Raw genomic sequence first — 288,358 nt, forward strand, 5'->3', positions numbered from 1 at the left:
TTTATGCATATAGTTTTTTGTTCACATTGTTATTTGATTCCACTTTACAACACCACTAGAAAAGTTTTGTGCCATGCACTGTTAATGTGCAACTATAAATTTACAAAATAGTGATAAATAGTCTGTGATGAATACAATCAAAATAAATAATAATAGTTTCTTTTTATTCACCTATTCGTCGGTTAACACAAACTGAATATATCAAAAAGCAATGCACTATTATGCTTGTGGTGAAAAAGAAGACATCACACGTAAACTATTTGACGGTTTCGAATGTCTTACATACACGTGACAACACAGCGACAACGATAACTTCAATGAAATTGTCAAACTAACATATTATACATTGATTCTAATTCTCAGTATTACAGTTCAGGCATTTCAATTGTATTTTGATGGCGAAACCTTGTAGAGAGGGGAACGGAATGGTGATTTCAAAGGAGATGGTGTCATTCCTTGGAGAATTACTTGTGTATGACATTTTGCTGGAGAAAACAATTTTGCTGGGTAAAAATGTTTTCCGCTTTTTGTTTCACGGTTTAAATCATTTTGCATGCCTCGTTTAGTGGTATTTCTTCTAGTTCGTTTTTGTTTGGGTCTATGGAGCGAAAGTGTGGACTTCTTCTGTCGCATTCTGAAATAAAATGCAAAGCATTGTACGCCTATGCATCGTTTTACTAAACAAGAGCGAACGATAACCCTCGTATGTTGTTTCAAAGTCGAAAAATGAACGTAAATAAAACAATGTAGAAGTATAAATGTTGTTGTTGGACATGTGTATACTTTATCGTGCAATATGTGCACCAAAGTTTGGCTGAATATATAACCGGTTCTTAAGGAGTCGCAGTCAACGAACAGCCAGACTCTCAACCCACAAACAGACGTACTAATACAAGTCATTTTAATAGATGGCATGGATTTACACGTGCTATACATTAATTATAGCAAACATATGAGTATGCCAATCATAGACGGTGGAATTATTCTTAATTAAGCATCGTTTCAATAAATTGAGATATTGGATGGAGGTATAATATATTTATAAACTTTAAATACTAGGACATGTTTTGTACTGCTTTCTTACTGTATGTATATTATACTATAATTAAAATGCATAGTACATTTAATATCGTACAATAAGTGTTCTCCGTTCACTTTGCACATCGAAAGTTGTTTAAAGAGGTAAAGGGGTTTATTATATAGGGAATATTTCTATTAAAATACACATCGAAGAAATAAAATAATAAACAGCTAAAATAGTGCTTACTTACACGAAATATTAATCCGACTCATTTCAGAACTCGTCTGGAAAGCGTTTTAAGTAGGCCGGACAGACTTGTAGTGCAGCATAATCTACAAAGAAGGGAACAGTTTAAAATTATTAATGAGAAATGCTTTAAGCATGAAATCGTTCGGACAATGCACTCATAAATATTTCATAATAAGGAAAAAGTAATGTAATGTCACTTATAGGTTAATTAAAAAATCGTCCGGACAATGTACTCATAAATATTTTGTACGGACAATGAAACTCTCCATCCCTTTAAATAAGTAAATGCATTTATTCAAGTTGTTTAAAAAGATTAATTTTTGATATTTCTTCAAAAAATTAGCAAATTAAGCACTTTGAAATTGAGTTTTTTCGTAAATTCTGTTACTTATTCGGTTTTTGGAACGTTTTTAAAGCACTTGAAGCACTGAAACCTTCTTGAATAGACAATGCATTCTGTAAACTTTTTATGTAGTCCAAAGAAGTGATTTTATGCATATCTACAATTATTTATTTTGAATAAGGAATAAGGAACCAGTTCCCTATTCCTTATTCGAGTTTGAATAAGGAATAGGGAACTAGTTCCTTATTCCTTATTCGACTTAGTGTGCGTTATAAAGAAATTGAAACTCTCCATCCCTTTAAATAAGTAAATGCATTTATTTAAGTTGTTTAAAAAGATTAATTTTTGATATTTCTTCAAAAAATTAGCAAAATAAGCCCTTTGAAATTGAGTTTTTTCGTAAATTCTGTTACTTATTCGGTTTTTGGAACGTTTTTAAAGCACTTGAAGCACTGAAACCTTCTTGAATAGACAATGCATTTCTGTAAACTTTTTATGTAGACCACTTCTGCATAGTTATTGGAAAAAAATGTATTACTTAAAAAGTTTTTATTCCTTATTCGAGTTTGAATAAGGAATAGGGAACTAGTTCCTTATTCCTTATTCGATTTTTTCTATTATCGTGCATTATTTTATTCACAAAGTTGTTTAATTGTGATGAAAATATCACAAAGAAGTGATTTTATGCATATCTACAATTATTTATTTTGAATAAGGAATAAGGAACCAGTTCCCTATTCCTTATTCGAAAAAGGAATAAGGAATAAGGAACTAACTTATCGTCCATTGTCGTAAGCCGGGTCATCATTGATCTCTTTTTCTTTCAAACCAAATCTGGTCTTCTTTTTTTGAGGTTAGCGATAGTCTGTTCTGATTGAATTCCATAAGAAGTCATTTTCCTGTTGCTGCATCCATTCTTAAATGTTCTCTTCAAATAGATGGTCATCAATTCTGTACACCTGCCTAGATGTCCCTTTCTTCTTGCGAGTACTTTTATTACCTGTAGATGTTTGTGCTGCAGCAGGAATGTGTAAACTTTCTTGTTCTTGTTCTTGATCCTGATCCTGATCCTGAGCCTCAGCAGCAGTAGGCTGTTTCTTCCTCAGAACTAGAGGAGGTAGGAACTTCTTCATCAACAGACACCAGTCTTGACACCAGACTTATCTGCTAGAAATCATTAAAACCCCTTTTTATTTCATTTGTTTTCTTTAAGGCTGCACTCTTACAGATTAACAGTTTTAATAATATTTTATCTTTTGTCCAGGAATGAGCAAATTTTGTGTAAACATCTGAAGTTTCTCTTTTCTATTTAAGACTACATGTTGAAATCCACTAACTGTAAAATCTAAATCATCACTTCCCCAAGTCTCAGTTAAACATATAATATCATTCTTATCAAATATCAATCGTAAATCATTACTTTCAAGTTTGTTTATACGCTTAAGTTTTAATCCCTGAATGTTCAATAAAGCAAATTTAACTGTGCTATTTACATTGTCTATGTATACACCGGTAGTACTACAACCGTCCTAGGTATTAACCCCAGTAGGCGGTTCACTATTTGAAACCACGCTCTGATTGGTCAGCTGTGTCTTCTTTCGTGACGTGATAATCGCTGGCTTAGCGCTGGCTGATCTCGGTCTGCTCCGATTAGTTGATGACTGGCCACGTGATCGGGGTCGACCACGTGCACTTTGTTATCAACAATAGCACTGTTAATCGGAGTACCTGAAATCAATGACTGCGAATATGTCAGATTACTGATGTCACCAGTCAATCAATCAACAGTCGTCAATTCGAATTAACATTTAAATCTTTATTATTTCTGGCTAATAATCGATCTGCAATGTAAGCATCAGGTAAAATATTTAGATTTGATAATTCATCATTATCATCCTCGACAAAATCATGTAAAGTTCCTGTGCGTGAATTAAAATCGCCTAGAATCATAAACGTATATTTATTATCTCCCCCTGCGCTCTGAAAATGGGCGATATTGCCTATAATATTGTCAAAAGTACTATTTTCTACAAGTGCACTTCTGCTGGAGTTAGCCGGTATGATATAACATACACAAATCAGCAAGTCAGTCATAAGATTAAAATGTTTTCCATCTAATTTAACCCAAAAAATGAGAATCATTTTGTTGCATAACACACATATCTGTACTTGCTAGCTTATCTCTAATATATAAAATTATTCCACCTGAATTTCGAGTACTGCCTTTAAGTTTCTCTTTTCTATTTAAGACTACATGTTGAAATCCACTAACTGTAAAATCTAAATCATCACTTCCCCAAGTCTCAGTTAAACATATAATATCATTCTTATCAAATATCAATCGTAAATCATTACTTTCAAGTTTGTTTATACGCTTAAGTTTTAATCCCTGAATGTTCAATAAAGCAAATTTAACTGTGCTATTTACATTGTCTATGTATACACCGGTAGTACTATAACCGTCCTAGGTATTAACCCCAGTAGGCGGTTCACTATTTGAAACCACGCTCTGATTGGTCAGCTGTGTCTTCTTTCGTGACGTGGTAATCGCTGGCTTAGCGCTGGCTGATCTCGGTCTGCTCCGATTAGTTGATGACTGGCCACGTGATCGGGGTCGACCACGTGCACTTTGTTTATCAACAATAGCACTGTTAATCGGAGTACCTGAAATCAATGACTGCGATAATGTCTGCGAATATGTCAGATTACTGATGTCACCAGCCGTCTGCGTAAGTGGCACATGTTCCGGAAAAGGCCTGCTACTGGTCTGTTGCTGTGTAAGCGCTGGCTCGGCAGATCCCGTCGTGCTAAGGGGCACGTCCTCACCTGACACAACTTTACCACTGGATGTCGAACCCAAAACGCCACTCACCGCTTGAAACGCCGACGGATCTCGTGTCGGCGCGGTTTCACTAGTTACATATGGCGTAGAACGTCGGGGTATGGGTTTTGCTAGTAAAGTATGCCAGTTCGGGAATTCATTTATAATCGTTCGGTTATTTACAACGAGTTCGGCGGGATATTTTAGTTGCACTCTGTTGGCACGATTTGATTTGCATTCCTTAAACTTTGGCCATAATCTTTTCCTTGCATTTCGTATCTCTATTGGATAGTCCCTATCCACGGCGCATCTCGACCCAGCCAAATATCTTGCATTGCGCATGACCGCGTCAACTTCCGTTTGTGAACGGAACGTCACTATAAGTGGACGAGTTCTACGCTGACCGGGGCGCTGTGAGGAACCCAACCTTTCTGCATGTTCTATATAAAACTCGTCAGGGTCTAAGTTCATGTCATAGAGAAAATCACTGACTAGATCGTAAATTTCTTTCCTCTGATCATCGTCTAGCCCATAAATAATCACATTACAACGTTTCTCCCTTGCTTGTAGATCTATGAGCTTATATGTTAAAGTTGTTATTTTATCGTCATGCTCCTCAATTTTGTGTTTCACCTGCTCAAGGCTGGCCTCTACCTGTATCACAGAGCTTTGAGCTTTTTCCACTGTGTCGATTTTTGTAAATAGAACATTTAACTTACTGTCCGTGCTCATGGTTTGGAAAGAGTCCAGTTCGACACTACCTGTATCTGCACGTTTACGCTTCGGATCCCTCTTGCCGCCGACGACTCGCCATTGTTCTCCTGCTCTTTCTCCCGCGCTTGAAAATAAATCCTGGTTCTCCTGGTCTTGTGTCAAATCTGATAGTAATTCACTGAATTCCATTGCCTTAGATTATATTTCACTTTCAATCCACTTGGTTTAGATCCACTTATTAAATTAATCAATCATTGAAAATCCATTTTTTTCACTACAGGTAAAATTTCCGATGTGTACTGTCCGCCATATTTAATCCCCCAATGGACAATGTACTCATAAATATTTTATACGTATGCCTGTTTAAAAATTAAAAAGGCTTTTATTGTCGGAATCAATTTCTTAAGATAAGTTTATATCAGAAATACCCCATTACATACCCCATGTAAGATGAGCCACGCGCAACAACGCGCCACTTCTTATTTCATTTATTGTATGGTTTATGAAATATATATTTTGCCATTTCAATAAAGCGCAATCAAATATATATGTTTGCAGAAAAATGCGACCCGAGGGCACGTGCGTTAGCCGGTAACGAGGCTTGCCGAGTTACCGGTCTCGCAGCGTGTCCGAGGGTCGGATTTTTTAATCTGGACCGGAAAAACATGATTTTATCTTTTTCTTGCATATGTAAATTTATCAATTTGTGGAGAAAATGACGTTTAAAACGAACTTTTGTACTATTACACCAAAAGCGCGTGCGACATTGTTTACTGACGCCATAGAGCGCAGTGCTTTTAAGTAACTTAATCTAGCCTTTTTTAACGATTATTTATGTTAATTTTAATTAGAAGTCTAGCAAACATATATAATTATTTGATTGTGCTTTATTGGAATGGCGTAATATATCTTTCATAGACCATACAACAAATGGAAAAAGAAGTTGCGCGTTGTTGCACGTGACTCATTTTACATGTGGTATGTCATGAATACGACACATGCCATATCGACAAAATATGCGAAAGGTGACATGAGGGGTTCGCCTAAGCCTGATCATTTTTTGTTAATCCAACGTATTTTTGGTGTGTTTTTAAATTCATTGCCACCATCTATCATAAACATGCAAATGTGAAATAAACCAATTGAAATTAATTTCAGGAGTCTAGAAAAGAATTGATGTGCCGGCATTGTGGGAAGGTATTTAAAAGCAGATCGGGGCTAAACGAACACGAGCACATCCATGATGAAAAGGCGCCATACCATTGCTGTGGAAAGCCGTTCTGCAGCAAATCAAAAATGCAGAGACATTGGATTGCACTTTAAAGAGCATAATAATCTAGATGTAGTAAATTTAACGTTTATTCATGTGGTGCCATGCAATGCCATATTTGCCATATTATTTTACAGGATCATATTTATGCATATAGTTTTTTGTTCACATTGTTATTTGATTCCACTTTACAACACCACTAGAAAAGTTTTGTGCCATGCACTGTTAATGTGCAACTATAAATTTACAAAATAGTGATAAATAGTCTGTGATGAATACAATCAAAATAAATAATAATAGTTTCTTTTTATTCACCTATTCGTCGGTTAACACAAACTGAATATATCAAAAAGCAATGCACTTTTATGCTTGTGGTGAAAAAGAAGACATCACACGTAAACTATTTGACGGTTTCGAATGTCTTACATACACGTGACAACACAGCGACAACGATAACTTCAATGAAATTGTCAAACTAACATATTATACATTGATTCTAATTCTCAGTATTACAGTTCAGGCATTTTCAATTGTATTTTGATGGCGAAACCTTGTAGAGAGGGGAACGGAATGGTGATTTCAAAGGAGATGGTGTCATTCCTTGGAGAATTACTTGTGTATGACATTTTGCTGGAGAAAACAATTTTGCTGGGTAAAAATGTTTTCCGCTTTTTGTTTCACGGTTTAAATCATTTTGCATGCCTCGTTTAGTGGTATTTCTTCTAGTTCGTTTTTGTTTGGGTCTATGGAGCGAAAGTGTGGACTTCTTCTGTCGCATTCTGAAATAAAATGCAAAGCATTGTACGCCTATGCATCGTTTTACTAAACAAGAGCGAACGATAACCCTCGTATGTTGTTTCAAAGTCGAAAAATGAACGTAAATAAAACAATGTAGAAGTATAAATGTTGTTGTTGGACATGTGTATACTTTATCGTGCAATATGTGCACCAAAGTTTGGCTGAATATATAACCGGTTCTTAAGGAGTCGCAGTCAACGAACAGCCAGACTCTCAACCCACAAACAGACGTACTAATACAAGTCATTTTAATAGATGGCATGGATTTACACGTGCTATACATTAAATTAGCAACACATATGAGTATGCCAATCATAGACGGTGGAATTATTCTTAATTAAGCATCGTTTCAATAAATTGAGATATTGGATGGAGGTATAATATATTTATAAACTTTAAATACTAGGACATGTTTTGTACTGCTTTCTTACTGTATGTATATTATACTATAATTAAAATGCATAGTACATTTAATATCGTACAATAAGTGTTCTCCGTTCACTTTGCACATCGCAAGTTGTTTAAAGAGGTAAAGGGGTTTATATAATAGGGAATATTTCTATTAAAATACACATCGAAGAAATAAAATAATAAACAGCTAAAATAGTGCTTACTTACACGAAATATTAATCCGACTCATTTCAGAACTCGTCTGGAAAGCGTTTTAAGTAGGCCGGACAGACTTGTAGTGCAGCATAATCTACAAAGAAGGGAACAGTTTAAAATTATTAATGAGAAATGCTTTAAGCATGAAATCGTTCGGACAATGCACTCATAAATATTTCATAATAAGGAAAAAGTAATGTAAATGTCACTTATAGGTTAATTAAAAAATCGTCCGGACAATGTACTCATAAATATTTTGTACGGACAATGAAACTCTCCATCCCTTTACATAAGTAAATGCATTTATTCAAGTTGTCTAAAAAGATTAATTTTTGATATTTCTTCAAAAAATTAGCAAATTAAGCACTTTGAAATTGAGTTTTTTCGTAAATTCTGTTACTTATTCGGTTTTTGGAACGTTTTTAAAGCACTTGAAGCACTGAAACCTTCTTGAATAGACAATGAATTTCTGTAAACTTTTTATGTAGTCCACTTCTGCATAGTTATTTGATCAAAATATGTCTTAATTAAAAAGTTGAAAATTCACCGTTTCTGTTCCTTATTCGAGTTTGAATAAGGAATAGGGAACTAGTTCCTTATTCCTTATTCGACTTAGTGTGCGTTATAAAGAAATTGAAACTCTCCATCCCTTTAAATAAGTAAATGCATTTATTTAAGTTGTTTAAAAAGATTAATTTTTGATATTTCTTCAAAAAATTAGCAAAATAAGCCCTTTGAAATTGAGTTTTTTCGTAAATTCTGTTACTTATTCGGTTTTTGGAACGTTTTTAAAGCACTTGAAGCACTGAAACCTTCTTGAATAGACAATGCATTTCTGTAAACTTTTTATGTAGACCACTTCTGCATAGTTATTGGAAAAAAATGTATTACTTAAAAAGTTTTTATTCCTTATTCGAGTTTGAATAAGGAATAGGGAACTAGTTCCTTATTCCTTATTCGATTTTTTCTATTATCGTGCATTATTTTATTCACAAAGTTGTTTAATTGTGATGAAAATATCACAAAGAAGTGATTTTATGCATATCTACAATTATTTATTTTGAATAAGGAATAAGGAACCAGTTCCCTATTCCTTATTCGAAAAAGGAATAAGGAATAAGGAACTAACTTATCGTCCATTGTCGTAAGCCGGGTCATCATTGATCTCTTTTTCTTTCAAACCAAATCTGGTCTTCTTTTTTTGAGGTTAGCGATAGTCTGTTCTGATTGAATTCCATAAGAAGTCATTTTCCTGTTGCTGCATCCATTCTTAAATGTTCTCTTCAAATAGATGGTCATCAATTCTGTACACCTGCCTAGATGTCCCTTTCTTCTTGCGAGTACTTTTATTACCTTAGATGTTTGTGCTGCAGCAGGAATGTGTAAACTTTCTTGTTCTTGTTCTTGATCCTGATCCTGATCCTGAGCCTCAGCAGCAGTAGGCTGTTCTTCCTCAGAACTAGAGGAGGTAGGAACTTCTTCATCAACAGACACCAGTCTTGACACCAGACTTATCTGCTAGAAATCATTAAAACCCCTTTTTATTTCATTTGTTTTCTTTAAGGCTGCACTCTTACAGATTAACAGTTTTAATAATATTTTATCTTTTGTCCAGGAATGAGCAAATTTTGTGTAAACATCTGAAAACCAGCGATACAAAAATGCTGACAAAAGATTTTATCACAGTTTTTCATATTTCTGTCGCAAATTAATTTTTTTGAAAAATGCATAAAACATCAATTTTTGAAAATAAATATGAAAACTTGCAATGTGATTTTTTCAGCAGTCTTATATCACTTGTTGCTATGCATTTTCACATGCAATGTTACATATATACAGTATCCAGTGATGTGGATCATTCCATATATTTGCTGCACATCTTTAATATTATAATTATAGAATGTGCATCAAACTATATGCATGATAAGCTTAAAAGTTTGTATTAAATTGAGATTTGGTAAAAAAAATGCTACAAACTGACTGTAAATACATACATAATGCACGATTTCCACTTGATTCGCTCTTGTGGTGTATTTACTTTTATCTTGCTTATAAATAACATGAGTAAACCGGAAATATGGAAATTTAGTTACCCATCCAGAAACCTGCAGTTCTGTGTAACAATCCGTCCCGCCTAGTTACCAGCAGCTTGGATCCATGTCAGGATCTGAAATAAAAATGAATAATATATTTATTTATAAACAGGCTGTTTTCTTTCTGAAGCTTAAAATATGGTAATGGTAATAATCGATCTGCAATGTAAGCATCAGGTAAAATATTTAGATTTGATAATTCATCATTATCATCCTCGACAAAATCATGTAAAGTTCCTGTGCGTGAATTAAAATCGCCTAGAATCATAAACGTATATTTATTATCTCCCCCTGCGCTCTGAAAATGGGCGATATTGCCTAAATATTGTCAAAAGTACTATTTTCTACAAGTGCACTTCTGCTGGAGTTAGCCGGTATGATATAACATACACAAATCAGCAAGTCAGTCATAAGATTAAAATGTTTTCCATCTAATTTAACCCAAAAATGAGAATCATTTTGTTGCATAACACACATATCTGTACTTGCTAGCTTATCTCTAATATATAAAATTATTCCACCTGAATTTCGAGTACTGCCTTTAAGTTTCTCTTTTCTATTTAAGACTACATGTTGAAATCCACTAACTGTAAAATCTAAATCATCACTTCCCCAAGTCTCAGTTAAACATATAATATCATTCTTATCAAATATCAATCGTAAATCATTACTTTCAAGTTTGTTTATACGCTTAAGTTTTAATCCCTGAATGTTCAATAAAGCAAATTTAACTGTGCTATTTACATTGTCTATGTATACACCGGTAGTACTATAACCGTCCTAGGTATTAACCCCAGTAGGCGGTTCACTATTTGAAACCACGCTCTGATTGGTCAGCTGTGTCTTCTTTCGTGACGTGGTAATCGCTGGCTTAGCGCTGGCTGATCTCGGTCTGCTCCGATTAGTTGATGACTGGCCACGTGATCGGGGTCGACCACGTGCACTTTGTTTATCAACAATAGCACTGTTAATCGGAGTACCTGAAATCAATGACTGCGATAATGTCTGCGAATATGTCAGATTACTGATGTCACCAGCCGTCTGCGTAAGTGGCACATGTTCCGGAAAAGGCCTGCTACTGGTCTGTTGCTGTGTAAGCGCTGGCTCGGCAGATCCCGTCGTGCTAAGGGGCACGTCCTCACCTGACACAACTTTACCACTGGATGTCGAACCCAAAACGCCACTCACCGCTTGAAACGCCGACGGATCTCGTGTCGGCGCGGTTTCACTAGTTACATATGGCGTAGAACGTCGGGGTATGGGTTTTGCTAGTAAAGTATGCCAGTTCGGGAATTCATTTATAATCGTTCGGTTATTTACAACGAGTTCGGCGGGATATTTTAGTTGCACTCTGTTGGCACGATTTGATTTGCATTCCTTAAACTTTGGCCATAATCTTTTCCTTGCATTTCGTATCTCTATTGGATAGTCCCTATCCACGGCGCATCTCGACCCAGCCAAATATCTTGCATTGCGCATGACCGCGTCAACTTCCGTTTGTGAACGGAACGTCACTATAAGTGGACGAGTTCTACGCTGACCGGGGCGCTGTGAGGAACCCAACCTTTCTGCATGTTCTATATAAAACTCGTCAGGGTCTAAGTTCATGTCATAGAGAAAATCACTGACTAGATCGTAAATTTCTTTCCTCTGATCATCGTCTAGCCCATAAATAATCACATTACAACGTTTCTCCCTTGCTTGTAGATCTATGAGCTTATATGTTAAAGTTGTTATTTTATCGTCATGCTCCTCAATTTTGTGTTTCACCTGCTCAAGGCTGGCCTCTACCTGTATCACAGAGCTTTGAGCTTTTTCCACTGTGTCGATTTTTGTAAATAGAACATTTAACTTACTGTCCGTGCTCATGGTTTGGAAAGAGTCCAGTTCGACACTACCTGTATCTGCACGTTTACGCTTCGGATCCCTCTTGCCGCCGACGACTCGCCATTGTTCTCCTGCTCTTTCTCCCGCGCTTGAAAATAAATCCTGGTTCTCCTGGTCTTGTGTCAAATCTGATAGTAATTCACTGAATTCCATTGCCTTAGATTATATTTCACTTTCAATCCACTTGGTTTAGATCCACTTATTAAATTAATCAATCATTGAAAATCCATTTTTTTCACTACAGGTAAAATTTCCGATGTGTACTGTCCGCCATATTTAATCCCCCAATGGACAATGTACTCATAAATATTTATACGTATGCCTGTTTAAAAATTAAAAAGGCTTTTATTGTCGGAATCAATTTCTTAAGATAAGTTTATATCAGAAATACCCCATTACATACCCCATGTAAGATGAGCCACGCGCAACAACGCGCCACTTCTTATTTCATTTATTGTATGGTTTATGAAATATATATTTTGCCATTTCAATAAAGCGCAATCAAATATATATGTTTGCAGAAAAATGCGACCCGAGGGCACGTGCGTTAGCCGGTAACGAGGCTTGCCGAGTTACCGGTCTCGCAGCGTGTCCGAGGGTCGGATTTTTTAATCTGGACCGGAAAAACATGATTTTATCTTTTTCTTGCATATGTAAATTTATCAATTTGTGGAGAAAATGACGTTTAAAACGAACTTTTGTACTATTACACCAAAAGCGCGTGCGACATTGTTTACTGACGCCATAGAGCGCAGTGCTTTTAAGTAACTTAATCTAGCCTTTTTTAACGATTATTTATGTTAATTTTAATTAGAAGTCTAGCAAACATATATAATTATTTGATTGTGCTTTATTGGAATGGCGTAATATATCTTTCATAGACCATACAACAAATGGAAAAAGAAGTTGCGCGTTGTTGCACGTGACTCATTTTACATGTGGTATGTCATGAATACGACACATGCCATATCGACAAAATATGCGAAAGGTGACATGAGGGGTTCGCCTAAGCCTGATCATTTTTTGTTAATCCAACGTATTTTTGGTGTGTTTTTAAATTCATTGCCACCATCTATCATAAACATGCAAATGTGAAATAAACCAATTGAAATTAATTTCAGGAGTCTAGAAAAGAATTGATGTGCCGGCATTGTGGGAAGGTATTTAAAAGCAGATCGGGGCTAAACGAACACGAGCACATCCATGATGAAAAGGCGCCATACCATTGCTGTGGAAAGCCGTTCTGCAGCAAATCAAAAATGCAGAGACATTGGATTGCACTTTAAAGAGCATAATAATCTAGATGTAGTAAATTTAACGTTTATTCATGTGGTGCCATGCAATGCCACATTTGCCATATTATTTTACAGGATCATATTTATGCATATAGTTTTTTGTTCACATTGTTATTTGATTCCACTTTACAACACCACTAGAAAAGTTTTGTGCCATGCACTGTTAATGTGCAACTATAAATTTACAAAATAGTGATAAATAGTCTGTGATGAATACAATCAAAATAAATAATAATAGTTTCTTTTTATTCACCTATTCGTCGGTTAACACAAACTGAATATATCAAAAAGCAATGCACTTTTATGCTTGTGGTGAAAAAGAAGACATCACACGTAAACTATTTGACGGTTTCGAATGTCTTACATACACGTGACAACACAGCGACAACGATAACTTCAATGAAATTGTCAAACTAACATATTATACATTGATTCTAATTCTCAGTATTACAGTTCAGGCATTTTCAATTGTATTTTGATGGCGAAACCTTGTAGAGAGGGGAACGGAATGGTGATTTCAAAGGAGATGGTGTCATTCCTTGGAGAATTACTTGTGTATGACATTTTGCTGGAGAAAACAATTTTGCTGGGTAAAAATGTTTTCCGCTTTTTGTTTCACGGTTTAAATCATTTTGCATGCCTCGTTTAGTGGTATTTCTTCTAGTTCGTTTTTGTTTGGGTCTATGGAGCGAAAGTGTGGACTTCTTCTGTCGCATTCTGAAATAAAATGCAAAGCATTGTACGCCTATGCATCGTTTTACTAAACAAGAGCGAACGATAACCCTCGTATGTTGTTTCAAAGTCGAAAAATGAACGTAAATAAAACAATGTAGAAGTATAAATGTTGTTGTTGGACATGTGTATACTTTATCGTGCAATATGTGCACCAAAGTTTGGCTGAATATATAACCGGTTCTTAAGGAGTCGCAGTCAACGAACAGCCAGACTCTCAACCCACAAACAGACGTACTAATACAAGTCATTTTAATAGATGGCATGGATTTACACGTGCTATACATTAAATTAGCAACACATATGAGTATGCCAATCATAGACGGTGGAATTATTCTTAATTAAGCATCGTTTCAATAAATTGAGATATTGGATGGAGGTATAATATATTTATAAACTTTAAATACTAGGACATGTTTTGTACTGCTTTCTTACTGTATGTATATTATACTATAATTAAAATGCATAGTACATTTAATATCGTACAATAAGTGTTCTCCGTTCACTTTGCACATCGCAAGTTGTTTAAAGAGGTAAAGGGGTTTATTATAATAGGGAATATTTCTATTAAAATACACATCGAAGAAATAAAATAATAAACAGCTAAAATAGTGCTTACTTACACGAAATATTAATCCGACTCATTTCAGAACTCGTCTGGAAAGCGTTTTAAGTAGGCCGGACAGACTTGTAGTGCAGCATAATCTACAAAGAAGGGAACAGTTTAAAATTATTAATGAGAAATGCTTTAAGCATGAAATCGTTCGGACAATGCACTCATAAATATTTCATAATAAGGAAAAAGTAATGTAAATGTCACTTATAGGTTAATTAAAAAATCGTCCGGACAATGTACTCATAAATATTTTGTACGGACAATGAAACTCTCCATCCCTTTACATAAGTAAATGCATTTATTCAAGTTGTCTAAAAAGATTAATTTTTGATATTTCTTCAAAAAATTAGCAAATTAAGCACTTTGAAATTGAGTTTTTTCGTAAATTCTGTTACTTATTCGGTTTTTGGAACGTTTTTAAAGCACTTGAAGCACTGAAACCTTCTTGAATAGACAATGAATTTCTGTAAACTTTTTATGTAGTCCACTTCTGCATAGTTATTTGATCAAAATATGTCTTAATTAAAAAGTTGAAAATTCACCGTTTCTGTTCCTTATTCGAGTTTGAATAAGGAATAGGGAACTAGTTCCTTATTCCTTATTCGACTTAGTGTGCGTTATAAAGAAATTGAAACTCTCCATCCCTTTAAATAAGTAAATGCATTTATTTAAGTTGTTTAAAAAGATTAATTTTTGATATTTCTTCAAAAAATTAGCAAAATAAGCCCTTTGAAATTGAGTTTTTTCGTAAATTCTGTTACTTATTCGGTTTTTGGAACGTTTTTAAAGCACTTGAAGCACTGAAACCTTCTTGAATAGACAATGCATTTCTGTAAACTTTTTATGTAGACCACTTCTGCATAGTTATTGGAAAAAAATGTATTACTTAAAAAGTTTTTATTCCTTATTCGAGTTTGAATAAGGAATAGGGAACTAGTTCCTTATTCCTTATTCGATTTTTTCTATTATCGTGCATTATTTTATTCACAAAGTTGTTTAATTGTGATGAAAATATCACAAAGAAGTGATTTTATGCATATCTACAATTATTTATTTTGAATAAGGAATAAGGAACCAGTTCCCTATTCCTTATTCGAAAAAGGAATAAGGAATAAGGAACTAACTTATCGTCCATTGTCGTAAGCCGGGTCATCATTGATCTCTTTTTCTTTCAAACCAAATCTGGTCTTCTTTTTTTGAGGTTAGCGATAGTCTGTTCTGATTGAATTCCATAAGAAGTCATTTTCCTGTTGCTGCATCCATTCTTAAATGTTCTCTTCAAATAGATGGTCATCAATTCTGTACACCTGCCTAGATGTCCCTTTCTTCTTGCGAGTACTTTTATTACCTGTAGATGTTTGTGCTGCAGCAGGAATGTGTAAACTTTCTTGTTCTTGTTCTTGATCCTGATCCTGATCCTGAGCCTCAGCAGCAGTAGGCTGTTCTTCCTCAGAACTAGAGGAGGTAGGAACTTCTTCATCAACAGACACCAGTCTTGACACCAGACTTATCTGCTAGAAATCATTAAAACCCCTTTTTATTTCATTTGTTTTCTTTAAGGCTGCACTCTTACAGATTAACAGTTTTAATAATATTTTATCTTTTGTCCAGGAATGAGCAAATTTTGTGTAAACATCTGAAAACCAGCGATACAAAAATGCTGACAAAAGATTTTATCACAGTTTTTCATATTTCTGTCGCAAATTAATTTTTTTGAAAAATGCATAAAACATCAATTTTTGAAAATAAATATGAAAACTTGCAATGTGATTTTTTCAGCAGTCTTATATCACTTGTTGCTATGCATTTTCACATGCAATGTTACATATATACAGTATCCAGTGATGTGGATCATTCCATATATTTGCTGCACATCTTTAATATTATAATTATAGAATGTGCATCAAACTATATGCATGATAAGCTTAAAAGTTTGTATTAAATTGAGATTTGGTAAAAAAAATGCTACAAACTGACTGTAAATACATACATAATGCACGATTTCCACTTGATTCGCTCTTGTGGTGTATTTACTTTTATCTTGCTTATAAATAACATGAGTAAACCGGAAATATGGAAATTTAGTTACCCATCCAGAAACCTGCAGTTCTGTGTAACAATCCGTCCCGCCTAGTTACCAGCAGCTTGGATCCATGTCAGGATCTGAAATAAAAATGAATAATATATTTATTTATAAACAGGCTGTTTTCTTTCTGAAGCTTAAAATATGGTAATGGTAATAATCGATCTGCAATGTAAGCATCAGGTAAAATATTTAGATTTGATAATTCATCATTACATCCTCGACAAAATCATGTAAAGTTCCTGTGCGTGAATTAAAATCGCCTAGAATCATAAACGTATATTTATTATCTCCCCCTGCGCTCTGAAAATGGGCGATATTGCCTAAAATATTGTCAAAAGTACTCATTTTCTACAAGTGCACTTCTGCTGGAGTTAGCCGGTATGATATAACATACACAAATCAGCAAGTCAGTCATAAGATTAAAATGTTTTCCATCTAATTTAACCCAAAAAATGAGAATCATTTTGTTGCATAACACACATATCTGTACTTGCTAGCTTATCTCTAATATATAAAATTATTCCACCTGAATTTCGAGTACTGCCTTTAAGTTTCTCTTTTCTATTTAAGACTACATGTTGAAATCCACTAACTGTAAAATCTAAATCATCACTTCCCCAAGTCTCAGTTAAACATATAATATCATTCTTATCAAATATCAATCGTAAATCATTACTTTCAAGTTTGTTATACGCTTAAGTTTTAATCCCTGAATGTTCAATAAAGCAAATTTAACTGTGCTATTTACATTGTCTATGTCTACACCGGTAGTACTACAACCGTCCTAGGTATTAACCCCAGTAGGCGGTTCACTATTTGAAACCACGCTCTGATTGGTCAGCTGTGTCTTCTTTCGTGACGTGATAATCGCTGGCTTAGCGCTGGCTGATCTCGGTCTGCTCCGATTAGTTGATGACTGGCCACGTGATCGGGGTCGACCACGTGCACTTTGTTATCAACAATAGCACTGTTAATCGGAGTACCTGAAATCAATGACTGCGATAATGTCTGCGAATATGTCAGATTACTGATGGCACCAGTCAATCAATCAACAGTCGTCAATTCGAATTAACATTTAAATCTTTATTATTTCTGGCTAATAATCGATCTGCAATGTAAGCATCAGGTAAAATATTTAGATTTGATAATTCATCATTATCATCCTCGACAAAATCATGTAAAGTTCCTGTGCGTGAATTAAAATCGCCTAGAATCATAAACGTATATTTATTATCTCCCCCTTCGCTCTGAAAATGGGCGATATTGCCTAAATATTGTCAAAAGTACTATTTTCTACAAGTGCACTTCTGCTGGAGTTAGCCGGTATGATATAACATACACACAATCAGCAAGTCAGTCATAAGATTAAAATGTTTTCCATCTAATTTAACCCAAAAAATGAGAATCATTTTGTTGCATAACACACATATCTGTACTTGCTAGCTTATCTCTAATATATAAAATTATTCCACCTGAATTTCGAGTACTGCCTTTAAGTTTCTCTTTTCTATTTAAGACTACATGTTGAAATCCACTAACTGTAAAATCTAAATCATCACTTCCCCAAGTCTCAGTTAAACATATAATATCATTCTTATCAAACATCAATCGTAAATCATTACTTTCAAGTTTGTTTATACGCTTAAGTTTTAATCCCTGAATGTTCAATAAAGCAAATTTAACTGTGCTATTTACATTGTCTATGTATACACCGGTAGTACTATAACCGTCCTAGGTATTAACCCCAGTAGGCGGTTCACTATTTGAAACCACGCTCTGATTGGTCAGCTGTGTCTTCTTTCGTGACGTGGTAATCGCTGGCTTAGCGCTGGCTGATCTCGGTCTGCTCCGATTAGTTGATGACTGGCCACGTGATCGGGGTCGACCACGTGCACTTTGTTTATCAACAATAGCACTGTTAATCGGAGTACCTGAAATCAATGACTGCGATAATGTCTGCGAATATGTCAGATTACTGATGTCACCAGCCGTCTGCGTAAGTGGCACATGTTCCGGAAAAGGCCTGCTACTGGTCTGTTGCTGTGTAAGCGCTGGCTCGGCAGATCCCGTCGTGCTAAGGGGCACGTCCTCACCTGACACAACTTTACCACTGGATGTCGAACCCAAAACGCCACTCACCGCTTGAAACGCCGACGGATCTCGTGTCGGCGCGGTTTCACTAGTTACATATGGCGTAGAACGTCGGGGTATGGGTTTTGCTAGTAAAGTATGCCAGTTCGGGAATTCATTTATAATCGTTCGGTTATTTACAACGAGTTCGGCGGGATATTTTAGTTGCACTCTGTTGGCACGATTTGATTTGCATTCCTTAAACTTTGGCCATAATCTTTTCCTTGCATTTCGTATCTCTATTGGATAGTCCCTATCCACGGCGCATCTCGACCCAGCCAAATATCTTGCATTGCGCATGACCGCGTCAACTTCCGTTTATGAACGGAACGTCACTATAAGTGGACGAGTTCTACGCTGACCGGGGCGCTGTGAGGAACCCAACCTTTCTGCATGTTCTATATAAAACTCGTCAGGGTCTAAGTTCATGTCATAGAGAAAATCACTGACTAGATCGTAAATTTCTTTCCTCTGATCATCGTCTAGCCCATAAATAATCACATTACAACGTTTCTCCCTTGCTTGTAGATCTATGAGCTTATATGTTAAAGTTGTTATTTTATCGTCATGCTCCTCAATTTTGTGTTTCACCTGCTCAAGGCTGGTCCTCTACCTGTATCACAGAGCTTTGAGCTTTTTCCACTGTGTCGATTTTTGTAAATAGAACATTTAACTTACTGTCCGTGCTCATGGTTTGGAAAGAGTCCAGTTCGACACTACCTGTATCTGCACGTTTACGCTTCGGATCCCTCTTGCCGCCGACGACTCGCCATTGTTCTCCTGCTCTTTCTCCCGCGCTTGAAAATAAATCCTGGTTCTCCTGGTCTTGTGTCAAATCTGATAGTAATTCACTGAATTCCATTGCCTTAGATTATATTTCACTTTCAATCCACTTGGTTTAGATCCACTTATTAAATTAATCAATCATTGAAAATCCATTTTTTTCACTACAGGTAAAATTTCCGATGTGTACTGTCCGCCATATTTAATCCCCCAATGGACAATGTACTCATAAATATTTATACGTATGCCTGTTTAAAAATTAAAAAGGCTTTTATTGTCGGAATCAATTTCTTAAGATAAGTTTTATATCAGAAATACCCCATTACATACCCCATGTAAGATGAGCCACGCGCAACAACGCGCCACTTCTTATTTCATTTATTGTATGGTTTATGAAATATATATTTTGCCATTTCAATAAAGCGCAATCAAATATATATGTTTGCAGAAAAATGCGACCCGAGGCACGTGCGTTAGCCGGTAACGAGGCTTGCCGAGTTACCGGTCTCGCAGCGTGTCCGAGGGTCGGATTTTTTAATCTGGACCGGAAAAACATGATTTTATCTTTTTCTTGCATATGTAAATTTATCAATTTGTGGAGAAAATGACGTTTAAAACGAACTTTTGTACTATTACACCAAAAGCGCGTGCGACATTGTTTACTGACGCCATAGAGCGCAGTGCTTTTAAGTAACTTAATCTAGCCTTTTTTAACGATTATTTATGTTAATTTTAATTAGAAGTCTAGCAAACATATATAATTATTTGATTGTGCTTTATTGGAATGGCGTAATATATCTTTCATAGACCATACAACAAATGGAAAAAGAAGTTGCGCGTTGTTGCACGTGACTCATTTTACATGTGGTATGTCATGAATACGACACATGCCATATCGACAAAATATGCGAAAGGTGACATGAGGGGTTCGCCTAAGCCTGATCATTTTGTTAATCCAACGTATTTTTTGGTGTGTTTTTAAATTCATTGCCACCATCTATCATAACATGCAAATGTGAAATAAACCAATTGAAATTAATTTTAGGAGTCTAGAAAAGAATTGATGTGCCGGCATTGTGGAAGGTATTTAAAAGCAGATCGGGGCTAAACGAACACGAGCACATCCATGATGAAAAGGCGCCATACCATTGCTGTGGAAAGCCGTTCTGCAGCAAATCAAAAATGCAGAGACATTGGATTGCACTTTAAAGAGCATAATAATCTAGATGTAGTAATTTAACGTTTATTCATGTGGTGCCATGCAATGCCACATATTTGCCATATTATTTTACAGGATCATATTTATGCATATAGTTTTTTGTTCATATTGTTATTTGATTCCACTTTACAACACCACTAGAAAAGTTTTGTGCCATGCACTGTTAATGTGCAACTATAAATTTACAAAATAGTGATAAATAGTCTGTGATGAATACAATCAAAATAAATAATAATAGTTTCTTTTTATTCACCTATTCGTCGGTTAACACAAACTGAATATATCAAAAAGCAATGCACTATTATGCTTGTGGTGAAAAGAAGACATCACACGTAAACTATTTGACGGTTCGAATGTCTTACATACACGTGACAACACAGCGACAACGATAACTTCAATGAAATTGTCAAACTAACATATTATACATTGATTCTAATTCTCAGTATTACAGTTCAGGCAATTTCAATTGTATTTTGATGGCGAAACCTTGTAGAGAGGGGAACGGAATGGTGATTTCAAAGGAGATGGTGTCATTCCTTGGAGAATTACTTGTGTATGACATTTTGCTGGAGAAAACAATTTTGCTGGGTAAAAATGTTTTCCGTTTTTGTTTCACGGTTTAAATCATTTTGCATGCCTCGTTTAGTGGTATTTCTTCTAGTTCGTTTTTGTTTGGGTCTATGGAGCGAAAGTGTGGACTTCTTCTGTCGCATTCTGAAATAAAATGCAAAGCATTGTACGCCTATGCATCGTTTTACTAAACAAGAGCGAACGATAACCCTCGTATGTTGTTTCAAAGTCGAAAAATGAACGTAAATAAAACAATGTAGAAGTATAAATGTTGTTGTTGGACATGTGTATACTTTATCGTGCAATATGTGCACCAAAGTTTGGCTGAATATATAACCGGTTCTTAAGGAGTCGCAGTCAACGAACAGCCAGACTCTCAACCCACAAACAGACGTACTAATACAAATCATTTTAATAGATGGCATGGATTTACACGTGCTATACATTAAATTAGCAACACATATGAGTATGCCAATCATAGACGGTGGAATTATTCTTAATTAAGCATCGTTTCAATAAATTGAGATATTGGATGGAGGTATAATATATTTATAAACTTTAAATACTAGGACATGTTTTGTACTGCTTTCTTACTGTATGTATATTATACTATAATTAAAATGCATAGTACATTTAATATCGTACAATAAGTGTTCTCCGTTCACTTTGCACATCGAAAGTTGTTTAAAGAGGTAAAGGGGTTTATTATAATAGGGAATATTTCTATTAAAATACACATCGAAAAATAAAATAATAAACAGATAAAATAGTGCTTACTTACACGAAATATTAATCCGACTCATTTCAGAACTCGTCTGGAAAGCGTTTTAAGTAGGCCGGACAGACTTGTAGTGCAGCATAATCTACAAAGAAGGGAACAGTTTTAAAATTATTAATGAGAAATGCTTTAAGCATGAAATCGTTCGGACAATGCACTCATAAATATTTCATAATAAGGAAAAAGTAATGTAAATGTCACTTATAGGTTAATTTAAAAAATCGTCCGGACAATGTACTCATAAATATTTTGTACGGACAATGAAACTCTCCATCCCTTTAAATAAGTAAATGCATTTATTCAAGTTGTTTAAAAAGATTAATTTTTGATATTTCTTCAAAAAATTAGCAAATTAAGCACTTTGAAATTGAGTTTTTTCGTAAATTCTGTTACTTATTCGGTTTTTGGAACGTTTTTAAAGCACTTGAAGCACTGAAACCTTCTTGAATAGACAATGCATTTCTGTAAACTTTTTATGTAGTCACAAAGAAGTGATTTTATGCATATCTACAATTATTTATTTTGAATAAGGAATAAGGAACCAGTTCCCTATTCCTTATTCGAAAAAGGAATAAGGAATAAGGAACTAACTTATCGTCCATTGTCGTAAGCCGGGTCATCATTGATCTCTTTTTCTTTCAAACCAAATCTGGTCTTCTTTTTTTGAGGTTAGCGATAGTCTGTTCTGATTGAATTCCATAAGAAGTCATTTTCCTGTTGCTGCATCCATTCTTAAATGTTCTCTTCAAATAGATGGTCATCAATTCTGTACACCTGCCTAGATGTCCCTTTCTTCTTGCGAGTACTTTTATTACCTGTAGATGTTTGTGCTGCAGCAGGAATGTGTAAACTTTCTTGTTCTTGTTCTTGATCCTGATCCTGATCCTGAGCCTCAGCAGCAGTAGGCTGTTCTTCCTCAGAACTAGAGGAGGTAGGAACTTCTTCATCAACAGACACCAGTCTTGACACCAGACTTATCTGCTAGAAATCATTAAAACCCCTTTTTATTTCATTTGTTTTCTTTAAGGCTGCACTCTTACAGATTAACAGTTTTAATAATATTTTATCTTTTGTCCAGGAATGAGCAAATTTTGTGTAAACATCTGAAAACCAGCGATACAAAAATGCTGACAAAGATTTTATCACAGTTTTTCATATTTCTGTCGCAAATTAATTTTTTGAAAAATGCATAAAACATCAATTTTTGAAAATAAATATGAAAACTTGCAATGTGATTTTTTCAGCAGTCTTATATCACTTGTTGCTATGCATTTTCACATGCAATGTTACATATATACAGTATCCAGTGATGTGGATCATTCCATATATTTGCTGCACATCTTTAATATTATAATTATAGAATGTGCATAAAACTATATGCATGATAAGCTTAAAAGTTTGTATTAAATTGAGATTTGGTAAAAAAAATGCTACAAACTGACTGTAAATACATACATAATGCACGATTTCCACTTGATTCGCTCTTGTGGTGTATTTACTTTTATCTTGCTTATAAATAACATGAGTTAAACCGGAAATATGGAAATTTAGTTACCCATCCAGAAACCTGCAGTTCTGTGTAACAATCCGTCCCGCCTAGTTACCAGCAGCTTGGATCCATGTCAGGATCTGAAATAAAAATGAATAATATATTTATTTATAAACAGGCTGTTTTTCTTTCTGAAGCTTAAAATATGGTAATGGTAATAATCGATCTGCAATGTTAGCATCAGGTAAAATATTTAGATTTGATAATTCATCATTATCATCCTCGACAAAATCATGTAAAGTTCCTGTGCGTGAATTAAAATCGCCTAGAATCATAAACGTATATTTATTATCTCACCCTTCGCTCTGAAAATGGGCGATATTGCCTAAAATATTGTCAAAAGTACTCATTTCTACAAGTGCACTTCTGCTGGAGTTAGCCGGTATGATATAACATACACAAATCAGCAAGTCAGTCATAAGATTAAAATGTTTTGCCATCTAATTTAACCCAAAAAATGAGAATCATTTTGTTGCATAACACACATATCTGTACTTGCTAGCTTATCTCTAATATATAAAATTATTCCACCTGAATTTCGAGTACTGCCTTTAAGTTTCTCTTTTCTATTTAAGACTACATGTTGAAATCCACTAACTGTAAAATCTAAATCATCACTTCCCAAGTCTCAGTTAAACATATAATATCATTCTTATCAAATATCAATCGTAAATCATTACTTTCAAGTTTGCTTATACGCTTAAGTTTTAATCCCTGAATGTTCAATAAAGCAAATTTAACTGTGCTATTTACATTGTCTATGTCTACACCGGTAGTACTACAACCGTCCTAGGTATTAACCCCAGTAGGCGGTTCACTATTTGAAACCACGCTCTGATTGGTCAGCTGTGTCTTCTTTCGTGACGTGGTAATCGCTGGCTTAGCGCTGGCTGATCTCGGTCTGCTCCGATTAGTTGATGACTGGCCACGTGATCGGGGTCGACCACGTGCACTTTGTCTATCAACAATAGCACTGTTAATCGGAGTACCTGAAATCAATGACTGCGATAATGTCTGCGAATATGTCAGATTACTGATGGCACCAGTCAATCAATCAACAGTCGTCAATTCGAATTAACATTTAAATCTTTATTATTTCTGGCTAATAATCGATCTGCAATGTAAGCATCAGGTAAAATATTTAGATTTGATAATTCATCATTATCATCCTCGACAAAATCATGTAAAGTTCCTGTGCGTGAATTAAAATCGCCTAGAATCATAAACGTATATTTATTATCTCCCCCTTCGCTCTGAAAATGGGCGATATTGCCTAAAATATTGTCAAAAGTACTATTTTCTACAAGTGCACTTCTGCTGGAGTTAGCCGGTATGATATAACATACACACATCAGCAAGTCAGTCATAAGATTAAAATGTTTTCCATCTAATTTAACCCAAAAAATGAGAATCATTTTGTTGCATAACACACATATCTGTACTTGCTAGCTTATCTCTAATATATAAAATTATTCCACCTGAATTTCGAGTACTGCCTTTAAGTTTCTCTTTTCTATTTAAGACTACATGTTGAAATCCACTAACTGTAAAATCTAAATCATCACTTCCCCAAGTCTCAGTTAAACATATAATATCATTCTTATCAAACATCAATCGTAAATCATTACTTTCAAGTTTGTTTATACGCTTAAGTTTTAATCCCTGAATGTTCAATAAAGCAAATTTAACTGTGCTATTTACATTGTCTATGTATACACCGTTAGTACTATAACCGTCCTAGGTATTAACCCCAGTAGGCGGTTCACTATTTGAAACCACGCTCTGATTGGTCAGCTGTGTCTTCTTTCGTGACGTGGTAATCGCTGGCTTAGCGCTGGCTGATCTCGGTCTGCTCCGATTAGTTGATGACTGGCCACGTGATCGGGGTCGACCACGTGCACTTTGTTTATCAACAATAGCACTGTTAATCGGAGTACCTGAAATCAATGACTGCGATAATGTCTGCGAATATGTCAGATTACTGATGTCACCAGCCGTCTGCGTAAGTGGCACATGTTCCGGAAAAGGCCTGCTACTGGTCTGTTGCTGTGTAAGCGCTGGCTCGGCAGATCCCGTCGTGCTAAGGGGCACGTCCTCACCTGACACAACTTTACCACTGGATGTCGAACCCAAAACGCCACTCACCGCTTGAAACGCCGACGGATCTCGTGTCGGCGCGGTTTCACTAGTTACATATGGCGTAGAACGTCGGGGTATGGGTTTTGCTAGTAAAGTATGCCAGTTCGGGAATTCATTTATAATCGTTCGGTTATTTACAACGAGTTCGGCGGGATATTTTAGTTGCACTCTGTTGGCACGATTTGATTTGCATTCCTTAAACTTTGGCCATAATCTTTTCCTTGCATTTCGTATCTCTATTGGATAGTCCCTATCCACGGCGCATCTCGACCCAGCCAAATATCTTGCATTGCGCATGACCGCGTCAACTTCCGTTTATGAACGGAACGTCACTATAAGTGGACGAGTTCTACGCTGACCGGGGCGCTGTGAGGAACCCAACCTTTCTGCATGTTCTATATAAAACTCGTCAGGGTCTAAGTTCATGTCATAGAGAAAATCACTGACTAGATCGTAAATTTCTTTCCTCTGATCATCGTCTAGCCCATAAATAATCACATTACAACGTTTCTCCCTTGCTTGTAGATCTATGAGCTTATATGTTAAAGTTGTTATTTTATCGTCATGCTCCTCAATTTTGTGTTTCACCTGCTCAAGGCTGGTCTCTACCTGTATCACAGAGCTTTGAGCTTTTTCCACTGTGTCGATTTTTGTAAATAGAACATTTAACTTACTGTCCGTGCTCATGGTTTGGAAAGAGTCCAGTTCGACACTACCTGTATCTGCACGTTTACGCTTCGGATCCCTCTTGCCGCCGACGACTCGCCATTGTTCTCCTGCTCTTTCTCCCGCGCTTGAAAATAAATCCTGGTTCTCCTGGTCTTGTGTCAAATCTGATAGTAATTCACTGAATTCCATTGCCTTAGATTATATTTCACTTTCAATCCACTTGGTTTAGATCCACTTATTAAATTAATCAATCATTGAAAATCCATTTTTTTCACTACAGGTAAAATTTCCGATGTGTACTGTCCGCCATATTTAATCCCCCAATGGACAATGTACTCATAAATATTTTATACGTATGCCTGTTTAAAAATTAAAAAGGCTTTTATTGTCGGAATCAATTTCTTAAGATAAGTTTATATCAGAAATACCCCATTACATACCCCATGTAAGATGAGCCACGCGCAACAACGCGCCACTTCTTATTTCATTTATTGTATGGTTTATGAAATATATATTTTGCCATTTCAATAAAGCGCAATCAAATATATATGTTTGCAGAAAAATGCGACCCGAGGGCACGTGCGTTAGCCGGTAACGAGGCTTGCCGAGTTACCGGTCTCGCAGCGTGTCCGAGGGTCGGATTTTTTAATCTGGACCGGAAAAACATGATTTTATCTTTTTCTTGCATATGTAAATTTATCAATTTGTGGAGAAAATGACGTTTAAAACGAACTTTTGTACTATTACACCAAAAGCGCGTGCGACATTGTTTACTGACGCCATAGAGCGCAGTGCTTTTAAGTAACTTAATCTAGCCTTTTTTAACGATTATTTATGTTAATTTTAATTAGAAGTCTAGCAAACATATATAATTATTTGATTGTGCTTTATTGGAATGGCGTAATATATCTTTCATAGACCATACAACAAATGGAAAAAGAAGTTGCGCGTTGTTGCACGTGACTCATTTTACATGTGGTATGTCATGAATACGACACATGCCATATCGACAAAATATGCGAAAGGTGACATGAGGGGTTCGCCTAAGCCTGATCATTTTTGTTAATCCAACGTATTTTTGGTGTGTTTTTAAATTCATTGCCACCATCTATCATAATCATGCAAATGTGAAATAAACCAATTGAAATTAATTTTAGGAGTCTAGAAAAGAATTGATGTGCCGGCATTGTGGGAAGGTATTTAAAAGCAGATCGGGGCTAAACGAACACGAGCACATCCATGATGAAAAGGCGCCATACCATTGCTGTGGAAAGCCGTTCTGCAGCAAATCAAAAATGCAGAGACATTGGATTGCACTTTAAAGAGCATAATAATCTAGATGTAGTAAATTTAACGTTTATTCATGTGGTGCCATGCAATGCCACATATTTGCCATATTATTTTACAGGATCATATTTATGCATATAGTTTTTTGTTCATATTGTTATTTGATTCCACTTTACAACACCACTAGAAAAGTTTTGTGCCATGCACTGTTAATGTGCAACTATAAATTTACAAAATAGTGATAAATAGTCTGTGATGAATACAATCAAAATAAATAATAATAGTTTCTTTTTATTCACCTATTCGTCGGTTAACACAAACTGAATATATCAAAAAGCAATGCACTATTATGCTTGTGGTGAAAAAGAAGACATCACACGTAAACTATTTGACGGTTTCGAATGTCTTACATACACGTGACAACACAGCGACAACGATAACTTCAATGAAATTGTCAAACTAACATATTATACATTGATTCTAATTCTCAGTATTACAGTTCAGGCAATTTCAATTGTATTTTGATGGCGAAACCTTGTAGAGAGGGGAACGGAATGGTGATTTCAAAGGAGATGGTGTCATTCCTTGGAGAATTACTTGTGTATGACATTTTGCTGGAGAAAACAATTTTGCTGGGTAAAAATGTTTTCCGCTTTTTGTTTCACGGTTTAAATCATTTTGCATGCCTCGTTTAGTGGTATTTCTTCTAGTTCGTTTTTGTTTGGGTCTATGGAGCGAAAGTGTGGACTTCTTCTGTCGCATTCTGAAATAAAATGCAAAGCATTGTACGCCTATGCATCGTTTTACTAAACAAGAGCGAACGATAACCCTCGTATGTTGTTTCAAAGTCGAAAAATGAACGTAAATAAAACAATGTAGAAGTATAAATGTTGTTGTTGGACATGTGTATACTTTATCGTGCAATATGTGCACCAAAGTTTGGCTGAATATATAACCGGTTCTTAAGGAGTCGCAGTCAACGAACAGCCAGACTCTCAACCCACAAACAGACGTACTAATACAAATCATTTTAATAGATGGCATGGATTTACACGTGCTATACATTAAATTAGCAACACATATGAGTATGCCAATCATAGACGGTGGAATTATTCTTAATTAAGCATCGTTTCAATAAATTGAGATATTGGATGGAGGTATAATATATTTATAAACTTTAAATACTAGGACATGTTTTGTACTGCTTTCTTACTGTATGTATATTATACTATAATTAAAATGCATAGTACATTTAATATCGTACAATAAGTGTTCTCCGTTCACTTTGCACATCGAAAGTTGTTTAAAGAGGTAAAGGGGTTTATTATAATAGGGAATATTTCTATTAAAATACACATCGAAGAAATAAAATAATAAACAGATAAAATAGTGCTTACTTACACGAAATATTAATCCGACTCATTTCAGAACTCGTCTGGAAAGCGTTTTAAGTAGGCCGGACAGACTTGTAGTGCAGCATAATCTACAAAGAAGGGAACAGTTTAAAATTATTAATGAGAAATGCTTTAAGCATGAAATCGTTCGGACAATGCACTCATAAATATTTCATAATAAGGAAAAAGTAATGTAAATGTCACTTATAGGTTAATTTAAAAAATCGTCCGGACAATGTACTCATAAATATTTTGTACGGACAATGAAACTCTCCATCCCTTTAAATAAGTAAATGCATTTATTCAAGTTGTTTAAAAAGATTAATTTTTGATATTTCTTCAAAAAATTAGCAAATTAAGCACTTTGAAATTGAGTTTTTTCGTAAATTCTGTTACTTATTCGGTTTTTGGAACGTTTTTAAAGCACTTGAAGCACTGAAACCTTCTTGAATAGACAATGCATTTCTGTAAACTTTTTATGTAGTCACAAAGAAGTGATTTTATGCATATCTACAATTATTTATTTTGAATAAGGAATAAGGAACCAGTTCCCTATTCCTTATTCGAAAAAGGAATAAGGAATAAGGAACTAACTTATCGTCCATTGTCGTAAGCCGGGTCATCATTGATCTCTTTTTCTTTCAAACCAAATCTGGTCTTCTTTTTTGAGGTTAGCGATAGTCTGTTCTGATTGAATTCCATAAGAAGTCATTTTCCTGTTGCTGCATCCATTCTTAAATGTTCTCTTCAAATAGATGGTCATCAATTCTGTACACCTGCCTAGATGTCCCTTTCTTCTTGCGAGTACTTTTATTACCTGTAGATGTTTGTGCTGCAGCAGGAATGTGTAAACTTTCTTGTTCTTGTTCTTGATCCTGATCCTGATCCTGAGCCTCAGCAGCAGTAGGCTGTTCTTCCTCAGAACTAGAGGAGGTAGGAACTTCTTCATCAACAGACACCAGTCTTGACACCAGACTTATCTGCTAGAAATCATTAAAACCCCTTTTTATTTCATTTGTTTTCTTTAAGGCTGCACTCTTACAGATTAACAGTTTTAATAATATTTTATCTTTTGTCCAGGAATGAGCAAATTTTGTGTAAACATCTGAAAACCAGCGATACAAAAATGCTGACAAAAGATTTTATCACAGTTTTTCATATTTCTGTCGCAAATTAATTTTTTTGAAAAATGCATAAAACATCAATTTTTGAAAATAAATATGAAAACTTGCAATGTGATTTTTTTCAGCAGTCTTATATCACTTGTTGCTATGCATTTTCACATGCAATGTTACATATATACAGTATCCAGTGATGTGGATCATTCCATATATTTGCTGCACATCTTTAATATTATAATTATAGAATGTGCATAAAACTATATGCATGATAAGCTTAAAAGTTTGTATTAAATTGAGATTTGGTAAAAAAAATGCTACAAACTGACTGTAAATACATACATAATGCACGATTTCCACTTGATTCGCTCTTGTGGTGTATTTACTTTTATCTTGCTTATAAATAACATGAGTAAACCGGAAATATGGAAATTTAGTTACCCATCCAGAAACCTGCAGTTCTGTGTAACAATCCGTCCCGCCTAGTTACCAGCAGCTTGGATCCATGTCAGGATCTGAAATAAAAATGAATAATATATTTATTTATAAACAGGCTGTTTTCTTTCTGAAGCTTAAAATATGGTAATGGTAATAATCGATCTGCAATGTTAGCATCAGGTAAAATATTTAGATTTGATAATTCATCATTATCATCCTCGACAAAATCATGTAAAGTTCCTGTGCGTGAATTAAAATCGCCTAGAATCATAAACGTATATTTATTATCTCACCCTTCGCTCTGAAAATGGGCGATATTGCCTAAAATATTGTCAAAAGTACTCATTTCTACAAGTGCACTTCTGCTGGAGTTAGCCGGTATGATATAACATACACAAATCAGCAAGTCAGTCATAAGATTAAAATGTTTTGCCATCTAATTTAACCCAAAAAATGAGAATCATTTTGTTGCATAACACACATATCTGTACTTGCTAGCTTATCTCTAATATATAAAATTATTCCACCTGAATTTCGAGTACTGCCTTTAAGTTTCTCTTTTCTATTTAAGACTACATGTTGAAATCCACTAACTGTAAAATCTAAATCATCACTTCCCCAAGTCTCAGTTAAACATATAATATCATTCTTATCAAATATCAATCGTAAATCATTACTTTCAAGTTTGCTTATACGCTTAAGTTTTAATCCCTGAATGTTCAATAAAGCAAATTTAACTGTGCTATTTACATTGTCTATGTCTACACCGGTAGTACTACAACCGTCCTAGGTATTAACCCCAGTAGGCGGTTCACTATTTGAAACCACGCTCTGATTGGTCAGCTGTGTCTTCTTTCGTGACGTGGTAATCGCTGGCTTAGCGCTGGCTGATCTCGGTCTGCTCCGATTAGTTGATGACTGGCCACGTGATCGGGGTCGACCACGTGCACTTTGTCTATCAACAATAGCACTGTTAATCGGAGTACCTGAAATCAATGACTGCGATAATGTCTGCGAATATGTCAGATTACTGATGGCACCAGTCAATCAATCAACAGTCGTCAATTCGAATTAACATTTAAATCTTTATTATTTCTGGCTAATAATCGATCTGCAATGTAAGCATCAGGTAAAATATTTAGATTTGATAATTCATCATTATCATCCTCGACAAAATCATGTAAAGTTCCTGTGCGTGAATTAAAATCGCCTAGAATCATAAACGTATATTTATTATCTCCCCCTTCGCTCTGAAAATGGGCGATATTGCCTAAAATATTGTCAAAAGTACTATTTTCTACAAGTGCACTTCTGCTGGAGTTAGCCGGTATGATATAACATACACACATCAGCAAGTCAGTCATAAGATTAAAATGTTTTCCATCTAATTTAACCCAAAAAAATGAGAATCATTTTGTTGCATAACACACATATCTGTACTTGCTAGCTTATCTCTAATATATAAAATTATTCCACCTGAATTTCGAGTACTGCCTTTAAGTTTCTCTTTTCTATTTAAGACTACATGTTGAAATCCACTAACTGTAAAATCTAAATCATCACTTCCCCAAGTCTCAGTTAAACATATAATATCATTCTTATCAAACATCAATCGTAAATCATTACTTTCAAGTTTGTTTATACGCTTAAGTTTTAATCCCTGAATGTTCAATAAAGCAAATTTAACTGTGCTATTTACATTGTCTATGTATACACCGTTAGTACTATAACCGTCCTAGGTATTAACCCCAGTAGGCGGTTCACTATTTGAAACCACGCTCTGATTGGTCAGCTGTGTCTTCTTTCGTGACGTGGTAATCGCTGGCTTAGCGCTGGCTGATCTCGGTCTGCTCCGATTAGTTGATGACTGGCCACGTGATCGGGGTCGACCACGTGCACTTTGTTTATCAACAATAGCACTGTTAATCGGAGTACCTGAAATCAATGACTGCGATAATGTCTGCGAATATGTCAGATTACTGATGTCACCAGCCGTCTGCGTAAGTGGCACATGTTCCGGAAAAGGCCTGCTACTGGTCTGTTGCTGTGTAAGCGCTGGCTCGGCAGATCCCGTCGTGCTAAGGGGCACGTCCTCACCTGACACAACTTTACCACTGGATGTCGAACCCAAAACGCCACTCACCGCTTGAAAACGCCGACGGATCTCGTGTCGGCGCGGTTTCACTAGTTACATATGGCGTAGAACGTCGGGGTATGGGTTTTGCTAGTAAAGTATGCCAGTTCGGGAATTCATTTATAATCGTTCGGTTATTTACAACGAGTTCGGCGGGATATTTTAGTTGCACTCTGTTGGCACGATTTGATTTGCATTCCTTAAACTTTGGCCATAATCTTTTCCTTGCATTTCGTATCTCTATTGGATAGTCCCTATCCACGGCGCATCTCGACCCAGCCAAATATCTTGCATTGCGCATGACCGCGTCAACTTCCGTTTATGAACGGAACGTCACTATAAGTGGACGAGTTCTACGCTGACCGGGGCGCTGTGAGGAACCCAACCTTTCTGCATGTTCTATATAAAACTCGTCAGGGTCTAAGTTCATGTCATAGAGAAAATCACTGACTAGATCGTAAATTTCTTTCCTCTGATCATCGTCTAGCCCATAAATAATCACATTACAACGTTTCTCCCTTGCTTGTAGATCTATGAGCTTATATGTTAAAGTTGTTATTTTATCGTCATGCTCCTCAATTTTGTGTTTCACCTGCTCAAGGCTGGTCTCTACCTGTATCACAGAGCTTTGAGCTTTTTCCACTGTGTCGATTTTTGTAAATAGAACATTTAACTTACTGTCCGTGCTCATGGTTTGGAAAGAGTCCAGTTCGACACTACCTGTATCTGCACGTTTACGCTTCGGATCCCTCTTGCCGCCGACGACTCGCCATTGTTCTCCTGCTCTTTCTCCCGCGCTTGAAAATAAATCCTGGTTCTCCTGGTCTTGTGTCAAATCTGATAGTAATTCACTGAATTCCATTGCCTTAGATTATATTTCACTTTCAATCCACTTGGTTTAGATCCACTTATTAAATTAATCAATCATTGAAAATCCATTTTTTTCACTACAGGTAAAATTTCCGATGTGTACTGTCCGCCATATTTAATCCCCCAATGGACAATGTACTCATAAATATTTTATACGTATGCCTGTTTAAAAATTAAAAAGGCTTTTATTGTCGGAATCAATTTCTTAAGATAAGTTTATATCAGAAATACCCCATTACATACCCCATGTAAGATGAGCCACGCGCAACAACGCGCCACTTCTTATTTCATTTATTGTATGGTTTATGAAATATATATTTTGCCATTTCAATAAAGCGCAATCAAATATATATGTTTGCAGAAAAATGCGACCCGAGGGCACGTGCGTTAGCCGGTAACGAGGCTTGCCGAGTTACCGGTCTCGCAGCGTGTCCGAGGGTCGGATTTTTTAATCTGGACCGGAAAAACATGATTTTATCTTTTTCTTGCATATGTAAATTTATCAATTTGTGGAGAAAATGACGTTTAAAACGAACTTTTGTACTATTACACCAAAAGCGCGTGCGACATTGTTTACTGACGCCATAGAGCGCAGTGCTTTTAAGTAACTTAATCTAGCCTTTTTTAACGATTATTTATGTTAATTTTAATTAGAAGTCTAGCAAACATATATAATTATTTGATTGTGCTTTATTGGAATGGCGTAATATATCTTTCATAGACCATACAACAAATGGAAAAAGAAGTTGCGCGTTGTTGCACGTGACTCATTTTACATGTGGTATGTCATGAATACGACACATGCCATATCGACAAAATATGCGAAAGGTGACATGAGGGGTTCGCCTAAGCCTGATCATTTTTGTTAATCCAACGTATTTTTGGTGTGTTTTTAAATTCATTGCCACCATCTATCATAAACATGCAAATGTGAAATAAACCAATTGAAATTAATTTTAGGAGTCTAGAAAAGAATTGATGTGCCGGCATTGTGGGAAGGTATTTAAAAGCAGATCGGGGCTAAACGAACACGAGCACATCCATGATGAAAAGGCGCCATACCATTGCTGTGGAAAGCCGTTCTGCAGCAAATCAAAAATGCAGAGACATTGGATTGCACTTTAAAGAGCATAATAATCTAGATGTAGTAAATTTAACGTTTATTCATGTGGTGCCATGCAATGCCACATATTTGCCATATTATTTTACAGGATCATATTTATGCATATAGTTTTTTGTTCATATTGTTATTTGATTCCACTTTACAACACCACTAGAAAAGTTTTGTGCCATGCACTGTTAATGTGCAACTATAAATTTACAAAATAGTGATAAATAGTCTGTGATGAATACAATCAAAATAAATAATAATAGTTTCTTTTTATTCACCTATTCGTCGGTTAACACAAACTGAATATATCAAAAAGCAATGCACTATTATGCTTGTGGTGAAAAAGAAGACATCACACGTAAACTATTTGACGGTTTCGAATGTCTTACATACACGTGACAACACAGCGACAACGATAACTTCAATGAAATTGTCAAACTAACATATTATACATTGATTCTAATTCTCAGTATTACAGTTCAGGCAATTTCAATTGTATTTTGATGGCGAAACCTTGTAGAGAGGGGAACGGAATGGTGATTTCAAAGGAGATGGTGTCATTCCTTGGAGAATTACTTGTGTATGACATTTTGCTGGAGAAAACAATTTTGCTGGGTAAAAATGTTTTCCGCTTTTTGTTTCACGGTTTAAATCATTTTGCATGCCTCGTTTAGTGGTATTTCTTCTAGTTCGTTTTTGTTTGGGTCTATGGAGCGAAAGTGTGGACTTCTTCTGTCGCATTCTGAAATAAAATGCAAAGCATTGTACGCCTATGCATCGTTTTACTAAACAAGAGCGAACGATAACCCTCGTATGTTGTTTCAAAGTCGAAAAATGAACGTAAATAAAACAATGTAGAAGTATAAATGTTGTTGTTGGACATGTGTATACTTTATCGTGCAATATGTGCACCAAAGTTTGGCTGAATATATAACCGGTTCTTAAGGAGTCGCAGTCAACGAACAGCCAGACTCTCAACCCACAAACAGACGTACTAATACAAATCATTTTAATAGATGGCATGGATTTACACGTGCTATACATTAAATTAGCAACACATATGAGTATGCCAATCATAGACGGTGGAATTATTCTTAATTAAGCATCGTTTCAATAAATTGAGATATTGGATGGAGGTATAATATATTTATAAACTTTAAATACTAGGACATGTTTTGTACTGCTTTCTTACTGTATGTATATTATACTATAATTAAAATGCATAGTACATTTAATATCGTACAATAAGTGTTCTCCGTTCACTTTGCACATCGAAAGTTGTTTAAAGAGGTAAAGGGGTTTATTATAATAGGGAATATTTCTATTAAAATACACATCGAAAAAATAAAATAATAAACAGATAAAATAGTGCTTACTTACACGAAATATTAATCCGACTCATTTCAGAACTCGTCTGGAAAGCGTTTTAAGTAGGCCGGACAGACTTGTAGTGCAGCATAATCTACAAAGAAGGGAACAGTTTAAAATTATTAATGAGAAATGCTTTAAGCATGAAATCGTTCGGACAATGCACTCATAAATATTTCATAATAAGGAAAAAGTAATGTAAATGTCACTTATAGGTTAATTTAAAAAATCGTCCGGACAATGTACTCATAAATATTTTGTACGGACAATGAAACTCTCCATCCCTTTAAATAAGTAAATGCATTTATTCAAGTTGTTTAAAAAGATTAATTTTTGATATTTCTTCAAAAAATTAGCAAATTAAGCACTTTGAAATTGAGTTTTTTCGTAAATTCTGTTACTTATTCGGTTTTTGGAACGTTTTTAAAGCACTTGAAGCACTGAAACCTTCTTGAATAGACAATGCATTTCTGTAAACTTTTTATGTAGTCACAAAGAAGTGATTTTATGCATATCTACAATTATTTATTTTGAATAAGGAATAAGGAACCAGTTCCCTATTCCTTATTCGAAAAAGGAATAAGGAATAAGGAACTAACTTATCGTCCATTGTCGTAAGCCGGGTCATCATTGATCTCTTTTTCTTTCAAACCAAATCTGGTCTTCTTTTTTTGAGGTTAGCGATAGTCTGTTCTGATTGAATTCCATAAGAAGTCATTTTCCTGTTGCTGCATCCATTCTTAAATGTTCTCTTCAAATAGATGGTCATCAATTCTGTACACCTGCCTAGATGTCCCTTTCTTCTTGCGAGTACTTTTATTACCTGTAGATGTTTGTGCTGCAGCAGGAATGTGTAAACTTTCTTGTTCTTGTTCTTGATCCTGATCCTGATCCTGAGCCTCAGCAGCAGTAGGCTGTTCTTCCTCAGAACTAGAGGAGGTAGGAACTTCTTCATCAACAGACACCAGTCTTGACACCAGACTTATCTGCTAGAAATCATTAAAACCCCTTTTTATTTCATTTGTTTTCTTTAAGGCTGCACTCTTACAGATTAACAGTTTTAATAATATTTTATCTTTTGTCCAGGAATGAGCAAATTTTGTGTAAACATCTGAAAACCAGCGATACAAAAATGCTGACAAAAGATTTTATCACAGTTTTTCATATTTCTGTCGCAAATTAATTTTTTTGAAAAATGCATAAAACATCAATTTTTGAAAATAAATATGAAAACTTGCAATGTGATTTTTTCAGCAGTCTTATATCACTTGTTGCTATGCATTTTCACATGCAATGTTACATATATACAGTATCCAGTGATGTGGATCATTCCATATATTTGCTGCACATCTTTAATATTATAATTATAGAATGTGCATAAAACTATATGCATGATAAGCTTAAAAGTTTGTATTAAATTGAGATTTGGTAAAAAAAATGCTACAAACTGACTGTAAATACATACATAATGCACGATTTCCACTTGATTCGCTCTTGTGGTGTATTTACTTTTATCTTGCTTATAAATAACATGAGTAAACCGGAAATATGGAAATTTAGTTACCCATCCAGAAACCTGCAGTTCTGTGTAACAATCCGTCCCGCCTAGTTACCAGCAGCTTGGATCCATGTCAGGATCTGAAATAAAAATGAATAATATATTTATTTATAAACAGGCTGTTTTCTTTCTGAAGCTTAAAATATGGTAATGGTAATAATCGATCTGCAATGTAAGCATCAGGTAAAATATTTAGATTTGATAATTCATCATTATCATCCTCGACAAAATCATGTAAAGTTCCTGTGCGTGAATTAAAATCGCCTAGAATCATAAACGTATATTTATTATCTCCCCCTTCGCTCTGAAAATGGGCGATATTGCCTAAAATATTGTCAAAAGTACTCATTTCTACAAGTGCACTTCTGCTGGAGTTAGCCGGTATGATATAACATACACAAATCAGCAAGTCAGTCATAAGATTAAAATGTTTTCCATCTAATTTAACCCAAAAAATGAGAATCATTTTGTTGCATAACACACATATCTGTACTTGCTAGCTTATCTCTAATATATAAAATTATTCCACCTGAATTTCGAGTACTGCCTTTAAGTTTCTCTTTTCTATTTAAGACTACATGTTGAAATCCACTAACTGTAAAATCTAAATCATCACTTCCCCAAGTCTCAGTTAAACATATAATATCATTCTTATCAAATATCAATCGTAAATCATTACTTTCAAGTTTGCTTATACGCTTAAGTTTTAATCCCTGAATGTTCAATAAAGCAAATTTAACTGTGCTATTTACATTGTCTATGTCTACACCGGTAGTACTACAACCGTCCTAGGTATTAACCCCAGTAGGCGGTTCACTATTTGAAACCACGCTCCGATTGGTCAGCTGTGTCTTCTTTCGTGACGTGGTAATCGCTGGCTTAGCGCTGGCTGATCTCGGTCTGCTCCGATTAGTTGATGACTGGCCACGTGATCGGGGTCGACCACGTGCACTTTGTCTATCAACAATAGCACTGTTAATCGGAGTACCTGAAATCAATGACTGCGATAATGTCTGCGAATATGTCAGATTACTGATGGCACCAGTCAATCAATCAACAGTCGTCAATTCGAATTAACATTTAAATCTTTATTATTTCTGGCTAATAATCGATCTGCAATGTAAGCATCAGGTAAAATATTTAGATTTGATAATTCATCATTATCATCCTCGACAAAATCATGTAAAGTTCCTGTGCGTGAATTAAAATCGCCTAGAATCATAAACGTATATTTATTATCTCCCCCTTCGCTCTGAAAATAGGCGATATTGCCTAAACTATTGTCAAAAGTACTATTTTCTACAAGTGCACTTCTGCTGGAGTTAGCCGGTATGATATAACATACACACATCAGCAAGTCAGTCATAAGATTAAAATGTTTTCCATCTAATTTAACCCAAAAAATGAGAATCATTTTGTTGCATAACACACATATCTGTACTTGCTAGCTTATCTCTAATATATAAAATTATTCCACCTGAATTTCGAGTACTGCCTTTAAGTTTCTCTTTTCTATTTAAGACTACATGTTGAAATCCACTAACTGTAAAATCTAAATCATCACTTCCCCAAGTCTCAGTTAAACATATAATATCATTCTTATCAAACATCAATCGTAAATCATTACTTTCAAGTTTGTTTATACGCTTAAGTTTTAATCCCTGAATGTTCAATAAAGCAAATTTAACTGTGCTATTTACATTGTCTATGTATACACCGGTAGTACTATAACCGTCCTAGGTATTAACCCCAGTAGGCGGTTCACTATTTGAAACCACGCTCTGATTGGTCAGCTGTGTCTTCTTTCGTGACGTGGTAATCGCTGGCTTAGCGCTGGCTGATCTCGGTCTGCTCCGATTAGTTGATGACTGGCCACGTGATCGGGGTCGACCACGTGCACTTTGTTTATCAACAATAGCACTGTTAATCGGAGTACCTGAAATCAATGACTGCGATAATGTCTGCGAATATGTCAGATTACTGATGTCACCAGCCGTCTGCGTAAGTGGCACATGTTCCGGAAAAGGCCTGCTACTGGTCTGTTGCTGTGTAAGCGCTGGCTCGGCAGATCCCGTCGTGCTAAGGGGCACGTCCTCACCTGACACAACTTTACCACTGGATGTCGAACCCAAAACGCCACTCACCGCTTGAAACGCCGACGGATCTCGTGTCGGCGCGGTTTCACTAGTTACATATGGCGTAGAACGTCGGGGTATGGGTTTTGCTAGTAAAGTATGCCAGTTCGGGAATTCATTTATAATCGTTCGGTTATTTACAACGAGTTCGGCGGGATATTTTAGTTGCACTCTGTTGGCACGATTTGATTTGCATTCCTTAAACTTTGGCCATAATCTTTTCCTTGCATTTCGTATCTCTATTGGATAGTCCCTATCCACGGCGCATCTCGACCCAGCCAAATATCTTGCATTGCGCATGACCGCGTCAACTTCCGTTTATGAACGGAACGTCACTATAAGTGGACGAGTTCTACGCTGACCGGGGCGCTGTGAGGAACCCAACCTTTCTGCATGTTCTATATAAAACTCGTCAGGGTCTAAGTTCATGTCATAGAGAAAATCACTGACTAGATCGTAAATTTCTTTCCTCTGATCATCGTCTAGCCCATAAATAATCACATTACAACGTTTCTCCCTTGCTTGTAGATCTATGAGCTTATATGTTAAAGTTGTTATTTTATCGTCATGCTCCTCAATTTTGTGTTTCACCTGCTCAAGGCTGGTCTCTACCTGTATCACAGAGCTTTGAGCTTTTTCCACTGTGTCGATTTTTGTAAATAGAACATTTAACTTACTGTCCGTGCTCATGGTTTGGAAAGAGTCCAGTTCGACACTACCTGTATCTGCACGTTTACGCTTCGGATCCCTCTTGCCGCCGACGACTCGCCATTGTTCTCCTGTTCTTTCTCCCGCGCTTGAAAATAAATCCTGGTTCTCCTGGTCTTGTGTCAAATCTGATAGTAATTCACTGAATTCCATTGCCTTAGATTATATTTCACTTTCAATCCACTTGGTTTAGATCCACTTATTAAATTAATCAATCATTGAAAATCCATTTTTTTCACTACAGGTAAAATTTCCGATGTGTACTGTCCGCCATATTTAATCCCCCAATGGACAATGTACTCATAAATATTTTATACGTATGCCTGTTTAAAAATTAAAAAGGCTTTTATTGTCGGAATCAATTTCTTAAGATAAGTTTATATCAGAAATACCCCATTACATACCCCATGAAGATGAGCCACGCGCAACAACGCGCCACTTCTTATTTCATTTATTGTATGGTTTATGAAATATATATTTTGCCATTTCAATAAAGCGCAATCAAATATATATGTTTGCAGAAAAATGCGACCCGAGGGCACGTGCGTTAGCCGGTAACGAGGCTTGCCGAGTTACCGGTCTCGCAGCGTGTCCGAGGGTCGGATTTTTTAATCTGGACCGGAAAAACATGATTTTATCTTTTTCTTGCATATGTAAATTTATCAATTTGTGGAGAAAATGACGTTTAAAACGAACTTTTGTACTATTACACCAAAAGCGCGTGCGACATTGTTTACTGACGCCATAGAGCGCAGTGCTTTTAAGTAACTTAATCTAGCCTTTTTTAACGATTATTTATGTTAATTTTAATTAGAAGTCTAGCAAACATATATAATTATTTGATTGTGCTTTATTGGAATGGCGTAATATATCTTTCATAGACCATACAACAAATGGAAAAAGAAGTTGCGCGTTGTTGCACGTGACTCATTTTACATGTGGTATGTCATGAATACGACACATGCCATATCGACAAAATATGCGAAAGGTGACATGAGGGGTTCGCCTAAGCCTGATCATTTTTGTTAATCCAACGTATTTTTGGTGTGTTTTTAAATTCATTGCCACCATCTATCATAATCATGCAAATGTGAAATAAACCAATTGAAATTAATTTTAGGAGTCTAGAAAAGAATTGATGTGCCGGCATTGTGGGAAGGTATTTAAAAGCAGATCGGGGCTAAACGAACACGAGCACATCCATGATGAAAAGGCGCCATACCATTGCTGTGGAAAGCCGTTCTGCAGCAAATCAAAAATGCAGAGACATTGGATTGCACTTTAAAGAGCATAATAATCTAGATGTAGTAAATTTAACGTTTATTCATGTGGTGCCATGCAATGCCACATATTTGCCATATTATTTTACAGGATCATATTTATGCATATAGTTTTTTGTTCATATTGTTATTTGATTCCACTTTACAACACCACTAGAAAAGTTTTGTGCCATGCACTGTTAATGTGCAACTATAAATTTACAAAATAGTGATAAATAGTCTGTGATGAATACAATCAAAATAAATAATAATAGTTTCTTTTTATTCACCTATTCGTCGGTTAACACAAACTGAATATATCAAAAAGCAATGCACTATTATGCTTGTGGTGAAAAAGAAGACATCACACGTAAACTATTTGACGGTTTCGAATGTCTTACATACACGTGACAACACAGCGACAACGATAACTTCAATGAAATTGTCAAACTAACATATTATACATTGATTCTAATTCTCAGTATTACAGTTCAGGCAATTTCAATTGTATTTTGATGGCGAAACCTTGTAGAGAGGGGAACGGAATGGTGATTTCAAAGGAGATGGTGTCATTCCTTGGAGAATTACTTGTGTATGACATTTTGCTGGAGAAAACAATTTTGCTGGGTAAAAATGTTTTCCGCTTTTTGTTTCACGGTTTAAATCATTTTGCATGCCTCGTTTAGTGGTATTTCTTCTAGTTCGTTTTTGTTTGGGTCTATGGAGCGAAAGTGTGGACTTCTTCTGTCGCATTCTGAAATAAAATGCAAAGCATTGTACGCCTATGCATCGTTTTACTAAACAAGAGCGAACGATAACCCTCGTATGTTGTTTCAAAGTCGAAAAATGAACGTAAATAAAACAATGTAGAAGTATAAATGTTGTTGTTGGACATGTGTATACTTTATCGTGCAATATGTGCACCAAAGTTTGGCTGAATATATAACCGGTTCTTAAGGAGTCGCAGTCAACGAACATCCAGACTCTCAACCCACAAACAGACGTACTAATACAAATCATTTTAATAGATGGCATGGATTTACACGTGCTATACATTAAATTAGCAACACATATGAGTATGCCAATCATAGACGGTGGAATTATTCTTAATTAAGCATCGTTTCAATAAATTGAGATATTGGATGGAGGTATAATATATTTATAAACTTTAAATACTAGGACATGTTTTGTACTGCTTTCTTACTGTATGTATATTATACTATAATTAAAATGCATAGTACATTTAATATCGTACAATAAGTGTTCTCCGTTCACTTTGCACATCGAAAGTTGTTTAAAGAGGTAAAGGGGTTTATTATAATAGGGAATATTTCTATTAAAATACACATCGAAGAAATAAAATAATAAACAGATAAAATAGTGCTTACTTACACGAAATATTAATCCGACTCATTTCAGAACTCGTCTGGAAAGCGTTTTAAGTAGGCCGGACAGACTTGTTGTGCAGCATAATCTACAAAGAAGGGAACAGTTTAAAATTATTAATGAGAAATGCTTTAAGCATGAAATCGTTCGGACAATGCACTCATAAATATTTCATAATAAGGAAAAAGTAATGTAAATGTCACTTATAGGTTAATTTAAAAAATCGTCCGGACAATGTACTCATAAATATTTTGTACGGACAATGAAACTCTCCATCCCTTTAAATAAGTAAATGCATTTATTCAAGTTGTTTAAAAAGATTAATTTTTGATATTTCTTCAAAAAATTAGCAAATTAAGCACTTTGAAATTGAGTTTTTTCGTAAATTCTGTTACTTATTCGGTTTTTGGAACGTTTTTAAAGCACTTGAAGCACTGAAACCTTCTTGAATAGACAATGCATTTCTGTAAACTTTTTATGTAGTCCACTTCTGCATAGTTATTTGATCAAAATATGCCTTAATTAAAAAGTTGAAAATTCACCGTTTCTGTTCCTTATTCGAGTTTGAATAAGGAATAGGGAACTAGTTCCTTATTCCTTATTCGACTTAGTGTGCGTTATAAAGAAATTGAAACTCTCCATCCCTTTAAATAAGTAAATGCATTTATTCAAGTTGTTTAAAAAGATTAATTTTTGATATTTCTTCAAAAAATTAGCAAAATAAGCACTTTGAAATTGAGTTTTTTCGTAAATTCTGTTACTTATTCGGTTTTTGGAACGTTTTTAAAGCACTTGAAGCACTGAAACCTTCTTGAATAGACAATGCATTTCTGTAAACTTTTTATGTAGACCACTTCTGCATAGTTATTGGAAAAAAATGTATTACTTAAAAAGTTTTTATTCCTTATTCGAGTTTGAATAAGGAATAGGGAACTAGTTCCTTATTCCTTATTCGATTTTTTCTATTATCGTGCATTATTTTATTCACTAAGTTGTTTAATTGTGATGAAAATATCACAAAGAAGTGATTTTATGCATATCTACAATTATTTATTTTGAATAAGGAATAGGGAACTAACTTATCGTCCATTGTCGTAAGCCGGGTCATCATTGATCTCTTTTTCTTTCAAACCAAATCTGGTCTTCTTTTTTTGAGGTTAGCGATAGTCTGTTCTGATTGAATTCCATAAGAAGTCATTTTCCTGTTGCTGCATCCATTCTTAAATGTTCTCTTCAAATAGATGGTCATCAATTCTGTACACCTGCCTAGATGTCCCTTTCTTCTTGCGAGTACTTTTATTACCTGTAGATGTTTGTGCTGCAGCAGGAATGTGTAAACTTTCTTGTTCTTGTTCTTGATCCTGATCCTGATCCTGAGCCTCAGCAGCAGTAGGCTGTTCTTCCTCAGAACTAGAGGAGGTAGGAACTTCTTCATCAACAGACACATCAGAGACAATATAAGTAGGTTTCCTCTTGGCCCTCTTCTGTGGTGGTGCTGATACATCCGCTGCTTAGCTTCCACGGCGTCTGCCTGACCCTCCCCCCCCTAGGCTTACCCTTCTTGAGTGGCATAATGCAGTAAATATGTGATCAAAAGATGAGGAGAAGTGTCGTGGTGTTTCCTTGAAGAAAAATGGAGAGCGGACTGACCGTTGCCGTTCAAATCTGGCAGTCGTGTCATGACGTCAGAAGTCCGGAGACTCGCTCACAGGACGCTCCGAGCGGTGAGGGGACGCTAAGTGACTGATAGGTGGCTGCTACAAACCCGGTGCACACGTTCGAGACCCGGTATGGGCCCGGTATGGAAACGGCCAAAATTTTCAACAAAAGTCAATCTGGGCGGTGAAGACGGTAGAAGCACGTTCAACACCCGGTATGCGCCCGGTGAGAACGGTCAGAAGATGGCAACGAAACGATGAAAAAATTAATTTTATGAATTATTTTTGCGGCCAGGAACAAGTTCGCTCAAAACACAACGTTCTGGACTCTGTTTTTTTTAATAGCCCGGCAGGTGGACGGTAGGCCTACACGGCAGAGTGTGAGAGCTCCATAACATTAAATACATTTGAATACCTTCGTCATTATTGCACAACTTTAGCCGAATATATTTTATTTGTCAACTTGAAGTTTGCAATAAATCTCTAGCTGTTTAAGAAATCTGATGCTGATGAGCCTTTGCATAACAATCATATATTCTATTAAATTGCCTTTATAATAAACAACAATATTTTTAGGGTATGAACCGAACAGTAGCCGTGCGTGTGTAATAAAACTGGCTAATCCGTTTAACACGATTTTATTACACATGATAATGTTAATACTGTTTTTGACGACCTAGACTATGTCCCGGATTATGCCTCTGCTAGGGCCTATGTTGAAAATGTACATAATAGTCATGGGATTAATTTGCTAGATCTTTGTAAATCAACTTGTATTCGCATTTTAAACGGTAGAATTGGTGACAGTTGTAAACATACTTTTTATTCTCATAACGGATCTTCCGTAATTGATTACTTATTGACCCATGAATGTAACTTTTCATTGATATCCAACTTTACTATTGGCGATTTCAATGAATGGAGCGATCACGCTCGTATACAGTTTTCATTATATTGTGATAATTTTTCGAATAGTTACGATACATACACTGATGTTAAATTTAAATGGGATAATACTCTACGTGAACAATTTCGCACTGGGATTATTACAAAATTACCTGTGTTCGATGATATTGTTGATAATATAAACTGTTCAAATAGATTGTCAATTAATGATATTTTAGATAGATTAACGGCTACAATCCGCAGTGTCGCGGACCCGTTAATTTCTAAACGTTGTACTTACAGTAACAAACCATTGTTTGATATTGATAGTTGTACGGAAAATGCGGATTGGTTTGATAATGAATGTGTTAATGCACGGCGATTATACCAAGAAGCTTTACATATTTTTAATTGGAATAAAACCGATATTAATAGAGCTAGTCTGTGTGCACAAAAGAAGACTTATAAAGATTTACTTCGTAAAAAGAAAAACTTTGCTTATCGTCAAAAAATGAAGGATATTGAGAATTTAAGAAAAAATAAACCTAGAGAATTTGGGAATTTATTTAAATCAAAAAATAAAGTTAATAATTGTAATATCCCTTTGGAAGATTTTAAAACATTTTTTAAAAATCTTAGCAACAATACGTTTGATTGCAATAACGACGAGGCTGAACAATTTTGTTCAGGTAATGATTTTGATGAAGATAACTCTACATTTCCAGTGTTAGACCAACCTATTTCTATTATTGAAGTACGTAACGCAATAAAGCATTTAAAACGAAATAAATCGGCCGGTAGCGACTGTATATTAAATGAGTACTTTATTGAATGCGCTGACATATTAACAAGCCACTTTTGTGATGTATTTAATAGCATTTTAGCGTCTGGTTTTTTTCCCCGAAAAGTGGACAGAAGGTGTCACCTTTCCACTCCATAAAAAGGTTCTGTTAATGATGTCAATAATTATAGAGGAATTACACTTGTAAGTTGTTTTTCAAAAGTATTTACAACAATTTTAAATAAACGCATGGAGTCATTTTGTGAGGCTTATGCCACTATTTCGGATGCACAATTCGGATTTCGAAAAGGTTGCTCAACAGTTGACGCAATTTATATGTTAATGTCTATTGTGCAAAGATATATCAATGATAATAAAAGATTACTTAGTATATGTTATTTATGTCGACATGTTGAAGTGTTTTGATAGTACTTATCGCAATGCTCTGTGGCTAAGTTGTATAAATCTGGTAAAAAAGGTAAATTACTTAGAATAGTGAAAGATATGCATGCAAATGTTAAATCTTGTGTGAAATCATGTACATCTTACTCTGAATACTTTAGTTATGCCGTTGGCCTGCGCCAGGGGGAGGTTATGTCCCCGATTCTTTTTTCCCTGTTTGTAGAGGACTTAGAACTATATATGCAAGATAGCATCACTTCCGGTTTAAGTATTGATGACATTGTATTAATTATGTTGCTATTTGCTGACGATATGGCCATTTTAGGGAAACCGCCCGAGGAAGTCCAGAACCATTTAAACACTCTTTACTCGTATTGCAAAGCATGGTGATTAAATATAAATACATCAAAGACAAAAATAATGGTTTTCCGTAAACGGGGTGGAATACGTCGTAACGAGCATTGGACATATAATGGCCATACTATCGATGTTGTTGATAACTTTAATTATTTAGGTACTGTGATAAATTACACTGGAAGTTTTACATTGAATCAAGAGCATTTGGTTGGAAAAGCTCTTAAGGCCATGAATACTTTATTATATAAATGCAAAGAATATGACCTTAAACCTAAAATATTTTGTCAACTATTTGATTCTTTTGTTGGCTCAATATTGAATTATGCCTGTGAAATATGGGGTTTTAGTAAGTCAAAAGAAATAGAACGTATACATTTAAAATTTTGTAAGCGATTGTTACACGTTAAAATAAACACATGTAATGCTACAGTGTATGGAGAACTAGGTAGATACCCTTTATACATTAATCGATATGTAAGAATTATTAGATACTGGTTTAAGATTTGCCACAGTAATAACATTATAATAAAGTCCGTGTATAACCAGGCCATTGGTGACTGTAATAAGGGTTATATAAACTGGGTTTCTAAGGTAAAAAAAACTGTTAAATGATTATGGTTTTGCATACGTATTTGATAACCCAAATATTGTGCATGTCAATGTATTTATAAACGAATTTAAATGTAGAATTATAGATACATTTAAACAAGAATGGTATGGTGATATTAGTAACAGTTCTGTTTTGGATATGTATAGAATTTTCAAAACTTTGTTTGATTATGAAATATATTTAGATTTAGTTCCAAAGAATTTACGTTTATACTTTGTTAGATTGAAAGTTTCTGCACACCCTTTAAGAATACAAACAGGACGTTATGCACGTTACAATATACCTCGTAACGAAAGATATTGTTTATGTTGTAATAGTACGGACATACATGTAGAGGATGAATATCACCTCATATGTATTTGTCCATGCTATCGTCAGTTACGTGTAACTTATATAAAACGATGTTATTATGTTAATCCATCTGTATTCAAATTCCATCAATTATTGGTATCATGTGATAAAAAGGAAGTTATGAATGTTTGTAAATATATTAAAGAATCATTTATTATACGCAACTCACTTATAAATAATTTAACTTGATATAGTAGTTATGAAACATTCCCTCACTGCCAAAGTTAACATAATAATTATTTGGTATTCAAATTACATTAATATTTTTGCTTATATTTTAACTTATTATATTATGTTTGTAAGTTTAGATATATTATATATTTAGATTATACTATATATATTGCGACGATGTACACATGTATAAGTCGAATAAACTGTCTGTTCTGTATGTTCTGTTCTGTTCCTTAACGAGGGACATTCGCTAATCTCTGACCCGCGTTGTATAACGCATTTCCACCTTTCATGGTGTAACGGGTTCTACCAATTCACTATGACGGAAGTAAATGATTCATTGGGAAAAGTGTTTATTATTAATATATAAATGGAATAGTTTTCTTTAAGTAGCTTGTTTGGAATAAAATATATCATTAAAATGTTTTATAATTAGCAACCTATAGGCTTGTTATAAAGTTGTTTAGCTTTGTCGTTTGGTTGATTTTATAACCAAATTAAACTATGCTACTTGTATCAATATTCATATTTTATAAACCATACTTGGATTTGTTTTCTTTCTTTAAGACTGACTGAATCAGTTTCATCAAGTTATCTGTCCTCTAACGGTAACTTCACCCTTTTTACATTCTTGGACTCTGTCAGGTAGTGTGTGGTTTTCTCTGTGGGCCACTCACATTTTTCATATATGTTTTTCAACTTAAAACTTGATTATTGTAACTGAGATGTGAAAGTTTTCTGATGTTTGATAATAAATTACTTGGAGTTTAGCTTTTTAAACTATGTTTAACAATATTTGACACTCTACAGAATTGTTTTAACCTTACAACATAAAGTTGCATTATGGCTTGCCTGAGCAGCAAGGTGTAGCTAGGCATTTGTTAGTTTCATAGTTGTTTTGTTTTACTGTGTTATTTCCATTTGAATATAATTAATGAACTTAAATTCTTGAATAGATTGTATAGAAAAATGAAAACATCTCGGTTGTTTTTCACGCCCAACCTCCCTGCCTTTGCCCTGTGTCGAACCTGAGGGTTTTTGTAACCACCCGTGCGGCTTACCACCACTCGTTGAGGTTCGGTTACAATTTTGGCGCTGCGAGCAGGGTGAAGGTCAAGGGTTGTTTGGGTTGTGAAAAACTATTCCAGTTCCATTTAGGTTTAGGATATGATTATGTTTAAGATTTATTTAAAGGTTAGCAAAATAGTGAATAGATAACTTCTTTGAATATCATAGGGCGAATATTTCTCTTTTCCGAATTTAATCATGTATAATCACACAGACACTTCATTTGAGCCCGGCTTTACCAGTACGCCCGCGATGTATAGTAGTTCTTGTAATATGTTTACTTCTACATCTACGTCTACCGCTCAGTTCAACCGACCGTGTACCACAAACGCCTGGTCATCAGCAATCTTAGAACCCCGTCATGTTTCTTTTTCCCCGTCAGTAAGTGTGCCAGAATCTAGCAATTTAATTAGCTTTGATCGCGCGGATTGTATGTTTTCACAACCCGAAGTTGTGGATATAGGAAAACTTAACACAACCCAGTTATTACAGGCTGCGCGGCGTGCATCAGATTTAGGCTTGCTTCCGGCAAATGTCTCTGTGCCGGAGATGCCCATATTTTCAAGGTTGCCTAAAGTACATAAAGATTTTCCTCCGCCAACTTTCGACGGCAAAGGGTCATGGGTAAATTTCATTGGCAGATTTGAGCGGGTAGCAAATTTCTATGGGTGGAATCCTGCTGAGAAGATTGACTATCTTGTAATGTGTATGACCGATGATGCAGGTTTATTCATCGACCGATTAAGGCCATCGCAGTTATGCAACTTTGAACAACTCAAGGCAACTTTGAAATCCAGGTATGACGAACCTAAAAACTGGCGTTTGATTCTGGCCTCCTTTCATAATAGATTTAGGCGTGTCGAAGAAACCATCAGGCAATACGCACGCGATTTGCAGGATTTAATAGACACCGCGATACCCGGTGAGAATAGTGACGCAAAGATGTACATGCTTACCGGTCAATTTATGAGGGGTATAGGGAGTCGAGAGTGTACGGACTATCTTAATCTGAATGTGGACTACTCACGTTCTGATGTTTGGCAAAATCTACTAGTAGTTGAAAAGGCGGAAATATTTGAATCAGTCAAAGGGAGCGCTCTTCACATTAAACAACCACAAGCCAGTCAGTATAGTGTCTCAAGCTCTTATCAAAATTTAAGGACTGATGTTGCAAATGCGGTATCAAATGTTCGTTCGAACCCTCCTCCCATTTACCATTCAGAACAAACTTGCACTTCCAGTCCACCTCAGGCACATGTACAGCCCTCTATGCAAAGTAATTTTGGAAAACACACACAACAAAGTATAAATGCATCTAGATTTGGTTCAAAGGTGATCTGTTTCAAATGTCACGGTCAGGGTCATATTGCCCGAAACTGTCCGTCGAATCAGAATAGCTACCATTTAAATTGTCTGTTTGAAGCTGCTAAAGCATCCAAATCATCAGCCAAACCTCAGCTTGATAGGGTTAAAGATCACATGTCCACTCAAACATGTACATTAGAAAAGAGTGTTCCGCTATCTGATAGCAGAGTTAAATTGCCTAGCTCGTCGGTAATTGCGAAATGCGACAATGAAACTAAGCAAAAAGAACACGGCGGTTCCCTTTTTCAAATAATGTTATCAAAAGTTGATTGTCTTTGCCGCGCCAAAAACAGAACTCATGAAGTTGAAATTCAGAAAAGAAATCAGGGTTCAATTTTTGAGACTTCCAGTGCGAGTTACGGTTTCTTCCATCTAAAGAATCTAGCTGTACGGACTGCGGTAGAAGCGGTGGCCTCTGTCATCGAAAAGGTCACGAATCTGGGGGGACGAACCAGTCCAGCACGGCAGCCGCGTACGCAGCGAACACTAAGTTCGTTAACGTGGAACCGTTTTCCATGTATCAATTGCGCGACAAAGTACCACCAGGTACCAGTGGCCCGTCTGCCGATGCTAGTACAGAGATGGTATTACCGATAAAATTAGTTCATTAATTAATTGGATAAAGGCATATTCGAACGCGGACATACGGTATTCGCAATACTTAAGTTCAAGATAATTTAAATATTTATTGGGCGTTATGCAGAGAAACTCTAACATATTTGAACTGGGAAACTTTTCATAACAAAATGTGATTGTAAATGAGATACTGGAATGTTTACGAATTCAGATTTATCGTGAAGGGATGAGACTATTTTGCGTGTATTAACATTGTAAAGTGTGTATGTGGTGTCAGTTCGAGTTTTAAGTTGATTGCTGATTTCATTCGAAGTGTTTATTTCTTAAGATACATTTCTTAAGTTGAGGGTGTTTGGTTAATGTTGTTATTTTTTTATTGGATAGGAATCCAACATCTTATGTTTATGCTCACGTTTAAATTCTATAAATATAGTGGGAATTTTTCAGTTTTTTTTGTAACTTTACCAAACTAATGTAACGATGTTATCATTTGTTTATTATGGTGCTATTATTATATCCATATGAAATTAAAATGCTGCCAGTTATTATTTTGCAAATTATTTGTGGACTACGTCCTTATAATATATGCATTATACTCGTGCTATGTTTTATTAGGCAATATCCAATGATATATTCCGTAATTACTTGATACCTATTGATTATGTTGTGTTTGGTATAAGTATCTATGTGTTGTTTTTTGGTTCATAATTGTGTTGTTATACATGTCAGAGCTGTATGCTCTGATGAGATTTACAGTTGGAAATTATTTTAGACTGTGATATTCAATTGTTGGAGTCATTGTATTAGACTATGATATTGTTGAATGATTCTCAGCTATATATTTATACTGCGACATTTGTGTTTCAGGGATTGCATTTTGTTGTTGAGATTATATGTGTTTGTTATTGTCCACTTTGTAGGTTTGTTGTTGTGTATTTCAATGTAGTTAATGTTGTATTACGGTATTACGGATATATGCATAGTATGTATTGCTTATCAGACTATGTATGGAGTTATTGTCATATTATAATGCTGCGACGTCCATTATTTACAGGGTTCTTTAAAATGCGATGTATTATGGCAAAATATAATTGTATATCTGAAATCTAAGTCAGAAGTTTTGTTTATACACTTGTTACGTTTAAATCACAAGTTGTAGAAGGAATTTACATTTGTTATGTTTAATATATAAATTGTTGTAAAATATGCAATCTATTTCAAGTCAGTTTCACGTTTCATTATTTTTTTCACAAAAGTTTATTGTATAAACTTTTCTTGGTAGGATGGAGGAATGTAACGGGTTCTACCAATTCACTATGACGGAAGTAAATGATTCATTGGGAAAAGTGTTTATTATTAATATATAAATGGAATAGTTTTCTTTAAGTAGCTTGTTTGGAATAAAATATATCATTAAAATGTTTTATAATTAGCAACCTATAGGCTTGTTATAAAGTTGTTTAGCTTTGTCGTTTGGTTGATTTTATAACCAAATTAAACTATGCTACTTGTATCAATATTCATATTTTATAAACCATACTTGGATTTGTTTTCTTTCTATTTAAAGACTGACTGAATCAGTTTCATCAAGTTATCTGTCCTCTAACGGTAACTTCACCCTTTTTACATTCTTGGACTCTGTCAGGTAGTGTGTGGTTTTCTCTGTGGGCCACTCACATTTTTCATATATGTTTTTCAATTTAAAACTTGATTATTGTAACTGAGATGTGAAAGTTTTCTGATTTTTGATAATAAATTACTTGGAGTTTAGCTTTTTAAACTATGTTTAACAATATTTGACACTCTACAGAATTGTTTTAACCTTACAACATAAAGTTGCATTATGGCTTGCCTGAGCAGCTAGGTGTAGCTAGGCATTTGTTAGTTTCATAGTTGTTTTGTTTTACTGTGTTATTTCCATTTGAATATAATTAATGAACTTAAATTCTTGAATAGATTGTATAGAAAAATGAAAACATCTCGGTTGTTTTTCACGCCCAACCTCCCTGCCTTTGCCCTGTGTCGAACCTGAGGGTTTTTGTAACCGCCCGTGTGGCTTACCACCACTCGTTGAGGTTCGGTTACAATGGTATGACATTATTGTGTATTGTCATAAACCTGTTATGAAGAGTTCCTTGACAAAATAAAATAATAATAAATAATCTTCAATGTATAATAAAGTGAAACTATGTGTAAAACACTTGGGAACATTATCATATTTTTTTAATAGTGACATTGGTCTGTTTCAAGTAGAGATAACCTCGCCGATATTTTTCTCTCTCTTTCTTAATGATATTGAAATGCATTTACAAGAAAACCTTGACGTCGGAATTGACATTGACCATATTTCAATTTATTTGCTGCTTTTTGCCGACGATGCGGTTATTGTATCAGAGACTAAGGCAGGATTGCAGAATTCTCTAAATAGTTTACATTCATACTCACCGGGGATGAGCAAAAAAAGTCACGTGACCACAAATGCAAACGCCAGTAGTATTTTGGCTCGATTGATCGTCAATCAAGGTAAGTTTCTTATCGATATTTTTGTTATACGCGAGAGTTCGTTCAAATGACATAGCGCAAAAAAGAATGCATTGTTTTGTCTTTCGATCGGTGTATTGTTCACCATTCATGTCTGCATAGTTTCCGAGAACACTTCGATACAAATTGTGTCGATGAATGCAAACGCACGTAGGTAGTGTTTTAATGTCACATATTTTAATAAATTGCCACATTTTATTCAAATGTTTGTTTTTCAGTTGTTCAATAATTGTTTTTAATTGTTTTATGAATACTTTGTGCGATGCAATATGTACAAAAATGCAATTTCTGAAGTATTTCAAATTTGGCAAACGTACGTAGTCTACCTAAAATGGCAAACGCACGTAGGCATCTTATAGTAAGGAGCAAACCAATATTTCGTTAGCCTTTAAAAACTGAAAATGTGTTCAAGATATTGAAGATATTTATCCGCTTTATTATTAAATATCCATCATAATGAAAGTTATATAAATTTATGATACGTAACAAACATTGACATGATATTATGCGGGAGTGTTGCGGGAAATATGAGATCTCGAACAAACTCTCATCCGGCCATACCGGTGGTATACAGACTTAACTAACTTAACAATGCTTGTTAAATGTTTATCTCGAATATTTAGAACAGCTGTTGTAATGTCACATTTCAGGAACCACACGTTTGATACAAAGAGTCGGAGTCCAGTACAGTGCGGGACTGTTTTGATAAACAGAAATGCATTACAGAAGGGAACCATTGGTGTGTGCTGGGAGCGGGCCAGACGCAACGATTCTAAGATGCTTGTAACAGATCGCATGGGGATAAACGTTTCATTTGAACATAATTTAAACATCTTTAATGAACCATTCTTCGTGTTGTGATGATAATACTGTCATGATAATTGTTAATGACAGATATTGTGATAATGATAACCATAAAATGATATTGCGATGATACAATGACAATGTATGCTCTACCCGGAACAATGTTTATATCACTGAAAATACTCTTTGAACTATATGTATAAGTGCTGTTTTACAGAAATAAAGACATTATAATGAACATGTTCTTCATTTATTCTATAACTGTATATCTTAGATTAGTTATATACATTGAATAAAATGATTGACAATAAAAGCGATCACAGATAATCAGATAAAATCAAAGATAAGTAATCAAATAACATAACGATTAATTAATAAACAAACTTTTGTTATGATCTGCCTGAGATTCTACTTTCTTCCACATCAGATAAGTTGACCTAAAAATTTGGCAAGGGCCAAGATAAAAAAGTACCCGTATGGAATTCATTTTTTTCAATCGTCATCACACAATTACCTCCCTTGTAGACGACTGTCGTCTGTAGCATCATGGAAACATTGTCTCGTGGCAATTTTAAAATTCAAAATTGATTATTTCTCGCTTCAAATGGAGCAATAGAAAAGTTTTCGCGCTCCATTCAAGAAATAACGCTGTCCTCTTTTTAGAACTATAAATATTTAATCATAACATAAACATAATCTGAATCACTGCACGAATATCCATAACAAACACGAATTATTACAAATCTATACGCGCATTATATTCACTACGCACAAAATATTTCCAGGTTTTTCCAGGATCATCGCCGCTCGTGTAAGATAGGTTCATCCCACCCCTCTCGCAGGGTGTTTTGCGGAAACACGGTAAACCCCACTTCCGCAATACACTCTATGTTCGGGTTGGGATGAACCTTGCACTCTCGGCCATGAGAGATACTTATTACTAGTATCTAAAATTTGATGTTTTATTTGGTGTGTTTAATAACTTTTGCTTGCACAATCTACTTCTATGCCGATAACATTTCCCACATTCAGCGCACTGGTATGATTTCTCGCCAGTATGGCCGTCCATATGAGCCTTCAGGTCTATTTCTCCTCCATTGAAATCCCACACATTTCGCACGTATAACGTGTCGTGCCATCTTCTCCTCGCCAATGCCTGTTCAGGCACGTATGTGTGGTGACCTCCTGCATGCATTTCGGACATAGAAACTGCTTATTGGATCCATGTGTGGTGCACATGTATAAATACATGTATGCCTTTAAAAGTCTGCAATTAAAATACTTGTAATTGCAATATTTTGGTAACCTTTAATAAAAAACGCCTGAGCTTGTGACTGGTAGATAATTGCTTAATTATAGAATAATATAGAATAAAACAAGAATAATATAAGCATTTTTTAATACTAGAATACACTAACATATGGCGCGTCAAACTCTCCGTGGTGTATAACTGTTTCTAACAGCATGTAAATGCTTTTACACCGTCATGGCGGCGCTCATGCAATTTCAGCCCCCATGTCGTTTTCAACGCATTCCCACAAACGTGGCAAACAAATGACATCACTGAAACAGACACTGTCATTCATTAATTAAGCGCCACTTGATTTACTTCGCAAAATATATTACACAAATTGTAGTTTGTTAAAAGAATATCATCTGTAAAAGCATGTTCATAAAAAATACGTCTCGTGCAAACAAACGCTTATTAAAATCTTAAAAGATGGCTTATCTAGCTAAGTAAAACGACATAAAGCGTTTCACTTTCCCTTATGCATATGACCGTAAGCATTATGATCATAATAATAATTAAATATAAATTTTAAAATCTTACAGCAATAGTTATGGATATGAAAATAATAAAAAGTTTTAAAAGCTTTCGACATATACGATAAGTCATTATTATTATTATATAAGATGCCTACGTGCGTTTGTCATTTTAGATAGACTACGTACGTTTGCCTTCTGAAAATGCGAACGTGCGTTTGCCAAATTTAAATACTTCAGAAAATGCATTTGTTTGTACAAATTGCATCGCACAAAATATTCATAAAACAAATAAAAGCCATTATTGAACAATTGAAAGTCAAAACAATTGAAAAATTGTGGCAATTTATCAAAATATGTGACATTTTAACACTACCTACGTGCGTTTGCATTCATGGACACAATTTGTATCGAAGTGTTCTCGGAAACTATGCAGACATGAATGGTGACCAATACACCGATTGAAAGACAAAACAATGCATTCTTTTTTGCGCTATGTCATTTGAACGAACTCTCGCGTATAACAAAAATATCGATAAGAAACTTACCTTGATTGACGATCAATCGAGCCAAAATACTACTGGCGTTTGCATTTGTGGTCACGTGACTTTGTTTGCTCATCCCCGGTGATACTGTCGCAAATGTAACCTCACTGTTAATATAGATAAGACTAAGGTAATGGTGTTCAGAAAGGGTGGAAGACTAGGTATTAATGATAAATGGTTTTATGACAATAAGGAAGTGGAAATTGTTAGCTCGTTTAATTATTTAGGAATTGTATTTAGTAGTGGCGGTGCATTTATGCAAGCTACAAAAACTTTAGCTGGAAAGGGGTTGAGATCACTCCACTCTTTGATGGCGCTAGTCCGTAATATTAAAGTGCCAATAGATATAATGTTTAATCTTTTTGATGCATACGTATTATCAGTCCTTAACTATGGTTCTGAAGTCTGGTGTTATATAAATTCGGACGTCGTAGAAAGAGTCCACAAAAAGTTTTGTAAATGGGTATTAAATGTGAAACAGTCAACCAATACGTTGGCTTTGTACGGAGAGTTGGGCAGGTTCTCATTATATATCGAAAGACATGTAAGAATGGTTAAATATTTCTTAAAACTTCATATAGTCAAGCAAGAAAATTGTATTTTAAATGTTTTATTACAGGATCAAATTTATAGTGTTGAAAATCATTCTTCTACGAACTGGGCATCAAAGGTTAAGGAAATTCTCCAATCATCCGGTCTTTATGAAATATGGTTATACCCTGAGTCGATAAAAATGGACGTATTTGTTCCCGTACTAAAAAGTAGACTCAGAGATATTTATATCAGCAATTGGAGGTCTAGGTTAGACTTGTCTCCGTCTCTAGATGTGTTGAAAGAAATTAAGACAAATTTTGAACAATCTTCATATCTCAGTCTTGTTGAAAATACAACGTATAGAAGTATTTTATCTAAATTACGCCTTTCATCCCATAAACTAAATATAGAAATAGGTCGACACAATAAGGTTCCTAGGAATGATAGAAAATGTTCACCTTGTAATCTAAATGATATTGAGGACGAATTTCATTTCGTCCTCAAATGTCCAGTATATGCGGACCTTAAACGTCAATATATTCTGAAGTATTTTTACACTTATACGAGTTTGATGAAATATATTGTTTTAATGCAAAGTAACGACCAAACCACCCTAAGGAAGTTAGCGCTTTACTGTGATAAGTCCTTCAAATTACGTGATTCCTTAATATAGTATAATTTTTTGCTATGTTTCTTTGGTATTTTGATTGTATCATAAACGGTAGTGTTTAAACATAAATCTGTAGATCCTAAGGACATACGAGATGTACGTATTCTTGTTCCTTTGGTGTGCGTGTTTTTTGTTGTTGTTGTTGTTTTTGTTGTCTTTTTTTGTAATATTCATATCCTTAAACAGTAGCCACAAAGTTGTATGTATCACGCAGCTTGAACCTTGCGGCTGTATTAATCAACGTTGAGAAGTATTTATATAGAGAGAGAAATTCATATAGATTTTTATAACACCGAAATCATTACCTTTTCATAGTATACCTTAATATCGATGACATTCTTGTTATTGGTATACACACTCTCACAATATTTATATCAAACTTAGGATTGATTTATTAATATAACTTATGTTATATTTGTCACATGCCATGCATTATTTCTATACATATTGTTGTGACGATGAGCTTTTTATGCTTAAGTCGAATAAAATTTCTGTTCTGTTCTGTTCTGTTCTCGATCACGCCCGATAGCTACTATAAAATTTGGAAAACAGAGACCGGGACCGGGAAAGAGTATCGCCCATGATAAGATTCAGCCAGATTTACGTGACAATCATGAGAGTTTTAAATCATTTTAATACTTTTTTTTACTACCGTAGCCTCAATTTTAGTAGAGAAACTACCTTTGTCCTTCATTTTTTTAACTAGGAGTCTGATTGTTTTAAACGATTTTATAAAGATAGAAATCCTGACTCTGTTAAATTTAGATTTGACAATACATTTACAAAGAACTATGTAAACTTAATAGTTCAAAACGCACAGGATTAGATAACATTCCTGCACGAATTCTAAAAGGAGCTGCAACCTTTTTAAAGATGCATGTAACATTTGATGATTTCTGGTTAACAGCTCTATCACTATTAATATTATACCTTGTGAACTAAAAAATGCTAAAATTAAACCATTGTTTTAGAAAAACAACATATCTGATGTGTCAAACTATCGACTTGAAAGCATACTATGTATATAGGATCAAAAATCTTTGAAATAGTTGTATATAATTATATACAGCCAACTATAATCTTTTCTTGTTAAACAAGGATTATTATATGAATTTAAAGTGTTTTTAGATGTAACTATTCAACCGACTCCTGCCTAATCCATTTCGGATAATATAATTCTATGTAAGAAGTTAAAAGAAATGGGTACTGAGTATGGATTCAATTGAGTGGTTTAAGTCATATGTCATGATCTCCAGGGACGTAAACAAGTTATCAATGTAAATTATACAAAGTCTGAATTCATGGACATCTCATGTATCTGTCCTCAAGGAAGCATACTCAGACAGTTGCTTTTTATGCTATAATGATATTAGCAATGATATGAGTATAAACATAAGTGAAAAATGTAAATTAATATCATATATGCAGATGATATTGCTATCCTTTTCTCACATAAAATTCCCTTTTTATAAGTAATGTACTTGGTAAAGAACAAATGTAGTAAGTGGTTAGTTGACAACTAACTGTCATTGCATCTTGGAAAAACAGAATGTATTATTTAAATATTTGAGTCTAAAAGGAAACAAGCAAAAGTTGATAGCTTCCGTGTAAATTGCAATGGTCAAATCATAAACCCTCAAAAATCTGTTAAATATCTTGGAAATGTACTGGACAATGTTTTAACTGCTGCATCTAGTGTTAACACTATTGTACTTACCAGAACAGTAAAGTTAATTCTAGGTTGATTTTTTTTATATAAACATGAGTCTGGAAGGGGAGCTTAGGCGGGTAATTCTATAAAAGTCGCCAATCTACAGGCTAGCTTAACACAGTTCATCTTGCGTTTAGGACAGCTTCTTTTAACTTCTATGTGCACTCTACGGACATTCTACTGTCAGATTATTAACATGTCCGCGCATAAATCTGCCATATTTACATCACAGTGTGTTTGAAACAATATGACCCAAAGATTGAAGTCATTACCGCAACGCCAATATAATCAAAGATACTATCTTTAAAATATACACTAATACAAATCAGGCTTTACAAATGGTCTTTATGCCTATGAATTAGACCAGATTCATTTGTTTTATTTGATAGTTCGTTATATTTAATAAACAGACAATGCTTATTTTACGGAAGTCATTACCGCAACAAGATTGTTAACAAATTGTTGTTGTTTTTTTAAACTATCATCTATGCTAGTGCTATTAGGTTTATCATTACTAATGTCATTTTCCTTGTTTAACAAGAATACTTAATTGTAAGGTGAGCGATCGAATTGTTTGCAATATAATTATCAAAAAACAGCATCGTTGTGGTAATGACATACTGTTTCGGTAATGACAGGTAAGTGGCATAATTTTTAATTAGAAATCTTTATGGCAATAAACATGAGATTATGGGAAGATTTAAACTTGTGTTCACATTTTTATTTTGCATACAATTTGAACATTAAAGAACAAAAAAATAACAAATAAACAATGTTCAACTTCCCATTTCAATAACGATTTCACACAACATATGTATATACAATTAAACTCATGTCTTAATATAATTGGATTTATCAATGTAGGTAGACGCAGCATTCTCTTGGCATTAATGTAAGTCTGTGACATTGACGATTTAAACACATTAACTCTGAACACAAACGATTAAATGCCATGAACTGTTTAAAACCAAAAATAACCGCTTCTATGTGAGCGGGAAACTCGTATTCAAAACTACATTGTACGTATAACATATACATGTATTAAAGTTCCATCTTTTTCACTATTGCTTCCCAAACAGTCTTGTCAATAGCACGGTGCCTTGTGGTTACAAGGCTTGGTTCATTATTGAGCAAGGTGACCACTTTAACTCCCTCATACCAAATAACATCTGGGGTAAGAGGCCAAAAAAATATGTTGTCACCAATACAATGCATGGCGGAAACTTCAATATTGTTGTCATCGACATCGACGATTTTCCCTGGATATGGACGGCCGTCATAATCCACAACACAAAAACGGTCGATGAGAGATTCGTCCAAAGACATAGGAACGACCAGCACACTATCCTGTTTATAAGTGATTGAAAATTTAAGTTATTCAATGAAAATAATATAAATCTTATATCTATACCCTTAATGTATGCCATTATCAAATGCGCATTAATTGGTGGTGATAGGTTTTCAATAAAAATTATATTGAATTTTTATTAAACATGTAGTGTACTGGGTATGCTATTTTAAGTACCGGACTCGCGAGAATATATGTATGTGAACTTCATATTGATAAGGTACCTTATTCGACACTGACTCCGGAAGCATGGACACTGTTGTACCCTCTGTCATTGAACTTTCATGCATCTGCAAGGTAGTAACTGTACCATATACATTTAGCTTGATTATTTTACTAACAAGGTATTATTAGCACAATTTCATGACAGACCAACATTTGCATCTTTAAACAATACATGTTTTTTAAATAAGTAGTCGCTGTATAAAGTTAACAAAGATATTTTTGTGATTACATTGACATCAAATCTTGTAGTGACAGGATCGTAACAGGAACAATTCTCTGAACAGAAACAGCTCAGGACCCTGGATGATACAACTCCTTTCTCTTTGCAAGTAATCTGTAAACATGCATGCTCGTGTTTTTATAATAATATGTTATTTTAAACTAACTTGTAGGCAAAATAGGTTATATTTTATCATTTATATTTTACAAATATATTATAAAGACCTAGAAATACATAAAAGTGTATATGCATGAATGTAAGTTAAGTACTTAGTTTTAATACCTGGTGTAGCTTCATAGTTTGTGGAACTGGGTTGACAGCTAACGGAATGGTTTGCTCTTGTAATATTACATCGTTTTCTTTCACTTCGACTGCAAGAATGGTACTTTTTTGCAGCTGTAATCCTATAATACAGACAAATACATTGTAGTAAACGCAACAACTGTGCATACAATGCATATACCTTAAGACTTAAGAATAATATGATTATTATTCATCTTAGCACAATATTTAACTGAAACGTCAAGTAATTGAAAAGAAGATTTAAAGTAATACATTAACTAATTTTTACCCATTAACAATAAGGTTTTTAAATCATAGTTATTTTTCAATTCATTTTGTTCATAATATTTAATATTCGTTTTAGTTAATGTTTACTACAATAGTAATTGTATTGGTATGGATATATAATTATATGTGAATTAGAATAAATTGTCATTAAAAGTGAACATTTAAATTAAAGAACTTAATGGACGTCTTAATGACAGTGCAGGTCGTTCGTTTATTTATTATAAGTATTGCAGTTTACCATCGACGAGGTCAGCTGCGCAGATGACGTCACGGTTATGTGTGTTGACAAGCGCGTCCGCGTTTCTTTTCAGTGCAGCCCCCACACCATCCGGGGGCCCTTTACCGTGCCCCGCCTCCATGAAGTTCCATGAACCACCTTCCGAGAAGCCAAGGTCAAAGAGTTTTGTTGCAAACAGATAAAAATTTGTTTTACAGCGATACTGAGTGGTTGGTCCGTCCGAAATCATGTGTAATTTCTTAAGCCTTGGATATGTGTCTTTCAAATTCAAAATGATTGGTTGAAGGTGGGCCCATATTGCGGGAGGGGCATGACTAAGTGTGTCTGAAATCGTGGCAAACGAAATAGTTTTGTTGTGGACATATGCAACTCCTGTGTGTATAGAAATTTGCCGTTTTGACCCGCCAAAATGCATGCTTTGGATTTCTTCTGTTAATTTTGATTGATAGTTTTCTGAGAAATCTACGTGCATTATTAACTCGTCATCTTTGCATGTTTCTTTCAATTTCTTTAGTGTGATATACTGGTGTGCAATATTAAATTCATGCCTTGCTTAACGTTCAATGTCTGTTTGCAATTCGTCAACCAATGTTGAAATCGTTCCAGTTTCTGGTTCTCTAACTGTAATGCTCGTCTTTGAGATTCCTGTATCATTTTTTGGATCCTTTCTCTCGATTCGTCTTGACTTCCAGACCTTCCAAGTTACTATTTTTCCAGAGTTAATGTTGGCGTTGTCAGTGCATGTCTTGATTTTGTTGTCTTTGCATCTATCGCAGGTTCGGTACATACATGATTTTTGCCGATCATTACAAGTTATGTCCTTTATAAGTTTTCTCAGATCCCTGTGTTCAATAGCTTTTTCAAAGTTGAGCTTGTTTAATTTCATTAAAGGGTTTTCATGGACTTTACAAAGACACGTTTGTCGATCTTTTTCGCTTGCTTGAATAACCCATAACGGTTTCAAGCGTGCAAATAGGCTGTAACTTATTTTTGATTTATTTTCAAAGAGGTACTTTTGGTGAAGGTTGGCAATAGTGTCATTGAGTAATCTTACTTGCATTTTTCTCTTTCTTTTTGTTCTAGTGGACTTTTTACCTGCCTTAAATCTGGAGTTGTCATCTCTTGTAAAGAAACTTTCAATAGTTCTCCTTATAGCTATTTGCTTGAGTCTGAAATTGCTCTCTCTTGTTCTTGTTTCTCTCATAGAAATCCCTGTTGCTTTGCCCGTATAACTTTTCAGTTTATATTCCCTCAGCTTAGACTCTCTAAATACAAGACTTTTCAGTATTTGTTTTGTTTTGCGGTTGGATGAAGCATATTTTGTTCGCAAGTTATTGACAAGGAGACAGTAAAGTGTCAATGTTGATTTCATTGATTTCTGAGATGACATGATATTTTTAACAGTTTCTTCTACGTCATCCTCTTTCTGGGACCTAATCAGCATATAGTATCTAGTTTTATACTTATTTTTCAAGCGTCGCTCTTTGCTTAGTTCTATTTTCAACCTGAACTGTGCTCTATACGCTCTAGATCGATTCAAATTCTTCTTTCTTCGCCCCCTAACTTTATTACATTGTTGTTGTTGTTGTTGCTGTTGTTGTTGTTGTGGAATTGGTTTCAACCCTTCGGGTGAGTTTGGTGGCGTGCAGATAGATGCTAAGGCAGTTTTAATACTTTTTTCTTTATCTCTTTTGTTCTTGGCGTGTATTTTCCCATTCCGACGCTTTTGACGTTTTTCTCTTTCTGTTAGATCTTTAATTGGTTTTAGTTGCCCGAGCGCTTTTCTTTTTTTGTATCTTTCCCTTTCTTTCCTTTTGTACTCCTCGTGTTTGGTCTCGTTTTCCCTTTGCCTCTTACGCCACAGCGCTGATCGTTCTCCAGAAGTAAGAGCCATTGTACAATCTGTCGCATAAACAAATCACGTTGCTCTTTCTTTGCTTCGACCGTACTTTTTAAGGATTCAAGTTCCTCTCTTACGGTGACCGAGTCACTTATTTGCACTTGGTTAATGAGCCTTTCGGTGCGGGCGATTTCATTATCTAGACTGGTGATTAAATTTCTTACACTGTCAATACGTTCCTGTGTTTCTGGAAGAACAAAGCGCAATACTTCTAATTTTCGTCATTACCGAAACGTTACAAACATGTTTTAATTCTTTGTTAGTATGTGTACATTGCACCAATTTACAAAAACTAAGTATTTAATTGCTTTGTGTAATAATGTTTAAATGCATTGACACCTCATATTCAATGCATTATATTTTTAAGACCATATTTTTTAAGAATGTTTACAAACTTATCAAAGTTGCAGTATTTTTTGCAAAGAAAGTTAAACTAATGGGAGCTCAGTTTCCGAAATGTTCAAAATCACGTTATGAAAACCTTAAAGTTTAAAAGTTAAGTTTTATGATTGCAATTGATTTATTTGTCTAATATATAAATAAAGTTAATAATCTTATATTTAAAGAAGTTGTTAAACACTTAATTGTCATTTCCGAAACGCCCTTGTTGTTGTTGTTGTTGAGTTTATATAGGTCTGCCCGCGCCCTATAATGGCTGCATTATGGCTTGACCCCGTCACATCCCCAAGTGTGACTTAAACAGAATTTTGAAGCCAAAAGGGGAGTTTTACCCCCATCGGTTGATGGGATATTCGTCAAAGGAGTAATTTTGTACCCAAAATGCCGCGAAACCTGCGATGAATGACATCTAGGGAGGTCCCACAGCTCTGAATATTGGATATGGTTTCATTTCTCTAGTCTTAAATTTGATATTGCATTGTATCTTAAAAAACATTTACGTGTAAATAAAGGTATTTATTTGAAGGATAGGCAAGACTCACGGTCAGTTCATTGACAAGAAAGTGTTGTGAGAACAGGACTTTTTGCCCACTATATGTATTAATATTTCTAATATATATATGAACTGACCACTTTGTTGTCGATGCCCGACTATTGCCTCACTATTTACTTATTGGAAATTCTTCAAGACCAGAGAGTGCGTTGACATTACTTGTTTTGCCTACATGTTTATTAAATGTACATGTACATATATAAAGAGGGTTATTATGGTTGTTTTAAAAATAATAATGATTAATAATATATATATATATATATATTTTTTTTTTTTTAAAACGGCCTGCGCCCGATTTTTTCCATTTTAATATGTATGTGCGGGATAAAAAAATACATAATATACTTTCTATACACAGGTATGTAGCCCCTGGTCCAGTGCCTTCTCTTTTTTATCAATAGGTCGTAACCATGTATATTTTCAAAATTTCAATATCTTTAAGTGAATGAATGAATTAGGGCTAGGATCAAAAACTGTTTTTCCTAACAATAAACCTGGACCAGAAGCGTTATATTACAACACCATCACCATAGCCTGTAAAATCATTATGGACTTCTAATAGCACTATGGATGTAACGGTTTAAATCGGTAGAATTGTTAACTCAAAATGACTCTATACAGTTTATACCGATATTGGCTTTCTTTCTTGACAACTTCGCCCGAAAAATAATTTGGTTTCGTTTTAGGTTATGGTGACTTGCATTTAATAATTTATGGTTAAATCGATGTATATCATCATACTCCTTAATACCTCATCCTTTCATGTGAAAACGAAAGAAGAAAAGAAAAGAAATGTTTTGTCACCATAATGTAGATTGAAAATCAGTATATTATAGCTACTAAAAGTAGTAGAGATCCAATTTATACGCGTTCATCTCATAACTCCATGGATGAAATGTTTGTTTACCGGGCTTGATAATAATGGATAGTCGATTTGGTATTCATCGTTCCAGATAACCTGCTTAAATCCATGAATTCCATTCGTATGTTTCGGTAATTCCAAAAGGTAAAATATGTAAAACAATAAATATTCTATATACATTTGGCTGTTAGCTTAGTATTTCGTTCATCGTGTGAATCACTATCGTGTGTGTCGCTTAAGGTGCCGGTTATCATTTCGTTCCCTCTATGCTCATTCTTGTTCAATATAATATAATGTGTTTGTAGTTGTAAGGTAAACCTGCCATATTTGTTGTTTGTAATGAACGTATCTCTAAGCAAGGCGCCGGAGGGGATCGTGATGCCCCTCACTAAGATAAAGTTTTACTTATAGGGAATTATTTTCTAAGCTTCATTAGGATGTTTGAGCAGTCATTGTATTACCACCCTTTTGAAAAGGGCCCCAACAACAGGTGCACGGCGTATACAATGAACGTGCTTTATATTTTATTTAGAAAAAAATAAAACTATTTATGCTTTCTGTTTCTTTTGGATGATAAAGCAGTCGTTGTATTACCACCCTTTTAAAAAAGGGCCCCAACAACAGGTACACGGCGTATACAATGAACGTGCTTTTTATTTTATTTTGTTTTATTTCTTAAGTTATTATTAATGTATGTTTTTTGCTTCCTTGGGATGTTAAAGCAGTCATTGTATTAACACCCTTTTAAAAAAGGGCCCCAACAACAGGTACACGGCGTATACAATGAACTTGCTTTTTATTTTATTTTGTTTTATTTCTTAAGTTATTATTAATGTATGTGTTTTGCTTTCTTGGGATGTTAAAGCAGTCATTGTATTACCACCCTTTTAAAAAAGGGCCCCAACAACAGGTACACGGCGTATACAATGAACGTGCTTTTTATTTTATTTTGTTTTATTTCTTAAGTTATTATTAATGTATGTTTTTTGCTTCCTTGGGATGTTAAAGCAGTCAATTGTATTACCACCCTTTTAAAAAAAGGCCCCAACAACAGGTACACGGCGTATACAATGAACGTGCTTTTTATTTTATTTTGTTTTATTTCTTAAGTTATTATTAATGTATGTTTTTCGCTTCCTTGGGATGTTAAAGCAGTCATTGTATTACCACCCTTTTGATAAGGGCCCCAACAACAGGTACACGGCGTATACAATGAACATGTTTTGCATATGTTGTTTGATAAGTGCTGTGCTATTTAGACCCTATTTCTTATAGAACCTTTTGTTTTGTGTGGTATTAAATTTTGTTTAGGTAGTTTATTCCCGACAGGTATGCAAACACTGCTTCCCTTACCTTCTCTGTTATATCAGGTTCGGGAAACAGCAGATGATACCTGTCGATGACTGACATATTTAGTTTCAGAAGTTCTATTTTCAGGCTTTCTCGTTGTTCCATATAAGTTGGGCATTTAAAGAAAATGTGATGGAATGTTTCTTTGTCTCCGCATTGGTTACAGCAGTCAGTATTTGTATAATTCTCAGCAGCTAGCATACTGGTTCCTAAACGAAGTCGTGTGTATACTTTATCTTTAAGTGTATTAGTACTATATGTTTTGATTGTAGTGTTAATTTCCCCATACTCAAAATTGTGCTCAAGTTTATATACTTCAAAGTCTCTTACAAATTTGTTTTTTGTTAGTTTCTTTATCCAGCTGTATGCTTCAGGGACGCTTAATTTGATGTTTGTTCGTGAACCTTGCCTTGATGCTTGTTTTGCAATTTTATCAGCCATTTCATTTCCTAAGATGCCTATGTGACTAGGAATCCAGACAAATGTTATTGACACTCCTAGATCATGAAGCAGCGTAGTATTATTAAGTATTTGCTGTAAAATTTCTGGTCGTGACCTAGAAAAGCTTGTTTTCATTGACATGAGTGCACTTAAAGAGTCTGATAGTATTGTTACTTTGTTGTGTATATTGTTTGCTTCTGCTTGCTGGAGCAGCATTTTTAATGCAAGGTCAATTGCCGCCAGTTCACAAGAATAAATAGAAAGCCTGAAGTCAAATTTTAACCCACATTCAAAAAGGGGTGTCATATTTTGAGATAAGCCTACTATCCCGGCCCCAGCCAAATGGAGGTGCGGGTCTTTGCTTCCATCCGTGAAGACCTGCCATGAGTTGTAATATTTGCTATTGATGTGTTCATTTACTATTTGGCGGTTAATGTTAGGGTCCTTTTTCTTGTCTATAACTTTTGTTAAGCATAAGTCTATATTGAGTTCTTGTTTATTGATTAGGTTTAAGAAATGGGGTTGTGCTATTTTATTTTTTGTTAGAGAACATGCTTCCACTAATGGTAGTACTGTCTGGCTGTATGGCACTTTAAAGAGTTTTAATTTGTTGGCTTTGTGTTCAAAGATTGGGTCTCTGTTACATTTGTTGTTGATTGGTAGATCATCTTCTTGACGTGAGGATCTAACCCAATATTTTAACATATTTATTTCTCTTTGGTAGTTCAGTGGAAGTTCACCACATTCTGCTTGTAGTGCTATTGTACGTGTACTTCGATAAGCACCTGTTATTATCCTTAATGCCTTATTTTGTATAATTTGTAGTTTCTTTAGTTTGTCATTTGAAGCAGAGTTATAAACTATACTTCCATAGTCTAGTTTTGATTTGATTAGTGATTGATATATTGTATATAAACATTTTTTGTCTGTACCCCATTCCTTTCCTTTGATAGTTCTAAGGAGGTTAAGGTCCTTTTCGCATCGGGCAATGAGTGAGTCTATGTGTAAGTCCCATTTTAGGTATTTATCGAATGTTAATCCTAAGAATATAGCTTTTTCGTTGTATGTTAATTTTTGATTACATAGTTTTAGCTTTGGGAAGTTTGGAGAGCTTTCCGGTCGCTTCACTCTTTGTTTGTGTACTATGAGTACTTGAGTTTTATTTGGGTTTATTTTGAAACCGAAGTTTTCACTCCATGTCTCTATGTTATTTAGAGTATGTTGGATGTTTTTAACTGCTATTTCAGGTTTTTTTAGAAACTGTCCATATCGCTGCATCATCTACAAACTGAGATAGGTCACTATGGTAGGCAGGGTTTTGGATTTCTGAGTTACTTTTTTCGATTGAGTCTCTTAGTGTATTCATGAAAAGTGAGAATATGATTGGTGATAAGACACTACCCTGTGGGCAGCCATTGGCTGTTTCTATGGTTTCTGAGTATTCTCCTTTTAGTAATACTTTTATTTTCCTGGATTTGATAAATGCATTAATCCAATTGAGCATTTTACCTCTTATTCCTATTTTATGTAGGTATGTTAGAGCTCCTTGACCCCATAGTTTGTCAAATGCTGAGCTGAGGTCCAAAAATACTGCCACTAGGTATTTGTTGTCAAGTTGTGCCCTTTTACAATCATGTTCCAGTCTAACTAGATTGTCCTCACATGAATGATTGGCTCTGCAACCTGATTGGAATTTTGATATCAGTTTGTTTGTTTCAAGGAAGTTACATAATCTAGGTTTTATCATTTTTTGCATTAATTTAGTGAAAGTTGATGTAAGTGAGATTGGCCGTTATGATGCGGGATCATATTTAGGTTTATTTGGTTTCAGGAGAGGGATTATTACAGCTTCACTCCATGAGTCTGGTGTTGAACCAGATTTCAAAGATTGGTTGAAGAGGCTTAGAAGTGTTTGCTTTGCAGATGTTGGTAATTTTTTAAGAATTTCATAGTGTATGCCATCTTCACCAGGTGCGCCACTTTTACAATTAGCTAGTGCCCTGTTGAGTTCAACCATACTGAAATCTGCATTATACTCAATATCTTCCCTACGAGTTTCTGTGTTAATTACATCACTTATAATTGTATTGGTCCTGTTTTTTAATTCAATGAAGTCTTGTGTATATTCATTATCGCTACTGATCTTTTCATAATGTTTTACTAATATGTCTGCCTTATCTTTGGGATTGTGTATTACCTTGTCGCCTATTTTAAATGGTGGTTCATCGGGCAATGGAATTCCTTTTACTTTTCTGACAAAGTCCCAAAGTTCCTTAGAGTTTGTTTTGTGAGTTATTTTCGAGCAGAAATTTTGCCATCCTTGCTTTTTTGCATTTTGTATTGTTTCCTTAGCTTTTAGCCTAGCCATTAGCCAGTTTTCATGTTTAATAGAAGTTGGGTCTTTTTTATAAATTTTCCTACATTTTTCTCTTAATTTTATAGCATTGTCGCATTTAGTGTCCCACCATGGGACAATTTTCTTACAGGTTCTATCGAGAATTTTCGTAAGTTTCTCATAATAATGATTGAAATTATATTGAATATCATTTTCAGTTATATCATAGTTTAGTTCGGTATGACAGAGTTGTTGGAATTTGTTCCATGATTCAGTTGAGGCTTTTTCTGTTTTCCATTTTTTTGTAATATTGATTGTTGTTTTATTTGTGGAATATTCAATTGACGTTAGTAATGGTAGATGGTCACTACCAAAAGTGTTGTTTATTACATAGAATTCACTAGAGGAGTGGAGATGTGATGAGATGAGTGATAAGTCAATAGCACTGTCTGATTCGTTTTGTTTTTCGGATACTCTCGTTATTTGTCCATCATTTAAGAAATTTAGATTATTGTCATTTAGGAATGTAAGCAAGTCATCGGCCTCGCCGTCATACCGGAAGTCTCCTGCGGGGTTCCAGCAGATGTGTTTTAAGTTAAAGTCTCCTACAATTAGGGTGTTTCGTCCTAAGTTTTTGAATATGTGTTTATATGTATTTATGTTATTATATTTAGTTTTAGGAACATATACATTATATATTGTGATGGGGTCTTTTTTACCGTATATCTGCACAGAGCAGACTTCTATGTCTGATTTGTGAGTTATCATGTTCTCTGCAAAGGGAAGACCCACTCTAACATAGATGCATACTCCACCTCCTTTACTACTTTTATCAGACTTCCTAATTTTGTTGATAGGTTGTTGGTAACCCCTCAATTTGAAGGTTTTGTCCTTTTCTGTATAATGTGTTTCCTGTAAACAAATAACATCTATTTGGTTTGTTGAATTGTTTAGGTAATTTTGGAGTTCATTAATTTGATGTGAGTTGTCGGTTTTCATTCCCCGAACATTCCATGACAAGACGGCGAGACCATTGTTTGTATCAATGTTTTTAGTATTATTTAATGTCGCCGCCATATTGAAGTTTTTATTTTATCCTAATGAGTGTTTTTATCCCGTTACATAAACCTAAACATGTCGGAAGGGGCGGGGCACAGGACCTCCATTGAAAGCTCTGGGAGGGCCATACCATAAAAAGGGAGGAGGTGCACACATTCCGAAGGAGCCCGCCATGTGAAATTGGGGGCGTCTTCGGAATGGTGGACCGGTCTTTTGCCAATAATTAGGCGGCGACGCCATTTGGGGCCTGAAATTGGGCGGGAAAGGCCTGAATATTGGTGGCCTAGCTTGTGAGGGAACTTGTTTTGTGGACTGTTTAATATAGTGACCACTCTTTCTTGATTTGACAGAGTTCGTCTGTACATAAGTTTTATTTGCGGTTTGCGATGGGGAATGCTTTTTCTTTTCCACATTTATCTGAGTGATCTTAAGTGTTTTTAAATTGGACTCTGCCACAAGTTTTTCAGTGAGAATATTTTCAATTTCAGCTTCTGTTTTACCCACGAGAAGTGAAGCAAGAGACTTTATCTGGTTTTCTGTTACTTTGAGTGTTTTCGGCATGTCAGGTTTTATGCCTTCTATCTTACATTTGTTTTGGTATTCGTTTGTTATTATTGCATTGTGTTTTTCTAGTTTTTCGGTATACTTGAGGTAAGCTGGGCACCCTTTGTATGCTGCACTGTGTTTTCCCTGGCAGTTTGCGCATTTTTTTAAGTTCTTTGTTAGACACTGACTGTGTGTATGATTATCAGCACAGTGAGGGCATTTTGTCTGATTTGTACAAATTCCTTTAAAATGACCAAATTCTTGGCAATTGAGACACCTATTTTCTTTCTTTAAGGTTGGTTTAACTTGATTACCATTAACATTTAGAGGCAGGTCCTTGCCTGTGAAAGTTACAGCGATTGCTTGTTTATTGTTCGTTAACTGAATGTTGGCAACATTATTCCTTTTTTCCAGCGAGGCCTTAATTTCATTGAACGTTTTGTTGGGAGGGATTTCTATGATACCTTTTACTTTGGTTTGGTCTTGGGATACCTTAAAGTCACATGATTGAAACAAGAAGTTTTTTGCTTTACTGATAAGATCTTGTCTGATTTTAAGGATGATTCCATTTTTACTTTTATTTACCGGTCGACACAAACCGTTTCCTATGAAGGATACACATTTCTTTGTTATTTCAGCTGTCTTACCTACCGGGAAGGCAGCCCCCACCGTCATGAGGGTGACTGACACCCAAACCAAACAAGCTGCCGGAACTGGCCTGGGAGAGACCTCTGCCGGGGTAGAGGTCTTGGTCTGGACCTGAACCGGGGTAGAGGTCTCTTTTGGTGAACCTAAAGGAGAGGTCTCCTCTGCCCCGTCGGATGAGTCACCAGACTCCTCAAGTGCGATGTGCAGCTTTCGGAATGGTGACTCCGCGGACGAGTCAGGGGACACGTCATCATGACCCCTTTTCTTGTTGTTGGGCGTCACAAATAACCCAGCCCAAGACTTGGAGGTATCTCCATTCCCCTCCGTGGAGTTCGCTGTCTCCTCTGCACAGATGTGCTTAAAAGCAGGCGAACCCACAGAGGAATCAAAAGACACCTCCTCATGGACTCTCTTTCTGTTTGGTGTTTCAAAGACAGTGGCCATTCTGTGATAAGATTAAATTGTGTTGGTAGATGAGCAAATTTATGTTAAAAGAATAATTGAAAATAATTAAATTTTTTATGGGAGGGAACGTAATAATGAAATTTTAATCAGTGGTAAATTGTTAATGTCTATTGGGTTTAAGGTTTTGACAATTTCACACTTAACAATTGTTGGTACCACTAATTGGCCCTTCTCTTTTTGATCAGCTAGCCCCAATTGGTCTGACAGGCAAACTGTCAATGCCAATTAAGAACCTGTTGATTGCCAATTAAGAATTTCCTGTCAGCCTTTTGTTAGTTGCATTGCGGGTGTCACCGAGTTTGTTTAATGCCAATTAGTGCTTTAGTGTGCAATTTATCAGAGTCAATTAGTGCTTTTGTAAGTTTGTTTCTTTTTCCTTTCTCCTAAAATTGTTAAAACTGAAGAGTTAAAGTAGAAGTTAATAAATAAGGAAATAATAGTTTTTCCGACGATTAATAGTGTAAATGTATAGTATAATACGTATATATTTGTTAACTATTACAAAAATACTTGGGACACCACTTTGTATTATTTATTTATTATAAACTGTACCAAACCTATTGATCATTTTACTTAAGACTTAATTCTTTTGGCATACAACTTTTTGACAAATTGTTCAGCTTTTAATTGCTATATCTAAAATAAATAATCTTAATTCAGATAACAATTTGTTATTTTTGGTTGTTAGTGAAAGTAGTGTCACTTTTATTGACTTAGCTATTTCTGGAGACCAGGAACACTGCAACTAGTGACGATCCACTCACATTTAAGACAACCACAAAACACACAGATATGAGAAAAAACCCAGAGCGTAAACATCAATTATCTAACAAAGTCTAAGACTGAATGATTCCAAGAATAATATATATCTAGAGTTATATCTAATCACTTAAATTTGAATAGCTCCCGGGAACTTTGTTATCTTATACGGATTACGGAGTATTTGATTCTATATATTTATTTACTAATTCACATAACTTTACCAATAATAGACAATATTATTAATCCTTTAATCCAAACTAAGGTACTAAGGTACGTTTAAGCTAAATGAAATATGTCCGGTTAAATTCAAACACACAAACACACGAAGCAATTTAAACACGACACGACAAGATGTTAACACTACGAGAGCGCGAACGAGAATGTAATATTATTTTATACGTTGTGGTAATGAACGTTTCGGTAATGATGTTTTAATAATATTTTTCATAAAGCGTCTACATGAACTAGAGTGTGCACTGTAAACATTGTTGAATATGATGATTAACTCACATGATTTCAATACAAAAAGCTTAATATATAGTAAAGGCCATTTTGCATTTGTAATATGACGTTCGGTAATGATGCTTTAAAAACATACGGTTGCAAAAATGTAAACTTACCGACGATCTGGAACTGTTCGGCCATTTCATTTAAACTTCACCCCGCGCCAAAACTTTTCGCGCCAATCACATGTATTGATGACGTAGGCAAAACATGTGAAATGCTGCCTATCATGAATTTTCATTTAAAAATATTGGTCTGTTGCGGTAATGACAGTTTTTTTAGTTACAACACAAGTTCATAATTTTCTTAAAATGTATTGGTTCTTTGGGTTGTATACGCATTTTTATTTTAATGATTTAAACATTACAATGGTATATAGAAGAAAAATAAATGCATTTATAAATGCGACAATTAATTGTATTATTTGTTCCGGAGTCAAAGTACCCCCTTTGAGTGACACGCATATTTTGGCATAGCTGCATAGATGAAGTTGTAAAAACAGCAGAACAAACTTAGATATTTAGTATTTCTATTGTGGTTATCTTTAAAGGGTTTATAACCATATATGAAGGTTACCACATATTGGCATATTTCTTTTTCTTTCATTTAATTCTCAGATTCGATGTCGAGTGACAGCGTTTCGGTAATTTTTATAGAATTGCCCAGGCTCTGAACAGCGGGTGTCCTACACGCCTAAGTTATTTCCGTGTTTTAGTCAAAAATGATATTTACGCGAAAAATGACCATATTTCGCGAAAATAGCCTATTTTCGTATGTTAGTCATACCCCTTTACGTAGGTCTAGGTCGGGCGATAATTCAAGATGGCGTCCCCCACTAAGAATGGAAATCCACCGGCACAAATTCCAAAATCGATTAAATTCTTGTTCGGTGGAACAGCTGGGTTGGCATTTTCATTCACTTTTTGTTACACATAACTTGCATTATATATCATGGTAGGGCTACTGACTTTCGTTGCAATTTTTTTTATTTCAGTTTTTTACCATCAAGATTTAACCTTCGTCTCGGGTAAGAGTAAGAATAAGATTACTCCACCCACTCAAGTTATCAGAGTAAAACTTTTACACCATGCATGTATGTATGATGTGCAGTGTTCGACACTAACGGGGTCTCGGGATCCCGAGGACACCCAAGTTTAGAAGGGACACCTGAACTTCAAAGTCTGGTATCCACCGGGACACTAAAATTTCTGACAGAGACTTGGATGTATCACGGACCTATAAACCATGGATTGGCAACTGCCTGATATCGGTGAAATAATAATTTACCCACAATCCTTAGCGAGCGCTCGGCAAATATCTGAAAATTCCGCCGAATCTCCTATCGGTGATTAACAGCGATCTTCGGTTATTTCTGCCGATAATTATTTTTTAACACTGATCAACATGTCGCATATAATATGTTAGTAGTTTGTCGTTATTGTATTTTCTCTAATTATGGAAGTATTAATCAGGACCTAATATGAACCTGATTAAAATAATATTTAATTAGGATATTTGATGTATCGATCATTATTTAGAGATCAAATAGTCGTCCTTTTAAAGCCAGTTCGTCTTCAAACGGAAATACCTATAATCAACCTCACAGTTATGCCTTGTTCATTACAGATTTAGTTTTAATTAGTGATGAAACAATTATCGAGTGCAATCGATAAATCGTTGTTGACAATTCTATGTCGGCGACAACAGGGTTCCCCCTGGGTTCTAAAAAGTTGTCGCCACTTTTTTCGCTGGGGGTTAAGGGGGCCGCGATAGGCCTCCTTACGGGTCCAGGGCAGCGCCCTTGTGGGGGCCAAGGGGGCGAAGCCCCCTGCTTACGGGTCCAGGGCAGCGCCCTTGTGGGGGCCAAGGGGGCGAAGCCCCCTGAAGCTCATGGGGTTTAAGCATTTTAAGAGCCTTAAATTGCATTTAATTAGCACATTGTCGTGCAAATCATAACATTTTGTTGTACATGAAGCACAAGATATTGATAGCAAATTGTTATTCTGTTGACAAAATTCATTGTATATGGACTAGTATATAAATAAAAAAATATTGCAAAAAATGTGACATAAACATCAATATGTTGATTTCAGTCTAATGCCTGCATACAATAAAAGAATACATTTGTGAAATTATGAGATAAATTTAGAATAAATGGAAACTCAAAGAAATATACATTGTCAAACTAGGGCCATAACTTTCCTAATAGAAATTTGTCTACCTACTCTTTACTCCAGCCAACATATTAGAAGCCTTATCAAATGGGGTTTAATCCTATTTATTTGATTTCTGTTAATCTTTTTGACACTTTTTGAACTCTTAGAATGCTGCATTTATAGCAATTACAAATTGCGACAAAACCGAAAGCAAGTCTATTTTTAGCGCGTAAACGTCATTACGAAATTTGCATATCAAGTGACTTTCCGACAACATAAAATTCTACGATTTGCATATTTATAACTAACACGATAATTACGCAACAACAAGGCTGTTGAGCTAAATATTAAAATTGTTTGCTAATAAGAGACATAACAGTTAAAGGATGTCATTGTTTATCCGTGAAAGCAATAAAATTCTGCAATAATTAGCGAGGTGTTGACTGGGCCGTGACTGCTTGCTTTAATTATCGGATTAATTTTTGTTGTCGCACCAGCAGATGCGCTTGATTTATGACAGTGACAGAATCGATTATCATGCAGGCCGCATGGTCACCACTTACGTCATTTTAAGAAAATATTTTAGAAAAAAATCGTTGTCGCCATAAATTCGCCAAATTTGAAAAGTTGTCGCCACTTTTGCGATTTTGTCGCAAATGGCGACAATGGCGATCGCCAGCGGGAACCCTGCGACAATCGATAATGGTTGTCCAAAATCGATGTCGCTTATGTTACTTCCGGTAACTACGTTGTTTTTATTTGTTATGCGGTAAAAGTAGAGTTAATGTCAATTTATTTTCGGCAAATACTCGTTGAGTTCAATTTAACAAGGGGGATGTAAACACTTTTGCTTAAAAAATTTACAAACTTTTCCAAAATTACAAATTGTTTTAATTGTTTATATATTTCATATAACCACATATGATTCATTCTGTTTTAGAAACCTTTTTTATCGTTTGTTGTTTTAACTAATTTACTTTTTTTGTGAAAGTTTTATTACATTGAGATATTTTAATGAAATCTTCAATATAACAGGTTATTGAATGTTAAGTTGGTTAACAAATATTTAATATGCTTTTACATGGATAAAATGCTATGGTAACTTACTTGAATCATTTTGCAATTTATGTGCATTTATTAAGTATGTGTTTTGTTGTAATGATTTTTTCGGTAAGTTTTTAAAGACAGAAAAAAATGGATATTTACTTACTGTTGCAAAAAGCATGACTAAAGCATCACACATACTGATTCCAGGTTAAACCATTCTATGTATAAAGAATGCTATTCCTAAATAATACTATGAACTTTCGATTATTGTACGATAGTAAATTGAAATACTTGGTCTGATTCGATTTGATTATCGATAGCAAATGGAGTCCGATTTTAAAACACTAATTTTAATTAATAATTTATTCCATTGGACTATTATCAACTGAAATGAAAGTACCGCGCATTTGATTACATTTTAATTAGTTTTCCTACATGTATATATTCGGCCGATGTCGGATGTCTCAAAAATGACCACACAGTAAGATCTCGGAATGAAATCGCGCTGCACGCGTGAGTTTGAGCTAATCGCATTAACACAATACGATAGTTGCCAATCCATGGGTGATAGGTCCGTGGATGTATGATGCAGATCCCAACAGCTGCCCCTAGTTTATTTTAAATAGTTGCCTGTGGCCTCGGTTGGGTAAAATCAGTCTTCGATCCTGAAAATGAAAAAAATAGAACATTTTATGGGCTGCTTATCACATCACGGGTCACAATACAACAATTAAACATAATTTGTTGACAATATTTCAACACTATAAGATCTAAAAATCCACTACAGTAGGGTTACTGTATATAATTGACAAGAGAAGAAACTTCCCAAACACACTTCGTCATTAAACGGGAAAATGTCCAGTTCAGACATGAATTCTATAGCTAATATACCAATCCTTAGCATATCAATGAGTTCTGCACAAAAAGAATCATTTTTACATCGAAATGACACAACAATCATACCGGTTATTCCAAGTTGTAGCAGGAATCGGATTAAAAATATACACACAATCGCCAAAATTTCGCCATGCACAGGTCTTTTCGACCAATTCTACTGCTGTAATGAGCGCCTGAAATGATCCCGATGTTCCAGTGTGCGACATAAACCGTAGCTCTATCGCCCATGGCAGTGGAAAAAATGACCCAGGATATGAAAAATTATTTAAGATAGCCCGACTGGTGATGAAATCATCAGGCTTTTTGGTTAAAAATATTGTCGGGTGAATATTAACCTCGACACCGTTGACCGACTTTGGATAATCTCGCATTGTTACAGTGTTTTCTGTTGCAGTGATCTCACTTGTCAAGCAATACTTTACAAAATACTGCTTGAAAATAATTAGTTTGGCGGAAATCATATTTCAGACTGTAAATATTTTTTTGATATAGTGAGATACATGTATTGAAGTTTGGATGTTTTTTTTTTTGTTTTTTTTTCAAATAAACTTGGAGATTGTCACTCGGAAATAATCCCTTCTATATAAAGGCTATTAGTGACTGGTGTGATTTTGTCCCCTTAGGCCACTACTTTAATATAAATTGGTTTACAAAATTGGCGGATCTAATTTTCCGAAAAGTACAAAAAAAATAAAAAATGAATTTCACTTTTTTTTTCAAAATTATTTTCCCGACCGTATTGATTTTGGTGCCAAACAATAGAAAAATGAACAGATAAGAGTACGAATGCAGTAAATCTCGACTGGTTTGTTGTTCTGTAGCCGTATTTGCCAATTTATATTAATAGCATGTGAGCCAGTCAGCTGTTATGGCAGCGCCGGTGGCAATGGCGGAATTGATGATAGCAGTCATTCTTTGTATGAAATAATTAATTAAAATATGCAGGAGTTGTTAAAATAACAATAGCAATAAACATTGGTAAATTAAACAGCCGACACAAACAATAACTGTCACGTGATTGTAGTTTTTCCCCGCCAACCTAGGTCATGAAAATATTGTTGTTTATAGATAAAAAATAAAAGTGTCACTGTCAGCGGCTGCCATCGAATAAGTAGACACAAATATCTATAAATTATGTGTGAGAAAAACATTTTATAACATGTTATGGTTAAATATCAAATGGGTCCTTCTGAGCTATTGAGTAATATTTTTTTTTTTTTATAAAAATGCTTGTAAAATTGCAATTATACTTGGAATATAAATAAATAACATTTGTGTTTTCAAAACTTATATCAAGGATATAGAAAACGATAACTAAAATGTCCTGTTTATTAGGAATAATTTTTAAACTTTAAATATTTGTTAAAAAACGACGATTTTGGGGACGTTATTTGTGACATTTTCGAGTGCTATCATGCAAACTGTAAAAAAAAGTAAATATTGCTTCATAATTACGGCAATTAGAAACAAACAATACAACAATAAAGTATGTATATAAATACGCAAATAGTTTGATTAAATCAGTTTGTTTTCTTGTATTTCTGTCCCGATAAACAAGTGCATTAGGACGTTACTATGTCGGTCCATATTTTTGCATGAAAACATTGGAATCTCGATACGTCCATGCATATAATGTTGTGTGATGTGAGCGGTCTTTTACAAGAAGAAACACTGGTTTCGCAATATTTATGTGTTGCACCTGAATCTGATGATCAGAAACGCCACTATAAACTTTTATTCACAAAGTTTAATGTGTCGGTCCAACCTATAACGTCCGGTTATTTATCATTAAATACAAAACTACGTAATTTTATAAACATGTTATACTTCGGAAACGCAGTGTTGTGTACTACGTCATCAATTGTGGGCCCCGGTGTACACAACGAAAATTAGCATGGATGCAAATGAGGTAAGTTGGTGTCGGTCCATCATGTTCTTAAGCACATAACGGGCATAGTACAAACCGAAAATGATTGTCATATTGTGTTTCTACTGTATTCATGTATTGGGGTGATTTATTAACCTCCTTATACATGACAAATGACAATGTGTTGGATTTTCGATGTTTTCACTCGGCATACTGGGGGCCTCCCGATAGTTATCGTCTGTATTGAGCATGCTCGTTACGTTTGGACCATTATTTTGGTTTTCCCGTTACACGTGGACAACGCTATGCATTGAGTCTACACTGCCAACGTAACGTCCACATACTATATTATCATTCTTGCATTGTATTATAGTTTACAATCACCATCTTATTGGTAAAAAACACTTCATGTTTCACATAATGTATCTGTACAGACAGTGTATTGAGAGAATGTCGTTGAAGTACATGAAACACTTGAATATCACAGACGTTATTTTGGACAATGACTTTTTGTTTTTTTGTTACGTCAACCCATAACATCTGTACATACAGATCTACATTCCGAATGTATCTGATAGAATATTGTTTCATTACTTGCAAGATGTGTTACATTTGATTTGATGATCAAGTAAATGAGACAAACCAGATCCGAAGTAATATTATAGAGGAATAAAACTGTTTTCATGTATGGACGTTACTTCTACACCTAAACTGTATGTCAATGTGTTCTACATAACGTCCAAATAGATTTTGATTATATCTATAAACAATCTTGTGCTAAAACTTGTATGAATGAATAATACGTATGTTTATTTAAGAAATATGATTGCACATGAAACATTTAAGTTGAATAAAACAGAATTCACATAAATAACAACATTTGTGTACGGACGTTAAATTTGACATGATATTAGTGTCGTAAGCTTATTGACGACTGATCCGTGTTGACATGACGTCGAAAAACGCTGTCTCATATTGTCTCATTCAATTGTCTCAGTCTGTCCATATTATAAATAATTATATATATATACAGGTTGAATTTCAACTTGGGTGGATTCGTGGAAGTTGCCTTGCCATTCAGTAAAAACAGAAAACTGTTTGTAGCAGAGGTATACACTTAAAACAAAGTTGTCTCTTGCTTTGAACGAATTCTTTATTTTGTTCTTGTTAATAGTTATTGTTCACATTATATGTTTGTGTTTGAAACATTGTTATGTTACAGAACTTTCCATTTATTCTTGGATTCACAAATATTGATAGGAAGCGGTAGGTCCCTTGTTCGATCCGGCAGGAGGGCGGGCTCTATTAGTTTCCGAACACCGCTTCATTGGACAGGATGTCATTCATGTTGATTTTCATGATAATCATACTCATCGGCCCTATATGACCTACAATGTCCAGTGTTTTTCCTGCCTATCAACTCCATTCTGAAGTAAATTTTGTTTTAACCCACCAAAACTCTTTTCCAATCATAAGATGAATTTATTGTATAAGATGAATTTATTGTATAAAACACCTAAATCCAGACATAGTCGTATGATGTACATGTAACATACCTTTTATAGTAAATAAAGGGATATATGTAGTTATACTTAGCTCTAACAATCCATGATGATGATGATGATGATGATCTACCTATTCATGGTGATGATGATATCATGGTGATTGCCTTTTTCATTCAGCAATAGTATGATGATGTCAACAAACAAACCAGAATGCTACAAATGCTGTTACAATACTAACAGACAGGTGCATCACCCTTAGTTGAATACCATTTGTTGCTTTTCTGATGCTGATGATAATGATGATGATGATGATGATGATGATGATGATGATGATGATGATGATGATGATTGGTATAATGTCCAATAAAGGCATGCAGGTGCAACACTCATGATATGAGTGTTGCTTTACAATTGATGATGATGATGAAATCAGAAGTTGATGATGAATGACTGCCTTCTTCCATTCAGCTATTTTATATTGTTGTCAACAAACACCAGAATGCTACAACTGCTGTAACAGTACTAAAAGACATGTGCAGGAGCTGTATTCACACAAAATCTTAAACTTAAGTCAAAATTTCAAATGCAGACTTCTCTATTACTAACTATACGACTTCAATGAAACTTTTTATGACAAGTTTCATTGAAGTATATCTGAAAATGAATTAGAAATCTGCATTTGAAATTTTCACTTATGTCCAATGTCTTTCCTAAATAGCTTTGTGAATACAGCCCCTGCACTCTAGTGCCTTTTATTACTTTTACATCTATAGATAATGATGATGATGATAAAAATGAGCATTAAGTACACTATATTACTGATTTGTAATGATTGAATGTGTCAATCTGACTAATTATTCATCCAATGTCTTCATCTGACTTCAGGTTATTGATGTCCAGGAGGATGAAGTGTTGTTTCGTTACATGGAAGCTGCCAGAGGTGGATTTAAATGGCCAACAGTTGAAGATGTCAGCTGGGAGCATCATTCATCAGTTACTCGCCACCTTGATAACCCTGTTCTTGACATCCAGAAGAGTTCAAACCATGTTCAGATTTTTAAGTTAAATTAGACTTTGACTTTATCACAGGGGAGAACCCTGTTCTTGACATCCAGAAGAGTTCAAACCGTGTTCAGATTTTTAAGTTAAATTAGACTTTGACTTTATCACAGGGGAGTACCCTGTTCTTGACATCCAGAAGAGTTCAAACCGTGTTCAGATTTTTAAGTTAAATTAGACTTTGACTTTATCACATGTATGGGAGAACCCTGTTCTTGACATCCAGAAGAGTTCAAACCGTGTTCAGATTTTTAAGTTAAATTAGACTTGGACTTTATCACAGGGGAGAACCAATCATTTGTTGTGGTATTTTTTCTATTATAATTTAGGCGATTTCAGTTAAACAAATAAAGTTATGGGAATACTTCAGTATCGTTTATAACGTTGGGGCCAGGTCCGTGTGCAGGGTCCATCCTAGAGGGTAATAGTCGATTTGCCAGATAGAGATCACTGTGCAACTTGTCCGGGGTGAGCAATGATGTGTAACAATGAAAATGATGTCATCAAAGATAAAGTTGCACAATAATCTCTATCTGGCAAATCGACTATTAGGGAGAAATACTTGTTAGCCTAGAGCTATAGATTACCAAACTTCTCCAATGCCGAACTCAAGAAGTGTTTTTATATATATAAAGTTGCGGCACACCAATTCGCCCACCAAAAGAATATATTTAAACGGTGAGGGAAAAATAATAAAGTTATGAAGCTTTTATTTTGTGTCCACCCAAGAGAACATGTGACCTTGATAATTGTCATAACATGTTTCCAACCGGGTTCATATAAAGGTCAGTAGTACCGTCGTCAGGTGTCTCTCTCTCTCTCTCTCTCTCTCCTCTCTCTCTCTCTCTCTCTCTCTCTCTCTCTCTCATGCATTTTAGGTACCTCTTACCCATAGGGCATGTAATTTGTTGGTTTTTAATATAATATGGTGCTTTAATCCAATGCCCTATGTCAATAGTAACGTCCAAACAGAATTTTGGTCAAACTGTCAACAGTAACATCCGAACATTATTTTGTCCAGAATTGTTTCCTACCTTCAAATAAACATTTACAAAGTACATACATTATAGTCTACGTTGTAATGAAGAGATTACAAAGCTAATATAAGTTTAGAAGTCAAATCTGATATGTAGAAACAAATGTAAAGTCCAAAAATTTGGGTAACGTCCGTAACACTTACAATTTAATGTTTTATTCTTTTTTACATTACAATGTTTGAGAAATGATCACTATGGGCATGTACACTGTGCATCCAACTTGTTGTAAATTAACATTCATCTCCAATTTAGCACTTTATTTTTATGTCAAACCAATGTCAAAGCATGTTGAGTAACGTCCGTAACTTTCAATGTAGCTCATAAAAAAACTTAATTTGTATATATTATGCATTCTGAACTATCTTCTAACGTACCATTTATAAATGGTGAATAAATCTGCCATAACTAGAACCTATGCATTACAGGATTTACTCAATTCTATTTATTCAGGTGTTGTCAAAAAATATTACCCAATAGCTCAGAAGGACCCAAATAACAGTGCACTAAGTGTGAGTGGTGAAATCGAAAGTAAAATTTCTAAGTTGACATCGGTGACCTAGTTTCACAAGTTTGGTCTGTGGTGTTTATGGATTTTAAATCACAAAATGGTTTGGAAATACTTGGCATTGAGTCAATGTAAAGCTTGTGTTTATTCTAGATTACATGTTTATTCATGTTTTGGTTAAAAGTATAGTAAAAACAATGAAAGAGTTGAACACATACATGTGTCAATGACATTTACTAATGCCAGGAGTTGTGTGCAAAATATTTAGATAAAATAACACGGAAAACTATTTTGAATAAGTCGATTTTTTCAATTGGTAATGAACTTGATATTTCATTATAAATGAGATTTGTTGTTGTAACCAAGGAATACTCTTTAAAATGAAAAATAAACAAGCACGAAGTATAGATGCCAAAATGGCGGAGTTGGGAGAAGATGAAAATATCCGATACATAATTATGGATTCCTCTGTTACTATCATTGGTACATAAAGTTTAGTCACATGCTAGATTTATTAATTTGCTATGTGATTTTTATGTACTGATGTGGTAATTTGCTGCAAGATTTGAATTTGAAATGGATTTGGAGAGCATCCCATAGTAAATATCCCGGTCCAAAAATATTCGGACTTAGCATCCATCTGGTTACACACAACTAAGCCTCGCATGGTAGAGGTTATTAAAACTCAAATCTACGTCTAGTTTGGTTCTTAGTTTTTCAGGAATTGTTTCCACAATGTTAAAGCTCAAATGTCTTCATAAAATGTTACTTCCTTATTTATAAAATTGGTAATTATTTCACTTTGTTGACATTTTCCAATATTAAAATAACTGAAACAATGTTAATAAAATGTAATGTATTGTTTTAATTCAGTGCAATATTTTTGTTTTTTTAATGCGTAAAATTCGCCTTCCCTTATTTTTCAATTTAATATGTGTCAGTTTGTAAGTGTTCTGCATTCACTTTTGATTTAGCATACCCATATGCTAAACAAATGTCTTCCTGAGTGATATTCAATGTTTCTTTGATAAAAAGTGTAGTTGATACATGTAAACATGTATAGTCAATTCCATTGATGTTTTACTATATGCACAGTATGTAAGATTTAAACTGTGTGTTTAATAAGAACTTTGAAACTTTAAGTGTATTAAAAATTGCATTAATAGCAGTTTAAAAAAATTAAATGTCAAGTAAATGATATTAATTTTCAACGTTTTTATGTTGTTCTCTGATTTTCACCCTTTAAGAGTATGTTTTGTGACTTTTTTCCCTTTTTTTTTTTTTTTTTTCGACCACCCGGTGGACATTTTTTCCAAAAATTCTTGTAAACCAAAAAATAAAAAAGGAGTGGCCTTATTGACAAATAATGACTCAAACATGAATACATGCAGGCCGCATGTTCGGAAATCATTTAATAACCTTTCGCAATAATCCGTTATTTTTTTCATCCTTCACAAAGAGTAAATTAATAAATCTCGAAAACATATCTGGAGTACTGAACATGAACAATTTCAGCAAAAACTAAGCAAAATGAATTATTCAGACGGACTATGTAAAATCTGCAATAGAGAACAAGAAAACTTAACTCATCTGTTCTGGAAATGTAAGCACGCGCGAAACTTTTGGCAGGAAATAATTCCGATTGTTGAAAATATAGCCTTTAACACATTAGAAATAAAAATAACAAATCAACTATCAACAGCCAGTTGCTTGGGCTCTTTATTTTTCCAACGAAATGCAAAATAATAAACACTTTACTGTTAGAAACAAAGTGGGGTATGTGGAAAAGTAGAAACTGTATAAATTATGAGCAGAAATACACAGACATTAAGCTAATGTTACTGGACATTAAAATAGCTACTATAGGTCAGTTAAAATGGTCTGACAATAACCGGTCAGTAGAAATAGTTAAAGAGTACTTTATTGTTTGATGTCTCCTTTTGGCTCTTTTTAGCTCACCTGAGCACAAAGTGCTCAAGGTGAGCTATTGTGATCGGTCTATGTCCGGCGTCTGTCATCTGTCGTTTGCCGTCCGTCGTCCATCGTTCAGCGTCAACAATTGGATATAATCATCTTCGTCTCCTTAACCGCTTCGACAATTTTGATGAAACTTCATAGAAATTATCCTTGGTTGGTGCTTTTTCAAAATTGTTCAAAGAAAAAAATTCCATGCAGAACTCTGGTTGCCATTGCAACCTAAAGGAAAAATTACAGAACTTTTTTTGGCAAATACTATGAAGCCTAGTGCTTAAATATTTGATGTGTAACATTGTCGATAAGTTATCTACCATGTTTATTCAAATTATGCCCCTGGAAAAAAATTGGCCTCACCCCATGGGTAACAAGTTCATTATAAATACATTTTGTTAAAATCTGATAGATGTAAAGTTTACTCTTGAAGCAAAGACAGCAAGTCTTGCTATATGGTCTCCCTTTTTGTTGGAGATTCCACTACTTTCTATTTTTAGTAACAAGATTTTAAATTTTATTAAGTCTTCAGCATAGTCACTTCTGAGGTAATTATTGTTCTTTTTTATGCCCCCGAAGGTGGGCATATTAAAATCACACCGTCCATCCGTCCGTCCATCCGTCCGGCTCTGTAACTTTCCCTTGTATGGACAGATTTTGCCACATGTTTTCCACATACAAAGACGACGTGTCACGTGGAAGACCTGTGTCCCTACCTCAAAGGTCAAGGTCACACTAAGTGTTATTCACAATGGAATGCTGCAAATATAAGGACAAAGAGTATAGATTGTTGTGTCCGGGCTATAACTTTCTCTTGTATGGACAGATTTTAAAATGACTTGTCACATGTGTTTAACATACCAAGACGACAAGTCACGTGCAAGATCCGTGTCCTTACCTCTAAGCTGAAGGTCACACTTAGTGTTTATTCACAAAGGTATGCTGCATATAAGTACATGGAGTATAGGCTGTCGTGTCCGGGCTGTAACTTTCTCTTGTATGGACAGATTTTAAAATGACGAGCCACATGTATTCAACATACCAAGATGACATGTCGTGTGCAAGACCCATGTCCCTACCTCTAAAGTGAAAGATACACTAAGTGTTTATTCACAATGGAATGCTGAATATGAGGACATAAGAATGTAGGCTGTCAAGTATGGGTGATTTCAGAGGCAATTTATGATAACTTGCCATATGTGTTTGACATGTAAAGGCAAGATCAACTTTTCATGTACTTGTTCATAGGTCAATGTCACATTCGAGGGCATTTGTCACATACTGTGACAGCTCTTGTTCAATATTCTTTGAGAAACAAGCTATATTGATAACAAAGGTTAAACTCTTTTACTCAGGTGAGCGATTTAGGGCCATCATGTCCCTCTTGTTTAAAATATATGACACTTAGTCAGACACCTTAAGGACTACAGTCATATGTGAATTTATATTAGTGTTTACCAGCTATACTATTAAGCTTTAGCTGTTATATATTTATGTATTGCTGATAAACATTCGTTGCTTTATTTTACTCATTTTGCTTTTGAGGGTAAAATAATATCTTATTTTCGGATAAAAGAAAAAATCATATGAGTACAATATAAATTTTTATAATGATCTCAATCATTAAAAAGGCACTTTTAAGGTGCATTGTATCTGCTGCTATGCTTTTACCACTTTTGCTTTTGAAGGTAAAAATATTTCAAACTCAGATATATTAAACATATGCAATATATAGACGTCGATAACCATGCAACATTATACAGGTACTGCCATTCTAAATATCTAAACATTTTTGTCAAAACTATTATTTTGTAACTTGATTACTGCATGCACTCTGTATGAAATATTACTGTTTTTGAATGTTGTAAGGGCCGATGGGGATGGCCCTGACCCCGTGGTCACTATTATGGGGCAAATAAAAGGGGTCCTCGAGATCTCAAAAAAAACACACAAAAAAACTTGGATCATTTACTTACCAAAAAACATGAAATAGATGTTAGTATAAATTTGTCACTAATGCCAAATCTTGTCACTAATGCCACAAGTAGAACATGTTAACAGTAATCATTCTAAAATCAATGCCGTCCAGGCATCTTTTTAAATGATGTTTATCTGGTTGAGGCTAATCATCATTAAAAATGAAGCCTGGTTGGCATTTGAGAATGACTAATGTTGACAGGACCTTCATCCTCCCCATTAGTGAATTCTGACAAGCCTGCCGAAAATCCTGGCAGAAACCCTGCTTATCAAATGGGAAAGTTATCTACCTTTCTAGTGTTCAAGGAAAATCCTCATCAATTTATCTAACCTATCAACTGACAACCTTTTCCTCAGGCAATTACTGAAACCATTAGAGATTCATTTCTTCACTTTGCAGATCAGTAGCATTTGATATGGCTAAAAGATGGGGACAATTGTCACACTTTTGCCACTTTGAGCCATATTAATTAAAAGATGTCCTAGTTAATCTGTGAAAAGCATTAATTCCGAAGTAATTAACTCTGCACTGTGACTGCATGCCCCAATTATAGGATATTTGTTGTCAAAACAGCAGTCGTGCTTGATTTATTGCAGTGACTGAATTGATTATTATGCAGGCCGCATGAGCACTGCTTATGTTGTTTTAAGTAAATATTTTGAAAAAAATCCTTGTCACCATAAATTTGCCAAATTTGCGATTCTGTCACAAATGGCCACAATGGTGAACACAAGCTGGAATTCTGGATTAAAGAGAGGAAAAACCAAGCTGTAAATCATTAGTCAGTCTAAATATGCTGTCGTCAGTTCATGATAAGGCTCCCATGTTTACTAATACACACATAAACGGCATTGTGTTGTTTTTCAGCCGTAGCGTTTAGAAATTTGTGGACCGTTTAACTAAGCCAGTCACATGTTTAAAACATGGGAAAAATATTTCCAGTATTTCCGTGTCGTGTGTAGTAAAGTGACGATTGAGTGCATTTCCTGCATATTTCTGCAAGCATTCTAAAGTTGTTTTGATTTTATTCTAGTGTTTGATGATTAACATTTAGTTTCTTTATTGTGAATTTCGCAAAAAAGCATTACTGACGGGTCCACAAGTATTTGTTAATATGAACAGTCACTAATAATTCTGTCTTATAAACATGCTAATTTACGATAATTTGCTGTGTTCTTGATGTTAAATAGTTAACAGAAATTTTTAAATAAATACTTTCACTAATGTTTTACATTAATTCCTGGATTAATGAGATGACCCCCTGATGAAAATAGAAAATCCCTGGATTAATGAGATGACCCCCTGATGAAAATAGAAAATCCCTGGATTAATGAGATGACCGCCTGATGAAAATAGAAAATCCCTGGATTAATGAGATGACCCCCTGATGAAAATAGAAAATCCCTGGATTAATGAGATGACCCCCTGATGAAAATAGAAAATCCCTGGATTAATGAGATGACCCCCTGATGAAAATAGAAAATCCCTGGATTAATGAGATGACCCCTGATGAAAATAGAACATCTTGACGTCACAAAATGTGTATATACGGCGTAAATATTAATAATCAGGAAATTAAAAAATATATTGGATTAATTTGCCCAAAATGATTTATGATATACAACGATACGGAATGATCAATTTGGATACTGATTAATGACTATCAATAAATATGGCATTTTTACAAATGGTACACCAATATAAGGCGTAATAAATTAACTTTCATTTAATTTAAAATATGCTGCCGCACTCATAACCAAAATAAAAGTGGGATTGAAATGGCGAGTTAATCTTCTAAATGAAAATTGGAAATATTTGACCACCAGTTCAGGTTTATAAAACATGAGTGGTCTTAAAAAAATTGCCATAACTTGCCATAAAAAATGTTATCAAAAAGTAAAAAAAAAAATGTTAACGAATAAAGACAAAATGGGACGGAAAACACAGTTGGTGTTTTTTGTAAAAAACTACAACAGTTTCCATGGTTTACAAGTCATGATCTCTTTACAAACCATAAATGCTTTGAAAGATGAAAATTTTTGCTTTTATTTGATTAAATGTTGAATTTGAAGTAGCTTTTAATGTCAGCTCAGAAAGATTGTCATAATATTTATCATTCAGGTTATCAGTTTAAGTTCACTTTCCCTGATACAAATTAAAGGGACAAGTTCAAAATCCACCTGGAACCTGGATAGAAAGTACAATATAATAATAATTGCAGTTATTTTATGCCTGTGAGATATATGTCAAAAAGTAAATGTGCAAGGCCAAGGTCTCTTTTACTAAAAATAAAACAAACAGTTGAAACTGAACCTCACAATGAAGGCTGAAGATTTTCATAAAACGTGTGTACAAGGAGCATTCATTGCTTCCAGATATTTTCTTGTAAGTTAAGGCTCATTCAGAGGATCTCACAAAACTGTATAATAGAAATATGAACATTTAATCATAATTCTTTCATGTTACAATAAAAAAATGAATGGAATGCTACAATAACTGGTAATATTGAATGGGAGATTGAAATCGTTTTCATATTTGAAGTGAACAGAGCCATACAAAATGTTTTAAATAGAGTTAACTAAAATAAAAATTTATTTTTATTAACTTATTAAGGATGGTTAAAACAAAGTGCATTTTTCAGTGCTGTTTATCATTGGAAAATATTTAACATTGATTTTTGTGTTTCAGGATGGCTGCAACATTGTTTGTCCAGCCCCTAGATCTGGTCAAGAACAGGATGCAGCTCAGTGGTACTTCTCTCATTTCTTACAAGCTTTGCTAGTATCACCTGATCATTGCCGTGAGAAATAAGTATGATATGTAATGTCCCTTCATTTGTTAAAAGTCATATTTAAAATCAAACAGTTTCACAAATACCCAGCAACAGTAGCAAGGTGACACTCCTGTAAGAAATGACCAAATTAATAGCTTAACTTCTTTTGTACTAAAAGCTTTTTTACTTAGTGTATTGTACTTGCAAATTTTTGCGAGTGCTTAAATTTTCAACTCGCAAAACCGGAAACTCTCTCACATTTTTTAAGTCTTTAAGGTATATTGTATGGAAAGCACTGATTTAACACAGTTTTATTGTTTTAATGAATAACCATGTAACTGTACATTATATGATATCAATATATAATAATATGTAACACTGACAGTCCAATATTACTCTCTCTGCCCATAGGGCAATACATCCGGCCTCCGGCAACGTTGCCCACTGCTCCACCATCTGTTCACTGCCTGTTGGGGATTGAAGTTACCATTGTCATTAATGTTTATTTTCATCAACTGATCCATTTGCTCAGTACTTAGAGAGCACCTCCAGTCATCCTTAATGCTTTTCATCACAGAAAAGTGAATGATCAGCAAAATGTTTTGTACTCTCCCCTTTCGATATCCTCCTGGCTTAAACCCTCTGCCAAACATTCAAGGGATTTTTACCTCTAAAGTGCTGATTTCTGGATACATACAGTTTCAGGTCCTTCCATTCACTTTTTGCAGAATTAAGATCACATCCTGCATTAATCAAAGGTGTTTCAAAGTGATCATATAATGCCTGCAAATCACCATCTCCATACAAAATCAAAGCTTGCCTCTCTTCATCGCTTGGCCAATTTTTCGGATCAAACACATGACAGCTTAGAAATATGGGGATCTGCTTCAACATTGTCAAGCCTCCTTTGAATACAGTCTGACTGATTGTACGATTCTCCTACTCTCTCCTGCTAGGATTTCTCTGTCAAAAACTTTCAACAAAGTTTCACCGAAGTACTCATTTCCATTTAGAGTTTCTCTAAATTCTGTCATACAATCTCCATAGTTATCAGTCAGGTGTCTTAAATATTTGTTTGCACTTTGCAGTTTTGTTGTAGCACTTGATAAAGTTACATCTTCTCATTGAAACTGAAGTGATATATTGGATCAGGGGTCGACACTAACCATTTTTCCAAGGGATCCCGAAGGGACACCAACATTTGAAATCAGGTGTCCCTTCCTGAAATTAGGAGTCCCTTCCACTTTTTACATTTTTTCACTGTTGAGCCTGTTTTAATATTAAATTCAACATACAAATACAGTGTCTTTTACCTTTCAATTTGTAATTCAAGTATACACCATATTATTCATGTTTTCAGCAGCATGTAATGACAAGTTTAGTAGCACTATATATTGTCAGACATGTGAACCTCTGGCAATGGGAGAGAGGTATATTTGGGTCTCTATGTTGGTAGATTGGGTTCAAAAGCGGTTGAATGTCTAAAGTCCCTTTTGTTTTCAGTCAAAAACAAAGATTTTTCAGTCAAAAACAAAGATTTTTCAGTCAAAAATAAAGATGGATACAATGTAAACAAAAACTTGATATTGTTACTATTTTTAGATTTTCGGAAAATACGCATTTATATTAGTAGAGCTGCTGATAAATCAATCAGACTGCCCAACAGCTGTAGTTCATACTGGAAGAGCAGACGACCAAAAATTGTGTATGTTAATTTTCGCGCCATAAAATCATAAAATTTTATAAATTGACTGTAAATAATGAATAAAACTTGGCTAATTTTATTATGCCCCCTTTTGAAAAAAGTGGGGTATATTGTTTTGCACATGTCGGTCGGTCGGTCGGTCTGTCTGTCTGTCGGTCGGTCGGTCGGAATACCAAATGGTTTCCGATCAATAACTTGAGAACGCTTTGACCGAGGGACCTCATACTTGGTATGTGTATTGGTCATCACCAGCAGATGAACCCTATTGATTTTGAGGTCAGTGGGTCAAAGGTCAAGGTCAGTGTGACCTTTACATGAAAAACGGTTTCCGATCAATAACTTGAGAACGCTTTGACCCAGGAACCTCATACTTGGTAGGTGTATTGGTCATGACCAGCAGATGAACCCTATTGATTTTGAGGTCAGTGGGTCAAAGGTCAAGGTCAGTGTGACCTTAACATGAAAAACGGTTTCCGATCAATAACTTGAGAACGCTTTGACCCAGGGACCTCATACTAGGTAGGCTTATTGGTCATGACCAGCAGATGAACCCTATTGATTTTGAGGTCAGTGGGTCAAAGGTCAAGGTCAGTGTGACCTTTACATGAAAAACGGTTTCCGATCAATAACTTGAGAACGCTTTGACCCAGGAACCTCATACTTGGTAGGTGTATTGGTCATGACCAGCAGATGAACCCTATTGATTTTGAGGTCAAAGGTCAAGGTCAGTGTGACCTTAACATGAAAAACGGTTTCCGATCAATAACTTGAGAACGCTTTGACCCAGGGACCTCATACTAGGTAGGCTTATTGGTCATGACCAGCAGATGAACCCTATTGATTTTGAGGTCAGTGGGTCAAAGGTCAAGGTCAGTGTGACTGTAAGCTGAAAAAAGGTTTTCTGATTGTCCATATTTTATTTTCTTATATAGTAGACAGTAGAAATTTATATGTCACTAAATGCATGAGTTGAAGTATCAGTTTTCAGTGAACATCTAGTTTAATTATGCCCCCCTTCGAAGCAGAGGGGTTATATAATTGCTTTGCACATGTCGGTCGGTCTGTTGGAAGACCAAAGCTTGTCCGAGTGATAACTCAACAATTCCCGGACCTATGGTCATCAAACTTGACATGAAGATTAGGTATGACCAGTAGATGACCTGCCTCATATGCATCCAATGACAAATCAGCTGTCATTTCAGTCCATGCATATTTCATTCAATTGTCCAAATATTTCTGGCAACTTGGCGCTCAGGGGGCATAATGTTTGACAAACATCTCTTGTTTCTATTATGATTTGATCATAGCATTAAAATATATGTTTTTAAAATTAACAAAGAATACTGATAAGTTGAATGCCAATTAACAACCAATGCTGAATGTATGATGCCGGTCTTTTGTGTCGTAAATGTTACTGTAAATACTCGAAGGTCGTACCATAAAGGTATCACCAGTGTTGGCATCTTTTTTGGGTGGTTCTGACACATCAGCAAAACAATTCCACGTAAGTATTTTACCGATAATAAATCTCTGTCACCTCTGACCTTGTTGAAAATGTAAACAACAAAACGGAAGCGTTAACCTGCATGCGCCATGTGAAATGACCAGTTTATTTATAGATTCATGACGTAACTATAGTCAAACAGTCAGCTATACTTTCGCTTTGGTGTGTCCGATAATAATAACTATAGTATCATTTTGACATGCACTGTCAAGAAATTTAAGGGGACCCGAATTTAGGTAATAAATTAATGAAATGCTACTTATTTATTTATATTTAGCCTTTATTGGTCAGAAATTTAAGTGTCCCCACGGAATACCGGACTTCGAAGTTTAGGTGTCCCTCCCGAGAAATTGGTGTCCTCGGGATCCCGGGACCCCGTTAGTGTCGAACACTGTGGATATTTCATTTAATAAATATTTCATAAAATGAATGTACCAGACAAATTTGTACTGCATGACCTTTTTCAGAATGCCCTTTGACTTTGCGCTTTACTCAGCTCCGTTGGTAGCATCTTCACTATAACTCATCATATGCATGACAAGAACTTTCCAGTTTTTTATTAGTTTTGAGATAGCCCTCAAATTGTGGTCCACCCACCTTGTGCCATTGCATTTTTCTGGTTTTGTGAACTGGGTTTCCATAATGTCCGCAATTTCACCGGCTTCCTTTATCCTCTTAGCAGAACCTTTTTAAAAGTAAAAGACACTTGTCAGTACATCAACCACGGTTTCAAGATACTCCCCTTTGAAACAGTCTATCAGAGCTAATTCCAGCCTATGTGCTAGACACCACATGGCTAAAATCCATGGAGCCTGGCCCTGATCCTTAATCTTTTGAATAACACCCTGTTTCTTACCCATCATGACTGATGCACCATCAGAACAAAAACCTACAGTCTTGTTTTTGTAATCAGGCATTTCAAACTCATCAAATGCAGCGTCAATGGCAACTACAATACCATCAGCCTTTGTATTTGGAGGTTCTACAAGCTTTAGGTAGCAAATCTTTGGTTGAAAGTCATCAAGAACTCTAACCATTATGGCTTTTTTCTCAGATGTTCAATTGTCAGTTGAACCATCACAGTATATATATACTGAGGAATGGAGAGTTATTTTCCAAAGTTTTCTTGTTGTCAAACATACAACCTGCTATCTGAGAAATAAACTCAACACAAGCCTTATCATTCAGGTAGGTATCACCTAAAGAAACTTTGTTTTCAATTTAGTCAGTGAAAGGCTTGGCATTGGCAGCAATATATATTAGGGATGCAATCGAATTTTCGAATATTCGAATATTCGATCAAACTTTTGGTATTTGAATGTCAAAATCGGTATTCGAATATTCGGAAAAAAAGAGTAATGAAACTAATTCTCAATAAAGAGAATAAAAAAAACCTTTTACCTACAACACTGTTGTTGTTCATAAATTTTGTTTGTTTTGTTTTTACAACGACCGGCTCCTAATGCCAGAGGTGTGAATGTGATGACAATACACTAAACACGTGTCATATGTCATTTAGGGACATATCGTCGGGTACTGTAAAAAGTTCCCCTTCTTTTACAATAACTGACTAGGAAACGGCTTTAACACCAATGTTTTGTCTTTGCTACAAATTAAGCTTTGCAACGTAGCTCAAATCGCCTTGATGATATAGATCCCATGTGCTACATTAATGTTGTTACATCTATGTGCTTTAAATTGTTTTCCATGTTTCGGTACAATGTTCGTGCTTTGAAGTCTAACTGTATAGTATAGCGTTTTAGGAAATATTTCCTTTATTGTTGAACACTGAATGAGTCAAATCCAGATATGTTTTTGTTTTAGTATTTTACTAGTTCCCGAGTTGGTTTGGGTTTTCCATAGTTATATTTAGTCATTTTAGAGGTCAATCTCAGATCGAGGCTGCTTGTCCTACGGAAAGACCATCCGTTGACTCAAAACATTATTTGAATAGGAATCCATCTAATTTCACATTGTTTACACATATAAACGCAGCGGAATTGAAATTATTTGATTTTGTTGTTTGTCTGTTTATAATGTATTGAGTTTTTCTTCCTGAAAATTGCGAATTTCAAAGGCTTATTTGGGGAAAATCGGGGTTCGCCGCTACGACAAATAGGGTCAAATTGCCCCAGCTATTAATTTTAAGCGAATGATAATAGCAGTTTGCTACATCTTCCAAAATATGTATTTCGGTAATCGAATATTCGATCGAAAGAATTACCGAATATTCGAATATCAATTTTGCCATTCTCATGCATCCCTAATATATATAATAAGCTGTTCTAAACAACTTTTGCATTTTTTCAAGGGTACATTCATCTAACTTCATCAAACCCTTTACAATTGGAGTGGGGGCTTTAGTTTTGATTTTCTCTTGTGCAGCTTTAGCATCAGTGGACCTCTGGTGACTGTGTGAATCCTTGTGATACTTCACAGACTCTTTATTCACAGAGGTACATCCTGTCACGAACTGAAGAATCCAAGAAAATTGCATTTGAATGGTGTCTGTGTGCTGTCTTTGCATTTTATGTTTGTATGATTTCTGGTTTAATAGTAAGTGTAGGGGGGGGGGTCTAAAGATCATTATAACTGTGATGGTAATCACATATAAATTGATATCATATAACTTTATACAATGGGATAACTCTACTTCAAAAAGTGTCTTTAAAATCAACTCGCATTTTCCAATTTTTGCGAGCATGCGAAGTGCTAAATTCGAGCCCTGAATATGCCTGTGAAGGGACATGGTTCACACAGGTTTTTTAAATAGACCATTCCTTGAAAACTACTCGATTTTTTTTATGGCCCAAACATCCTTAAGAAGTTTGAAATTGAAAAAAAATGTATACCGTTAATCATTGTGTATAGGATGCTATCGTATATAGGGTGCAGGCAAAAAAATATGTGAAAATATTTTAGGAAAATTGTTCATACCACTTAGAGAATAAGTATATATGTATAGGATGCATTGAAGAATTGTTAAAAATCAGCAGCGGCCATATTTGTCCAAATTGGCAGCCGCCATACTTGTTTTGACAAATTTTATTGAATTGTGAAAATGGCTTTTAATTTCTACCACCCACGTTCATAAATGATAAAATATATTGAAATAACAATTGTACACAGCACATAAATACTTAATTGCAATACTGTATTAATTAGTAATCAATAAACAAAGGTTAAATCTGTCATCTAGATGTTGTGTATTGCCAGACAAAAGGCGATCCGATTCAAATCACGATCTTTGACTTGCAATCCACGAATAGATTCACGATTCACTTGGTTATAAAGCAATACATATTTTAAAGTAAATGAATAATTAAAATATATATAACAAAAGCTTCATTTATGTATAGTTTTCATTTTTTTGTCATCCTTTACATCAAATCCGAAATATTTCCAGATTTTAGAAGAATAGGATACTGGGGCATTTCTATATAACGCTGGATTTGATGTTTTTGTTGACGGGGATGCCATGTTGACATTGAATTGCAGACGAAAATAAATGATAGCTGTGCATAAGTTTCGCATTTTATTATTATATTATTATTATTGTAGATCTTCTCTTTATAATTTCTTTAATGCCCTTTGACTTTTTATGCCCCCCTTCGAAGATGAGGGGTATATTGCTTTGCACATCTCAGTCGATAGGTTGATCTGTCGGTCTGTCGGTAGACCAAAGCTTGTCCGACTGATAACTCAACAATTCCTGGATGTATGGTCATCAAACTTGACATGAACGTTGGGCCTGACCAGTAGATGACCCCTATTGATTTTAGGGCTCATCAGGTCCAAGGTCAAGGTCACAGTGACCTTTAAGGCCACAACAAATTGATCATTTGTTCTACGGATTTTGCCAAAAAAAAGTAGGAGCGAGCGAGCGAAATAAAAATAAAAATACTTTTTCTTAAATTTAAGGCAAATCAGAGGCGAGTGCAAGGCGAAAAATTAAAAAAATTAAAAAGTTACCAAATTTATCATACAGTGTATGTCAAGAAATGCTTATTAATTGCAAACATAGGTTCAGTTATTAATGAAAAGGTTTTGATTGTATCACATGCAAATCTGTCTCAATATTTAACAGAGAACATATCTAAAAAAGACACTGTGGATTAAATTGCGGGACAACATAAATGAAGCAGTATCAAACAAATCTGCAAATGTGGCACCAGTCTTTATATTAGAGTAGGTGGTGGAATAAAGATATTTCCCTTTAAAGAACCCTCCTTTACCCCGAACCTATGATTTATAGGTCCGTGCCTTGAAAAAGAATATCATGTCGGCCTCCATAGCTTCAATGCCCATAAGAAACAGGCCACTTTAATTACAGGCCATTTTATACAAATCGATCAAAGAAAACAAGTGGATAAAAACGAAGAATTGAGAAAATTAAAACAGTCATTTTACTTATAAAAGGTTTTATTTTCTGGTTTTACTGATGTTTTTTTTATACTGTCCATGTGTATGTAATGCACTAGTCAATTGTAACCACGCCCCAAGGTCCGGGGAATAGCGGGGACTTTGACATTCGGTCCAGCCAACCCCGGGTAAATCCACTGCATTCACCCTGCACTGTGGGGCCACCTGGAAGGTAAAAACTTGGCCCATTTCCCCGACTATCCTTGGTATACCCCAGGACCTGGGGGGAAGGGGCGTGGTTACCGTGGATTGACTGATTCATAAATATAATTTACAGGCTGTTTCTAAAACATTTACAAGTCCTACTATTTTTATCTGTTTATAACGATTATGATTAAATGAAAACTGAGAAATGCATTTTAGAAAATTTAAAAAATAACTCACGAAAACATGTTCAATTGTTGTAAGTCGTGTGTCCGTGTATTTTAATATAAGTTTTGCACTCAAAATTTGATTTAGTTATTATTTAACACAAAATTTTGAGTACAAAACAATGAATTACTTAAAACACAATAAATAATTATTGCTTTCGATTCTGTGAAACTGTTGTTGTTTACTGAAGACTATAATCCATTGACTTTGACACTGATTTTCATTTAAAACGTGTATTTTACATTACGAAAACTGAAAGTAACCCGAAAATTAATACCGGAAATAAATAACAACGGTGCGTCCTGCAAAATATTCCCGACTGTCAACAAATATCGGCTGTTTTGCGGTTACCCGGACCTGATTTTGTCCTGACACGAGGAAATTTTGCTCGCGAAGAATGTAAAGCATGGAAATACCTTCAAAAAAGGCGAAGTCGACGTTGAAGGATTAAATTCTTAGTAAAAGAATTTCAGAAAATAGAGGAAATTCAGAAGTAAACAAAAAAAAATATGCGCGGCCAAATAGTAAGTGCGGGCGCAAAAAAAAAGTTTTTTTAATTTTTTTTCGCTTTTCGAATTTTAGGTGCGGCAAATCCGACGAACAAATGATCAATTTGTTGTGGCCTAATGGTAAAATAATTTTAAAGCTTGTCCGAGTGATAACTCAACAATGCCTACATCTATGGTCATCAAACTTGATATGAAAGTTGGTCCTGACCAGTAGATGACCCCTATTAATTTTGGGGGTCTTCGGCCCAAAGGTCAAGATCACAGGGATATTGAATGGTAAAAGGTTGTCAGAGTGATAACTCGACAATGCCTGCACCCATGGCCCTCATACTACACTTGGAGGTTGGGCCTGACCAGTAGATGGCCCTTATTGTTTTGGGGGGTCATCGGGCCAAAGGTCAAGGTCATAGTGACCTTGAATTGTAACAGGTTGACCATGTGATAACTCGACAATGCCTGCACCCATGGCCCTCAAACTTAACTTGGAGGTTGGGCCTGACCAGTAGATGACCCCTATTGTTCTTAGGGGTCATCGGGCCAAAGGTCAAGGTCACAGTAACCTTGAATGGTAAAAGGTTGTCCGAGTGATCACTGGACAATGCCTGCACCCATGGCCCTCAAACTTCTCTTGGAGGTTGGGCCTGACCAATAGATGTCTCCTATCGTTTTGGGGGGTCATTGGGCCAAAGGTCAAGGTCAAAGTGACCTTGAATGATAAAAGTTGTGAGAGTGATAACTCGACAATGTCTGCACCCATGGCCCTCAAACTTGACTTGGTGGTTTGGCCTGACCAGTAGATGGCCCTTATTGATTTAAGTGACCTTGAATGATAAAAGGTTGTCCGTGTGATAACTCGACAATGCCTGCACCCATGGCCCTCAAACTTGACTTGGAGGTTGGGCCTGACCAGTTGATGACTCCTATTGTTTTTGGGGATCATTGGGCCAAAGGTCAAGGTCAAAGTGACCTTGATTGATAAAAGGTTGTCAGAGTGATAATTCAACAATGCCTGCACACATGGCCCTCAAACTTGACTTGGAGGTTGGACCTGACCAGTAGATGACCCCTATTGATTTTAGGGGGTCAAAGATCAAGATCACAGTGACCTTGAAAGCAAACTTGACAATTCCTGGACCTATGGTCATCAAATTTGACATGAAGGTTGGGCCTGACCAGTAGATGATCTCTCTTGACTTTGGGGGTCATTGGGCCAAGGTCAAGGTTACAGTAACCTTTAATGCAAAAAAGTTAACAAATCTTCTCCCAGTGATATCTCAACAATGCCTGAACCTATGATCATCAAACATGACATGGAAGTTTGGCCTGACCAGGAGATGACCCTTATTGATTTTAGGAGTCATTGGGTTAAAGGTCAATTTCACAGTGACTGAATGCGAAAATGTTTAGAGTGATAACTCGACAATGCCTGCACCCATGGCCCTTGAACTTGACTTGAGGTTGGGCCTGACCAGTAGATGGCCCCTATTGATTTTAGGGGTCATTGGGCCAAAGGTCAAGGTCACAGTGACCTTGAATTATAAAAGGTTGTCTGAGTGATAACTCAACAATGCCTGCACCCATGGCCCTCAAACTTGACTTGGCTGTTGAGACTGACCAGTAGATGACCCCTTTTTGATTTTAGGGGTCAAAAGTCAAGGTCACAGTGACCTTGAAAGCAAACTCGACAATTCCAGGACCTATGGTCATCAAACTTGACATGAAGGTTGTGCCTGACCAGTAGATGACCCCTCTTGACTTTGGGGGTCATCGGGCCAAGGTCAAGGTCACAGTAACATTTAACGCAAAAACAAGTCTTAAAGTTAACAAATCTTCTCCCAGTGATATCTCAACAATGCCTGAACCTAAGTTGGGCCTGACCAGAAGATGACCCTTATTGATTTTAGGAGTCATCGAGTCAAAGGTCAAGTTTACAGTGACCTTGAATGCGAAAATGTTTCGAGTGATAACTTGACAATGCCTACACCCATGGCTCTCAAACTTGACTTGATGTTGCGTCTGATCTGTAGATGACCCTGTATGCTTTTAGGGGTCATCGGGTCAAATGTCAAGGTCACAGTGACCTTGAAGGAAAAAAGCTTGTCTGTGTGATAACTTGTCAATTCCTGCATCCATGGCCCTCAAACTTGACATTTAGATTTTTTGTGACCAGCTGATGACTCCTATCGATTTTGAGGTCAAAGGTCATGGCCAACTCTTTCCTCACACTTTGAATGGTCATAATCTTAAAACTGCCTCAACGGCATCCAATGTCAGTGACAAATCAGCTGTCATTTAGATCCATGCATATTTCATTCAATTGTCCATATAATCCTGACAACATGGCGCTCAGGGTGCATAATGTTTGACAAACATCTCTTGTTAAGATTGTGAATGCAACTTCAGTTTGATGATTTGTTTAAGTCTGTATTAGCGCATAATTAAACTTTGAATTCAGTCCAATTCCGTAAATAAGAGTGAAGAACTCATGAATATCTCAGAGATAAAAAAAAAAATTCTGCTGTGATGCAGCATAGATTCATTGAAAAATTTACGTCACTGTTACTAGTGATGTTCATATTTTCTTTTGTAGAACCCCCTGAACTGGCATTGCGAAATTGCCCAAATAACTTTGTCAGCATTTTAAAACATACGGCAAATTGGTGGTGAAATTGTAAACATGGATAACTGCAGTGTGTGAATCTAATTTTTTAGAACCATAGCCAATGGGGCTATGACTTGGAATTTTTTCATAGCCAATGTCAAAATCTTATAGCCAAACATTTTAACATGAAAAATAACAAAAAACATATTGATATTCATGCAGTCTACATTGGTGATGTAGCAGTTACTTTCCTTTGACATATAGTAAGCAGGGCTTCTAAAAACCGGCAATTTGCCGGTCTGGACCGATTTTGACCAAGCCAGACCGATTTCAGTTTCAAAATGTATAAAAAAAATCGGTCCGAAATTTTCTAAAAAAAATTTGTAATTTCAGTCCAAAACAACTAAGTCAGTAAAAGATGTAGAAATTGTAATACACAAACATTCATGGGTCATTCACACATTCAAAACTACATCCAATAGGTCATAAAAGTGTCTTGGTTACCATGAGACCGATGCGACCAGCTGCTTTTTCCGCTATGCTGATCACTCTATAAATAGCCTATCTGTTAATTAGCAGACGCTTGCAATCGATCCAATCACGTTTTTTGGTATAAGCAGATGACACAATTAAACAAACTATGTGTTAATTATCTGCTTGCACCTTTCCTGATTAAGTGTTAAAATCGGTCCATATTTTCACATGACAATATGCTATGTCGTCGTCGATCATTACATGATATCCGTTTGTTGATTACAAAACGGTTAAATTTAAATTGTTATAAAGAACCATTGCTGGTTAAAAACGGCTTTAAAGATAAATGCATGTCATTGTTAATCCGTGAAAGCATTAAATTACCGAATTAATTAACATAATAATATATAGGATATCAACAGCGATACGCTTTATTAACTAATAGTCTGACAGCTGAGTCCGCCGCTTACGTCAAGTTTATTCGCAGTAATGAAAAAATCGTTGTCGATATCACACTTAAAGCTTGTTAACCCGATTATAAATCTAGATATATACTGTTATTCAAGATTATCGGTTGAATGTTGACCCACAAAAGAAGCATTAAGCAAATAAATCAAAATACTGTTTCACTTTTTGTTGTCTGACCGCCTCCAGACAGCCACAGTTAATTACGATCGCAGTCTTTCTTGTTAGAAACGCCGCAGAACTCGATGAGAATCTCATCTGAATTAAACTTGTATCAATGACTATCAGAATCGGCTATGCTGGCTCTAGAGCCCTCTTACGAATTGCCACATCGCAAAAAATATTGGCAAGAAAAGACGTCGCGAAAATGTATGACATTTCTATAAAATCAGACTATTGAACGGCAGTGCGAGCGTTTACAAAACACTCGCAAATGTTTTGTTTTGTATCTCTGTTGCAAAGCAGCGCATACACGTTAAGCGGGAAACCAAACAGCAAACGTTTGCCGCAAACATCTTTATTGAACGCGTTGTAGGTCTTTCTTTTTTTGAGTGGGGGGTGGGGATTTTTTTTGGGGTGGGGGGTCGTCGCCGGGTCCGGAGTGATTGAGGTTCCAAAGTTTTAGAAGCCCTGATAGTAAGGATCAGGGGTTTCAATAAGACCCAAAATCAGGGTAAATTTTTTTAAAATTCAATGTCTGATTTACAGGATTTTTTATAGAATTTGTAGGTAAAGTAGCGCGTTTGATGCACAATTTAAAATGTTTATATTCAACCATTGCAAGAGTCTAAAACAAATGTTTTCCTATTGTGTAATACGTATTATATCAAAACTCTTTTGTCATGAATTAAATCATAAATGCACTTAAAAGGTGAACATAACAAATCTATCTTATACATATTTATTTACAAACATCACATCATTATCAATAAATTAAAAAAAAACATGTTTTTATGGGAGAAAAAACACAAGCAATTAAATACTATTTTTATTAAGGCATCTACAAAAGATTTTATGGTGCCATATCAAAAGCAAGAAATAATCCAACTCACAAATAACTAAGAAACATAGCCTAAATAAATAAATTACATAATGATTTCTTAAAAAAGCACATTGACATCAGCAGCAACAGTTGTCAAATTCCAATATGCACCAGCGATTGTTTAGTTGCAACGACATCTTTCAAACTTTCAGTTTCACTTTCACGTTTTTCTTTTTTCCGGAAGTAAACAAAAACATTCTACGTTCCTTTTACTAATATTGCAACATTGTATTTTTCATAAATGGCATAACCATAACTTTTATCAATACTGTTTTGTTATAGAACTAATCTGTAACACCAGTGTACGCGAAAACACTTCGGACATTGCCGGTAGATTTTCAAACTGTCCGTCGTATCTTCAAAGAACGTAGGACAGAATTGTCCGACGTTTATGTCAGGGTAAAACTGATATCCAAAGTTGAAATATTCATCTTGAATGAAACCTTTGACAACTGTCATTTTAACCGGATGTTTATATTCCAAATCTGTGTAGTACGCATGCCCAACAGATGGAACTAAAATGCGGCTTCCCGGTATTTCCTGAACAGACTTAATTTCGACGTAATTTGCCACGTAAACCAGTATTGCCAAATTAATTTTAAATTATGACAGTTTCTTGATATCAGGTCAGGATAATGAACATGTATTAACATGGGTTAGTTTAATAAACTGTTTTTGTTTTAAAGCAATTAATGGTACATTTTCGACGGGACGAAATTTTACTCCAAAATTGCAGTGTAATAACTCAGTTCCGCACTTTAAACTGGCTGTCACAAGAGATTCTAGTGACAAAGTGAATGAGGTCATAGTATCGTTATTAGTCTCTTTGGAGATGTCAACAAATATGTTGGGGTTAAAATATATAAATGGGGCTAAACACGGTAGTAGGAAAAGAAAACAGTCTGATAGTGAAAAAGTAAATCCTTCGAAAGTAACAAGGCTCTTCTTTGAGAAGTGGAAAATCGGTAGGCCTTGGCTACATTATGACCACATATCGGAAAAAATATCCTGCAGATATTGTGTAAATCAAAACATGCTTTCTGAAAAATGTCCTACGTAACATGAAAATGTCATGCGTACTCTATAAAGACGTCAGACAAAATGTCCAGCGTGTCCAAAATGTTTTCATGTACACTGTAACACTGAGAACCATTTACGCAGTTCTCCTTTCACTTTCATTAAAATCAACAGGAAGCGTGCACCTATTTCCCGTGCTTTTTAGACCATGTGCTACGAAGAATGTTTATTTTTCTGTTACACATTAACAACTTAAAAGAATATTTTAAAATTAACCTGAAATAAAATAAAACAACTTAAAATAAATGAACAAAATATATCTTAGCATTGTTGTTTTTCAAAGCCATCGTACTTAGCGAAAAAATTGAAGGTATCCGTTAATTTGCATTATGGGCGGAGTGAATATTACGTCATTGAGTTTGAGTGCTGCTAATTGACAAAGTTACCGATCACATTTCAGATCGATAATTACTTGTCAATTGGGTGTTAATTGCTCTTGCGGATTTAACAAACATTCAGATCATGCATTGAGGCTCCTTTCAGATGATACCGTCTCTCTTACTGAAATTCTCTCGGGTCAAAACTGACGCATACTACAAATTTACGATGCGTCAATTTTGGGTCATTAATGATTTCTGTGCGTCGAAACCCGGGAGCCCGGGAAGGAGACACATTTTACACATTTTCTAGACGATGTTAGTATAAATACTTACCCCAACGACGTTTCATGCACCTTACCTAATGATTTACTTAACATAGCATTCTTTGGGGATATGATTGGAATGATTTCTTAATATTTACAAAGTTCGGATTTTCATAGCCAATCGGATTTAATTTTTTCATAGCCTGGTCCCCATTTTCATCGCCATTGGCGATCGGGCGACCGATAAATTCGCACACTGTAACTGACAACAATTTTCAATTATGGGCCTAAAAAAATAATAAAACTTGAAACTTGATAAACAATGAAGTTTTTACCCTAAGGGAATAATACTAAAGATCTTGAACAGCCTGAGATCAACAAATGGTGATGGCAGTTGCACTGTCAGGAGTACAGTGGTTTCAAAGCCTATTTTACTGTGACATAGTATGCCATTATGTTGATGCAACATTTTTTGAACATTATCTTCTTATTTGACAAACATGTGAGCAAATATTTTTATATTTACTCAAACCTTTTGTGTTTTTTCTAACCTGCCAGAGCACAAAATAATAAGCACAAATAAGTGGTTTTGTGTTTGAAATTGTTAAAGTAATGTCAGGTTCTCAGATTTCCTTATACAAACCTTTATTCCAGGAGGTACAGGGGGCCTCTGGACCCCTAGCCAGGGCTTTGCCCTGGACCTACCCTGGGCCTTAGCAACCTCCGGCCCCAAGCAAAATTTTCAGAGATTCAATACTTTCAATCATTGGTATGTAGGAAGAATTTATGGAGGCCTCTTACGGGATTAAATTTTGGGCCCCTATGGTCAAGGTTTTTGTTAATAAAAATTTAAAAATAGCTTCAGTTAGGGTTGACATATTGCCACCAAACTTTGTATAAAGGAAGGGTCATGGTCAAAGTCACTGTTACTAAAAAAAGAAAAAATACAAAACAGTTAGTACTGAATAACTTAAATTAGGGTTAACATATTGTGACTATACTTGGTATATACGCTGAACCAAAACAGAAACACCCTGGTTGTATTTTTGTAAAAAATAAGATAAATAAGCCCTGTGATTTTTTCTTCTGTATCTATTTTATTTAAACATATGCAAGCATGAAGGCATTGTCAAAACAAATCTCATTAAAGTTGTTTTGTCTCAGTAGAGATTGAATTCAAACGTATTGAGAATCCTAGTTTGCACCTTCTGTATTGCGTATGTCCTCCATTACTATTGACACTATTGCTACACAGCGACTACCATCAAAATAATTAGTGTCTCAACACAGGCTTGTGAAATGTTCCTCCACTCCTCTGTAAACACTGTACAGAGTTCAGGCACTGTACGCAGGGTTGAATACGACTATAAACATGTCTACCTAAAGCTTATCCCAAAGATGTTCAATTGGACATAGGTCTGGGGACATTGTTGGCCAAGGTCTGGGGACATTGGGTTGAATATGACTATAAACATGTCTACCTAAAGCTTATCCCAAAGATGTTCAATTGGACATAGGTCTGGGGACATTGTTGGCCAAGGTCTGGGGACATTGTTGGCCAAGGTCCGGGGACATTGTTGGCCAATCAAGAACTTGAACTCCATTAGCCTGTAGGAAATTCATTGTTAGGCAGGCAGTGTGAGGTCTAGCATTGTCTTGTTGCAAAATACCATAACCCTGGAAGAACGGTATAACAACAGGTTGTAAAACATAATTCAAATAAGAAACAGCAGGAACATTAAGAACAAGTATTACGAGTGGTGTTTTATAAAATCTGCTTATGCCGCCCCAAACATGAACACTACCACCTCCCCATCAATTTACCTCCTGTATTCAACATGTAGCATACCTCTCACACCATGTCTGCCACACACTTTGTCTTCCATCTGCCTGCACAACATTTAACTTACATTCTTCAGAAAACAACACCTGGCCCCATTGTTGTCTTGTAAATGGAATGTGGAGCCTCGCCCAACGTAAACAGTTTCGTCTATGCGCCCTAGGAAGTGGGGTCTTCTTGCATGGTTCGGGCTTTTACTCCTTCATGTTACAAACTGTCGATGACAGTGGCTGGATGTATGCTTTCCCTGAAAAAAACTGATGCATACAGGATATTCTAAAATTTTGACAAAAATGAAATCTTTTTTCAACTTTTTAAAAAAAATATTCAAAAACAATTGCAAGCACTTACCTGTGTCTGCCCATGGTTTGATGAGCCACTTTGTTGAATTTGTCTCGAAAATGGGTTGAATTATTCGGTTTTGTCTGGCAGTGGTTATTCTAGGTCTGCCTGTTTGTGGCCTGTAGCTAATAATGCCGAAACATAGCAATTAAAATGTATTGCGACGTCTTGTTTTGAGGTACTGGCCTGGAGCATACCAAGGGCCTTACTACACACATCATTGCTTAGTCTTGACATATTGTATAACATAAATTTTAATCAAGTAGTGTGTTTTTCTGATAACAGGTATGCCAATGACACACATCACATTTCCAATCCTAAACACTGAATATCTCAATTTGCAAGTGCATAATATTTAATTTTGATAAAATAGTCATAACATTCAATTTGATAGCGTCCATGATTTTATCAACATGTTACGGTAAGCCATAACAGCCATAAAAAGGTACAATATGTAGATTTTGAAAAAAACACATTTGATACATTCCAGTTCAGTATAGGAAGAGTTTATTAAGACCTTTTACAAAATTGCGTTTGCGGCCCCTAGGGTCAAGTCACTGTTACTTAAAGTAAAAGACAGTTGGTACTGAATAACTCTAGTTAGTGTTGACATATGAGGACCATTCTATAGGAAGAGTTTTTGGAGACCTTCAATTAGAAACAAACAAAGAAACCTTAGCATGTTGATTGTGTTATATGAAAGTTGAACATCAATTGATGACTTGTGCTAATGACCATGAAATGCTGTTTCCAGGTGAGGGAGGAGCCAAGAGGCAGTACAAGACCAGCTTCCATGCTCTACGCTCAATTATTGCCAATGAAGGATTGTTTGCTGTCTACACCGGGTACATATTCCTCCAATAGTTAACAAGAAAAAATTGATGCATAGCATCAAGTCGGCACAATAAAATTAGAAGAAAAACGTGCATGTAGATAACCATAAGTTGGGTATACATATGTTCGAAGGACATTATGGTTGATTATATTGTTACAATAGTTTAAGCCCAGAATTATAGATATTCTTCTTTTTTTTCCAAGCTTAAATCCTCCAGTACAAACTAAATTATACCAAAAATATAGGCAAGTTTCTTCAGAAGAAATAGAGTCAATGGTCTAATACATTGATTTCAATAGCATGAAATTCACCATTCTTCCAAATGACATTTTTAAAACAAACAATTAAGCTCAATGTTAATTTTTCAAAACTCGCCTTTTTGCTGGCCCTAGGGAGATTACTGCGTAGGAGGTTTAGAAACATAAAGGTTATTGTAATAGTACCTTGTAACCTTCATCTATTTGGGAGGTATCAATTTGGTATCAATCGGAACACCAGGGCCTGTATCTATCTCGAAGCTTGCCGGTGATGGCCGAGTTGTTATGATTGAGTTGTTATTCAAAATCAAAATTTTCAAAATTATAAGCAGGGCTATTATAATTAAAGTGACACTCTTATTCTTAATCAATACATACACATGTAAAACAAACGTCAATTTTGACTGATAAACCTTGAACTACTTACTAAATAATGCATTTATGGAAAATATTAATTACTGATAACAAGATTGTAACTGTGTATTTAATAGTAGAAAGCGAAAAAATATTAAATGATTGGTGAATGCTAAAAGATTTACTGTGATCTACTATAGTCTCATAAGGTAGAAATACTGTGTTATATGCTCATTCCTTTCAAATTAAACATGGTTTCCTTCATAAGAACAATTGTTTTCGACATTTATTCATCCTTTTTGGAATTTCAAAACAATATTATTAAATGTGGTAAATCTTATCTGAGAGTAAGAGTGCATCTTTAAAGGTTTCATTATCAATTAAAGTGCAAAGTTTTATAAAACATACTAAACTTCACATTTTATCCTGCAACATGGAAAATATTGAAAGCACTGTTCTGCAATTTATGAACTAGTCCCTTAGTTGGAATAATTCTAAAGTAATATCAAATATAGTGGGCGACCTTCTGGGCGCCAACTAATCATCATCAACAATTAAAATGAATGCCAAAATAAACTAAGGCAGAACAAAATAATATGTACGGTTCTTGGAACCTGGCTGACCCTAAATTTTAACTCCTGACCCTTTTTTTTTGGTTATTTAGTTAAAACATAATTATTTGGTAAAATTCACAAGTACAACAATGTATAAGGGATAGGAAAACAAGTTTGGCAAACTTATGTAAATTCTTCTCCTTGGGTTGAAAATTCAAAAGGTAGCAAAGTTGTCATTGATTATGGTACAAATTCAAGTGCATTAGGGTATTCCTAGTAATAATAAAAAGATATTGGTTTTAGCCGGATTTTTCATTGAAAAATTAAGGGTTATAGAATGGTGAAAACCGGATGGGCGGTTGTGCGGGCGGGCGGAGATTAACAATTCTGCGTTAAAGTTTTCATTTTATGTAATAAAATCAAGAGTTTTTATCCAATACTTATCAAACTTGGTCAGACTATTTGTCGCCATGTTAACTTGAATATATATGAATATGGGTCATCTAGGGTCAAAAACTAGGTCACTAGGTCAAATCTTTAGAAGAAATATTTCATGGTAATAAATTCAACAATTTTTATCAAATCTTTATGAAACATGGTCAGAATGCTTGTCTGCATTATATCTTGCATATTTTTTAATATGGGTCAACAACCTAGGTCAAGTCTTAGGAAAATTTTATTATTAATACGTTGCACACACTAAAGCGAAAGTGTGGCTGACTTTTTGACTATAGTTACGTCATGAATCTATAAATAAACAGGTCATTTTGCAGTGCGCATGCGGGTTAACACTTCCGTTTTGTTGTTTACATTATCAACAAGGTCAGAGGTGACAGACTGTATTTATCGGTACAATAATTATGTTGAATTAGTTTGCTTATGTGTCAGAACCGCCCAAAAAAGATGCCAACACTACTAACCTTGATGACTTAATGATGCGACCTTCGAGTTGTTACACTAACATTTACGGCACAAATACCGGAATCCTACTATTCAACATTTTTTGTTTTATGCTTTGATCGAAACAACATAGAAATAAAATTCCCAAAGTTTTATTAATGCAATCAATGTATAAAATTTTACGACATTTTGGCGCAAACATTAACATACACAATTTTTCGGTCGTCTGCTCTTCCAGTATGCACTACACCTATTGGGCAGTCTGATTGATTGATCAGCAGCTCGACTTAATATAAACTTGAGTTTTCACAAGCCAGATGTAATAGTCCAACTGTTGTTCAAAAGCACTGACATATGACAAGACCTTGAACCATGACTTATTTAATGCGTATTTTACGAAAATCTAAAAATAGTACCAACCATCAAGTTTTTGTTTACATTGTATCCATCTTTGTTTTTGACTGAAAACAAAAGGGACATTTTACCGGTTTTCAACCCAATCTACTGACTAGGAGACCCATATCTTCCTCTTGCCATCGCCAGAGGTTCATATGTCTGACACTGTACTATTAACTTGTCATTACATGCTGTTGAAAACATGTATAATATGGTGTTTAAAAGACACTGTATGTGCATGTTTAGATTTATTATTAAAACAGGTTAAGTAAGGCCACTCCTTTTTTATTTTTTGGTTTACAAGAATTTTTGGAAAAAAATGTCCACCGGGTGGTCGAAAAAAAAGGAAAAAGTCACAAAACATACTCTTAAAGGGTGAAAATCAGAGAACAACATGAAAACATTGAACATTTATATCATTTACTTGACATTTTAAATTTTAAACTGCTATTAATGCATGTTTTAATACACTCAAAGTTTCAAAGTTCTAATTAAAGACACAGTTTAAATCTTACATACTGTGCATATAAAACATCAATGAAATTGACTATAAAACATGTTTACATGTAATTAACTACACTTTTTATCAAAGATACATTGAATATCACTCAGCAAGACATTTGTTTAGCTTTAAGGGTATGCTAAAGCAAAAGTGAATGCAGAACACTTAAAAACTGACCAATATTAAATAAAAACAAAACAAAGAGAAGGCGCATTTTACACATTAAAATACACAAAAATTGCACTGTATTAAAATACATTACATTTTCTAAACATTGTTTCAGTTATTTCAATATTGGAAAATGTCAATAAAGTGAAATAATTACCAATTTTGTAAATAAAGAAATAACATTTTATGAAGACATTTGACCTTTAATATTGTGAAAACAATTCCTGAACAACTAAAAACCAAACTACACCTAGATTTGAGTTTTAATAACCCTTACCATGCGGGGTCCTAGTTGTGTGTAACCCGATCCATGCTAAGTCCGAATATTTTCGGACCGGGATATCTACCATGGGATGTTCACCAAATCCATTTCAAATTCAAATCATTGCAGCAAATTAGCACATCAGTACATAAAAATCACATAGCAAAATAACAAATCTAGCATGTGACTTAACTTTATGTACCAATTATAGTAAACTGACAGAGAAATCCATAATTATGTATCGGATATTTTCATCTTCTCCCAACTCCGCCATTTTGTGTATACATGCGTTCACAGAGTATTTTAAAGAGTATTCCTTGGTTAAAACAACAAATCTCATTCATAGTGAAATATCAAGTTCATTACAAATTGAAATGGACTTATTCAAAATAGTTTTCAGTGTTGTTTTATCTAAATGTTTTGCATACAACTCCCGGCATTAGTAAATGTCATTGACACATGTGTTCAACTCTTTCATTGTTTTAACTCTACTATTAACCCAAACATAAATAAACATGTAATCTAGAATAAACACAAGCTTTACATTGACTATATGACAATCACCATTCTGTGATTTAAAATCCATAAACACCACCGACCGAACTTGTGAAACTAGGTCACCGGTGTCGACTTAGAAATTTTACTTTCGATTTAACCACTCACACTTAGTGCACTGTTATTTGATATTTAACCATAACATGTTATAAAATGTTTTTCTCACACATAATTTACAGATATTTGTGTCTACTAATTCGATGGCAGCCGCTGACACTTATTTTTTATCTATAAACAACAATATTTTCATGACCTAAATTGGCGGAAAATAACAACAATCACGTGACAGTTATTGTTTGTGTCGGCTGTTAAATTTGCTATTTTTTTGCTATTGTTATTTTAACAATTTCTGCATGTTTTAATTAATTATATCATACAAAGAATGACTGCTATCGTCAATTCCACCATTGCCAACGGCGCTGCCATAACAGTTGACTGGCTCACATGCTATCACTATAATTTGGCGAATACGGCTACGGAACAACAAACCAGTCGAGATTTACTGCATTCGTACTCTTATCTGTTCGTTTTTCTTTCGTTTCGCACCAAAATCAATATGGTCGGGATAATAATTTTGAAAAAAAAAGTGAAATTCATTTTTTTTTTTTTGTACTTTTCTGAAAATTAGACCCGCCGGTTTTGTAAACCAATTTATATAAAAGTAGTGGCGTAATGAAAAAAATGTAAAAAGTGGAAGGGACTCCTAATTTCAGGAAGGGACACCTGATTTCAAATGTTGGTGTCCCTTCGGGATCCCTTGGAAAAATGGTTAGTGTCGACCCCTGGGTAAGCAAAAAATTTCTTTTATGACATCGGGAAAATATTTCCTAAGATTTGACCTAGTGACCTACTTTTTGATCTGAGGTCATCTATATTCACAAATGTTTAAGACAACATGGAGACAAATATTCTGACCAAGTTTCATAAAGATTTGACAAAAATTAATAAATTTTTATGACCATGGAATTCTTTCTCATAAGATTTGACCTTGTGACCTAGATTTTGACCGGGGATGACCCATATTAAAGAACTTTCAAGATATTATGCAGACAAATATTCTGACCAAGTTTCATCAAGATATGAAAAAAAATGTTTAATTTATGACATGGAAATATTTAATAATATCATTTTTGCATGCACTTTTAAGAAATTTAGGTAGACTTAAATTTATGTAATAAATAAAAGAAATGCTATTTATTTATTTATATGTTTAGCTTTTATCGGTCAAGATTTAAGTGTCCCGACGGAATACCGGACTTTGAAGTTCAGGTGTCCCTCCCGAAAAATTGGTGTCCTCGGGATCCCGGGACCCCGTTAGTGTCAAACACTGCTTACCAAACCTATGAATATCAGTCAACAACTAAATTCAATTGCTATTTTATAAACACACATCCCAATCATGGATTTCATATCTACCCATTTTTTTTCAAAAATTAAAATTGTAATTAACTTTAAAAATATTTGTGTACATGAAATCTTAGATGATGAAGTGTGTCATCTAGGGTCAAAAACTAGGTCTCTGGGACAGATCTTATTGGAGAAGCTGATGTATTTATAAAATGTTCATTTTTCCTCACACAAATGGAATAGTTTTTGTGTCGCCTGAAAAGTCAACATATAGGGGTTACTTTTGTCGGCAGTGGCGGCAGCGGCGGTCACCATATCTCATAAATTATAAGTGGTATCAAAGTGATATTTAATATGTAGATAGATCTCATTGAGGGCAAGTGCAGTGCACAAGAACCGTTACTCTTGCTTCCATATTTTTAGAGTTATTGCCCTTTGTTAATTTTCATTGTTAATTTTTTTCCGACTTAACTTTTTTACCTTCAGTTCAAATGACACCTACACTTGAAATTTAAATGGCAACATCATTGTCTATAAATGAATAAAATGCCAATCCAACAGATATAATGTCGAAAATAATTCATCAGGCGACACATGCGACTGGCAGAGTTCTAGTGTTGATCAGGTTATTTGTATGAACGATATCTCCGATAAGTTTAAATATGGGTCTTTTTGGTTAAAAATACTAGGTCACCAGCTCAAATCCTAGGTTTGCAAAATTGCATCGTCAAATAATTATCCGGCTTAAATGCGGCATTGCCGCATTGGCATCTTGTTATACAGTCGAACCTCGCTATGTCAACGTCGGATAAGTCGACTTTCCGGTTATGTTGACTTTTTTTTCCGGTCCCGAATTTATTCCTTCTTAATCTATATTAAAATAAATCTGTTTGTGTCAAATTTTTTATCTCGACTTTTTCGCTATGTCGACCTCGTTTTTCAGTCCCAGTGGTTGAATTTCACACATTTCCTATGTTCTTTATGTCGATCTGTCGATGGAGACGTAGGTGTGAAAATATTCATGACGGTTTGCGGCATGTCCCAAAATACCGTGCGTGTCAATATAACAAACTGTCATAATTGGGGGATACAAAAATGTAATTGGTAAGTGCGAATAATTAAAGTTGTTTGTTTATGTATTTAATTAAAGAGACATTTATTGCTCAAGCTCTTTGGTATTGTATAAAACATGAACATTTTATTGATTGGATATCAATCCCGAATGGGAACATAAAGAATAACTTCAAAATGTCAAATGTTAGTTCCACTGCTCTGGTAGACCAATTCAGAGAAGGACCCGGTATAAAATCTTACAATGTACAAATGTATGCAATTGTGGTTTTATATGTGTTTTGTGTGATCCATAACCGTAAAAGAAATAAATTTGACACAAATAATTCTCCTTTTGTTTCACTTTTTTTTTCAATAATAAGTTTGCTGTTTTCACGACGAAAATATTTAACCAGACCGTTCAATTGTGGATGTAAACATTGTACAATCCACATCAAACATGTTGGGATTGGTGATATTTTTTGTAATTCGGATGAGTCGACTTTTTGTTACCTCGACTTTTTTCACTTGGTCCCGAAAAAGTTGACATAACGAGGTTCGACTGTATATATAAAATGCCAATAAAGTATATTTTGAAAAGAATAAATGAGTATTTGTGATTTAAGGTAACATGGTATGGTTAGAATTCAGGTATCACAAAAGAAGAATGGTAAAGACGGATATATGATTCAAATAAATGTAGCTGATAAATAATAGGTAAAAACAGTTAAGGGACCCGAGACCTCCACTCATTTGAGTCGGGCATTATTAAGGGTATTAAGGGTAAGGGGGCATTGAGAGTTTTGAAAATAAGACTAAGTGTAATTGCTCATTATTTCTACAGTACAGAAGGAAATGGGCTACAGTTTCTGATTGGCCACACAAGCATAAAGGTGAGTCGATGACCAATATTGAAAAGCAGGTTAGATTTTAGACTTGGAAGTGGAGAAAGGAGATTCCATGAATTCACAAATTGCAGAAAGAAGGAATGATGTTTGTTAAGAGTTGAGATTTGCAAGCGATTGGTAGGATGGAATTGTTGTTTCTGGAAGTGTATCTATGATTGGGCTGGTCAGCGATAAGTATGTTTCAGGGATGATAAAATTCCGGATTAATCCGGAATTCCGGATTTAAGGCCTCACGGATCGATTTTGAGAATAATGTAAATCCGTTGATTTTTTTTTTTTTGGGGGGGGGGGGGTACAGGGAGCGATTCAAGCTCAGTTCGAACAATATGGGTACGAAAGGTTAGTTTTCCGGAAGTGTAAAGCCGGAAATTAACGAACCTATTTACGTCTTGGCAATCGAGCTATATGATTGGTTAAGATAGGATCCGGTGATTACGGAAATTACCGATGGTTCTAGAAGACAGTATCCGGATGGTCGTATCCGGATATGACAGACGACGAAGAAGACGAATAAACGAAAATTGGAAAAAAACGACCACCACCAACTTCTAAAAACATCGATTCGTCGATTTTAAGGGTATATTTGGCATTTATTTTTAAGAGAAATTCCCGAAACGTTTCCTTTTAAGTTAATAGAATATGATCAAACTGAGAATGATTTTTGCGCATGTAGCATTATTTCGGACATCCCGATTCGGATTGTGTAATAATAATCGATTTTTATTTTACAAATTTTATTTGGCCGATTGAAGTTTACGCTGTAAACCGTTTCTTTATTGTTCTCATAATGTTTGAAGCATTGTTCTCAATAAGAAGTGGCTGTTGACTATAATGGGAGGTTCAAATGAAGATTGGGTTGGTTCAAAATGTAAAAAAAAATGAATAAATATTTTGTAGTAGTAATATATATTACGTAGGAGCAGTCATTTTATTTTCTATTTGAGACAGTTCAACAAAACTTCTTGAGGACCCAGTTTGATTGAGATTTAAATTCTATAGTTGTAATTTGTATTTCCAGGTATGTTGATGGTTCCAAAAGTCAGGGATGAACAGACACCTTAGCCAGTGCATCCAGTTGTTCCTGTCAATGACTGACAATTCAATGCAGAGGCCACGATACTTGGATTTATGGCTGAACATGCTCCCTGGCACCGCAGTAGTGAGTCTTACTTAAGTTAAGACACTTGCCAAAGATACAAAAGCTCTCAGCGAATTAAAACTTCAAAGGTGTACAGCATCATACAAGATGACTTACGGAGTGGCTAGCCATTTCAATGATGAACATGTGGAGGAGTTACGTGAAACTCGGTTTTGTTTCAACTTGGACAAGTCAACAAACACAAACAATGAGAAAACTGTTGCAGCTATTTTTCTGCTATAGAGAAAGAAATAGTGTTGAGACATTTGGCCTCCTTAAAATTCACAAGGGCTGATTCTGAATCATTTTTCATAGAATTTGAAAGCCTGTTTGAGAGACTTTGCCGTGGGAAATCTAGTTTGTGTACTACTGGACTCATGTAACACCATGAGTGGAAAAAAAATCTGGCTTGGGGACCAGAATACGTCAAAGTCCACCATGTCCACAACGGCTACGCTGCCAAAGCATTTACGTCCCGTTTGGATATTACTTGGAATAATATATATAATAATTAATAACACTATATTCTCATCAAATGTGCAGAAAATGGATTAAATACTCTTATGATACATAAAAATTGAATAAATAACACTTTTACAATAAACATTTGCAAGCATGATAATTGATATGTTGTTCATTATTATAAATCAAACATCCCACAGTGTAGACTGTTCATACACATGCATTTGATCATAGCCAGTTGAGTTTTATGGGAAGTGGACAACTGAACCAAAATGTCAGGTACATGTCTAATGCCTGTGACTTCAGGTAAAAAAAAGTAAATTTAACTTTGTTTAAAGACAAAGGTGTTAAACTTCACTGCTAAGATTGCTGATAATTGTTCTGATTGTGGATGTCTCGTGTTGAACATAATTATATCTACCAAACCGAAAGGTGTAACCTTGAACACTATTCTAAGGCAAAAAAAGGTATTGGAAACCCTGAAATACGGAAAGCTTCGGGGGGCTTTGCCCCCCTTGTCCCCCCACCAGGGCTTTGCCCTGGACCCATCGGGGGCCTTGAGCGGCCCCCTGAACCCCACGCAGACATTTTCAGGATTGGCAACTCGGCTCTTTTATCATCCCTGATGTTTGTGTCAGATTATGTTTCATTTTACACAAAATCATAAGTTTACATTTGTGGCTTTTTGTGTTGCCTGAAAAGGCGACATATAGGGGTTACTTTTGTCGGCGGTGGCGGTGGTGGCAGTGGCGGCGGCGGTCGCGTCCTGTTTTCACTTGTCCAGGGCATATCTCATAAAATATTAGTTGGTATCATTTGTAGATAGATCTTATTGAGGGCAAGTGCACAAGAACTGTTTCTCTTGCTTCCATAGCATCGGAGAAATTGCCCTTTGTTAATTTTCATGCTTAAAGTTTTGTCCGGGGCATATCTTGAAGAATATAAGAGTTATCGACTTGAAACTTCATATGTAAATAAATCTCATGGAGGGCAAGTGCAGTACACAAGAACTGTAACTATTGCATATATATGTTTAGAGTAATTGCCCTTTGTTAATTGTCAAGCTTAAATTTTGTCAGGGGCATATCTCATAAACTATAAGAGGTATCAACCTGAAACTTATTAGGTATATAGATCTCATTGAGGGAAAGTGCAGAGAACAAGAACTGTTACTCTTGCTTCCATATTTTAAGAGTTATTGCCCATTTTAATTTTTTGTTGTTAATTTTTGTCTGGTTTAACGCTGTTGCCTTCAGTTCAAATGCCACCTACACTTGAAAGTTAAATTGCAATATCATTGTCTATAAATGAATAAAATGCCAATCTTACAGCTATAATGTCAACGGTAAATAATTAATCAGGCGACACATCCGATTGGAGTTCTAGTGTTTTTTAAAGGTTCAAAGTTAACTTCATTGTAGAGTTTAGTTATATTAAGTATCGGGAAAGCATACAGAAAAAATACTATCGATAATCGGTTTATGAAACCGATCAATGATTGATTATTAATCGATTTAATCATTTTTCAATTATTTTTGGTCATCATATTTAAGGCATACAGATATGGTACATACACCAGTTTATGCACCAATGTTCTCTTACAATATTGTTTGTACATTTCTCTGTATAAATTACAATATTGATTTAAAACGGCACTATCCTTTAGTGTTTACAAGTTACTTTGTGTAAAATGAACACAAAGAAAGATATCAATTTGTTTTTAATATTCAGTCAGTATCAAGTACAATAAGCAGTTGAATATTCTATATGTTTTACAAGAACATTTTCTTTCAGAAAACTGAGTAAACTAAATTCTGAAAACATGGTAAGAAGTAAATGGTAACATGTTTAAAAATCACTTTTTATCCACAAAACAAAGAAGTTGAGAACCAATCCTTTCAGCAGTTAAATTACAAAGAAAATTGTAATAAGTTACTGTAGTGACATATTGACTTGATAAGAATATGACTAGGTAACTTAACATAGTAACACCTTAATATTTCAACATTAACTAGCATTAACCAGAAACAAACCATATTTTCATGACAAAAGTTTTACTGTTAATCGGTAGCGGTTACTTCCCTTAGATGTTTCTATAATCGATTGTTTAAATTTCACTAACAAATGTCGCAGATGTAGGCCTTTCCGATCAATTGTCGATAATAATTGATTATTGACACAACACTAGTTATATTATAGTATTTTGTGCACCAGTTATGATTCTTGCGGCTTTGAGTTGTACCGCCTCAATGTCAGCTTTGAGCTGCTCTGACGCATTGTCCCAGATCTTGTCACCATACTCGAGCAAGGGTTGAATGTTTGTAAGAAAGAGTTTTTCAAGACATTCTCTGTTAAGAAGAAATTTAAGTGTTTGAAGGCAACCGAGTCGTTGCCAGGCTTTATTGACTAATGATGTGATATGTGACTTCCACGCAGGAACGGGATGCAATTGCAGGATGGTTTAATTTGTTTATCTTTCTGGAGAAGGTTATTGTTCTTGTTTTTGCAGGGTTAAAGGAAGCCACGCCTTAGACCAATCATGCACAGCTTGGAGGTCACGGTTTAAAATTTCTGCGCAATCACAGACAACTCGAAAACTTTTTTTTCTTCACAGGACATTGCGACAGGTAAACACTAAAAGTTTACCTGTCGCACAAACAGTATTCAGTTACATCAGCCTTAACCTTGATTTTAAGCCTCTTATTTAAATAAGTTTTGTAATTCCCCATTATAACAGGTTCAAATATTCTTGGTTAGATGTGTCCTACTATTATAAATTACAAAAAAGAAGCTAAACATCAGGTCAAAAAAATCAATATTTCAGATCTTTTATTTAAGCATATCTTTTTTCTTCCTTGCCTCCCAAAAAAACTCATATCTGGTTTGTCTACCCATGGAGCAACTAGATCTTATTCTTTTAATTCATCTTTAAATTAAAGATACAGTACGGTTATAAAATATAACGAATTGTACTGCAAGTCAAACTCAGACACAACATTTATGCAAAAACGAAAGTAGAGTTCTTGTTATTGGCACTCAGAGTGGAAAGAGTGTGAGCTCGGTAAATTCATCATCATATTTAAATTAACACGATTGCCGGGAACCACTTCACCGAATTTTTTTTTTGTAATTTCCAAACATTTCCGTAAAATTCCGTCTATTAAAAAGTATTAGAGTACAAGCTGAAATCGGAACCTTACGTGTTTTTTCGACTTTTATGGAAACATGTGTAAAACGGGGTTTACAAATAGTGATACACAGATTAACACGCTGAATAATCATGATATAATAGTTAAAAATAACTCTGAACATTAATTTAGAAACTGAAAGTAAATTTTCCAAAAATTAAACGGTGCTGACTGTAATTTTTCACCGGACATTGTGACCGACCAAAACAAAAGTTTCGTCGGTCAAAATGGAAATATACCGGACATGTCCGACGGTCCATTAGACCTATTTTGGCAGTATGATAAATTTATCAACAGCTCTTCTAAAAGCATTATGCTAAAAGCCAAATAAAAGATTTCACAAGCCAGACATAATGACCTGTTTGCTTTATCAAAGACACCGACATTTGGCAATACCCTAAACCACAATGACCATGACGCATTTTCAGAAAATCTAAAAATAGTAGCAACCATCAAGTTTTTGTTTACATCGTATCTATCATTGTTTCTGACTGAAAATGCAAGGGATTTAGAAATTCTACCACTTTTTGACCCAAATCTACATTGCTGACATTGGCAGAAGTTCACATGTCTGACGATTAAAACACACCACACAGTGTGAAAATGGTTTTTCACTTTCTAAATAAAGACATTCTATAGACTGCTTTAAACATTGATCGAAAGGCTATACCAAATGCGCGCGAAATTCAGTTAACAGTCCACGTCCGAAACTTTTTACATCACATTTTACACAAGTTTAAGCATAATAAAGATTTTATGCGCAATTAACTGATGTTTACTTTTTCTAATAGTCAGATGGACTATTGACTTTAAATTTATTGTAGTCCGACCAAAAATCTGGTAGTCTCGGACTACCGTTAGTGGTGAACCCTGAAATATGAATATTTTTATCATAAAGGCACCAAAGTGTGTCTCCTGTCATTAACCTTGTGTTTGGACCAATAAAAAAGGGTTTGCCAATTAGAAGATATCGAGTGTTCATCGAAACAATGGAGATGATCGCCTTAATTTGATGAGTGTGATCTTGTCACTTTTATTGGGGTGTCATCAACAGACAATAAATCGTCAGTCGAATACCGTTTGTTGAATATGACTGATTCTGACTTTATTCTTTCTGAATTTCTTATAGCCTCACCTATGTTAAAATCCAGACCCAATTTCTCTGCCCAATAGACGGGGAAATACAGTAACATCACCCATCATTTTCCACATGAATCTGCTTAACATTTTATGTGACAATTTACCTTACCTGATCCATAGGATCCTGTGCACTAAGCGAGCCCCTTAATCAGTCATCAAAATTAGTCTTTTGGATGAACAAGCCCGAATTCATATACTACTGCTTGGCATTTCATTTTAGAACAAGCCCTGCTGTATAAAGCCCAGAATTTGAGCAAGCCCGGAAAGCATTTTACCAGTGCAGGGCTTGGGTGCTTGTGCTAATTTTGACCACACTGCCCTTAATGGCTTATTTGGGAAATTGGGCAAAAACCACTTACTGTGCAGCTATGTAACAAAGCAGGTTTAAATATCATGCTACAGAGCGTGACTAAAAGTCAAAAGGGTACAGAGGTGTTTAGTAGACAACATATACAGCAAGAATTGTAGAAAATACATGCATATATATGAGAAAAGGCTATAATGATAAATAAACCCCAAAGAAACAAGACCAACTTACCAAATGGTACCCTTATTTTTATGCCCCCGAAGGTGGGCATATTAAAATCGCACCGTCCGTCCGTCCGTCCGGCTCTGTAACTTTCCCTTGTATGGACAGATTTTAAAATAACTTGCCACATGTGTTCCACATACCAAGACGATGTGTGGCGTGCAAGACCCGTGTCCCTACCTCAAAGGTCAAGGTCACACTTAGTGTTTATTTACAATGGAGTGCTGCATATAAGGACTTAGAGGATAGGTTGTTGTGTCCGGGCTGTAACTTTCCCTTGTATGGACAGATTTTAAAATAACTTGCCACATGTGTTCCATATACCAAGACGACGTGTCGCGTGCAAAACCCGTGTCCCTACCTCAAAGGTCAAGGTCACACTTAGTGTTTATTCACGATGGAGTGCTGCATACAAGGACATAGAGTATAGGTTGTCGTGTCCGGGCTGTAAATTTCTCTTGTATGGACAGATTTTAAAATAACTTGCCACATGTGTTCCACATACCAAGACGACATGTTGCGTGCAAGACCCGTGTCCCTACCTCAAAGGTCAAGGTCACACTTAAGTGTTTATTCACAATGGAGTGCTGCATATAAGGACATAGAGTATAGGTTGTCGTGTCCGTGGTGTAACTTTCCCTTGTATGGACAGATTTTAAAATAACTTGCCACATGTGTTCCACATACCAAGACGATGTGTCGGGTACAAGACCCGTGTCCCTACCTCAAAGGTCAAGGTCACACTTAGTGTTTATTTACAATGGAGTCCTGCATATAAGGACATAGAGTATAGGTTGTCGTGTCCAGGCTGTAACTTTCCCTTGTATGGACAGATTTTAAAATAACTTGCCACATGTGTTCCATATACCAAGATGACATGTCGCGTGCAAAACCCGTGTCCCTACCTCAAAGGTCAAGGTCACACTTAGTGTTTATTCACAATGGAGTCCTGCATATAAGGACATAGAGTATAGGTTGTCGTGTCCGTGGTGTAACTTTCCCTTTTATGGACAGATTTTCACTTGCCACATGTGTTCCACATACCAAGACGACCTGTCCTGTGCAAGACCCATGTCCCTACCTCTAAGGTGAAAGATACACTAAGTGTTTATTCACAAGGGAATTCTGAATATAAGGACATAACAGTGTAGGTTGTCAAGTATGGGTGATATTTTTTTATGTTCAGAGGAAATTTAAAATAACTTGCCATATGTATTTGACACATAAAGGCAAGATCAACTTTTCATGTACTGGCCTTGTTCGTAGGTCAATGTCACATTCGGGGGCATTCGTCACATACTGTGACAGCTCTTGTTTATGTCTAAGGAAACATACATTATATTTAATTCGGCCTAATCAAAGAGTTTTTGTGACAAAAATCAATACTCAATGTCAACTTTAGGAATTATTTTTTATTTTCTTAAATAATTTTTTTCAGGTTATCAGCTGGTTTGTTCCGCCAAGCCACATACACCACTACACGGCTAGGAATCTACACATCACTGTTTGAATATGCTACCAGGTAAGGAGCACTGACTGGATAATGGCTTACTTGACACCTGATCTAGATGTTCCGATAGTTGTTGGCACCCTCTCTAGCAGTCCTGGGATAGTGGTTACAGTCCCTAGATCACTGTGTACCCGATCTAGCTGTCCTAGGATAGTGGTTACAGTGCCTTGATCACTTTTCTCCTGGTCTAGCTGTCCTGGGATAGATGTTACAGTCCCTATATCACTGTGCACCTGATCTAGCTGTCCTGGGATAGTGGTTACCGTCCCTAGATCACTGTGCAACCGATCTAGCAGTCCCATGATAGTGGTTGCAATCCCTAGATCACTGTGCACCCAATCAAGCTGTTCTAGGAAAGTGGTTATGGTCCGTAGATCACTGTGCACCTGATCCAGCTGTCCTGGGATAGTGGTTACAGTCCCTAGATCACTTGACACCTGATCTAGCTGACCTGAGATAGATGTTTTAGTCCTTAGATCACTTGACTCCCGATCTAGCTGTCCTGGGATAGTGATTACAGTCCCTAGATCACTGTGCACCTGATCTAGCTGTCCTGGGATAGTGTTTACAGTCCCTAGATCACTGTGCAACCGATCTAGCAGTCCCATGATAGTGGTTACAGTCCCTAGATCACTGTGCACCCAATCAAGCTATTCTAGGAAAGTGGTTACAGTCCGTAGATCACTGTGCACCTGATCCAGCTGTCCTGGGATAGATGTTACAGTCCCTAGATCACTTGACTCCTGAACTTGCTGTCCTGGGATTGTGGTTACAGTCCCAAGATCACTGTGTGCCCGATCTAGCTGTCCTGGGATTGTGGTTACAGTCCAACGCTTACTGTGCACTGGATCTAGCAGTCCTGGGATAGTGGTTACAGTCCCTAGATCACTTGACAAGATCTAGCTGTCCTAAGATAGTGGTGACAGTCCTTTGATCACTGTGCACCTGATCTAGCTGTCCTGGGCTTGTGGTTCAGTCCCTAAATCAATTGACACCCGATTAGCTGTACTGGGATAGTAGTTACAGTACATAGATCACTGTGCACTCGATCTAGCTGTCCTGGGATTGTGGTTACAGTCCCTAGATCACTTGACGCCCGATCTAGCTGTCCTGGGATAGTGGTTACAGTCCCTAAATGAATGTGCACCCAATCTAGCTGTCCTGGGATAGTGGTTACAGTCCCTTGATCACTTTTCTCCCAATCTAGCTGTCCTAAGATAGTGGTTACAGTCTGTAGATCACTGTGCACCTGATCTAGCTGTCCTGGGATTGTGGTAACAGTCCCTAGATCACTTGACACCCGATCTAGCTGTCCTGGGATAGATGTTTCAGTCCCTAGATCACTTGACTCCCGATCTAGCTGTCCTGGGATAGATGTTTCAGTCCCTAGATCACTTGACTCCCGATCTAGCTGTCCTGGGATAGTGATTACAGTCCCTAGATCACTGTGTACCGGATCTAGCTGTCCTGGGATAGTGGTTACAGTCCCAGTCCCTAGATCACTGTGCACCTGATCTAGCTATCCTGGGATTGTGGTTACAGTCCTTAGATCACTTAACTCCATGTCTTGCTGTCCTGGGATAGATGTTACAGTCCCAAGTTCACTGTGCACCTGATCTAGCTGTCCTGGGATAGTGGTAACAGTCCCTAGATTCCTGTGCACCTGATCTAGCAGTCCTGCGATAGTGGTAACAGTCCCGAGATTCCTGTGCACCCGATCTAGCAGTCCTGGGATAGTGGTAACAGCCCCTAGATTTCTGTGCACCTGATCTAGCTGTCCTGGGATAGTGGTAACAGTCCCTAGATTCCTGTGCACCTAATCTAGCAGTCCTGTGATAGATGTTACAGTCCCTAGATCACTGTGTACCTGATCTAGCAGTCCTGCGATAGTTGTTCCAGTCCCTAGATCACTGTGCACCCGATCTAGCTGTCCTGGGATAGTGGTAACAGTCTCTAGATCACTTGACTCCTGATCTTGCCGTCCTGGGATGTAGTTTACTGTCCCAAGATCACTGTGCACCTGATCTAGCTGTCTTTGGATAGTGGTTACAGTCCCTATATCACTGTGCACCTGATGTAGCTGTCCTGGGATAGTGGTTACAGTCCCTTGATCACTTTACTCCCAATCTAGCTGTCTTGGGATATTGGTTACAGTCCCTAGGTCAATGTGCACCTGATGTAGCTGTCCTGGGATATATGTTACAGACTTACAGACCCTAGATCACTTGACTCCGGATCTAGCTGTCCTGGGATAGTGGTTACGGTCCCTAGATCACTTGACTCCCAATCTAGCTGTCCTTGGATAGTGTTTACAGTCCCTTGATCAATGTGCACCCGATCTAGTTGTCCTTGGATAGTGCTTACAGTTCCTATATCTCTTCACTCCTGGTCTAGCTGTCCTTGGCTAGATGTTACAGTCCCTAGACTTACATCAAGTGAAATAAAAAAACCCATTGATAATTGCGAATAAAATAATGTAACAATTAATGAAATATGTATTGAAACCTGCCATTTAGCCTGCATATAAGCAAAACCTTATTGTAAGAAAAAAATAAGTTTTATTTTGGACATGGACAAAACAACACAGCGAACAATATGCAAAATATTTGAATCATACAGTCAGCAAAATGTGTGTCCTGTGTTCTACCACGTGTTTGGACTGATTACAAGTGTCTGCCATTAGAACATCTCTGCCAATTAGAAGATATCGAGTGTTCATCATAGCTAAACAAAGCAGATTGTTGCATTAATCTGATGGTTGTGATCTTGTCACTTTTATTGGGGGTGTTTAGAATTTTTAAATGACAAACCAGGTTTGTGTATTACAACTTTTATTGACTTAGAAATAAAAATGAACAAATTTCAGATAATTTATTTTTACCATTTTCTGTTCCTGAATTCAGTCCAGCATGGTCAAATGTGGTCCAGACTGGCAAATTGTCTGTTTTTAGAAGTGGATGACCTGGATGGCACTTAGTGGGTATTTGTTATGCCCCAACAAAGTGGCGGCATATAGGGTTGCCCTTGTCCGTACGTACGTCCGTACGTACGTACGTACGTACGTCCCGAAGATTGTTTCCGATCTAATTCTTGAAAACCGTTTGTCCAATCCTCACCAAACTTTAAACACATGTTTGTGACCATAATATCTTGATCAAGTTCGATAGTCATGGAAATCGCTTTAGTCATTTAGGAGTTACGGCCCTTTTTTGCCAAAAATACTTCAAAAATATATGTTTCCAATCTAATTCTTGAAAAGTATGTGTCCAATCCTCACCAAACTTTACATACATGATTGTGACCATAATATCTTGATCAAGTTCGATAGCCATGGAAATCGCTTTTGTCATTTAGGAGTTACGGCCCTTTATTTGCAAAAAAAGACTTGAAAAATACGTCCCGAAGATTGTTTCCGATCTAATTCTTGAAAACTGTTTGTCCAATCCTCACCAAACTTTAAACACATGTTTGTGACCATAATATCTTGATCAAGTTCGATAGTCATGGAAATCGCTTTAGTCATTTAGGAGTTACGGCCTTTTTTTGCCAAAAATACTTCAAAAATCATTATGGCTTATTTTCTGTGACAAAAAACCGAAGTGGGGGCATCCGTGTCCTATGGACACATTTCTAGTTATTTACTGTGACATAATATGTCACTTTCTGTGACAGCTCTTCCAACAATTGTTCAAATTATCTGAGTGGATTTGGCCTAGTGAGATTGAAACAAGCTTGTATTTTTATTCTTGTAGACTTCAGATCTACTTAAAAGTCACTAGTATTACTCTGACTTGGAGTTTGATACAGTGCAATTTTCCAAGATGGGTCACCAGCATTTTTATTTTGGCGAAATTGCTATTGTAATGCTGGTATTCCAGAGATGGTAAGAACCCAAGCTTTACCATGAAAGCTCTGATTGGTTGTACAGCCGGTGGTATTGGGGCCTTTGTGGGGACGCCAGCTGAAATCTCCCTCATCAGAATGACAGCTGATGGAAGGTAACGGATTTAACTCAATTGGTACAACATTTAACCCTTTACTTCATGTAAACCTAAGCCATTTCAGGCTGCCAGTTCATGGCTTATCAGTTCATATCAGTACCCCTACTTCATAGGAGATTATTGATATTATTGGAATTTTAACCCTAATGTATTACAAACCTATTTTCTTAGTATTTCTTTTGGTTTAATCAATAAGTCATCAATGTAAAGTTTATAGAGAATTAAATTTCCAATCCAGTCATATAAATTTTATTTTGTTATCTAAATTATTTCCGCATGATATTCATAAACAAACAGAAAAATATGTCAAATTTGATGAAAATTAATTTTTATTACACTTTTATTTATCAAACATAACACGAAATATTATATAAACAACATATTTTTATAATTCATTTAATGCAACCTGAATTGAAACAAAGATGGACAGAATTAAAAAATAGTTCACAACAAAGAAGCACGGTATATTTATATATATGATACAGAAGAAAAAAAAGTTGATCAACAGTCACAGTACGTATAACTTTCTGTTATTTAACACTACAATGAACAAATAAAGTTATTATTCAACTACTAAATGAGGCCTGCATGTTATTGTTTACTAAATTTATATCGTTTATTGCATGTCCATGTATTGTCATTTGGGTTTGATTTTAAAAATCCTCATTTCTCGTATCCTTGTGTGCGTGATGCCGAGGTCTGAATTCTCGACGTCGTACTCAATGTCTCAAACTCATTTTAATTGAAGCCAGAATGTTCCGATTCGTCAGACAAACACTGAAATATAAATGACATTATTCAGGAATGTTGTTTTAAACTGAAGTTAACAAGGGCAGAAATTAGCTCTACATTGCATTCTTGTGTATTCGAAAACACGTGTTTCAACAGCTGATCGATGTTAAATTGGGTCATGTCAAAGTTTAACAATAGGGATAGTCATTATTTTATAACACATTTGTACTTACTTTCAATTTGTAGAAGCAGATGCGCATTTTTATGACCGGATTAGCGAAACAGAAGTGACACATATGTCCCATATAATGATTTATGGCCTTTGTTTATACAAGCCAGATGATTTTTTGTTTATCCAACATGGTCGACATTTTGACACGTTTTCGAACCATGACCTGTGACGTCAGGCGCGTGATCAATAAAATATAGTTGTATTATTGGTAGTTAATTATAACTTGCAGTATTGTGTAAATTTCCACGAGGAAAACGAGACAGGAATGCCCACAAACCTGCGCAGTCAACGTTTTACGCATCTTTGATACCAGTGACCTTATTTCGCGATTTTCCGAAATTCTTTAAATAGTAACATAGTTTTTTTTTTAGTGCATTGTATTTATCGATGTTTATACTTCATGAATATGAATTTATAGCGCATAAACAAGCATCAGGTATGAAAATAAATGCCCCTACATTACGAATACGTAGGATTACGTATCTATGAAGCTATGGATAAAACGTTAAGATCCGTATCTATGAAGCTATGGATAGATAAGTAAAATTGCGTATCTATGAAGTAAAGGGTTAATATCCCAAACACTGGTACAACTAGTGAGAATATTAACATTTTATGATATGGAAAGACTATAATTTACACATTGTAGAAATTCTTTAACTTTTAGCTAGTCCTGCAACATCCGACTGAACTATGCATTGGCATCTACACATTTTTGCTTTTTTTAGGTATTGTTATTGACCTTTGTTACTTTTTCTTGTCAGAAGCGTTTCTTTTAAATACGACTTGGATTTTAGTTAAACAACACACATTGGCTAAGCATGATAAATGGAAATGCAGAGTACCATAACCTCGGAGTTACTGCCTCTTTTCAAAGTAATAATTTCCCATTCCTGCAGGGTTCATTCCTGCAGGGTTCGCAAGTACTGGAATTTAGAATGTTGAATGAAAAGTCCTTAAATTTGCAAAACACTCCTTAGAACTACTTTAAATTTGTTTTTGCATTGAAAACTGCTTGAAAAGTGCTTGTATTTTCCAAAACTGTCCTAAATTTTTCATGTTTGCTGCAAATGAAGTGTTTGTAGTAATAAAGGTACATCTTTAAAAAAAACTTTGATATTCGCAAACTTCCCTAGTAACTCTTTGCTATTTGAATATGTTATGGTGTGTTACTGTACTGTCTGCTTAATAATCTCTCAGAGGCATTAGGCAATGAATTGAAGGGACAATTCACACGGTGATGATGCATAGCGGATTCTTTCCGTCCACATTTTTCATTTGCTGGTTCTATCCGGCACCGGTGCGGATTCTATCCGTGAAAATCACAATAAAGGTGAGTTGTCTTATAGCGTTTCTGCAAATATTTTTATTTTAAAGAATGACAATATTATTACTAACTATTAATTCATTGGTATTTAAGAGATGCCGTTTAACGATCGTTTTAAAATAACAAAAAAATGAAGAAATTTTACATGAAAAAGGTAGTCGACAAGCATAAACTGTGTTTTCGTATCTATTTTTGAATTATGACTTATCAATTTTATCTAGATTCGTCGTTTAATCGTGTTTTAAGGACTATTTTTATGTTTTTACTCGGCAACAGAATCTAGCCATTGTGGTCACTGGATTCTACAGTACTGGTTTAGAAAAGTTACATGTTATTGTTATGGAGTCTGTAACTAGTTAATCCTAGAGGATTTTATGTGTATTTAATAAGGACATTCTGGCACGCTCGACTGAATAAAGGGGTTGAGTATAAAAAGGGCAAAACCAAAAAAAAATATGTGTTTATAGTAACTGTCTGAAAAACACAAATTACAGGTCTTGACAAAGTATTTTGTCTCAGAAATGCTCTTAAAATGTCAGGTTTAAACAACACTTATTCTTTTCAGGATTCTACATACTGTCAAAGAAGACTTCAGATTATGAAATGGTAGGAATACTTCAAATAAAGTTTTATATTTAATATCCATACCTTAAATAGACATGAACAATGAAAAGGAAGTAGCAGGCAACAGCAAAAAATGCATTATGTTATTAAAATTCACTTTAAATGATATATATGCAAATAATTCAGATGGCTTTATAACTTTCATATGTGAATTAGGGTATTAGGTTTTTGCTACATATTTATTCATACCTATCCGGTATGCCTAGGAGTCACTAGTGCCTTATGCGATAATGATCCCTGTATTTGCTCATACCATGAGTCGTTAGAATATAATCTACATGAACAGCCAATGAAAATGCAGATATGCAATAATTTATTTCTAGGCTTAAAGCTGCACTCTCACAGATTTACTGTTTTTTCAACATTTTTTTTTTATCTTGGAATAAGCATTTGTTTGCATTAATAACAGCCAATGAAAATGCAGATATGCAATAATTTAGTTCTAGGCTTAAAGCTGCACTCTCATAGATTTACTGTTTTTTCAACATTTTATTTTTTTATCTTGGAATAAGCATTTGTTTGCATTAATATATGCAAACCAGTAATAATCAAAGCACTGAAAGTGCTGAGGGACGGTGCCTCTGGTGTATGTGCAGAAAAATATACAGGGAGAGCTGCCTGGTTTTAAAATCGTATCGTTGTTATCATCTATTGACAGTTTGGTTATTTCAAGAGCCAACTGTTGTCATGCATGACTATTTTTTATGAATGCATGTTAAGCAAGCGATCACTTTGTACGAAGTTGAATGCGAAGATTTCTGCGACCGTTTTATTAACGCTTTCGTACGTAATTACTCTTCAAAATGGGGAAGGATCGGACAAAAATGTAAACAAACCGTAGATGTGAGTATACTAAAATTTTTTCGCAAATAGTGATTTGATCTGCTTTGCTTTTTGAATAATCAAAATAGACATTTACTATTTATTTTGATAAATACAGTGGGTGGTAATGTTTTGTCGACTACCGTTGCTACGGCATGGTTTGACCCGTTTAAACAGCTGTTTCCTGTGTCACATTGCAATGTTTTCAGGTTATGACACATTTCGATACCAACTATATTCATTTCTTATCGCTTGTATTGTGTATAATAAGTGTTATGTCGTTAACATGTTAAATAATCACATCCCAAAAGGTAAATGTACTATTACATTCGTTAATTCTTTGTTCTATTCGATTGAAAACCCCGGAAGTACAAATTTAAGAAAGAGTTTAGTTAGCGAATATTATTTGAACTGTTTCCTTAAGGTATGTAAGTTTACACTCTCAAATATGTTTTAATATACAATTCTATATACTAACCAGTATACAAATGATATTTGTCATTACAAATAGGTAGACCTATTGTTAATTACAGTATCCTCTTTGTTTGTTATTGATCTGATTTATTAAGTTTTTCATTGCAGGCAATCTTTTGAAAGAAAAGCTCAGTCATCTGAGATGCAGTGTTGCAGCACTGAAAAGCATTGGGTATGACTGTATATCTCAGCGTATGATTAAACCAACTATTGCAAAAACTATGCAAACAGTAATCGGGGAGTAGGATTATTATTATATTTTTATGCCCCCCTTCGAAGAAGAGGGGTATATTGCTTTGCACAGGCATGTCGGTATGTCGGTCCGTCGGTAGACCAAAGCTTGTCCGAGTGATAACTGAACAATTCCTGGACCTATGGTCATCAAACTTGGGCCTGACCAGTAGATGACCCCTATTGATTTTGGGGGTCATCGGGTCAAAGGTCAAGGTCACAGTGACCTTTAATGGTAAAATAATTTTAAAGCTTGTCCGAGTGATAACTCAACAATGCTTGCACCCATGGCCCTCAAACTTGACATGGAGGTTGGGCCTGACCAGTAGATGACTCCTATTGTTTTTGGGGGTCATCAGGCCAAAGGTCAAGGTCACAGTGACCTTGAATGGTAAAAGGTTGTCCGAGTGATAACGTGACAATGCCTGCACCCATGGCCCTCAAACTTGACTTGGAGGTTGGGCCTGACCAGTAGCTGACCCCTATTGTTTTTTGGGCTCAATGGGTCAAAGGTCAAGGTCACAAAGACCTTGAATGGTAAAAGGTTGTTCGAGTGATAACTCAACAATGCCTGCACCCATGGCCCTCAAACTTGACTTGGAGGTTGGGCCTGACCAGTAGATGACCCCTATTGTTTTTGGGGGTCATTGGCCAAAGGTCAAGGTCACAGTGACCTTGAATGGTAAAAGGTCCGATTGATAACTCAACAATGCCTGCACTCATGGCCCTCAAACTTGACTTGGAGAATTGGCCTGACCAGGAGATGACCCCTATGGTTTTTGGGGGTCATCTGGCCAAAGGTCAAGGTCACCGTGACCTGGAATGATAAAAGGTTGTCCGAGTGATAACTTGACAATGCCTGCACCCATGGCCTTCAAACTTGACTTGGAGGTTGGGCCTGGCCAGAAGATGGTCCCTATTGATTTAAGGGGTCATTGGGCCAAAGGTCAAGGTCACAGTGACCTGGAATGGTAAAAGGTTATCCGAGTGATAACTTGACAATGGCTGCACCCATGGCCCTCAAACTTGATATGGAGGTTGAGTCTGGCCAGGAGATTGTCCCTATTAATTTTAGGGGTCATTGGGCCAAAGGTCAAGGTCACAGTGACCTTGAATGATAAAAGGTTGTCCAAGTGATAACTCAACAATGCCTGCACCCATGGCCCTCAAACTTGACATGGAGGTTGGGCCTGACCAGTAGATGACCCCTATTGATTTTAGGGGTCAAAGGTCAAGGTCACAGTGACCTTGAAAGCAAACTCGACAATTCTTGGACCTATGGTCATCAAACTTGACATGAAGGTTGGGCCTGCCCAGGAGATGACCCTTATCAACTTTGGGGGTCATCAGGCCAAGGTCAATGTCACAGTAACCTTTAACGCAAAAAAGTTAACAAATCTCCCCCCACTGATATCTCAACAATGCCTGAACCTATGATCATTAAACTTGACATGGATGTTAAGCCTGACCAGTAGATCACTTATTGATTTTAGGATTCATAGAGCCAAAGGTCAAGGTCACAGTAATCTTGAATGGTAAAAGGTTGTCGGAGTGATAACTCAACAATGCCTGCACCCATGGCCCTCAAACTTGACATTTAGGTTTCTGGTGACCAGCTGATGACTCTGGATTTTGAGTTCATAGAGTCAAAGGTCATGACGGTCATAACACACTTTATCCTCACACTTTAATGGTCATAATCTTCATTCAATTGTCCATATAATCCTGACAACATGGCGCTCAGGGGGGGGCATAATGTTTGACAAACATCTCTTGTTTAGTGTTATTAGACCCAGTCTTTCAAAAACAGATGCAATTGCCATTATAACATAGTATGAAATAAGAAATAATTGCTACTGCTTCTTGCAAACTACCGATATTTTACCAATATATGTAATCTTAATACAAAATATCACTGTCAAGGCAGGCATTTCATTTGAATATGAGAAATGGCTTTTAAAAAAACAAATTTGTACTGTAATGTTTTTTTATCTCTTAAGATAAATGTGTACTTTTACAAGAAATATTATCAAGAATTGTATTTGAAAAAAATGTTAGACCATTTCTTTTTTTATTTTACTAACAACTTTCACGTTTTATGGATAATAGTAAAGATTATGTATCTTCTATTTTACAGGTGCCCATCATAGAGTGTTTCTCTTTGCCTGCAATCAGGATACATCAACTGACCTTTGAACTGTGTTTTCCAACTTGGGATTCAAACACATGCCCTCTTGGATAGGAGAAAGTCAGACAAACACCTGTGGCTATATCACTATACTTCTTCAAGTCTTGCTCTATGAGTGATCATGATGTGAAATAAAACAAAATGCAGTCATCTTTTTGTTATATTAAATAAGTTATGAACAAATAAAATATTTCAAACATTTTATTAATTCGTTATTTTGAAAAACAGTATGAATAAACATACATCTATACCAATAGACAAACAAATAATTGGCAAAGAATGGGCACAAAAATATAAGAATATTGAAGTTGGAGATTTATTGTTAATATTGATTTTAATGTGACAGAAAATGCCCCAATTTGCCAAAAAGCATTGAATATCAATTGACAATGCTTGGATTTACAAAATTCTGCCCAAATGAGTATAGATCTGTGAGTTGCTGTTTGGTATTTGTTCATAAAAGTCATGATTTATAAATCAAAGTTTAAAAAAAAATGTTGCAAACATAAAACAGTGGAGGATCTGATGTTATGTTAAAGGAAAAGTATGTGATATGGCGGGTAATGGACGCGTTTTTTGAATCGGGATAAAAAATTGTGTTTTTTGGTTATAATTCAACAATTGAGCTTGGATTTACTTTAAAACAAGTGAACTTAATTACATTTTATCATACGCATTAATACGGATTAAAAATGTGTTTAATAAATAATGACTAAAAAGAGAAAAGATCGAAACAGCAGTGGGAATAATTCGGACAATAGGAACAAGTGTAAACAAACGAAACAGAGGGGCCCGTCTGATGACTCTGAAGATTGTTTTTCCATCAGCGAAATCTTGGGTAAGGCTTCGGCTGTTTTATTCCCGGATGTAAACAACTCAGAGCACAAGGACACTGTTGGTGAAGTATTCTGTGGGGCGGAAAACAGTAACAGCATGGCGGAAAGCAGCCGCGAACCCACCAACAAGGATCTGCTGGATTGTATGAAGGCCATGGGGGATAAGCTTTCTACTATGGAGAAAAAGCTGAACTCCTTAGACATTCTTGAAAAGAAGGTTACTAGTTTTGAGAAGGAACTCAACAAGATGTGGGTAGCTATTGAGGATCGTATAAAATGTACAGACGCGAAGTTGGACGGCCTTGTAGACCGGATCGAGACGCACGACGTGGAGGCGGCGCTGATGACTGAGAGGGTCAGCAGGTTGGAAAAGCAGCGTGATGATCTACGGGATGACGTGGCATACTTAAAGTCTCAATCTATGAGAAACAATTTAGTTTTTACTAACATCCCAGAGGATAATACTTCCGGGAACGAACCAGCCGATGTTACGGAATCTAAACTACGACAGCACCTACAAGAGAAGCTCAAGCTGGCGAAGGAGACTGCTGAGTCCATTCGCTTCGAGCGCATCCACCGTTCTCCAGGACATCTGGTACAAGGGCGAATTCGCAACGTCATAGCTAAATTCACGTTTTTTAAGGACAGGGAACTTGTACGTCGCGAGTGGAAGCAGTTGGCTGGCTCCGGTTGCCAAATGTATGAACAGTTTCCGCCGGAAGTGATGGACAAACGACGACGTTTAGTGCCCATGATGAAGGACGCCAGGAAGGAGGGTAAGCGTGCGTGGATCATCTTTGACACCCTGTACGTGGACGGCAAACCGGTGCGGACGTAGGGACACGACGGGGGTGAACTGTCAGTTCTCTCGTGGAACGTCCACGGTCTCACTAGGGACAAAAAGGAGAGCAGCGACTTTGTAAATATCTTAGATAAATATGACATTTGTTTTTTGTATGAATCATGGTGTGATTCTTCTAGCAATATTGAATTAAAGGGGTATAAATCGCATAATTTTTATCGTAAATTTCAGCATAGGAACGCTAAAAGAAATAGTGGGGGTATTGTTTTGTATTATAAAGATTGTTTAAGCGAGGGAATTGAAATTATTAGAAACCACTTTGACACAATTATATGGCTTAAGTTTGACCACAATTTTTTTAACACAGTTGAGGATATATATTTATGTGGTGCATATATTTGGGGCGAAGATTCACCTATATATAACACTGTTAATGTTGATTTGTTTGATATTTTAGAACATGATTTGTCTTTATATGACAGTCTTGGTAGTGTATATGTATGTGGTGATTTTAATAGTAGAACGAGTAATAAAAAGGACTATGTAATACATGATAAATATAATTGTAATATTGACAGCCCTGATTATGACTTTGACTGTATCCCCGATAGGGCCTCTATCGACAAATCAAGTAATAGCCATGGGATAAAATTATTAGATATATGTAAAGGGTCAAGTATTCGTATTGTTAATGGTCGTATTGGTAACACTGATCAGTATACATTTTTGTCACATAACGGTTGTTCTATGATTGATTATTTATTGTCAAGCGAGCGTAATTTTTCACAGATTAAAGAATTTACTATTAAATCTTTCAATGAATGGAGTGACCACGCTCCGTTACATATTTCATTGCTATGCAATACTATTGAACCTAATACTATAAAGTACTCGGAGCTTAAATTTAAATGGGATGTCTCTTTTCGGGAGCAATTTCGCTCCAGGATTATTTCTAATTTACCTGTTTTCAATAATATTTTTCATAACGTTGATTGCTCAAACAGAGACGCAGTTAACAATATGCTACATTCCTTCACAAACACTATTCAGAGTGTAGCTGAACCATTGTTTTCAAAAGAATGTTTTTATTCAGATCATGTATATTTTGAGAATTATACCCATAACAATAAGAATTGGTTCGATCATGATTGTACTGTAGCACGTGATTTGTATTTAGATGCTCTTAGAATTTTTAATACTGATAGGTCAGATGCAAATAGATTGTTATTATGTAATGCGAAAAAACAGTACAAGAATATAGTTCGTAAGAGAAAGAATATTGATTATAGAAAGAGAATATTGAAAATTTGAGAAAGAGTAAGCCTAGAGAATTCTGGAAATATTTTAAGTCTAAAACTACAAACAATTCAAATAAAATTCCACTCGATAATTTTCGAGAATATTTCGCAAATCTCAGTACCTCTGTCTTTGGCAGCCTTAATCATGACGCAGAGGATTTTAATATTAATTATGATTTTAATGCACCAAATAATAGTTTTCCAGAACTTGACGAGGCAATATCTGTACAAGAAATAATAAATGCTACTAAGGCATTAAAACGTTGTAAAGCCTATGGTACTGATAATATGTTGAATGAATATTTTATTGAAACTATAGACATTTTAGCATTACATCTATGTGATTTGTTTAACAATATATTAAATTCGGGTTATTTTCCCGAACAATGGACTGAAGGGATTATAATCCCCTTACATAAAAAAGGATCATATTCTGATGTAAATAATTATAGGGGAATTACTTTAGTTAGTTGTTTATCGAAATTATTTACCACTGTTATAAATAAGCGTGTTGAAAAGTTTTGTGAACAACATGATATTATTTCGGATGCCCAATTCGGATTCAGAAAAGGGCGCTCTACCACTGATGCTATATTTATATTGTTATCTCTTATTCAAAATTATTTGTTTGAAAACAAAAGGCTTTATGTTATATATGTTGATATGATGAAATGTTTTGATACTATTTATAGAAATGCCCTATGGCTGAAAATGTATAAATGTGGAATACAGGGAAAAATACTTAGAATAGTGCGTGATATGTATATGAAGGTTAAATCTTGTGTAAAATCGTTGTCATCATATTCTGAATACTTTAGCTATGCTGTCGGGTTGCGTCAGGGTAAAGTTATGTCCCCTTTGTTATTTTCTTTATTTGTGGAAGATATTGAATTGTATTTACAAAATGATATTAATTCAGGATTACAAATAGATGATATTGTCATAATTATGCTATTATTTGCTGACGATATGGCCATTGTAGGAAAATCTCCTGAAGAAATTCAAACCCATTTGGACAATTTGTCAAATTACTGTAATAGCTGGGGATTAAAGGTGAATATTGATAGACGAAAATCATGGTGTTTCGTAAAAGAGGCGGATTATTTCCCAATGAAAGATGGACTTACAATGGCCATGATATACAAGTTGTTGATGATTTTAATTATTTGGGTGTTGTTTTTAATTATACTGGAAATTTTAACCTGAACCAAGAACATTTGAATGGCAAAGCACTTAAGGCAATGAACGTATTATTTTGTAAATGTCAAGATTATGACTTAAAACCCAAAATTATGTGTCAGTTATTTGACGCATTTGTTGGTTCTATTTTAAATTATTCAGCAGAGGTTTGGGGGTATACTAAATCAAAGGAATTAGAAAGAATTCATTTGAAATTTTGTAAAAGATTATTGAACGTTAAAACAAACACTTGCAATGCCACTGTTTACGGAGAGTTGGGTAGATATCCATTATATATTCATAGATATGTGCGTATATTGTCTTATTGGTTTAAGGTTGCTAACAGTGATAATATTATCATAAAATATGTATACAAACAGGCTAAGAGTGATAGTAATAAAGGTTGCCGTAATTGGGTGTATAATGTTAAAAAGATATTAAATGATTATGGTTTTAGTTATGTGTTTGGTGATAATTACAATATTGATGTTAAATCATTCATAAAAAAAATCAAATGTAGAATTATCGATACTTTTAAACAAGATTGGTATAGTACTATAGAAAATAGCACGGTGTTAGATGTGTATATACATTTTAAAACCTGTCTGGAATATGAACCTTATTTAGATATTTTACCAAAGAGCTTACGTTTTTTCTTTTGTAGACTACGGCTGTCCGTGCACCCACTCCATATTCAAACTGGTAGATACAATAGAAATAACGTTGTACGCAACCAAAGATATTGTTTGTGTTGTAACTCTAAAGACATCGAAGATGAATATCATTTTATTTGTGTTTGTAAATCATTTAGCAATTTAAGAAAGAAATATATCAACAATTGTTACTTTATAAGACCTTCTGTATTTAAATATATGCAGCTGTTGAAATCTAACAATAGAGCTGAACTGATTAACTTATGTCTGTTTGTTAAAAATGCTCTCAAAGAAAGATCCGCTTTGATTAATGTTAGAACATAATTCTATTTAATGTTCATCCTCTGATATATATATATATATTAGTTTATTTAATTTAATTACTTAGAAGTATTGAATACTTTTGTACATATATATTTGTATATATATACTCATTTGTTTGCATTATCTGTTACTTTACATACACGTTGACATTATATGTTATATCATTATGTGTTGTTGACGATGTACATTGTACAAGTCAAAATAAATTGTCTGTCTGTCTGTCTGTCTGTCTGTCTGTCTGTCTGTCTGTTAAAATGATATACTTGAATAAGCTATTTAAACTGTATATGAGCAGATTCTTATGGAAATATGAGCTTTAAGTATTACTTTATTCCAAAATGGTGACCTAGAAGGTTTAGTTCCTTGTATTGGTCAATGTTATATTGTTCACTTAACAGCTTGAGGTAAATGCAAGATATAATACAGTCAAGTTCAGCAACTGCTCAACAGTTATAATAATAAACCCTTCCTCTTAATATGATGTACATTTGTGGGAAGTTATATCAAATCCTTCAAAAGGTTAAAGAGACATGGAGCAGACACAATTTGTTACAGACGCACAGACAGACAACTAGAGCTAAAAGAATTAGTCTATTTCAGGAGGAGACATACTTAGCCAAATGGTTCTTGAGAAAAAGTCATTAAAAATAATTTATAAAAAGTACAATAAACAGGCAGTCATAAAAGTTAACATGAACACTAACTTAGGCTTAGATGAGCTGAATGAAAAATGTCTTAAACAAAATAATTGAGAAGTTGCCCAAAATGTTACAGCTACATGTAAGAAATGAGCCAAGTATCAACAAGAGATGTTTGTCAAACATTATGCCCCCACCTGAGCGCCATGTTGTCAGGATTATATGAACAATTGAATGAAATAAGCATGGAACGAAATGACAGCTGATTAGTCACTGACATTGGATGCCGTTGAGGCAGTTTTAAGATTATGACCATTCAATGTGTGAGGATAGAGTGTGTTATGACCATGACCTTTGACTCTATGACCTCAAAATCCATATGAGTCATCAGCTGGTCTACAAAAATCTAAATGTCAAGTTTGAGGGACATGGGTTCAGGCATTGACATGTTATCACACAGACAAGCTTTTTTCAATCAATGTCATTGTGACCTTGACGTTTGACCCGATGACCCCTAAAATGAAAGGGACTCATCTATAGGCCAGACACAACTCCAAGTCAGGTTTGAGGGCTATGGGTACAGGCATTGTCAAGTTATCACTCGAAACATTTTCGCATTCAAGGTCACTGTGAACTTGACCTTTGACTCCTAAAATCAATAAGCGTCATCTCCTTGTCAGGACCAACTTCCATGTCAAGTTTGATGATCATAGGTTCAGGCATTGTTGAGATATCCCTGAGAGAGGATTTGTTATCTTTTTTGCATTAAAGGTTATTGGGACCTTGGCCTTGGCTTGATGACCCTCAAAGTCAAGAGGGGTCATCTACTGGTCAGGCCCAACCTTTATGTCAAGTTTGATGACCATTCAGACTGAATGGCATGATTGGTCCAGGAATTGTCGAGTTTGCTTTCAAGATCACTTTGACCTTGACCTTTGACCCCAAAAATTAATAGGGGTCATCTACTGGTGAGGCCCAACCTCCGAGTCAAGTTTGAGGGCCATGGGGCAGGCATTGTTGATTTATCACTTGGACAACCTTTTACCATTCAAGGTCACTGTGACCTTGATCTTTGGCTCGATGATCCCCAAAACCAATAGGGGTCATCTACTGGTGAGGCCCAACTTCCATATCAAGTTTGATGACGAGATGACGAAAGGTCTAGGCATTGTTGAGTTATCACTCGGACAAGCTTTAAAATTAATTTACCATTCAAGGTCACTTTGACCTTGACCTTTGACCCAATGAGCCCTAAAATCATCTACTGGTCAGGCCCAACCTTCATGTCAAGTTTGATGACCATACGTCCAGGAATTGTTGAGTTATCACTCGGACAAGCTTTGGTTTACAGACGGTAGACGGTACCGACTGACCGACCGACATGTGCAAAGCAATATACCCCTCTTCTTTGAAGGGGCGCATAATAAAAAATGTCTTATTATGCACAGCAGTAATAACATTGACAGAGACATTTTTTCTTTGAAGTATTTATAAATTGAGTCGGTAGCTGAGTCCTTGGATGACATAACAGTGTAGTATGTTGGTTATAATATTTGTTTCCTTTTTAAAAGATATTCCAGCATGTATAAAGATGGTCTCTTCTTCCTGTATAGAGTCAACATCAAAATCCACAGTAAATAGATTCATGTGAGTTGCACGAAGACAGCATTTTCAAGTTTAAACAATTTACAATGTTGAATTGATGTAAATAGTTGCTCAGATCACAGCAAGGGTAAACTGAATCAGAATGAATCCATTGAAGGTGTTGAAGCAGTTTCTGTTTGAAGGCTGTTCAACTCAAGCACAATCCTTTGATATGAGATGGTGGCATAAACTGTTTTGTGAATTCTGTCCTTGAAAAGTCTTTGGTAGTCTCAAGTATCACCTTGAAAAACAGTTAAGATGAATTTTGTAGAGATTGGAAAGTCTATTGCTCTTTCGGTAACTTTCATTCTAGGTTCTGAAGTATTTGTGACATGGCGCTGAGTCTCTGAAACGAAAAACAAAAATTATTTAAGAGCAAAAAAAACAATGATCAAAAAAAATTGAGTACATATACAAAATATTTTAAATTTACACCTCTTAACAGTCACAGAATATTTCACAGAGCCACTTGTAAAATACGTATAATAAAACATCAGTTGTTTTCTCATTTAAATTAAGGGCACAAGTCAAAATCACTTAAAGCCAGATTTATAGACCTAATAATTAGGGCCTATACATCATATACAAATATAATACAATAACATTAGTGTATTGTCTCTGACATGACAGACGGCTATAAAGATACCTTGAATTTGGTTCTTTGACACCAGACTTATCTGCTAGAAATCATTAAAAACCCTTTTTATTTCATTTGTTTTCTTTAAGGCTGCACTCTTACAGATTAACAGTTTTAATAATATTTTATCTTTTGTCCAGGAATGAGCAAATTTTGTGTAAACATCTGAAAACCAGCGATACAAGAATGCTGACAAAAGATTTTATCATAGTTTTTCATATTTCTGTCGCAAATTAATGTTTTTGAAAAATGAATAAAACATCAATTTTTGAAAATAAATAGGAAAACTTGCAATGTGATTTTTTCAGCAGTCTTATATCACTTGTTGCTATGCATTTTCACATGCAATGTTACATATATACAGTATCCAGTGATGTGGATCATTTCATATATATGCTGCACATCTTTATTATTATAATTATAGAATGTGCATCAAACTATATGCATGATAAGCTTAAAAGTTTGTATTAAATTGAGATTTGGTAAAAAAAAATGCTACAAACTGACTGTAAATACATACATAATGCACAATTTCCACTTGATTCGCTCTTGTGGTGTATTTACTTTTATCTTGCTTATAAATAACATGAGTAAACCGGAAATATGGAAATTTAGTTACCCATCCAGAAACCTTCATTTCTGTGTAACAATCCGTCCCGCCTAGTTACCAGCATCTTGGATACATGTCAGGATCTGAAATAAAAAATGAATAATCTATTTATAAACAGGCTATTTTCTTTCTGAAGCTTAAAATATGGTTGACATTTTTCTTTAAATGCAAGGTGGTTTCTGTTTTAATAAAGCCATTGCTTGAGCTCAAGTATTCATCAGTCATGGGGTTCAAGATCTGAACCTGTCCCACTTTTGCACCAAGGTGTACCGTACTAATATTATACCGTTCATGAGTGTGTCCCAGTACTAACCCACAAAGGTCAGATTGTTTGCAAATTAAGTTATCAGGAACAGTTTGTCGAGCTGGTTGAACAATTCAACTGCAAGCTTTAAGTTATTTTAAGTTCTAAGGGCCTGTGAGCCAAGTTGATAGAGCACAAACTTGCAAACAGGGAGTCCCCATCCCAAGTCCCATTACTAGCTGCAATGTTTTCAGAACGGCAATAAAATTGAAAAAAAATGTGGTTTGGGACAAACAAGTCTCCCAACTGTGACCAATAGAGCTTATGCTTACCTTCTGGCTGCTCTGGATATTTAAAAAAAAATACTTTTTGACCCATCCCACCCCCCCGCATCCCCACCCCCAGGCAACTTTTAAATTTATTAGCTTCAATGTTGATTTAGAATTTCTGAACACAATTAGAGACATGATAATCTTGTAAATATAAGTCAAAGCAAGTTATTTAAAGATTATAAAAACTTTGACAGATGAAATGACAGATCAGTGTAAATAAACACTGTCATAAAATCAGTCTGTTTTTAGCTTGTTTGTTTTACTTAAAACACCGTAAAATTCAAATACCATGAGTCTAATGGTTGGATAGTATTTCAGTCTATATTCCAGTGTTCTTATCACAACAAAACTCTTGAAATGCATCGAAATAAGAGCATTTTGTTTTTCAAAACATTTTGACAGTTGGCGCGAGGTTGCATCCCCTGAAAATTTAGTCAAAACGGCGTCTTAACAATTTGTTAATTTACTCACCGGGTTACAGATTCCACAGAGTCGTCTTCTGTCTTGAAATTGGCAGTTGGTTTTGTTAAAATACGCCATAATAAATGAAAGATCTGTTGTTGTGGCAGCCATTTTTTAGTCTACGAAGTTCGTACGCCACCCTAAGAGCTCTCGTAGAAATTTTCGAAGATCTACGAAGAAACAGGTGCTTGTTCGTACGAAATTCTTAATAAAACGGCTAAACAGCCTGAGATACATCGTACAAAGTTCGTGAGCAAAACAGACTTCGTACGAAGTTTAATAAAACTGGCCCTTATTCTAGTAAAGCTTGGAGTCCGGATTTATTCTAGCAAGTAATTTGGTTGGTGCCAAAAAAAGGAAAAAGTCCAATGTCATTAAATGTAACGATCAGCTAACGCAGGAAAAAATCAAGATAAAATAAATCATGCATTCTTAAGTAATGTATTTTAAACATATCCTTTGTGCTTTAGAATTATAGGTTTATTGCATAATTATTAATGTTCTTGTAAGCTATTGAATATTACTGGTGTTTTAAGCATTGAAAAACCGCACTCTTTCTTCGACCGAGACAGGCGGTAAATCGGTTTGTAACTTTTCAGCTGATTGCCCCTACTATGAACCCTGCCCTGAGCGGGCACCGTCCAAAAACCTGCTGACAATAGATCAAATGACAGATTTTCATATTTCTGTTTGAAAACTTATGTTGTGTAAATCCTCAATTTTTGTGCTTAAACTGAAAACTCTGTGACAAAGTTATTGTCAGCAGTCTATATGGTTGGTTTACATACATTTTCGCATAAATTGGCTCGTTCCAAGCCAAAAAATGAAAAAGTTGTCAAAATGTTCAATCTGTGAGAGTGCAGCTTTAATCATTAAGCATTTCAACTTTCGTGGGTATTTTAAGGTTCTCCCACTGCAACTCATTTGATACAAAACCCTGCAACAGATTTTGCAATGACAAAGTGTCAATAAGGTTGTTTTTCAAATATGTAAGATGACCTGAACTAGAATCTTAATGATTAAGAAGGGCTCGCTTGCTGTGCTCTATCTGCCCATTCTTGATGATAAAGATTTTAATGCAGATCAACTTAAAATAACTTATCACCGCTAGTGTATTAACATCTATGGAAGTATTATTATGCATAAGGCTTGATTAGAAATGTTGATTTTAGTTTGCAGAAGTACCATTATAAAATCCCCAATCCTTAATTGTTACAGCATCACACATTTGGTCAGTTTGGTATTTGAAAGGAATTATGATATTCATATTATGACATTATGTATTAAAAAAATGATTACATGATGTAGATTTTTTTCTTTTTCTTTCAGGACCTCGAAGACGAACTGAATTTTTTTGGGTTCGAATTAACCGAAATCGAGGTTGCAGGGACGAGTAAAATCGGGGATGACATCAAAAGCGACGACACAAATACCTTGGATAAGAACATGGACGCTAACTGTTCCATTTGTGAAACCGGGGTTGGAGGGAGAAGTGAACCCCAGAATGCCGACAACAATAATTGCAGCAACAATTAACAACAACAGCAATGAGAATCAAACATTGGATAAGAGCGTAAACATTAGTTTAACATGTTCTATTTGTGCAACAGTATGTTCTTTGAAGAGAGCATTCAGACGTCATGTAAATACTCAAAGAACATCAGAAGACACACTTTCATGAGAAACCATTCATGTGTTCATGTGGAAAATCATTCAAGACAAGAGGGGGGTTAAATACTCACAAAAGGGAACATAAGGGGCAGTTTAAGTACATTTGTGGTAAATGTTTTAACTATAAATCCCATTTTGAGGGACATAAGGCATCCCATTCAAAGGAAAAACCATTCAAGTGTAATTTCTGCGACCGTGTGTATTCATATCAACCTAATCTTGCAAGACATAAGTGCGGTCATACTATTGACTGAGTTCCTGTAAATATTGTGGAAAGAACTTTAAATCCCAGCGCTATCTGAAAAAGCATGAAATGGGACATACTAACCCGGAACGCTACTAGTGTGCAATATGTGGTACATTCTTTAAATACAGAGTGACTTTTTACAAGCATAAGAAACACACAGGAAATAATTAATTGACAGGAGTTCAACTTTGAATAAAGGTGGATGTTTCTTTGTAAAAAATTGATCATGTATAGCTTACATAAATAATTTTCAAGAGTACCTTGTTATGGCTGAACAAATTAATGCTGTGGTTTCGGTGAAGTGAAACCAATTCATTTTAGGAATTATTGATTGTGTTATTAGTACATTCGTTTTTGTTTTCGTCCATGCAATGCTCATACAGATTTGAACGATTTCACTAAAAACAAAGTAGATGGGGTAACTGGAACCACAACATTTATTATTGTACGCCAAGGTGGGCCAGTCAGGAAACAAAGCCTTCATCTATTGCAGCAATCTTATATGTTTTCTCTTTATTATTTCCCTTTATAAAAATGCCTAGGTGGTATCATGTAAATGTTTTATACGCTCAGCTTGTGAGTTATGTTGATTTTTGTTTTCACTGTTACAGTATGTTTGTTTTTAGCTTGACTATAAAAAAGAAGAGCTATACTACTCACCCAAGCGTCGGCGTCGGTGTCACACCTTGGTTAAGGTTTTGCATGTAAGCACCTTTGAGTTATTATCTCAGTAAATATATCATGTATTGCATTGAAACTTTAGATATGTATTCATAAGTATCTAACCTACTAAATTAAAGAAGTTAGATAACAACTTTTTGAATATAATGCAAATTATGGACCTTTATTATTTGACTTGGAAATACTGGTTCAGGTTTTGCATTTAAGCACACATAGGTTAATATCTCATCGACTACTTGATGTATTGCATTGAGACTTTATACAATGGTACTCAACCATCCAGTCTACTTAAATAACCAATTAAGATAAGTCTAGTTTGCATTAAATTCAAATTAGGGCCCTTTTTATTCGACATAGAAATTCAAATACATCATCTATTGCATTGAAACTTTATGCACGGGCTCCCAACCATTCAACCTTCATAACAAATCAGGAAAGATAACTCTATCGTGCATATTATATAAGTTTTGCCCCTTTATTATGCGACTTAGAAATTCTGGTTAAGGTTTTGCATATATGCACACATAGGTAAATATCTCAGCAACTACTTGATGTATTGCATTGAGACTTTATAAAATGGTACTCAACCACACAACCTACTTGAATAACCAAGTTAGATAAATGAATTTTGCAAAAACAGCCCTTTATTATTAGCAAAGTTTATCGAAGTCATTTGAGGATTTATTTGTCCTTTACCGATATCCAACTTTTCGGTTGGTGTTTTCATTCCAGCCATAAAACGTAGTGCTTTGCCGTGAAATAGTCAATACAACACCTTCCAGAATTTCAAACAATCTTCTGAGTAATACATCTGAGAGGTTTTATCTACAGAATACCACTTGACAACATCAAGAAATAGCAAAAGTGATATATTGTTCAGAGGAAACTTGTCAGTGTTAACTAATCGAAGAAAATCGCAGAAGGGTGTAAAAAGCCCCAATTTGTTTAATTTATTGAGAACACTTGGCAAAATTTTCAGCATTTCTTTTTGTATATCTTCGGAGACATTGCTTTCGAAAAGTATCCTCCATGATTTCTTCGAACGTTGTTTCGATGGGGGGCAGCAATCAGTGAACTAACATCCGGGCGATTTGCGGCATTAGAAGTGCTCGAAGGTGTTGCATTTGTTGATTGAATTTTTCTTTTTTTATGTTCTACGTTCTGTTTAGAGAAACATTAGATCTTCTTTTCCGACTGCAAACAAATAAACAAAAACAGCATATCAAATCATGGATAGAATCTGGTGCGAGTGACAAAATATATCCGGTGCCCAAATTTCTTTACATACGCTCATAATAGATAGAATCCGGAGCTTCGCTAAACCGATAAGGGAGGACTGCATTTCCATTTTTTTATCCCTGATATTATATGCAAAAGCAGGAAATTAAATAATACCTACTTCGATACCTTATTTCAACAGTTAAACGTATTTATCAGTATGCAAATATCTCATAATACATACATTTTAACGTTTCTTTTGTGTGGTAGTAGCTGTCAGAATCATGATCGCTGTTTTATTTTCATTCGTTTAGATAAATAAAAACTTATGGGACTTTCATTTTTGTTTTTTTTAGTCGATATTAAATGGAGTTATTCTTTAGAAATCAAATCACACACATACTTACATCACTTGCTGTTTATTTAAACGATTTAAAATATAAACAAAACGGATAGATCCGCACCGGTGCCGGATAGAACCAGCAAATGAAAAATGTGGACGGAAAGAATCCGCTATGCATCATCACCGTGATTCAAGATTTGATAGGTTAACTACAGTACTGTTAAGACCAAACTTTACACTCTTGTTCACTAGGAGTGCACTCGTAGTGAACAATTTGTGCACTATGGATAAACTATTGTAGTCTATAGTCTATTAGATAAGCCAGTATTGATTTTCCTGGTCCACTCAGATTGGTCTTACTATATTGATTTAATTTTACTGATAAGATCATTTCCTCAAGCAGTTACAGTTTACTGATGACTTTATGATGTTAATCATTTAATGGGCCGGTAACTAAAGACAAGGGGTTTCTACCCGTCATTTACTGATTATATTTGTCAATTTTTTAATTCTAATGTAGGTGAAATGAGAATAAAACATTTCTTAAATAAATTTCTTTGTAAGCCAATATTTGAAAATAGGGGTGATATAAATATAATTGTGCTACAATTATAACATCCAAATAATTATGATTTTTTTGGTAATTCAGACATTTATTTAAAGTGAATTAGTGATTACAAAATAATAATTCTGAATCCTACGTATATAAGAGAACAGCACTTTTATATTCAAACTGTGAACGCAAAACCAATGTTTAAGATAAAAAAGTAATTGTGATTTAAAGATGTTGAAAAAAAAGACTTTGCCTTAATTAAAATGATTTAAAAACAGTAGCTCAGGCTTTTTCATATGCATTACATTATAACTTCATCAAAAAGTTAATAAATACTAATCTAAATGATATTGCAATTGTCTGTAACTATCATGAATAGATGTTATGTAACTATACTCACGATTTATTTCATTACTTTTCAAACATTAACATCTTAAAAGCCTAGTTTGAGCATTTGATACTGAATGTATCTACTTATTTTTGTCTATAAAAAGAGCACAAAAGGAAATTATCCTACCAAATGGTAGACTAACCAGGCATTAAAATTAATTGAATTTTAGCAAAATGATAAAATGCTTGTTCATACTTTTGTGATGAGATTGTAACAGTGTTAGCCCCGATAGGTCGGAACCAATAAACACAGGAAGTATCAGGAACCCTGCTGTGATAACATTAAAAATGGCAAAAGAGGAAAGTATCCTATGCATCCAACCATTAAGCAGGCATTACTATGAATGAGTTCCTATTAAACTTGCTATTTGATGTAAAAATACATGATATGCATGACATAAAATAAACTATACAATTTGAAAAGTGTCCTAAAGAAATAGTACTTTTATTTTATAATGCAGTTGCAACACAAAATATAATAAATATGGCCTATTTCCTATCTTTTATCAAAACATATTTGTTTACATCTCTTCTCTAAAACAAAATTCTTAAAAAATATATTGAGTTTCCTTCGAAGGCCTAGTTTTAGGAATGATTGTCATGATAATTCTTTGCTGTGTATCCCTTGTTTATTGCACTAGTGTTATAGCAGGGCCAATTTCCTGTGTATTTGTTTATTTGCCCGGGGCCATTTAGAGGTGACACCATTTAGAGTAGAAAATAGCATTCTCTATAATACACAACCAATTCTTGCATAAACAATAAATGCATAGCCAATGTATTAATTTGACTGATGGGAAGTAAATAATAAACAAATAAAGTTAAAAGGGTTTCATTCCATTTATGTTCTATAATATAAATGATATTAATTGGATATTATAAAAATATCTAACATTACTCTTATTCTTACTCTAAAGCATCGTAATAATGCCTTTAATATGATTTAAAAAATTATAAAAAATAGACTAGTCAAACACTGACAGATCTGAGATTTGACAAACAGCAGGAGGCAATAAAGATAAAGATCAATACACAGAATTGTGTACCATGGGGCACTTAAAGAAGGCTTAAATTAGCCTTCAATGGATAGTTTTTCATTTGATAATGAAGCAGCAGAACCAATTATACAAAACTTGAATCAACAATGGTACAACAATTTCACAGTTTGAGCTTGGAACAATAAGGCGTGAACTTTAATGATTAACTATTTCAAATAACGAACAACTTGTAATTATCACCTTGTGAAATTTATTGTTTTACTTTAAATAAAGGCTCGTGAATTCCTTTCATTGTTATGTTCAATAAGTGTTTGAAGATGAAACCCATTATCCCAGAACCAAAATGATATCATTATACCTATCAATTAATATCAAAATAATGCAATGCATATTTCAAAAGAAAACAAAAAAACATTTAAATATCTTTGTTTGCCATTTTTTTTTTATAAAACAATATCAGTTATTTAAATTTATAAATCTATATTATTTACATGAAAGGTCCAAATGGTTTATAAGTATTCTCTATATATTAATTAACATTAAAACATCTGTTTAAACTACACTCATCATTCTAAGTTTCACTGTAAAGATAGCTTTTATGATAGACTGAAGAAACCTTATCTGGTCAGCCCCTTGTCTGCATTTAGTCTTTCCCTTGTCTTCCCCTTGTCTTTCCCTTGTCTTACCCTAGTGCTCTTCTATTACTTGTATTTCAATTTCGGCAAGTTTTTGAACTAGGTGCCACGAAATGTTTTTGGATATTGATTCTTTTTTCTATCTCATTTTTTTATTCTTTTCTTAGAATAAAATAAAATAATAGAAATAAGCATTCAGTGTAATGTACATCGCATTAATGATAATAGCCACAAAATCAGAAAATATAAGCCCAGTTCTAAAGTATATGCTTTATCTTACAAAATTATTACATTAACATCGTCATCCTTGTGTAATTACTTTGTGCCTTATAACATGTAATATATATTGCTGTACATACTGTATATATGACCGTTTGTTTGTTAAATATGTTTACATCACTTTCGGGTGGAAATAAAGAGAATAATACTGTCAAGTTTGGTCTTAACAGTATCCCGGAACAACGGGTTTTCGACCGCCTAAGGATTATTTACATTTTAATCATCAATAAGTGATAATAAAAAATAAATGTTTGTGTGTAACATTTAAAGCAATCATTCATCTTTCAAAAAACAAAAAAATAAAATCTGTTTCAATCGTCTGTTGTTTATATTTTGAATCCAAAATGGCGGCTGTCACATGTTGTATTTGACCTAGATACAACATGCTTTCGACCTTTAATTATACTTCGCAACAAAAGTTTGTGCACAATATTTTTTATTTTAATTTGTATAACTTGTTTAAACTGATTAATGTATTTTATTTAAAAAAAAAGTAATTAAATATTTACATATTTGCCATACAGTCACTTTTTAGTTACCTGTCACCACGAGAGGGGCAAAGGAATGTATCATCCCTTCAAATGGCTTTCACATGGGTACAAAATGATAAATTCACCCATCATGAACCCTATTATCACTGGTCCAACTCTGAATGAGCCTCATATGACCTGCCTAGGCTGCAATATGTATAATTTTATGGTAACTGAGCGCCCAAATGCAATTCAATATAGTTACCTGTAGATAAATTTCATTAATTTTAGAATAAGCAACATACCATATTTTGATGCGCTTTTAATGTTGTGCACTATGCTTAGAAAACAATAGGGCATAGGTTTTAGGCTTTGGTAAATATGTAAGAACTGGCAAACAAAAACAACTATTTTACATGTGAAATCATTTTAAAAGAAGGGTCTAATTTGGCATTAATTAAAAATGACAAATTGGTGTTGTTTCAAGTATGTTTTTTTAACACTACCATTCCCATTCTTTTTCAAATGAAGTTTTGTGACAGTTCTACTGTTATGGTTAACAATTGGAGCTTATTTTTACCGGAAGTGACGCAAAATAGAAGTGTTTTACCCATTTTCAGGAGGCGGTCGAAAATAGGTTGTGGTCGAAAATAGGTTGTTCCGGGATACTGTATGTCACAACTATGTGTTTTTTTCATGCTTTGCTATTAATTAGTCTTTGAAAATATTATATATTGATTTTGTTGAGGCCTGTGCAAGAGAAGCATTACTTAGTGAATGGGATTTATTTCTTTTTGGAATTGCTTAATGGCCATTGGTTTATTTATTAAAATCAAATTCTAATTATAACATGACAAATAATGAACAAGAAAATCGTGACATAAAACTATATCATAGTAAAACATTGTATTTGTATGAGCTAACATATAACTGTAACTTTATAACAATAAATATTTTTTAACAAAATATTCTTTAGAAGATTTTAAATTTCATAATGAATTTATTGAATAGAAGTCTATGAATTTCTTTATTATGCCCCTGAGGCCACTCCTTTTTAATTTTTTGGTTTACAAGAATTTTTGGAAAAATTGTCCACCGGGTGGTCGAAAAAAAAAAAAAAAAAAAAAAAAAGGAAAAAAGTCACAAAACATACCCTTAAAGGGTGAAAATCAGAGAACAACATATAAACAATGAAAATTTATATCATTTACTTGACAATTTAAATTTTTAAAATGCTATTAATGCATGTTTTAATACACTCAAAGTTTCAAAGTTCTAATTAAACACACAGTTTAAATCATACATACTGTGCATATAAAACATCAATGAAATTGACTATAAAACATGTTTACATGTATACACTATACTTTTTATCAAAGATACATTGAATATCACTCAGCAAGACATTTGCTTAGCTTTAAGGGTATGCTAAAGCAAAAGTTAATGCAGAACACTTAAAAACTGACCAATATTAAATTGAAAAAAAGAGAAGACGAATTTTACGCATTAAAATACACAAAAATGTCACTGTATTAAAACAATACATTACATTTTCTAAACATTGTTTCAGGTATTTCAATATTGGAAAATGTCAATAAAGTGAAATAATTACCAATTTTGTAAATAAAGAAGTAACATTTTATGAAGACATTTGAGCTTTAATATTGTGAAAACAATTCCTGAAAAATTAAAAACCAAACTAGACCTAGATTTGAGTTTTAATAACCTTTACCATGCGGGGTCCTGGTTGTGTGTAACCCGATCCATGCTAAGCCCGGATATTTTCGGACCGGGATATTTACCATGGGATGTTCACCAAATCCATTTCAAATTCAAATCTTGCAGCAAATTACCACATCAGTACATAAAAATCACATAGCAAAATAATAAATCTAGCATGTGACTTAACTTTATGTACCAATGATAGTAACAGAGAAATCCATAATTATGTATCGGATATTTCTCCCAACTCCGCCATTTTGTGTATACATGCGTTCACAGGGCTTCTATACTTCATTCTTGTTTATTTTTCATTTTAAAGAGTATTCCTTGGTTACAACAACAAATCTCATTTATAATGAAATATCAAGTTCATTACAAATTGAAATGGACTTATTCAAAATAGTTTTCCGTGTTGTTTTATCTAAATGTTTTGCACACAACTCCTGGCATTAGTAAATAACATTGACACATGTGTTCAACTCTTTCATTGTTTTACTCTACTATTAACCCAAACATGAATAAACATGCAATCTAGAATAAACACAAGCCTTTCATTGACTCAATGACAAGTATTTCCAAACCACTTTGTGATTTAAAATCCATAAACACCACCGACCGAACTTGTGAAACTAGGTCACCGGTGTCAACTTAGAAATTTTACTTTCGATTTCACCACTCACACTTAGTGTTAAAATGTTATAAAATGTTTTTCTCACACATAATTTACAGATATATGTGTCTACGAATTCGATGGCAGCCGCTGACACTTATTTTTTATCTATAAACAACACTATTTTCATGACCTAAATTGGCGGGGAAAAACAACAATCACATGACAGTTATTGTTTGTGTCGGCTGTTAAATTTGCCAATGTTTATTGCTATTGTTATTTTAACAACTCCTGCATATTTTAATTAATATATTTTTATAGAAAGAATGATTGCTATCGTAAATTCCGCCATTGCCAACGGCGCTGCAATAACAGTTGACTGGCTCACATGCTATCACTATAAATTGGCGAATACGGCTACAGAACAACAAACCAGTCAAGATCTACTGCATTCGTACTCTTATCTGTTCGTTTTTCTTTCGTTTCGCACCAAAATCAATACGGTCGGGAAAATAATTTTAAAAAAAATATGAAATTCATTTTTTATTTTTTTTGTACTTTTCGGAAAATTAGACCCGCCGGTTTTGTAAACCAATTTATATAAAAGTAGTGGCCTGAAGGTGGGCATAGTAAAACTGCTCCAACTGTCCATCTCTCTGCCTGTCTGCACACTCAATGGGTATATATTTCAGGTACTAATTTCTTCATTCCTTGTGGAAGAGTAATTTATTAGGTAGTATTAGTTGGTAAGGGTTAGGGAGGCTTTACTTCTCCCTGTGGCATCTGCCTCTTGAAATAAAGTACACAATTTAAGTAAACTTTGCACAATTATTGACAACCATCTTACAGTTAGATTGCATAACACCATTTCATATTAAATACAAATTATGGCCCCTGATTGTCTTAGAAACTTAGGTAAAAGTTTTAGGGCACAGTGTGTCTGGTTAAAGTTTGAGGGCAAGTTTTCACAAATTACTTCTTATTGTATCAGTTTCTGTTCATCAAATGCAAACTGGAGTGTCAATACTAACAACCAATAAAGTCACTACCAATTTACCATAAGCAACCAGTTTGTTTTTTTAATCAAACATCAATTAATTAATCTTATTTGATTAGATCCGTGGAATTGACACTAAAATTACATCCCCGCAAATAAGAACAACATGTCATCACCTTGAAGAGTTTTATTATGATGGCTAACCTATTTAAGAAGCAAAAAAAAAATGTATAGAAGCTGTTGCAGGGTTAAGTGGAAATTTGGCTTTTTTCTACTATTTCACATGAAAACAAAAGCCAAGGTCTCAAAACATTTTCTGTTTTCTGATTTAGGCACTCAAATTATCATGGAAATTAATTAATTTACATCCATGTTTCCATTTATAACAAAGTGTAGAGCTACATGTACATGTATACTCATAATTGTTGATTTTGGCAGAGTGCCGCTGGCGGAGAGGAGAGGGTACAAGAATGTGTTTAATGCCATCTACAGGATATCTAATGAAGAGGGGGTGGCCACTTTGTGGAGGGTGAGTGAGACATCAGACACAGTTTTCTTAAAATTTACTTATTAAAAGCAAATCTGATTAATGTAATCAACAGTGCTAGTTTATTTGGTAAAATTTACTGTTTTTCCTTTACTGTTGATGTTTTAACGTTGCTAAATTTCCATTGAAGTTTTCTTGAGCAGTGATCAACATCAATCCAATTGAACATGATCACAGATAATGATCAATGTACATGGTAAACTTAATGCTCAATTACCAGTTCTAGTTTTTGAACGGGGGCCCTTCAGGGCCACGTTCATAGTAGGCACATCAGATCGTTACTACAAATGATTACACGGTGATTCGGTCGAAATAATGCGCTCATTGAATGCTTGAATACACATGACATATTTAAACTTCAACAAAACTGAATTGATGTATAGTAATGTACACTTGAACTCGTACATTTTGCTTATCCCTGAAAATGCAGCTGAAAAAAATTACAAAATGAAGACAGCATATTTATACGCAACAGCTCGAAAACGGCGAAAAACTAAGTGTATTGTTACGGGTGTGAGTCGGTTATAAGAAGTAGTTACCATAATTGATTAATCGATTCCAAACAATTCAAAAATTTCCTTAAAAATGAAATGATATGTAAACACTATTTCACTGATCAATAAACAAACAAACGAAGTGAATGCTTATTGGAAACCGTATATCGATAAAGTATATTATACAGATTACGCCGCCTCTATTTAGCATAATCATTTCACTTTTCGATCGTTGCTATTTTGTAAGCGCCCTGCCTAAGAGTGTGTCATGGACTTCAGCTGGATTAAATGTGTATTGTAAGTATTTTATAATCAGATTGTTACACATGAACGGCTCTACATGTGCGTGGCATGACAGTTATTGAAATTGCTTCATTATTTGCACTGTATACATATTGTTCTTTGTGCAAATATCTGTTTTACCTACATTAATTGAGAGGCCTAAATCATGAACCTGCTTGTTTATTCTATTATTTAATTTGTTTAGATTACGATGTGAATTTGTGTAGTTCATCTAGCTTATTTTGATGACGTTTATTATGCTTTTCGTTAATTTATGCATTGTGCCGTTCGTGACTCACACAGCTTCGTGACCTTAGGTGACCTACTACGTAGTTACGTACCATAAATGTACTCAGTAGCGATGCCAAGTCAATTGTAGTTATCACCCCTTATGAATCTCATGAATATAAATTTTTCACGGAAGGCGACTCAATGCTGGTACCGGTTTTATACACCCTTTAAAAGACGTATATCAACATTTGCGGAGAACCATGTGGCTATATATAGAATTAGATGATGAAATATTCTGGGATCCAGTCAGAGTTCACTGAAAACGAAAGTGAAAATTTGTTTTTTCATTTTTTAAGGCAAGTACAAAGGATTATTTGGTTTGTATTTAAGTATGGGAGGTGTCTCTCATAGTTTTTATCACTTTTGATATGAAAACAACTGTACTATGAACGTTCTTAGACCATTTATAGACTTCGCCAAAATGTAAACAAAAATCAAAAATGGCTGCCGCGAAGTGAAACTACCTGGTACAGTTTTCACTTAGTCAGATGTTTGATGATTAATGCATGAAGCAGTTGCTGACAGCTTCAAAATGCAAGTACACCTTGTGTAAATAGGTGTAAACATTTAATACATTTTATGTCTGTTCTTTAAATATTTGTTAAAAAAACACAAAGTTTGAGTTCGTCCCCAATTTCGTACCGTTTCGTTCACAAATATGTTTACAGTATGTAATAAAGACGTGTTTATATAAAATAAAGCTCGAGAAAAATTCCAGATTTAGGTTACATCAGTAGTTTTCTAACTGAAATGTGATATTGGGTTCATCTTCAAGTGTTGGCTTCATCGCACTTGTCATGAGCAGCTTTTGGTCGTGGTGGATCACTTAAAAGTTGAACCCATCAATTTAAACTGGTATGCTAGGGATGTGTTAATTGAGTATGTTGTGTAGGCTATAAGGGCGTCAATGATTGTATGTTTGGGTGTTGTTGATTTATCTATTTTCCTTTCTTATTATTTTAAACAGACCCGGGAGGAACTGTAAAGAACCAGCCAGACAGCCCGTCCGCCGAGCTGCCCACCCGGCCGAGCTGTTCTTTGTGTATGCCAACATGCCGACATGCTGTAATTTGTTAGTTCAAGATCATATACTGGAAAATTGTATCCAAACTGAAGTATAATTTGAGTAAGTTTGGGTCATATAAGCCCATTGATACAGTTTGTTCCATTCCTAAATGAATTCCTTTCATGTTGTTTCTCGATCATTTCTGATGCGGCTTTGATAATAATATGTTTTTCTAATGACACTACTGACTCGTATAACTCTTTGGTCTGTATTGTGCATCTATTCGCACATTTTGTTTGCTCTTTTAAGCAAACATTATATTAATTTAAAATTCTATAAGCAAATAAACAAAACTTACTGCACATTTGATGCAGAATGATGTTTTATTTAGTGTGCATATGATTTTGAGCTTATGGACAAGAAAACATCTACTTCAACAATCACAGCAACACAATGAGATCCCTATTTTAAAGAAATAATGCCACCTTTCATTAATTCATTAATTCATTCCATCATTCATTCATATATATTCATTTATTTATGCAGTTTATACATTTAATAACTTGACATTTCTTAAGGCAAAAGAAATGAAAAGTGAACCGCTTTCATAAAGATTAGAGCCTTTTCCCTTCATGCATTAAAAAAATCAACCTTAATACATTATAAATGTCTTAAAACCCTAATGTATTGTTTATTTCAATAGCCAGCCTGGTTGCTGTAGCCACAGGGGAATTAACATTTCTTAAGGCAAAAGAAATAAAAACTGAGCCACTTTCATAAAGCTTAGAGCCTTTTCCCTTCATGCATTAAAAACAACAACCTTAATACATTATAAATGTCTTAAAACCCTAATGTATTGTTTATTTCAATAGCAAGCCTGCTTGCTGTAGCCACAGGGGAATTTTCAAGGACAAGAACCAGTGCTGGTAAAAATGTGGTCTCATGTGGTTTTCCATACCGGCATTCAGCAAGGATTTCAGAGAAAGGAATACTGTCTCCAAGTAAGAAGAAATTCTAAGCATGTCTGGTTTTAACACTTTCAAAATGCATCTGGGTACGCAATAAGATAAGATTAACCTTTGAAATATTAAAATCTGATAGCAAAATGTCCAAAAGACTATATATTTCATAAAATTTGTCCTGAAAATCTTTCAATTCATGAGCTTTTCTGCATATTTATCACATTTATGACTATATTAAAGGTTGTGTATGCCTCAAATGAGTGTTTACATGCCTTTTTCAAGCTTTAACAGTATTGGCAGATAGTTTTATTTGTGTAAAACATTGCTTTTGTGTCTTGCTTGCAGATCATGATGTGCCAATAAGCTCCAGTTAGCTGTGCCTTTTTCCTCCCACCGGTAGTCCTTCAATCTGAATCCAGGAGATGCAGCTCTGAATCCAATATTTCAGGAGAATGAATACCGGTATGTAAGTCAACTCTGTAGTACTTGTATGTGTGTAAATGATCAAAAGAGTGAGATTTATAGCAAATCAGGTGTAAATAAGCAACTTATAGACATTGGTGAAGTGCTGTACTCTGATTTTAATGCCAAATCTAGCCTTCAAAATAGATACTTAAAGTAAAAATAAAATAAAAATGGGCATATTAATGCTATCTCTGCATTTTCTACATCATGTAGCCATCTCATACATGAAAACACTAGCAGTTGTCATGAATCTTTCAGTTTTGGTGTTTTTTTTACAATTTCTTTTGTTGCGCCATTTGTCCCCGAAGCAAACAGTTTGGCATATAGTGGTGTTTAGACTGTCTATAAACACATTATCACTAAATTTCTAAGAAAAGCAAAATTTTGACAAGTTGAAGCATTTCAGTTTGGCTCTGTCATTTTTAGCTCTACTGGCCAAAGGCCAGAACAGCTTATGCGATGGTAATTTGTACGTAGTATGTGCGTCTGTAAACAATTCATGTTTACACGATACAGCCTTCAGTTTTGATGGTATCTTGATGAAACCTGTACAGTATTAACATATCCATCAGAGCTCGGTTTCTTTTGAAAACCAGCCAGATCCACTCAGCCAGTAGAGCAAATGCCCTTTTGGGCCTCTTGTTTATATAAAACTCTAAGCGCAAAAGAAGTGCGAAAACCTTATTTTGCTTAGAAAAAAACTTAAAAGAGTAGGCAAATCATTTTTGTGGTGCTGTTCTGTAGACACAATTGAAAGCAACAAGGAAAACTTTACTTGGTCAGATTATTCCAATGCATAAGGAAATAATGGCTCTTCAAAGGTTTGCAGCTTACCATTTGAGGGAAATGGCTGTTTCTTGCTTTTTATGAAAATACCACAGGTGCTAATACTTGTCTCAATCATTTATTGTTTAATATATCATTTCCAAACTTTCAGTATGTGTTGCATATAGCCTGCAGATGAACTATATGAGTTTTGAAGTCTGTTCCCCCCTCTATCATGCAATGAATATTAATGACTATGTATGTGGTACATGTACTTTCAGAAAACTGAAGCCTTCAGAAAGTCAATGCCACCATGGTATTGATTTATTCAGCCCTGATGTACTCAGCTGTGATGTAACATGCCTTCAAGCCACTATCCGAAGAACATATGTTCTAAATGGACCATTGCCCTGTTGCCATGGAAATCATTATGAGGAGGAGCACACAAACTGTCACTTGTTTTGGATATCAGATGTACCACGAAATGACCATAAACTTTTCAGATGCTCTGTTTATTTCATCAGCCAATTTCGATGTAAATTTTACTGAAAAATGACAAACAGTCTTACTCATAAGCATCTCTTACTCACTCGTATTCCACAACTAAACATGCTTGCAATTACACTGTGCCATCTATCATAATATAGCAATGCTGCAATGTCCACATTTTTTTGTACCAGTTGTTGCTTTATACTGAAACTTTTATTGAAAATGGTGCATAAACACTGACAACACATCAATGTTTCGTTCATACATTTGTACATGTTCTTTCAGTGTTGATAATGTTGACATATTGCATGTACATTTACACATGTGTTTATTGCCAACCTCATCAAAACATGCATAGTTTGCTCACATACATATTTCCAAAACAGACATTTACTGAATGTATTACTACTTTACGTTGATTTTGATATGTAAATAAAACATTGTACTACTTGTTTGTACAAAACACTTTTCATTTGCTATGTTGTTTGTTTCCATGTTCTGTCTGCATACAGATGGTATTATCATATCAATTTTTAGCTCGACTATTCGTAGAATATGGAGAGCTATACTACTCACCCAAGTGTCGGCGTCACACCGTGGTTAAGGATTTGCGTGTAAGCACACATAGGTTAATATCTCAGTTTCTTCTTGAGGTATCGCATTGAGACTTGATACATTGGTACTCAACCATCCAACCTACTTAATTAAGATAACTCTACTTTGCATTTAATGCAAATTATAGGCTTTTATTATTTGACTAAGAAATTCCGGTTAAGGTTTTGCATGCAAGCACACATAAGTAAATATCTCATTAAGTACTTGAGGTATTGCATTGAGACTTGAAACAATGTTACTCAACCATCCAACCTACTTAATTAACCAAGTAAGATAACTCTACTTTGCATTTAATGCAAATTATAGGCTTTTATTATTTGACTTAGAAATTCTGGTTAAGGTTTTGCGTGCAAGCACACATAGGTAAATATCTCATTAAGTACTTGAGGTATTGCATTGAGACTTGATACAATGTTACTCAACCATCCAACCTACTTAATAAACCAAGTAAGATAACTCTACTTTGCATTTAATGCAAATTATAGGCTTTTATTATTTGACTTAGAAATTCTGGTTAAGGTTTTGCTTGCAAGCACACATAGGTAAATATCTCATTAAGTAATTGAGGTATTGCATTGAGACTTGATACAATGGTACTCAACAATCCAATCTACTGAATTAACAAAGTTAGATAACTGTAGTTTGCATTTAATCCAAATAAAAGGACTTTATTATTCGACTTAGAAATTCAGGTTAAGGTTTTGTGTGCAAGCACACATAGGTTAATATCTCAGCAGCTACTTGAGGTATTGCATTGAGACATGTTACAAGGTACTCAACCTAATTAATAAACCAAGTAAGATAACTTGACTTTGCATTTAATGCAAATGATAGGCCTTTATAATTCGACTTAGATATTTTGATTAAGGTTTTGTGTGCAAGCACACATTATATACATATCAAAGCAACTACTTGATGTATTGCATTGAGACTCATACAATTGTACTCAACCATCAAACTTCCCCATGTAAGATAGCTCTAGTTTCATTAATGCAAATAGTTGCCCTTTATTATTCGACATAGAAATTCTAGTTAAGGTTTTGCGTGTAAGCACGCATAGGTAAATTTCTCAGCATTGAGACTTTATAGAATGGTATTTAACCACTAAAATTAATGTCATTGAATAACCAAGATATATAACTGTATTTTGCAAATAATTGCCCTTTATTATTAGACTTAAACATTCTGGTTGAAATTTTCCATGTAACCACATTTATGTTTATATCTCACCACATGATTTGCATTGAAATCTTATCTAACAGCGATCCATGCATGTTTCGCCAAAACTTTTCAATCCTTACACTGAAAAGTGGCGGAATAGTCGAGCCCGCTGTCTCTGTGCCAGCTCTTGTTCAAAATTAACGTGATGTTCATTTCCATTGTGAAACTTATCCCTTGGGAACGTTCAAACATATTCTACATACATTATTTTTATGCCCCCCTTCGAAGAAGAGGGGTATATTGCTTTGCACAGGCATGTCGGTCGGTCTGTCGGTCCGTCGGTAGACCAAAGCTTGTCCGAATGATAACTCAACAATTCCTGCACGTATGGTCATCAAACTTTACATGAAGGTTGGGCCTGACCAGTAGATGACCCCTATTGATTTTAGGGCTCATCGGGTCAAAGGTCAAGGTCACAGTGACCTTTAATGGTAAAATAATTTTAAAGCTTGTCTGAGTGATAACTCAACAATGCCTAGACCTATGGTCATCAAACTTGATATGGAAGTTGGGCCTGACCATTAGATGACCCCTATTGTTTTTGGGGGTCATCGGGCCAAAGGTCAAGGTCACAGTGACCTTGAATGGTAAAAGGATGTCCAAGTGATAACTCAACAATGCCTGCACCCATGGCCCTCATAATTGACTTGGAGGTTGGGCCTGACCAGTAGCTGACCCCTATTGTTTTTTGGGCTCATCGGGTCAAAGATCAAGGTCATAGTGACATTGAATGGTAAAAGGTTGTCCGAGTGATAACTCAACAATGCCTGCACCCATGGCCCTCATAATTGCCTTGGAGGTTGGGCCTGACCAGTAGATGAACCCTATTGCTTTTGGGGGTCATCGGGCCAAAGGTCAAGGTAACAGTGACCTTGAATGGTAAAAGGTTGTCCATGTGATAACTCGACAGTGCCTACACCCATGGCCCTCAAACTTGACTTGGAGGTTGGGCCTGACCAGTAGATGACCCCTATTGTTTTTGGGGGTCATCAGGCCAAAGGTCAAGGTCACAGTGACCTTGAATGGTAAAAGGTTGTCCGTGTCATTACTCGACAATGCCTGCACCTATGGACCTCAATCTTGACTTGGAGGTTGGGCCTGACCAGTAGATGACCCCTATTGTTTTGGGGGGTCATCGGGCCAAAGGTCAAGGTCACAGTGACCTTGAATGGTAAAAGGTTGTCTGAGTGATAACTCGACAATGCCTGCACCCACGGCCATCAAACTTGAATTGGAGGTTGGGCCTGACCAGTAGATGGCCCTATTGATTTTAGGGGTCATTGGGCCAAAGGTCAAGGTAACAGTGACTTTGAATGATAAAAGGTTGCCCGAGTGATAACTCAACAATGCCTGCGCCCATGGCCCTCAAACTTGACTTGGAGGTTAGGCCTGACCAGTAGATGACCCCTATTGATTTAAGGGGTCAGAGGTCAAGGTCACAGTGACCTTGAAAGCAAACTCGACAATTCCTGGACCTATGGTCATCAAAATTGACATGAAGGTTGGGCCTGACCAGTAGATGACCCCTCTTGACTTTGGGGGTCATCAGGCCAAGGTCAAGGTCACAGTAACCTTTAACGCAAAAAGTTAACAAATCTTCTCCCAGTGATATCTCAACAATGCCTGAATATATGATCATCAAACTTGACATGTAAGTTGGGCCTGACCAGGAGATGACCCTTATTGATTTTAGGAGTCATTGGGTCAAAGGTCAGATTCACAGTGATCTTGAATGCGAAAATGTTTCAAGTGATAATTGGACAATGCCTGCACCCATGGCCCTCAAACTTGACTTGGAGTTGTGTCTGACCTGTAGATGACCCCTTATGATTTAAGGGGTCATTGGATCAAAGGTCAAGGTTGCAGTGACCTTGAATGAAAAATGCTTGTCGGTGTGATAACTTGTCAATGCCTGCACCCATGGCCCTCAAACTTAACATTTAGATTTTTGGTGACCAGCTGATGACTACTATGGATTTTGAGGTTATAGAGTCAAAGGTGGGGGTCATAACCCCCTTTATCCTCAAACTTTGAATGGTCATAATCTTAAAACTGCCTCAACGGCATACAATGTTAGCGACAAATCAGCTGTCATTTCGGTCCATGCATATTTCATTCAATTGTCCATATAATCCTGACAACATGGCGCTCAGGGGGGGCATAATGTTTGACAAACATCTCTTGTTTATCTTACACTGTATATATATGTTCTATATGTATATATCACGCCTAATAAAATTGAAGCCTGTCAACTCGTACGTTGTTGTAAAACATATGAACCCCACCTTTCAACTTCCCTGTGTGTTCCTATCAATTCGTTTCTGAAATTCCTGTCACCATTTGAATAAATTGCTTACTCTCTCGTGGCCACCGTTCCTCAGCGCTTTCAGCGCTTTGATGTTTGTTATGCAGTTTGTTACCAGAATTGTTTCTGCTTGTCTTTCCTTTCCATATCAAACTTATTTCCAAAACAGAACTTTTGAACAATTTGTAAAGTATTCAAAGGCATAGGTTGATGCAAATATTTATTTTTTTAATATTGATGCATCATAGTATTTAAGTCATTTGATTTCAATTATCAAAACAAAAAAAATGTATGATTTCATTACAGATAAAAAAAAGATTAGCCTTTGTCAATGTTGTTTGTAATATATAGCTATGCGACCACAATTTCTGCAGTAAAAAAAGCACCAGAATATCGCAAAAAAAAAATTCTGTACACAAATTGTATGCATTTTTAGTAGGGATGCAAATGAATATTCGAATATTCGAATATTCGATCAAAAGAATGATATTCGAATATTAAAATCGGTATTCGAATATTCGTTTATTTTTTTACTTTTTTCTAAATTTTGTTCCATCTTGAACATTTATTTAACATTTATATTTAAAGATTAAAACGCTCTAATTTACCCTCATTTCGTCAATACACCCACGCATGTCACCAATTATCGAGGCGCGAGCATCTAGACAATACACAGTGGCGCGTCAAGTGTCAATTAAGGCCCATCATCATGGCGAAATAAACAAATAATTTTACGTGTGCCGTCCCCTGCCAATTAGCGGCAATGAAATAAATAAAGTTGAAAGGGGATTGGAACCTATTTTAAACGATGCCAATTAAGGGTTCGTCATGTCAGCAATAACACAAAATATTTCTTTTGTATGTCAATTAAACTGAGCAATGTAGCTAAAATCGCACTGAATATAATGCGCATAAAATTTGATGTCCATCATTCCTTATGAATAAGCTCTCTCGAACTGTTCGTTAAAATCCAAATATGTTGTTTTCTTTATCTTTATTGGTATAAAAACAAGTAACAAACGAAAGACGGGTACAAAATAATAACAAGTCGACGGAAACCAGACCGTTTGCAACGGTGAAGATGCCATGACCTTGACTTTTGATATATCGACGTAGTTTTTGTAATGAAACAATATGACATACTAGTATAATTCTAGATAACATATGCAAAGTTATTTTGAAATTGCACAATAAAGCCACTACACATATTACAGACGACGTCATACAATCCGACATCAATAAAATTATTCGGCAAATGTCATACCGGAAGTCATTATTTGGAACGCAAATGATCGATGCAATATAGAAGTTTTTAGACAATCTTGCCTGTGATCGAATATTCGAATATTCGATCAAAAGAATTACCGAATATTCGAATATCAATTTTGCCATTCGTTTGCATCCCTAATTTTTAGCTCACCTGTCACATAGTGACAAGGTGAGCCTTTGTGATCACAATTTGTCCGGCGTCCGTCCGGCGTCCGTCCGTCCGTCTGTTGTCCGTCCGTAAACTTTTACTTTAAACGACATCTCCTCATAAACCGCTTAGCCAATTTCATCCAAACTTCACAGGAATGTTCCTTGGGTGGTCCCCTTTGAAAATTGTTCAAAGAATTGAATTCCATGCAGAACTCTGCTTGCCATGGCAACGGAAAGGAAAAACTTTAAAAATCTTCTTCTCCCAAACCACAAGGCTTAGGCCGTTGATACATGGTAGGTAGGATCACCAAATGGTCCTCTACCAAGATTGTTCAAATTATGGCCCTTGGGTCAAAATTGGCCCCGCCCCGGGGGGTCATGGGTTTTCTCTATATGTTTATAGTGAAAACTTGAAAAATCTTCTCCTCTGAACTTACTTGGCCTAGAGCTTAGATATTTGTCATGATTTATCGTCTAGTGGACCTCTACAAAGTTTGTTCAAATTATGGCCCTGGGGTCAAAATTGGCCCCGCCCCGGGGGGTCATGGGTATGCTCTATATGTTTATAGTGAAAACTTCAAAAATCTTCTCCTTGGAACTTACTTGGACTAGAGCTTAGATATTTGGCATGATTCATCATCTAGTGGACCTCTACAAAGATTGTTCAAATTATGGCCTTGGGGTCAAAATTGGCCCCGGCCCTGTGGGTCATGGGTATACTTGATATGTTTATAGTTAAAACTTCAAAAATCTTCTCCTCTTATCTTACTTGGACTAGAGCTTAGATATTTGGCATGATTCATCGTCTAGTGGACCTCTACAAAGATTGTTCAAATTATGGCCCTGGGGTCAAAATTGGCCCCGCCCCTGCGTGGTCATGGGTTTTCTCTATATGTTTATAGTAAAAAAAATTCCAAAAATCTCCTCTGAACTTACGTTGCTTAGAGCTTAGATATTTGGCATGATTCATCGTCTAGTAGACCTCTACAAAGATTGTTCAAATTATGGCCTTGGGGTCAAAATTGGCCCGGCCCCGGGGGGTTAGGGTATTCTCTATATGTTTATAGTTAAAACTTCAAAAATCTTATCCTCTGAACTTACTTGGACTAGAGCTTAGATATTTGGCATGATTCAATGTTAAGTGGACCTCTACAAAGATTGTTCAAATTATGGCCTTGGGGTCAAAATTGGCCCCGCCCCCTTGGGGGGTCATGGGTTTTCTCTATATGTTTATAGTGAAAACTTCAAAAATCATCTCCTCTGAACTTACGTGGCTTAGAGCTTAGATATTTGGCATGATTCATCGTCTAGTGGACCTCTACAAAGTTTGTTCAAATTATGGCCCTGAGGTCAAAATTGGCCACACCCCGGGGCTGATGGGTTTTCTCTATATGTGTTATAGTGAAAACTTAAAAAATCTTCTCCGAACTCACAAAGACAAGGAACGTCTTAATTTAAACTGGATAACATATTTAGTTCACATACCAATTTTCAATATGGGCCACATACAACAATTAATAACAAATATATATATATAGATACACACGTAAAATCAAGTAGTGACAAGAGCTTAGATATTTGGCATGATATATCATCTAGTTGACTTGTACCAATATTGTTCAATCTTTGGCCCTGGGGTCAAAAAATGGCCCCACCCGGGCGGTCATGGGTTTCCTTATTAGCTCACCTGTCACATAGTGACAAGGTGAGCTTTTGTGATCACAATTTGTCCGGCGTCCGTCCGTTGTCCGTCCGTCCGTAAACTTTTACTTTAAACGACTTCTCCTCATAAACCGCTTAGCCAATTTCATCCAAACTTCACAGGAATGTTCCTTGGGTGGTCCCCTTTGAAATTTGTTCAAAGAATTGAATTCCATGCAGAACTCTGGTTGCCATGGCAACGGAAAGGAAAAACTTTAAAAATCTTCTTCTCAAAAACCACAAGGCCTAGAGCCTTAATATTTGGTATATAGCATCATCTAGTGGTCCTCTACCAAAATTGTTAAAACTATCCCCCTGGGGTCAAAAATGGCCCCGCCCCGGGGGTCACTTGTTTTACATAGACTTATATAGGGAAAAATTTAAAAATCTTCTTCTCAAAAACCACAAGGCCTAGAACCTTGAAAATTGGTATGTGTCATCATGTAGTGGTCCTCTACAAAATTTGTTCAAATTATTCTCCTGGGGTCAAAAATGGCCCCGCCCCAGGGATCACTAGTTTTATTACATAGTGTTATATAGTAAATCTTTAAAAATCTTCTTCTCCGAAACTGTAAGGCCCAGGGCTTAGATATTTGGTATACAGCATCATCTAGTGGACCTCTACCAGATTTGTTCAAATTATTGCCACAGGGTCAAAATTGACCCCGCCTAGGGGGTCCTTGTTTTTACGTAGTGTTATATAGTAAATCTTTAAAGATATTCTTCTCCAGAACCGTAAGGCCAGGAGCTTAGATATTTGGTATACAACATCATCTTGTGGACCTCTATCAAAGTTGTTCAAATTATTGCCACAGGGTCAAAATTGGCCCCGCCCTGAAAGTTATTTGTTTTTATATAGTCTTATATAATAAAACTTTAAAAATCCTCTTCTCCAAAATATAAGTCCTAGAGCTTTCATATTTGGTATATAGTGTTACCTAGTGGACCTACACCAAAGGTATTCAAATTATTGTCCCGGGGTCAAATTGGCCTTGCTCAGGGGTCATTTGTTTTTACATTGTCTTTTCACTTAAACATCTTTTCCTCTGAAAGTAAAGGTCAGAATGACTCCATACTTGATATGTAGCATCCTTACATGGTCCTCTCTCAACTTTGTTCAAATGGTTTTGTTTGGCCCAGAGCAAAAAATAGAAAAACCTTTAAACAACTTGATCTTATTAACTGCTTGATGGATCTCAAGTCTGAAGCATCCTAGCATGGGCCTCTGTCAGGTCTTTTCAAATAATTTTGTTTGGCCCATTTTAAGGGCCACCAGAGCTAAAATTAGTAAAAAAAACTTAACATTTTCTTCGCATGAACCCCTTGATAGATCTTCAGCAAATTTGGTTTGAAGTGTCCTTGCATGGACCTCTCTTAAATTTGTTCACATAATTTTGTTTGGCCTGGTTGCCATGGCAACCTAAAGGAAAATGTCAACAATTGGTTATAATCATCTTTTTCTCCTAAACCGCTTTGACAATTTTGATGAAACTTCATAGGAATGATCCTTGGTTGGTGCTTTTTCAAAATTGTTCAAAGAAATTAATTCCATGTAGAACTCTGGTTGACATGGCAACCTAAAGTGTCAACAATTAGTTACAATCATCTTCTTCTCCTAAACCCCTTGGACAATTTTGATGAAACTTCATAGGAATGATCCTTGGTTGGTGCTTTTTCAAAATTGTTCAAAAAAATTAATTCCATGCAGAACTCTGGTTGCCATGGCAACCTGAAGGAAAATATAGGCTGTCGTGTCCGCGCTGTGACTTTCTCTTATATGGACAGATTTTAAAATGACTTGCCATATGTTTTCGACATACCAAGACAACGTGTCGTGTGCAAGACCCATGTCCCTACCTCTAAGGTGAAAGATACACTAAGTGTTTATTCACAATGGAATGCTGAATATGAGGACATAAAGAGTGTTGGCTGTCATTTAGTATGATTGTTTTTTTTTCTATGCTCAGAGGCAATTTAATATAACTTGCAATATGTATTTGACACATAAAGGCAAGATCAACTTTTTATGTACTTGTTCATAGATCAATGTCACATTGGGAGGCATTTGTCACATACTTTGACAGCTCTTGTTCAATATTCTTTGAGAAACAAGCTACGTTAAACTCTTTTACTCAGGTGAGCGATTTAGGGCCATCATGGCCCTCTTGTTTGTTTTTATCATTATATTCAAAGGAATAACACATGATAATGCATGGACATTATTTTTTAGCCTATAAAGTGCGCCAGAAACTTGGTGTGCACATTAGTGATGTTGTTTCTCCCTTACTTATTATGTTTATGAGGTTTTGTCCACAAACTTCATATTCAATATGAAGATTAAAGTCAAAACCTAAGAAACATAAGTTCTGGAGAAAAATATATTATTGACTGGGTTTGGGAGAAGTGCTGTGCAGAAGCAACACTATTTTGTGAATTGTATTTTTAGAATGATTGCCTTTTGTTTTTAGAATGATTGTCCTTTGCTTATTTTATATATATTTTCCTTCTCTCTCCTTACACTAATTAAACTTCCTAAATAGTTTATACATGACCCTTATGCTTTTAATACAGCAACGGTCAATCTAACATTCAACTCAAAACTGTGGTATGCTATAATGTTAACATGCATTTTATCCCATATTTCAACAAAATACCGGTTATTAGAATGAGTCTGCCACTGCATATGTGGTTTCTGAAGTTAGCATTGATGGATAGTGATGAAACTTTGTCTGTATCAAGCTGATGTGAAGACTTAGCTTGGGATTGCTATTGAAGGGGGTTTGGGTCACTTTATCTAAAAATAGAAAAAAATATTCCCACCCAGTTAGTTCAGAAAGGATTAATCCCCTATTTTCAACAAAAAACGGAATATGAGAATAACACACTTTTCAATAAAACCATTGCCTCTGAAACCTATGAAATGCATAAAACTTACTGAAAATATGATTATCTTATGAATAACTTAAGGCTTACCCCTATTTTAGTAATATATTTGTCAGGAGCCATGTACTTTGCCAAAATTTTCAACTCTGAGAAATCAGTTGGTCAAGATTTTCAGAAAAAATTAGGATTTTAAAGAAAGTTTATATTTTTAACCATGGAAAGTTCTCTTGATTGCAGGGTTTATGTTCATATGGTATATGACAAAAAATCTTCCAGTATTAAGAAAGTTCTTTAAAAAAACTAACCTGATTCGAAACCTTTTGTTTACAATTTTTGCCGTGCACTAGACCATCAAGTCATTTGGTTTCTCCACCGTGTATATGAAAAACCTGGTTTCATTGCATTGCTGCCCTTCTAGTTTAAGCTTATGCCCTTGATAATTTCATACTTATTTTTTGTCCGGAGTGTAGCTTACTTTAAACTACTTATACAGATAGATCTCATTTAGGAGAAGTGCAATGCTTAAATTTGGGAGAAGTGCAATGCACAGGAACCATAACTCTCGATTTAGTGTTTTTTGTTCATTTTTTAATTGTAATCCTTTGTCGTAAGGCAGACTTTATACAGTTCTTAATATGGCGGTAGATATGGCAGTCTGTGACTGCTCTTGTTTTTCTTGTGTTTGTAGGGCTGTTGGCCCACTGTAGCCCGTGCCATGGTTGTGAATGCGGCACAGCTGGCCTCCTACTCACAGGCGAAAGAGATACTGAAAAACACAGGTAAGAATCACATCTTAAAACTCTCCGTTTGACATAGTTGTTTCATTAAACCCTTGACAAACTAAGTTTGAGGAAGAAATTGGGGTCATATGCACATTGTGTTTGGTTGGTTTCTCCATCCCATTTTCCTTGTCAAAAGCATAACTTGAAAACTACTGGATGGAATTTTATTTTGTTGTGTATTGTACAAGGATCATAACTCTATTTTAGCCAATAACAGTGTTCTTGCGCTTCATTACTTTTTCTTGTTCAGTGCATAACTTGAAAACTACCCAATGAAATTATTTAAATTTCATACAATGGTTAAGCAGAATGTTAAGATGTGCAGTCTACAAGTTGAACTTGATATATAATATAGATAGATGGCAATTAGAGAAAGTGCAGTTCACAAGAATCATAATCCTTTCATGCATTTTTATTAAGTTATCTCCCCTTAACCATTTTTACATAATTGGTGCTTCTCCAAGCCATAACTTCAAAACTACTCATTGGATTGATATAAAACTTGGTATAATAATAGATGGCAATGAGAGGAATTGCAGTGCACAAGCACAATAATCCCATCACACAACCTTATGATAACCTCCACTTGAAACACTTCAAACTTAATATGCTTTAGCCTGTGTTGGATCACAATCCATCCAGAAGCATTTTTTTTCTTTCCCTTTTTTTAGTGGTTTACAAGCTTATATTGTATTTTCATGAAACAGTAATTAAATACATTTTTAGCTCTACTGGCCAAAGGCCAGAAGAGCTTATGCGATGGTAATGTGTACGTAGTATGTGCATCAGTGCGTTCGTCCGTGCGTCTGTAAACAATTGCTTGTGAACACGATACAGTCTCCAATTTTTATTGTATCTCGATGAAACTTGTACAGTATCTAGATATCCATTAGAGCTCGGTTCCTTTCGAAAACCAGCCAGATCTACCCATGCATGCCTAGATTATGGGCCTTGATAGTATAAAAAAAAATGCTATTGTGTAAACAATTGCTTGTGAACACGATACAGTCTTCAGTTTTGATTGTACCTCGATGAAACTTGTACAGTATTTAGATATCCATTAGAGCTCCGTTCCTTTCAAAAACCAGCCAGATCCGCCCATGCATGTTTAGATTATGGGCCTTGAAAGTTAAAAAATCAGTGCATCTGTAAACAATTGCTTGTGAACATGATACAGTCTTCAGTTTTAATTGTATCTCGATGAAACTTGTACAGTAACTAGATATCCATTAAAGCTCGGTTCCTTTCGAAAACCAGCCAGATCCGTCCATGCATGCTTAGATTATTGGTCTTGAAAGTATAAAAAAATGTTATTTTTAGCTAAGTCTATTCAAGAGCGAAGTCTATTTTTAGCCAAGTTTACATGTTAAGTCTGAATTGCTTGTGAATGTTTGTTCAAATTATGCCCCTGGCCCCCGGGGAAATGTTAAAAACCTTTTTGTCTGAAACAGCTATGCAGATCCTTGTTATTTTTGAACAAGGCTTAATTTAGTGGTCCACTACCATGGTTGTTCAATTTATGCCACTTGGGTCAAAACTGGCACTGCCCAACCAAGTTTCCAGAATGTGTATGTTTCATTGGAATAGCGCATTTGAGTTGTATTACTACACTAAAATAGTTTAACAACATCTGTCCACAAAAGAAACGCAATGTTATCAAGAGGAAATTTATTTTCATTTATTTGTCGAAAAAATGTAAGGAGTGCGCAGTCGAGACGTCATGTGAGGCCAACTGTTTCATAACGGAAGGAAGAAACACTGATAGTTCTTTTATTTCTTCGTCTATGTCCAATGAATCTTCTACCTGTTTGTTCTCCTTCGAAATTTGGACGAAGTCGACATTTTCATTGGGTACATAACTGTTTTCATCACATGAAATCCAAAGTGTCCCATCTCCTCCTTTAGCACCTTCATCTGCATCTGTGTCCGATGGTATTGTGTTTTTAGTAAGAAACAGGGATCGGGAACTTTTGTCTCTTCTTTGCAGGTGAAGAAAGTCTGTTAAGATATAAAGGCGACTTAAATGGTGACTTCAAAGGTGACTTTAATGGTGTCAAGGAAACTTTTCGCTTCGTTGTATTGCTGCAATTGCTGTTTGTTGGCTGTTTAGAACATTTGCAGGCATTACGTTTAGGCTGCTGAAGCGAAAGACGACTCTTTTTCCGGGTCATTGTACTGAAAGATAATCAAAGCGCTGAAAGCGCTGCAAGACTGTCGGTGACGTAACTGAAGCAAACAAACACTACCGCAAAGTTCTTTCAAATGAAACGTGATCAAATGATTTCATACAAATGATGAACACTCTTTCAGGTAGATGAAGAAGGATAAATGTGATTATAATAAGCACAAATATATTGGCCCTACTTAATCATGTATCCAATGGCCTACAAGATTCTAAATTCAAATTTCCTAATTTTGAACCGCTTTAAATTAGTTAAATGCATATTCATTATGTTAAAATTGCTTCAATTTATGACGTCGCTTATAACAGTTTCAGTAAGCAATTTCATTCCTTCATTTCATTAGGGTCTGTTGAAGCCAATGTCTTTAAAATGCAAATACAATACAAACTATACCCAAGATTCAAGGGACATAATAAAAATATAACTTTAAAATGATGCTCTTTCAAGCCTAAAAATGCCTCCCAGAACTTCTATCAACAGAGTCCACATATCTACAAAATTTGTGCTTGAGTTACGTTCTTTGATATAAAAGTGAAAACAAATCTGCATGGTGCTGTGGCATCATACCATGAAAAAAACTAATATCTTTAAAATTTGTTTTCTAGTTTGTTTTTATTATAAAAGTGTTAATAAATCTGCATGGTGCTGATGAAAAAAAACTTATGTCTTAAATTTCAAACCTGCAGCATTAATTAGCGCCATGTTGTCAAGAATATCTGGACAATTGAATGAAATATGCATGGACCGAAATGACAGCTGGTTTTTCATTGACAAAAGATGCCTTTGAGGCAGTTTTAAGATTATGCTATTCAAAGTATGAGGGTAGTTGGTACAGTTTTCACTCATTTTCAGATGACGGCTGATATTTGCTGATAAACATGTATCCTCTTAGCAGCAGGGAATAAGTAAATGACATAGTTTTAATGACCAATATTGGAGATGTGACCTTGACCTCCAAATCCAAAGGGGTCATCTGCTGGTCACCCCAAACCTAAATTTCAAGTTTGAAGGCCATGGGTGCAGACTTAGTCGAGTTGTCACACAGGCAAGCTTTTTGCATTCAATGGTCTGTGACAAATCAATAGGGCTCACCTACTGATCAGGCCCAACCTCAAAGTCAAGTTGTTCAAGGGCCATGGGTGCAGGCTTTGTCCAGTCATTATTAGTACCACCTTTAAGCATTCAAGGTCACTGTGACCTTGACTTTTGACCCAATGACCCCTTAAATCAATAGGATCTTCTAATAGTCAGACTTAGCCTCCATGTTGAGTTTGAGGGCCAAAGGTGCAGGCATTGTTAACTTATCAGTCAGATGTATGGTTTGACACCTTCCTGTTCAAGGTCACTGGGACCTTTGACCATATTACCCCTAAAATCAAAAGGGGTCATCTACTGGTTAAACCAAACTTTCATGTCAAGTTTGACAATAGGTCTAGGAATTGTAGAGTTATCACCCGCAAAAGCTTTGTCTACTGTCAGACAGACGGACGTAGCGGCCAACATGTGCAAAACAATATACTCCTCTTCTTTGAAAGGGGCATAATAAATTGAAATTGATTAAAAAAAATTGTTTATTATGTTAATTAACTTACACTACATACAACAAGTACCATTTTGATATTTTCGAATGCTCATTTGGGCATGTACATGGGTTTTGATCTGACTATGAACATGAAACTACATAGTGATGTTCCCTCCTATCAACTCTAAATTTAAATAACCATGAGAAAAAAGAATGTTTTCACTGCACCATGAATAAATATGTCAAACAAAATAAATGTCAAGTTATTCAAGATTAATTTAACACTGTTCTTTTGATGATTTCCGTGCATTCCTGACTGCAGGTTTTTCCCATTTTCCCACACAGTTATTTCATATTGGCCTTACAAGGTCAGATCTTGAGTTGGGTCTTCATTGCTGGACACTATCTCTTTATCTCCACAGAAAACACTCTGGTCCAAGTTTCACTGCAACAACTGCAAAAAAAGTTATATTATATTTAGGGATGGAAGCGAATATCCGAGTATCCGGATATCCGGATATCACGCAAGTATTCGGATACCAAAATGGGTATTCGAATATTCGTTAAGAATTAAAATTTCAATGAAATAGCTTAGCAGAGACACAGCAATTGTTATAAAACTTTTCAGATGAAATATTTCAGGTGATCAACAGTGTCTGTCGCGAAGCGGTTATGTGTCACAAATCGTTTGCTAATTGGGTGTTTGCACAAGGCGTGATATTGTGTCCTTGTTCAGCACCCTGTGAAGTTCTATGACCTTGTTTACAATGACAAGTGTTGTTTTATGATCTAAGATGTGCTTAATTGACACTAATTGGCACTAGTTGATATTAAACAGATTGATCATTAATCCGTAGGAATAGATCGTCCAATCACAAGATAAGGGTGGTGCAATCAAAGCTATTAATGACCAATTGTATTTTTGATGAATATGCATGAAGAAATTATTGCTATCTGAACAATAAACACAAAAACAGATTTGTTTATCTTTTCAATTTTCAATCAAATTTCCATCCTTTTGTATCTTATACAGACACTATCTTGTTTCTGAACAAGAACATGCGTTCGATTAAATGCGACATCGAATGAAAACTGTTGTGAAGTATTCGAACATTTCGGACTTGAAAGTAGTGTGTGTACAGTGTTTAATTAAATTATCAAATATATAAATGATTTATTTCCTATTTAGTATTTATTCACGTTTTATTTTGTGTAGTGTATTTTATTTTTCATACGATATGTAAACATATTTAGTTTATTGATAAATAGAAAAGGTACACGCATGTAAATAAAGAAAAATCAGACCGTCTTTTTGTCTTCTTATCTTTTCCGCAATTATCCTTCATTACAAAACACCGCAGAAATTGTAGGTATTGCATTAAATCAAACAATGTAACGAAATAAAATTACAATCGACTATCAAATAATCAACGCGTCATTAACATGAAACCTGCTGATAAATAACAAACTCGAAAGCACGTGGCAGTAACCAAGCAACCACCTTGGCGGAAGTGACTATCAAATTCGCGAGGTGTTTATGTGGTATTCATCATGAGTTTTATGACTTAAATGAGTTGTTTAGCTTTGATTATAACATTATAAATTATTAAGACTGAGAAAGAATGAATGAAAAAGTGAAATTGCCATATGACGAATTAAAAATTAAGTGGACAATAATGTCAAATAACAGAAGGTGGGTGACATATAATAGGAAATTTACTTATTATGAAAACAATTTGATGCGAGTATCCGGATAGTATTCGAATACTTAATACGAATATCCGGATACCGATTTGGTATCCGGTTTCCATCCTTAATTATATTCTAACTGAACTCTGCATCAATATTCAATTATTTTTTATTGGATTTAGGAAATGTCTTTGTTTTAAAGGGTTCATATAAATTAATGCATTTTTTTTTCAATTTAATGCATTATCATGCTGGACTCTTTGACATTGATGGTTAAAACAAAGAAGGCATATGATTTGTATACAGATTAAACATTATTAATTATAAATGTGTTCTTTAATTAATAGACAAGTGGCAACAATTTCCCCAGTTAAAAAAGCTTACATTTGTATATCTGCAGATTAATCATTTGCATTTCTTTTGCTTTGATCATTTAAGTCAAATGAGTTAGACATGATAATGCATTAAAATAAGAAATATATTTTTGGGCATCAATCTATAGTGTGTGCCTTCAATCTTGAAATAAATTTCTTCTCAACAGATGCTAAATTATAAAAAAATATATAAACGAAGGTTTTGATTATGACATACCTGCATAGTTAGTGGTCTCCATAACTGCTCAGAAATGCTCCCTATGACAAACTAAGTGCTGTTGTATGGCTGGGTAATAGTGCTGCTCCAACCAATAGCGCAATTCTTCCTACAGGTGGACCAGCTCCTCAATATGGTTTCTGTCATGGCAGTGATAACAGTATGTAACATGCCCTTTTCTACTTTCCAGAGAATGAATCTTCCAATCTAAATTTAAGAACAAATATATACATATGCACATGTAATGTTGTTAAAAACAAACCAATTAGATGCCACAAAACTATAAGATTTTAGGTGAAAATTGAGCCAAATCAAAACATTTAGTCATTTAAAGCTGCACTCTCACAGATTTACTGTTTTTACAACTTTTGTATTTTTTGTCTTGGAATGACCTATTTTTTTGCTAAAATATCTGCAAACCAGTGATATAAGACTACTGACAAAATATTAGATTGCAGACTTCCATATTTCAGGTCGAAAACAAAGGTTTTATGGCTTAAAGCGTTACTAACGGTTTAAGAAAAATGCATAAAACATTTTGAACTTAAATATAAACATTTTCTGACAAATTTATTGTCAGCAATCTTATATGAATGGTTAACATGCATTTTCACATAAATTGGCCCGTTCCAAGACAAAAAATAAATAAAGTAGTCAAAACGTTCAATCTGTAAGAGTGCTGCACTCTCAGTCACAGATTGAAGGTGTTGACAACTTCTTTTACTTTTTGGCTTGGAATAAGCTAATGAAAAGCAGTATGAAAACTGATGAAATAAGACTGCTGACAAAAGATAAGATCATGTTTTTTATATTTACATTTGTAACTATTGGTTTTATGGTTAAAAGCATTACTAACGCTTTACTAATAATGAGATTTTTGGCAAAGAACATCATCTTTTGACCGTATTAAAATAAGAAAACAGCGTTCCAATATTTTCAGTTGTCTTTTTTGACTGAATTAATATAAGAAAGCAGCGATCCACTTTTTCCAGTTGTCTGTTATGTCCAGTGTTCAGAAATTCGCATAAAATAATTCATTACAAGACCAAGAAATAAAAAAAGAGTTGGTAAAACAGACAATCTGTGAGAGTGCAGCTTAAACATATGGCTACACAACCAGTACATTCATCAGCTTTACTGATTCGAACCAGGCACATTTATATTGGTAGACTAGCATTTTACCATTCTGTGCTGGCCAGTCAAGTTCTCATTTGAATTAGAATTCAAAATGTATATACCTTTGTTCTTTTTTTTTGCCAACTCTGTTTCAACTGAACTTCCTAAATGAATGAGAAGTTTCAAAAAATAATTACAGTATCTCAGTAAATACCTGCATTTATGTGTTTCTTGTGCAATCTGTCAGCTTTGGTAGGTTCAGGTTTCATTTTGTCCACCTCAATACTTGTAATCTTCTAGTCTGATGTACTGCCATCCAATTTTTAAGTCAGGTCAGGCAGCCATTTCAGCTTTGTTCCAGTTGATTGTATCAGATGATGTTAACAATACTAGCCTTGTATCCACGCACTTCTCAATCTGAAAGTTTACAAAAGAACATGGCCTGTAATATTTAATAAAAAAATCATAATTGTTTACTCCTGGATGATGGGTTCTAAAGTAAACCTTTGAGAAAAGATGCTACTTGTATGGTGCTTGAACCCACGACCATGTGAACACTTGCATGGAGATCTGTCAAATTGAGCTAACCGGGTAACCGCTTTTTAGGCAGCTCCCAGCTTGGCTCTACAATTGACAGGTGCATTATACATTATAGAGACAATAAATCAAACACTTGAAGCACTAGTCCAAATAATAGTAACTTAACTGATCTTTTTACAAATTTTGAAATGGCATATCCTTCACATACAATTTTTTTGTACCAAAAGTGGGTAGCTATTCCGATTGGGATTCCTGGTCAGATAATTATATATATCTAAAATATGAGTTATGTACGCAAAAAATAAAAGCTGACGAATTATTATGAGTTTGATGAGTGTTTTTCTTCATTTCATACTGTCAAAACATAATGATATAAACTGTTATACATGAAGATCACCTGCAAGGCTGCGGTGCATAGATTTCCATAGATGTAAAATGGTTGTGTTTAAATGCATTAAATGCTTGTTTTGTGAAAAAAATCTTTGCACTTACATGGTAATAACTAAAATACGAATATAAACCTTTAATATCTATTTCAAACATATAATACTTATCGAACTACGACTTCAATATCTTTCAACCCCCACCCTGTTTTGCACAAACCCGATTAGACGTAAGGGATTGGAAGAATCCCATATAACACGTCTATTTTTTTATAATTATATGTTCTTTTTTGATGGTTGAGATGTTTCAGGTTAAACAATAATTAAAAATGCGAAATAATTTTAGTGAATAATCAACTCTGAATTGAAAGTAACATGAAGATCTTGTAGTTAAGGATTTGCCATATATATATATATATATATACATTTTTTTTTAATCGTAAAAAGAGTCCGTCAACGTACAAATATTTAGACTAAGAGATGTAGATCAGCTAGATGTACCTTCTAGTCCAAATAATTGTACGTTGACAGATTTTTTTACGATTTTTGATACAGCAAATCCTTCACGTACAAATTGTTTTGTACGAAAAGTGGGTAGTTATTCCGATCGGGATTCCGGTTAAAGCATATTGCATCTATAACATATCATACAAACAAGAAATATTACCAGATAATGTTATTTTATATAAATTCCGTAACCAAAAAGTAATATCAAGCAAATAATTATGAGTTTGATGGTTTTTTCTTCATTTCTTCATGTCAAAACATAACAATATATACATGAAGGGCACCTGCAAGGCTGCAGTTCACAATTTTACAACAATCGGAACATTTCGGCCATCAATTGTAACAACTCGCCATCTTCGGTAAGCTTCGAGATCAATCCCCTTGGATACTGGCTGAGGTGTTCAGATTGTTTGGCAAAGGCCGAGTTGTTACGATAGTATTATCTCGAAGCTTGTCGGAGGTGGCCCAATTATTACGATTGGGTCAAGTTGTTCCACTTGGCATTATTGTTGTCTGTGTCAGTCAACTTTCCTTTTAATGAACAGGTAAATAATGTGTTTTAATGCATTAAATGCTTGTTTTTTTTGCAAAATAGCTTTGCACTTCCATGGTAAAATATGAATATAAATCTTTACTTTATTATCCATTTCAACCATAAAATACTTCACTTATACAATTTCAATATTTTTCAAACACCCCCGCTTTTTGCACAAAACCGTTTAGATGTTAGGGATTGGAAGAATCCCGTATAACACGTCTATTATTTCAGACTAATGTACATGTACCTTTGTGTCCGAAATCGATCTCTTCCTGGCAGCTCATTTCTGGATTGTCTCCATCTAAATTTAACATTTTTAGACGCATACATTGATGTCATTTTTGCTTCGATTGATGTTAAAGCAATAGCACTAAATACAGGCCGGTTATTTTGTAGAGGAACGTGTCCGAAATAACATTCAATTTCATTTCCGCATAATCGCCGCCATATTGTGTATGACTTTAAAAACTACACCCTATAGTCCAAAATAACAATAGGCATAACGTTGACACACTGTGATAGGTATAATCCAAATAATTTACTCAAACAAATACACTAGTTCGATGGCTGCTGAAAAAAATCATTTGAAACATAAAAGCTATTTCACAAAATATTACATGACATGAACTCTTTAACCGCGTATGATTTATTTCTTAATAGCTTTCATTCATAAAATAAGTTCTTTGCCGGGGTTTGCCGGGTCAGTCTTGAATGCCGGGATATGTGTGATGTCACACGGGGTGCAAACATGTGGTGTAGCTTACTATTGGATGTAGGGTAAAATGACTTCGTATGTAAATGCTATACTTTCATTATTTTTCATTATTTTGTTCAATAAAACTCACCAAATTGCAACGGTACAACTATACTAAGAGTAACACGCAATGTTTGTCATAAAAAAGGTAATAACGCGTTAAATACACATAAGCAGGTACTTGACGCCCCACATTCTAGTACATTCAAGTAGTTCTGTTGCTACGTAGGTGGTGTGTATTAATATATTAATGTTCAATATGTCGTGTCAGGCGACTAGTCGCGTTTCTGAAATACCGCTCTCTAAAGACTGTCGGCTTGCAGCCGACAGTCTAAAAATGTATTCCATATATTTGGAATATTTGCAAAGCATAGTTTGACACGTTATACAATAAAAGTGTACTGGTAGGCAGATTTCATCATAGAAAATGGTTACACAATTAAACTATTAACGTTTTATATATATGGTAACCTTATGAATTAGTAAACAGAAAAATCAGTATCAGTATAATCAGTATGATAACATCAGTATCGATGTGAATTAAATGATTCTAAATGTAAATCACTTCTAAACTTTTAAATGCTGTTTGACAAGCAAAAAGGGATAATGGTATTGAAATATAAGTTGAGTTTATTGAGAACGTACATGTTTTGCTTGAACACTAGAAAAGTCAAAAGATTCGCAATCGAGACGGCAACCTATCTATGGAACTGCAACCTATCTTTGTAAAAATCGGAACCGCAAGCTATCATTTCCTTTTCGTTCTCATATCTTTCGAGACCATTAAAATATTCATTTATAAATGCATGTACCGGTTATGTTCTGAAGTGTTTAATGCAGTTTTCCCAATTTATTACCTCATTTTTCGCTAAATCAGAGGCTAAATGATAAATTGAACTGTAACCTACCAGTAGAATTTCGTACTCTCATTATTAGTAATGTTGGACACATTGCAGAAGTGTTCTCGATAACAGTTAAAGTTTCAAGGAATACATGGATATTCTAATACACACTAGGCAGGTGGGCATATGATAGGCTATGTTTTACATTCAAGAAATTATCAAAATTATCAAAATTATATGTATTACCTTGATTTTCGGCTCCAGTCAAGTCTTTTCTTGACGCCATCTTGCACTGCAACCAACCATTTGGTCACGTCGATTCCCCGTTGTGATATGATGACCGTCTAGCAAAACATTTGAAATTATGCCCCTTGGGCTTAAGATGGCCCCACCCCTTTTGACTTACTTTTTAATTTTTAAAGCTACAGCAATGAAATTTTGACCATGTGTACAGTTTTGCAAACGAGCATCAATGTTGTCCTCGGATGACCTTGACTTTGACCTTTTGACCAACTTTTTTTATTTTTAAAGCTACAGAAATGAAATTTTGATCATGAGTACAGTTTTGAAAGCAAATATTTTTTACCTTTAAATTACCTTTACTTGGCACATATTAAAATAGTTCATGCAACTAATCTGCTTACAACACTTTCTGTCCTCAGATGTTGAATGTTTAGGATTTTCAGCTAACCAAAACACAAAAAGTGAACTATATATTTGTTGCCTATTACTCATACATACATGCTCTGGATTGAAAATGACCACAAGAGCCATGCCAGTAGAGCATATTTAAGTTCAAAAATTGATATTTTATGCACTTTTTTTAAACCGTTAGTAACGGTTTATAAGCCATAAAACCTTATTTTTTGAATGGAATTATGAAAATCTGCAATCTGATTTTTTGTCAGCAATCTTATATCATTGGTTTGCAGATATTTACGCAAGAATTTGCACTTTCCAAGACAAAAATTAAAAAAGTTGTCTGTGAGAGTGCAGCTTTAAGGTTGATACAATGACAGGGTTGTAATCTAAATATAAAATCATAATTATGCAACCCTTGTTTATTAAATAGGCTTTAAGGAACAGATAATGTTTACATTGAATAGTAAAAAGGTGCATATACAATTTCTTAGATAAACGAGTCGTCTGTATTTAAAAGCTTAGGCTATGAGGTATCAATATGGATAGGAACAATTTGGTGAGAAATCTGTGACACAAAATAAGAGTTTTTAAAAAGGACTTTTTTATGCCCCCCCCTCCCCATGTCCGTGTGTCCGGCTCAATAACTCATGTCCGGGCTGTAACTTTCCCTTGTATGGACAGATTTTAAAATAACTTGCCACATGTGTTCCACATACCAAGACGACTTGTCGCATGCAAGACCCGTGTCCCTACCTCTAAGGTCAAGGTCACACTTAGGTGTTTATTCACAACTGAGTGCTGCATATAAGGACATAGAGTATAGGTTGTCGTGTCCGGGCTGTAACTTTCCCTTGTATGGACAGATTTTAAAATAACTTGCCACATGTGTTCGGCATACCAAGTAAACGTGTCGCGTGCAAAAACCGTGTCCCTACCTCTACGGTCAAGGTCACACTAAGGTGTTTATTCACAATGGAGTGCTGCATATAAGGACATAGAGTATAGGTTGTTGTGTCCGGGCTGTAATTTTCCCTTGTATGGACAGATTTTAAAATAACTTGCCACATGTGTTCAGCATACCAAGACCACGTGTCGCGTGCAAGAACCGTGTCCCTACCTCTACGGTCAAGGTCACACTTAAGTGTTTATTCACAATGGAATGCTGCATATAAGGACATAGAGTATAGGTTGTCGTGTCCGGACTGTAACTTTCCCATGTATGGACAGATTTTAAAATAACTTGCCACATGTGTTCAGCATACCAAGACGACGTGTCGCGTGCAAGAACCGTGTCCCTACCTCTAAGGTCAAGGTCACACTTAGGTGTTTATTCCCAATTGAGTGCTGCATATAAGGACATAGAGTATAGGTTGTCGTGTCTGGGCTGTAACTTTCCCTTGTATGGACAGATAATAAAATAACTTGCCACATGTGTTCGACATACCAAGATGACATGTCACGTGCAAGACCAATGTCCCTACCTCTGAGGTGAAAAATACACTTAATGTTTATTCACAATGGAATGCTGAATATAAGGACATAAGAATGTAGGTTGTCAAGTATGGGTGGTATTTTTTATGTTCAGAGGCAATTTAAAATAACTTGCCATATGTATTTGTTTGATCTTTAACTTTTTATGTACTGACCTTGTTCATAGGTCAATGTCACATTCGGGGGCATTCGTCACATACTGTGACAGCTCTTGTTTAGCTCTAAGTGTCTGTAGTTCGCTCATTCATCTTAACAAAATTGGTTGTGAATGTTTGTTCAAGTTCCTGGCCCAGGGTTCACAGGTTTGGTAAACTGGGAAAGGTTTGAAAATCTTTTTGTGTGTTTGTGCATCCATCTCAGCACAATTGCTTGTGAATTTTTGTTCAAATTATGCCCCTGGGGTCATTACTGGCCATCCCCCGGGGTTCACAGGTTTGGTATACTTAAACTGGGAATGTTTGAAAATCTTTTTGTTGGAACCAGCTTTGCAAACACTTGCTATATTGAATAAGGCACCATAAGGCTCAAAATATGCCCCTGGGGCCAAAGCTGGCCCCAACCCTTTTTACCTTCTTTTTTGTTCTTAAAGCTTCATCAATGATAATTAGACCATGTCTACAGTTTTGCAAATGAGCATCAATGTTGTCCTTGGATGCCCTTGACTATGGCCTTTTGACCAACTTTTTTTAATTTTTAAAACTACAGAAATTTTTACAATGAGTACAGTTTTGAAAGCATTTTTTTATGTCAGATGACCTTTACTTGGCACATATTAAAATAGTTCATGCAACTTATCTGCTTACAATACTTTCTGGGCTCAGATGTTTTCAGGTAACCCAAACACTAAAGGTGAACTATATGTCTGTTGCCTTTTACCCATACATACATGCTCTGGATTAATAATGACCACAAGAGCCATGCCAGTAGAGCATCGGCCCTTATGGGCCTCTTGTTACACATAACTATTAGCTTCTTTGAAAATTTCATTACTTGCAGGCCTGGCTGATATAGGTGGTAGGTGGTTGGGAATTCCAAACTCTATTTCTTTTATGAAAACTTCCAGAATTTGTTGATTTTGCTTCAAAACAGTATGTTAAAATTGTTATACCATAGGCTATTTCAGTACACTTTGATTATATTTGTTGATGCTATGATCAATAGTGTATTATTTCTGAAAGCAAATCTGTTTCTTGTTACTATGATACCAAAATGTTATTTAAATGTGGAAAAATAAATGAAATAAAGGATTTTTCATGTGTCTCAGGTGATGTCATTTTTTAAAAAGAATATGAAATGGGAGAAGGGTAATTCTAAAAGTTTAAATAAAATTGTTATTTGATGATAAAGTACTTTTAAACTCTGTTTTTTAATAAAGGAAATGATGCAAGTAATTATCAAGCCGATCATAGTTGCTGGAAATGATGCCCATTTGGGTCTTACTACTTTAATTAAGTTATCTCCCTTTAACCATTTTATGATTGCTGCTTGTATGGGGCAATATCTTGGAAATTATAAAAAGATTGACATGAAACATCAAAATATATATTTTTTCAAAAATGGGCACTTGTCCTGGCCATATCTTGGAAAATACTAAAGTTATTGAAATGAAACTTGAGAAATAGACGGATGGCTCAAAGAGAAAGTGCATTACCAAAGAATAATAATCCTGCCCTGCATTTATTAAGTTATCTCCCCTTATCTGATAGTTTTTAGCAAGGTGAGCTATTGTGATCGGTCTTTGTCCGTCAGTCTGTCCGTCAACAATTGCTTAAAAAACTTCTCCTCTGAAACTACTAGGCCGAATTCAATGAAACTTCACAGGAAGCTCCCTTGGGTGACCATCTACAAAAATACAACAAGGGGTCACGATTGATCAACAACAACAACAACAAAATGGCCGATTTCCTGTTATGCTTTAAAAAACTTCTCCTCTGAAACTACCTGTCCAAATTCAATGAAACTTCACGTGAAGCTTCCTTGGATGACCCTCTACAAAAATACAACGAGGGGTCACGATTGATCAACAACAACAACAACAGCAACAACAACAAAATGGCCAACTTCCTATTTTGCTTTAAAAAAACTTCGCCTCTTAAACTACCAGTCCCAAATTCAATTAAACTTTACAGAAAGCTTCCTTTGGTGACCCTCTACCAAATTACACCACGATTGATCACGTTAATCAACAACAACAACAACAACAACAACAAAATCGCCAAAATGTTAAAATCTGATAGTTATGTAAAGTTGACTCTTGAAGCAAGGGCAGCAAGTCTTGCTATATGGTCTCCCTTTTGTTGGAGATTCCACTACTTTCTATTTTTAGTAACAGGGGAATAGATTTTAAATTTTATTAAGTCTTCAACATAGTAACTTAAAGGTAATTATTGTTCATGTTTTGGGTTCATAGATTCAAATAATTATTATTCACTTTATTCTGTAGAAGAAATTTCATTTTTACTTAATAATAAATTTTATAATCAAACTTTTCCATTGAACTTCATGTAGATTATTCTAAAGTACAATCTTATCTTCTGTGTGGATAGGGAATAAGCCTTAATGCATTTAAAGAAAAATTTGATTTTGAACATGTGGAGGAAGGTGATGTTGACATAGATGGAAGAAGCAATTATTAGTGGAAGGTGCTGTATGTGTTCTGAAATTTGATTATTAGAGCTTAAGGCAGTTTATTGATTTTATTGGATGGTGCACTGTTTGTTGTTTGTGTATCTATACTAAAAGTTCTTTCAGTGTGCAAGCTATTTAACATAGTTTTGTCAGTGTGTAGGCAATTGAACGAAGTCCTGTGTGTGTGCAGGCAATTGAACAAAGTCCTGTCAGTGTGCAGGCAACTGAAAAAAGTGCAGGTATCTGTACCAAGTGCTGTCAGTGTGCAGTCAATTATCAAGTCCTGTCAGTGTGCAGGCAACTGAACAAAATCCTGTCAGTGTGCAGATATGAGAATCAAATTCTGTCAGTGTGCAGTCAATCATCAAGTCCTGTCAGTGTGCAGGCAACTGAACGAAATCCTGACAGTGTGCAGTCAATCGCCAAGTCCTGTCAGTGTGCAGGAAACTGTTTCAAGTCCTGTCAGTGTGCGGGCAACTGTGACAAGTCCTGTAAGTGATTATCCAGGCAACATGTTTGATCAGTATGTTTTTCAATATTCTTTGAGAACAAATATCAAGCTATATTGATTACAAAGGTTAAACTCTTTTACTCAGGTGAGTGATTTAGGGCCATCATGGCCCTCTTGTTGAAAATCTGAGTTTTTCCGGTCCATATCTTGGATATATGTGAATTTCAATTGCTGCTTTTTTATTTCATTTCTTGAAAAATTCTTTAAAATTTAATTCTGAAACCTCGTTCGATGTTAAGATTTTTTTGAAAATCTAAAACAATTGACCTTTTACCAGCACATTGGATTACAAATTCTGCCTTTATAGAAAATGGGCAAGTGATATTCTTGTTGAACTTATTGTACTTGTGTCGCTTCAAAATTGATAGTCATAGATTTATGAGATCTTTCAGGAAAGTATTTCATGTTAATAACTTATAATTTTGATGCACTTTTATGGAGAATGGACAATTTTTGTGATACATTTCTTGTTCTTGTCTGGATCATACCTTGAAAAATGCTTGATGGAATTAGATCAAACTTAAAGCATAATGAAAGAAATTGCAGTATACTAGAGCCATAACTTTATTTTAGCCAGAATTTTTGCCATGTTTTCTTGTTTTTGATTGTCAAAGTTTGTCTGGACAATAACTTGAAAACTACTGAATGGAATTTATTTATACTTTGTACTATGGTAAAGCACAATGAATTGTGATAAAGCACAATGAAAGAAAGTGCATTGTACAAAAGCTATAACTCTTATTTTAGCTTATTACAGAGTTAATGCACTTTGTAACCTTTTCTTGTTCGGAACATAAATTGTAAAACACTGGATGGAATTTCATTTAATTTCTTAGGATGGAAAAGCACAATAAGACAGAGTGCAGTGTATGAGGTGCAGTAAAAAAGTTCCTGGGCTGCTTTTGTACTTTTGTCAGTTTTTGGATTGAAAGAATCAAATTGCATCGAAATATAGCAAAAACTATATTCTACGACTGTACATATAATTATTACCTTTTAATAACACATAAAACAATCAATTTGAACTTGGCAAATAAGCATAACTCACATCGTACGGATCACTTTGTATGGAAATGACTTACTGTAAACGTTCACTAATGAAAGTAATCTGCCAACGTAGGCGCTTGTATGCTAGTCAATGTTTTCAAAGTATTTCCCTTGAAATTCAATACATTTTCTGTATAGATCTACCCACTTATTAAAAATATCTGTGTTCCACCCCTTTTTGTAGCTGGTTACTGCCAACCTAACGGCAAATTTTATTTCTTCTTCAGATTCTGCGTCCTCGTAAGCCTGCTTATAATCTTGGAAATACACAAAAGTCCCTAGGCGCAAGGTTGGGTTTATAAAGTTAATGTTGCAGTCTTTCATACCCCCCCCCAGAAAAACTATTCTTAGTAATATGTCTTACCCGATGTGCAGGAGTGTTATCTTGATGAAAGATCAAATTTTTATTTCTTTTTCGCAGTCTGGACGTTTCTTTCTCAATACGTGCGTAAGATGTATCTGCACGACCTAAAATGTCACGAACATATGTTTACTCAATATCAACCCAAATCATATGAGATTAAATGCCTTGAATCAATTAGAAATAACTACTAAATTTCATAATATTATTTGTGATCATAATTTATATGTTGATGTAACCTACTTAATGAAAGTAATCTTTATTAACTGTCTGGCCGCTAGCTACTGTATGTTGCAGGAACATTCCCTGTTTCCCATGTGGTAATGATACGACTTAAGAATCGACCGCGCTGTAAAAAATTCTACGATGCTTCTATCCTGTTTTCCATATTTTCTCCAGTCAAAAGGCACGGCACCCATCTTGCGCATACTTTTTTAATTCCCAAGTCCTTTGTCGAGATGATATATACATTTCCATGGCTTAATCCAAGACTATCCAATGTATCGTTGATCGATTTTGGCTGATCTACAGAAATGACATGCTGCATTTTGTCAATACGGCCTCTTTCCTGTTGTCAACTACTTCTCTTATGGTCAATTATGTCGTCATGACCGTCCCTGAAAAGCTTGTGCGAATCAAATATGAGTGTCCTGGCACATTTCCTTAATCCATCCTCCAGATTCATAAATTTCCATGTGTCTGCACAGTTTGTGTTTTTCCGCTCTTGCACAGTATTTAATGACTTTCCTATGCCACATTCGGATGATGTTGATCTTTCTACACCAGCAATTTATTCCATTGCTTTGAATAATGCCCATGAATTCAATCATTTTTAAGCGATGATGTTTGTTTTGCGCATGTGTTTAGAAATGACGTAAATGTGATGTCATGTAAATTTACATGATAAAACAGTGCCAAAATATTGCATATTTAGTAGGGATGCAAACGAATATTCGAATATTTGATCGAACGTTTGATATTCGAATGTCAAAATCGGTATTCGAATATTCGATGCTTTTTTGTTTGATAAAAAAATAAACCTTTTGCCTACAACTGTGTTTTTGTATATATTCGATTGTCTTGTTTTTACAACGATTGATCCCTAATGCCAGGGGCGTGGAGGCTATGACACTATACACGTGTCACATGTTAATAAGGGACATATCGTGGGCGACTATAAACAGTACCTGTAATTTTACGAAAACTGGCTATTAGACAAGTGACATCAAACAAGTTTCAACTATTTTCGGTAAATTTTAAGGACCATGCCAATAAAGGATATATGGAATCAGCTACCAAAGTGGTGTCATGGCTGCCAATTAAGCTGTGCAATATAGCTCAAATCGCCGTAATGATATGAATGACATGTGCTACAAAATGTAGTTATGTGCTCTAAACTGTTTTCCATGTTTCAATATAACGTTCGTAACTGTATAGCATAAAGTTTTAGGATATTGTTGTACAATTGATGAGTCAAAATTCAGAAATATTTTCGTTTTCTTACTGAACTAATTCCCGAGTAGGTTTGGATTTTCCATAGTTATATTTAGTAGAGAGTACGGAAAGAACCTCCATTGGTGATCACGACATTCGACCGGGAATTCACGATCATGGCCTTTTTAACAAATATGAATGCTGTTGAATTGAAATTAATTTGGGTTTTTGTTTGTACACAATATTTTGCTTTTTGTTGGATTTATTTTCTGTAAATGGGGAATTTCAGAGGCTAATTTTGAGGAAAATCAGGGTCCGTCGCGTGTACCGGCTATGACAAAGGCCCCGGCTATAAATGTAGCGAATAATAATAGTAGTTTACTACATTTCTTAAATATTCATGTTGGTAATCGAATATTCGATCGAAAGAATTACCGAATATTCGAATATCAATTTTGCCATTCGTTTGCATCCCTAATATTTAGCATTAATAACAGTGATGTCAATTTGGTAATCGTTAATAGTTCAAAGTGATCCATAGCACAGGTTATATATTATAATAAACATATTTTTCTATTTAAATATGGATACTATGTTATTAATTTTGCTAACAACAAAAAACGTTGTTAGGGTTTATGTGTGACAAGTATCATCATAGTCAGACATCAAAATTGTGCAATATATAACCAGTCCGGGAACTTTTTGACTGCACCTTGTACAAGAAACATGCCTATTTTTCAGTAAGTTATTGCCATTTGTTACTTTTTTCTTGTCTGGAGCATAACTTGAAAACTACTGCATGGAATTTAATTTTACTTAATGCAATGGTTGAGCACAATGAGAGAAGTACACTCGACGTAAACCATAACTCCCGTCTAGCCCTTTGCCCTTTGTTACATTTCCTTGTCCGCAGCATAACTTCAAACTTCCTCAATGTATTTTAATAAAACAACACACAGAGTTATTGCCCTTAGTTTCTTTTTATTATCAGTAATAGCATTTAAATAAAGTTCATGGTAGAACTAAGTAGTTTAATACATGGAATTCAAGCATTGAGGAGGTTTGATTGTATTTCATTGACATTTTTAATGCTCTTTTGGGTTTTTTAGCTCGACTATTCGAAGAATCGGTGGGCTATACTACTGGCTTCAGCGTCCGGTTTAAGTTTTAGGGCAAGTTGAGATTTTCACTTATAAGTCCAATACCCTTCATTCAATTGACTTAATACTTCACACAGTTGTTCAGGGCCATCATATGATGAGGTTAGATAACTCCATATTATTCTTTACATATATTATGGCCCCTGATTGACTATGGAACTTAGGTTAAAGTTTTAGGGCAAGTTGGGATATTTATTAATAACTTCTATACCCTTTGTTCAAATGACTTAATACTTCACACAGTTGTTCAGGACCATCACACAATAAGGTTGCATAACTCCATATTATCCTTAATACAAGTTATGGCCCCTGATTGACTTCGGTTAAAGTTTTAGGGCAGATTAAAGTTTTAGGGCAAGTTGGGATTTTCACTTATAAGTCCAATACCCTTCATTCAATTGACTTAATACTTCACACAGTTGTTCAGGGCCATCACATGATGAGGTTAGATAACTCCATATTATTCTTTACACAGATTATGGCCCCTGCTTGACTATGGAACTTAGGTTAAAGTTTTAGGGCAAGTTAGGATATTTATTAATAACTTCTATACCCTTTGTTCAATTGACTTAATACTTCACACAGTCGTTCAGGACCATCACACAATAAGGTTACATAACTCCATATTATTTTTAATACAAGTTGATGCAAAGCTTGTCCGAATGAAAACTCAACAATTCCTGGATGTATGGTCATCAAACTTCACATGAAGGTTGGGCCTGACCAGTAGATGACCCCTATTGATTTTGGGGGTCATCGGGTCAAAGGTCAAGGTCACAGTGACCTTTAATGGTAAAATAATTTTAAAGTTTGTCCGAGTGATAACTCAACAATGCCTGCCCCCCATGGCCCTCAAACTTGACATGGAGGTTGGGCCTGACCAGTAGATGACCCCTATTGTTTTTGGGGGTCATCAGGCCAAAGGTCAAGGTCACAGTGACCTTGAATGGTAAAAGGTTGTCCGAGTGATAACGTGACAATGCCTGCACCCATGGCCCTCAAACTTGACTTGGAGGTTGGGCCTGACCAGTAGCTGACCCCTATTGTTTTTTTGGGCTCAATGGGTCAAAGGTCAAGGTCACAGTGACCTTGAATGATAAAAGGTTGTTCGAGTGATAACTCAACAATGCCTGCACCCATGGCCCTCAAACTTGACTTGTAGGTTGGGCCTGACCAGTAGATGACCCCTATTGTTTTGGGGGGTCATTGGGCCAAAGGTCAAGGTCACAGTGACCTTGAATGGTAAAAGGTTGTCCGATTGATAACTCAACAATGCCTGCACCCATGGCCCTCAAACTTGATTTGGAGGTTGAGCCTGGCCAGAAGATTGTCCCTATTAATTTTAGGGGTCATTGGGCTAAAGGTCAAGGTCACAGTGACCTTGAATGATAAAAGGTTGTCCAAGTGATAACTCAACAATGCCTGCACCCATGGCCCTCAAACTTGACATGGAGGTTGGGCCTGACCAGTAGATGACCCCTATTGATTTTAGGGGTCAAAGGTAAAGGTCACAGTGACCTTGAAAGCAAACTCGACAATTCTTGGACCTATGGTCATTAAACTTGACATGATGGTTGGGCCTGCCAAGTAGATGACCCCTATCGACTTTGGGGGTCATCAGGCCAAAGGTCAATGTCACAGTAACCTTTAATGCAAAAAAGTTAACAAATCTTCCCCCAATGATATCTCGACAATGCCTGAACCTATGATCATTAAACTTGACATGGATGTTAAGCCTGACCAGTAGATCACCATTATTGATTTTAGGATTCATAGAGCCAAAGGTCAAGGTCACAGTGATCTTGAATGGTAAAAGGTTGTCCGAGTGATAACTCAACAATGCCTGAACCCATGGCCTCCAAACTTGACTTGGAGTTGCATCTGACTTGTAGATGACCCCTTATGATTTAAGGGGTCATCGGGTCAAAGGTCAAGGTCACAGTGACCTTGAACGAAAAAAACTTGTCTTTTGATAACTTGACAATGCCTGCACCCATGGCCCTCAAACTTGACATTTAGGTTTCTGGTGACCAGCTAATGACTCTGGATTTTGAGTTCATAGAGTCAAAGGTCATGACGGTCATAACACACTTTATCCTCACACTTTAATGGTCATAATCTTAAAACAGCAACAAATCAGCTGTCATTTCGGTCCATGCATATTTCATTCAATTGTCCATATAATCCTGACAACATGGCGCTCAGGGGGGGCATAATGTTTGACAAACATCTCTTGTTTTAATTACTTTTGAAAGGCATATTTATATATTCTTTACCACATTTTCATAATGGGAAATCAAGTTATTTGAATGACTTGCATCATTTTTCGGGTGGTGGGAGGGCAGCATCAAAGTCACCTTATGTATTGAATAATTTTAGTTAGGCTTGACATAAATAGACCAAACGTGGTAATATTACATTGTTATTGTATTCACTTCTAAGTCAAAGCGGCGAAGTCGAGCGCGCTGTCTTACAACAGCTCTTGTTATCCTTAAAATTATGTCCCTTGGCATATCTCAATAACTTTTAACATTTACAGATTGCCATGTAAGCTTGTGAACTTCAGAAGATAAGGATACCTTTATCTTCTTTAAAAAAAAAAGACAATCAAAAAATGAACAACAAAAGATTCCCCCTCCTCTGTCATTTTTAGTTGGGATTCCGAAATATTCCACTGCCATTTCCTATCAGGGTGGCATTCAGGAATATTAATGACAGTCAGTGATAGCTCTAGTTTGTGAACTTGTGACCACTGATCGAATTGCTGATGGAAGTCTTAAGTATTGGAGTTATGATCCTTGCATTGTGTGTAAATGCTTACAAATAAGCTATATATTTTATTGTAACGATTGATCATCTCATTTAAGTATAACCATGTATATAGAGTGTGTTTTATCCTGAATAAGCATCAATCAATATAAAGTTGACTCGTGTGATCAATGCATTATGTGCGGCTTTGGTTAATTGAACATTAACTAATTTAATTTAAATTCACATCTTTGTTTTGCTTTACTGCCTACTGCAACTTTTCTTTCTTTGCATTTTTCTAACAACCATTTCAACGTTTGTGCATGTTCTGAAACAGGAAGTATACATCAGTGGAGATATATGTTTCAGGGTATTTTGCTGAGGGTTTGTTTCTGCATTTCTGTGCCAGTATGGTCAGTGGCCTGATAACCACCTTCTTCTCCATGCCTGTAGACATTGCCAAGACCAGGTAACTCCCTGCTACACTATACACTTACACTGTTATCAATTGTATTGTAAGGTATTGCCAAGACCAGGTAACACCCACTACACAATACACTTACACTGTTATCAATTGTATTGTAAGGTATTGCCATGACCATGTAACACCCACTACACTATACACTTACACTGTTATCAATTGTATTGAAAGGTATTGCCAAGACCAGGTAACACCCTGCTACACAGTACACTTACACTGTTATCAATTGTATTGTAAGGTATTGCCAAGACCAGGTAACACCCACTACACAATACACTGTTATCAATTGTATTGTAAGGTATTGCCAAGACCAGGTAACACCCACTACACAATACACTTACACTGGTATCAATTGTATTGTAAGGTATTGCCAAGACCAGGTAACACCCACTACACAATACACTTACACTGTTATCAATTGTATTGTAAGGTATTGCCAAGACCAGGTTTCACCCACTACGCAATACACTTACACTGTTATCAATTGTATTGTAAGGTATTGCCAAGACCAGGTAACACCCACTACACAATACACTTACACTGTTATCAATTGTATTGTAAGGTATTGCCAAGACCAGGTTTCACCCACTACGCAACACACTTACACTGGTATCAATTGTATTGTAAGGTATTGCCAAGACCAGGTAACACCCACTACACAATACACTTACACTGTTATCAATTGTATTGTAAGGTATTGCCAAGACCAGGTAACACCCACTATACTATACACTTACACTGTTATCAATTGTATTGTAAGGTATTGCCAAGACCAGGTAACACCCACTACACAATACACTTGCACTGGTATCAATTGTATTGTAAGAGATTGCCAAGACCAGGTAACACCCACTACACAATACACTTACACTGTTATCAATTGTATTGTAAGAGATTGCCAAGATCAGGAAACACCCACTACACAATACACTTACACTGTTATCAATTGTATTGTAAGGTATTGCCAAGACCAGTTAACACCCACTACACAATACACTTACACTGGTATCAATTGTATTGTAAGAGATTGCCAAGACCAGTTAACACCCACTACACAATACACTTACACTGTTATCAATTGTATTATAATGTATTGCCAAGACCAGGTTTCACCCACTACGCAATACACTTACACTGTTATCAATTGTATTGTAAGAGATTGCCAAGACCAGATAACACCCACTACACAATACACTTACACTGTTATCAATTGTATTGTTATGTATTGCCAAGACCAGGTAACACCCACTACACTATACACTCACACCATTTTTAATTGTATTGTAAGGTATTGCCAAGACCAGGTAACACCCACTACACTATACACTTACACTGTTATCAATTTTAAATATATTTGTATTGTAAAAGATTGCGAAGACCAGGTTACACCCACTACACTATACACTTGCACTGTTATCATTTTTAAATATATTTGTATTGTAAAAGATTGCGAAGACCAGGTTACACCCACTACAATTTACACTTGCACTGTTATCAATTGTATTGTAAGGGGTTGCCAAGACCAGGTAACACCCACTACACAATACACTTGCACTGGTATCAATTGTATTGTAAGAGATTGCAAAGACCAGGTAACACCCTGCTACACAATACACTTACACTGTTTTCAATTGTATTTTAAGGTATTGCCAAGACCAGGTAACACCCACTTTACTATTCACTTACACTGTTATCAATTGTATTGTAAGAGATTGCCATGACCAGTTAACACCCACTACACAATACACTTACACTGTTATCAATTGTATTGTAAGGTATTGCCAAGACCAGGTAACACCCACTACACAATACACTTACACTGTTATCAATTGTATTGTAAGAGATTGCCATGACCAGTTAACCCCCACTACACTATACACTTACACTGTTATCAATTGTATTGTAAGGTATTGCCAAGACCAGGTAACACCCACTACACAATACACTTACACTGTTATCAATTGTATTGTAAGAGATTGCCATGACCAGTTAACCCCCACTACACTATACACTTACACTGTTATCAATTGTATTGTAAGGTATTGCCAAGACCAGGTAACACCTTGCTACACAATACACTTACACTGTTATCAATTGTATTGTAAGAGATTGCCATGACCAGTTAACACCCACTACACAATACACTTACACTCTTATCAATTGTATTGTAAGAGATTGCCAAGACCAGGTAACACCCACTACACAATACACTTACACTGTTATCAATTGTATTGTAAGAGATTGCCAAGACCAGTTAACACCCTGCTACACAATACACTTACACTGTTTTCAATTGTATTTTAAGGTATTGCCAAGACCAGGTAACACCCACTACACAATACACATACACCGTTATTAATTGTATTGTAAGGTATTGCCAAGACCAGGTAACACCCACTACACTATATACTTGCACTGTTATCAATTGTATTTTGAGGTATTGCCAAGACCAGGTAACACCCACTACACAATACACTCACACTGTTATCAATCGTATTGTAAGAGATTGCCAAGACTAGTTAACACCCACTATACAATACACTTACACTGTTATCAATTGTATTGTAAGGTATTGCCATGACCATGTAACACCCACTATACTATACACTTACACTGTTATCAAGTGTATTGTAAGGTATTGCCAAGACCAGGTAACACCCACTACACCATACACTTGCACTGGTATCAATTGTATTGTAAGAGATTGCCAAGACCAGGTAACACCCACTACAGAACACACTTACACTGTTATCAATTGTTTTGTAAGAGATTGCCAAGACCAGGAAACACCAACTACACGATACACTTACACTGTTATCAATTGTATTGTAAGAGATTGCCAAGACCAGTTAACACCCACTACACAATACACTTACACTGTTATCAATTGTATTTTAAGGTATTGCCAAGACCAGGTAAAACCCACTACACAATACACTTACACTGTTATCAATTGTATTGTAAGAGAGTGCCAAGACCAGGTAACACCCACTATACTATACACTTACACTGTTATCAATTGTATTGTAAGACATTGCCAAGACCAGGTAACCCCCACTACACTATACACTTACACTGTTATCAATTGTATTTTAAGGTATTGCCAAGACCAGGTAACCCCCACTACACTATACACTTACACTGTTATCAATTGTATTTTAAGGTATTGCCAAGACCAGGTAACCCCCACTACACTATACACTTACACTGTTATCAATTGTATTTTAAGGTATTGCCAAGACCAGGTAACACTCACTACACAATACACTTACACTGTTATCAATTGTATTTTAAGGTATTGCCAAGACCAGGTAACACCCACTATACTATACACTTACACTGTTATCAATTGTATTGTAAGGTATTGCCAAGACCAAGTAACCCCCACTACACTATACACTTACACTGTTATCAATTGTATTTTAAGGTATTGCCAAGACCAGGTAACACCCACTACACAATACACTTACACTGTTATCAATTGTATTGTAAGACATTGCCAAGACCAGGTAACCCCCACTACACTATACACTTACACTGGTATCAATTGTATTGTAAGGTATTGCCATGACCATGTAACACCCACTACACTATACACTTACACTGTTATCAATTGTATTGTAAGGTATTGCCAAGACCAGGTAACACCCACTATACTATACACTTACACTGTTATCAATTGTATTTTAAGGTATTGCCAAGACCAGGTAACACCCACTATACTATACACTTACACTGTTATCAATTGTATTGTAAGGTATTGCCAAGACCAGGTAACCCCCACTACACTATACACTTACACTGTTATCAATTGTATTTTAAGGTATTGCCAAGACCAGGTAACACCCACTACACAATACACTTACACTGTTATCAATTGTATTGTAAGAGATTGCCAAGACCAGGTAACCCCCACTACACTATACACTTACACTGGTATCAATTGTATTGTAAGGTATTGCCATGACCATGTAACACCCACTACACAATACACTTACACTGGTATCAATTGTATTGTAAGAGATTGCAAAGACCAGGTAACACCCACTACAGAACACACTTACACTGTTATCAATTGTTTTGTAAGAGATTGCCAAGACCAGGAAACACCCACTACACGATACACTTACACTGTTATCAATTGTATTGTAAGAGATTGCCAAGACCAGTTAACACCCACTACACAATACACTTACACTGTTATCAATTGTATTTTAAGGAATTGCCAAGACCAGGTAACACCCACTACACAATACACTTACACTGTTATCAATTGTATTGTAAGGTATTGCCAAGACCAGGTAACACCCACTATACTATACACTTACACTGTTATCAATTGAATTGTAAGACATTGCCAAGACCAGGTAACCCCCACTACACTATACACTTACACTGTTATCAATTGTATTTTAAGGTATTGCCAAGACCAGGTAACCCCCACTACACTATACACTTACACTGTTATCAATTGTATTTTAAGGTATAGCCAAGACCAGGTAACACCCACTACACAATACACTTACACTGTTATCAATTGTATTTTAAGGTATTGCCAAGACCAGGTAACACCCACTTTACTATACACTTACACTGTTATCAATTGTATTGTAAGGTATTGCCATGACCATGTAACACCCACTACACTATACACTTACACTGTTATCAATTGTATTGTAAGGTATTGCCAAGACCAGGTAACACCCACTATACTATACACTTACACTGTTATCAATTGCATTTTAAGGTATTGCCAAGACCAGGTAACACCCACTATACTATACACTTACACTGTTATCAATTGTATTGTAAGGTATTGCCAAGACCAGGTAACCCCCACTACACTATACACTTACACTGTTATCAATTGTATTTTAAGGTATTGCCAAGACCAGGTAACACCCACTACACAATACACTTACACTGTTATCAATTGTATTGTAAGAGATTGCCAAGACCAGGTAACCCCCACTACACTATACACTTACACTGGTATCAATTGTATTGTAAGGTATTGCCATGACCATGTAACACCCACTACACTATACACTTACACTGTTATCAATTGTATTGTAAGAGATTGCCATGACCAGTTAACACCCACTACACTATACACTTACACTGTTATCAATTGTATTGTAAGGTATTGCCAAGACCAGGTAACACCCACTACACAATACACTTACACTGTTATCAATTGTATTGTAAGAGATTGCCATGACCAGTTAACCCCCACTACACTATACACTTACACTGTTATCAATTGTATTGTAAGGTATTGCCAAGACCAGGTAACACCCACTACACCATACACTTACACTGTTATCAATTGTATTGTAAGAGATTGCCATGACCAGTTAACCCCCACTACACTATACACTTACACTGTTATCAATTGTATTGTAAGAGATTGCCATGATCAGTTAACACCCACTACACTATACACTTACACTGTTATCAATTGTATTGTAAGAGATTGCCATGACCAGTTAACCCCCACTACACTATACACTTACACTGTTATCAATTGTATTGTAAGGTATTGCCAAGACCAGTTAACCCCCACTACACTATACACTTACACTGTTATCAATTGTATTGTAAGAGATTGCCATGACCAGTTAACACCCACTACACTATACACTTACACTGTTATCAATTGTATTTTAAGGTATTGCCAAGACCAGGTAACACCCACTACACAATACACTTACACTGTTATCAATTGTATTGTAAGAGATTGCCATGACCAGTTAACCCCCACTACACAATACACTTACATTGTTATCAATTGTATTGTAAGGTATTGCCAAGACCAGGTAACACCTTGCTACACAATACACTTAGACTGTTATCAATTGTATTGTAAGAGATTGCCATGACCAGTTAACACCCACTACACAATACACTTACACTGTTATCAATTGTATTGTAAGAGATTGCCAAGACCAGGTAACACCCACTACACAATACACTTACACTGTTATCAATTGTATTGTAAGAGATTGTCAAGACCAGTTAACACCCTGCTACACAATACACTTACACTGTTAACAATTATTTTGTAAGAGATTGCCAAGAGAATGTTTTTGAATAATGATTCTTTCATTCCAAGTGTTTCTGCGGGTATGACCAACTCAAAAAATGTATTTGCCATTGGGATGAATTTTCAGATTTATTGAAAGATCTTTGAAGAAAAAAAGCAACTGATATTCCCCTTTACAAGTTTGAAACAAAGATATCGTTTTCTTGAAGTGTTTTTTACATTTCAGAGTACAGAACATGAAGGTTATTGATGGGAAACCAGAGTACAAGGGAGCTATTGTAAGTGCTGTGTCTTCTCGCTCTCTCTTGTATGATTTCATATTAAATCTAAATTACAAGTTCATTGACAAATTTATTTATTTTCTACTTTAACTGACAGTAGATTCTTTTTATAATGGTAATATAATGCCACAATGCCAATAGTTATAGTTTTATTAACCAGGTTTGAAACTGAATAACTTAGGCCACAACAAATTGATCATTTGTTCTATGGATTTTGCCAAAAAAAAGTAGGAGCGAGCGAGCGAAAAAAAATAAAAATACTTTTTTTTAAATTTGAGGCAAATCAGAGGCGAGCGAAGAGCGAAAAATAAAAAAAATAAATAAAAAGGTTTATTTCTTACCAAATTTATCATACAATTATGTCAAGAAAAGCTTTTCAATTACAAACAACGGTTCTCAGTTATAAATGAAAAGGTTTTGATTGTTACATGAAAATCTGTCTCAATATTTAACAAATGGCAATGAGATCCAGTGCTTTACTATTAACTTTAATTTAAACGTGGATATATTGTAAAGACAACATACCTCATAGTAACGTGCAATTATTCGAGGACCAAAAAGAAAACTATTGTATTCATTCTGTAACTTACTATCACAAAAAAACATTTTAGACTAGTAAGAGTAATTCATCATTTGAGCATTTCCAAATATTGGGTCAGGTCTAAATTTGAACCTCTTGAAGCACATGATAAAATTGTAGTGACATTGACATTGCAGAAGATTGAAAAAGTAAATAACACAGAGAACATTTCTAAAAAAAGAAACACTGTGGATTGAATTGGGGGACAACATACTTGAAGCAGGATCAGACAATTCTGCAAATGTGGCACCGGTTATTATTTTAAAGCAGGTGGTGTTTCCCTTTCAAGACCTCGCCTTGACCAAGAAAAGAATAACATGATGGCCACATAGCTTCAATGACCGTAAGAAACAGGCCACTTTACTACAACTCGGTCAAAGAAAAATTTGGATAATCACAAAGAATTGAGAAAATTAAAACAGTCATTTTACTTATAAAAGGTTTTATTTTCTGATTTAACTGATGTTATTTTCAAACTGTATGTGTTATGCACTAGTCAATTGTAACCACCAGCCCCCCCCCCCCCCCCCCCCCTCTAGGTCTAGGTCTGGGGAATAGCGGGGACTTTCGGTCCAGCCTACCCCGCCGGGCATATCCACCGCATTCACCCGCCACTGCGGGGCCACCTGGAAGGTTAAAACACGGTTCATTTACCCGGCTATCCTCGGACCTGAGGGGAGAGCATGGGGGGGGGGGGCGTGGTTACAAATGACTGGTGCATAAATACAGAATGTTTCTAAAACATTTACAAGTCCTACTATTTTTATCTGTTTTAAACAATTATGATTACTTCGACATTTAAGAATTTAAAAAAATTACTCACGAAAACATGTTCAATGGTTGTACCGTAAGTCGTGTGTTCGTGTATTTTAATGAAAGTTTTGCACTCAAAATACGATTTAGTTATTATTTAACACTAAATTTTGAGTACAAAACAATAAATTACTTAAAACACACATAAATAATTATTGCCTTCGACGCTGTGAAACTCTTGTTGTTTACTGAAGACTATAATCCATTGACTATGACACTGATTTTCACTTAAAACGTTTATTTTACATTACAAATACTGAAAGTAACCTGAAACTTATTACCGGAAATGAATAACAACGGTGCGTCCTGCAAAATATTCCCGACAAAAAAGACTGTCAACAAATATCGGCTATTTTGCGGTTACCCGGACCTTATTTTGTCCTGACACGAGGAAAGCTTCCTCGCGAAGAATGTAAAGCATGGAATTACCTTCAAAAAAGCGAGGTCGACGTTGCAGGTTTAAATTCTAAGTAAAAGAATTTCAGAAAATAGAGGAAATTTAGAAGTCAACAAAAAATATAAATATGCGCGGCCAAATAGTATGTGCGGGCGCAAAAAAAAAGTTTTTTTTTATTTTTTCGAATTTTAGGTGCGGCAAATCCGACGAACAAATGATCAATTTGTTGTGGCCTTAAGTTAGGGTTGACATATCTTGACCCAACTTGGTATAAAGGAAGATATGGATACCTTTCATGGGATTGACCTAACTTGGTATTAAGGAAGAATATGGATACCTTTCATGGGATTACGTTTGGGGTCCCTAGGGTCAAGGTCAAGGTCACTGTTACTAAAAATGGAAAAACAGTTGAAACTTAATAACTTCAGTTAGGGTTGACATATCTTGACCCAACTTGGTATAAAGGAAGAGTATATGGATACCTTTCATGGGATTGCGTTTGGGGTCCCTAGGGTCAAGGTCACTGTCACGAAAAATAGAAGAATGGTTGAAACTGAATAACTTTAGTCAGGGTTCACATATCTTGACCAAACTTGGTCCATATGAAGAGTTTATGGAGACTTTTCATGGGATTGTGTATAGGGCTTCTAGGGTCAAGGTCACTGTTACTAAAAATAGAAGAATGGTTGAAACTGAATAAATTTAGTCAGGGTTCACATATCTTGACCAAGCTTGGAACTGGCGGCGTCAAACTCACCTATGAAACAGAATAATTTCAGTAAGGGTTGACATATCTTGACCAAACTTGGTCTATAGGAAGAGTTTGTGAACAAGTTCCTTTAAAATCATTTTCATTTTCCACCAACAGAGTTCGATGATTTACTAAAATCACCGATGACAATATCTATATGTGCCATGACAAAGTAACATAATCATCTTTATTAAGTGAACCTATGGCTCTTTAGAGAGGTTGATTTGTTTCTTCAGAAAGGTAGATTGGGTCCAGAGAGGTAGATTTGTTTCTTCAGAGGTAGATTTGTTTCTTCAGAGGTAGATTTGTTTCTTCAAAGAGGTAGATTTGTTTCTTCAGAGAGGTAGGTTTGGGTCCAGAGAGGTAGATTTGTTTCTTCAGAGAGGTAGATTTGTTTCTTAAGAGAGGTAGATTTGTTTTCTCAGGGAGGTAGATTTGTTTATTCAGAGAGGTAGATTTGTTTCTTCAGAGAGGTAAATTTGTTTCTTAAGAGAGGTAGACAGAGAGGTAGATTTGTTTCTTCAGAGAGTAAGATTTGTTCTTCAGAGAGTTCTATTTGTTTCTTTAGAGAGGCAGATTTGGGTCCAGAGAGGTAGATTTGTTTTTTCAGAGAGGTAGATTTGTTCTTCAGAGAGTTTGATTTGTTTCTTCAGAGAGATAGATTTGTTCTTCAGAGAGTTCCATTTGTTTCTTCAGAGAGATAGATTTGAGTCCAGAGAGGTAGATTTGTTTCTTCAGAGAGTTAGATTTGGGTCCAGAGAGGTAGATTTGGATCCAGATAGTTAGATTTGGGTCCAGAGAGTTAGATTTGGGTCCGGAGAGGTAGATTTGTTTCTCCAGAGAGGTAGATTTGTTTCTTCAGAGAGTTAGATTTGGGTCCAGAGAGTTAGATTTGGGTCCGGAGAGGTAGATTTGTTTCTCCAGAGAGGTAGATTTGTTTCTTCAGAGAGTTAGATTTGGGTCCGGAGAGTTAGATTTGGGTCCGGAGAGGTAGATTTGAGTCCAGAGAGGTAGATTTGGGTCCAAAGGGGTAAATTTGTTTCTCCAGAGGGGTAGATTTGGGTCCAGAGAGGTAGATTTGTTTCTCCAGTGGGGTAGATTTGGGTCCGGAGAGTTAGATTTGGGTCCAGAGAGTTAGATTTGGGTCCAGAGAGGTAGATTTGGTCCAGAGAATTAGATATGGGTCCAGGGAGATAGATTTGGGTCCGGTGCGTTAGATTTGGGTCCAGATAGGTAGATTTGGGTCCAGAGAGGTAGATTTGTTTCTTCAGAGATTTAGATTTGGGTCGGTAGAGTTAGCTTTGGGTCCGGAGAGGTAGATTTGGGTCTAGAGAGGTAGATTTGGGTCCAGAGGAGTAAATTTGTTTCTCCAGAGGGGTAGATTTGGGTCCAGAGAGGTAGATTTGTTTCTTCAGAGAGGTAGATTTGTTCTTTAGAGAATTCAATTTGTTTCTTCAGAGAGATAGATTTGTTCTTCAGAGAGTTCGTTTGTTTCTTCAGAGAGATAGATTTGGGTCCAGAGAGATAGATTTGGGTCCGGAGAGGTAGATTTGTTTCTTTAGAGAGTTAGATTTGGGTCCAGAGAGGTAGATTTGGGTACAGAGAGTTAGATTTGGGTCCAGAGAGATAGATTTGGGTCCAGAGAGGTAGATTTGTTTCTTTAGAGAGTTAGATTTGGGTCCAGAGAGGTAGATTTGGGTACAGAGAGTTAGATTTGGGTCCAGAGAGATAGATTTGGGTCCAGAGAGGTAGATTTGTTTCTTTAGAGAGTTAGATTTGGGTCCAGAGAGGTAGATGGGTACAGAGAGTTAGATTTGGGTCCAGAGAGATAGATTTGGGTCCGGAGAGGTAGATTTGTTTCTTTAGAGAGTTAGATTTGGGTCCAGAGAGGTAGATTTGGGTACAGAGAGTTAGATTTGGGTCCAGAGAGATAGATTTGGGTCCAGAGAGATAGATTTTGGTCCGGAGAGGTAGATTTGTTTCTTTAGAGAGTTAGATTTGGGTCCAGAGAGGTAGATTTGGGTACAGAGAGTTAGATTTGGGTCCAGAGAGATAGATTTGGGTCCAGAGAGGTAGATTTGTTTCTCCAGAGAGGTAGATTTGTTTCTTCAGAGAGTTAGATTTGGGTCCAGAGAGGTAGATTTGGGTCCAGAGAGGTAGATTTGGGTCCAGAGAGGTATATTTGTTTTTTTCGGAGTTAGATTTGGGTCCGGAGAGTTAGATTTGGGTCCGGAGAGTTAGATTTTGGTCCAGAGAGGTAGATTTGTTTCTTCAGAGAGTTAGATTTGGGTCCGGAGAGGTAGATTTGGGTCCAGAGAGGTAGATTTGGGTCCGGAGAGTTAGATTTGGGTCTTGATGGGTAGATTTGGGTCTGGAGAGGTAGATTTGGGTCCGGAGAGTTAGATTTGGGGCCGGAGAGGTAGATTTGGGTCCAGAGAGTTAGATTTGGGTCAGTAGAGTTAGATTTGGGTCCGGAGAGTTAGATTTGGGTCCGGAGAGTTAGATTTGGGTCCAGATAGTTAGATTTGGGTCCAGAGAGATAGATTTGGGTCCGGAGTGTTAGATTTGGGTCTGGAGAGTTAGATTTGGGTCCAGATAGTTAGATTTGGGTCCAGAGAGGTAGATTTGGGTCCGGAGTGTTAGATTTGGGTCCAGAGAGTTAGATTTGGGTCCAGAGAGGTAAATTTGGATCCAGAAAGATAGATTTGTTTCTTCAGAGAGGTAGATTTGTTTCTTCAGAGAGGAAGACTTGTTTCTTCAGAGTGGTAGATTTGTTTCTTCAGAGAGGTAGATTTGTTTTTTTCCGAGAGGTAGATTTGGGTCCTGAGAGTTAGATTTTACAGTATGCAAGTATTTGGCAATTTCTTTAAGGTAATGTGTTTTAGGTGCACTTTATATATTTGTAGTTATTTATGTCCTTGCTTAACCAATTTACTGATGGAAACTTAAAACTGACATTTGTCATATGACAGATCTTGTTGTCATCAATTTTTTCAGCCAACATAGCCGAGCCTCTGTCAAGTATTTTGTGAAACTTTTCTCCATTCTTTCAATCACTATTTCTTGATGTACTGTTGCAGGATGTAGTTGTGAAGGTGATGAGAAACGAGGGAATGTTTTCACTGTGGAAGGGATTTACCCCGTACTACGCCCGGCTTGGACCACATACTGTGCTGACATTCATATTTCTGGAACAGATGAATAAAAATTACAAGAAACTTGTACTTCATGATGAATCAAGTGGTGGCGGTGGTTTATAATGAAATTGTTTGGTAGCGAGATAAACCTTGTTTTTTTACCGTTTATAAATATTTGGTAAGCAGACTTTATGTTTGAAGGCTTTTACAAACTTTATAATAATTGTTTTTGTTGAAATTCAAATTTGATAATGGTTTTTAGATTGAAATGGTTTGTACTTGATTAAAATAGATACTGTCTACTCTCTAATTACATCATTGTCTGGGAAAAGCGGAATCTTGGGAAAGAGAATCATAATATGGTTTAATACCTGGAAAAGGTTTGTGACCTATTATTTGTGTCGTTGCTTTGTGACCTAATATTTGTGTCATTTGTTTTGAAATTAAGTGATCTTTTTTGAGTGTTTTCCTTGTTTTTAGACTATGCATTAACTCCTATATTAAAACAGTAACAATAAGCAAAGCTTGTGCATTCAGTAACAAACTGTGGATAATTACAATGCTCATCACTTAAACCACACACTAGTTATTGTACATGGCCCTTTACAACATGGTACAAAACGGTTTACCCACAACCCTTACAATTGAAATTATACACTCGAGCTGAAGGGCTTGAGTTATCTTTTAATAACTTTGATTGGGGACGCAGTGACTATACTTAAATGTTATGTAGTAAGTTTTGTTTTAAGTAATTAATATTGTTATGATATATGTTTTGTTTTAAGTAGTATGTTGGTACTTTTTAGCTCACCAAAGCACGAAGTGCTCATGGTGAGCTTTTGTGATCGGTCTTTGTCTGTCGTCCGTCCGTCAGTCTGCACACAAGAATGGGTATATATTGGGTACTTATTCCTTCATTCCTCACAGAAGATAAATTTGTTAGGTAGCACTTGTTGGTTAGGGTTAGTAGGGTATTAGTGGATATATTTTTTATAATGGGAGTAATGGGAAAGTATCTAACAAAGGTTGATATGTGAGAGTGTCCGTCCGTCTGTCAGTCCATCTGTCAACAATTGCTTAAAAAACATCTCCTCTGAAACTACATGGCCAAATTTGATGAAACTTCACAAGAAGCTTCCTTGGGTGCCCCTCTGCAAAAATACAACAAGGGGTCATGATTGATTAACAACAACAACAACAACAACAACAAAATGGCCAACTTCCTGTTTTGCTTTAAAAAACATCTCTTCTGAAACTACCAGTTCAAATTCAATTAAACTTTACAGGAAGCTTCCTTGGGTGACCCTCTACAAATACATGTATACAACAAGGGGTCACAATGGATTAACAACAACATAATGGCCAACTTCCTGTTTTGCTTTAAAAAACATCTCCCCTGAAACTACCAGTCCGAATTCAATAAAACTTTACAGGAACATTCCTTGGGTGACCCTCTACAAAAAAAAGGGGTCACGATTCATCAACAACAACAACACAACAACAAAATGGCCGACTTCCTGTTTTGCTTTAAAAACATCTCCTCTGAAACTAGCACTCCAAATTCAATGAAACTTTACAGGAGGCTTCCTTGGGTGACCCTCTACAAAAATACAACAAGGGGTCACGATTGATCAACAACAACAACAACAAAATGGCCGACTTCCTGTTTTGCTTTAGAAAACTTCTCCTCTGAAACTACATGTACCTGTCCAAATTCAATGAAACTTCACAGGAACCTTCCTTGGGTGACCCTCTACAAAAATACATCAAGGGTCACGATTGCTCAGCAACAACAACAACATCAGCAACAACAACAAAATGGCTGACTTCCTGTTTTGCTTTAAGAAAACATCTCCTCTGAAACTACCACTCCAAATTCAATGAAACTTTACAGGAAGCTTCCTTGGGTGACCCTCTACAAAAATACAACAAGGGGTCACGATTGATCAACAACAACAACAACAACAACAAAATGGCCAACTTCCTGTTTTGCTTTAAAAAAAACATCTCTAAAACTACCAGTCCAAATTCAATGAAACTTTACAGGAAGCTTCCTTGGGTAACCTACAAAAATAAAAAGGTTTGCGATTGATCAACAATAACAACAACAATCTGGCCAACTTCCTGTTTTGCTTTAAAAAACATCTCCTTTGAAACTACCAGGCCAAATTCACTGAAACTTTACAGGAAGCTTCAATGCATGACCCTCTACAAAAAAAAACAACAAGGCATTGAGATTTATCAACAACAACAACAATAAAATGGCCGACTTACTGTTTTGCGTTAAAAACATCTCCTCTGAAACTACCAGGCCAAATTCAATGAAACTTTACAGGTAGCTTCATTGCATGACCCTTTACAAATATAAAACAAGGCATCGTCATCAGTGAAGATATGTTTAAATTGCAACATTTTAATTAATGCTTTATCAATTGTGGCACTTTGCTTAGTTTTAGGGCATCATGGCCCTCTTGTTTGTATTGTTCTTTGATAACATTGTGTTACTCCATCATTATCTTTTACTTTTATGATTAATTTAATAAGCCTGTCCTTTGACCACATGCATGTGTCCCTGCTGTGATAAGTGTTAACAAGGAGCTTTTATACAGGAAAGGCAAAAATCTACCAAAATATAAACTGTAATAATGTTCTATTCAATTAAAATTAAGATACTAATTTTCTCGTTATAGGTGGTTTGGATAATGTGGGATTAAAATAATATTTTATTCTCAGAACTCTTGAATCTCATTTTTACGACATGTTGGTTAATGAAAAAATGGTTAATTATATAATCAGGTTAACTTGCATCCATATTGATGGTTTATAAATTGTATTTATGTTACATGTATGAATAATGTAAAAGATGTGTTACCTAGTGTTTGAAAATCAGACTCAATTTGCTATCGATAATCAAATCGAATCGAACCAAGCATTTCGATTTACTATTGGACAATAATTGAACGTTCATAATATCAGTAAGGAATACATTCTTTATATATAGTATCATCATGATCATTTAAATGGTTAAACCTGGAATCAGTACGTGTAATGCTATGGTCATGCATTTTGCAATAGAAAGTAAATTTCCATAATCTACTTCTGCCTTTAATAACTTAACGAAATACATAAGAACACAACACATAAATAATAATTGCACATCAATTGCAAAATGATGCACACCACATCATGTAAGGTATGTTAGCATTTCATCTATGTTAAAGCATATTAAATATTTGTGAACCAGCTTAACATTCAATAACCTGTTATATTAAACATTTCATTAGAATAACTTAAATTCATAAAAACTTTCACAAAAAACGTAAATTAGTAAATTACAAACGATACCAAAAAAGGTTTCAAAAACAGAATGCACACATCCGGGATCCCCGGTATTTTCAGGTAAGACCTGACCCACTACACCACAGAGACAGGTTATTGAAGGTTTTATGAAATATATAAACAATTAAAAACAATTTGTTATTTTGGGAGAGTTTGTAACGAGACCGGAAAGAAAAAATTGACATTTACTCGACTTTTACCACAAAACAAAAATTTACGTAGTTACCGGAAGTAACATAAGCAACATCGATTTTGGACACCCACTATCGATTGTCCGCGACGATTTATCGATTGTACTCGATAATCGTTTCATCATTTGTGTTACCCTATTCTTGTCTAATAAATCATGGAATGCAATTCCAATGTGAGTGAGTGTATTTTAAACATTGGAACGACAAACCAAGTTATACTCAATAACAAACAGCATATCAATTAAAATAGTTATACCGCATATTTGTTCAGCGTATCAAAATGAAATAAAAAAGCAGGACTATTTATATCTGTTAAAGTGTAAGGGCACATTGTGTCAGGTTAGGCCATCACACAATAAGGCTATCTTAACCCATATTAACCTAAATCCAATTTTAGCCCTTGATTGCCTTTTTTTCTCGATTGTTTTTTTACATGCTCATTAATGCATTCATTTCTAAGACAAAGCCGTGAATAGTCAAGCGTACTGTCCTACGACATCTCTTGTTAACGGTGATATCACCCCTGGAGGTAAGATGACTTCATTAAAACGTCAAGTTTTACTATTATGATTTAAACAAAATATTAACTACTTTATTCAAATAAAAAAACATGAGAAATAAATAAATGACTTGCTGGAATATTAAGCAATTCTGGTTTCAAATTTTTTAAATTGTTTACAAACATTCAGAGTGATATTTTTATATACACATGCCACTATGTGTAATACACACAAATATGTCATGGTTATATTAAACCAGATATTAGGTTTAGCATGTGATAAAATAATTTACAGGATAGGTTAATATTGTCTATCCTAAAACATGGACATATTTCTTGATAGTTTAATTAAACAAAGCTGATGTATAGTATGAGTCTGTATGCATACACTATAAGGTATTCTTCTATTGATACAGTCTTGTATTGATAATTGGTAATTGTAAATCTTGAGAATGTATATTTAGATATTCTTTGCTGCTGGGTGGTGCAGTAATGGTTTCATTATTACAGAGAATTTTGTCTAAAAAATGAAATGCTTGACTTATTCATTATTTCAATGTTTTGTTTATTGATTTGCCATATTGTATAGTTATGCTAGAAGACTCAAAGAATTTGTAATAGAACTGTATCAAATAATCCTATGCAGTTTTTGCAGTCTTGTGTCCATTCGGAAAAAGTTCTGTATTTCATATGAATATTAATTTCAAGACAAAACTGTTTTTATTTGTTGAAATAAACTTATTGCAGAATATGGATATATGTAGGTTGTACCATAGATACAGGTTGAACCATGTAAACATTGTCTCAACCTTGTTGTTGGATGAATTGTTAAAAATCAGTGCTTCATAATATTAGTGCCCTAATAAAATCAATCCAAATTTGATGTTTTATGTTTACAACCATGCCCGCTGCTACATGTTAAGCTTCGATAGCCAATCCCTATACTGTCATAACATCAGTCGATGGTAGTCAGTCTGTGTACAATCAATATCTAGATTGTGGGCTCCTATGTAGAAAGTCCATGAATAGCAATTCCCTATATAGTCAGCCCCTGTTGGTCAATCACTAAACAGTCAGTCTCTAGAAAGAAAGTCCCTAGATAGCCAGTCCCTATATAGTCAGTCTCTAGATAGCCAGTCCCTATATAGTCTGTCTCTAGATAGTCAGTCCCTAAGATAGTCTGTCTCTAGATAGCCAGTCCCTATATAGTCTGTCTCTAGAAAGCCAGTCCCTATATAGTCTGTCTCTAGATAGCCATGCCCTATATAGTCTGTCTCTAGATAGTCAGTCCCTAAGATAGTCAGTCTCTAGATAGCCAGTCCCTATATAGTCTGTCTCTAGATAGTCAGTCCCTAAGATAGTCTGTCTCTAGATAGCCAGTCCCTATATAGTCTGTCTCTAGATAGTCAGTCCTTTATAGTCAGTGCCTGGATAGATAATCCCTTTATAGTCAGTGCCTGGATAGATAATCCCTTAATAGTCAGAGCCTGGATAGATAATCCCTTTATAGTCAGTCCCTGGATATATAATCCCTTTATAGTCAGTGCCTGGATAGATACTCCCTTTATAGTCAGTGCCTGGATAGATAATCCCTTAAAAGTCAGTGCCTGGATAGATAATCCCTTTATAGTCAGTGCCTGGATAGATAATCCCTTTATAGTCAGTGCCTGGATAGATACTCCCTTTATAGTCAGTCCCTGGATAGATAATCCCTTTATAGTCAGTCCCTGGATAGATAATCCCTTTATAGTCAGTGCCTGGATAGATAATCCCTTTATAGTCAGTGCCTGGATAGATAATCCCTTTATAGTCAGTGCCTAAATTGTCCCTTACAGTTGGTCCCTATTCATTTCGAAAATTAAAAGCATGGCATACAAATAAAGCTGTATTTTTTGTATTCAATTATTTTGACATGACAGCAGATTGTAGAATGTTTGTAAGGTATGTATGTACTTGACGAGTTTACTTGAATACAATGGACAAACAAGTAGAAATGAAATTCGTCTTCTACAATACATTCACAAATTGTGAATATTCATTCTAATTGTGAATGTATTGTAGAAGACAAATTTCATTTCCTACTTGTTTGTCGATGTGAATCACAATATAGACAATAGCAATATTCTTTATCAATATCGATTCCAAAATGCCTTATCTTTTCTATCATGAGATTATGACATGTACTCCTAAATCTTGCAAACAGCTTCTTTTTTTTTTTATCTATAGCATAGACATATTTTTCAACTTCAAAGTTATTTTTAAAGTTAGCATAATGAAACAATTTTCTATTTGTGAAAACTTTTTCCCTCCAATTTTGTACATACTGATCCTTAAGCCTTTGAACATACTGATACAAAAACAGCTATTTATTACCCACACTCGGTCGATCCCACACATATATGCAAAACCATTTACATACAAATTATTCTTTACATTCGACACCCAAGAGTCAAAGCCTAAATGATCATAGAACAAAAGCATATATATCATAACATTTCTTAACATAACTATCATTTTTCAAACTCAAAATTCTTATCCAATATTTCATACACCGCCGTGCAGACATTATATACATAGGAAATCTTCCTAGATCCGCTAATATTGCTAATACAAGCATTCGGAGACACATTTAGACATTTCTTACAAGCATTAACATGAACAGTTTTAATACATTGTCCCTAGGTAATCATTCTCTAGATATTTGGTCCATAGACAATCATTCTATAGATAGTTACTCCCTATATAGCCAGTCCCTTTATGGTCAGTCCCTAAATAGCCAGTCCATTCAAGGGGGAGGACGTAATTTCGTTTCATGCAAACATTAAGTGTGAAAAATGTTTCATGGCAAACAAAATGGCGGATTTAGAATGAAAAGTACCGATTCAGGTACCAACTTTTGCCTGGTAAGTGGACTTTTTCTTTATTTTTTTTAGAAAAATATATGCGTCCAGTATGTGGCGAAAAACATACTCTTCGATCGAAATTTTAGTTTGGTATTATAACTTTAAAGATAAAAAAGTTATTGAACAGAGTGTGGCTTAGGAGGCAACGTTTACAAATAAACGTGCTGATTTTATCCACAAGTTCTGTATTTTCTCGGCATACATTATATGGCATATCTATGCATTTTGTAACTGTGTTTGCATGTATATATTCCTATTTTCCAAACTCCATTGTTATTACTCGGCTGTACACGTTACCTGCCCCCCCCACCCCATTTTGTTTATTGAAAGCACATTACGGTGAGATGCAAAAAAACTTCTGCACAATTGTTTAGTCTTGAGAGGATACGCTTTTGTTCTGGGTATCGCTAATGATCACGAGTCTGTCAGTTTGGTATGTGATGTGTATCATAATTTGATGTCGAACTTGAGTCCAGAAAAGTGTATCCATCGAAACATCACATGAACAGAAGCATGGAAAATTAATTTCACGTAAACGTAAGAAACAATTGCTTTTTGACAGTAAACTCTCAAGTAAAGACATTTCATGTGCAGTGAGTCGCGGAGAGCGAAGTAATGAAAATACAGCCAGTACAGAGGTTCACGGGTTTCTAAATAGCGAATCTCTATGTACGTGAAGTTAGCGGCCTAGCGGCGTGAAGTTAGCGGCCTAGCGGCCTAGCGGCGTGAAGTTAGCGGCCTGGCGGCCTAGCGGCGTGAAGTTGGCGGCCTAGCGGCCTAGCGGCCTGGCGGCCTAATTATTTTTTCTATTTCCAAGCAATTGTTAATGCGTTTTTTTTAAACAATGATAAATCAAGGTTTTTTATTCATATAGTTACATAGCGGCCTTAAATTGTTATATATTCAGAATATTTTTCTTCACCTTTTATTCTAAAACAATTTTAAATTAACTGTTTTATGCACAAATTATCACTCTGAAGCGTTTTTCAAACTTTTTTCAAAAAAGTCGATCAAGCACTTCAGCGACCTAGCGGCATAGAAGCCTGAAATTAGCGGCCTAGCGGCCTAAATTGAATCCTATTTCAAAGCATGTATACATGCATTTTCTTCTAAAACAATAACATTTTAACTGTTTTTATGCACAAATTAACACATTGAAGCGATTATCAACAGTTTTTTTTCCAAAAACGTCGATAAAGCAGTCAGCTATTTCAAAGCATTAAACATGCCTGTTCTTCTTAATCAATGATATATTAACTGTTTATATGCACAAATTATCACTCTGAAGCGTTTTTCAACTTTTTTTCAAAAAAGTCGATCGAGCACTTCAGCGGCCTAGCGGCGTGAAGTTAGCGGCCTGGCGGCCTAGCGGCCTAGCGGCCTAAAATGGTATCCTATTTCAAAGCATGTATACATGCATTTTCTTCTAAAACAATGACATATTAACTGTTTTTATGCACAAATTAACACTTTGAAGCTATTAGCGATTATCAATATTATTATTTTTTTTAAAGCGTCGATAAAGCAGTCAGCTATTTCAAAGCATTAAACATGCCTGATCTTCTAAAACAATGATATATTTACTGTTTTATGCACAAATTATCACTCTAAAGCTTTTTCTTTTTTTTTTCAAAAAAGTTGATCGAGCACTTCAGCGGCCTAGCGGCGTGAAGTTAGCGGCCTGGCGGCCTAGCGGCCTAGCGGCCTAAAATGGTATCCTATTTCAAAGCATGTATACATGCATTTTCTTCTAAAACAATGACATATTAACTGTTTTTATGCACAAATTAACACTTTGAAGCTATTAGCGATTATCAATATTATTATTTTTTTTAAAGCGTCGATAAAGCAGTCAGCTATTTCAAAGCATTAAACATGCCTGATCTTCTAAAACAATGATATATTTACTGTTTTATGCACAAATTATCACTCTAAAGCTTTTTCTTTTTTTTTTCAAAAAAGTTGATCGAGCACTTCAGCGGCCTAGCGGCGTGAAGTTAGCGGCCTGGCGGCCTAGCGGCCTAGCGGCCTAAAATGGTTTCCTATTTCAATGCATGTATACATGCATTTTCTTCTAAAACAATGACATATTAACTGTTTTCATGCACAAATTAACACTTTGAAGCAATTAGCGATTATCAACATTTTTTTTTAAAAGCGTCGATAAAGCAGTCAGCTATTTCAAAGCATTAAACATGCCTGATCTTCTAAAACAATGATATATTTACTGTTTACATGCACAAATTATCACTCTGAAGCGTTTTTCAACTTTTTTTCAAAAAAGTCGATCGAGCACTTCAGCGGCCTAGCGGCCTAGCGGCGTGAAGTTAGCGGCCTGGCGGCCTAGCGGCCTAGCGGCCTAAAATGGTATCCTATTTCAAAGCATGTATACATGCATTTTCTTCTTAAACAATGACATATTAACTGTTTTTATGCACAAATTAACACTTTGAAGCTATTAGCGATTATCAACATTTTTTTTAAAAGCGTCGATAAAGCAGTCAGCTATTTCAAAGCATTAAACATGCCTGTTCTTCTAAAACAATGATGTATTTATTGTTTTTATGCACAAGTTATCACTCTGAAGCGTTTTTCAATTATTTTTCAAAAAAGTTGATCGAGCACTTCAGCGGCCTAGCGGCGTGAAGTTAGCGGCCTGGCGGCCTAGCGGCCTAGCGGCCTAGCGGCCTAAAATGGTTTCCTATTTCAAAGCATGTATAAATGCATTTTCTTCTAAAACAATGACATATTAACTGTTTGAATGCACAAATTAACACTTTGAAGCTATTAGCGATAATCAACATCTTTTTTTTTCTCAAAAAAGTCGATTAAGCAGTCAGCATACATGCCAATCCTTCTCAAAAATATGTTCATAATCGCCTCAGAGTGATAGTCTGTGCATAAAAACAGTTAACATATCATTTCTTAAGAAGAAAATGCATGTAGTCATGCTTTGAAATAGGATAGCATTTTAGGCCGCCAGGCCGCTAGGCCGCTAACTTCACGCCGCTAGGCCGCTAGGCCGCTGAAGTGCTTGATCGACTTTTTTTTTAAAAGTTGAAAAACGGTTCAGAGTGATAATTTGTGCATTAAAACAATAAATATATCATTGTTTTAGAAGAACATGCATGTTTAATGCTTTGAAATAGATGACTGCTTTATCGACGCTTTTGAAAAAAAAAAACTGTTGGTAATCGCTAATAGCTTCAAAGTGTTAATTTGTGCATAAAAACAGTTAATATGTCATTGTTTAAGAAGAAAATGCATGTATACATGCTTTGAAATATTATACCATTTTAGGCCGCTAGGCCGCCAGGCCGCTAACTTCACGCCGCTAGGCCGCTAGGCCGCTAGGCCGCTGAAGTGCTCGATCGACTTTTTTGAAAAAAAAGTTGAAAAACGCTTCAGAGTTATAATTTGTGCATATAAACAGTAAATATATCATTGTTTTAGAAGATCAGGCATGTTTAATGCTTTGAAATAGCTGACTGCTTTATCGACGCTTTAAAAAAAATGTTGATAATCGCTAATTGCTTCAAAGTGTTAATTTGTGCATAAAAACAGTTAATATGTCATTGTTTTAGAAGAAAATGCATGTATACATGCTTTGAAATAGGATACCATTTTAGGCCGCTAGGCCGCCAGGCCGCCAGGCCGCTAACTTCACGCCGCTAGGCTGCTAGGCCGCTAGGCCGCTAGGCCGCTGAAGTGCTCGATCAACTTTTTTGAAAAAAAATAAAAAACGCTTCAGAGTGATAATTTGTGCATAAAACAGTAAATATATCATTGTTTTAGAAGATCAGGCATGTTTAATGCTTTGAAATAGCTGACTGCTTTATCGACGCTTTTAAAAAAAAATAATATTGATAATCGCTAATTGCTTCAAAGTGTTAATTTGTGCATAAAAACAGTTAATATGTCATTGTTTTAGAAGAAAATGCATGTATACATGCTTTGAAATAGGATACCATTTTAGGCCGCTAGGCCGCCAGGCCGCTAACTTCACGCCGCTAGGCCGCTAGGCCGCTGAAGTGCTCGATCAACTTTTTTGAAAAAAAATAAAAAACGCTTTAGAGTGATAATTTGTGCATAAAACAGTAAATATATCATTGTTTTAGAAGATCAGGCATGTTTAATGCTTTGAAATAGCTGACTGCTTTATCGACGCTTTTAAAAAAAAAAAATATTGATAATCGCTAATAGCTTCAAAGTGTTAATTTGTGCATAAAAACAGTTAATATGTCATTGTTTTAGAAGAAAATGCATGTATACATGCTTTGAAATAGGATACCATTTTAGGCCGCTAGGCCGCTAGGCCGCCAGGCCGCTAACTTCACGCCGCTAGGCCGCTAGGCCGCTGAAGTGCTCGATCGACTTTTTGAAAAAAAGTTGAAAAACGCTTCAGAGTGATAATTTGTGCATATAAACAGTTAATATATCATTGATTAAGAAGAACAGGCATGTTTAATGCTTTGAAATAGCTGACTGCTTTATCGACGTTTTTGGAAAAAACTGTTGATAATCGCTTCAATGTGCTAATTTGAGCATAAAAACAGTTAAAATGTTATTGTTTTAGAAGAAAATGCATGTATACATGCATTGAAATAGGATTTAATTTAGGCCGCTAGGCCGCTAGGCCGCTAATTTCAGGCTTCTATGCCGCTAGGTCGCTGAAGTGCTTGATCGACTTTTTTGAAAAAAGTTTGAAAAACGCTTCAGAGTGATAATTTGTGCATAAAACAGTTAATTTAAAATTGTTTTAGAATTAAAGGTAAAGAAAAATATTCTGAATATATAACAATTTAAGGCCGCTATGTAACTATATGAATAAAAAACCTTGATTTATCATTGTTTTAAAAGAAACGCATTAACAATTGCTTGGAAATAGAAAAAATAATTAGGCCGCCAGGCCGCTAGGCCGCTTGGCCGCCAACTTCACGCCGCTAGGCCGCTAGGCCGCCAGGCCGCTAACTTCACGCCGCTAGGCCGCTAGGCCGCTAGGCCGCTAACTTCACGCCGCTAGGCCGCTAACTTCACGTACATCGAATATCTTCATAGGCAGTCCATATATAGCGAAACCCATTATAGTCCATTTATTGCAAATGTCATGCAAAACAGATGTTTCCTTTCCAGTGACTAAAATCCTTAGGTAAAGCCTTCGAAACAAGTCCAAACTGTCCAAGCTTGAGAAATATAGACCATCGTGCCATATTGAGTCAAGCATGCCTTCGCGTCAACATTGCTATTTCGTTCTCTGGTAGATTAAACTCCGTGGCTACACAACTTAGGCTCTTGCGGAAGCATTACATTGGAAATCAATTTGCTTTAGTTTAATAACGCCACTGATTGACCTATCACTTTTTAAAGATTTTGTTTAAACATGGGCTTTGCAAGACTTTGGCCTGTTTTAACTTTTCTTTTTCCTTTATAGATATACACATGCTCCACACACAGGCTGCATGTCCTTTCGTTGTATAATATGGCATTCTTCTTCGTTCGTTAAATCCCTGTCGCTTTTGATATTGATGTTATCTTGTGCAAAGGTGGCGTGAGGGGATCATTATTACTACTTTAATTTCTCCAGTAGTTATATGTAGAAGCAAATTTAGTTTCATGGATTTTATTTCTCGGAATTTATTCGGGTATGTCGTACCAAGATAATGAGATCATGGACATCTAAGACGGGAAGAATGCATTTGGCTATTTACTGCATTCCAGTTTTCAAAACATGGCCAATCAATCATCTATAACCTGAATTTGTAATTATCTGTCATCAATTACTTACATGACAGTTGTATTAAAATGAGTCATGGTCAAGGAAATTGATAATTTAATTAGTGCCCGTTGGGCATGGTTTATGGACAACTTTATATATGTTTGGATGTTTATACACTTAACAAAACATGGTTTTGTAACTTAGAAAAAATACAAACAGTTTATTCTATTTTAGATATGAATACACGACAGAGACCAAAATATATTCAAAATATTGCAGCTGTAAAACACGCATTCGGTATAATAAAGAGTTCAGCTCATTTTACGAAGTTTATTCATAGATTTCACAGTTAAAATTAAGTTTGGATTCATATAAGGATTTTTTTCGACAATATCAATATATTTTTGTATCAAAATGTTCCAGCACATATCTATTTATCAAGCGCTTGAGTCTTCGTAGAACTATCTTTCCTATTAAGAAATCTGTTACAAATGCTTAGAGACGTAAATAGACTTGCTGGTAACCAAAGCGGACATATATTTGCCATCAACATGACGTCACAAGGCACTGATGATTGGGTAGTGTCAAGCATGTTGGCACCTGAAACCATGCACAATCTTGGAGTACTTAAAACTCTTCTGTCATAAAACTTAAAACACCTGAACATGAATGGAGGCATACATGAATTTCGCTTGCTAAAGATTGAGTCCAAAAGACACACTCTTTTTAAATATATTAAGTTTTGGTCCTTGAAACCTATAAAATGCTCTAAATTGGTCGTGCTCAAAATTGCTAAGTGTCGTTTTTCATTTATGGAGCACATTGGAACGCTGCATACACCCACATTTATCATATATTTGTGCCAAGTAGGTTCAGAGCTGGCCATACCTTTTTAACGTTCATGTCAAACCCGTGCCGATGTATCGATTACGTGAAAGCATTATTGCAAGCTAACGCAATGCTGCTGTTCCAAGCAAAGACAAGTCAAACATATCAACATACGGTTTTTATTGAGTTTGCAACAGCACAGAAAAAAGACGTTTGAATTAGAACAATATCGAACTATGATATATAATATTCAGTCCAAATTAGCATTCAAATGCCAACAAACATATGCATTTAATCAAGCTTCTACTAGATATCACACAACTTTTATAAAGAGTTCATTTTTGTAACCAAATTAAAAACAACACACATTTAACCAAAACAAGTAAGCTTCAACAAAACAAGTTTTATTACAGTTCACTTTCTAAGAACGAGTCGACCATTTTATACAAACATCACAAATATCGGTAAAACCAAAGTCATAACTCCCGCCAAAATATTTGAAACTCCGCCACCTGGTTCTGAACCGGAACCGGACACGGATTGTTCACGCGCGAAGTTCTTTGCTGCACAAGTCTGCTCATAAAGAGCCTGGATGCTCGAGTCATTCTTACACTGCGGCGGAAGAACGTTACATTGGTACTCCGATTTCAAATTAACCGCAGTTTTGTTACAAACATTCGACCATGCGCGGCTGTCGCACTGTAAGTTACCTATTCGCACTCTGAAAAAAGAATTCGAGAAAGCATAGGAATATTGTTTATCCTTACCATACACGGATTTATAACTGTAATTTAAATCATGCCCCCTTGCTACGCCGGATTCCTGGCCATGCAAGTTTGGCGTCAAATGCCGCGGTGCGGTACGCCGGATTCAACTAATCGAGCACACTTGAGATATGGGTTCCATAAAAAAACAAGCAAACATATATGACAGTTATACAAGTATTTCAATAGCAAATCAATCATTGCTTACATTTTAAAAAGAACTGTAACTATAACAGTTTAGCAATTGAACATTAGATTTTGAAATGTTGCTAAAGACTATAATAAACTTATATTATATTGTACAATTCATGGTTAACAAAATCATTCAAAAAACATATTGGAATAATTTTACTCTTTTTTGGTTTGAAGACGTATCAAATCCATATATAAAAAAGTATACATATCTTTAGCCTTTTAATTTCATATTTCTTATTTAAAACGTCTTATAAATACAATAAGCGACGTTTACAATAGTTTATTCTTTTTTTATAACCTAGCCGAGCTGGACATAAGAAAAAGAACGTTCATAATACGTCTTCATCATTGCAATAATTTACATAAAGCCTTAAAAAGGTTCGTGTCTTGGTAAATGCCCCAAAAGATACGGGTCAGTAGGTAGGGGTTTTCGTTTGTCTTCTTATTATTTCTAATATTGGATGTTAAGTGCGTTTTTCGTTGTCATAGAGAACAAAGAACTTATGCGACGTTTAGTGCTGAAACATATTGTTGTGAAACTGGCAAAGTAATATTTTCGGACGCAAACTTTCGGATATATAAGTGAGTTGGTGGTACAAAAAGGTTTTGAAATAGTTGTGTCATCAGGGAGTGAGTAACTTTAAGATGTTTTCTTGGAATATCATACCTTCATAATTGACACATTTTTTAAATGTGTTTATAAGACTTCAGCTTTAAGGCAGAAAGAGGACTAACCGGCCGTAGCGCACTCTCCATTCTAAATGAGTCCGAGATGCATCCTTAAATTGCATTTTTTGGAAGTCATTTACAATATATAATCGTCACATTTAAGAAAATAAAATTAATTCCACATTTAGGCAAACTATCAAACAGAAATGGCCACTTAATTAACTGTATCGAATGCTTTTTCAAAATCTGAAAGTAACATTACCATTAAAAATCAAATAAACCATTTATGCTAGCTCTTTCCCTTATATCAAAACATGTCTGTTTTTAATACACCCTAGTTGATCCTGACATGCACTTTTTTCTAAAACTACCTTTAATGCTGAAACAACTAGATTTTCAATAACATGCCAATACCGCTTATAACCTGTAAGACCGTCAAGTTTAGGACTTGTGATTTAGTCCTCTTGTACCTCCGTCAAGGTATAATTCTCCCTAACAATGTTCGGCTTAAATCCAATGATAGTTGAATTTGATGTGTACAAATCTTTAAAGAATTTAACCTCCGCATTTAGTACTTCTGTTGTTTTATTAGTCCGTCTTTTTAAGTGAAGAAATGACTTTTTTTTGCTCTGGCGTTCATTTTTCTAGATTTAAGAAATATTAACAGTAGTTTCTTCTTTTTCAATGAAATCGTCATTTGAACGTATCTAGGCCCCGTGGCTTACATAATGCACATGTCATTTAGAGCAATACGTGTGGATATAATATTATGGCCTTCAGATTCATATAAGCTTTTATTTTTTTTTACCATCAGGTTGCATCAGTGATACAGTCCATGTGCAATGTATGATTACACCCTAAACGAATGAATGATTACTACTTGTGGCTTGAGTAATTACTACACAGCAAGTGGCTTGAGTATTTACACGCCAAGTTGCTTGCACAAATATACCCAAAGTGGCATTCATGAGTGAACCCAAAGTTCCATGCATGATTACTCCAAGTAGCTTTCTTTTCCTAAAGTTGCATGCACGGGCAAACCCTTAAGGGGCACACATACTTGCAGTATTCCCTGAAGAAGGCTGGCGTATCGAGGTCGTCCCGGATCTGTTTGATGGTGACGTCCGTCATGTCGCTTACTAGCGAGGCCGCGCACCGGTTCACCTCCTTGGTTGGCGTCTGGAAGCACACCAGCCCGCTCACGTATACTGCAATACACATCACAAACGTGTCACTATCATTCAGGTGGTATAGCCTTTTTATGGCATAGATACCCTCATCCGACCTCAACCAACTCGATGCCCCATTTCATAGATACCATTGCTCAATCGCTAATTCTCTAACGATCGGTTGAATACATCCTCGGTACCCCAGCGTCCCCAGCGTATCATAACCTATATAGGTTATGATACGCTGGGGTGCCGAGGATGGTTAAATATGTCACAAAGTTAAACGCACCGTCAATATCCCCACACAGGACGTCGATCCCGGCCTGCGAGGACTTCTGATCGTTACCGGACAGCTGCTGCAGCAAGCGCGACCCCTGGCATCGCGCCAACACCCGTTGCTGACACTCAAACAAATCCTTTCGCTTGCTGAAACAACGTTACGTTGTTGAATTAGCAAAATGTTGATATATGCACGTCAACAATCAATATTTGTATGAATCACAGACTTCCTTTCAGTACATTTTCAGTTTCTTAACACTGCACTTACTCGCAGAACATGCGGGCGACCTCACGGTTGTCGCCGATGATGGCGCCCTCCATGCGGGAGCCGCGGCCAGTGTACAGGTCCGGATTGAGTCCCACTTCCGGCACACACTGCAGCAGGTCGTAGTTGAGTCGCTGCATGCACGGCGTCACTTCCGGCATCAGACCTGACAACATACAACGTAGGACATATCACAATAATGAAATGAAAACGCAAATCATCCGAATATTTAGTCATTCCACAGGTGAGTCATTCTAGTTGCAATGTATGGGCATGGTAACATTTCATCGCTCAATTTGTTTTAATTATACTACTTTCAAAGATAAAACACAACGAACTTGATGAAGTATACAGCCAGCAACAATTCATTCGTCATTCGTGACGTAGTAACCTACCCTGTCCACACATCTGCTGTACCCCATTGAGAAGGCCGACGGTTTCCTGCTTCAGGCGAGTGTACGACGACTCTGTACTGCATTCCTGTGAACCATTATACCGCTCGATGCTTGCAAACACGCATGCAACGATTTGACGATTGGCTCTGAAAGAAATATTGAGACATAAGGACAATGATTAAATCCTGATTTCCGATCGGTTTACATCAACCTTTTTCAAACTACTTATGTAAAGTTTGAGATAATTTTACTGGTTTAGACAGAGTCAATTATATAGTATATAAATATGCATATATTAAAAGTATTTTGCTCTGCAAAATTGACCCCCTCCCCCACATCAATAAGCCACTGGCACACGCTCCATTTATGATACGGAACTACAGGATAGAGTTGGAAAAGTGTTTTCAAATAATAGAAATGATGCACAATAAACGTTGTATTTTTATTTATTTTCTTGCCAGGTATATGATCCATCAAGGTTTGTGACTACAAACCTTACTGATTTGCATATTATGTGATATAAAGTTGCATATTTTGTTATTTGAATTAATCTTCATCTTTCTTTATCCATTATAAGAGTAAGCAAAATTTATTTTAATCTGTATTCAACGTCTTCATGATTAAGTAGCCGAATATTTGCGAGCGAACTGTGAGCCTTTTAAGACTGACAATTACTTAGTATGCGAAATTAATCGTAGACAAAAAACGTGTAACATATGCAATCGTTTTCATTATTTTAATAATGAATATCGAAAAGCCTTTATAAAAATGACATGCAACAATAAAGACGAAATTGCCGTTTAAGGTTCTTCCTCAATATGAAGATAATTTTTTACATTTATAAAAATGTTACTGTGGTTATATATTTATCACCGCAGTGAAAGTATTTTAGATAAAACATATGCTGTATACTTAAATAACCAGCGGTTCCAGAACTCGAACACGAAATGTGTCGAGTTTCAAAGAACATCTTTCTTAGACTTAGTTTCACAGTTTAATTTCATTCTCATGACATACGACATTTCCATAGTAGATATCCATCAATAAATGATGAATAACTTTTATTATATCCGATTCAAAACTAGGCTAGCGTTCGTATACTGACACTCAAAAGTTTCCTCCTCAGAGTAACAGTTGTTTACTTACTGACAAAGGTTCTGTCTTACGGACTCTGGGTTCGGGGGCAGAGGGCTCTGGGTGCCGTTTGAGAGAAGGGCGATAACTGTGAGCATCTCAAACCCGCCATTCTGCTGAAAACACTGGGACACAACCGCCCGGCCCGCCTGCAATGTAATCGCGGTATCATTTAGACATTTCGTGGCGAAAATAAAATATGCATGTATCAGTAAGCATCTTGAATAAATTTTCCCTTTGAAAACATTATGGGGTGTAACAGTATAAGCTATCTCTATCAAAGATGTTCGAAGAAAAGCAACAGCACCATGCCTTTAACTAAAAGCATCTTCATTCGCAGTTTTTATAGAAACGTAGGGTCGATTGTCCAGGGCCAGTACTCAATATTGATCTTATTCTTATCATTATAGACATGCCTTAGTGGTTCCATTCAGCCTATTGGTCAACTAAATATACAGGCCTATCAAAACACTTAGTTTCTAATCTTAATTTAAGTTCAATCTATAAAGTTGCATATTGAATACGGCTCCAGAACATTGTTAAAGTAAACAAAGTTGTTAACGTCATTGTTGTTAGCATTCAAATCGTTACTGCTAGAAAGATGTGTGATCTGCTGTATTTCTAACAAGATTCTAGACAAACGTTCCAGCTGTACTTGTTAATATTTAAGTATGTGAGCAGATCATTATATAGTTCACGTTAAAAGGTCGTTTATCATGCTGTTAACTTAATCTAAGTTCTGAACACTCGTGTGTATGTAACACGACTACAATGGTATTTATATTCGATGCAGTCAAGGGAGATAATTCATGGACGAAATATATTTGTATCGTTTGCCCAATGAAAGCTGACTGACGATACACTTTCTGATAACACTACAAGGATGCGGCAACTCTAAGCAATGTTTTAAGGTGTAATTAATAATCAGATCAAAACACATTGTCGCACAGTACATTGAAACATATTCGGTTGGTTATTCGATTGAAACTAATAGTTTAAACATTATATATTTTACAACGATTTCGAAGAAAGTTATGATAACTTTATATACTAAGTCTCTCTCGTTGGCACGATGTTGCGCGAGCGTGTGGTCTTGTGTTGTGGTGGAAACCGTAGTACCTGGAGAAACTCCACTTGTCCGGCTTGGTGGCCACTAACCAAACTCACATTGAACTAATCGGACAAGAAGTTAAGCCGTTTGTCCGAGAGCTTCTTGTTTAACGAAATAAAAGTCGGGGGAGCTAGTATTAACATAGCAAACAACCCAATTATTTAATGTGAACTGAATTAATGACTGTTTTCAAAGTATACACACTTAAAACTTAGACGTGTTCATTTGGGTATTACCGCTATTGCCTGTTTTGAATGCATTCTAAAAAAAACACCATGTCACCTTAGCTGTAAATATAATGTTAAGTATCTGATATATTTATATTTTAATGTTATGATAACTGATAAGGCAACTATCAGGGTTAATTTATTACAATTGTTCCTACCTGAGCGCAGGATATTTGACTTTGTTCTTCCGGTGAAAGTTCTTGAGTATCCTGTACCGGATTGGTTGATTGAATTTGTAGCTGACCGTTTTGATTGGCTGTCTGGGTGGGTTGCATATTTTGATTGGTTGGTTGCATTGGTTGCATGTTTTGATTGGTCGGTTGACCAGATTGTATGTTTTGATTGCTTGCTGGAATAGGTTGGAACTGTCCTCCCTGCGGTGGAAACGGTTGCGCAACGCTTGCCGTGACTAGAAATGCACACACTGCAACGAAAAGCAAATTCGTACTTATGAAGATAGTAATTAATTAATGAGTATTCAAGTACATGTATGCATCTATCTACATATAACTATCATTACTGTCTTATAATCCACATACGATGGAGCCAAGGGTTGTGTGACATGTTCTTCTTTGGCTCGAATGTCATCAACATTCTCTGAAAATTATCAAGGTTTCATTTTTTATGAAAAATATGTTAGCCAATTTACTGCATTCTTGAATTAGTCATTTTGTGGGAAAAAGATTTGACGCAGGTTAGAAATAAAGTAAAGTTGATTTTATAGCTGTTCAAATAGCAAAGAAAAGTTTGAGATTTTAACCCGACCTACAGAACTTTATAAAGATAACTGGTCACAAATGTTAGGTAAACACACCTAATTAACAGGATGAACAATTATATAGGAATTGTCAATATTCAGAAAAAAATCAATTGACACACTTTAATACAAAGGTTTCAGTTTTGTTGACACTTTTCAATCATCAGGCAGTGTAATAGTATTAAAAATTAAAGGTGGGTCCATGATGCATCTAGAGTCATTGTTTAGCCACTTCCGGTTGGATATATACAAACCCACAGTTTTGGTTAATAGGGGCGTTTTCGTTGATATCAAACCAGTTTCAGTTTTGGCTTCAATGGTTTTAGCAGTTTCGAAACCGGTTTTGGTAGTTTCGCTTGAAGTAACAAATACATGGTTTTGTGTTTCAACCACATGGCGGAGCTACTGCGTGTAGCCATTATTTCTAATAATTAATAATACTTTTTTTCATTTAGCTCATTTGCCCATTGTAAGGCATTGTTATCAAAAAGATTGAGTTTCAACAAACGTGATTGATCACCTTCCGCCATATTGTTTTCAAAGTAAACTAGTTTTCGGTTGGAACGAACCGATGAAACCGCCTCCGGTAGGGGTTTCGATAGTTTCAAAAACCGGTTTCCGTTGGCGTTAAAAAAACGACAAAACTAGTATATATTTGTGTGAGAATATACAAGTATATATATATATAAACTGTAGTTCTCTCGTTCTTGCGCTGAATAGTATTGCGTTGCTGTGTGTACCTACTTGGTGTGCTGTACATATTGCACAAACATTCACTACAACTGTTGTCCCTGTTTCTGCTACTAGTAAAGCAGAACGCGGAGACGACGCTGATGAAAACATTCTTACCTATAAATTCGAGGTTAAGATTTTTTTTATATTCCATTTTTGTTTATTCACAATAAACTATATGTTTGTATTTAACTGATACAAACGCGCGTTTTCGCTTTAACGTACCAGCGCTAACATTAAACCGATAATGTTATATTTATGACTAATTAATAATCACTATTAATAAATTAAATGTGTTTCCGTAATTAGGGATGTTCAATATTTGAAATATCTGTCATCAAATTCTTCGCATGCATTTGCGGAAATTCATTCGAAATCACGTCAATTCACGCTCAGTATTTTCAATCGGCTAACGTTAAGTTAACGTTAACGTAAGCAATTGATTCGTCAGCTTGATGACAGGCCTCATTTAGACCGCAGGGGTCATGGGAGTTTTACTTTACCACCTGTATGAATATTATGATGGATGTTTGTATTTAAATATTTCCTGTTTTATAATATAATGCCTGTTTTGTCACCTAAGATGTTGAAGAAAATATTCAAGTTTGCTTATATATTGCGATAGTACACTGCTACACACAAATGTAGTAAATAAGGCAAATAAGGCAAATAAAGTCATCATTATCAGAAAAATTTATTGGTAAATTATATATACAAACATCTATAAATATTAATTTTGTGCACTGATCTTTCAACTTTCTTTTGCTAAGAAAATGAAATAAAGAGCAATCGGTAGCGTGGTCGAAGTTGCTGTTGCTAGGCGCTGTATTCGAATTGGTACAGGTTTAATCCCGGCTAGTGCCAAAATCAATTGAATATCGTTCACTATGGTATGATACATTACGTGTGTTAACATTTCGTTCCTGAACTATAATTATATGCTTTGTAACGAAATGAGGAATTGTAAAATAAGTTGGCACAATATATTTGCAAATGAAGCCGATGTGCAAAAATACACATGGTAGCGTCATGGTAGAGAAGTAAGGCGCGTCATGATAGAGAAGTAGGCACGTCATGGTAGAGAAGTAGGCGCGTCATGGTAGAGAAGTAGGCGCATCATGATAGAGAAGAAGGCGCGCGTCATGATAGAGAAGTAGGCGCGTCATGTTAGAGAAGTAGGCGCGCGTCATGGTAGAGAAGTAGGCGCGTCATGGTAGAGAGGTAGGAGCGTCATGGTAGAGAAGTAGGCGCGTCATGATAGAGAAGTAGGCGCGTCATGATAGAGAAGTAGGCGCGCGTCATGATAGAGAAGTAGGCGCGTCATGATAGAGAAGTAGGCGCGCGTCATGGTAGAGAAGTAGGCGCGTCATGGTAGAGAGGTAGGAGCGTCATGGTAGAGAAGTAGGCGCGTCATGATAGAGAAGTAGGCGCGTCATGATAGAGAAGTAGGCGCGCGTCATGATAGAGAAGTAGGCGCGCGTCATGATAGAGAAGTAGGCGCGTCATGATAGAGAAGTGGGCGCGTCATGGTAGAGAAGTAGGCGCGTCATAATAGTGAAGTAGGCGCGTCATGGTAGAGAAGTAGGCGCGTCATGATAGAGAAGTAGGTGCGTCATGGTGGAGAAGTAGGCGCGCGTCATGCTAGAGAAGTAGGCGTGTCATGATGGATAAGTAGGCGCGTCATGGTAGAGAAGTAGGCGCGTCATGGTGGAGAAGTAGGCGCGCGTCATGCTAGAGAAGTAGGCGTGTCATGATAGATAAGTAGGCGCGTCATGGTAGAGAAGTTGGCGCGTCATGATAGAAAAGTAGGCGCGTCATGATAGAGAAGTAGGCACGTCATGATAGAGAAGTAGACGCGTCATGATAGAGATGTAGGCGCGTCATGGTAGAGAGGTAGGCGCATCATGATAGAAAAGTAGGTGCGTCATGGTGGAGAGGAAGGCGTGTCATGGTAGAGAGGTAGGCGTGCGTCATGGTAGAGAAGTAGGCGCGTCACGATAGAGAAGTAGGCGCGCGTCATGGTAGAGAAGTAGGCGCGCGTCGTGGTAGAGAAGTAGGCGCATCATGATGAAGAAGTAGGTGCGTCATGATAGAGAGGTAGGCGCGTCATGGTAGAGAAGTAGGCGCGTCATGGTAGAGAAGTAGGCGCGTCATGATAAAGAAGTAGGCGCGTCATAGAAGTAGGCGCGTCATGATAGAGAAGTAGCCGCATCATGGTAGAGAAGTAGGCGCGTCCTGATAGAGAAGTAGGCGCGTCATGGTAGAGAAGTAGGCGAGTCATGGTAGAGAAGTAGGCGCGTCATGGTAGAGAAGTAGGCGCGTCATGATAGAGAAGTAGGCGCATGATAGAGAAGTAGGCGCGTCATGATAGAGAAGTAGGCGCGTCATGAAAGAAAAGTAGGCGCGTCATGATAGAGAAGTAGGCGCGTCATGATAGAGAAGTAGGCGCGTCATGATAGAGAAGTAGGCGCGTCATGATAGAGAAGTAGGCGCGTCATGGTAGAGAAGTAGGCGCGTCATGGTAGAGAAGTTGACGCGCGTCATGATATAGAAGTAGGCGCGTCATGGTACAGAAGTAGGCGCGTCATGGTAGAGAAGTAGGCGCGTCATGGTAGAGAAGTAGGCGCATCATGATAGAGAAGTAGGCGCGTCATGGTAGAGAAGTAGGCGTGTCATGGTAGAGAAGTAGGCGCGTCATGGTAGAAAAGTAGGCGCGTCATGATAGAGAAGTAGGCGCGCGTCATGATAGAGAAGTTGGCGCGTCATGATAGAGAAGTTGGCGTGTCATGGTAGAGAAGTAGGCGCGTCATGATAGAGAAGTAGGCGCGTCATGGTAGAGAAGTAGGCGCGTCATGATAGAGAAGTAGGCACGTCATGGTAGAGAAGTAGGCGCGTCATGATAGAGAAGTAGGCGCGTCATGTTAGAGAGGTAGGCGCGTCATGGTAGAGAAGTAGGCGCGTGTCATGAAAGAGAAGTAGGCGTGTCATGGTAGAGATGTAGGCGCGTCATGGTAGAGAAATAGGCGCGTCATGGTGGAGAAAGAGGCGCGCGTCATGATAGAGAAGTAGGCGCGTCATGGTAGAGAAGTAGGCGCGCGTCATGGTAGAGAAGAAGGCGCGTCATGGTAGAGAGGTAGGTGCGTCATGAAAGAGAACTAGGCCCATCGTGATAGAGAAGTAGGCGCGTCACGGTAGAGAAGTAGGCGCGCGTCATGATAGAGGGGTAGGCGCGCGTCATGATAGAGAAGTAGGCGCGTCATGATAGAGAAGTAGGCGCGTCTTGATAGAGAAGTAGGTGCGTCATGGTAGAGAGGTAGGCGCGTCATGGTAGAAAAGTAGGCGCGTGGTAGGCGTGTCATGGTATAGAAGTAGGTGCGTCATGGTAGAGAAGTAGGCACGTCATGATAGAAAAGTAGGCACGTCATGATAGAGAAGTAAGCGCGTCATGATAGAGAAGTAGGCGCGTCATGATAGACAAGAAGGTGCGTCATGGTAGAGAGGTAGGCACGTCATGATAGAAAAGTAGGCGCATCATGTTAAAGAAATAGGCGCGTCATGGTAGAGAGGTAGGCGCGTCATGATAGAAAAGTAGGCGCGTCATGGTGGAGAGGAAGGCGTGTCATGGTGGAGAGGTAGGCGTGCGTCATGGAAGAGGGATAGGCGCGTCATGGTAGAGAGGCAGGCGCGTCATGATAGAAAAGTAGGTGCGTCATGTTAGAGAGGTAGGCGCGTCATGATAGAAAAGAAGGTGTAGCATGGTAGAAAAGTAGGCGCGTCATGGCAGAGAAGTAGGCGCGTCATGATAAAGAGGTAGGCGTGTTATGGTTGAGAGGAAGGCGTGTCATGGTAGAGAGGTAGGCGCGCGTCATGGTAGAAAGGTTGGCACTGGTATATAGGTAGACGCGTCATGGTGGAGAGGTAGGCGAGTCATGGTAGAGAGGTGGTCGCGTCATGGTAGAAAGGAAGACGCGTCATGGTAGAGAGGTAGGCGCGTCATGGTAGAGAGGTGGTCGTGTCATGATAGAGAGGTAGACGCGTCATGGTAGAGAGGAAGGCGCGTCATGGTAGAGACAATATATAGTGACAATAATACTGTAAACTTAAAAAAGTATTCTACTTACACATTAGGCAACGTAGAATCAAATACAAATACCACTGTTGCATGGTAATAACATATAACCTTAAACGTTTATGTAGTATTCAAGCAGTGTTATATAAACATATTCGTACGTCTTATAACGTAATTGCGCCCTACCATCTGTGTGACGACAGCGATTAATGAAATTTTATGGAAAGACATAAAATCATTTATAGACTTGGGCAATTTATTTATTAGTTGAATTTCACCTAATTTACCATTAGGGTATCTCCTACAGCAATGTTAATTATTTTAACCAATCATTTCACTGGATTTCATCCAGTGACACGTTTAAATCAATGATATTGGTTGTAGCCATTCTCAGAAATAATTTGGCATGGGCGATTGCCGAGCCAAAGTTCAAAGATTTTTATTAATCTGTACAATAATTCGAGGATTTCAAGGTTATTCCCTTGTGACTTTTATTTCCTCTGTACTTCATTTGCGATATGATTTCGGGGCGGCCACCTTATTAACGGGTGTTATTTCGGGTGCAAAGGTGTTCACGGTTTTTGCGGCTATGCCGCTTTTGTAATGACTACATGGACTTTTGAGCAGGCTGAAAACGCCGCAAAACTCATGAGTCATCTCAGAATGTCAGTTCGAGGCCAAATATTTCTCAAACCCATGAAGGCAGTGTGCATAAATTATGGTTAATCTTGTTTCAAAAATTTCGGCGGTGTGTCTTTATCAATGAAGGTTGAATGATCTGTTTGAAAACATCAATTTCAATGCAATAGGTACCAATTAAAAGGAATTTTCACTCCGCGCCATTATCAAAAGACGAATAATTTCCTTATGAAAAGTGAATTGTGAATCCGCCCGAAAAAGAGTTTCCAAATTATACATTGTCGAAGCATCCACCGTTCAAACGTTATTTGTGAAATGATGTTCGAATTTTAAACAATACGACAAATTGAACACTAATTGTTGCTAAAATGACATGTATATGACCGATGTTTCCAAAATATTCAGATCGTGTTGCAGCCGACTAATGAAATGGTGATGAAAACAGAACATTTTGTGTGAACATGTAGAAACCATAGAATCGACCTAGTCAAATAACATAATCGGAAACTACCGTAAATACAACATGCTACTGATTTCGCACACACAGTGCTTAATCACAGGTCATAACAAGTCTGACACAACGGTACGTTATTTCTCAACGAAACGACTTAAGAAATGAAAATAATCATAAAGTCATGATTATATGAGACTTGCAAAATCATTACACAAAATATAAATGGACACACACTGCTCAGTAAATTTTCCAGTGTTGAAATCATTCACCGGAACGCAAAGCCGCACAAACGCACCCCCACCCCGTCCCCTCTCTTCTTAGGCCGTGATGCATCCACATTTTCGAGGACGCTGTGCTTCTCCAGTGTTGCCACCAAAGTTTTGTACGACCGGATCTTAACGAAAAGCTTCGCCGGATTTTGATGCCGCAACAGGACCGCCGGCGGAACAATTGCGGGGTTACGGATGGTAAATTGTAAACGCCGCAGTTTAACACTTTGGGTTTCTGGTAATTAAAAAAATACAGTTCGTCATAGCATACAGGCTGTCGGCGGGACACTTTATTGCATATGTAGTAACTTGTTCAGAATCATCATCATCCTAAACCATCAGAAATAGTACAGAGATTTAAGTTTAATAGCCGTGCTCGTAAAAGTGGAGAAACTGTATCAAACTATGTGGCGGAATTACGTAAATTGTCGGATGATTGCGATTTTGGAGGGACACTAGATGTAATGCTTGGTGATCGACTCGTTTGTGGCATTAATTAGGACAGGTGCAGCGGAGATTACTGTCAGAACCAAAGTTGGATTTTAAAAAAAAACATTGGATATTGCGACAATCTTGGAAATTGCGGCAAAAAGTGCTGCTACTTTACATAATCAGTCGATAAATGGAACTACTGTGAATAAAGTTGGTCAACATAGGCACAAGCCAGCAAGGACTGCTCCCAACAGGCAACCTGGAAAAGCAGGTGGTAAGCCGTGTTATCGGTGCACAGGTACAAGTCATGGACCAAATGACTGTCCATATAAGGATTGTGTTTGCTACAATTGTTCAAAAACAGGACATGTGCAAAAAGCTTGTAGTGCGGAGAAAAAGCAAAACAGCTTCCGCCAAAACAGTTAAAAAAGCGACCAGGAAAACAGAACTTTGTGGAGGACGATGACGATGATGAAGTGTACACCATGTATAACATTGGTGATCAGACAAAGCCATATAAAGTTGAAATGAACCTTAACTCCACAACTGTTTCATTTGAGCTGGACACTGGTGCTTCAGCAACGATAGTTAATCGGGAGACCTGGGAAAGGTTAAAAAAATCTTCATCTCTTGAGAAAACTAAGGCAAAGTTGAAAACATACTCTAGAGAGTATTTAACAATTCTTGGGAAATGCAACGTCAACGTGAAATACGAGGACAAGAACGTTGTATTGCCGATCATTGTGGTGAATAATGATGGGCCAAATCTCCTTGGAAGAAACTGGCTTGAAAAAAATAAGGCTTGACTGGGGAGAAATATGTTCTGTAAAAGTCAGTGGGGCAACTGATGACAATGATTTGAATGCGATTTGGGATTAGGAAAAATAACTGGCGTGAAGGCAAACATCTACAGTGACGTGGATGCCAAACCAAAGCACTTTAAAGCACGACCAGTACCGTATGCTATGAAAGAAGGCATTGAGAATGAGCTTGAACGTCTACAAAACGAAGGAACAATAACCCCTGTAGAGTGTTCTGAATGGGCAGCGCCGATTGTACCGATTGTCAAAGGTGATAAATCAATCAGGATATGTGGTGATTATAAAGTAACAATAAATCAGTGTTCAAAGTCGGACAATTATCCAATTCCCAAAATAACAGATTTGTATGCTACGCTAAATGGCGGAAAACAGTTTTCAAAATTGGACATGTCACAAGCGTACTTGCAATTGGAACTTGAAGAAGATTCGAAGAAGTATGTCATCATAAATACGCACAAAGGCTTATTTGTGTACAATCGAATGCCTTATGGTGTAAAGTCTTGTCCAGGAATTGTTCAGCGTACCATGGAAAATATGCTACAGGGACTGCCGCATGTTATTGTGAGGGTTGATGACATTTTAGTCACAGGACGTACACGCAAAGAACATATGAAAAATCTGGAACGTGTGTTAGAACGGTTACATAGGCATGGTGTCAGGCTGAACCGAAACAAGTGTGTTTTCTTAGTAAACGAGGTTATATATCTGGGACACAAACTCACAGAAAAGGGAGTGAAACCACTACCAGAACGGGTAAAGGCTATACAGGAAATGCCAACACCCAGCAACAAGAATTAAGTAGCTACAAAGTTATCTGGGAATGATTAACTTTCAAGAACATATCACAGATTTTGACGCCGTTACATGCGTTACTTGTGAAAGGGGCAGCATGGAATTGGGGTGAGACTGAAAATCAGGCATTTCTGCAATCAAAGAAGCTTTTGGCATCTTCAGATTTGTTAGTTCATTTTGACCCTGAAAAACAGCTACTGTTAGCCTGTGACGTATGGAGTTGCAGCGGTTTTGTCACACAATATGGAAGACGGTTCCGAGAGGCCGATTGCGTTTGCTTTTAGAACTCTATCCGGTATACAGAGAAAAACTATTCAGTTCTTGAAAAGGAGGCATTAGCATTGGTATTTGGAGTGAAAACAATTCACCAATATTTGTATGGAAACAAATTTGTGTTGCTTTCGGACCATAACCGCTACTGGGTTTACTGAAGGAAAACAAACAAATTCCAACAACGGCAGCCGCAAGAATACAGCGATAGGCATGGACATTGGCAGGTTACGAGTATGTTTTGCAATACAAGGCAGGACCAAGCATTGGCAATGTTGATGGCCTAAGTCGATTGCCGAGACCTACAGAGGTTTTTGAACCGCAAATTGCAACGGAAGTCGTGTTAGCCATTAAACAATTGGATGAAACGCCGGTAACATCACAACAGGTCAGGCTATGGACGCAACGAGATCCGGTTATGTCAAAAGTTGCTGTGTTTCTGCAAAAGGGATGGCCGGATAAATGTCCAAATAAGGAATTAAGACTTTATTTTGCTGTTAGAAATGATTTGAGCATGCATGATGGATGCATTCCTCGGGGAAATCGTGTAATTATACCTCCACGTGGACGTGACACGCTGCACGAAGGACATCCAGGCGCAAACGGGATGAAATCCTTAGCAAGAATGAAATTGAAAATCACGTGAAACACTGTCAATTATGTCAGACAAACAGAAACATGACAAAAGAAGCGAAATTGCATCCGTGGGAATGGCCGCAACGACCTTGGGTGAGACTGCATGTCGACTTTGCAGGTCATGGAAAAAATGTTTTTGGTCATAATCGATCCTCATTCGAAGTGGATCGAAGCATTCGATACGAACAACGCTACTTCAGCAGTGACTATTGAACTATTACAAAGGACATTTGCTACATATGGACTATGCCAGCAACTGGTCACAGACAATGGAAGTGCATTCACTAGTTCAGAATTTGACGAGTTCATGAAAAAGAATGGCATAAAGCACATTTGAGTTGCGAGTTACCACGCAGCGAGCAATAGTCTGGGAGAGCGAGCTGTAGGGATAATCATAAGTGGGTTAAAGAAGCAACGTCATGGGACTATTCGGCAAAAGTTGGTTTTACTCACATATCGACTCACACCGCAGACGACACTTGGCGTGAGCCCGAGTGAACTCCTTTATGGAAGAAATTTAAGGTCAAGGTTAGATTTAGTAATGCCAAGTTTCACTGAAAATGTTCAAAATAAACAGGCAAATATGAAAAACTATCACGATGCACATGCAAAAGACAGGCAATTTCAAACTGGAGAAAAGGTCTTTGTGTGGGAAAGTGCTAGAAAATCATGGACACAGGGGACAGTTATTAATCAAACAGGCCCGGTTTCAAATCTACAGCTACATTAACAGCAGTATCAACGACCACAACGCGAGAGCAAACCGCCAATTCGTTACAAGGATTACGTGGTTTAAAAGATTCTTACAATATGATTGTGTGTTAAAAGGGCATAATAATCCCTAACGATCCATTAGTGTCAAGTATCATACTAAGCTGATATTTTCTTTCATCAAGTGATAGAAAATTAGTATATATCAATATGTATATACTAGTATATGCTATTATAATTGATAACCATGTATTCATCTGTATATGTTTATTACGTTATGTGAATGATTGTTTGAAAGAATCAACATTTCTTTGTATATCTACTTAAATTAACGTTGGAATGTTGGAACACTATTTTTCACAAAAAGCTAATCTAGGACATTGGGTTATTATTGTCATGTACATTTCCAGAGTGTTTGACATTTTAATCAGTCAACAACCACATTAACTTGATAACGTTCTGTTATTGGAGTATAATTGCCAAACCCAGGATTCAACTTACAAATGTTATCAAAGGTTATCAAAACAAAACAGTTTTATTTTATGGGAATTCAGGGAAAACTTCGCGATGGATTCATGAATGAACTCTTCGTGTAGGGGGGAAGGATGTAGTAATATGAAATAGACTATAGGTAAATCTTACTTATGGTTTGCATTGTCTAAATGTATTCAGTTGTACTGTGATGCTTGTCGATAATAAATGTGTGTAAAGCGTTATGAAATGAAATCTTAAGTTATTACAGCATATAGTTCGCGGCGACCTTTAACACGGATGCGATACAGTGGCTCCAGCTCTTTTAGGAGCTGTATATAAAAATAGCCAATGACACTTCCGAGCTAAAGCAAAAGAACGGATATCATCATAAAACGTAAGTATGACTCGTTATTTTATCTAATATCACAAATTATGAGGGCTTATTTGAGAAATCGGGGAATGCAGTGCCATATAAATATGTTTAATCTTCACACGTATTTCGGTTATTTTATAAACATATTGTTTATGGAGTTATAATTCCGATTCTCCCATCCAACACATGCATGTTTACAAACAAAAGTAGAACATTCACTCAAAGAAGTTTACATTGAAGATAAAACCAGTATTATCAAGTGCTTTTATATTGTCGGGAATAAAAATGACCGCCTGTTTACTGGAATAAGCATGTTTTTACTCTTTTTCTGGGTTGAGCTGGAGCCAAAAGACAGGGAGCTTGAGCCAAAGCGTGGAGGCTGAGCCAATACGCTGTATAATAATGCACTCAACTCGGCATATTTGGAATAGTTGGAGTTCTGTATATGTTCCGTGTATGTGGCACTGTTTCAGCACTATTCGTAGTTCAAGAGTCAATCTTACATGTACAGTCGGTATGCAAATTTAGTTAGAAACATTTTTCCATTCATGGCCATTTTTTCGCACCTTTCATTGTGATGGTCAAACGCGCTACAGTTGCACTGTACGCATTGTTATTATAATAATACATTTATTTATAGAAAATTTGATAATACTATAAATAGACTGAATAAACAATAAACGGAAGCAGAAAAATAATACTAAATCGCTTAAATATGGCATATAACTCATTTTTGAAAAAAATGCCTTTCCAGAATAGTGCTATTAAAATATGATATTATAACTTGTAGGATTTTCACGTACCACTGCTAGAATTTATATAAATAACATTTCCACGGTAAGTGTAATATAAATTTGCCTTATAAACCTCCAATTTTTATATTATACCATTACCCCAGGGTTTCAAATCTTGGATGAATTTGTACGGGAACTAGCGGTGCTGGTTCTCGACCCGGCTCTCAGAGCCACCGCTCGTACGTGTGGTCGTGCATGGTACGAGATCTGTCTCCTCTCTTCTGTCTTTCCCACTGTATTTTGGAGCCAGCATCGTACATGCGTATGTGGTCGCGCATACTACGAGATCTGTACTTTTTATCGACTTTCTTTCAGTCGTTCTCATTTCTGCATCCCTTACAAACACTTACTTTTATTCATTTTATTATGTCTTAACCACCTCTCCACTCATATTTCTCTTAAACATATTCTCAACCTCATTGTCTCCTCGCACCCTTTCTCTTAATCTCATTTATCTTACTACCATTCAACTTTCGAAATGTTCACTTCTTCTACCCTTATATCTTACTCTCTTTTATCTCCCCTCTACCGCTAAACTTTCCTCCCTCTTTTTTCTACCCCTATACTCACTTCTCTCTCCCCCCTCTTCTACCCTTCAACTCCCCTCTCTCTTCTACCCCTTAACTCCCCTCTGTCTTCCCCTCTTCTACCTCCTCTCTCTTCTACCCTTAAACTCCACTCTCTCTTCCCCCTCTTCTATCCTTAAATTCCCCCCTCTCTCTCCCCCTCATCTACCCTCAACTTCCCTCTCTCTTCCCCTCTTCTACCGCTCAACTCCCCTCTCTCTCTCCCTCTTCTACCCCTCAACTCCCTTCTCTTCCCCCCTCCTCTACCCTTAAACTCTCTTCCCCCTCTTCTACCCGTAACTTTCCTCTCTCTTCTACCAGTTTATCATTGCAGACGTCACAGTGATGTTTATGGGCGGTAGAAATCGCTGGCATTTATTTCTTGCATTGCGTTAAAACTTCTTGAGACCATTATATGTGTATGTGAGTGAGATTTGTAAATTGAAAAGCTTAGCACATGTGTATATTATTGTCATTATTAATCATTATCTTTACATTATTTATTTATCACAATCCATGGAAGAATAAAGATTAGTTATTTCTGAATAGTTTAGCATCCTTTTGTTTCAGCCAAAATAAAATATTCACATTAACACTTCATTCCTAAACGATGGTTGTTGTTTATCAATTTCACATTATATCTGTATAAAGTGCAATGGCATTTCCCATCGAAATCACGTGCGTTTGTTCGATACTTCTGTCCTGTCATTGGGCGCAATAATACTAATGGGCGAGGCATATTTACTACGGAACTATTTTTTTCAATAAAAACGTAGTAAAATTATTGGCAACATGCAAAACTGTAATCTGCAGTAAATCAGTTAAAACTAAATAAGCAACGATAATTTGATTGATTTTAATGTAGATGATTTCATGATGGATGGAACAGTTGAAGAAATATTAAACTACAATGATGGAGACTTATTTCGGAATTTGGAATTGACATTTGGTAAAAATAAAGCATCTGACAAAACATGAAATCGAGTAAATGAAACAATAGCATATTGTAGTGCACCCAGCAACTACAACGCTCAACAAGTAAATTGACTAGAATTTCTCTCCAATTTGAAACTCGTGACTTAACAAACGCTAGTATCGGGTATTATCGCGAGATATAATGAGAACTTTGTAGGTGGCGCTATTTTTGTTGTTTTCTTGTTATTGTAAATTTTTCATAACCCAAGTTGTATTTTTAGCTCACTGAGCACAAAGTGCTCAAGGTTAGCTTTTGTGATCGGTCTATGTCCGGCGTCTGTCGTCCGTCGTTCGTCGTCCGTCGTCAACAATTGGTTAATCATTTTCTTCTCCTAAACCGCTTGAACAATTTTGATGAAACTTCATGAATAATCCTTGGTTCGTGCTTTTTCAAAATTGTTCAAAGAAATTAATTCCATGCAGAACTCCCATGGCAACCTAAAGGAAAATGTCAACAATTGGTTATAATCATCGCTTCTCCTAAACCGCTTGGACAATTTTGATGAAACTTCATAGAAATGATCCTTGGTTGGTGCTTTTTCAAAATTGTTCAAACAATTTAATTCCATGCAAAACTCTGGTTGCCATGGCAACCTAAAGGAAAATGCCAACAATTGGTTAAAATCATCTTCTTCTCCTAAACCGCTTGGACAATTTTGATGAAACTTCATAGGAATGATCTTTGGTTGGTGTATTTTCAAAATTGTTCAAAGAAATTAATTTCAATGCAGAACTCTGGTTGCAATGGTAACCTAAAGGAAAATGTCAACAATTGGTTATAATCATCATCTTCTCCTACCCCTCTTAGACGCTTTTAATGAAACTTCATAGGAACAATCCTTGGTTGGTGCTTCTTCAAAATTGTTCAAAGAAACAAATTCCATGCAGAACTCTGGTTGCCATGGCAACCTAAAGGAAAATGTCAACAATTTTGTTATAATCATCATCTTCTCCTAAACCCCTTGGACAATTTTAATGAAACTTCACAGGAATGATCCTTGGTTGGTGCTTTTTCAAACTTGTTCAAGGAAATTAATTCCATGCAGAACTCTGGTTGCCATGGCAACCTAAAGGAAAATGTAAAAAAAATTGACAAATACTATTAGGCCTAGTGCTTAAATATTTGGTGTGTAACATTGTCTATTGGTTATCTTCCATGTTTATTCAAAGTATGCCCCTGAAGAAAAAAATGGCCTCACCCAGTGGGTTACAAGTTCATTATAAATACATTTTGTTAAAATTTGATAGTTATGTAAAGTTTACCCTTGAAACAAGGGCAGCAAGTCTTGCTATATGGTCTCCCTTTTAGTTGGAGATTCCACTACTTCCTATTTTAGTAACAAGGGAAAAGATTTTAAATTTTATGAAGTCTTCAACATAGTCACTTATAAGGTAATTATTGTTCTTTTTTTAGGATCATAGATTAAAATAATTATTATAAACTTTATTCTTAAGAAGAAATTTCATTTTTACTTAATGATAAATTTAATAATCAGACTTTTCCATTGAACTTCATGTATATTATTGTAAACTTCATGTAGATTATTCTAAGCTACAAATCTTATCTTTTGTGTGGATAGTGAATAAGCCTTATACAGAAAAATTTCATTAGCGCTACTGCAGAATGGTAATATTGTCCTAGATGGAATAAGCAGAAATAGAGTAAGGGCCTAGGGCAAATTATTGATTTTATGTTTATGTATCTATTTTAAAAGTTATTTTAGTGTGCAAGCAATTTAACATAGTTTTGTCAGTGTGCAGGCAATTGAACGAGTCCTGTCAGTGTGCAGGCAACTGAAAAAAGTCCTGTCAGTGTGCATATCTGTACCAAGTGCTGTCAGTGTGCAGTCAATTATCAAGTCCTGTCACTGTGCAGGCTACTGAACAAAGTCTTGTCAGTGTGCAGGTATGAGAATCGAATTCTGTCAGTGTGCAGTCAATCTTCAAGTCCTGTCAGTGTGCAGGCAACTGAACAAAATCCTGTCTTTGTGCAGTCAATCGACAAGTCCTGTAAGTGTGCAGTAAACTGTGACAAGTCCTGTCATTGTGCAGGCAACTGTGACAAGTCCTATCAGTGATTATCCAGGGAACATGTTTGACCAGCATGTTTTTCAATATTTTTTGAGAACAAATATCAAGCTATATTGATTACAAAGGTTAAACTCTTTTACTCAGGTGAGCGATTTAGGGCCATCATGGCCCTCTTGTTCTAGTTGTAATACACTTATAATACGTATTTATAATATACTTGACCTTGAAAATATAGAAAATAAACATATAAATAAGGAACTATTTTATCTGTGCATTCATTGTCGTATAAAATTAGGTTACGATAGCTGGTCTAATTTACCCACCATTGAGAACAACGAGAGAAAGAAAAAACAGAAAATGCTCTTGAATAATCATTTTTTTTAGGAGAAATGTAGATTTAAATAAATGTAAATATAAGTCCGAAGGACTCCACCAGCATTTTGAACAGCCCCATTGCATACCATACCCCAATAAAATGCAACATGTAGAATTTTAATCCTTAAATAAAATTACACGTGTCTTAAACAGCATTAGGAATGCGTCAACGATACCCGAGTATATTTGACATGCATGTATATCACCAACAAAGTTGACAAACATGTAGGAATTTGTTTTAGTGCGGTGAAACCTTCATTCGGCGAAAACTTGCTACTTAAAATCAATATTTTCAAAAAAACAATATTCAGAGCGCTTATATTTTAAGACACAGTGAACTTTTTTAGCACACTGTACTTTTTACGTGCAACGTGGAAAATTTCAAAAGCACTTGCATTTTTGTAAGTTCTGGTCCGAAAGTTAAAGGTATATTTTTTGACAATATCAGATTTAGTCGGCGCCCTCCTTCTAATGAGTAACTGAAAGAACTCTTATGGCTGAATACACTGACAGTGTAAGATAAAAACTCTCTATTTCTATCCAAGGTTACTTAAAAAAAAATAAAAATGAAACGATCATATACAAAATATACATGTATGCACTAATTCATGCTCGTGATATATTTCCTGAACACAATCTGAATAGGTAATTGTTACAGAAATTATTATATTGTCGTAAGATAACTGTTTGACTGAGGTGGTCAAAAGCAGTAATGTACATTAATGTTGTTGTCGCTGTGATTGGGCTACCTACGTTCAATCAACCACACCTGTGCCAGGCGAATTCTCGTGCCAGGCTACTGCCTCAATGACCCCAGCAAACGTAAGCAACTAACTATGTTTTAGTAAATAGTCAAATATGCATACGATTTTGCTAATATAAAATGCATGGACATGGACTCAAATAAAGTGTGTGAATGTGAGTAAACAATAGGGTAGTTCGCGACTGTGACTTAAACGTAATTGTCAACATTAGCGTTAACAAAACTACCCAAAAGAGCGCAGAAGAAAATTGGCTTTATACAAGTTATTAACATTGACATAATACGATTTTGCACTTGGGTATAAGTATTTGTTGAAAGAAAACTAAAGTACAAATAGCTAATTGTGAAGGAGAAAAACAGTAAAAAAAGTTAATGATATACTTCTAATATAAATCGTATCAACTATAGACTTGTATGACAGATATTTGGATAAATACCACCAGTAATCATTTTTCAAAATGCAATTACCGTTGTAGAAGTGTGAAGTAAGTTAATTACAACTTTTTAACAACATATTATATTACATAGGTATACCTTTCACATATGCATACAAGTTCTAGGATCTGTATCACAAGTACACACACTGATTCTCTGGTACTGTTTGCTTAAAGCATTTTAGAAGAATTTGCATATTCCTCAAAGCTGCGAATCATTTTCATCGCTTGTTGAAGTGTCTGCTTGGCAAATCAATTATAAACAATACTTTATAAAGTTTGAACTATCACTTACAAACGTATCTGAAATGACGAATCTCTCATTGGAAAAACTACAGTCGTATAATTCAATACTGAAATAGTGTTGATTTGTGCTCAGCATACAAGATATGGAAAGCCGTAAGTCCCGCAGGCCGCATTTTCGCACTTCCGCAGTTCCGCACTTCCGCAGTTCCGCACTTCCGCAAGTCCGCAATTCCGCAAGTCCGCCCTTAGCTAGCCGAAGTTACTAAACTCTAAAACAGTTAACTATGGAAAGCTATGGAAAGAACACAGAGAATTTGTATAGACTGCAGTCAAAACCAAGTATATTAGGAATACAATTTTCTTTTAGTATGTCCAAAACTCCGGGATATACCTACGTAAGCATTTCTTTAAACCATACTACATACTTTAATTTGTCCCGATAGACAGTATACATACGGATTATATTATACAAATTATTGCAACCTACCATACAGTGCTGCGACTAATTCACTTTATACGACTATACCCCGAGCAGAGCTATTGAAAAAAAGTGTCTTCTTTAATACAGTTGTAAGCGGATAGTGCGTGAGACTTTCGAGTAATCCCACTAGCCGATACATTGTATTTGGAAAGGCCACTATGATAATCTAATGTTTATCTTTCGGAAAAATATTTATATTTATCTAAAAAAAAATATAAATCTGTATTTATTTATTCGCCTCGGACAAAATTGGTGTTCGTCCTACCGAAACGGCTTTTTACGTCTGTAAGAGGGCACATTTGAAGAAAAAAACGAGTAACTGTATCTGACTTATACGACGATAAGTGTATTGCATATATAAGTGAGCATATAAATGCATTAGTGAATAAATAAATACAGATTTATAAATAGATAAATAGAAGTATTTTTCCGAAATTAATTAACAGTCGTTCATCTTTTTTCACATTTTGTTATTATGGTTCTTGCTAAATTTTACCTGTTTGTATGCTATATACATGTACATATATATGCATAATTGCCTGAACGCTATAAAAAGTGTTGTTGTTGTTGTTGTTGTTTTGACAGTAAATAACATTCTAGCTTAGAGCGTTGAATGGCCTGCAACGTTTTGTGAGTATAGTCATGTAATTGTAAAACCTAATTATTAACATAAACATCTAAAGATAGTATATGCTCGCTCATTATTTCCTTCGCGAAAACTTTTAGAGTTTAAAAGCTGTGCTTTCATTAACAATGCACTGCCACGAATAAAGGATTTTAGTAGTAAAATCCGCTCTACACTTCGAACTTGACTTAGGCGTATTTAATTTACTACCAGGGTATGCAGGGTGAGGAATCACGTGACTTCAACGGGATTCTCACATGTGTCACCACGGTTCCAATCCGATGTAAACAAGCAAGAAAGTGACAGTTATTTCTAAATAACTTTTTTGAGAGAAAAGATGGGAAAACATTTCTTAGCCTATAAAAGACTATACTATTTTCTGCTTCTACAAGTGTGAAATATTTTTGATTTACTTGTATTTTAACAATGGAATCCTTGGCCAAAATTTCGAATCGACAGGATTTTGTAGAACGATGCAACGCTGTGTGCGCCAAGAGTCTTTGTTTTGTATACATTGCTTAGTAATTAGTAATTTTTAAGAACTCAAACATGTGTTAAACTTTGATGATGTTGATTTTACTCATTTCATTCATTAAACGAATTGTTTGTAAAATTTATTTTAGTTTTTTTTATGAATATCGATATTTCAAGAGAGGCTGTTGTTAACGTGAATTTTATATTTGCTGTTGTTAACGTGAATTCTTCTCATAACATGCTGAATTGATTTATTAAGTAGTTTGAACTATTCTCTTAACTTTGACATTAATGCATTCAACACTGAACTTTTATTCCAAATAATATTTCTTTTATGAAATGAATATATATCCATCCATTTGTTCGATTTCAAATGTCAAATTTACGTTCTAGGTTGGCCGTCATGATGATACGTCAAAATTATCCATTGTCCTTCTGTAAGAGACGGAGTCAACCCTTACATGTTTCACCAAATGTTGACAAAAGATGGATATATTCAATATTGATGCAGTGATGAGTACATTCAAATGGAAGACAAGATATACTCCTGCCAACCCCGTACCATGTACATCCCCTGGTAAAAATTAAGTCAACAGCGAAGAAATGATTGAACTACGTTTTAACGTACAATATTTACACCTCAACTTCCATTCCTTAAATGAACTGCCTTTCGGCAATTGCGTTCATCAATCGATGAACGCAACATCTTCGGATATGTTCGGATCGTAATTCATTGTATAACAATATACATGAAAACTATCGATCTTGTTATTGTTTGTATTGTGTCAGCAGGTCCCGTAAAATATAAATCAACATTCTTAAAAGAGTTAATTTATTATATTTTAAATGCATTGTTGCCATAAGTGATTGAATTTTACGTTTTAAAGTTATTTCAAGTGGTTGATCTTTTCCCGCGTTATTGTGACGTCATTTGAAAAATGTTTCCGGTTACAGTCGGGTCGTTCTATTTACAGAATGGGTAAGAACGGATTACTGAAAGGTTTTTCTTAAATGAAATGAAGCATTTTTTTTAACAATTCTTGAATGAAATAATGAACTATTGGTGTAAATATAAGGAATGAATTGCGGGGTTGATGTCATTATCGCGGATATGAACGCAATTGGGTTGGTCAAAGTACGCGTGGAGTCCTTCGTAACGTAATGAAATGAAGTGGACGTCACGATATGATTTTAATGAGATTGACGTCATTATAAACTACTTATTTCTTTTTTCATGATATAAGAAAAACCCTTTGAGTGAAATGATTCAAAACGTCGCACTTATAATGTAAAAATTCAACCCTTTTAAGTTATGGATGTAATGTTTGCAATATAACTTTCTTTGATATATGTTTGCGTATAACATAAGTAAAGTCATGTTGTTGTTTATATAAATATAATCATATACCATTGTTGTTTGACATTACTAATTATAGGAATTGTAAATGTGATTTATTATTTGTAAAAGATTTCACAATGTGATGATATCAAAAGAACTTTGAACCAGATGATCAAATTGCAAGAAAAAAAGAAAATTGTCGAAAACTGACAAAAACTTGTATAAATGTGTACAATGCATTGAAACTTACTAAATGAAGTACCACATAGTTTACAATTTATTTAAGTTTAGCAGTTATTTCGTATTTTTCGATTAAAGAAGATTACTGGGTATGTCTACCTAATAGATTTCATTCCTTAGGCTAGTCGATGTTATCACGCGATATTACCAAGTTAGGTTTATAGCTTAAATATACCACAAGATTGAAGTAAGCCTTCGTAGCACAGTGGATACAACACTAGATTGCAATTTTGGCGACACGGGTTCGAACCCGGTCTCATACACATTTTTTTTTTACATTTTGGTACTTTTTTTACAATTACGATATCAAAGCGTAACACATTCTATTAAATAATTGGCCTGAGATTCGTTACAGAATAAAACTTTTTTTGGTGCCAATATGGTGTACAGTCCCTTTAAAGCTGTTTTAAGAAAATCGTATTGATATTTAGAATGATTGCCAAATTGTTAGTTATGGGCAAAAGTTATTACAGATATATTACAATCTCTATGATTTTATGATGCATGGCTATTTCAAAGTGTTGGTGATTTTAATATATATTAAATGTGAACTGAAACAGAGACTGAAATGTATATGTACAAAAATGGTTTGCTGAATTTATTAATTCAGCTACAGCCAAAACGTTTGTTTTGTTCACTGACTGTAAGTTACAACCACTTCTGTGTGCTGTTAATAAAGTTAAATTTAGGAAAGCATTGACGAGACATAGACTTTCGTCACACAGGTAAGAACTTGAGGCCGGTAGATGGCACAAACCTAAACCTATTTCTGAATTTGAAAGGAAAAGTCAAGTTTGCCATAAAATAGTAGATGAGTTTCATTTCTTGTTTGAATGTACTTTATTTAGTTATTGAAGAAGACAATACAATACATACATAACAACTATTTAAATAGACCAAATATAACCAAATTTGCTGAAACTTTTACAAATACCAATAAAACTATTCAACGGATCTGTCACCTCACTATGGTTATATTATATTGAATGTGTACTGTCTATGTTTAATTTGTGTTTCGAAAGTATCTTGTTAGTAAAGATAAGTATACGTGTATTAATATATATCATGACCTACAATCGATTGATAGAAGTGCGTTTAATTATATATATTATGAATTCCATTGGTGTATGTTCATGAGCCTAAGGCCTTTATGCCTTTGAATAAGCTATGAAACTTTATTATCAGAACAGAACAGAACAGAACAGAACAGACAGTTTATTAGACTTATACAATAGTATATCGTCTTAATACATAATAGTATACACAAATCAATGCCACGTGTCTAAACATTATAATTTTCAAAATAAATAATTTCATGACTTCAAACAGTAAAACTAATATTTATGAATAATAAATAGACTATAGATCAAAAGAACTAATTAAATAAATTCATTCAATCAAACCTAATATGTATGAGTAATAAATAGTATATAGATCAATTTTTAACATAGGCAGTGAGGAAAATAAAACTGCATAAAGTTAAGTCACAATGTTAATAAATGTATTTCTAATAACAAATGCCTCTTTCATATATTTACAAACATTATAACCTCCAATCTGTCAGTTGAAGTAAGCATATTATGGAACTTATATACAGATGGATTAACATAATACAAACGTTTAATGTACATTTTTTGTAATTGAGTATAACAACGACAAATGCAAATAAAGTGGTATTCATTTTCTATATCGTTAGTATTACAACATAAGAAATAACGCTCATTGCGAGGTAAATTAATACGAGCATACCTTCCTGTCTGAATTCTTAAAGGGTGTACAGAAACCCTTAATCTAACAAAATACAATCGTAGAGTTCTAGGTACAATATCTAGATAATGCTCATAATCTAAAGTGGGTTTAAACACTCTATACATATCTAAAACTGGACCATTACTAGCAGTTACACACCATTCTTGGTTGAATGTATTTACGATTCTACTTTTAAATTCACTAATGAATGTATTTACATGTATCGCATTGGGATTATCAAACACATATGCAAAACCATAATTATTTAACAAAGTTTTCACATTTGAAACCCAGTTGGTATAACCCTTATTATTGTAATCATCATGATTATACATAGACTTCAGAATAATATTATTGCTATTAACAATTTTAAACCATTACTTTATAATGCGTACATATCTATTAATATATAGAGGATATCTTCCTAGTTCGCCATATACAGCAGCATTACATGTATTAAATTTCACTTGTAACAATCGTTTACAAAATTTCAAATGGATGCGTTCTATTTCTTTGGATTTACTAAAACCCCATACTTCGGATGCATAATTAAGTATAGAACCAACAAAGGCATCAAATAATTGACAAAATATTTTAGGTTTAAGATCAAATTGCTTGCATTTATATAACAATGTGTTCATAGCCTTGAGGGCTTTTCCAACTAAATGTTGTTGGTTCAATACAAAAGTACCAGTATAGTTAATAACAGTACCTAAATAATTAAAATTATCTACAACCTCAATGTTATGGCCATTATAAGTCCATGTCTCATTTTGACGTGTTCTACCCCGCTTACGGAATACCATAATCTTTGTTTTAATTGTGTTTACTTTTAGTCCCCATGCATTGCAATATAAATTAAGGTTGTCTAAATGTTCTTGTAATTCCTCTGGTGTTTTGCCTAAAATGGCCATATCATCTGCAAAGAGTAATAAAATTAACACAATATCATCAATATTTAAACCTGAATAAACAGACGCATTGTTTGTTATTCAGAAGGTAAAATTCCAAGTCCTCTACGAATAGAGAAAACAATATTGGGGACATTACCTCCCCGTGGCGCAAGCCAACAGCATAACTGAAATAGTCTGAGTAAGAAGTACATGATTTCATACATGATTTAACATTTTCATACATATCCTTTACTATTCTAAGCAGTTTACCTTTAATACCAGATTTGTACATTTTTAACCATAGTGCATTGCGATAAATACTATCAAAACATTTCAACATATCAACGTACACAACGTATAAACGTTTATTTTCATTTAAATAGTTTTCTACAACGGACGTTAATATATATATGGCGTCAACAGTAGAACAACCTTTCCGAAATCCAAATTGGGCATCAGAAATAGTATCATTAGATTTGCAAAATGCTTCAATACGCTTATTTAATATAGTAGTAAATACTTTGGAAAAACAACTGACAAGTGTAATTCCTCGGTAATTATTAACATCATTAACAGAACCTTTTTTATGTAAAGGAATTATAACACCTTCAGTCCATTTTTCAGGAAATTAACCAGACAATAAAATACCATTAAACACATCACATAAATGACTAGATAAAATATCGACACAATCAATAAAGTATTCATTTAGTATACAGTCGCTACCAGCAGCCTTATTATGTTTTAAATGCTTAATTGCCATGTGTACTTCATTAACAGATATAGGTTGATCTAAGTCTGGAAATGTAGAATTATCTTCATTAAAATCATGGTTTGAACAGAAATCCTCTGCTTCATTATTATTACTATCAAAAGTATTATTACTAAGATTTTCGAAAAAATCTTTAAATTGATCCAAAGTAATATTATGATTATTTACTTTATTTTTTGTCTTGAAAAATTTCCAAAAATTCTTTGGCTTATTTCTCTTTAAATTTTCAATTTCCTTCATTTTCTGTCGATAACAACAATGTTTCCTTCTACGAATTAAATCTTTATAATACTACTTTCGTGAACAAAGAGTAATCCTATTTACATCAGATTTGTCTATGTTATAACTACGTAAAGCCTCCTGGTATAATAGCCTTGCATCAACACAATCGTAATCAAACCAATCAGAATTTTTCATACAACTATTATCATCGAACGATGGTTTATTACTATAGCTAAACACTTTAGAAAATAACGGATCTGCAATATCACGGATAGTCGTTGTAAACCTATCTAAAACACTATTAATTGACATTCTACTTGTATAGTCTATAATTTCAACAATATCGTTTAATACAGGCAATTTTGTAATTAATCCTGACACGTAGCGTAATACCCATTTATATTTAACATCACTGAATGTCTCATAACTCGGTATTTATGTTTATCTATTGATTTACAAATATATTTGTACAACAAAATTATCAAACCTATATTACTATACGGTTGTGAATGTTGGGGATTTGGCAACAATTACATACTCGAAAAGGTCCAATTGAAATTTCTAAAATATATATTAAATGTTAAAAGTAGTACGCCAACATGTATGATATATGGTGAAACGGGTGTTAAGCCTTTACAAATAGATATAGATTCACGTATGGTCAATTACTGGTCCAACTTGATCGTTCCATCATGTCATAAACTCTCAATCTCAGTATACAACGTCACATTGAGTAAATTCTTGTATTCTGCCAATGTTAGAGCTAATGACTTCAAATGTTAAAACTTCAAACATGTTAAGAATATTTTCATCAAATGTGGTCTTATTAATGTTTGGCAATGCCACGAATTTCCAAATAAAAAATGGTTACAAAAGAGTGTTTAGCAGAAATTGTCTGATTTGTTTTTAAACGAATGGTACACTACTGTGAACTCTTAAAGTAAATGTGTAAATTATAGATTGTTTAAAGAACGTTTTGAATTTGAAAACTATCTTGTTAAAACACCGCCAAAATTATTGAACTATGTTATACGATTTAGAACAAGAAACAATCATTTTCCTATTGAAGTAGGTAGTTGGAGGAATATAAATATAAATGACAGAAATTGCCACCTTTGTGATTCAAATCGTATTGGTGATGAATTTCATTATTTGTTAGAGTGTAGTTATTTCACTAACGAAAGGCGACGTTTCATTGATAACTGTAATTTTAGAACTCCGAATATATTGTCATTTAAACGTGTTATGAAATTAAACCCAGAATGTATTATGTTTTCAAAGTTGTGTAAATTTATGAAATGTATCATTAAAAAAGTCAATTATAGAATATAATGTACTCCTCTTTATACCATGATGTTAATTATTATTATGATTGAAGTTCATTTTTCAAAGCCTCTTTATGTGTAACTGTATACTATATGTTCATTGCAATTCTCATTTTGTCATGCATGTATGACATGAGTTTACTGAATAAACTTGAAACTTGAAACTTGGTGAATAATTATTACAATACAATGAAAAATGTAACGGGGCATAATCGCTCCATTCAGTAAAATCACCTATAGTAAACTTAGATAACAATGAAAAATTACATTCCTTGGTCAATACATAGTCAATGACGGAAGAACCGTTATGAGAATAAAATGTATGTTTACAACTATCGCCAATTCTACCATTGACAATGCGTATACATGAAGATTTACAAAGATCAAGCAATTTGATCCCATGACTATTGTTAACCGTATCAACTGAGGCTCTAACAGAGGTGTAGTCTGGAACATAATCAATATCATCATATACAGTGTTTACATTATGTACAATAAAATCACATTTATTACCAACCCCGCTATTTAAATCGCCAGCATTATATACCTTGCCAATTTCAGAAAAATATGTTATATCATTTTCTAGAATATCGAATAGATCAACATTTATAGTATTATATACAGGAGAGTCAGCTCCCCAAATATAGCTTGCACATATATACACATCTTCTTCAGTATGAAAGAAATTATGGTCTAGTTTTAGCCAAATAATAGAATCATAATGGTTTCTGACAATTTGAATACCTTTTTCTAAATGCTCCTTAAAATAAACTAAAACACCACCGCTGCTTCTACGAGCGTTTCGATGTTGAAATTTTCTATAATAATGTTTTGAAATATAACCATTTAGATCAATGTTACTAGATGAGTTTGTCCATGTTTCATATAAAATACAAATATCATGTGAACTTATAATATCAATAAAATCAGAAGAACTCTTTTTACAATCAGTGAGTCCATGGTACGTTCCATGATAAAACCGAAACCTCACCGCCTTCGTGACCCTACGCACGTACTGCGGTTCCGTCGACGTAGAGGGTGTCGTAGGCCAGGTACGCGCGCTTCCCCTGCCGCCTCGCCTCCTTCATCTTCGGAACTAGTACTCTCCTCTTCTGAATTACATCCGGCGGAAACTGTTCGAAAACACGAAACACGGTCCCATCCAGCTGTTTCCACGATTTCCTAACCATTTCTCTGTCCTTGAAAAAAATGAACTTGGCCACAATGTTCCTGATCTTCCCCGTCACCGGCGCGCCTGGTGACCGATGCACCCGCTCAAACCGGATGCTCTCGGCCATCTCGCGGGCGATCTTGAAGGCGTCCTGTAGATGTTGGCGTAGCTTCCTCTCCGTGGCTTCCGCCGTCTCACTCCCGCTGGTGTTATCCTCGGGCACCCCAGTGAACACTAAGTTATTTCTCATAGATTGTGACTGTAGATATAAAACGTCGTCACGTAGGGTGTTTCTCTCCTCGAGTCGCTGCATCCTCTCCGCCACTTCCGCCGCGTGTATGTCCGCCCCGTCCACTTTGTCCTCCAGACGCGTCACCCGCTCGTCCACCTTCTTCACCCGATCATCAAGGGCTAGCCAAAGTTTTGTAACTTCCTTCTCAAAATTGACCATTCTTTTCTCGATCGATTCAATGGCCCCCAACTTTTTCTCAACAGTTTCTAGCCTACCACTCAGAGATGTTAATAAGTTCATTAGATCCCGGTTGGTAGGTTCTGGGTTGTTTTCCGCCATGGTAAAGGGTTCCTCACTTGCAGTTTGCACAAAAACACTACTGTCCAAGTTATCCTCCGCATATAATACAGAATTAGTCCTGCTAAGTACTTCACTTAGTGGAAGTTCACTGTAATCCGAGCCCCCGGACGGGCCTCTTTGTTTACATATTTTCCGACTGTTGATTTCATTGTCACTACTATTTCTATCTTTCCTCTTCTTATTTTTCGATTTAGTCATTATATCATTTTACACATGTAACATAACACCTTTACTCATTAAATCCATGTTCCAAAATTGTTTTAGATACTTGAAATTAATTAATTTTCCATTTTGCTTTCCTGTTCGTAACCAATCCCGCCTAATTTATCACGTAATCACACCGCTGTAACCACACACAATTATCACAGCTCGAGGCTTGTGATTCCACCTAAGGTCTCTGATTGGTGATATTTTCTTCTATGGCGTTAACGCTATCAATTTTTCTCTCTCCTCCTCTCTCCCCCTCCCCAGATAAGTAGATTAAAATATTTGGCCACGCTGGACATCCTTTTCGTACTAATAGCTACAGAACAGTGTTTTCTACAAATATTTTCCCACAAATTAATTTTTTTAGATAGCAATAAAAAATATCGATCATGTGTTTCCAGTAAGGATCGAAAAATCCGACACCTGTGCACACTCGGCAAGCCTCGTTACCGGCTTACGCGCGGGCCTCGGGTCGGATTTTTCTATCCGTACCGGAAACACATGATAGATACTTACACTCTTCTGTTGTCATCACATACCTGCCTCCCTTGTTGAAGACCGTCGTCTGCTGCACAATGGAAACATTGTCATATGGTATTATTTGAAAAGTGATAACTTTTAACCTTGTTTCCGCATAACACGCTATGCTTGGGTTGGGGATGAACCTATTTACACGAAAGGCCATGCCAGACACAAATTATCATCTTACGAGGGAAGGTCATTTTCATTGTAGTCAATTTCGTTGTCAGTGCTTCTTATTATTTCCTGATTTCTTATGGATAAAGATATTTTGACCATTTTCGAAGCATGTAATTTAACTGGAGCGTGGGCAGTTTTATGATTAACCTTTAGGAATGGCGATTTTGTTATTTAATTGTTATTGCTATTTGTCGTTTATTGGGTGTTGAATTTCTTTAACTTTGGAACGTACATGAGACGGGTTGGCGGAATTGAATTTTGCCTTTCATTTTATTGTATCTATTACTTCATCCATTTAATTTATCCACCTTTGTAAACATTTGGTAAAACTGCAGAGGGATACTGAATATTTGGAAGTTCCAAATTGATCAAATTGGTGTAAATTCATACCATGAATAAGAGCTTTAGGTTGTATAAATTCTCGTCACATATGAGAGGGCAATACAAACCATAAAATAGAATAAACTGAACATGTTATGATAAGTTTGTTAAGGATACCGACTTAACATAGTCAGCTTTATTGAGATAAGAAGAAGTTTACGTTAACGACAGCACATATCACTATCACGTTTACAACAGCACTTCATGAAAATTCGATATTTATTGAAAAAAACTGATATAACATTTAACGAACAATTCGTTTTATGAGAATAATGAGCAAAACTAACTTTTTAACGCATGTCTGATATCTTATCATTACAGATGACTAAGAAATATGTACAAAACAAAGAATCACGGCACACACAGCGTAGCATCGTTTTACAAAATCCTGTCGATACGAAATTTTGGCCAAGGATTCCATCGTTAAAATACAAGTAAATCAAAAATATTTCACACTTGTAGAAGCAGAAAATAGCATAGTCTTTTATAGGCTAGGACATATTTTCCAATCTTTTCTCTCAAAAAAGTTATTTAGAAATAACTGTCACTTTCTTGCTTGTTTACATCAGTTTTTAACCGTGGTGACACATGTGAGAACCCCGTTGAAGTCACGTGATTCCTCATCCTGCCAGCTGAACAAAATGAATCCCAACAAAATGCATTGGACATATTAATTATGTTTATGTTTATGACTTCTTTCTATAGCGCCAAATACCTCTGGATCGAATCACCCACATACTATTTATTCCCTGTATGTTTGATGTACATGTATCTTAATAATGCCTTCAACATATGTCACTCGTGGACAAAATGAACATATTTATATCAGTTGTTTTTTTAAATATATAATATATGCATATGCATTATGCTACATGCTCAAGATATTGGACTGAAATTACTGAGACAAACTGAGAAATATTCACATACGTTCCGTTTCATTCGGCATTACATGACTTTGACACAAATTGTAGCAGGTCGATAGCCTGTCAACGCTTTACGCGATATGATTTGAATGGTAAAAGTGTATAATATTCATGGTAATGGTTAAAAGGTTGTTAGAATGTACTTACACAAGATAATTGTTTTATGCGACACATATTTTACACTTGTAAAAACTAACAATCTCAATAAAAATTGTCAAGTAATAGCCGATTTAGGCAATTTAAAACATAAAAATATACTAATGAGTGAACTACAATCACCAAAAAACTGATTGTAGGATAAAATGAAGTATTATTATTTCATATAAATCATTATGAATTGATATATTAGGCCTAATAAGCATTTTATTTAGGGATGCAAACGAATGGCAAAATTGATATTCGATTATTCGGTAATTCTTTCGATCGAATATTCGAATACCAAAATGACCCTTTAAGAATTGTAGTAAACTAATATTCACTAACGTAATAGCCAGTGCCCTGTTACCCTTCTTTGTCGTATTCAGTACACGCGACGGTCACTTACAGTTTGTCCTACTTTGAAAGCCAATGAGATTGCTGCATTTCGTTTTAAATTTGAAAAATATTTCCCATATTCTGCAATTCGTCCCTGATATGAACTCCGATACAGAGAAAATACAGTGATATTTGGCCTACGTGACTTTTCTAGAAAGTAGGCGGAGCCAACACGAGACCGCGACAATTTAATTCTTAGGTCTGCATGTACCGCACCAGACATCACGTGACATCAAAGAACCGGTGCCGCGCCACTAGATTATTTCCCTGGCTTGTCAATCAATTTTTGGGTGGAGTCGACGTTTGTCAGTCAACGTTTTGCCGGGTGTGCGGACGTGACAAACTGTAAGCAAGTTATCTTGTAAAAATACGGAACATATTGCTGCGCTCGCCTTCGGCTCGCTTGCAATATATTCCGTATTTTTAAAAATATGAAAGATAACTAATACTTATTGTTCCACAAACTAGCCTCTGAGCGGGGACTGTTTATAGTTCCTGACGATATATCCGATATGGCGCGTGTATCATGAGTGCCATCAAGTTCACACCTCTAGCATTACGGGTCCATCGTTGTAAAAACAACACAGACGAACAAGACAGTTGTAGGCAAAATGTTTATTAATTTATTCATTCAACAAAAACATCGAATATTCGAATACCGATTTTGACATTCGAATACCAAACGTTCTATCGAATATTCGAATATTCGAATATTCGTTTTGGAATATTCGAATATTCGTTTGCATCCCTAATTTAATTGCATCATAATACGATCCATATTTTTTCCGGGTTTTAACGACTTCTCAGACTTTATTTCCGGGGAATAACCCTATCCGAATGTCATGACTTTACATGTTGATATTATTGGTTCTCGGCCGAAGCAAAATCTAAACACAGGTATACAATACATGTATTTATTTGATTCAGTACACGTTCATTTTGAAACTATTTGCGGATTCTGCTTTAAATATTGCGTTCTGGAACTCGCCGATATTAAAATAAATGCTTTTTGTACAATTTCAATTGCGTTAGGTAACGCAAAACGCAGCTTATTCGAACTATATTAACCACATAACATAGATTGAAAACTCATTACAGCGCTATTTATAGCAAGCTTATTAATATGCAGAACGCAGTCCGTAGATATTAGAGCAGTTTGCTTACTAGGTATTTTCGATGTAAATGTTAATGTAAATCAGACCTGTGACCACCGCAGTTGTATGCCCGTGCGCGCATTAATTCGCCAAAAGTTAAAAATGTTATCTCGATCTGACGATGCGATTTCCGAGATACGGTTATAAAAGTCTGAAAACCTAGCGGCCTACAGCCTTAAAACTGTAATTATGAGTTGAGCATTTTTTCCGAAAGAATATTTTTTTCAGATTTCCAATGAAAAAGCATTATCGTTTTCCCGGAAATGTCTGAATACTAAAAAATATGTTTATGAGTCAAATTTATCGGAACTGCACAATCAACAATGTCTTAGGGCGTTGTGTTGATTGCAGCTATTTTTTTTAAAAAACAGATATATGCATTTTCGTAACCCGGAAATAAATTTCGTCCACGAGTTTTCGTTTTTTTTAATCTTCTTTTGTATTTTTTTTTAACTTATTACCACCCCAACACATGTGTTGTATTACCAAAAAAGGTCGTTCCTCAAAACTAAATAAAACATGAACTTTTTAAAACGTTTTAGTTTCTTACCTTCCCCACCCACTTTTGCATTGTGGCCGGACAAAAATTAAGAATATACTTGGCAACCTAAAACAAAAAAAAAAAAAAAATTAAAAAAGGTACCCTGTATCAATAAATGCAAGTTTACATTAATAATCCAGTTATTTATCATTATGTAATGCTTTTTGGATAGTTCATAGTGGTGCAAACGATCTTCTGCATCTCCAGGCCGAACACAGGGGTTCACTGACGTAATGTATCCATACGCTGTATTTGGATTGGATGTCCGTCAGTGAATTTCAACGTGGCCGAGGAGTTCCGAATGCAAATTTGAATAATCAAAGTAGTACCAGGTCTTAGCACTATCAATATTCTGGAACGTGGGAAATAGTCCTACAGCAGCCTTTGTATTTGTTGGATTTTGTCAATATAACAACATAGAAATGACGGCAAGCCTACCAAAATGAATGATGCATCTGATTCTATACCGTTCAATACTCCGTATTGATAGACTAGTACCCTCTTTCTCTTTTATCCATCAGCTATCCCCGGTACCCGTCGCTCATTCAAATGTCTTGAGAATACGTAAACCAAATCAAAATTGCGGTCTAAGTAGTAAACAACCAGGAAAGCTGATTAAAAGCGTTATTGTTATCATTTGTGTAGAATGTTTGTATATATTTTTTTTTATTTATCAAAACGATTACCATTGTTAAATAAAATTACTTCAGAAGTCGGTACCTGTCCTTTTTTGGAAAAAAAATGCATGTCACATTGACACTTTTCGATAAACTATTTAATTTTTAACTATTCATTGCATGGCACTTAGTACTTTCTAAAAAAAACATAATTTTATTATTTTATTACATCTGAATATTTTTCGAATAGTTTGAGGTGTCAAAAATGTGTTAACTGTATATCAGCCATATGTGCAAATGGTTTTGGATACTTTGATGTTTTTTTGCATATCATCATGGATTTTTAAATGGTTTTTGGTAATAAGTGTTTAAATATGATTAATGTTAACTAATAACCATATGCCGTGTACATGGCGCGTATCTGTCGTTACATTTTTGAGGAAAAGTAACTTAGGGTACCAGTCTACTGTATTGACCTCATTGACTCTGATCAGAGCGGCTGAATGATTCAGACATGTCAACACTACTTCTGGATACGGATGATGTGAATTTTATACGTGTTTTATTGAAGTAACTTATCAATAAGGCCGCCCATGGAATGATTACCAGCATCATACGGATTTATTTCCATCTTACCGTGGGTAGCATGTATAATTTGACACGTAAAATTACATGCAATACAAGTTCGGTTGTTCCCGACTAAATCATGTGAATTTTGCAAAATGGAGATAAGATGAAGAAATATCAAATATGCGCAAACTTATTCATGAAGTTTCTTTCTAAATGAAGCCAAATGTACGAATATGTGCATATCACCTGGTTTATGAATATGATGGCTGTTTACTGGTGCATAGAAAAGTCTTCGGAAACATTTTCAGTGTAAGTACATATTTACTTCATACATTGTATTTGTTCAATGATATTGTGATCAACCATCGCCATTGGTAAAACAGTCTTGCCTGCTAAATTTTGATACAGTATCCCACTTTCCTAGCCAAGAATGAACATCAATAATCAGAAATGGCGATGCTTTGTTGATAGATCGATATAAATTTGTGGAATATTTAAGAGAAAGGTATTCGGTAAGATAATTTACATGTGTAACTTTTTAACAAAGCAGTGTTGAATATTGTGGAGTTAGAAGTGAAGAATATATTTGACATTTGTATCAATCAGTCGACTTGTGGCGTTTAGGGTAGCCACAATAATGCGCCTTTTGGGAACTTTTTTAACATTTGGATATTCATTTTGTTCATAAACGCCACAAGTCGACTGAGCCATAACAATGTAAAATATATTCTTCAACTGTTACTCCACAATACTTAATACTTCACTGTTAAATAAAAACACAAAAGTTAAACTTTAGCAAATATCTTTTACTTATTACACTTACGTGTTTAATGAAACACAAATAAATGTTTAGTTTAATTTAGATCGACATCTGTCAAAAAAGCATCGCCATTTTGAAACCATCTAGCAGGCGCCCGTTATCTTTCCGCTCAATATACTTATAGAGCGCTGGGATCTGTTATTCTTGGCTAGGAAAACAACAAGTGGGATATGGACGCATAGAGTCGCCAAATGAAAAATCGTCAAAGACTCTGAAGTGGCTGTTTATATGGACTAGCGTTTAGTGAACAAAATGAAAATCAAAATGTTCAAAAAAGTTCCCTATCATGCATTGCTGTGGCATAGTTAAGTAATGAAGGTTTAACCTCGCAACAGTCTTTCTAAAATACCGTCCAGCCTTTTTTATGATTTAGAATAACTAACCTGGCGAACCATGTCAAACCAGAATTCGTCTTGGCTTGAGATTGGATCATTTGCTTGTGTATTCAGATTCAGGGTTTTGGTGTGCAGTTGACAAATAAACTCCAACCTGATAGTGAAACCCGCTACTTAATCAGATGATCCCTAAGTAAGGGCAATCCAACAATTGCTTTAAGGCAGAAGTTAGGAATATATATGTTATACTTGGCAACCTAAATCAAAGATTTGAAAAAGGTAACCTGTGTCAATAAATGAAAGTGTACATTAATAACTGTGCAACTCTTAATGTATCGTCCAAATATGAATACCTCTTAGGGTGAACATTTTTTGTAAAGATTTATACTAAGTGAGCTTTCCAGATTAGATCTCCAATCGCATACACTTTTAAAATGCAGTTTGAAACCTGGATAATTAAAACAAATCTTGGTTGCAGACCATTACTATGAACATATTTGATAAGCAACAGACAATAAAAGGTGCAGTTATTCACTAAACAACAAGGAAAGCCAATGCTGGAGTTTGAGACAAACAAAATGATAAATGAATCGCAAAACCTCATCAAAATTATACTTACAAATGTTCTTTGATATATAAAAAATGATACTTCATATTTTAAGACTATTAAATTTAACATTTACTATATACGGTTTCATGAAATGATAAATACTTTGGAGGATAAGTTATTCTACTAAAGGTAACTCAGCTTCGCTCATTTGTCTAAACTTTCTCTCAGTGATAAGGAATAAAATTTATTTAATGCAGTTGTTTTCTAAGTTTAAGAAAATAAGTACAAAGGAAACAATACATCAACTACTGTTGATCAGTGCAGATTGTGGCAGGTCATGGTGGATTTCAATGAACCACTTATAAGCCCTGACAAATTTGGACACTGATTGGTCAGTCGGGTATCAATCGGCTGGCTTGGCTGGCAGGCCTTGTCTTAATGTCAATTTACAATGTAGTTATGTTTATGGTAGGCATGATAAGCATGATTCTTCATTTCAAATATCATTAATGAATGTTTACAAAATCATTGAATAATGAAATAAAACAACAAGCGAAAGGTAAGTTTGAAAATGAAAGCCATCTTTACTCAGAATATGTGAAGCATTCAAAAAGAGACCATTTTTCGGCTTGTGTAAATAATGAGAATATTGTTAAGAATGCTTATTAAAAAGTATAATTCTTTATTGTTTGTCAGGAAAATGTTGAAATCTCATATCTAGGCCTATAGTGATCATACTTGATTGCTATGTTATTGCAATATGTTTTATTCATTGCAATATTTATGTCAAACATTATGTTGACTAAAGTTTGTAGATAAGAACTAATGGTATTGGTAATGTGAGAATGTTCTTGTATGTTTTTAAACCCCTTTTGGTATGGCATTATGAGTGTTATGCTTAAGTCTTGTTCAGTTTAGCTTTTGAAGATTTTCAAAGTAACTGGAAGACAAGTCCAGCTGTCTAGAAAGACAATGTCAAACCCTCATGAGCAGATCAAATTTCTTGTGTGTCCAAATTACCAACTTGGCAATGGTTTATATCATAACATATTAATGGTATTGGATTTAAAGAACATGTCAGTGTTTAGATGTATCGTATGTGGAATCAAATATCATAAGTGAATTCAGGCACTAAATTGAACATAATTTATAGTTCTCATTGATATAACACATAGCCCCAAGTACATGTTGATCTAAGATTTCGGGCTTGGATGGAGTCAGGGCAGGAAAATTGCATGCTTATACATTGTACTTTCCAATGCAAGAACTGTTTGCTTTTATACAAGTATATGAAGCAATCCCCACACCCAGGAACTGCAGTATGGCTTAACCAGCTCAATTGGCATCATGACTTGAGTTAAAATTGCTGCAATTAAAGCACATCTAGATATCAGAATTATTCAAACACTGTTTTAGCAACCTTAAACTAAAGCTGGTTTAGATCTACAAGGTTAAGTATTTGCCAAAAGTACTGCAACACCTGATACATGTTGCCTGGGAATTGAACAAATTCTAGGCACTCCAAATGTTACAGTACTATTTAATTCGGAGTGCCAGAAAAGAAAGTTACTTGATTCTACTTTTAACGTCTTCTTTCTGTATGACACATTGGACCAGGAGGATCATGAACCTACAACCTTTTGCAACTAATGAGGTACGGAGCTATCAGGACAGTTACAGAGGAGAATAAAAGAATGGCCAACCCTTTGTATTTATTGAGCCATCTGATGCATACAAATTACGACGGAGAAAATAATTCTTCACTTTTACAAACTACTGCCTTCGCATTCTGTATGCAATCTAACATTCATTTAGTTGTCTTTTACAAATATTGTTCAAAGTATGGCCCTGTGGTTTAAAGCTGCCCTGTCCAAGGGGCGACGGGTTTTCTACATAGAATATAATTATGTTTGGTATTCCATTCTCACTAGCAGTGGAAAATGCTTCTGACACCATGTTATGAAATTTTGTGGTCAGTGTTTGTAGCAGTAATAAGTATAACATTAGACAGTAGGCGGAGCCTAATATTCATCAGCAACTCTGAGTTATCATAGTAACATTTTATATGAATGGAATACCAAACACAAATTAAGACGGAGAAAATAATTCTTCACTTTTCCAATTAAAACTACTTCCTTAGCATTTTGTATGCAGTCTGATATACATGTACATAAAACTACTTCCTTAGCATTTTGTATGCAGTCTGATATACATGTACAGTGGAGTTGTCTTTTAAAAAGACTCTTCAAAGTATAGCCCTGTGGTTTAAAACTGCCCTGTCCAAGGGTCGACAGGTTTTCTATATAGAATATAATTACATCTTTGAAAATCTTCTTCATTGAAACTGAAATAACAGATCTTTGATAAAATGATGTATAATTTCATTAAGAGGCCCTTTACCAAGCTTGTTTAAATTATGAAGATTGGGTTGAATCTTGTCCCGGCACCAAGGCCCAGTTTTTTCTTAAGCTTTAAAAATGTTCTTCTCCCAATGATTTAGTTTAGAAAATTCATTGTTAATGTCAACTTTCGAGGATCTAAGTTTCGTTCTATTTTTCATTCAACAAACTTGACTGTCAGTTTAATTAAGGCATGGCCGCATTCAGCCCTCTTAGTGCTTTGATGTATGCATGTGTTTTGAGATATGCTAATCTAATGCAATAATATACATAAATTATAATGCTTATTGTTTGGAAATATAGGACTATGTGTACTTTGGTTATCATACGTCAGACATGTAAATTAATTGGTATAAGTATATGATATAACAACTATGACATTATCTGATTTAAACCTTTATCCCCCCCCCCTCACCCCCACTTAAAGAGACTTTTCACATTTTCTATGCAGCTTGCAAGCAGTTTTAGTCTAAAGTTTAAACTAGCCCATTCAACAGTGACCCCTTGTGGTGTTTGCCATTTTTTAATACTTAGAACACAGTTGTCAAAATTCCCCTAGATGAAGCCCTAGTCCATCTGTGCTTTCAGCACTTTGATTTGTTTACATTTTCACCGCATAATATGTACACCTTTACCGGATTTGGTCACTTTATCAATTTGTCAATTGTTTATATAACAAATCTGGAACTTATTAAGTAGTCTGTGACCTTACAGGGTCAACCTTGGGCTACCCAAACTACCGAAATATATGTTGTTTTTACCATTTTTGCCCCCCTTACAATGGACTTTCGACATGAAAAACCGTTCCCAGCGTTTAGATCTGAACAATTTGTAGATTTTGAAACAGTTTCTTTTAATGACGATTTGTAAAATTACAAATACAAGGTTACATTTAAAGTGCAAATTACACCAATTCGAAAGAGTGTGTCTACGCATTTTTAAATGCCTTATTTTTTTAATTGGCATATGACAGTCTATGATTTAAAGCCTGGTTATACCATTTCAGATCATTGGCTGCTTTTAATCTTTATATTTTGAAAATGAATTGTTTGTAATTTCAAAAACAGACTGAACATGCTGGATCTAATTGATGAACTTTTTTGTTTACATTTTCACCGCATTGTTTGTACATCTACGCCAGATTGGTCACTATATCAAGTACACAGTTGTCGCCAGATTTGGTCACTATATCGAGTACACAGTGGTTGCCAGATTTGGTCACTATATCGAGTACACAGTGGTTGCCAGATTTGGTCACTATATCGAGTACACAGTGTTGTACATCTACGCCAGATTTGGTCACTATATCGAGTACACAGTGATTGCCAGATTTGGTCACTATATCGGGTACACAGTGGTTGCCAGATTTGGTCACTATATCGAGTACACAGTGATTGCCAGATTTGGTCACTATATCGAGTACACAGTGGTTGCCAGATTTGGTCACTATATCGAGTACACAGTGTTGTACATCTACGCCAGATTTGGTCACTATATCGAGTGCACAGTGATTGCCAGATTTGGTCATTATATCGAGAACACAGTGGTTGCCAGATTTGGTCATTATATCGAGTACACAGTGGTTGCCAGATTTGGTCACTATATCGAGTACACAGTGATTGCCAGATTTGGTCACTATATCGAGTACACAGTGATTGCCAGATTTGGTCACTATATCGAGTACACAGTGATCGCCAGATTTGGTCACTATATCGAGTACACAGTGGTCGCCAGATTTGGTCACTATATCGGGTACACAGTGATTGCCAGATTTGGACACTATATCGGGTACACAGTGATTGCCAGATTTGGTCACTATATCGGGTACACAGTGGTTGCCAGATTTGGTCACTATATCGAGTACACAGTGATTGCCAGATTTGGTCACTATATCGAGTACACAGTGGTTGCCAGATTTGGTCACTATATCGAGTACACAGTGATCGCCAGATTTGGTCACTATATCGGGTACACAGTGGTTGCCAGATTTGATCACTATATCGAGTACACAGTGATTGCCAGATTTGGTCACTATATCGAGTACACAGTGGTCGCCAGATTTGGTCACTATATCGAGTACACAGTGGTCGCCAGATTTGGTCACTATATCGAGTACACAGTGGTCGCCAGATTTGGTCACTATATCGAGTACACAGTGTTGTACATCAACGCCAGATTTGGTCACTATATCGAGTACACAGTGATTGCCAGATTTGGTCACTATATCGGGTACACAGTGGTTGCCAGATTTGGTCACTATATCGAGTACACAGTGGTTACGTTCAACTAATATATTTTTTCTTATAAGAAATGATTTACTGAAGATGTATAAACTTTAGTATAGATGTGGAACTTTCTTCCCATATATGATGTTGGCGGTCGCGAAGCACTATAACTCAGTGTTAATTCGCGTGCAAATTGGTCAATTGAATATCTAGGAAATTTATTTAGTAGTCTGTGACCTGAAGACTAGAGGTCCTAATATTGATCCTTTTGCAACGTCTCCCAGGATAGACGAAGTTTGACCCGCTGTTTTCTGTGTGTAAGGTATAGGGGGTATAAGTCTGGCATTAATAATTAAAGTTATGTCCCGTTTAAGAATTGCAAACAAAACCTTTTCATTTTTGAACATAACTCTAAAACCATTATTATTTAGAAATATTATACACATTATGGCAACCAATTTAGGATCAATATTCACATGATTATTTGAGTTACAGTCACTGTCAATATCCAAACAGTTCCAATTTACTAAAACCAGTTTGTACATATATCTTCTAACTCTTCTGCCTTCAACAAACACATTGTTCATAACATCAATTGTTAGATCAATTCGATTGAAGGTGTAAAACTGTTCCTGATTTGGTGATTTATAGATTTTATTATTTCCACTTTGTTACCGTATAACCAATTTACATATTCTCTTGGATTCCCGCCAGGAAGAGTAAGTGTTGAACAAAGGAGCAAAGCCAACTCCTGAGAAAACTGTTTGAAGTGAAAGTTACTATGAGACGGGAACTTAAGATGAATGACGCAGAATTTTCGATTCAAGATGACTTTAATAAAAGACTGATTAAGCCGATTTTAGCTTAATTTCACAGAAAAGGTGACCCACTGTTTAATTCCTTCTTCCCATGATGATTCATAAAAACAGTAATATGCCTATATCGAAAACTTTGAAAATCTTCTCTTCAGAAACCATTGATCCGATTTTAAAATAATTTGACAAAAATGTTCCTAAGGTGTTCATATATCAAACGCCATCACCACATAATGATTCATATTTTTTTAACAAATATATAGTTTTCATGGTTCTATACACATGTTTTTAAAAAAACAATCAGGTGCGCGATATAGGACAATCTTGGCGGGAAAAGGGTATAATTATCATATAAATTAAGTACAGAGTGAAACATTTTATTTAAAATGTATGATGAAGATTACATAAATATGCCCATATTCGTCATAATTAACACCTTATCTTATTTTTAGAACTAGCACTGATAGTTGGATGTTAATGCTGATGTTTTCATTAAATAACACGCGTTTGGACGGGGGTTTCAGACAGGGGCGGGCGGAGTTGAGAATGTAAAGTATAAAATGTCACATGTGCTTGTTAACCTCTTTCACTGTTATATTTCCCTGTGCATGTAACCAAAAATGACTTGAAATAGCTGTATGTTAAAATAACATAAGCCCAACATTTTATTCAAAGTGTGATACCATGGGACCTCGGGCATGATTCCCGGACTGGGCACATGTGAGTTTAGTTGGTGGTCACCAAGCCGGACAAGTGGGTTTTCCCCGGGTTCTCCGGTTTCCCCCCACAACACAAGACCACACTCTCGCGTAACATCGCGCCAACAGAGTGATTAATATTACGGTTAGTTCTAGTTGAGTCACTGTATAGAATGGATTAATGAAGCCCTGTAAGCCCATTAGACATGAAAGACTCGGCGCGGTTATATGACAAATATGCAAAATCGTAGGAGGGTTATGCTAATAAGATAAGATCAAAAGTTACCAAGCCAGAATAATTTTTTGGTAGTGTTGAATAAGCTTTAAGGAAGCACTGTCTAAAGCCTTAAAGTAGTTCTAAGCTACAGTGTAGTGATATCAGTTTTCTTACCAGCAGACTGTATTGTTTTCTGGCCATGCAGTCACAGCATTGTTGCACTGGAAGATGACTCCCCATCTCTTTCTATGCTGGAGGCCCAACAGGTCTCTCAACTCCGTGAGATTTTCTATCTCACTCATCGGGAGAGAGAGGGGGTGCCCTCGCTGCCGGAAGCCATTGGTAGTCACTGTCACTTGGTCAGGACCTTCTTTGTGTAACTAATGTAGTAGCTGTGTTTGCCCCTAAGAATTTCAAGACTACGGCATTGAAAAGATTGATCTTGGCCGTGTCTTGCTGGAGACGGATTCTCCATATTTCAGTCGTGGGTCCTTCACGGGGCACGGGAGGTCCACTCCCGGCTTCCTAGGAGTCACTGTGAAAAGCGGTGGTTAGGATCATATATCTTGGAGGGTAAATCTATTATGGACTTTTATTATACATTTTTTTTTAAGTGCTCAATCGTCGATTTTGCTATAATGTTGAAGACATTGATGTTTCAACTATTGTTATCAAAACTAAAGGGACGAGCCCAGTACTTAGTATTTAACTAGCTGTTTCGGTCGTATATAAACTAACCCTTTGTCAAATGTGCTATTCTGGTGTATGCCACAATGTCCATATCTTCATATCTTAAGTTAGACAAAGATAGTCATATTTCATAAGACTGGTATTTCCAGGCCTGTACTTGGTGTGATGTTCTGTCCCACCATGAGTTTAAAAAGTATATTTTCAGCAGATTTTTAATATTGCATACCAAAAGTGTTTTTTTGAGAGTGGTATAGGTGTCCGCCTCTCACCCAAGAGGTTAGGGTTCGATCCACACCAGGGGTACTTTCTCATAGCCTCTCAAAAAGGACACAGAACTAGTTTCTGCCCATGAAACGGACTCGATAGTAGTTCTATAAGCTATCAGCTTTCGTCACAATCGAGCTAAAATAAATTAGTATAAACCAAAATCAAGCTCCAAACCCTGTGAGATTTTCTGTTTTACTCTAGAGAAAGAGAATATTTTCACTTAGTTTTACATATGACACTAATAGAGATGTTCTGTCTTTTGAAATACTAATACTATCTAGTGTTTATAATGTATTTATTGGCGCCGCACTGGAGTGCGCGCCTATTATGGAATGGGAATTTATTTTAGTTAGTGGTAGGAGCGGTTTTTAAGTTGATTGACAATTGGGTTTTACTGTTATTTTATTATGATTAAAAAATGCAAATGGATGGCGATTGCATGGGTGTTAAAAATGCTATTTATGGTTGAATAGATTGTCTATGTTGAAATGCTAGTCGAATTATCCCCCAAGACACAGATGCTGTGGTTGAAGGCTAGAATTCGGGCCGAGTTGATGAGTAGTGAAGCTTATTATTTATTAAAACAGAGGGTTTCTCTGGAATTAGACATGTTAGCTTTGAGGTATCGTCTTAAGCCTTAAAGTAGTCCGGTCAGTTCTCCTTTTATGGGTCATGGTAATGCCAACCTGTAACGCAGATTACTCTCAGTGGTTCAACTGTCTCAGTCTTCAAAGAAGGCATCTTGTCTGTCTCGCGAAACTGTTGAATCATAATATGGTGTGACAATATGTTTATTACTCATTTCCAATTCTCACAATTAACTTTTTGTCATTAACTTCTCGTCATTAACTATTGCTAATTATCTTCTCAAATGCCCTTATCAACTGAAAGTGGTCACATAACCTTTGAATGAATATGGATCTGACCGGGGTCAAACAAGTTTGCTAGATTCACGTATCCTATACCATAATCAAAGCGCGAGGCGCTGAAAGACTATCTGCGGGCAAATATGTGAAAGTTGCAAAAATAATTTGAACTATGGGAATGAGTGAAGAGCACATAAATAAAAGTGAAAAATGTTCCGACAGCGCTTGTGCCCACACTGGGCGAAGAAACAAACATATCTATATCTTTATGGCGTCTTGTGTCATTTTGTTTTTTGTAATTTAAATGTCACTTCAATCGTCGTAATCCCCAATCCCCATGTATTTAGTGTTACAATGCATGCCCCATTTCAATCGTTACTAAAGGTTTTTCGTTGCTTTGATTAGATATCATACGATAGGAAAATACAATACATCATATATATCATTTCCTTTTATTAATATACACGTTTTGTTTAGGGAAAATCATTTTTTTACAAACAACTTCAACAATAATTCCATTCAAAATGCACAGCTTTATATCAATTCAGTCGACGTATCCCCATGTATTTGAAGTTACAGTAAATGCTCTTTTCAATCGCGTTTAAAGGTTTTTCAGTGCTTTGATTGGTAGATAGCATACGTTAGAGAAATTTTATGAACTACTTACACGTTTTAATTCTTTAAGGAAAATGATTTTATTTTTACGAGCAACTTTAGCAATAATACCTTTTAAATTGCAGGGCTTATCAGACGGTCGTTTTCCCGCGGTGAGGACAACACGTGGTCAGTTAGTGTATGTAGAAACTATGTTTAGAATATAGGTCAGTTAATAAAGTTGAAACTATTTTTAGATTATCGGAACTAGTCTGTTTTTATGAATGAGAATATGATTGTGCTTTTTAAAGTTTATTGATACATTTAATGTTATTTATGTTTAATGTAAGTACCTGTGTAGAAACAGGACTAATGCTGTTATGAATGCTTCGTACTCTTTGGATGTTAAACAGGTTTAATCCGAACTACTTTGCTTCACCAAACGTATGCATGACTCACTGTCGTATCAGGGCATGTGTGCTTATATAAATTGAAAGCCTAATGTCTAAAACTATGCCAAGAATATACCGGAACGAAGCGTTTATGCAAAAATGAAAACATCTCATTAGAAATATAAACGCCTAAAATCATAGAATGAATAGTATCTTGTTATTGTGTAGCAGGTAAATTACAATGTATAGTATTTGAAGCATTAGCAATGCGAAACCTGAGATACAACTATTTTAACACTAAGACAATAATTATATGTGTTTCTTATTTCATAATAGTCAAATAAAAAATCACCATTACAAATAAACGTGGTTCAGGGTCACGTCAGGTTTAAATAACAAATCCTGTAGGCGATGGGACACTTGCGGTCGGTAATAATTTCTGAAACATCATGGGCTAAACTAGAGTGAATATCAATACTGTATGTTATTTTCCTACCAGAGCCTCCATTATCTTGACCCTCATTAATCTGATAAATATAACGATTTAAAAATAGTTATATTCTGCTAAAAATAAAACGCCGGGATATATAATTACAGCACGGAAATAGTCGAACAAGGAAAAACTCATACTCGGACTGCAACACGACCAATCAATTTGTGTGGTTTCGACGTCATTTTGCTAATCATAGAACGCATTGAGACAAAAAAAATGGGTTAAAACGACATGAATAGAAGTAGTTCTTTGGAGTTTGTGGTCTTAAGACTACCTGCGCGCATGCGCAGATAGTCTAATAATAGGACGGAAGAGAGTGTGCAATCGGCCGATATTGGTACCCAGCCGGTAGATAAGTCCAAGGAAGATAACCCGGAACCAGGACGACAGAGCTGTGACGAAACAGAGGCTACAGGCCAGGAGCATGCTTGCTGGAGTTGAAGGGAAACGCCACTTTTTAGACGATTGTACGGGTTATGTAGATACCTAAGGGGAGTTATTGTCCCTAATGTAAATCGGTATCTTAGGCCATTCTTATTTTATTCATTGTAAACGGTTAAAAAAAAAAAAAAAAACATGTTGGATAGTGGGTAGTGGGACAAAAAGGAATCCAGACAAGTGATTCAGCTTTTAACAATACAGATATTTATCATCGTGTTGATCGCAAAACCCGAAACCAAAAGGTCAAAATGTCAACAAACTGAAGACATCAAAAACACATATGAATGCCATTTGAAAATAAATAGATGCGTGTTAATAATAAATACTATAATAATAATAATAATAATAATAATAATAATAATAATAATAATGTAAAATAAATAATAAATGTTGACATGTACAAATGCTCATTTTGTCATATACATGGGTTTGACTTTAAAGTCTGATGTTCCTTCCTACCAATTTCAACTTCAAATTAATGTAATCATGATATAAGCATTCCATTCACTTCAACTTAATACATGTCATATAAAATCAATATTAATACAAAATTTTAGTTTTAGAGTCACTTTGTGTTGTTGTTTTTTTTAAGGGCATTTTTGAATGCAAGAATTTTCTCATTTGCAACACATTTACCACATATTGGCATATCAATGGACCATGCGTGTGTCAGACCAGCAATTGGCTTCATATTAATGGGCACTATTTTTTATCCCCACAGAAAAAGCACACTGGGGCAAATTTCACTGACACACCTGTAGTATAAAATATCATATTTGCAACCAAACTGATTTTTTTAAAGGAATAAGAAAATGTCTTAGTTTGAATCATGAAAAAAATTTATATTCAGCAACGATTTTTTGAAGATTTCTTCTGCATTTTTAGCAAAATTTGATTAAAACAAGATTTTGATTACTTGGTTTCCATATATGTTCAATAATTAATGTCCTCTCGGACAAACACGGTATCGTGGCATGGATTTCGGTATGGAAATAGGGTAGCTCCACACGAATAGGTTAATTCTCCTTCAACACCAATCAACGTCTGGATGTTATGTCGAGGCGATGCTGACAATGAACAACACGCCTTTTCCCGCATTTGGAGAGTGAAGCTTTGAACCCAGGCTACAAATTAAAGAACAGATTTATACATAAGGGGTAAGTACACAAAAAATATATTTCCCTGAATACCATTCTATAACCTCCTATAGAAAACAACAAAATCAATACTTTTCAATGGTATTAGTTTGGAAGTCACAGTGAGTGAAGCACTTGGGAAACCGATTAACACATACAGCATGAACTTGCAACATGAGCAAAGTATGTCTTATTAACAACATGCTTGACAAAAATGGAGCTTACAGACGTGGTCGACTGGCCGAGGAAAAACTGAGATAAAACCCTCCTTCTGGGGAGAACTCAGAAACCTCTGCCCGTTTGTCATCCAAATTTACAGGATTTATCTCGTACCACTAGATGTCGGGCCTCATCACCCATAAGCTCCTTAACAAAGATGTATAGAAAAAATATAATTTTATGATTCATATATACGTATTTCATCAATTCATACAAATGTACATTACATGATTATGTTCTTTGAAGAAAAATGAAAAACATATTTATCATTCATATGATGAAATTGCATAGTAACTGAAAACCTCTCACAATAAACATTTTCTTGTAAAATTCAACAATCAATTGAATCGATGTGAACGGATCGGTTCCCCAAAGCTGAATGCCTTTACATTCATATTCGCACGAATTCCTCGTGCTTATCTATCGCCACCTGGCGGTTATTACATTATAAACAAGGGAAATTAATTTCCTTCTAATTCGTTTTACTCAAACGTAGGAAATTATATTTCCCTGAATACCATTCTATAACCTCCTATAGAAAACAACAAGAAAGACCATTGATGCAAAGCATCAAAGGGCGCCGTTTAATAGTTTATGCATTTGTTATATGTTGAAAAAAAGGAATGTCAAGGCCAACAAGCATATTACAATGCATCGAACCGCATCCATGAAATTCTCAAAATATTTGTAGTATTCTGCTTAACAACATAGGCTAAAGCATTGAAATTGAAGAGTTTCAAGTTGAACATTTCATTAGGGGTGTGGTACATTAATGAACACGACAGAATTAGGGTGCTTGTGCACTGTACTTTTTGTCATTGCCACCTATCCATATACCAAGTTTTATTTCAATACCATAAGTATTTTGAAAGTAATGCTCTGGTCAAGAAAAAGAGGCAAAGGGCAATAATTCTGTAATTAGCTGAAATATAGCTAAAGTCATTGTGCACTGCACTTCCTCTTGTTGTGCTTTACCATTGAATGATGTTTAATGAAATTCCAAAACGTAGTTTTCTTGTTATGCTACGGACAGGAAAAGAAACAAAGGGAATAACTCTTGCAATTCGCTGAAATAGAGTTATTGTTCTTGTACACTGCAGTTCTGATCATTTAGGGGGAGGGGGCAGTCACCATGCTGGAATGACAACTTGAAGGGAAGAATAAGTTTCCTGATTATATGGGGAATTCATCATGAAGAAGTGACATGAAATAACAATTTTTGTAGTACTTTAATAAACATTAGCATTTCGTTTGAAAGTTACAAACATAAATAGAACATAATTATTGAACTGTTATATAAAAAGAGAACATTGTTTACTAGATGAAATGCATTTATAACATAACATGCCTTGTTTTTAGCTGTTTAATAATACTAAAATGTATGAAATTGGACAAATTGCATAAAAAAACTGGTCAATGGAGTTATAATGTTAACTTCTCCATTTATATGGTAAAGAAGAGTTGAAAATGGATGTTTTTAGTTGATAGTGATATTAACACAAAAATAGCATGTGTCTTATAGCACAATGGCAAATTTTTCAAATATGATAAAAATAATGCATACAAACTGAATATGTATCAGACTATGCATGAAAGAAATAATACTGTTTCTATTTTCACAAAGGTTTTGAAATACAACAATACACATATAAGCATAAATAGGCCAAATATGCACAAAATAATAGTAAAAAATGTGTGCAAGGTATACTGAACACTTAAAATAGTTTCTTTGTGCATTAAATGAATATATACCAGAAAAGCAATACTAAATCAAGTCCAAAATGTATAATAACATGAAGAACACCCCTTTATGAATATCTTCATAACAAATCAGAGTACATGTAAACAATAATCATTTATATAATTAGTATCAAATGTGTCTACTTTAAAGTGTGTCTTCATTTGCATTAAATTAATATATACCAGAAAAGCAATTATAAAAATCCTTAAATGTATAAGAAACTGAAGACAACAAAGAATAACACACATTTATGAATATCTCCAATACAAATCAGAGGTCACCTAAACAATAATCATTCATACAATTAGTAACAAATGTGTCTAGTTTTTGTGTGTCTGTTCATTATCTTTAAATGAGCATCTTTAAAGTGAAACTCTTATTTGAAATCAATACATATAACAGGGCTTCCATTAAGAATTTGAAACTGGAAGTATCAACTTCCTGTCCATCAATTTTGGAAGTTTTACACTGAAATGTGGAAGTTAAAATCTCCCGAATACAATATCTTTTTCCACTATTTTTCAATTAGAATGTTAAAAATCAAATGATTTGTAAATTCAAAGACTTATATTAAAATAAATCATTTTATCTTAAGACTGATTGAAATTGTGACCATAAAAGTAATATTGACACAAGGTTTGGATATTTTGAACTTCCAAGCTTTCTACTTTGGTGGTTTTCTTCAAAATTATGGAAGTTTTTGTACTTCCTAGAAATCAATTTTGAAAGTTTTAGCCCATTTCTAAGGAGTAATATACTTCCAAACTTCCTTTAATGGAAGCCCTGCATATAATTGTATTTATAACACATATCAAATTGACTGATAAAACAATAGCTCCTTACTAAATAATGCATTTACTGAAATATTGTTTACTGATTTATTACAAGCTTGTGACCCTGTTTATAATAGCAGAAAGCATGGCAAATATTAAATGATTGGTGATTGCTAAAAGATTTACTGTGGTCTACTATAGTATCACAAGGCAGAAATACCATGTTTTATGTTTATTCTTATTAGCAAATCGAACTCAAAATCCTTCATTAGAAACATTTTTGTTAACATCTATCAACCCATTTTGAAAATTCAAAGCAATAATATTAATTGTGATAAGTCTTGTTTGGGAGTAAGAGTGCATCTTTAAAAATAGTGTGTGTTTTTTCACTTTATATAAAATATGCACCAATTCAATTTGACAAATAAGACAAAAAATTTAAGTTATGAAATAGAAGTAGTAATTGTACATTATACAAAACAACAACAAAATTGACAAAGCTCAATATAACAGGAAATCTATATGAAAACAAAATCATAAAAATTATTTAAACTGAATTAAGGTATTTAAGTAATACAAACTTTAATAAAAGCTTTCACCGACAACATAGTTATTATCAAAGTACACTATGGGACTTTTAAGATATTTTACCGTGAATTAAAGAACTTATTTAAGTTTCATTACACCCAACCCCAAACTCCAAGGGCTACAAAGAGCGACAAGTAAATATTTTGTCTATATTTGATTTTGTTTCACATTTTCAGAGCTTTATAATATGAAATAAACACAACAGTTTCTGGTGAAATAAACTTCAGTTAACAGAAAACATAAGTTCAACCGAACAGCATTATTGATACACATGCAAAAAATCATTTTGATTGATCTTGCGAGTCTTCTGAACAGAGCAGTATTTCGATGTTTGAAAATATAAAGCTGTTTTATAAATTCATAAAAAATAAGTAATAATAAGACAACCGGCTGAAATCATTTTAAATATTTTCTATGATGTCTAATGAACAATTTAAAAGAGAATTTATGATAGTTTACCGTTTAATTTTGAAGAAAATATACATAATGTCATGTAACCATACATTTTTATAGCTAATAAAATGCTTAAAAATCAACCCTTTTCTTGTAAAAATTGATAAAGCTTTATTGGACTTATTCATAAAATGTAATCATTCAAATAAATGAATTTTACGTATAATATTAACTCAGAATTCAGATTTAAAAACAATGAATGTACTTTCAAATTAAAATATTGTAAAGAAACAAGAACACTTTGTTCATGTAGGCAGTAATGCCCCTCCAAAAATGTCAGAGTGAAAGTTCTCAACTAATTTGTCTTTTTAATATTATAACATGTAAACAGTCTCTGTAGGTAATCGATGTCTATTTGTTTTATTTTGTCGATGGTATTCTTACATTTAGAATTTTTCACAATAAGTCTTCACTCTTCAACATTTGAAGTTTGGTCTGTTCCCATGCGTTTGTACTTGTAGTGTGTGCACAGATGATAATTACTCAATGCTGAGTCAATGCTGATTTGGTTTTTATGCCCCTTCAGGTTCTTTACCCATCTAGAATGTTTAGTGCTGTAAAGGAAAAAAATGTACTTTAAAAGCCTTTCTAACTTATTAGTATAGATAATAATACTGCCATACATATACAAAATAAAATATAAACAGCTTAATATTTCTCGACATTATTTAAAAACAATAACAACAAGCTGATAAGTGATACATACATGTAGATAATGTATAAAGAAAATTACTAAATTTATCAATAAAATTCATCATCATCATCATCACCATCACCACCACCACCACCACCACTTGATTATTGAATACAGTGAGTTTATAAAACAACAAACACCAACTCAAATATGTTTTATATGAAATACTCACATCATCTCTATCAGATGTGACTGCCTTGTGGATGACATGGATGTCAAATCCGTCTCAATGATCCAACATAGTATTTAATGCAGGCTGGAATTCTTCATAACCCCAATTTGTTGACTTAGTAATATTCAGTCATTTTCCTACCTGAAAGAAATTAGACTTCTGATTATCAACCGGCAGAAACTACAACTGTGAAAGACAAATGCACATGTATCAATTATACATTCTGCACTAATATCCGTTTTAGCCAAGAGTAAGTTGGTAAGCACAAATGTGTAGTTGTTGTGCATATGGTTGATAATGATTCACAACAGTACAGGGGTTTAACGAGACCTACACCAAGCAAATGAATGTCGCTAGTGTCAAAGCTGTCGTGGCTTCCAGCCCGAAACCATGTTCGTCTTTTCTTACAGGTTTATTTTGAAAATATGCAGTTTGTAAACAAATAATGGGTATGTTCATGTATTATGGTATGTTAAAAATAGGTCACATACCAAAACACATCATTTTTAAACAAAATTTTAAGTCTAATATTTTTCTAAGATAAAACAATCAAATAAAAGATTACATACTCATATCATATACATAACTAATGTGAATAAGTAAATTTAAAAATGTGAAACATGTACATAATGCACCAGTTAATTGTAACCATGGCCCCCCAGGTCCGGGGTTTTGCCGGGGATAGCCGGAAAACGGGCTGTGTTTTACCTTTCAGGTGGCCCTGCAGTGCCGGGTGAATGCGGTGGTTTTGTCTTCGAGCAAACTATAGCAGGTAATATGCCTTACCTAAGCTCCCTGGGGTGCGGGGGCATTTGGCAGGGATTTGACCATCAGTTCGTCCTCGCAGGACGAGGATTTTACCTGGGGTTGGCTGGACAGAAAGTCAAAGTCCCGGCTATTCCCCTAACCTGGGGGGGGGGCGTGGTTACAATTGACTGGTGCACCAGTCAATTGTAACCACACCCCACCACCGCATTCTACCGGCACTGCGGGGACACCTCGAAGGTAAAAACACAGTCCTTTTCCACCGCTATCCCCGGTATACCCCCGACCTGGGGGGGGGGGGGGGCGTGGTAACAATTGACTTGTGCATAAGTAGATGTAACATGTATATTTATAATAATATATAATTATAGTGCATGTATGTAAAAATATTAACACGCTGTCTTAACATTTAGCAAATAAAAATGATTTAAGAATTCCAAAGATAAATTAAAAACAAACATTTTTGAACACATCAACGTACATAACTACTCAAAGATACTTACATACATAGCCTTTTGATACGAATATCCCAGTTCCATGCCGATTGTTGACATTCGTTTTTTCGACAGAAAATCTTCTCTTACGCGTATAATTCACTTATAATCCATGTTTTACTCAAATTGTTAGGTGTATCGTAATCAACTGTCAGTGTGCACTTTAAGTGTTTATTTATTTTAAACGTATATTCATGATAAAATCATCACCCGAGTTTCCAACTACTACGATGTAGAAATTCCATTATTGACCTATGAATAGCGGGAAATACCTTATGTTTTTAAAAATAGCAACATCCGGTATGTGTTACAACTCGGGGACAATCGTAATAAAATTTTACTAATATCACCTTCAACACATTAACAAATTAAGTTAGTTGAACATTTAATTCCAATATCGATTAGATTAAAGAAAAAAGATTACCTCATGGTTTATCAATGCAGTAAACATAACAAAACAACATAAACAATTATTTCCATTCATATAATTACCGGTCCACACATTTTACATTTCCGGCAAATGATATTTCAGATATTTCAGGTAACCAATCGGAAAACGTAAACGAATCGGGAACAGTTATTAAACTTATTTGTCGTTCTTCCGAAATAATGTTTTGAAGATAAATTGAAGACTATCTATTCAACCATAAAAAGCATTTTTAACACCCATGCAATCGCCACCCATTTGCATTTTTTAATCATTATAAAATAACAGTAAAACCCAACTGTCAACCAACTAAAAAACCGCTCCCACCACTAACTAAAATTAATTCCCATTCCATAATAGGCGAGCACTTCAGTGCGGCGCCAACAAAATCAATAATTTTCAATGGTATTATTTTGGAAGTCACAGTGAGTGAAGCACTTGGGAAACCGATGAAGTTCAATGAACGGGTATGAGGATATAAATAACCAAATATTCTTAATATCATGATATTTTCCAAATATTCTCATAATTGACATGGAAAATTAATCTTCCGTTCACAAACTAAATACCGATTTCAAACAATAAAGAAACCTTTACACGTGTCTTTGTTTAATTGATTCACTTAATTAACACCATGTTTTTGACATTCTGTCCTTAACTCCATTGTTGAACACACTAGTTTCTCCAGCAGGTCTTAATCAATGTTCACTGCTTTTAATATCGTCAATGTCAGGAGCAATTTGTCCGAATAATTTCATCTCATATATCCGTATAATATATCAATAAACAGCATATCATGTATAGTCAGTATACATTTCGGATAAAATCATCCTTCATTTCAAATCAATTGAATCCTTTTTCAACAGTTGAAATTGACACAAGCTGGAATGAGTTCTAGCTCTGTTAATTATCGAACTGTCTCTTATGGGCTTACTATATAGATTTATACCAAAAACATATCATTCATGAATACTGTACTTAAACCAATACAGTTGCAAGAGCGAAAGTCGCAAAACACTTTAGGCACTTCAACCTTATGAAAATGAATATATTGTAATAGTAAAAACTTTAGCAGGCAAAATATCCCTTCTCCCTAAACCGTAAATTGATTCCTACTTTTCCAACTGAATGAATAACATTCGTTCGAGAATAATACTTTTGGCCATCCACTTCTTTAGCAGTTCCGGGAGAAGATCCACCTTGCCCGCCAAGCCTTCTGGTAAACCATCTGGCAAAATGCCATCCTTATGCATCTGCAAAAATAGACGTTTACACGAAAATGTTTCTGCAAAACCATCATTTATAACTTATTCACATAAATTAGTTCAGTTAACAATCATGGCTTATGACTGATGCTGTAACACTATGTTTCAACATATAATAACTGTACTGGTGAAGCCACCGTGTACTACAATTTATTCATTTCTGGCGAAGCCGCCTATGAATGTCTCTCAAGGCGAAGCCGTCGTAGCTCAGCGAAGCCGCTTTTGTACATTTATGCAAAGGGAGGTTATAAAATCCAAATTAGTTTTCATCTACAGAATATTCTCCCTTAAAATCAATCAACAATATTTGATATGAATATCCCATTTGGACACAATAATGGCCAAAACATTGCTGACTTCCAATGAAGAACTACCAGAACTCCCTTTACTCGATCATTTTTTTAGTTTGCGTATGACTCTAAAAAAGGCATCCGTCCCTGTTGAAGACGGATTCCAAGACCTAGAGAAAAATGCTGTCAATTTAGCATTGTGTTCTGATGCAAACCAGTCTAGATCTTATATGCCAGACCTCTGAATTATTATGTCCAAAATTTCAAACGAGATACCCCAATCATAATAATCAATATTCTAGATAAGAAGTCTGCCCTTTTATTTTGGGATCTCGGTATCCATTCTAACTCAAGCGGGATTGAATTTTTCATACAAACTTTGAAGATACTAATAGCTATATCCTGGAGAATTATTACATTCATATAATTCAACAAAACATCAATATTTACATATAAACTAGTACTGGTGAAACCACTGTGTACTATAATCATTCATTTCTGACGATCCCGCCATGAATCAGGGATGCCGTTTTAAATAACTTCATAACAGTATCTATATATTAACTAGTACTGGTGATTCCACCGTGTACTATAATCATTCATTTCTGACGATCCCGCCATGAATCAGGGATGCCGTTTTAAATAACTTCATAACAGTATCTATATATTAACTAGTACTGGTGATTCCACCGTGTACTATAATCATTCATTTCTGACGATCCCGCCATGAATCAGTGGATGCCGTTTTAAATAACTTCATAACAGTATCTATATATTAACTAGTACTGGTGATTCCACCGTGTACTAAAATGATTCATCTCTGGCGATTCCGCCATGAATCAGGGTTGCCGTTTTAAATAACTTCATAACAGTATCTATATATTAACTAGTACTGGTGATTCCACCGTGTACTATAATCATTCATTTCTGACGATCCCGCCATGAATCAGGGTTGCCGTTTTAAATAACTTCATAACAGTATCTATATATTAACTAGTACTGGTGATTCCACCGTGTACTATAATCATTCATTTCTGACGATCCCGCCATGAATCAGTGGATGCCGTTTTAAATAACTTCATAACAGTCTCTATATATTAACTAGTACTGGTGATTCCACCGTGTACTAAAATGATTCATCTCTGGCGATTCCGCCATGAATCAGGGTTGCCGTTTTAAATAACTTCATAACAGTATCTTTATATTAACTAGTACTGGTGATTCCACCGTGTACTAAAATGATTCATCACTGGCGATTCCGCCATGAATCAGCGATGCCGCTTATATATAACTTCATATGTTTCACATCCGGCCATTCTGTCGTTAAATCATCAATGTTGAATCATCAATGTTGCTTTTATAACTTTATAACAATATTTACATAAAAACTATTACTGGTAAAACCACCGTGTACTATAACAAGTAAGCTCTTTCGGTTCCTCCATGAATCATAAATGTTGATTTTACACATCTAAAACAATATTTACATTCATATACTATATCTAGTATCACCACCGTGTTCTAAAACGAATCAGCTTTTTGACGATTCCGTAATGACTCTTCAATATCGTTTGTTAAAAACTTTATAACAATAATTACATATAAACTATTACTGGTGATGCCACCGTGTACTATAACAAAACATCTCGGATGATGCTTCCGTGAATCAGCAATGCCGGTTTTTATAAGTTTATAACAATATCTGCATATTAACAAGTACCTGTATCATGACAATCAGCCACTCCAGACAAAGTACCCCATTCATCATACATGTGTTCTCCACACTATTAAATATCTTTCAAAACCAAAAACTCTTTTTGTAAACAATGTAATTGTTTTACGAAAAAATATCAAATCTGAACATAACAAATTAGCCCATGCAATCTTTCATGACATTTTGCGAGCAGTTTTATTTAAAAACTTACTACTTTTGATAATCCTTGCGTATAACATAGAAATGCCTTTCCTACCGAATTTGAAATATTGTGAAAATTAATGTATATGCACTTTTTATATACAGTAAGTACTTGAATATGTCGGTAGTATCACACCATTTACAAACTGAATATTGAATAATAAGTATATGAATTCCTTTTATATCGAACACATTTTACTGACATACACACGGACAGACTCCATAACGCTCCATACGCCTCATCATTGAACTTAAAGCCAATGGCTCTGCCATAATTATCATAATTTGTAATGCTTTTCAGATTTAACAGCATTGCTTAAAATCTTTCTCTTTCTATTCAGAGCTGACTGAATTTTATTTATAATACTTATCTTTTATGCTGCCTGTATGGCCACAACTATTTGTGACGCTGTCTGGTGATATTATAACAGAAAAACCCAACATTCGAGGGAAATACACCGGAAGCGTGGCACGTGAACAGGCGATGACATCAACCCCAAAAAAGTTGTCACGAGATGACCAGCTTGACCAGCTCATGCGTTCACAACCACGTGGTTGAACCGCGAAATCCTGTAGCCCCGACTTCTTTGTTTTGCATCTTTCTCCAACGTGTAGCTCGCAAAACAGAAATAAAATGTCACCTAAATATTCTTTAATAATATGTCAACGAAAAACACTCTTTATAAGTAAAACTCGAAGCACTAAATATGATCAAAGTGCTGAAAGCACTGATGGACTAGGGCTTCATTTAGGGGAATGTTGACAACCATGTTCTAAGCATTGAAAAAATCGGCTCACATCACAAGGGGTCACTGTTTAATGGGCTAGCTTAAACTTTTGACTTAAATTGCTTGCAAGCTGCAAAGGAAATTTGAAAAATCTTAAGTGTATGTAGAGTGAGGGGGCAGGATGTGGGGCTAAAGCGTTAAATCAGATAAAGTCATAGTTTTTTTGAATTTTTCAAAGTCGTTTAATCAGACTTGTACAAATTAATTAACGTGTTTGGCGTATGTTAACCAAAGTACACATACTTCTTTAATTTGATCAAATATTTTATATCAAAGGTCTGTTATTTGCAGTTTCAGAGAAGATTTTCAATGATGTAATTATATACTATATAGAAAACCTGTCACCTCTTTTTCAGGGGAGCTTTAAACCACAGGGCCATACGTTGAACAATCTTTGTAAAAGACATTTACATTGTACACGTATGTCAGACTGTATGCACAATGCTATTAGGAAGTAGTTTTTATTTGAAAAGTGAAGAATTATTTTCTCCCTCTTAATTAGTGCTTGGTATTCAATTGATATAAAATGTTACCATGATAACTTAGTGCTGTTGATAAATATTAGGCACTGCCTTCTGTCTCATGCTATTCTTATTACTGCTGCAGACTTTTATACAAAGCAAGTTGAGTAGACTAATATGAGATGAATATCGTTTATCAAGTATGAAATATTGAAATGTCTTTTAAATACATTGACCATCAAATTTCATAACATGGTGTCAGCAGTTTATCACACTGCTTGTGAGAATGGAATACCAAACATAATCATATTCTTTATTATATACCCATCATCAATCCACATGCAATACATATCACAAAATACTTTAACCCATATTCCGCTCCAGTGCAATACGGCCATATACCACTCTTGTGATGTCACGTCATAACAAGTATGTTGCGCAATATTAAATTGATGTCATTAAACCAATGAGTGCATCCTTAAAATGCAATTTATTATGCAAAGATGTGGCTTCTAAGTGATCTAATCAGTAAAGTATATAATAAAAGGATTATTAGTACTGCGTTTTGATCCGGATATGGCGGAATGTCATATTCGATTCTGGTAGTTTTTTGTAGAATTTGATTTTACTCGGCTTGTGCCTTGTGAAAACCGAATCTGCCAAAATCTACTTGAGTCGAATACAACCTCCTGGATCAAAACGCAGTACTTATAACCCTATTATGTACAAAACCTGTTACCCCATGGACAGAGCATCTTTAACCCACAGGGCCATTGTAACTTTGAACAATCATTGTATGCAGTACTTATAACTCTATTATGTACAAAACCTGTTACCCCAATGGACAGAGCATCTTTAACCCACAGGGCCATTGCAACTTTGAACAATCATTGTAAAAGACAACTACATGTCAGACTACATACAAGATGCTAAGGAAGTAGTTTGAAAAAATGAGAATTATTTTCTCCGTCTTAATTTGTATGCATTAGATAACTCAATAAATGCAGCAGTTGACCATTCTTGTATTGTCCTCTGTCACTGTCCTGATAGCTCCCTATCTCAATAGTCGCATAAGGTTGTAGGTTCATGATTCCCTGGTCCAATATGTCATACAGAAAGATGTTGAATGTAGAATCAAGAAGCTTTCTTTTTAGGCAATTCGAATTGAATAGTACTGTAACATTTGGAGTGCCTAGAATTTGTTGTATTTGTAGGCAACAGGTATCAGGTGTTGCAGTACATTTGGCAAATACTTTTCACCCGTCCTTGTAAATCTAAAAAAGCTTTCATTTTGCAAAAGTAGTTCATATAAAACTATAATAAGGTTGCTAAATCAAAGTTTGAATAATTCTGAAAACTAGATGTGCCTTTAATTGCAGCAATTTGAACTCCAACTCATAATGTCAGTTAAGCTGGTTAAGCAATACTGCAGTTCCTTGGTATGGGGATTGCTTTATTTACTTGAATAAACAAACATTTCTTGCGTTGGATAGTACAATGTATCTTTGATTTGGGTTGTAAAGTATAACTTATATAAATAAATATATATTCTTAACTTTTAATATGTAATTAGACAATTAGTTAATTTTTCAACTGCGCACCAAAACCCTGAATCTGAATACACAAGCTAATGCATCAGTCAATTGTAACCATGCCCCCCCCCCCCCCCGGTCCCGGAATAGCGGGGACTTTTATTTTCGGTCCAGCCAACCCCAGCTAAATTCCCCGCCCTGCGGAGATAATCTGGTGGTTTAGTCCCCACCAAATGCACCCGCACCCAAGGGACATTAGGTTAAGACCCATCCACACTGTATTTTCCGGGAAGACCCGGCACTGAAGGTAAAAACATGGCCCATTTCGACGGCTATCCCCGGTATACCCCCGGATGTGGGAGCCTTGGTTTCAATTGACTGGTGCATAAAGATCCTTGTGATCCAATCTCATGCCAAGACGATTTCTGTTCTAACATTGCCAGGTTAGTTATTCTTAAGCATAAAAAAGCCTGGACAGTATTTGAGAAAGACTGTTGGACTGTTGTGAGGTTAAATCTTCATTACTTCACTATTCCACAACATTGGGTGATAATGGAACTTTACTGAATATTTTGATTTTAATTTTGTTCCCTAAACGCCGCAAGTCAACTGAATAATACAAATTAATTTAATTCTGTCTCCACAATATTCGGCACTGCATTGTTAAATAAAACTCATAAGTTACACTTGTAAATTACATAGCCAAATACCTTTCCCTCAAATATTTCACAAATTTATATTGATATATCAACAACAATGCATCACCATACTGTATCTCTGACTGATTATTGATTTTCATTCTTGGCTAGAAAACAAAAAGTGAGCACAAAGCGTCTTCAGAAAAAGAACCTGTAAAGTATGCACCAGTCAATTGTAACCACGCCCCCCCCCCCCGCAGGGAACAGCAGGTACTTTGACTTTCGGTCCAGCCAGTCCCCGGTAAAATCCCTGCCTTGCGGGAACGAACTGGTGGTAAAATCCCGTGAATAACCCCGCACCCCGGGGATCTAAGGTAAGAGCAATTCCCTGATATAATTTGCGGGACGACAAAACCACCGCAATCTCCCGGCATTGCGAGGATACTAGTTCTGGCTTCCATAGCTTTAATGTTGATAATTATTTTTTTTATGTTTATAACACATTGAACAAGTCCAAAAAGGTAATATATAATGTGTTCGCTAAAGTTCTTTAGCTACGAGGACACCTGAAAGGTTAAAACACAGCCCTTCCCCCCCCCCCCGGTATATCCCCAAGGGGCCGTGGTAACAATTGACTGGTGCATTATACGAGAGGAAATCAAAATTGAGCAGGCAAGATTGTTTACCTACGGCGATGGTTTATCACAATGTCATTGAACAAAATGTACTTTCACTGAGAGTGGCTCCAAAACCTTTCTATTGCTCATAGGTAAACAATCATCTTATTCATAAGCCAGATGCTGTGCACATATACATACATTTGGCTTCATTTAGAATGAAACTTCATAAATAAGTATGCGCATATTTGATATTTTTATCTCCATTTTGCAAAATTGAAATCACATGATTTTTTCAAACGAACTTGTACGTATTGCTTGAAAATTTACGTGTCAAATTAAAAATGCTACCCACGGTAAGATGAAAATAAATCCGTTCGATGGTGGTAATCATTCAAAGGCGGCTTTGATAAATTTCTTCAATAAAACACGTATGATATTCACATCATCAGCATCCGGAAGTAATGATAACATACATGTCTGAATCATTCGGCCGTTCTGATCAGAGTAAATGAGGTCAATACAGTAGACTGGTACCCTGATTTACTTTTCCTTAAAAATATAAAGTTATACAGGTACGCGGCATATGGGTTTTAGTTAACATTAATAGTATTTGAACAATAAATACCAAAAATCATGTTGTGTTTGAAAAAGTGCTTAGTGCCATGCAATGATTAGTTAAAAAATAAAGTTTGTATCGAAAAGAAAATATCACGGAAACATGCAAATTATGTCGAAAAAAAGAACAGGGACCGACTTCGGATTTTTTTTTACTAACAATGGATATCGTTTTTATAAATAAATACCAACATTCAATACAAAGGATATAAACAATACTTTTTTTAAACAAACTTTCCAGGTTGTTTTCTACTTAGACTGCACACTTTAGTCGCTTTACGTATGAATTCACAAGACATTTCGAATGCGCGAGGGGCACCGCGGTTATCTGATACTGGTTTCTTTTCGGATAAAAGAGAAAGAGGGTACCAGTCTATCAATACAGAGCATTGAACGGGAAAATTTCGATGCGTACTTTATCTGACCGTATGTAAGAACATTCATGTAGTTAACCCGATTAACTCACTCGCTACGTATGAATTTCTTGTGCTTTATTAAAAGAACATACGGTTAGCTTGAATTGTTAGGAGAACTATTTTTATTGGATATTTTCATTGTAATTAGTTCTGGTACTACTTTGATTATTCAAATTCGCTAACGGCAATCCAATCAAAATACAGCGTATGAATACATTACGTCAGTGAACCCCCAGATGCGGCTTGAGAATGCAGATATCGTGAGTATCGCTATGAACTAGGCCACAAGTGCCCTAGTCCCCACGAATTCCTCGTGCTTATCAATCGCCACCTGGCGGTTATTACATTATAAACAAGGGAAATTAATTTCCTTCTAATTCGTTTTACTCAAACGTAGGAAATTATATTGTCATGCACAGGTGTTGTCAGCATATACAGTATCTACCTGGGCTACACAACCAGTAAATTCCCGGGCTTCACTTTACTTGAATGAAATCACGACAGTTACTGTACCCAGCAGACTACGGGTTCGCACACGGGTCCTTTAAATTGGTATACTAGCATTTTCCCAACTGCGCTAACTGGGCCGGCTTAGACCTGTTATAGCTATTAGAATTAGTACACACGTATATTTATACCTTTGTTTATGTTTTGTTTGCATCTGGTTTCAACTGATCATCCCAATTTAATAAAAAATACCAAAAAGATGAGAGCAATATCACAGTTAATAACTATAGCTATAGTTATTATACTATTATTATTTTTTTAAAAACTGTTCAAAATTGGTAGTGAAAGAATGTACCTTTCACTTGGCAACTCCATTCCTTTTCTTCAGCTTCACTAGCGTTTAATATATTCTTAAATTTTAAAATTCAATGTTTTAAACACTTTCAGGAGATCTTTATCACTTGTGGGTGCTGGGAATGCTCGGTTTTAGGCCAGTTCTAAAATGGATTTGTATACATTTTATCTGTGAATAATGTTTAATACAAGAAAAAATTCAAAACACAAATGTATATAAATGGCATATTCAAACAACACAGGTCGGAATTTTTTAAGAATAACACTGGTTTATATGCATAGTCTTACCAATGACATAGACATCGGC

At 35.5% G+C, this 288,358-nt stretch overlaps 5 protein-coding genes and 3 long non-coding RNA genes across 8 annotated transcripts; 5 read left to right on the forward strand and 3 right to left on the reverse strand.

Moving 5' to 3' along the window:
* Nucleotides 1–15,710: 15,710 nt before the first annotated feature.
* LOC128245930 (uncharacterized) lies at nt 15,711–26,557 on the reverse strand. Its single transcript, XM_052964150.1, has 6 exons — nt 26,059–26,557; nt 25,310–25,785; nt 22,827–22,992; nt 19,340–19,498; nt 18,275–18,750; nt 15,711–15,959 (listed from the first exon to the last, which is right to left on the reverse strand). Exons 1-6 carry the CDS (start codon nt 26,555–26,557, stop codon nt 15,711–15,713), a joined length of 2,025 nt encoding a protein of 674 aa, XP_052820110.1.
* A 34,411-nt stretch (nt 26,558–60,968) lies between these two features.
* On the reverse strand, nt 60,969–64,422 carry LOC128245931 (uncharacterized). The gene is made up of 6 exons (XM_052964152.1): nt 64,237–64,422; nt 62,529–62,976; nt 62,003–62,124; nt 61,730–61,834; nt 61,500–61,565; nt 60,969–61,274 (listed from the first exon to the last, which is right to left on the reverse strand). The coding sequence occupies exons 1-6, from the start codon at nt 64,420–64,422 to the stop codon at nt 60,969–60,971; spliced, it is 1,233 nt and encodes a 410-aa protein (XP_052820112.1).
* Nucleotides 64,423–75,140: 10,718 nt separating this feature from the next.
* LOC128202703 (mitochondrial 2-oxoglutarate/malate carrier protein-like) lies at nt 75,141–211,549 on the forward strand. Its single transcript, XM_052903772.1, has 10 exons — nt 75,141–75,254; nt 91,060–91,121; nt 108,836–108,926; nt 124,065–124,148; nt 128,015–128,134; nt 155,679–155,769; nt 171,374–171,464; nt 194,524–194,623; nt 200,908–200,959; nt 206,584–211,549. The coding sequence occupies exons 1-10, from the start codon at nt 75,175–75,177 to the stop codon at nt 206,761–206,763; spliced, it is 951 nt and encodes a 316-aa protein (XP_052759732.1). The 5' UTR covers nt 75,141–75,174; the 3' UTR covers nt 206,764–211,549.
* On the forward strand, nt 81,662–85,400 carry LOC128202706 (uncharacterized). The gene is made up of 3 exons (XR_008255794.1): nt 81,662–81,751; nt 82,002–82,068; nt 82,710–85,400. It is a non-coding gene; the product is annotated as an uncharacterized LOC128202706 (long non-coding RNA).
* On the forward strand, nt 129,727–152,871 carry LOC128202705 (uncharacterized). Its single transcript, XR_008255793.1, has 3 exons — nt 129,727–130,434; nt 130,994–131,034; nt 145,756–152,871. It is a non-coding gene; the product is annotated as an uncharacterized LOC128202705 (long non-coding RNA).
* Nucleotides 157,840–161,009, forward strand: LOC128202704 (uncharacterized). The gene is made up of 4 exons (XR_008255792.1): nt 157,840–157,980; nt 158,733–158,861; nt 159,168–159,284; nt 160,334–161,009. It is a non-coding gene; the product is annotated as an uncharacterized LOC128202704 (long non-coding RNA).
* An 8,749-nt stretch (nt 211,550–220,298) lies between the features above and the next one.
* Nucleotides 220,299–228,198, reverse strand: LOC128245446 (uncharacterized). Its single transcript, XM_052963600.1, has 8 exons — nt 227,931–228,198; nt 226,483–226,748; nt 224,999–225,135; nt 223,853–223,998; nt 223,461–223,623; nt 223,203–223,339; nt 222,805–222,952; nt 220,299–220,837 (listed from the first exon to the last, which is right to left on the reverse strand). The coding sequence occupies exons 1-8, from the start codon at nt 227,965–227,967 to the stop codon at nt 220,558–220,560; spliced, it is 1,314 nt and encodes a 437-aa protein (XP_052819560.1). The 5' UTR covers nt 227,968–228,198; the 3' UTR covers nt 220,299–220,557.
* A 36,442-nt stretch (nt 228,199–264,640) lies between these two features.
* On the forward strand, nt 264,641–265,840 carry LOC128245932 (dynein heavy chain-like). The gene has a single exon (XM_052964153.1). The coding sequence runs from the start codon at nt 264,641–264,643 to the stop codon at nt 265,838–265,840; it is 1,200 nt and encodes a 399-aa protein (XP_052820113.1).
* The last annotated feature ends 22,518 nt before the right edge of the window (nt 265,841–288,358 follow it).

This window comes from Mya arenaria, chromosome 9 (assembly GCF_026914265.1).
Source record: "Mya arenaria isolate MELC-2E11 chromosome 9, ASM2691426v1".
In the NCBI taxonomy this organism is placed as follows: Eukaryota; Metazoa; Mollusca; class Bivalvia; order Myida; family Myidae; genus Mya; species Mya arenaria.

Bases quoted from the DNA above. Each gene is read 5' to 3' on its own strand.
- LOC128245930 (XM_052964150.1), bottom strand. From the start codon at position 26,557: ATGGAATTCAGTGAATTACTATCAGATTTGACACAAGACCAGGAGAAC. The intron at 19,499-22,826 runs GTAATAAAAGTA...AATTACTATCAG, and splicing joins TGCAGCACAAACATCTACAG to ATTTGACACAAGACCAGGAG. The intron at 18,751-19,339 runs GTAAGTTAAATG...ATACTTTACTAG, and splicing joins CCAAACCATGAGCACGGACA to CAAAACCCATACCCCGACGT.
- LOC128245931 (XM_052964152.1), bottom strand. From the start codon at position 64,422: ATGGCTCTTACTTCTGGAGAACGATCAGCGCTGTGGCGTAAGAGGCAA. The intron at 61,835-62,002 runs GTATTAAAACTA...GCATGTTTACAG, and splicing joins AAACTATGAAGCTACACCAG to ATTACTTGCAAAGAGAAAGG. The intron at 61,566-61,729 runs GTAATCACAAAA...ACTACCTTGCAG, and splicing joins CTACAAGATTTGATGTCAAT to ATGCATGAAAGTTCAATGAC.
- LOC128202703 (XM_052903772.1), top strand. From the start codon at position 75,175: ATGGCGTCCCCCACTAAGAATGGAAATCCACCGGCACAAATTCCAAAA. The intron at 124,149-128,014 runs GTAAGGAGCACT...CTGGTATTCCAG, and splicing joins CTGTTTGAATATGCTACCAG to AGATGGTAAGAACCCAAGCT. The intron at 171,465-194,523 runs GTAAGAATCACA...TATATGTTTCAG, and splicing joins AGAGATACTGAAAAACACAG to GGTATTTTGCTGAGGGTTTG.
- LOC128245446 (XM_052963600.1), bottom strand. From the start codon at position 227,967: ATGGAATATAAAAAAAATCTTAACCTCGAATTTATAG. The intron at 225,136-226,482 runs GTAGGAACAATT...ATTACATTGCAG, and splicing joins GTCAAATATCCTGCGCTCAG to GCGGGCCGGGCGGTTGTGTC. The intron at 223,624-223,852 runs GTAGGTTACTAC...GTATGTTGTCAG, and splicing joins ACAGCAGATGTGTGGACAGG to GTCTGATGCCGGAAGTGACG.
- LOC128245932 (XM_052964153.1), top strand. From the start codon at position 264,641: ATGAACTTTTTTGTTTACATTTTCACCGCATTGTTTGTACATCTACGC.